The 213,377-nt window shown below is 40.9% G+C and overlaps 1 protein-coding gene across 1 annotated transcript; it reads right to left on the reverse strand.

The window, feature by feature from the left end:
* Window positions 1-12,575: 12,575 nt before the first annotated feature.
* Window positions 12,576-189,912, reverse strand: PLB1 (phospholipase B1). Its single transcript, XM_027850366.1, has 57 exons — window positions 189,903-189,912; window positions 189,719-189,777; window positions 188,150-188,216; window positions 185,885-185,943; window positions 182,712-182,749; window positions 181,635-181,678; window positions 176,073-176,163; window positions 175,530-175,581; window positions 174,300-174,386; window positions 171,123-171,185; window positions 168,713-168,786; window positions 167,916-167,991; window positions 165,010-165,081; window positions 157,551-157,622; window positions 151,735-151,809; window positions 150,297-150,360; window positions 138,261-138,319; window positions 134,935-135,008; window positions 133,528-133,571; window positions 125,707-125,815; window positions 123,772-123,823; window positions 119,951-120,031; window positions 117,999-118,064; window positions 116,319-116,419; window positions 115,859-115,940; window positions 114,344-114,448; window positions 114,142-114,237; window positions 112,792-112,863; window positions 110,369-110,464; window positions 109,765-109,825; window positions 106,940-106,998; window positions 105,659-105,732; window positions 98,685-98,728; window positions 98,148-98,256; window positions 96,691-96,742; window positions 95,972-96,052; window positions 93,892-93,957; window positions 90,720-90,820; window positions 87,573-87,654; window positions 86,098-86,202; window positions 80,615-80,710; window positions 78,814-78,885; window positions 69,723-69,788; window positions 65,137-65,197; window positions 64,977-65,035; window positions 59,318-59,385; window positions 57,323-57,366; window positions 56,986-57,085; window positions 52,266-52,317; window positions 51,056-51,136; window positions 44,159-44,224; window positions 35,301-35,389; window positions 35,006-35,084; window positions 30,933-31,037; window positions 30,295-30,390; window positions 15,995-16,069; window positions 12,576-13,033 (listed from the first exon to the last, which is right to left on the reverse strand). The coding sequence occupies exons 1-57, from the start codon at window positions 189,910-189,912 to the stop codon at window positions 12,830-12,832; spliced, it is 4,287 nt and encodes a 1,428-aa protein (XP_027706167.1). The 3' UTR covers window positions 12,576-12,829.
* Window positions 189,913-213,377: the final 23,465 nt, after the last annotated feature.

Here is a 213,377-nt window from a genome sequence, read left to right on the forward strand (position 1 = left end):
CTCTCTCTCTCTCTCTCTCTCTCTCTCTCTCTCTCTCTCTCTCTCTCCCTCTCTATTTTTCTCTCTCTCTCTTTCTCCTATTTATATGGATTCATGTTGTTATCCCCATAGAATATAAGCTCCTTGAGGTCAGGGGCTGTTTCACTTTTGTCTTTGTATCCCCATCACTGAGTTAGGTACTTGCCACACTTAATAAACGTTTGTGGATTAATTTCTAAATAGTTAAAAATGAACCCTTCAATAGAACTATTCTAAAACTCTGACAAGAATCAAAGCCAAAACTCTCTGGCGCGTAGTTTAAAGACAGGCCTTTCTTTCCTCTTTGGGGAAAAAGCCCTCTTCATTTCTCTGCCTCCTTCTTCTTTCACCTTCCTGCTTCCCCATTCCCCATTCCCCACTCAGAATTACAAAATTTGAGTGTTGGAAAATAACCTCTGTGATTATCTGCCTAACCCACGTACAAAAGGATTACCCAACAAGCCTCTGCTTGAAGACCTCCAAGGAGGGAGAATAGCCCTGGAGACAGCCCACTCCTCACCTTTTTTGTCCCTTTTTTTTCTTCCCATCCTCTTTTATTCTCCCCTACCCAGTGGTGAACCTTGTACAACCAAAACAAAGAGTTAAGGGCTCTAGGGCTGGGCCTATGTAGTTCTGGGGAGGATTGCCTCCCCATCTAGGAAGATTTTCTACCCATCCCCACCTGAAAAGTGTCCTTTTTCTGAAAGTAGGATGCTCAGGGTCCCCAAATTTGATATTAGGATACTCCAGGGAACAGTCTTCGCTGGTTCCCACCCCATCCCTCCCACATCTTGAAAGCTGTAAATGTCTTCAGGGTACAGCAGGAGCTCCCAGAGCTCTTGTTCGAGACCTGGTCAGGATGCTGGGGGCTGGTTTGGGAGGGGGGGGGGTAGTGAGCATTGGGGAAGAGGGAAGTGGGAGGGTTGATTAAGGCTGAGTCAGCTCCTTTGCCTCAAGGCCCCAAGGTGGGGGTGGGGGTGGGGGGTGGTGCCTAGGCTCCCTCCTGGGAGAAGTTGTTTCCTGCCACTTACCTAAGTAAACTCACAAAAACTGTGCTTAATGAGCCTCCTGAATGTGAAGAAAGGCTGGATCACTGGAGAGAAGGTCTAGGCATGAAACCAGGAGCTCTGAGTGAGCCCAGCCCAGCCTAGGACCCAGATCTGAATTCCACTGTATTGTACAACTGTGTCATTCACCCCAGGAGACAGCTCTGACTGGTGAGGAGGAGGGGGGAGCAGTTCAGAAGATGCTGATATGCAGGGAGGGAAGGAGGAATGCTTATGCAAAATCCCTTTACTTAGAATGGGCATTAATGGAACATTGGCTTCCAATGCCTATGTACAAGTGCACAAAGCTAAGAAAAAAAAAAAAGGAGGCAGAGAGCTTAATGCAGTAGGAGATGCTTGACTTGTGCATGTGACTCATGCCTGGAACATGGCAATGAAGAGTACAAAGATTCAAAAGAGACAGATTGAAGGAAATGGTGGAGTAGCATCATATGTACTGATAACAACTAATATTTATATAGGGTTTGAAAGTTTGTAAAGCACTTTCCATAAGCCATCTCAATTAAGCCTTATAGCAATATCATGAAGTAGACGCTACAATTATTATTATCTCCATTTCACAGATGAGAAAACTGAGGCTTAGACACATACACACTTACACTTAGGTATACTCATGTAAGAGAACATGCAACTGGAGAGGAGAAATGTGGTAACCATTTCTCAATGGCGAGAAAAACAAATAATATTGTGACAGGAGTAGACTACAGACCACCTGGGCAGGAGAAAGTGGGGGGAATTCAGGAAACAGATGACAATCTTGGCGTAGAAGCATCGGATAGTAGTGATTCAGCAGCGTCTAACATCTGCTCTCCTAAAAGAGAGCGGGATAGCTAAGAAATTTTTGATATTGCCTTACTTGGGGCTCTGATTGGTGAGCTTTTAAAAACTCATTTTGGCCGGAACCAGGTGTCCACTTCATTTTCTTGCCATTTCCAAACCATGCTTGGTGTTTGTGTGTGTGTGTGTGTGTGTGTGTGTGTGTGTGTGTGTGTGTGTGTGAAGTTCTCCCTTCTAGCTGTTGTATCCACACACCTCCTCCCCCTATTAGAATGTAAGCACCTGGAGCACAGGAATGGTCTTATTTTCATGTATTTGTATCACCAAGTCGTTAGCACAGTGCCTGGCACAAAGTAAGCATTTTATAAATGATTTTTCATGAATTCATTCATTTGTTCGTCGTTCTGCTCTTCAAAAGGTGGCGGATGTCACAAGGGTTGCTGCTGCCTGATTCTGACCTCCAAGAAGCTAGCTGCTGAAGTAGGATCACTGTGGCATCTTAGCATCTGTGGCTACGCTGCCCTTGGAATCGGGAAGCCTAGGCTGAAAGCTGACATTTACTCCTCGAACGAGGGCAAGTCACTTACCTGCTAAGTGCCTCACTTTCCTTATCTGTTAAATGGGGATGTCGATCCTTGCCCTTCTTAGCTCAAAGGGTTGTTGTGAGAAAGGCAGTTGATAAACGTTAAAGTGGCCCAGTGGAAAGAATTCTGGCTTTGGAGTTAGAAACCCTGGGTTCAAATCGTGGCTCTCAATTACTTCCTGTGTGGTATCAGGCAAGTCACTTCTTCACCTCTCCGGGCCTCATTTCCTCGTCTGTAAAATGAAGAGGTTGGCCTAAGTGACTTGCAAAGAGCATTCAGGTTCTAAATCTATGATCTTATGATTGGAAAGGCTACTATAGAGAAAAGAGGGCTGAACTTATATGAAGTAAAAGCCTCGGTTAAAATCCCACCTCAGAAACATGCTAGCTGAGTGATCATGCAAATGTCACTTAATGGCTCTGTGCCTCAGTTTGCTTATCTGTAAAATGGGGTCAACTCTCTTAGTACCTACCTCATAGGGTTGTGAGACTCAAATGGAGTAATGCATACATAATAGAGTCTGATACATGCCTAGACCACCCAAGATGGAGTCATCCACATGGAAGACAATGGGGGAACCAGCTTCTGGAAGACTGGAGCATGTGGGGACATTCTACATTGGCCTCCCCTGTGGTTGGGAGTAGCCTTTTACCAATGACAGACTATATCTTTAAAAAACAACCTAATTAAGTAATAGCCAGGGGCTTTTTCTGGATTTGGATCTGAGGGTGAAGGATTCCTTCCCTCATACCATATGGTAAAGGGGAAGACTCAAGGGCCAATCCCTCTCTCCCACTACTCCACGAGCTCCCAAGAAGCTAGTCTGGGGTTCTGGCCTATTCCACCATTTTTTTTTCTTTTTTGTAGGGGCAGAGAGTAGACTCCAACCAGTAAATGTGAGCCGTAGGGATAGAGGAATCCAGGTCAGATGTTATAGCTAGCCTAGTGGGCCTTTGGACTTGAACTTGTTAGGACTAATGCCATGTAGGAACAGAACTAAACTGAAAGTCTAATCCCCCTTTCCTCCCCAGAGACTGAGGTGGTTTTGGGATAACTATGCCTTAAGGGTTTTGTATATGTGTATAAATGCTTATATGTTTGTTCTTGCTATACTTTGAATATTTAAAATATTAAAATAAATATAAATATAAATAAGTAAGATGAGAGACTTTAAAATACCTAAACTAATCTGGCTATTGCTTAATTATGTTGTTTTTAATTTTTTTTAAATTAAAAAAAATTTTTTAATTAATTTATTTTGATTTATCAATAATCACTTCCATATGCTTTTGAGTTTAAAATTTTTCTCCCCCTTCCTCCCCACCACCCTCCCTAAGATGGTGCATAATCTGATATAGGCTATACATTTACATTCATAGTAAACATATTTTCACATCAGTGATGTTGCAAGTAGAAATTAAAACCAGTAGGAGGAACCATCAGAAAGAGGAAACAAAACTCAACAGAAGAGAAAAAAATTAGCAATTCGGCTTCCATAGTTCTTTCTTTGGGTGTGCATAGTATTTTCCATCACAAGGTCTCTGGAGATGTCTTAGATCCTTGTATTGCCAGGAAGGCTTAAGTTTATCAATATTAGTCATCATGCAACGTGGCTGTTATTGTGTACAACGTTCTCTTGGTTCTGCTCTCTTCACTCAGCATCAGACCATACAAGTCTTTCCAGGTTTTTCTAAAGTCAGCCTGTTCATCATTTCTTATAGCACAATAGTATTTCATCACATTCACATACCACAACTTGCTCAGCCATTCCCCAATTGATGGGCATCCTCTCAATTTCCAATTCTTTGCTACCACAAAAAGAGCTGCTATGAATATTTTTGTATATGTAGGTCCTTTTCCCGTTTGTGTGATCTCTTTGGGATATAGCCCTAGAAGTGCTATTTTGGGTCAAAGGGTATGCACACTTTTATAACCCTTTGGGCATAGTTCCAAATTGCTCTCCAAAATGATTGGATCATTTCACAACTCCACCAACAATGCATTAGTGTTCCAGTTTTCCCACATCTTCTCCAACATTTATCATTTTCCTGTTTTGTCATGTTGGCCATTCTGATAGGTGTGATGTGGTATAATTAGGTTGTTTTTTAAATATATAGTCAGTCATTGGTAAAAGGCTGCTCCCAACCACAGGGGAGGCCGATGCAGAATGTCCCCACATGCTTCAGTTTTCCAGAAGCAGGTTCCCTCAGCGTCTTCCCTGTGGGTGACTCCATCTTAAGTGATCCAGGCATGTATCAGATTAATTGGTTCTATAGAACTAGGGTACTGGTCACTGGGACCCTAAAATGGGGAGAACAAAAATCAGTAGGGGTTGGAGTCAAATGAAGAGGGGAAGAGAGAACTCAGTGAGGGATAAAATGTGAATAGTCTTGGCCTTAAGAAAGTGGGGCCTGAGCAAAACCGTGTTACCCATGGAAAGTGTTTGTAAATTAAATAAAAGGAGCCCTATCATAGACTTCGAGTTGGAAAGGACCTCAGCAGCTGCCTCAGTCTTCTTTGTTTTTTAGTGAGGAAGCTGTCGTTGAGGAAAGCTAGGGGACTCCAAGCTAGGTAAATGTGGAAGAGGAGGAGAAATGTTGTGGCTGGGTTGTTTCCAAAGTTATATATTTTTAAATAATAGTAACAAAAGTCCTTCATTATGGACTTTTGAGAGAATTAGTGTAAGATCAAAAGTAATAATAATATATGAAGCATCATCTCTGATTTCATCACTGTGGGGAGTTCCACCCACCTGTCAATGACAGAGTACACAAATCCTAGGGAGTTGCCTGAAGCCAGTAGAAATTAAATGATTTGCCTAGGGTAAGAAAGCTGCTTAATGTCAGAGGTGGGACTGATTTCAGATCTTCCTGACTCTAATACCAGCTCACTGGAAATAATGACTGACATTTATGCAGTGCTTTAAAATTATGAATCTAGAGTTGTGCAGGAGAAAGAGCTCTGAATCTTAGGATCTGATGTTCTAGAGGCAGTCATGGGCTAAAGTAAAGAAAGCTAGATTTGGAATCAGATGATTTGGGTGAGATCTCAGCTCTGCTGCTGACTGCTTGTGTGACTCTGGACGGGTGAATTAACTTCTCTGCAGTTTCCTCATCTATAAAATGAGAGGGTTGGGCTAGATGGTGTTTGGGGTCTCTTTATGCTCTAAATCTAGGATCCTGTGATTTTTATCTACGTACTGTTGCTAGGAAATATTCCGGTAGGTAGAAAAGCAAACTGTCTCCTGATGTTCCCAGGGCACCAGGGAAGAGATTATTTACTGATGCGGTATGTGTGTGTGTGTGTATAGCGCAGGCTGGGGGAGGAGAGGGGTGTCTCAGATGACATCTCACTACATGAGCCTCCCTGTTCAGTTCTCCCAGCCTCTCCGCCTCCTCTCTGCCAACCAGATGGCCTAGAGAGGGGACTGATAAATCACCCTGGTTGAGTCTCTCAAGCCAAGAGGCCCTGATGAAAATAGTTCTAGGGCCAGATGGAGAAAAGGTGTTTCCCGACACTGACTTCCTGTGTCACTTGAATCAAGTTACATCGTTTCCCCAGGCTGTAGGGTCAGAGTAGCAGCCAAAACAAATTAGGAGTAATAATCCATGCCCTTTACTTTGAAGGGGAGAGCAATCTGGGACTCTCCCCCATCCTTCTTTCTCCCTTCTGACTCCTCTCCCCTAGCCCTGTCTGCTCTACTTTCTCCCTTCCTTCCTTTCCCCAGCATTCTCCCCTCTACCAACAGCCCCTTCCTCATCTCTTTCTCTTTACCCCTCTCTTCTTGCCTCCCTTCCACTGCCCTTTCTTTTTCTCTCCCAATACTGTCTCCTCTTCCCCATCTCTCTCCCTTCCCCAGACCTTTACTCATTCCTCTCCTTTCCACTTTAGCCTTCTCTCTTGGGCCTACTCCTGGAATCTAGCCCTTCTACCAACTAGACTGAATCTCTCCTGTGGGATAGAGATTCTGGAAGCACATGGAGAGTTTTAATTGTCCTGGGGAAACAAGAGAGGAGGCTAGGGAGAAGTTGAGGTTTTTCAGTGCAGGAAACTTTCTTAGTGTGCAGTTTTCTGAATTAGGAAGGGGAAAGGAGTGAGGAAGAAATGCAGAAGAAAATTGGAAGATACTGCCTGTTCCAGAGGTCAACACAAGTTTTACAGACCTACTATAGACCTTACCAGACCTCACACACTTATATATACATAAAAAAGTAAGGAATCAATCAGTCTCCAAGCATTTATTAAGTTTCTACTATGTGTCAGGCACTAGGTTAAGCCCTGCAAATACAGAGAATAGCAAAAACATTTTCTGCCCTTAAGGACTTCACATTCTAAGGAGGGAGACAACATTCATTAACTATGTACAAAATATATATATGTATGTACATGTGTGTATATATACATATGTGTGTGTGTATATATATATGTATATACATATATATATATATACACACACACACAAATATACATAGTGCTGGAGAATATGGGATGGATCACAGGATCACTTGTGCAATTAGAAAGGTTTGCCTAGGCAAGGAGAAGGGCCAACTCTTCATGTAAGACAAGGGAGAAGGAGGATATAGTGACAGAAAGCATCTGAAGGACCAGAGCTCTTGGCAAATAGCTTAATTTTTTAGTGAAATAGGAGGCAAGGTTCTGCTGGGGGAGTGGGGACAGGTTAGTTTAAGAAGGGATAGAAAGGTTTGGAAAAGCTGTTGCTGTGAGTTGGATGGTGACTAGATTAGGGAGGTATAGAAGGGCTACCTTTGTGCAGTGAGGGCCCACTTGAGATGATGTAACATAAATTTCTAATGGGCCTAGTCAGCTTGGTTTTGTTGTTTTTCTCCAGCTTCATTCAGCAACATGTGAGCCAGAGCAAAGGCAGTGGGTAATCCAAGAGTGAGGCTTGACAGGGTAAGATCAGGGATAGGATAAAGGGGCAAAGGATTTGAGAGGAAAGGATAATGTCGAGTTTAACCAGTTCACCAAGAGGTCAAGATGGGGAAGGGAAGAGAGTAAAGCCAGTGCAAGGGTGATGGCCTGGGAAAGAAATGAGGGATGAAAAGATTGTTGCAGATAAAGAACAGGGTTAGGAGTTGTCAGTTAGATGGAAAGATAGAATGATAAACTATAATGATCAGATAAAGTAATTTCAAGGTCATGAATATGGAGGTGGAACATTTGTAAGGATGATGATAAGATCAAAGGTACCATCATTTCTATGTGTAGCTGAGATTGGATGGAGGACATCATGGGAAATGAATAAATTGAACAACTGGGAAGTTAGGGGTATTCAAAGGCATATCAATATACTGAAGCTCCTTAGTATAAAGGCAAGAGTTGGGGAGGAGATATTATAAGCCAGTCACTGGACTTAATGAGGAAGGAAGGAATGAGGTATACTTGTTATCTTTTTACACTGCTTTACTGATGTAATCATATTGCCATTCCTACATAGAATCATAGAATATTGGAACTGGAAGGGACCCTGGAAAGTGTCTAGACCAACCCCTTTCTCAAACCACCCAGCCAGAAATGATCTCTGCTTCCCCCAAGCTCCCATAATACTTACTATGCTGAGAGGTAGTTATTGCCAGTATTATTAGCTATGTGGCTTTGGGGGCAATTTATTTCCTCTCTCCAAAGCTTAGCTTCCTCATCTTGACAAATGGGGATAATAATTGGAGGGGCTTGTACTTTAGCACAGGTCTTCTGATGGCAAGTTTGGTGAGCTTTTTACCCTATGGGACTTGCCTCTTTTTTTATTCCCTCCCACTTTTCAGGTCTGAATTTTTCCCCTTAAATCATTTCCTTTTCCCAGGTATCTAGTACATTCATGCTGCCCTGGGGACTGCTTAAACCACCCCTCCACTGCCGGGCCCTATTTTGGCCTGCTTTCTCTTGTCAGCGGTAGACAAGGTACCCAGTACTGGAATATGGTGGAGAAGTCAGTCAGAGAAATCCCAAAATAGTGCAGCCAGGTGAGAAATGAGGTGACAGTCTTGCAAAAGAAATAGAAAAAAGCAAGCTGAAGTTTTCTTGCCAATAACCCTCTCCTCTTTCAACAGTATCCAGGCCTCTTGTCCAGTAGATGTAAGCTCCTTGAGGGGTGGAACCATTTTCATTTTTGTCTTTGTATACTCAAAGTCTAACCTAGTGCCTGGCACATAGCAGTTACATAATCGATGCTCAATTAATTGAATCAAGCTGTTCCCAGTGGAAATCTTCAGCAGCTATTTGCTGGAGGGCAATCTGTTCTGTCTGATAGATCTGGATGACATTATGATTATCATCATTATTTCAACATTTAAAGGATCTATGGTTTTGTCAATGTGGGTACTCCCTGTAACAATGCAGATGTTATGCTTTTGAATCTTCGTGAATAGTCTTTAGAAATGTTGTGGCCAAAAATTTTATCACTCTGTGGCTATAGTATCAACAAACTTCTGAGCTCTGGCCTGAATTAGATTGAAAAGCTAGCTTCTCTTCAAAGCCGTTCTTTTGTTTTTTCCAAATGCATGTAAGATCTTAGAGAGAGAGCAAGAAGGTATCCCAGAAAAAAAAAAAAAACCAACCTGACTTTGGAAGACTAAAGAATTCTGTTGATAGCAAATAACTTCAGAGAGCCTATGATGAAGCACGTTACCCACCTCCAGACAGAGAAGTGAAGGACCCAAAGTATTTTTGTTTGTGCGTTAAGTTCACAATTTTAAAAGATATAAGGGGAAAACCAAACCTTCTTAGGATCATAGATCGAGAGCTGAAAGGAATCCCAGAGACCAGCTAGTTTGCAGAACTGAGGCCAGTTAGTTTGCAGAAGAGAGAAAGGAGGCCCGGAGATGAGTGACTTGACCAATGTGATGCATGTAATAAATATCACCTGTAGAATTTGAACTACGGACCTCAGACTCCAGAGTCGCTGCTCTTCCTATTAGACCAAGTTGTTTTATTCACGTTCTTTTTTCTTTTTCGAAACATTCCATTACTTCCTAATGATTCCCTTCCTCCTCCTACCCCATCCCAATAAGGTCTTTCTTTATAAAGTCAAGTGAAAGAAATCATCCTATGCGCCATGGGTGAAAATGTTATACCTTATTCCATAGCAATAATCTACCACCTCTCTGCTGAGAAGTGTGAGGCACGCATCATTAGTCAAGATCGGTCATGGCATTCATTTTGTTTGGAATACTTTTGGTGTAGTCAAAGCCTTTATACCTTGGTAGGATCTGCTTGTTCTTTCCTGGCAGGATTTGAACCCAGATTTTCTTCACTCTAAGGTCAACATTCCATCTACCCTACTACACAGCCTACTGCACTGGTGATGCTCTGGTGGGTTTTTCAAGCCTAGTATGTAAAGGTGACTCTGGATTTAGAAAGACCAAGCCAATACAGGTCCTACCAACCTGAAAAAGTTGCGGCTATGGACTGGGTAGTGGATTTTGGTCTGTTATTCAAAGACAGCACTAGCTAATTTCAAAGACATGTTATAGCCATCTGAAAGATGACACCAGGCAATGACTTTCTGAAGGAGTGGAGGAGTTCTGTTCTGTGTTAGTGAAGAAAGTGCCTATAACAATAAAATTGTGGCTCTTTAGCATTACTGGAGAAATGTAATACGGTACAGTGGAAGAGGCATTGTCTGTGGAGTCAGGAAGACCTGAATTAAAATCTGGCCTCAGACACTAGCTGTGTGACCCTGGGCAAGTCACCTAACCTCCTTCTGTTTCAGTTTCCCATCTGTAAAAATGGGGATCATAATAGCATTTATCTAACAAGGCTATTGCGAGGATCAAATGAGTTAACATATATAAAGTTCTTTGCAAACCATAAAAGGCTATATAAATGTTATCATTAATTTTTATTACTACATTTGGACAGCATTCTGCATTCTCTCTTCAGTTCCCTCATTCCCTTTTTCTGACAGTGGTAGTTTAAGAGATAATAATAATAATAATAACAACAACAACAACAATAACAACTCAGATTTATATAGTATTTTGTATGGGAATGCTTTCTTTATAGCAACTCTGCCAAGTAGGGAAATATGAATATTCCAATTTTTTCAAATGAAGAAATCAAAGCTGAGGAAGCTAAGTAACTAGCCAAAAGTCAAATTTAGAATTAGAAAGGACCTGAAGGCCATTTAGTCCAAGCTCCTCATTTTTTTTTTTTTTTTACAGATGAGGACATTGAGGCCAAGAGATGCTACGTGACCTTCTCAAGGTTATGCAGGTAGAGCACGGCAGAGCCTAGACACCCACTGTTCTTCAGAGTCCCATAGTTACTAAGTACTGGAAACGTAAATTCCAGCCCAGGAATCCTCTAACTCTGAGTCAGAGATGTACTGGAGCCAGCTGGAACCAGCTCACAAGAACTGATTGTTTAACTTTCATTATGAACATTTACACTTTTGAAATGGGCAAAGGCTATAAATCAGGGTTTGAGTTATTGTGGGTTTTTTAATTGTCTAAACTTAAGGAAGTGATAGAAAAAAATGTTAATAATTCAGATTCAGATTAAACTTAAAAGTATACTGTATGCACATTCCCCTTCCCCCCAACCCCAAAAGGTGATTATTAAACATTTATCCGAACACTCCTGCTATTGCCTCCCAAACACCGGCACCTTCAGAGCAGGGCCTTGAGCACAGAACTCTGGCTGGGATGGACTCTTTATGAAAGGTAAAGAGGTATCTCCTATAGTTTTGGGTGCTTTTCTATCCATTTTTGCTTTTAAATTCCTGTCAGGCCCTGGGTTCTAAGGTTCACATTGAGAGGGTGCAGAAACTTCTTCAGACTTTCCCTAGCCAGACTCAATGATAGCAGAGGCTCTCTCAGGATTTTAAATATGGGCCCCCTAGCCTGCAAAAGGCCGTGCTGGCTAATAGAAATTAAACGGGCTCTTTCCCTGTTTAGAGACCACCCTATAGTCATCACTATCTAAATGCCAGGGGTACAAATACAAAAAAAAGAAAAAAAGGAAACAGTCCCTGTAAGCCCTCAAGGAGCTTACAATCTAATGGGGGAAGACAAAACACAAAAGGAGGCTGAGAAGGAGGGAGGAATACCTGACTCATGCTGGACAAGTCAGTTGGAGAAGTCTTAATATAGTGGAACCAGGGGAGAAACGAAATGAGATGTTTGAGCTGAGATCTCTCCTTAAATGGAGATCTAGAGTTCATAACCCCACCCTCCGGGCAGAGAGACTGAGGGTAGTGATGACGTGAAGTCCCAAGGCTGATGAGATCTTGCAGGTTGTCGAGGTATTCCCAATAATCAGCTTTCTGGGACATGGTGAAGTCATTCACAGAAATCCCAGGAGAGTGCAGCCAGGTGTGAAATGAGATATCTGAGCTGAGGTCTCCTCTGGCATTGGGGTATGATAAAGTCCTACCTCTTACCCCCAACTTAGGGTTAATATGAGCAGACCTCAATTTAGGTAAGAGACATGTAGACATGTAATTTTTGTGTACTATAGGGATCCAGGGATACCCCTGCTTTGTTGGACTGAAAGCCAATCAGGGACTTCCCCTGTCATCCTGAAGTATTCTTCAGTCAGAGGCACATTCCAGCCATCTCCTTGATCTTCCATCTAACCACTTCTACCCCAACCAGTGGAACTCCTGAGCCCAATCCTTGAGAACAATCTGCTCAGCTTTGTAACCACCACCCTGGAGTCATGCTGTCTGGATTCTGGAGTCAACCAGCTGCCAACGCACATTGTCAATTCTATCTACCTGTCCCCAGACCCCAGACAGCCCTTCATATCTCATCCAACCATACATCCCAGCCACCTGCCCATTATGACTCCTGTCCTACTCTACCCTTTCCATCTTTCCTGCTTTCTACCTATTGTTCTGGGAAGAACAATCAAATGAACACTACCATAACTCCTTGAGAGGGCATGTCAATTGATTCCTGTATGACTCCATTCATCGTCCCTGTGAATTCTCAGACCTTCCTTGGCCATCACTCCTTTAAATGTGTTGGTTCCCCCTACTAAAATGTAAGTTCCCTAAGGTCAGGAACTATTTTGCATTTTTGTTTATATCCCCAGCACTTAGCACCATTCTTGGCACATAGAAAGTGCTTAATAAATGTTTTTCATTCATTCAAGGCTCTATATCAGGTTAATCTAAGAGTAGGGAGGCTTTTTTGCCTTTATTTTAAAAATATTAGTCTTCGATTTTAAATGGCTTGCAAAGTGATTTCAGGAGACCTAGCCCCAGAATGCTGATGCTGTTCCGTGAGGATTCCAGTGGTCACCAGACATTGAAATTAATGATCTGGATGTTGGCAAGGGCTGGCTGAGGTAGAGAGAACCCTGGGGGAGTGCCTTGGGGGGAGGAGTTTGATATAAGGTAGTTCCCGTGGGAGCTGATGCTTAAAAACCTCTGGACACAAGGTTTATAGGGCGCTCTTCCCTTCTGGAGCATCTCCTGGGCCTCCACACCATCACCAACACCACACCAGCCACGAAGCTGGCAACAGCAGCCAGCAGCACGGCCCAGTAGGGGACCTTGGAGGACTCGTCGGCTTCCTGTCGAAACAGCCCACTATTCCTCAAGGTATGGAAGTAGGGGTTATCCTGTAAAATGAGCATATAGTAGGGTTCAGAGGATTAGGAGTTCACAAGAATAGCTATCGATCAATCGATTAACATTTGTTTAATCAAAAAGCATTTATTGAGAGCTCTGTGCCAACCACTGGGCTAAAACACTGAGCCTAGAGAAGCAAAATGGAAAGTCCTTCCCTTAAATAAGCTTATAATCTACCCTGGGGAGAGAACATCTACATATCAAGAAAGGGACAGGCAAGCCAGTTTGATTGGAACCCAAGATGTCCTGAGGGAGAGATACGGAATGGCTTAGGGCAGGCAGCCCAAATCCATACCATCCCCTTGACCAACACCTTCTCTATTAGACTCAGGTGGAGATAGCCTAGGACTCTGACCACCCCCCACCCAAGTCCCATGAGCAGCAGCATCCTATACACCTGACCACTGACCCTAATTCCAGCCTGACCATCATCTAAGGGAACAACCCTTTTGGAGATCTGACCTGGCAAGAGGTTGAATCTCCAGCCTCTGTAGATGCTATAGCCCCTGTCTCCTCAGCAGTCATGGCTATTGAACACCCAGAAAAGGTCCTAACACCATCAAGTGATTTAATACCAGAAACCATTATGGTGTTATCAACCAGACTGACATCAGCCTTGCAGCCAAAATCTCATACTTGTGTTCTCTCCCTGCTCTTTGAGCTCAGTGATTTTGTCTTCTTTTTCTATTTGTATCTCCAGCATTTTGCACAATGCTTTGTACATAGTGCATGCTTAATAAGTGCTTTTTTTCATTCATTCATTCATTCATGCCCAAAGATCAAAGTAGACTAGGGAAGATGTTTGATACAGCCCAGCTGAAATAGTAAGTGCTTAGTAAATATTGAATTGAAGTAAGTTATAAAACTGGAGATAAAGACCCTGAAGATAGGAGGAGATTGGGAGTGGAGGTGGCCTTCTTATCCCACAAATATAATTCTCCTTTTGACCCTCTTCTTGGTAACTCTGCTCCCTGAATATCTAAGGAGTAAAAACACTGATCTCCAGCTACGTGCCTGCTCTGGGGACACTCACTTGGTTGGCCGGATAAGAGTGATGATCACAGAATCAGAAGATTTAGAACTGGAAGGGATTGAGAGGCCATCTAGGCTAACCTCATTTTACAGAAGAGGAAACTGAGGCCCAGTGAAGTCAAGTGACTTGCCCAAGGTCAAATCAGGTGAGGAGGGGAAAGATTAGGGAAGGGAGGATGGAAGAGGAGGACAATTAAGTAAGGTGGACGACAGAATCCCAGCTGTGTATCTCTGGACCACCTGTTGGATGCTGCTTTACTGGTCACCGTTAGCTGCTCCTGGAAGCAGTTAGTGGTTCATGAGGGTCCACCAGCATTTCTTCTTCATGACGCTTCTTTCCAAATGCTTCAGTTAAACTACAGGAAGCTTAGCCTTTTCACCCTGTGGCCCCAGGAAGTTTCAGTAGCTATTTGTAACCTATGATGTGTTTTTTTTTTCCCCTTGGGGGAGTGGTGGTGATAAATTAGTTTACTTCTAATCTCCTCAGGGGAGAAAAGAGAGACAAGTAGGCCCTCATTCCCACATGCCCTATCTCATCCACACCTTCTGGAAGGAACCATAGAGAATATTTAATCCAATCTCATTTTACAGATAAGGAAACTGAGTCCCTCCAGTCCTCTTTGCTGCAGATACTTAAGGCCTTAAGTAAGAAAAAACAGAGCTGGTCAGCCAAGGTTTGGAGTAAGGAGAGCTTCCAGGGATGGACGTGGTAATGGTGGTAGGTGTGTGTAGGTGTGTGTGTGTGGGGGGGTGAGTGTGTGTGGGTGTGGATGGGGGGGTGGTGTGTGATGGCTCAGGGACAGCAGCATGGTATAGTGGATAGAATGCTGGGTTTGAGTCAGGAGGACCTGAGTTCAAATTCTGCCTCACACAGTCACTAAATGTGTGACCCTGAGCAAGTCACTTCCTCTCTGTCTGCCTTAGCTTCCTCAGCAATAATTTGAGAAGATGAGACTAGATGATGTCTAAGGTCCCTCCCAGGGTTAATCTATGATCCTATAATAAATCCTAGTCTGGCTAGGTTCTTCATATTCAACCTTCCCTCAGTGAAATCCCAGGACTGCAGGAAGTAGCACTAGGAGTTTGGGGGAAGAGCATTCTTTATTTCCTTGCTCTCTTTCCCTCCCGCCTCACCCATGAGATCATCAGTAACAAACCTCTTTGCCTTGGAATCTCTAAGTACTTTCCATTCAGACTCTCCTTTTAAAGTGCATTAAAAGTATTGCCTCTTCTTGACTCCCTCCTCTGAAAGTGTGGGGAAACAGAGGCTCTAATGGGGAAGGTGGAACATGCTGACAGCGAAGGTGACCAGAGGTGGGTGATTCCAAGGGAGCTCAGCCAAAGGTCCATGCGCCTCTGCTACCAGCGGCTATTCCATTCCCTCAACTCTAGAATTCAACATAGCTACTGAAACTTCTCAAGGTTTGAGAGTGGAAGCTCTAGGTGACGACTTTGCTCATGCTCAACCCATCAATCAATCAACAAACATCTATTAAGCCTTACTATGTGTCAGGCCTTGACATGAGGCCTGACATGTAGGTGCTAGGGATATAGAGGATAGCCTGTAGCAGAGAGTGTTAACCTTTTTTTTTTTTTTTTTTGAGATGGGGACCTCTTTGGCAGTCTAGGAAAACCTAGAAACCTCTTCTCAGAATAATGTTTTAAAATGAACAAAATAAAGTACATGGGGTTACAAAGGCAATTAATTATGATTTAATACAGTTAATAAAAAATTTTTTTTTAAAATTTCTGGACCGAGGTTAAGAGGGTCTGCATTATAGTTTATCAAGAGTCTAACCAAAGAGCCTTTGGTCACTTGGAACTGAAAGCCCTTCCCTTCTGTACAGATAGTAAAGAAAGATGATGTTACACAGGGAGGTGGAATGTGGGGGATGAGAGCTGGATGGACTTTTACTTACAGAGGTTGGACACTTGACTTTTGTCCGGCTGTAGGTAAAGTTATTGTAGGTCTGCTTCTGGCCCACTGGTTCCAACTGAAACAGAGCACAAAGAAAGTGGATCCTACTGACTCCACTTACCCACAGAGCTGCCCGACTCAGAGGCCCGCCACACATTCTTTTTTTCAGCCTCTGATAGAGTGGGAAGAAGTTGATGGACTGGCAGAAACATTAGAGGAACTCAATACAACCTAACACTCAAACTCTTACATTTTGAGAGAATTCCTGGAAACCAGTCCATCAACTCCACATCATCCTTACATGAAAATAGTAAGTGTGAGGAGTCACTTTCAGTGTGGTGGTGGAGGAATAAAAGTCACTTCCCTGCTTTGTTTTGACCCTCTCAGAGAGAAGCAGATTTTTCTCCTGTGGGTCAGACGGTGGTAGACTGGTCTTGGAATCAGAAGACATGGGTTCAAAACCTGGTTCTACCACTAAGTAACTAGGGAAATCATGTATTCTCTCTGGACTTCAATGTCCTCATCTTCAAAATGGAGAAATCACACTGGCATTAATTACTTCACAGCATTGTTGCAAGAAAAATGTTATATAAAGTGAGTTATAAAAATATCCACAGCAATGTTTTAATTGTGTGTGTGTGTGTGTGTGTGTGTGTGTATGTGTGTGGGGGGGGGGTAGCAATGAACTGGGAATAAAATAGCTGCCTATCCATTTGACATGTGAATGTAATGGTATATTGCTGAGTTCTAAAAAATGATAAATATGAAGACTTCAGAGAAGCTTGGAGAAGTCTTCTATAAACTGATGCAGAGTGACTAAAGCAATGTAAAAAAACAAAAAAAGAACAACCCAATGATGAAAATGATGAAACTGAATGCTGTGTAATTATAATGACCAATCCTGTCTTCAGAGAAGAAATGAGGAAATGCAATTCCCTCCTGCCTTTGCAGATGTGGGGACTGTGGCTTTGGAACAGTTCACATACTGTCAGACTTGGTTGATGTGTGGGTGAGTTTTACTAAACTGTTTTTCTTTTCTCTTCCTTTTTCATTACAAGAGATAGTTTGATGGTGTGGGTGAGAAGAAAGCTATAATTGGAAATGATGGTAATGTAAAAGATAACAGTGAAATTTAAATCTTAAAAGTGAGTTATTATTATTATAGAGACATAACCTCAAGGCAGTGGGGGAGGGGGTGGAGAATGGGGGAAAGCACTCAGAGGGGACAGAGGGACCATGAAGAACAGACTAGCTAGGGCTATATAGCTTAAGAAATGATTATTGCTGATGTTGATGATTGCGGTGAGAGAACTATGCTGATGGAGCTTTGATGTACTTCAGTTTCTCGGTGTTTAAAGTGGGGGAAACAGCTCCTTATCACCTTGAAGTGTTCAGTATTAGACAACTACTTCTAGTGAGGGGCTAAGGGACTTAATGATCACACTTTATATATATATATATATATATATGTGTGTGTGTGTGTATATATATATATGTATATATATGTGTGTATATATATATATATATATGTGTGTGTATGGTCCTTAAAAAACAACAACAACAAACAAAAACTTCCTCAAAACACTTTTCCCATCTGTTTCCATTTACCTTTCCTCAAATCCAGTTGAAGTAGGCATCTCAGGCAAACCTCATATGATTTTTCTCTACATAGAGTCTTAGAGTTGGAAGGAACTTCAGAGGTCATGTAGTTCACCCCCTACCTTAACCCTGAGACTTTTTCACAAGATCCCCAACAATTAGTCATGTAGGCGCCACTTGAGCACCTCCAGTGAAGGGGACCTCACTACCTCCTGAGTGAGCTGCTGCTTTTTCTGGATGGTTCTAACTATTGAGGAATTTTTCCTTACTTTTAACCAAAAACAAGTCTGACTCCAGTTCTAAATCACAGCCTTTAAGATACTTGAAGAGGCTTTTGTGTGTCCCTCCCCCCCAACTCTTCTCTTCTCCAGGCCAATCATTCCCAGTTCCTTCAGCCAATCTTTGGATGGAATGGTCTCCTGCTCTTCCACCATCCTGGTTGCCTTCCTCTGGACTCACTGTAGGTTGTCAGTGTCCTTAAAGTGTGATTAGGACTGACCCCAGCTATGGTTTGATCAGGGCAGGATTCAGCAAGACCATCCCCCCCTTCTTTTCTGGACATTCTATTTCTCTTAGGACAAACAACAATGACAACAACAATTTCTCTTAATGCAGCCTTAAGACCTTATTAGTGTTTTTGGCAGCCACACAACATACTTTATAATTCCCTAAAACCTCAGATCTTTTTCTTTACTTTTTTTTACACGAACTGTTTGTTATTGTTATTCAGTCATTTTTCAGTCATGTCTGACTCTTTGTGACCCCATTTGGGTTTTTCTTGGTAGAGATACTGGAGTGGTTTGCCATTTCCTTCTTCAGCTCATTTTACAGATGAGGAACTAAGGCAAACAGGGTTAAGTGACTTACCTAAGGTCACACAGTTAGTAAGTGTCTGGGCCAGATTTGAACTCATGAAGATGAGTCTTCCTGACTTCATGACCCAACATTCTATCTACTGTGCCACCTATCATACCCCCTCTAGCTATATTTCTTCCATCTTGTATTTAATACAATTGTTTTTTTTTTAACCCAAGTGTAGGATTCTACATTGAACTATATTTAAATTACATCTTATCATAAGTGTAAGTATGTAAGTAAGTTTCCTAAAGCTATCCTTCCACCAGGATATAATCATAGAAAGAAAGGTGCAGAAAACAAAACCACTGAAGTATTAATGTTTTATATAGAGTGCAAAGATACTTTGTCACCATGTTATTATTCTCTGAATTATAAAGAAGTCTCCCTAATGGAACTGGAAGGGAAGCTTTGGCTGACTGGCCAAAGACTGGCCATTTTCCATAGTGACCTTTAAAAAACCTGAGCTTGCCAACCCTAGAGTTAGTTGAGCTTTGTGGAGTGTGACCTTTGCCAGAGAGAAGCAGTGAAGGAAAGGGGAATTTTCTCACCTTCCCTGCTTCAATGACCATGGAGTCTTTAAGTGGAGGTACTCTCTCAAAATAAGACATTGTATCCAGGAGTGGTGTGTGTGTGTGTGTGTGTGTGTGTGTGTGTGTGTGTGTGAGAGAGACAGAGACAGAGACAGAGACAGAGAGAGAAAGAAGAAGATGATGATGATGATGATGGAGGAGAGAGGGAGGGAGGAAGGGAAGGGGTGAGAGAGAGAGAGAGAAAAGAAGAAGAAGAAGAAGGAGGAGGAGGAAGGGAGGGAGGGAGGGAGGGAGGGAGGGAGGGAGGGGGTGAAAGAGAGAAGAGAAAGAGAGAGAGAGAGAGAGAGAGAGAGAGAGAGAGAGAGAGAGAGAGAGAGAGAGAGAGAATTGAGCTTGTTGGCAGGGCAAAGCAGAAAGCAGATTCTCTAGTGGTGGTAGAGGAGAGAGCCAACTTTGGATCCAAGGGAGAATTAGCCCTGGTAGCTGAGCCATAGAGAGAAATAGGCCCAGGAATTAATGAATGATTCATGCAGCGGAGATACTGTGCCCAGTGGGAACAGCATAAGGATACCAGCAGAGTGCTGGTAAATGTTTAAGAATCACCATGTTATTAGTTTCTGAATCTATGTGTGTGTGTGTGTGTGTGTATACACACACACACACACATATATGTACACACACACACAATAGACCAATACACACACACACATATGCATGACATACTTTAAAGTTTAATCTGCATCATTAATCTTTCCTCCATCACTTTCCTAAGTCTAGATGACCAACAAAACAATAAATCAAGCCCTAATCTGTAGAGTTTGATAATTTACAAGGTGAAATGCTTATCCTGAAAATTGAACCATCAGCTGGTTTAAGGTAGCTCCAGTACATCCCTGGCATAGAGTATGTACTCTAAGTTTCTGTTCACTCTTCCCACTGATGCCATGTGTATTTGTGGGAGAGTGTAACCCAGGTTTATGGAAGGGGGATATTTTATACCTTCTCATCTTACTATCCCACCTTAGTAAATGTTTCTGCTTCCAGCTAATTGTGTCTACTGGATGACTATTAAATGTAAGGTGGGGGGGGTGGGGTTGTGAGCTATGGTTTTAGGGGTATGCATAACCTTCCAAGGTAGGTGCTATTAGTATCCCCATTATATAGATGAAGAGACTATGGCAGACTGAGACTAAGTGACTTTCCCATGGTCATATAGCTAGTAAGTATCTGAGGTCATACTAGAACTTAGGTCTCACTGACTTTAAAGCCAGTGCTCTATCCACTGTGCCACAGACCACTAACAAGGCAGAAGTTATACTGGATTCTAAAGAGAAGAGGATAGAGTTGATACATCATTGCCACACTGTGGTACACCAGGAGCATAAACCAATAATTGAAATGATGCTATAGACTGGCATGATAATTATTAGACATGAATTAAAGGGGTAAATTTGGGTTATTCTAGAATGAAGGAATTTGATGTTACTTTAGCTTTGTAAAAAGAAAGAAATGTGGCATATTGGCAACATCATCAATCTAAGTGTCCAGAGGCCTGAGAATCTAGAAGACCTTGGTTTTTTACAGAGGGAGTGTGGAGAAAATGCTGGACATGGAGTGAGAAGAAACCTGAGTTTGACTCAGATACTTAATAGCTGTGTGACCATAGGCAAGTTAAACCTCTTCACCTCAGTTTCTCATCTGTAAAATAAGGATAATAATGCCTGTGATACCTACATCATAGGGTCTCATTATTACTATAGTCCCATCTTTTCCTTCAAATAGTTTCCTGACCTTGAGTAAACAACCTCATTTCTCTGGGTCTTAGTTTCTTTATCTGTAAAATGAGGTGTTTGGGCTAGATAGAGATCAAGTTTCTTTCTGGCTTTATGAAACTCTTATAAAGGATATGGCTTCTACCTAAACTAATCTACTTACTTAGTGCCATCCCAATTAAGCTAGCAAAAATTATTTTATCAAGGTAGAAAAAATAATAACAAAATTCATTTGGAAGAAGAAAAGGTCAAGAACATCAAAGGAATTAATTTTTAAAAATGTAAAGGAAGCTTTAGCAGTTTCAGATCTTAAACTGCATTATAAGGTAGAAATTATCAAAAGTATCTGCTACTGGCTAAGAATGGTGGTTCAATGGAATAGAGTAGATGGACAATACACAATGGTAAAGGATTATAATAATCTTGTGTTCGACAAAAACAAATATCTAAACTTCTGGGATAAGAACTCACTATTTGGTAAAAATTACTGGGAAAGCTAGAAAGCAGTCTGGCAGAAACTAGGTATAGACCAATGTCTTGTACCATTTGCCACGTTAAGGTCAAAATGGATATGACCTACACATAAAGGGAAATATCATAAATTAATTAGAGGAGCATAGAACATATTACCTATAAGATTTATGAATAAGAGAAAAATTTATGGATAAATAAGAGATAGAGAGCAATGTGGGATATAAAATGGATAATTCTGATTACATTAAACTGAAAAGGTTTTGTATAAATAAAACCAATATAGCCAAGATTAGAAGGAAAGAAGAAAGTTGGAGAAAAAATTTTAAGACCAATTTCTCGGATAAAGGCCTCATATCTGAAGTATATAGAGAATAGTATCAACTTTATAAGACTATGAGTCATTTCCCAACTGATAAACAGTCAAAGGATATGAACAGGCAATTTTTAGAGGAAGAAATCAAAACTATATACAGTCACATAAAAATGCTCTAAATCATTATTGATTAGAGAAATGCACATAAAAACAGCTCTGAGATATCATTTCATACCTATCAGGTTGGCTAAAATTATAGAAGAGAAAATGACAAATGCTGGAGGGGATGTGGAAAAATTGGGTCACTAATACACTGTTGGTGAAACTGTGATGATCCATTTTGGAGAGCAATTTGGAATTATGTCCAAGGATTACGGAACTATGTATACTCTTTGACCCAGCAATACTACTATTAGGTCTATTTCCCAAGGTGAACAGGAAAAAAGGAAAAGAACCTATATGTTCCAAAATATTTACAGCAGCTCTCTTTGTGGTGGCCAAGAACGGGAAATTCCCATCAATTGGACATTGTCTAAACAAGTTGTGGTGTTTGCTTGTGATGGAATACCACTGTGCTATGAGAAATGATGAGCTGGTTGGTTTTAGAAAAACATGGAAAGATTTGCATAAAATAATGCAAAGTGAAACAAGCAAAATCAAGAGAATGCTGTAAATAGTAACAGCAAGGGGCGGCTAGGTGGCGCAGCGGATAGAGCACCAGCCCTGGAGTTCAAATCCAGCCTCAGACACATGATACTCACTAGCTCTGTGACCTTGGGCAAGTCACTTAACTTCGATTGCCTCACCAAAAAACAAAACAAAACAAAACAAAACAAAAAAAGGGGCAGCTAGGTGGCGCAGTGGATAGAGCACTGGCCCTGAAGTCAGGAGGACCTGAGTTCAAATCCGGCCTCAGACCAAACACTTGACACTAGCTGTGTGACCCTGGGCAAGTCACTTAACCCCAATTGCCTAAAAATAAAAAAATAAAATTAAAAAAATAGTAACAGCAACATCATTCAAAGAGTAACTTGTGAATGACACTAGGCCATTCTGAGTAATATGATCATTCATATCAACTACACAGAACTTATGAAGGAAAATGCTATCCACCTCTAGAGAAAGAACTGATATATGGAAGTATGTATTATATGGTTCCACATATATCGATATCAAATGTTGGCATTTCTAATGCAGGGTTGGGAGGAAGGGAGGGAGACAGCTTATAATTCAAAATGTCACAATAAATAGAAAAGAAAATTAAAAAAAATAAAGCATATGGCATTCAGCAGGAGGGGTATGAGGGGTGAAATAAGAGCAAGGAGAGAGCACCAAGTAGTTTGTAAGATTCCATCATGTTATCTCTGGGCAGATCTTGAATGAAAACATTCAGCTTTATTTTCTTTTCCAAAAGTAAGACAATGGGTGGGGGGAATATATTCTTCTCGTGAAAGAAAGGCTATGTCCTAGCCCTGTGCTACAAGGTCCTTGATGGACCAGGTCTGGAGATAATGGAAGAACTCACACTAACGTAATAGTTTGAAGTTTACAAAGAGTTTCCCTGCCTACCTCTAAGCCCAGCGAGGTGAAAATGCCAGGATTATTATCTCAGTTTTCTAGATGAAAACCAAGAGGTTTAAAAATGTGCCCATGGCCACAGAGCACATAAATCTCAGATCCAGGATAGGAGAGTAGATTTCCTGACTCCGAATCCAATCGTTACACCACCAATTCCTTCTCCCTGTGCATGGAGAAATAAATGTGGTTCTGAGGCAGGGGGATTGTCAGCCTGGTTGTTACTGTCCAGTCAAGGAAGTAAATATCCAGGACAACCTCACTCACACTTGGGACATCTGAGGCTTACCTCAAAGGGTTGTGGTGAGGATTGAAGGTGACGATATATGTTAAGTGCTTTTTACAGTCAAATATTATTGTGATGACAAATCTCAAAAGAAGAGTGGAAAAAACAGAGATGGGGAGTACAATTCTTGGTATGTGACCTTAGGCAAATTACTTAACCTTTATGGGGAGGTGTAGCATGAGAAGTTCAGAATAGATGATCCCTAGGGTTGTTGCTCTAAATCCTATAGAAGATGAGAGAAGAATGAATGATGCAGCAATGAAAAATAGAGACTCTAGACAATTGTTGATGAAATATAGCTCTCTTAGAAAAGAGGTTGGCCAAAGGATCATATACATATTCCTACCTCCTCATTTTACAGATAAGGAAACTGAGGCCCTCAGAGGTTAACCAAGAACACTGGAACCAGAAATGAAGCCAGTCCCCTGACTCCAGAGTTAGTGGTGAAGAATGAGGCATAGGCTGCCAGATATAGTGAGTGTTTCAGTTTATTTTTCTTAAGTACACATCTTTGAGTTTATTCTGGGGGAAAGGAAAGCATGGTATTGGAAATGATAGCATTGTTAATTAAGTACCAATGTAATGATTCCACATGTTTAACCTACATCAGATTGCTTGCCGTCTCAGGGAGGGGGGAGGAAATGGAGGGAGAGGTAGAATTTAGAACTCAAAATTAAAAAAAAAAGAATGGTAAAAATTGTTTTTACATGTAATTGGGGCCAATAAAATACTATTTTTTTTAAAAGTACCAATGTAATCTTCCCCCCCCCCCCCCCCCCCAAATACAATGGATGGGAAAGGAGCAGGGAAGGTAACTGGAAGGAGGAAGAAAGGAAGAGAGGAAAAAAAAGTGTTTCTTGTTCTAGTACTTGAATCTTTTGATTTCCCTAAGTTCCCAAGAGAAAGAAAGGAAGAACAGAATAGGGTAAAGCATCTTTAAAGGAAAGAAGACAAAATTGGTTGTTGAAGCAGAAATGGTCATCCAAAACAGATTTAGGGGAGAAAGCTAAGTACCCAGTGGATTGAATTATGAAAATGCTGCTGATAACATAACTGTTGGTGACTCAGAGATGTCCTGGTGGTAATTCGGCTCCCAGGGCTGAAAGAATGGCGTCAGTCTTCTAAGTAGGATGATGTTTAAATGACATCATAATACCCCTTGGAAGAAATAATTAGATAAAAGCAGTGTGCAGGGCAGGCTGATTTTTGTGGTAACACCATCAAGCCAGACTGAGATAATACTCGCCCTTGGCCACAATCCCCTGTTAGTAGCTGAGCTGAGTCAAGAATACAGATGCCCTGCCATTCATTCTCTCATGACATCTTGCTTCTCTGCTCTTGGGCTGCAGCTGATGTCACACTGTGGATGTTTTATTCACACACAAAAAGGCTGCTGGAGATGGCACAATTGTAAAGCCAAAGAGAAAGCCTGTGTTATGAGTCAGCCAGGCAAACTATGAGACAGAAGTACTGGGCTGACAGATGTGGGGATACAGTAACATCTGGCATGCATCACCATCATCCATGAGACCCGAAAACACTAAAAGGGAAAGATAAGGTTGCAGACTGCTTAGTTGCTATGGGAAAAGACGATGGGATGTACTCAACAGGTGAAAAGATCAGCTTACCACTGAGGCCAGATGAAAGGAAGGCTATGGACAAGGAAGAGATTTTATTTGTGATTTTGAGAAGACAAGTGTAAGGGTTATCATGTGCCCTATGAAAAACAGGAGAAAGCATTACATAATTATAGCCAGTATTCCCATAGGGGATATGTCCATTGGAATAGATAAAAGCAAAGAAGGTGAATAAATTGAGAAGATAAGAATGTCCATGAAGTCACACAGTTGTTGACCATGAACCAAATATTTGTGAAGCCTTCAGTCTAGTCATTCCATCATTCACTCATTCATTAAAACACACACACACACACACACATAAAAAAAACAAAAACCAAACCCAAACCCCAAACCACTTAAGTGCTTACTATGTGCAATTCATTTTGCTAGGCTCAGGACACTTTTCAATACTTGGAGGAATACAAAATCTCATCAGTATGGGTATTCCCTTCAGCGATACTGGTCACAGTGCATTCCTATTGTCTCATCTTGTATGACTGAACCATGTTCTCCTGTCAGTCCACCCTGGGAGGAGAAGGGGATCACCTGACATGCTAGAGGCCTTCCACTACGCCTCTTAAAATTATGTGAACACAAATGGAGCATGATGGTTATCCATCAGTTGTTCCTTGCTTTCACTGCAGGAATGGCCAACCTCAATTTCTGGTTATATATTTCTCTGACGATATCCTTTATAACACTTTCCCTGCCCAACTTCTCCTTGGGAACATGATGCAGCTTGCTCACATCTACCATGCACCTCCTCCTTCACTGTTGTTTGGGTGACTCACAGCTTTAATTTTTCAGTGTCAAGGATATTCCATGATATGCAACCATATGGCATTGGCTGTTGATGTCAAAAAGATGGGCCTTTGTTTTAGGGAGAATCTTGGGGTCATTAAAAGTACTATGCAATTTCCCAAAGGTAATCCATCCTACTCCTTTCTTTTGATTCAGTTCTGGTCCCAGTTCACTCACAGTTTCTTTCCAATACACACCCATATAATGTATATACATGTATATACACACACACACACACACACATATGTATATGTATTGTGTATCTCTCTTTACATATATAATATATATATATATATATAATCTCCATATCTGTATCTGTACATATATATATGTGGGGCAGCTAGGTGGAGCAATGGATAAAGCACCAGACCAAAAGTCATGAAGAACTGAGTTCAAATTTGTCCTTAGACACTTACTAGCTATGTGATGCTAAACAAGTCACTTAGCTTCTATTTGCTTCAGTTTCTTCGTATAAAAAAAAACAGGGAAAATAAAGGAAGATCAAATGTTGTGACAATCAAATGAGATAATAATTATAAAGTGCTCAGCACAGTGCCTGGCACATAGTAAGCACTATGTAAATGTTAACTATTATTATCCTATATTATACTAATTATGATCAATATTATGTATAAATGGATTAGAGATATGAATTATCAATCCTACTGGCATGGTATGGACGATAGGTATTCTTCATCCACTTAGTTTTTCTTGGAATGGACTCTTTTGAGTGATTATAAATCTCATTTAGTAGGCTCTGCAATGTTCTAGGATTTGTTGCAATCAGAATAATCTTTATCTGAAAACAAGATCATATGTAGGACATGACCATCTATAAGGAAGTTTTCCAATTTGTACTTTGTGCTGGGGAGTTTTCATGATAGTGACAAACATCTCTACTGGGCATGTGTCTCATTGTTTTATGCCTTTCTTGATATTAATAATTATAAATAAGTAAGTCTATATTCTAAGCACGTGTTGCCTTTGGCTGTCATATATTTTTGGTTGGCAGAGAGGTAAATGTTTGTTGACTGTGGCAGTTTCTAGGTTATTTTGATCTCCTCCCTGTGGTGATTGATTTATTATCTGCTAAAAATCTCCTGGGAAACAGTGATAGTCTGTGTCAATATTTATTCTTTTATTCACTTCCCATTTTTTGGTGGTGATGGCTTGTTTAAATTAGTCAGGTTGGAATGATCTCAACTGCCTACTATTTCATATTTTTACTTGGTATCAATTTTGATCTATGCGCTAACAATTTTGTGATATGTAAGAGATCAGGCTTTCCCTTTGAGTTTGTTGTTCAGTTGTTTCAGTCATTTCTGACTCTTCATGACCCAATGTGGGGTTTTCTTGGCAAAGATACTGGAATGGTTCGCCATTTCCTTCTCCAGCTCGTTTTACAGATAAGGAAACTGAGGCAAAGGGACTTGTCTAGGGTCACACAGCTAGTAAGTGTCTAAGGCTGGATTTGAACTCATGAAGAGGAGTTTTCCTGACTCCAAACCTGGCAATCTATCCACTACCTGACTGCTCTTCTCTTTGAGAGAGGAGACATTTTTCTTTTCCTTTTCTTTATTGTTTGGGATTGGGGAAGGGCCTTTTTGCAAGCAACAATACAGTCGGTAGCTATTAGAACTTTGTAAAGGTTTGTTTAATTATATCATTACGTATTTTGAAGTCTGGGAGAATATGAATTACTGGATTTGGTTATGAACTGTACCACACAGACTTTTCCCGAGACGTCTTAGTGACAAGGCTCTAGGGAAGGTGTTGTAACTGTTGCTGCTGCTTGTCCTTCGTTCTCTAAGAGGACCATGGCATCGGGAAGGTGATGCCATAACTTGCAAGTGAATTGATTTAAGTGAGGGAGGGCTGTGCAAAGTCACCAGCCTCACTCTCTACCTCTGGAGCTATCTGAGTCCAGTAGTAATATATAGATCAGGACGACTGGAGATGGCCCCCTTTGTGGAAGGTATCCAAAAACAACGTGCTGAGAATCCCCAAATCACTAAAAAGATAGCCAAGATTTAATCTTTGCCAAACACATTCCAGTAGATTTGCTGAGGATGGCAATATTAAAACTGGAGGGAGAGTGTAAGGGTGGGGTTGAAACTACCTCACCAAATTTTAGTGTTGATGTCTTAACTGGATGACAACAAGTTTCAATCAATCAATCATAATCTTAAATGAAGTCAACTGGAATGGATTACACAAGAATTGTGTTTGGATTGGCTGAGAAAACTTGGCCATACTCCAGGTATCATCTATAAATTGTCAACCAGGTTGAGAAAGGAGGATTTTCAGAGATTGGAGCAAGTGTGGCTTTTCAGCACATCTCTGGGGAGAGAACCACTTGGGGAGAAGAGGCCTTGTTTTCAGGCAGGGATAGACCATGTAAACTTCAAAGAGCACATAAGACTCTGGATCTCCCATCTTTCTAACCGATGTCCTAGCCTCCTTCCCAGATCAGCGGGTGGCAGTGTCTGCATAGGGAGCCAAGGACTGATGCTCAAAAGTTTATTACACTTACAGAGAAATTCCCGAGTACTCCATGAATGGGAAAAAAGGATTTCTAACAGCAAGGTGTGGTGAGTCATTCTTTTGCCACGTGGTCTCTTTAAGTTTGAACCTACTTTTCCATGAACTCTGTGTGTACTTGTTGGAGATAGTTATATTCACAGACACAGCAGTTTGTAGGTTTAAGATTTTTTTCTAAATTTTCTTATTGTAAATTAGTAAATGCCCTTCTCTAAAAGCTACTTAAGGAGGGGTGACTAAGTGATTCTCAACTGGTAATATTTGTGGGAAGGGAGAGTACACAGGAATGTGGGCTTCAGCCAATGATATTAGAGAATCTCTCATCTGGGGTAGAGCCCTCGGCTCTAGGAACTTGATTTGTCAGTAGGAATGGGAGTTGATATGGGGCTACTCAGAGCTTTCAAGGGCTATATAACATAGAGCCACAAGATTTATACATATATACATATACACACATACACATACACATATACATATATATGTATATACAAGATAACCTCAGATAAATAGTCACAAGCAGCTAGGGGGCTCAGGAAAGGTTCCCTGAAACTTGAAGGAAATAGGGGATTCCAAGAGGTGGAGAGTATTTTCTCAGCATGTAGGTTGGCCAACATCAAGACGTGAAAAATACTATTAGAAGAACAGTAAGAAGGCCAGTTTGACTACACCACAGTGTGCATGCAGGGGGGTAAAGAATAAGAATGGAAATACAGGAGTCAGATTATAAAGAGTTAGTCAGTTATATAAGAACAGTTATTAAATGCTAGGAATATTAAGTAAGGTAAAAAAAAAAAGCTTTAAATGCCAGAAATATTATCCCCATTTTAGAGTTGATAATACTTGAGACTCAGAGAAATTGTGACTTGCTCATGGTTATATAGCTAATAAGGTAGTCAGAGGTGGAATATAAACCTAGGCCTCCCTGATTATAAGACTAATATTCTATCTACTATACTACACTGTGAAGGATATAAAATTTTTTTTAAATGATCCCTGTCCTCAAAGAGTTTATAATCTAACAAAGATGAAAAGATATGTACACATAATGATAATATAAATTAGACTAACTACAAAAAAAATACAAAATTCTATGAGATGAAAAGAATATGAGAGCACTGTATGCATATACTCTGTGATTTATGATACTTTCCTTTTTTCTCCCCCAATCTCCTCATAGAAGGTGCAAAGAATTAAGAGCCCAGCAGAAGCACAGTGTTATGATGTAATACGGAGAAGGTGGATCTCTACTTTCCTGTCAATGCCAACAAAAGAGATTGCTGAGGGTAAATAAGGGTATTAAAGGGAATAAAAAGAGAGTTTTTAAAAGGAGGCAGGTAAGAAGAAAAGTAAAGGAAGAAGGGCGTGGACTTGAAAACTTGCTGCTTTTGTTCAGCTGTTTTGAAATGTGAGTGTTTAAAGAAAGAATGGAAAGGAATTGATCTTACCAGGGGTATGCTCAGGCTTGCCTTGTGGAAAGGTAGACTTGGGCCCCATAGCATTGTAGCCCTGTATCAGAAGCAGAGGCTGTTGGGATATGTAGTTTTCCCAGGTGGTAATAGAGACTGAAAGATCATGTAACGAAGGAGTCTTGTGGGAAGGAGAAGCCCTGGGGCCTCTCCGTTTCTTCCAAGCTCCAAAGTTTCCTGGCTTCCAGAAGCTCCATCCTTCAGTGATTCCTTCTGCCTGGGAAAACTACACTTCCCAGATGCCTCTGCTGCCAATGTGGAGCTATCGTATTTTAAATAAACAAACCTTCGGGACAAATAGTCTTAGCTCTAGAATCAAATTAAGCTTTTGGAAAGAAAGTCTCCCCCCCCCCTCCCCCAAGCTGCCCTGAGGGAAAGGGAGTGTTGTGGGCACTGGAAAGCGTTCTCAACATGGAGCTGTTCACGGTGAAGCTGGACCATCCCCCCCCCCCACCCCCATCCCTTACCATGTTGTTCCAGAGGGCGATGGCCATCTCTGCGTGTCCCCTCTCAGAGAAGTGGAAACAATCCACAGAGAAGAAGCTCAGGTCTGGGTTTCCTTTCTGTGAGCAAACACAATGGAATTATCTTCCAGGAAAGAGAGAAGTCTCTACGTGAAATGGGCATTCGTCCTATTCACCTGTTCAAGCTTTGAAGCTGAGAAAGATCTGCCCAAGCAATTTAACCATCAACCCATGCATGCTTAGATAAAGCAGAATAAACGTGGGTTTTTGAAGTTTTTCTTTTAATACGTTGGTCTGCATGCTGACCATTTGCATACCACTTGGGTCCTTCCTTCCTGTCCTTCTACACTTTTACCTGGAGAGGGACCAACCATTTGGGTAATGGTTTAAGTCTAACCAAACCAAATAACCACTAAGAGTTTGGCTAGGTAGCTCCTCCACTAAAGATTTCCCCTGCACCAAATCCCTCCCATCATCATCTCCAACCCTGCAGAGAAGCTTGGGGACGTCAATTCAGAAAAATCTGTACTCACATCTAACTTCACAGTCAGGAGAGGACTCTTTGGAGAACAGAGTCCCATGTGACATAATGCACCTGAACAAGGTTACCTCCCTCCACCCCCGAAAAGCCCCCAACTTACATCATCAAATGGGACCACAGTGTTTTGAAAGAATGGCTGCACCACCACAGCGAAGTCCTCCCGCTCCGTGTATTGGTAACTGTAGGTGATCATTGAGCTGCCACTCTGGGAGTGCGGAAAAGAGGCCCCAGATGTCAGCTACCTTCCGTGGCCCCCTGAATCTTCCTGAAGTCTGCTGCCAATCACTTGGGAGCTCTGCTTGCTAATAGCTGATTGGTCAGAGGTTCTTTTACTGCAAAACTTGGATCGGGCTGCTGCCTGTGCCTGGAATACCCTTCCTCCTCACTTCCACCTCTAGGAACCCTTAGCTTCTTTCTTTCTTTCTTTTTTTTTTTTGGTGGCTTGGCTAGGCAATGGGGTTAAGTGACTTGTCCAGGGTCACACAGCTAGTAAATGTTATATGTCTGAGGCCAGATTTAAACTCAGGTCCTCCTGAATCCAGGGCAAATGCTCTATTCACTTCGCTACCTAGCTGCCTTTCCCACCTTAGCTTCTTTCAAGGCTCAGCTGGAGCCCCACCTCCTACCAGGAGCCTTTCCTGATTCTCCTCGTTGTTAGTGCCCCTCACCTCCCCCCCACCAGTGTATTTTTCTGTGGGAGCATTTATTTTTCTGTGATTTGTTACCTTCCCCTAGTAGAATGTAAGCTCCTTGAGGGCAGGGACTGGTCAGACTTTTTGAATTGCATCCTCAGTGCTGACTGCATACAGCAGGTACAGTACTGAATAAATGCTTGCTGACTGAAGCAACTATCAATGTACCCTCGGCAAGTAAGGGCAAAGGTAATATTCAAGGGCAGAAGGGCTGTGGTTTCCATCCCATGAATCGGGTCTGTACAGCTGACCTGGTTGTATGCGTAAATGGTGACCCTTGATCTTTTTTAAAAGATAGAATTTTATTGATATCTTCTGTTTTTCATATTTATCTTTGTAAACCCAACATTTAAAGTGTTGAACTGAGAAACAGGAAGATCTGAGTTCAAATGCTGCCTAAGTTGTAGCTATACTCCTAAAACATACATACTCTTTGACCAAGCAGTACCACTGTTAGGCATATATTCAAAGATGTCAAAAAAGAGAGGGAAAGGAACCATATGCACAAAAATATTTATGACAGTGTTATACATTGTACTGCAGTAAATAATGGGAAATGGGGTGGGTGTATTCATCAATTGAAGAGTGCCTGAACAAATTTAAATCCTGCCTCAAATGGTTTACCAGCTGTGTGACCCTGAGCGCGTCATTTAACCTCTGTCAACCTCATCTGTAAAATGGAGATAATAATGGCTTTTGCCTTAGAAAGTTGTTTTGAGGACAAAATGAAATTACATATGTAAATTGCTTTGTAAACCTTAAAGTGCTATGTAAATGCTGTCTTTTATTGTCGCTGTTATTGTTATTTCCCTGTTAGAAATAATGAATCTAGGGGCAGCTAGGTGGCGCAGTAGATAGATCACTGGCCCTGGAGTCAGGAGGACCTGAGTTCAAATTTGGCCTCAGACACATAGCACTCATTCACTAGCTGTGTGACTCTGAGCAAGTCACAGCCCCAATTGCCTCACAAAAAAAGAAATAATGAATCTAACAGATTCAAAGCAACCTTGGAAGACTTCAATGAATTCATGGAGTGAAGTGAGCAGAACCAGGAAAACAATTTACATGATGATCACAATAATGTAAAAGAAAAGAAAACAACTTTGAAAGACGTTTTAGTGATGAAACATTCCGCCTCCTCCCATCCAATATCTTCACAGAGGGGTGATGGACCAGAGGTGTAGTAAGAGACATATATTTATAGACATAGTCAATTTGTTGATTTTGTGTTTTGTTTCATAATTATTGGTCACAAGAGATCTTTTATTTGAAAGGAGGGGAGTTGTGGGATAGTGAAAGTGATGTAAGAAAAGTGCATCAAGGAAACATTTTAAAACACACAAAAGAGCAGAAGAAAGTTCAGAAGGGGGCATAGCAGGGCAGGATTTGTTCTAGCATGTTAAATTTAATATGCAATTTTAAAACTATACATAATAGAAGTTCACAGTTTTGAATACAGTTTTCTATTTATATGCTGAAATGTTAGACTTTGCTAATATTTGTTAAGTTCAAAATAATAAATAATTTTTTTTTTTAAAAGGCCCAAGTACTAGCAGTAACATGAATATCTATTCCTTGCCCACGTCTCTCTGTGAGAGAAGAACCATGGGGTAGGGGGTGCTGAATGAGATAGAGATTTAACTGCTGTATCATCCTGGGTTCGTGCTGGCAACTAATGTTATTCACTCCATCAGGACCATCACTGGCCTCTCTGCTTTGAGGGGAGTAAGTCTGGGCTGGAGCTACAGGCAGTCAGCAGACTGGGAAGGAGCAGCTGCTACCAGCTGGTGCCCTAAATACCTGAGACTTCTATTAAGGCAGTAAGCAAGAAAAGGGAGTGAGGGATGGAGATAGGCTGGCTACCCCCACCATTTCCCCTGTACACTTTTCAGGCTATGTATGTAGTATCTTTCCATGACATCTTTGTGTCCTCTCTTTCCATTCATTCCATCCATTCCACAGTCATCTTCATCATAAAGGCTAACATTTAAATAGTGTTTAAGGTTTGCAAAATTCTCTCTATACATTACATCAGTGGTGTCAAACTCAAATAGAAACAGGGCCCACTAAACCATATATAAGGATCCCTGTGGGCTACATATTGATATCGAAAACCACATAGTAACATTATCTATGTTTAATTATATTTATTTACTTTGTTAAATATTTCCCAATTACATTTTAATCTCATTCTGGCCATAGTTGGCAGTGGCCTGTTGGGCATATGTTTGATACCTCTGTATTAAATCATTTGATCTTCACAAAATCTTTGTGAGGTAGGTTCTTATTATTATCCCCATTTTACAGATGAGGAACCTGAGCCTGAGAGCAGTTAAATGACTTTCCCAGGGTCACACAGTTGGTAAGTATCTGAGGCAGCATTTGGATTCATATCTTCCTGTCTCCAAGTTCAACACTTTAAATGTTGGATTTACAAAGATAAATATGAAAAAAGTCTTTGCCCTCAAAGGAGCTTATATTCCACTGGAGAAAAAAACATGTCAACAGATAAGCATATAAATATATATGTATATGTAATAACAATATGTTATATATGCACATATTATGTCAACATAAATAGGTTATCTTTAATTACTAATAAACTATCTAATTATAACATAATTAGTAATTAACATATACATACATACACATATATTTGTTCCAGATATGCGATCCATTGGTATAGGTAACTACTCCCCAGGGAGGAAACTCCCTCTGCTGATGCATAGCAGCAACTGCTGTTCTTCCAGGAGGAAGCCCTGCAGAGTTCACTGTCAGGATGCATGTGTCTGTCAAAGGTGGGGCCGGAACCAGGTGTTCCTAACTCAGAGGCAGGCTCCCTGTTCACTGTACCCTGCTACTTTCCTTTGCAACATATACAACTTATATACCAAGTACCTAGGAAGATTAATTAATTAATTATTTAGATCGGGGGAGCAATGATTGAAAAGGGGAGTATGATTACCTTTAAAAAATCTGCCACTTTAACCAGGTTTCACCTGATGGGTGTAGGGACATATGTGTAGTAGCATTGGCCAGGCCTCACCCTTGCTAGAATCAAAGTTTCAGAGCTGAAAAGAACCTTGGAGATCTTCTAGTCCAGGGGTGGGGAACCTGCAGCCTCAAGGTCACATGTGGCCTTCTAAGTCCTTGGATGTAGTCTTTTGACTGAGTCCAAGTTTTACAGAACAAATTCTTTTATTAAGGATTTACTTTACATTAGACGGGACGGAGGCCCAGAGAGGTTAAGTCATTTGTTCAGAATTTCACAGGACTGACAAAGAGCTGTCCTAGAATTCTCACCGGGTCCCCCGACTCCAGACTCAGCACTTATCCTTTCATGCTGCCTTAAGGATGGGTCTGCTCTCAAAAATATTTCTTGGACAGATAACTTGGGTCTTTCCTCATATGATTAAGGAACTATTCATTCCTGGGACAGGGAAAAGGGAAAAAACAGTGAAAGAAAAGTTTGGAAGCTTACCTGGAATTCTCTATTAATGTTCTTCATTTCTTGCAATTCAGAATTATCCAGGGAACGTCCAAAGCAAGGGCAAATGGATCTGTGGAGTAAGAAGCCCTGAGATAAAGAGTTCCACCAAACCCAAGTCCAGGTTAGCTGGTCCCCAGCCTGGCTTTGTCTCACTCAAGAGGCTGATATCTCCACCATAAAGAAGATGCCGATTTCTACCACACTCCTCCCCAGACGGTTTCCTGTCCCACTTTCCCCTGAACTCTACTAGTTTAGGGACTTGCTGATGGTATGTTTGGCCACGTACTCAGTCGTCACTTCACATTTTTCCCCTTTTATCTGGCGTAGACTGACCAACTCCATAATTTCTACCACGTTGATGAAGGTTCGAGGCAGCTGTAGGAGATACAAGAATGGGCTCTGTTGATTCTCCAAGAATGGCAAGAGGAATGGGGAAAGAATCTTACGGAATCACAGAATTTGAGAACTGGAAAGGATCTTGGAGATCATGGAATCATAGATTTAGAGCTGAAGGAATCTTAGAGGTCATTTAGTAAAACTCTTTATGTTATAGATGAAGAAACTAAGGCTCAAAGTCACACAGTTAGCTCCTGCCAAAATGAGTTGCTGGACTCCCAAGTTAGGTGTTCTTTTTACTGTGTAATAATTTTAATGGGAGGCAGAATAGCAACTATAGGGATGTTCGGTTTTAAAAAAAATAAGTTTTTCAAAGAAAATGAAAATATTGATGTAAAACATTTTAAATGAGATTATTAAATAGTTATTTTTCAATAGCAGCAAAACACCCCTCTGTGCAAAGACACAACTATTCATGAAATTAAGTCTAATAATAATAATAGCTCACATTTATATAGTATTTTATAATACACAAAGTATTTTTCTTATAACACCCTAGTGAGGTAGGCAGTACAATTAGCATTATCCCTACTTTCTAGATAAGGGAACCAAGGCTCACAGTATTTCCATAATTTACCCATGATCACATGGCTAATCTCTTCCATAACTCATCCACCTCCCACACCTTCCAAGATAGTCCTCTAACACAGTTCTTACCGTGTCACCGTCTACTTAAGAAATTTCAATGTTTCCTCATTGTCTTTAGATTAAAATACAAACTCCTCTGTTGATCATTTGAACCCCTTCCTAGTATGGCTTCCATCTATCTTTGCAAGGCTGATTGCAGCATTCCATCTGGAACCTCTAGATTCCCTCTAGGTGTGGCTCAGCATTCCATCTGGAACCTCTAGATTCCCTCTAGGTGTGGCTCAAATTCTATCTTCTTTCAGGGGCTTCTTCCATAGTTGTTCATGCCCCCCACCATCACTGTGGATTTATTTCACCCATATCCTGTATTTGCTCATGTGTAACATGTTGCCCCCCTAACATAATGTAAGCTCTTTAAGGCAAAGTACGTATTTAGTAAAAGCTTGCTGATCAATGGATTGAGAAATGGCAGAGTCAGATTCAGAGCAGTCTTCTGACTCTGGGTCCAGGACTATTTTCACTACCTAACAGTGAGTCTATTTTCTATTCATATAATATTTGAAATAACATATTCATGTAACTTTTAAAAAGGAAGAGGGAGGTGAAGATTGAGTCACTTGCAAAACCCAATATTTTAAATAGTTCATGTTGATTTGGCTGAAAGAAGTATTTTTAAAATCCCCATCTATGACTAAAATAGTTAAAACACACAAAAAAATCCATAACTAATTTTGTGGTAGCTGACACACAGATCATGCTTTTACATTGGCCAAGTGTTTCTGATGCATTTTAAAAATTTGAGCCTCACAGCAAGCTCATGAGGCGGATATTACAGATATTATTATTATTATTATTGATAATTTATAGAGGAGGAAATAAAAGCTCATGGTTAAGTGACTTGCCCATTATCACACAGTTAAGTATCAGAGGGAGGATTTGAACCTAGATCTTCCTGTCCTCAAGTCCAGCCTTCTATCCATTTCAACATGCTGACCATGAATCATGGGATCACAGAGTTAGAGTTTGAAGGGACCTCAGAAACCCTTCAGTCCAATCCCCTCACTTTTAAAAATTTAATTTAACTTGTTTTTGAGACTGGTTTTTCTTATCTTGCCCAGTCTGAAAGTATAGTGGCCACTTACAAGCCCAATCCCACTATTGATGGTACAAGGAACTTTGATCTGTTCTAACTTGGGCTGATTTGTGCCTCCTTAGGCAGTTTGTTGGACCCCAACTCCAAGCGTTTACCATGTTGGTAATAGAATGAGTGCAGACAACAAACTGGCTTAGCCCATTGTAGCTCATAACTCCTGAATATACAGGCAATCCTCTAACCTTGGCCTTCTAGTAGCTGGGATTATAATCACTCTCCCGACCAGCAACCCCCTCAATTTACATACGAAGATACTGAAGTCTATGGAGGTTAAGTGATTTGCCTAAGATCACATAGGTTGTGTCAGACACAGTTTCTGAACCCAGGCCCCTCTGGGGGGGCTCTTTCCAGTTGTCATGTGTTTTCTGTCGAGGAAAATAGATAAGGGTATGCAATATTGTTGTTTCATCAAATAAAATAATTTGGATGACTATTGTTTTTAGGGGTGTAGGTTGTTCTATTAAAACAAGGCAAAAATCCCTCAACTATCCTCTACTGACCTGTCGAATTGTAGCTAGCTCACTGTCCATGACTTCAAAAGCATCTTCTCAAATTAATTTTGGCAAATAAAGTAAGTACATCATCATTGTTTTCTGCTGGACATGGAAAATTCAGCTGGAAAAAAGTCAGATATTCTAAAAATGAGATGGGTCTACATATCTAATTTGGAAATTACATGAAAATAACAAGAAGGTACTTTCTATAGAAAAAAAAAACAGTGAGCTTTTCTTTTGTTTTTCTTGGCTAGGCCATGGGGTTAAGTGACTTGTCCAGGATCACACAACTAGTAAATGTTTGTGTCTGAGGCCACATTTGAACTCAGGTCCTCCTGAATCCAGGGCTGGTGCTCTATCCATTGTACCACCTAGCTGCCCCCAATAGTGAGCTTTTCTAAGGTGCAGGTTAAAGCAGTGTTGGCTGGCCAACGTGATAGGCAGGCTAGAAGACAGACAGGAGGGCACCAGTTTCATGCTCTGTTCCATTCCTTAGGAATCCACTAAGATGGAGGTGGTGGTTGGGGTGGCATATGATTAGAGTTGAAATGGATTTAGAAGAATGACTCTTAATTGCAATGTATGCAAGGCCAACTATACAGGCATACATAATGATATGATGAATGCCTGCAAACATCTCCCTTTCCACCTCACCCATATCTTCTGTCATCATTGATGATTAACATTTTTCTATTAGAGGGTAGATTTCTGAGCTCATAACTCACATATGCAAACAACCTTATTATGCTAGGTCTCAAGAATTTGTGCTCTTTATTTTGAATTATTTTATTAGATCTCATTTTAGGACAGCCCTGTGTTGGTCAATTTAAATAGGGTGGAAAGATAGGTCCAGAGTTGGGGCACTGCCTAGGAGAAAGGACATCTCAAGTTGAAGGATGCTGAAACTGGAGATGGAAAGGACCAGAAGATAATCACCACCTACTTGACAAGGGCCAAGACTAGGCTTGTATATGGGGCTCTTCTGCAGGGGCTGCCTTGAAGTAGGTCACTAAACCCAGTCATTTAATCTGGAAAACTGGGTTTCAAGCCTTGAAGTTCATGGCAAATCAGCTGACAAAATTAGGTCCCTTGTAGGCCCATAAAGCTGATTTTAGGGATTTGTAGCTGACTCATAGGTTTTTTTTTCCCCATGTAAAAAGTGACTAGTTCACTTAAAACAAATGAGTCACAGTAGAAGAGTGGGGTTATTTCTTTGAATTGTTTCATCACATCCCTTGAGCCTAGCATGGTCAGGGAACTATTTAGGTCAGTAGATACTAGGGGAGTAAATATTCTCCTTCTATGAAAAATGTCTCTACCAAAGTTGAGGAGAGGTTACATGTGCAAAGAGGGAATTAGTAATTAGGATTCAATTCAATAAATGTTTATTAAACGCCTTCTATGTGCCAGGTACTGTGCTAGGCACCAGGGATACAAGACAAAGAATGAAACAATAATGCTTCTCAGGGAGCTTACATTCTACTGGGTTGGGTGGGGCTCCAGGGTTCAGATGTATATGTGTTGGGGGGATGAAAGATTGGGATTAAAAGAGTACAGCATGAACAAAAGAGATCAGCTATTTTATGGGGACTCAAGGTGGATTGACAATTAATTCTATGGAGGCAGTAAGAAGTCAAAATAGATGAAGAGTCAAGTTACATACCAGGGAATAATGACAGTCAATCATGACACTGGAAAAAATGCAATTTCTCTTGCAATAAAAAAAATGCACATATTGGGAGTTTTAAGATATTGCATCTACCTATTGCAGTAGATGTTAACAGTGTATCCTTTGTACTCGAAGAAGATCAAATGACATCATGATGTTGAGGTCAAGGTACAGTGTGTTTGACTGCGGCTGATCAGACCAATATGAGCTCAGAAAGTTCTACCACAGATCGGGCACCAATAGTCCATTTCAACATTTGGGATGGAGATGTCTCTAGATCTGCCCATTTCATATTTCCTTTATAGTAAAATGAAATTAAAATGGTGAAATGTAAAATCGGTAGGGCCATGTGGAAGAGATGCTTTTTTGGTAGCATTAAAAATTGAGTCTTTCTGACTTGTATGGACTGATGCTAAGTGAAGTGAGCAGAACCAGGAGAACATTATACACAATAACAGCCACATTGTGCGATGACTAACTTCGATAGACTTAGCTCTTTTCAGCAATGCAAGGATCTAAGATATCTCCAGGTCTCATACTGGAAAATGCTATCCACATCCAGAGAAAGAACTATGGAGTTGGAATGAAGATTGAAGCATGCTATTTGCTCTTTTTTTTTTCTCTTCTATTTTGTTTTGTTTCTTCTTTCTTCTGGTTCTAATTCTTTTTTACAACATGACTAATGTGAATATATGTTTAATAGGAATGAATATGTAGAGCCTATGTCAGATTGCACATCATCTTGGGGAGGGAGGCAGGGAGAGAAGGGGAGAAAATTTAAAACTCAAAAGCTTATGGAAGTGAATGTTGAAAACTAAAAATAAATTTATAAAAGAAAAAAAAGGAAAAAAATGAGTCTTTCTGGAGGATAACCTAGCAATGGGTAGTAAGAGTTGTAAAACTATTTATGTTCCTTGAGTTGATAATGATTTTTGAGGATAAATCTCAAGGAAATAACTCAACAATCACACACAATGTATGCATGTACCAACACTTGTAAAGAACGGAAGATAATTTGGAGTGACTATTTAGAATAGTTAAATGTTTATTACTTTTACCCTTATAAAATTGCTTATATTCATATATCATCATCATCATCATTATCATCATCATCATCATCACTGAAATTGAATTACTCATAATATTAGGTCATTCTGCCTAAATTTCCTTACCTCTTAGTGTCTAAGTCATGGTACAAAGTACTTTTTTGAGTGTCTTGTACCCAACTCCTCAATTTCAGTGAGTGAGCTCTTCCCTGTGGACTCTGCTGTCTTTGTACCATACCTTTTGCTATCTATTACTCTGAGCATGTGTGGGTAGAGAAATAAATTAACTGTAGCTCCATAGTCCTTCTTTTATAGTTTCTAAAATGAGACATGCGTGGAACTCTTCTCTGCCTTTGCCGTGCTTTGCCTGATGCATGGAGTGCCCTCCCTTTTTCTCTTTGCCTATTGAGCTCTTTCTTCTTCTCCTCCAAATAAAAATAGCACTAAATGCGTACTATGTGAGTCATTGTCCTAGTTCTCTCTGTGGACATAAAGATGAGTAAGACAGGGGCAGCTAGGTGGCATAGTGGATAGAGCACCAGCCCTGGAGTCAGGAGGACTTGAGTTCAAATTCAGCCTCAGACACATAACACTCGCTAGCTGGGTGAGTCTGGCCAAGTCACTTGACCTCAATTGCCTAGCCAAAAAAAAAAAAAAATGAGTAAGACAGTTTCTGCCCCCAAGGAAGCTACTTCACTCCAAGGTATTAGTGCTTACCTCTTCAAATCTTAACTAGGAAATCTTCCTCATAAGCCACAATCTTCCTCTTAAAGCTCACCTAGCACTTTGTTTTGCGTCTCAGTGCATGTGCATTACAGCTACCTGCATTGATGCCTTATTTCCCTGCAGCCCCTTGAGGGCAGGGACTATGTCTTATCTAAATTTTATATCTCCTTCCAATGTATAGCAGAGTAGTTAATAAATATTTGTTCTATTATCTCCCTATCCATCCCTCTTTCATTCCAGTCATCTGTCATTTGCATCTGTTCCCCCTAGTCTTCCCAATCCTCCCTGTCAAATCACTGTTCTTCATTTTTCATGGCCCCAAGCTCATGTTTTTTGTATAGGGGCGTCTGGTAGCTTGGATTAGTATATTATTTAAGCCTAGTCTAGGGTGCTTTGGGAGGAGTGGTCCAGGTCAGGTTGTGAGATATGACTAAAGATACATTAAATCTTGCAGCAGCAGCAGCAGCAGCAACAATTGATTGCCAAAACAGAGATAACTTTGTTCAGCAATCCACTGATTATCAATAACAAGTCAGGCATAAAACAAGGAGAAGCACGCTCATGAAAGGTGTTTGTTACTGTCCTGGCAAATGTACAGCATAGAATACAAAAAGAAGGATCTCTCCTATGTAGCCACTCCTTCCAGTATCACAGACCTCAACTCAGCTATGCCTTCTTACCTTGCACAACTCTTGTCTTCCTTATCTTCCCATAAGTCCTCTGTGGGGGTGGACCTGATGGGTGAAGGAAGGCTTTCCTCTATAGAGGTCCAGTGTAGCCAGCCCTAATCGTCTGTCCATTTGTCAGCCTTCGTTCTTCTTACACAATAAATCCACTCCCTGTTCTATATCTCTTTAACATCTCTCCTTGTGTAAATCATTGTGGGTAATACACTACAACCAGTTGATGGCCACTGTCCACCCATACCCTTTAGCATTCTTACAATTCTGATTCTTCAGAGATTCCATGATTTGTAGCCATCTAGTGTCATGGGAAGAATATGGATATTGACAAAGATGGGTTTTTGTTTCAAGAAGTAGCTTAAGGTTGTCAAAAGGACTGCACAATTTCCCATATGCAATCTAACCTGTCATCTTCCTACCCTACAACGGCTCATTATCCATCTGCAGGGTTTTTCCAAGATACACGTACTGAAGGACTAGTTCTATTGGTTGTCCATTCAACTATATGTCAAAGACCAGACAATGAGCATCCGCTTGGTTTTTCCCATGTGAATGACTAGGATGAACCCTTTTAGAGATTTCCTCTAGAAATTATTGAGAAAACTTTGAAACATTTTAGAATTTGATACAATCAATATTACAAATAGGAAAATCAAATTTGTATTCCATGCTGGACTTTTGCCAGGAGAGTGGCAAACATGTTAGTGGCATGTGTCTCCTTGTTTTATGCCTGATTTGTAATTGATAATGGTGGATTGTTGAACAAAGTGGTCTCTGTTATATATTTCAAGGAATCCTCTATGATACTAACACATTAGTGGTCAAATGCATTTTTGCAGTCAATGAATTTAATAAGTACAATAAGTGGGATCCTGTATTCTCTATATCTTTCATCATTTGTAAAGAGGTAGTCTCCTAGAGATTATCATTTAAGAATACCTGACTATTCATTCTTATGATTTCATTAAAGATGCTATTATTGTTTTTACAAAAGGAAATCATCCTCCAAAGGAATTTATAAAGATTTTTTAGAAGGTCTGTGAGTAGGCAGTTTTTAATGTTCTTTCAATCATCCTTTTTGGTAGCAATCCCTATACTCCAAATTGGTGCTGCCCTTAGTTGTCATGTCTCTCCACTTGGTGAGGAGACAAATTATTTGTTGGCTGAAGTGATTCGGGGGCTTTTATGTTCTCAATCAATTATCAATTAAACTTCCTCAGGAAATGGTGATGGTCTACATCGATCATGGATGTAGAGCTAGAAGGTATCTCAGATGAAGTCCAAACTCCTCTTCATGAGGAAACTGAGGCCCACCATATTTAAGTGAATGGCTCAAGGTCACATGAGTGCTAAGCATCAGAGGTGGGATTTAACCCAGGACCTCTGACTCTTGAGTCAGTTCTTTCTTCAAAGCCAAACATCAAACCAAAAGTGTTCTTTCTTCTGAATCAAACAACATGCTGGCTCCAGGTCTGTTTTTTTTTTTAATCTGTTTCCTAATTTTTGGCAGCAGTAGCTTATTTGAGTAGGCCAGATCAAAGCTGTTTTAACATCTTCTCAACTACATACTTTCTTCTACTTTGATTTTGTTTTTGACTTTTGCTCTAACAAATTGATGGCTTGATTGTACACAAGTAGTTGATTTGGAAGTAACTTCTACAATGGTAACCAGTCATTTCCTGTCTGTTAAGATATAGTTAGTTTCATTTTTTTTTTTTTTGGCATTCTCTTCTTGAAGCAAGTATTCATTAAATATAAGTATTTGGCCTCCTTTGTTTCTTGACCCTGATCCATTATTTTCCAGAACACTTTTTGATGTCATCGCCTATATTCACTTCTGTATTCAAATTACCAAGACAAATGCAAACACACAAATGGATTTGCAGTCTCCTAGACTGGAAGTTCCCTCCAATGATGCAATTTGCAAACCTTTCAAGATTGCCCGTCTTGGGTGATTATTGTCTACTTCCTTCTAGCAGTTTGCTGTGGGGAGGTCAAGCAAGAGAAAAAGGAGGGTCCACTTAATATGCTGGAGACCTTCCTCACTTCACCCTGGCACTGTGAAAGAACCAGTGGAGCCACTGGCCATCAGCCTGCCATCTTTCACCTTTACCATATGACTATTCCATTTTCTCTTCCTACCATATAGCTCCTCAATAATGTGAGGGAATACTCATGGGAGCATAGCTTACTATCTACAGAGACATGCAGGTACCCTTTGTTATAACTGGGCTCTCTTGCCTTAGGGAAGGGATTCTTAACTTTCTCATGTCGTGTCATGGACTCCTTTGGAAAACTGATAAAGCCTAGGGTTCCTTTCTAAGAAGAATGTTTTTAAATGTATAAAATAAAATATATGGGCTTACAGGAAATAAACAGCAGCTTTTACCTCTTTGTAGAAGATGTCCAGTGCTTGTTGGAGGGACTGTGTGTAATTTTTCACCGAGTGGGCCTCCTGCAGGGAAAGAGATGGAGAGGTCACCTGTTAAATGATCATCCTCTATGAGAAGGAAAAGAGAAAGACCCAAGTACTATAACACATTTGGACTCAATGCTCTGTGATGCAGGGCAGTTCAAAGGAATGCACAACTTGGGTTTTAGAAAGAAGATAGCAAGTTTTCATTAGGTTTGAATTCAGAAGTCCTGGGCACAGTGTGTACGTTCAATAAATATTTGTTGGTTGATTCAGTAACTGTCCCACTGCTCTTGGGGGCAGGAGGTGTCAGGTAAGCACAGAAGAAGGCTGTAGATCTGTGGCAGCTAGGAGTGAATTTGATGGAGAGAGGAAAAAACAGCTTCCAGAAGGGTAGGAGAAGGCCATCTGCTTTATTCTCCACAATTTTCTAGCACTCAGTGTGAACAAGACCTCGGCGCCCTTTTCACCACCTTTGTGTATATATGGTTGTGGTTTCTCCTTCATTCTTGAAAAGGATCATGACTTCAGGGAGGTGATGCCATGATATGCAAGTGAATTGGATTTAAGTGAGGGAGGACTGTGCAAAGTCACCAGCCTCACTTTCTCTTCTGGAGTCTTCTGGGTCCAATGGCCCAGCCAATAGATCAGGACAACTAGAGATGGCCCAGCTTCCCCACTTTTTCTTACTCTAGGATTAATCAGAGAGAGAGGGAGCATTTATGCATGTAGTGAGGTGGGGTGGGAGATAAAAAAGAGACTGAACAGATACCAATCTGCTGTCTAGTGGGCAGGACCTGGCAAGAAAGTAGTTGCTGTTACTTCAGGAAAGGGCGTTGAGTATGCTGCTTTTTTGTAGGTGCTAGGGCTGGCTTGTTTCCTGAAACTAGGCCTGATGCCTTTATATCCCTAACCCGATCCTGGTATATCTACACAGAGGGTTCCATCTTTGTTTTTCTCCACTCCTCCAACACTTCCTAGGGCCTGCTAGAACCAGGAACCAAGGGATTGAGGAGACAAGTGTGGGATCAGAGGGTTCCCTAGTGGCAAGGGTCTGCAAAGGGAAGCCAAAAACCAAATCTGAGATCTGAGTTGAATGGGCCAGGGAATGGAATATTGCTTACTTAAGGAATTGAGCCCATTCCCTCCAACTGGTTTGGACTAAGTTTACACCTACTGGTGGCAGCATTGGAGTGTTTCTGATAAATGCTAAGGAACTAGGGTTAGAGTTTAATATATTCTGCTGGTGTTCCTTGGTCACTAGTCACACAAATGGGTATCTTCAGAGACTTAGAACATAGGGTCATATATTTGGTGCTATAAGTACTTAGAGGGCACCTCATCCGGTCTCTTTATTTTACAGTAGGTGATTGTATGCCTGTCGTTTGAACCCAGGTCCTCTGATACCAAATCCAGGGCTCTTTCCATTACTCCCCAGAGTTACTGACACATTATGGTCAAGGAGGTAGGTGTCTGTACAAGAAATCTGCCCTTTCCTTCATTTGTTGTTCATTCAACAAGCATTTATGAAGTACCTACTATATATTCCCCCTCCCATGTGAGGCTTTCTCCTGATCTCTCTAGTTGCTTCCCTGTCCCCTCTGAAACTACTTTATACATATTTTGTATCTCCTTATTTATTGCATGTTGCTTTAAAAGGCAAGTTTCTTGAGGGAAGGTACCATTTAATTCCTAGAACCTAAAACAATGCCTGTCACATAGTAGGTGCTTCATATGTAAGGGAGGTTGGATGTGGTTTTTGCCTTCCCTTAACCTCTCCCCTCCATTGGTGTAGTAACAGAATAGAGTCACACACCATAAGGTTTTAAGGTATTAACAAATTGTAACACCCTCAGATCCCTTTATGAGGTATGAACACCACTCTGATTGAGTTAAGAAGGGAACAAGTTGATTGAGCAAACAAATTAGTCATGCCTTTGGGGATTTTAAATAGCTAAGACCTGGATGAATTTCAGCAGTTTGAGAGTGGGAGAGATTGCAAGCTGGGAATTGCTTGTGGAAGGGGGAGGGATGTGAAAGGGAATTTCTCCAGGCCATGTAGCTTTGAAGGGGACTTCCTGGGCCAGGAAGTGACATTGCAGATATTGCGTCCAGTGGGGAACAGAGATAAACACTGGAGACAGAATGGATACAGAGACAGTCACCCATGAGAAGAACTATTGTCAAAGAGCATAATTTCTGGCAGTACACTCTTGAATCCTAAGAATAGTTGTCTCTCTAGGGTTCTAAGTTGTGAGTTTGAGTGTAAGTTGAGGGATGACTCTAGAGGGGGTGCTACATATAAATGCTTTTTGGTTGATAAGAACATTCCCTGCCCTCCAGGAGCTCATATTCTCCTGGTAAAAACATGTACATTTCCAGATGCTACAGGGAGAGCCTGGAATCATTAGAACTGCAGCATCTCATAGCTGGAAAGGACCTCAGAGGTTATCTAATCTATTTTATATCTTCCTACCAATCTCCAAGGACTTGTAGAGTCTAACTAAACTCCAATCATCTTGGGTGAATGATAGTGATAGAATGTGTAGAACACCTTGTACCTACTAGGTGATCAATTAGTGTTTATAGAATTGAATTTGTAAATATGAAAGGGCTTTGAAAAACTAAGACATCAAGGATAATTAGTATTATTATCAAGCTCCCACACAGGCTCTTTACAAATGATGACTAATAATGTGACTCCTCTTTGTGACCAGCCACATATTAGCTACTCCTCTTAGACTGTATCTTGAGAATGACTATACCCCTGCCCTCCCTCCCTTCGGAGTTGTCTCTTTCCATTAAGATAAATACAGGTAGGCAGCCTCCAACTTGCCAATGGGACATGCAAGCCAAATCTTATAATTCAATTTAACAAACATTCAGTAAGCACCTACCATGTGTAAGGTAGGGTGCTAGGCACTGGATATACAAAGACAGCCCTTTTCCCCACTTCCAAAATCAAAACAGTTCCTGCCCTCAAGAAGTTTACATTCTACTGTCATTTATAAGTCAATTGTTAGGAACTTCAAACACTTTTTTCCATAGAAACAATGTCATTCAGGGAAGGTAGGCTTCCTGGCCTCCATTGAAAAAACCTATGTAACTGGGCCTGAAATATAGTGCAATTTTAAAATCTCAGACCTGTGATTTCATTGGCATAGAGATTCCCATAAAGAAGCTCTCTCTCTACCAATGCAGATCAGTATCTGTTCTCCATTATGGTCACAGAATTGCCTGGAGTCAGTAACCAGCATGTGTCAGGGCAAAGATGAATTCCGGCTTTTCTGATTCTGAGGTCAGTTGTCTCTATCCACTACACCAGGCTGACTCTGAAGGGTCTGGTTCTCTTGGTAGGAGCACCAGGAGAGAGGGACTCTTTCTGAACATTGGAAAGGGGGAGACATAAAGTAGATATCCTTTCCTATTGGCGTAATTGTTATTTGCTAGACACAACATTCCATCATTCCTTTCTGTGCATTTTTATAGGATGTTCTCCATGCCTAGAATTCTCTCTCCTTAATGCTCCCTCTTAGAATCCCTTATTCCTTCTAAGACTCAGTTCAAATGCCACCTCCTATACAAGGCCTTTCCTGATTCTATCAATTCTTAGTGCTCTCTCTCCCCAGATGACTTTGTATTTATTTTGTATGTTGTTGTTGAGTTGTTTCAATTGTGTCTGACCCTACTTGGGGTTTTCTTGGCAAATATATTGGAGTGGTTTGCGTTTTCCTTCTCCAGCTCATTTTACAGATGAGGAAACTGAAGCAAACAGGGTTAAATGACTTGCCCAGGGTCATATAGCTAGTAAGTAGCTAAGGTCAAATTTGAACTTAGGTCTTTCTGATTCTAGGCCCAGTGCTCTATCCACTGGACCACCTAGCTGCCCCAATCTATATATTAATATATTTTACATGTATTATATATTTACATATTATATAGTTTATATATATTACATATTTTATATATATTATCATTACATTTATTATATTTCACACATATTTATATATTATGTTTTATATATCTACATGTATTATCTATTTTAATATATATTATATATAATTTATTTTGCACATATTATATATTTACTGTCTGTGTGTAAGGTTCTGCCCTTTTGTATGTGAACAGTTTGCTGAAAATGGCGATGAAAGAACATTTTGTATAAGGAAAATTGATAAAATCCATTGTGAAGAAACAGCCTCTCAGGTAAATGTTGAGGAGACACAGACTGTTCCATGAAGCAGTTGGAGAACTTCCCCTTAGAATTCAGCACTTCTTAAACTGTGTGTTGTGACCCCATATGGGGTCGAAAAAAAATAAGGCAACAGTAAAAGATTTCCGAATGCACAACAGCCAAAAATTAATCCAATGAACCCAAGGTGTTTCTGGCAGTGCTTGCCTCTGTTGAATAGCACAACTTCACCGAAGCCTTGCTTCTGAACACACAGCCTGTGCACTTTGCACCGCGCATGCCCTCAGGCCACGCAATGCCAATGATTGCTCCAAAAACGCAGTGGAAAAAGTTTAAGAAGCCCTGCCTTAGAGGAATGTATGGAGAGAACCTGTTTGAAGGCAGGGTCATGACTAAAGTTAAGTGGTTTCATATCATTGTGATCCATTAGTTCATCTACATTGCACTGTTTTTCAGACTTTTAAAAGTTACAGCAGACAAAATTATAAATCAAATAACTGTCCAAGAATGTTGGGAAGTCTTTTTTTTTTTTTGGCTAGGCAATGGGGTTAAGTGACTTACCCAGGGTCACACAGCTAGTAAGTGTTACGTGTCTGAGGCCGGATTTGAACTCAGGTCCTCCTGAATCCAGGGCCAGTGCTCTATTGGCTGAGCCACCTAGCTGCCTCTGGGAATATTTTATAAGGACTGGAGGGTTCATACTTAATAGAAATGCTTATGAATTTTACCTGATAAGGTAAAGATGAGTCACTGATGACCAGGAGGCTCTGATCTGAGGCATTAGAAGCTGTAAAGATGCCAGAGAAGAAGCTACAGGAAGAGATAAACAGAAGAAGAAGCGAGAGAGTAAACTGAGCAAACGTGGAGTCACGATGAGGCGGGAGCATAGAAGGCTGGAAACAGCACAGCTGGCTCTTCAGCTGCTTTGCTGGAGACTTACTGATGAGAAGAGAGGGATAGCTTTGTTGATTGGCTAGAGATAGGCTGGAGGGAATGCTAGAGGAAGCTTGCCAGAAGGAAGCAGTTAAATCCTGCTTGTGCAAAGAACTACTGGGGGCTTATTACTCTCTTTGAGTGCCACCTATAAACTACAGGAGGGGAAACCTTTCAGGGGTGCCTGTGTTGCCCTCTGCTCACTTCTATGGTTTGAAAAGGGGAGATAGAGAGGGGAAAGATAGGCTTTGTGTCTATTTTGCTGTGAGCTGTGCTTTGCTGTGACAAGAGGCTTGGAAGCTATAGGATGCTAAAGTAGCATCACTTGCTACCTGAGAAGCCTAGAAGTTGCCTGGCTGAAAGGAACTGTTTGTCAATACAATAACGTAACACTTTCTCCTGCCTTGTTAAGGGTGGCTATGAGTGAAAACAGCATGTCACTGCTTCATCAGCTCAAGAGCAAAAGAGGAATGGCTTTGCTCCACAGGAAAGTAGTAAGGACCAGAAGGAAAGCATCCAGCAGAGAATCTTCTTTGTGTGGTGTACATTATTCCTGAAAGGACCAGGATATCAAGGCCTGCAGTCTAGAGTTGTGAGTTTCCTCAGGTATGGGTTTCCTCACTCATGTGCTTCCTTATTATGGGTCTATAAGTGTATATCTATTCTTCCCTGTAGACATTGCCCATATTAATGGAAAAGTGTGAACCAGGTTTATGGGTAGATTGGGATGTTTTGATTATTCTTGTTTTAGCTTTCTATTAAGCAGCTATGATGTTCAGTTATGATTGTTTTTGTCTTCTGATGAGTAAATGTCATGATTATTCCTTCTTCCACTTTGTCATTTAGTAGATATTTTATATTTGAGAATTAATGCTATCATGGTGACTGATTTGGGGCAAATGAGGAATATGCTGGTGGGGCTCAGGAGCTATGGTAGTGAATAGTAGGACTATATCTGCCCCACACCAGGGTTAACTCTAGGACCCTGAAAGAGAGTTTGAGTGGTAGCAGCATGGTGATTGGCCCTCTCTTAGAATCCTGCACTTGGCAGTTTGAATGTAGGTTGGGTGAGCTAACCAGCCCAGAGATTGCAAGTAGGGAGATCCACATGAGTGTTCTTCTCCTACCCCAGGTAGGAAGCAAGATCCTCTCAAAGGTACAAGGACTGCTTATTTTTTGTCTTTCTACTTCCAGGGTTTAGAACATCATCTGCCATTAGTAGGCATTTAATATATGCTTGTTGAGGGGCAGCTTGATGGTGTAATGGATAGAGCACCAGCCCTGCAGTCAGACACTCGATACTTACTAGCTGTGTGACCCTGGTCAAGTCACTTAACCCCATTGCCTAGCCTCCCCCACCCCTGCCCCTGCCAAGTGTGTGTGTGTGTGTGTGTGTGTGTGTGTGTATGTGTGTGCGTGCGTGCGTGCTTGTTGAGTAGAATTGAATATTGTAAAGCATCAGTATGGATTCTTTACATCCAGTACAAGAAAATATATCTCTTTATACCTCTACATCTTCAAATGATAAAGATACCTTTCTAGAGAAACATTGCTTAGCAATTCTAAATTGAACAGAGGCCTGTGGATATTTAGGAAATACAGGAGGCTCAGAATTGGATTACTCGTTTCTAAATGGAGTATTTGTAAATCTGGGAATGATTGGTGTGGTTATAGTTTTGTAAGGGAGAGGAATCAGGGAGAATTAGGTACCAAGGGCTCCTTGGCCTTGGGTTTGAGCTAGTGCTTACCGGGTTTTCACAATAGTGACAGAGGTCATTGCTTCCAACAAAGATGGTGATTAGCTTCCAGTCTTGTTCCAGGTCAATTTCCTGAGGGGATGGAAGACCCAGAGGTTTAGAACTCAGGGGTGTGAGGGGGGCCTACAATGGTGACATCTGGGAGGCAAGTTTTTTGCCTAGCAAGTTTTCTTCCATTTTTCACTTTAGAGTAAGATCCAAGGAAGGGCTGGCTCCTCTTTGGACAGATCCTGAAGTGAACAATGAGGGGAAACCCAGAATTTATTGCCCCACCATGAGTCACTGAGACTAAGCACCACACAGTGAGTGTTATGGAGCAAGTGCATAGATGAGGGGAATGGGAAACAGATTTCATTCAGAAATTCCCTTCAGAAAGCTGCAGCTGGTGAACAGCCAGGCAGCTGCTGGGCTCAGAGACTTTTCCTTGAACTTACAAGGGTTAAGTAGGCAGAGATGACCCAAGGTCTCACAACTGGTGTGATATTGGGGCCAAAGGGAAAGATGAAAAAGATGAACATAGGAGCAAACCCTTCAAGATGTCTCTTGAAGAAGAGAGAGTGAGCAGAGAGAGGGAAGGAACTGGTGCTTATACAAGTCGAATTGACAGAAAGGGGAAACCTCCTGGGTCCTGGTGCTGGGGAAGGACCTCAATGAAGTCCTGTAGCAGGGCTAGGAAGCTTGTTTCCCTTTTAGCTGCCGCCATAACAGGAGCTTTGCTGCTATTGTCAGGAGCTAAATTCCAAAGAATAAGTCATGGAGAAAAAAATGTGCCTGCAAGGTTTCAGGGGACAGGACTGAGGAGCTAAAGGCAGGGGAAAGAGGAAGCATGGAATGAGAATTCTATTTTTAGAACGCAGCCTTTACATAACAGGTCTGAATGAAGTAAAATCATGATTAAGGTGGGCAACAGCTAAAGTCCAGGACCAAGGAGACAGTACCTCACCAATCTCATTTTTTTACCATCTGTACTCTCTCTTCCCCCAAAGATGCATAAGCTCTAAAAGTTAGACTCATAGAGAAGGGAAAGCAAAGTCCAACACGTTCTAGGGAAGGTGTTGTGTTTCTTGCTCCCTGACTCTCTTTTCTTCTCACTGTTCTCTGAGAGATGCAGAAGGTGAAGTTGGGGGACAATCCCATGCCCTTCCCTAATCCAGGTCACCTCCAGACCTCCCCAATGGTGACCCCAAAGACAAGCACTCACCAAGCTGTTCTTCATTCTATCCACTAGTTCACGGGCCTGGCTTGGCATGTCCCTATTCAAGGAAAGAAACGAGAAGAGCTCAGATGAGATTCACAAACAAGGGCTGCCTAAGATAGAACTGGAGGTGTAATGGTTATGTGAAAAGGGCAGTGGATTCAAAGGCTAGGGACAAGGGGTTGTAGACTCCCACTCTGCTTAAATTAGCTGTGTGATGTAGGGTAAGACACCACCTCTCTGGTCTTCAGTTGCCTTATTGGTGAAGTGAGGATGACGTCTTACCTGCCTAAAGGCAGAGGTTGGGGTCCCTTCCAGCTCCAAGATCTCTGATCCTCTGGCTTGTGGTATAGGAATACTTACATTCTCACTAGCTGGTTCCAGTTACCAAAGGGAAGGATGAAAGTGGAGAATGGGTATGCTTTAGGATAGAGCTACAGACTGGCCTGTGAGTTCCTTTTGTATTCATTAGAGGTGAAAGAGCAAGAGATTGGGAAGCAGAAAATCTGGATTCAAATCCCAATTCTGATACTTATCGTTTATGTGATGTTAAGAAAATCATTTTACCTTTTGGTTTTCTTCAAGTCCCAGATAAAATCCTGCCTTCTACAGGAAACCTTTCCTAATCCCCTTAATTCTAGTATCTTCCTTCTGTTGAATATGTCTAATTTATCCTGTATATAGTTTGTACATCATTGTTTGCAAATTGTCTCCCCCATTGGGCTATGAACTTCTTGAGAGCAGGAATCATCTTCTGCCTTTCTTTGTATCTCCACTGCTTGGCACATAGTAGGTGCTTAATAAATGTTTATTGACTGATTGGCTGACTTTCCTGGGCTTAAATTACCTGGTTGATTTGTAAAATGGAGGATGGGATGGGTGGAGCTGGATTTTCTGCAGGGTATCTAATAATCCTAAATCCTTTGACCCTGTGAGGACTAAGATAGGAAAAGGTAGGAACACGAATGAGAAGGAACAGAAACAGAGGATTTGAACAATCAACACAGTGAAGAATCAGCTTCCTGGATAATCAAGGCTTAGCTTTATAATTATATTAATAAGGAGCAACAATGACATGCAGAAACATAGTGACTCTGAGATGCAGCTTATTTTATGAAAAGGAAGCTCTCACTGTCTGACATTGAAGAATTGCCCTCTTTTCCTCTGGCTCTGAGGCTCAGAGGGTGGTACAGTCTGAAAAGAACACTGATGAGAAAGGGGAAGTGAATCAAACCAATTAGATTTCCCCAGGTGATACAAACTCAGTCTTCTAGAAGGCAAAGAATCAGCATGATTGGAGAAAAAAAAATCGTTGGACTCTGTCAAGCTTTCCAGTTTTAATTAATCAGTACAGTTGTTCACAGCAGAAAGGAAGATTAAAAACAAGCAAACAACTGCCCATGATCTTTGGGAGGCTCAAACAGTTAACTCTTTATTAGTAAATGTGGTAGATATGTGACTGAAAGTATTGAGGGACAGAGAGACAAGGCAGAAAAGGGGGAAACTTTGTTGAAGATACCATGGTACCATGCAAATGCAAAGGACAAAGGAATCAAATTGAATGCTCCATAATGATAACGACCAAGCTTAGCACCATAGAATGTTTGAAGAAATGTATCTACCTCACTTCTTGGCCAATTTGGGGGAGTATGGGTATGGAATATTGTACATACTTTTATCCACAGTTAATGTATTGGTTTGCCTTGCTAAATTTCTTTTTCTATTTTCTATCTTTTATAATCTTTGTTACAACGAATGGTTTGATGGGGAAGGGGGAAGGGAGGGATCCATTTTGGAAATAAAAGCGAGATAAGAACAAAAGGTATCAATAAAAAAGGTAATTTTTTAAAAATCTGGTTGTATTGATTAATGTTGCTGCTCCCTAGTTCATTTATTTTTTTGTTTTTTGTTTTTTTTTGGCTAAGCAATGGGGTTAAGTGACTTGCCCAGGGTCACAGCTAGTAAGTGTTATGTGTCTGAGGCCAGATTTGAACTCAGGTCCTCCTGAATCCAGGGCCGGTGCTTCATCCACTGTGCCACCTAGCTGTCCCCTCCCTAGTTCATTTAGAGGTAGCGAACTGTAGATGCCAACTTAACCCATTTCCTAATCCTGTAACCTTGGGCATAAGGTCAGAGGGTACAACGAGGAACAAAGAGGGAGTTCAATTTTATCTTTCCACCAAATTGGCTTACTTGCTGTTCCATGTTGCTGCTGCTCTCCCCTTCAGACTGGATCTCCTGAAATGATGCCCAGTGGGGTTAAGCCACCTAGCTCCAAACTCCCACCCTGGGACCATGCTTCTTCCCTCCTCTCCCAGACACCAAGATTAACACTGGAAAAGTTACTGAAATCAACACTACCTTGCTTCTGGAAAGGCCAGGTCAATCCATAGACTTATTGCTCAACTCATCATCCCTGAAACTTCCCAGCCAAAAATACACTTTCCTGGTTACCAATCCTCAATCTCTCCCTATTAGAATGTAAGATCCTTGAGGACAGGGCCATCTCACTTTCATATTTGTATTTCTAGGGTGTGGCATAGTTTTTGTAACATAGTAAATGCTTAATAAATGCTTTTTCAATCATTTTTTTCATTCCCAAATTCTTCATAGATTGCATTGTACCTTCTACCTCCCTGGCTTTGCAGAGTCTGTATCCCACTCCTGTTGTGCTCTACCTACTTACTTCTTAGGATTTGTAGTTTCCTTTAAGGCTCAAATGCTACCTCCTACATGAGTCTTATTCTGATCCCACAGTTGCTAGTGCCCTCCTCCCAAATTATTTCTTGCTCTCTACCTTAGCTACCACTCTTTTCACAGAATCAAAAAATAAGCCCTGAGGAACTTAATGCTTTCAGCTCTGGAACTCTTGTCCTAGGCCCCATGATACCCTAAGTGTCAAGTGTTGCTCATGGCCCACCGTATGGAAGCCAATTCTAGCCGTCTTTACTACTGCATACCATCCATCCAACCACCATCCACTCTCCCACCCTTCAAATAAGTGGGCATGTTCTGATCAGTGCTATCATTGATAAAATCATTATTACCATTGTTATAGGAATGAGTATCAGTCTATATCTTTGTGGCTCCACTTACCATTCAGGTGACTTTTCAAACTGAATCACTCCTCCCCTTTGCTATATTTGTTGTCACCTTTTTAGAATATAAGCTCCTTGAAGGCAGGGTCCATCTAGGTTTTTTAAAGTTTATATCCCCTGGAGCTGCTAGGTGGCACAGTGGATAGAGCACCTGCTCTGGAGTCAGAAGGACTCGAGTTCAAATCCGGTCTCAGATCAGACACTTGACACTTACTAGCTGTGTGACCCTGGGCAAATCACTTAACCCCATTGCCTAGCTAAAAAAAAAAAAAATTATATCCCCAGTGTTTAATACAATGTTTTGTACCATAGTAAGCATTACATAAATGCTTTTTCATTCATTCATTTGTATGGATTTTATATTTATCTGTATACATGTTATTTCCCCCAATAGAATGTAAGGTCTTTAAGGGCATTCACTATTTTGTTTTTATTAGGCACATAATTTGTGCTTAATAAATATTTGTTGGAGAAATAAATGAAGATGCATAGAGGCAGGTTTAGCCTTGATGGAACAACTTCTAACATTTAGAGGTGTTCAAAAGTAGAATGAGCTGCCTCAGCAAACTGTACGCTCTCTTGCTCTCTCTCTCTCTCTCTCTCCCCCCCCCCCCCCCCCGCTTCCCTCTCTCCCCCTGGAGGTCATTGAGGAAGGGCTAAATAGCCATTTGAAGGCTATATTGTAGAGGGGATAGAATAGATGGGTGCTGAGGTTCCTTCTAACTCTCAGATTTTGTGATTCTCTAATCAGATTTGAAGGCTTCGAAAGGACCTGAGAGACCATCTAATCTAAATACTTCCTGATGCATAAATCTATATATTGTTTCTGACAAGTGCATGTTCAATTTCTCTCCAACACCTTGAAAGTCATTTATAACCTCTCTGAGCTTCAGTTTCCTCATCTATACAATAGTAATAGTAGTAGTATAATAGTAATCTATACAATTCAATTACAAAAGTAATAACCTTGCTTATAGGGTTATTTTGAAGATCAAATGAGATGAAAAAAGCACTTTGTAAACATAAATTGTGTTATAAATATAAAGGATTGTTATTGTAAAGCCCTCAATTACCTATATTTGAACTCATTCTCCACTATACAAATTAGGGACAGCTGGTCTGATTTATGAATGCCAATGACTTGGCCATTGAGCCATGGATTTGCTCTCATTAATTAACTGTCCGGGACTGGAAACCAAGAAACCCAGACTCTATTTGGGTTCTTTCACTAATTTGCTGTGTCCTAGGTCACTTTATCTCTTGGACCTCACTTTCTTCATCTGTAAAAGGAGATGATTAACAGAGATAATCTCTAAGGTCCCTTCCAACTCTATAAACCTGTGCTTCAATTTTTCTCCTCTAGCTGCCTCAGTGTGCTCCTCCATTTAACTCTCTATTCCCATTTCCCCCTTTTTTCATTCCCATCCTTTTCCTCACTAGACCAGAAATTCTTACATTTAGAGCTATAAAGGACCATAGAGACCACTAATCCAATTGCCTCCTCTTAGAGAAGAGGAGAAACTGAGACGCAGAAGAGGATGAATGAAGTGCCAGAATTAGAATCTGAACCCAGGTCCTCTCACTCTGAATCCTGAGTTCACTCCACTGCTTTCATTGAGTTTACTTACTGTGCCATGGCCCCTCCTGCCGCTACATTTAGTCCAGCTGTCTCCTTCTGGGTACCGGTGGAAAATCCATGGAGATGGGGGTTAAATTTCTTCAAAATATCTTTTCAAAAGGGAAGAGATAGAAAGTATGAGAGAGGGGCAGCAGGAGACTCAGTGGACTTGAATTAGATGGTCTTGAGAAATGACAGTTCTTTGGAGCCCAAGCTTTTTAGGCCTTTCCATTTTACAGAGATAGGTCCCCCCTACCCCCCCCCCTTTTTTTGGTCACAACCTTCCAGAAGGCAAACTCTCTAAATCTGGGTTTCCAGAAGGGGTGTTTCTTGCTTACGTTACTTACTTGGCAAAGTAGTGTGAGTTTCTAAGACTCCATCTCCTCCAATGCTAGGGGAGGAAAAGTAGAACCATAGAAGGGGAAATCAGTAAGCTTTCTCCAAAAAGTCAAAACCTCCAATATTTTTAAGCACCTACTTTGTACAATAATCCCTACCCTTAGGGAGTTTACTGTCTAGTGAGGAATAACTACCCTCTCAGTGCCCCCAAGCACCCTAAGACAAAAAATTGCAGATAATGTGCTAATCTTCATTGGCTGCAGGAGTTCCTCACCAAAACTCCTTATATGGAAGAAATCACAGGTTCAGTTTTTAAAAAGGAAATAGGGATTTCCCTTTCCTTGCAGAGGTGGAGGGCTATGGGTTTAGAATATTGCATATATCATGAAACAGTCTTTATTCTTTGTGACAAGGAATGGCTTTCTGAGTAGAGGAAATGAAGGTAATGTAAAAGCAAAAGATATCAACAAAAATATGATTAAAACAAAAAAAAGTAGGTCAATAGATGGAAAGAGAAAACATTCCAGGTGAAGGGAATGGCCTGGGTGGGGACATGGAGATGTAAGACTACATGGCATGTTGAGGAGATTTAAAGAGATAAATGCCCAGTCTGATTAGAACATAGTATGCAGGAAGAGAAGTAATATGACATGAGGCAGAAAAGGTATACAGTGGTGCCAAGTGGAAGGCCTTCAATGCTAAACCAAGGAATTTGACAGTTCTTTGGAACTTTATTTGCATGGCAATAGGGAACCATTAAAAGATTTGGAGCTGAGGAACGACATGACTAGATTTATGCGTAGGAAAAATTATTTTGAAGAGACTGGAAAGCTGGATTAGGGGAAGACAAGAGTGGAGGTGGACTACTGTAAAGAGGCTGTGTTATAGTTGGAAAGGATGGCCATGAGGTCCTGAATGAGGGTGGTAAGGGTGGAAACAAAGAAAAGGGGATAGAAACTCTTTGAAGAGACAGGGCTTGGGTCTTATTCCTGCACAAAGTAGTCAGTGGGTTGTGGAAGAAAGAACACCTGTCAAAGTCATATGATGGTTCTACCACTTCCTGGCTATGTGGTCTTGAGTAAACCACCTTTCTGAAGGTCATTTTCCTTCATCTCTGAAGTGGGTATATGAACACTTGTGCTACATACTGCATAGGTCTCTTCTCCTTTCTCTCTCTCTCTCTCTCCCCCATCATATCTCTTCTCTTATGAGGAAAACACTATGTAAACTTTCAAGTATCTTTTAAATGTTTTCATTCTTGAAAGAAGTGTTTGGTGATTGGAATATCTTCTGGGTTCCCCACCCAGATTCTGAAGCCCTGACTTTACTACAGGGTCCACCTCTTTATCTAAACCTATGGACCAGCATTCCTTGCAACATCTCCCCCCCCCCCACCCCCAGGATCTAACACAAAGGAAAGCTCCTAAGGATGTCTGGATGTACCTCAGTTCTGGACAGATGCTAGGCATAACTCATATTCATATTGGGCTTCAAGGTTTACAAAGCACTTTCCTCAAAACAACCCCATGAGGTAGGTATTACCATCTCTATTTTATTAAATGATAAATTAACAGCTTTATATTATAGAGGAGGAAACTGAGGCTGAAAGATTAAGTTGCCTGTCTAGGATTCCACAGATAGCAAGTGTCAGAGTTAGGATCTGAACTCAGGTCTCCTGACTCCAAATCCAGAAGTTTCTACTAGATCATGCTGCCTCTTAAGGACCCAAAACCTGCCCTTAAGAGGAGTAAGGAGGGGCAGCTGGATGGCACAGTGGATAGAGCATGGCCCTGAAGTCAGGAGGACCTGAGTTCAAATCCGGCCTCACACCAAACACTTGACACTTACTAGCTGTGTGACCCTGGGCAAGTCACTTAACCCCAATTGCCTTAAAAAAAAAAAAAAGAGGTATAAGGGATAATTTCCTTCTGCTACAGATGAAACACAGCAAAGATGCCTCTAAGGACCTGAGTCACCAACAGAAGAGTCAAGAGGAGCCTCACCTCCAGGACAGTCCCCTCCAAGCTGTGGACAGGTTAGCGATGTTTTCTGCTGCAGCTCCTACAGCTGTCTGGGAAAGGCAAGTGGAAGAGTTCATGAGTAGTGTGGGCTCGGGCCCTGTTGGAGGGGACTGAGAAAATCCTCGTGCTGCAGATGAACTGACTTTGGCCGAGTGGTACAGGTGGAGAGTGACCTGGGCTGGGAATCAGAAGACCTGGATTCTAGTCTTTGCTGTGCCATTCACTACCTGTGTGACCTTCAAGTCACTTAACTTCTCTGGGTCACAGTTTACTCATTTGTAAAATGAGGAGGTTGGACTTCTATGTTTTCTAAGGTCCCTTTTAGTTGTATATCTATAATCCTAAATACTAGAAAAACAATTTAGTGGGCACTTGTTCAGTCCTGTCTGACTCTTTGTGAGCCCATTTGGGGTTTTCTCGGCAAAGATACTAGAATAGTTTTCCATTTTTTTCTCCAGCTAATTTTATAGATGAGGAAACCGAGGCAAACAGGGTTAAGTGACTTGCCCAGGGTCACACAGCTGGTAAATACCTGAGACCAGATTTGAACTCATGAAGATGAGTCTTCCTGACTCCAGACCTGGCACTCTATGCACCATGGCTCCACCTAGCTGTCCTGTCATCAGGCACATCTGACTAATAATAATCAACCCCTGCTTGGTGTATATTTCCCAATGTTATTATTCCTTTTCCTCCCTCACTAGGAGTTCTCTTGAAATAGGGATGTTGTTTGGCTGTGAGTTTCCTAATCTTCCTTCTCGCCACCTGAAATATGACTGTGTCTACACCCAATTTCTTTTCCTCTTGGACTCATCCTTTCTAAGGCTAACCCTTCTGCCCTTCACTTTTCCTGATCTTAATTTCATCCTTTTCTGCCTCTGAGTCCTGATTATTTTCTCAGTTTCTTCCATTGCTTGACTTCATTTTCAGTCTCTTCCTCTCCCCTCACTCTCTGCCATCAAACATGTACAGTTCCATACTCTTAAAAAAAATAAAAAAACAAACCAACCCCCTCCCAAACCCCAAACTTTAAAACAAAACCATCAGCCTTTCACTTGACCCTGGTTTTTCCTCTGCATAAGCATTCTAATTTCTCTCCTTCCTTTCATTGCCAAATAAATTGCTGTAAAGATTCATACTTATATCATTCCTTAAATGGTGTAAACCCAGCTGCTTCTACTTGCTACCTCCATACCCACTTTTTTCTTAATCCCTGTCATACACACACACACACACACACACACACACACACACACACACACACACACACACACACACACACACACACACACATATTTAAATATGAAAAGAATTCTGGAAGTAGGTATGATTTTACTGCATAAGTAACTCCTGGTGTGGTAAAGTGCCAACAAGGTTCCCAAGGAGGACTATTTCTATTTAGTGGAACATTTCTAAGCAAATTGTCTGAGGCCCAGAGAGGTTAAGTCATTTGTCCAGGGGTCACACAGCTAGTATCAGAAATAGAAATTGAACTCAGTCTTCCTGACAATAAGCCCAAACTCTATCCATTACATCTATTATTAGTAAATTTCTATTATTCTACATGATAATCATGATAAAAAGTATGAATAGGACCTGTAACTTTAAAGTTACAATGCTTTATTGAGATAAAAACAACTCTCAAAACTTCAAAACTACTCTTTGAGGGAGGTCCTAGAGAAATTATCATCCCTATTTTACAAATGAAGAAGTAAAAATAAAAGGTAGTGGATGCTCAGTGACAATTCAGAGTTTATATAGCACCTGCCATAGAAGATCTGCAGCATTTGACCCTGCTGACCATCTCCTTAACAGCTCTTTCCTCCTTTGGTTTCTATGACAACACAGTATTCTGGTTATCCTACCTCTCAGTCCATCTTTTCTTCTCTGTCTCCTTCAAAGGCTCTTCTTTCTGCTCCCTAAATGTAGGTATTACTCAAAGTAGAGTGCTAGGCCCTCTGATCTTTAATTCTCCCTATCTATTAGCTTTTCCCCCACTTCCTGTAAACATACCCATATCTTCTCCGTCCTTCAAAACAAAACAAAACAAGCAAACAGAACAACCCTCACTTGATCCTATTCTTTCTACAAGCCATCATCCTGTATTTCTCCTCCCCTTCTTGGCTAACCTCCTTGAGAAAATTGCCTTCCTTCCATTCACTTCTAAACCTGCTTCTCCAAGAAGCCTTTCCTGAGCCCCTTTAATACTAGTTCCTCCCCTCTGGTAATTATCTCCAATTTTAAAAAAATTACCTCTCCAATAAAAAAAAATCTTGTTCCTACATGACTATTTGTATGCTGTCTTCCACTGTAGACTGTGAGAGCTTCTAAAATAGGGACTGATTTTTTACTTTCTTTTTACACTTATCCATTACCAAAGTGCCTAATGCTTCATCCTTGTTGACTGACTATAGTTTTGCTTCCAACCTCATCATCCAACTGAAACAGATGTCTCCAAAGTTAACATGATCTCTTACTTGCCAAATCTAATGGCTTTTTGTCAATCCTCATCTTTTTGACCTCTCTGCAGCCTTCGACCCTGAGGAACACCCTCTTCTTGATGTTATCTCTTGTGCAGGTTTTCCTGACATTGTTCTCTCCTAGTTTTCCTCATTTTTGTCTAACTATTCTTCCTCAATCTTTTTTGCTGGATTTTTGAGGTTACACCCTCTGACCACGGGTGTTCCCTAAGACTTTCCAGAGCCCTCTTCTCCCCCTATACTATTTCACTTGGTGATCTCATCAGTTCTCATGGGTTCAATAATCACCTCTCTGCAGATGATTCCAAGAATTATATAACCAGCTTTAATCTCTCTCCTGAGTGCCAGTTATCATCATTCACTGCCACTTGGACATCTCAAACTCAACATGTTCAAAACAGAACTCATTTTCTCCTTTCCCTAATCCTTTCTCTCTTCCCAACTTTCCTAATATTGTTGAGAGTGCCACCAATCTTCCAGTTACCTAGGCTTTGAACCTTGGTGTCATCCTTGACTACTCACTTACATTCTTCCCACATATCCGATCTGTTGTCAAGTATTGTTTCTACCTTTTCATATTCTTTTTTTTTCTCTGACACTGCCACCACCCTAGTGCAAAGCCTCATCACCTCTTAGACTACTGCAATAGCCTTCCAATTGGTCACCCTGCCTCAACCCTCCCCATTCCAATCCAACTTCCTTTCAGTCGCCAAAATGATCTTCTTAAATTTAGTGCAAGTCTATGTTACCACTCTACTCAATAAATTCCAATGGTTCCTTATTACTTCCAGGATCAAATATAAAATACTCTATTTGGTTTCTAAAGCCCTTCCTACCTTTTCCATCTTCTCATACTTAATCTCTACCCTCTACCCCCACATACTCTGTGATTCAGCTATGCTAGCCTGCTTGTTCAGGGAAGTCCATCTCCTGATTGGAATGTTCTCTCTCATTGCCTCCACCCCCTGGTTTCCCAAACTTCCTTCAGTACTCAGATTCTACCTTCCCATCCACCTCTGTCTCTTTTATCTGAGATTACCTCCCATCTACACTGTTTATATTGTATATACTGTGTTATTTGCATATCATCTCCCCCATTAGAATGTGAGCATCTCAAGAGCAGGGACTGTGCTTTCCCTTTTTCTTTGTATTCCCAATTCAGTGTTTTAAAGACAGCAGCCAGGAAAATCATTCAAATCACTTAGTAAGCTCCTCTCTTAATGAGTCAAAATCATCATTTTCACCCTCTGGTCCTGGTTCTGTCCTTTGGAGCCAACCAGAATAAACTGAATCCATTTCCCACATGACAGCCCTTCATAGACTCGAAGGGGGGCATGAGATTCTCCTCAAGCGTCCCCTTCTTCAGGTTATATATTGCCAGCTCCGACTAGCTATCGGAGCAGGGAATGGTTTCTAGGCCTTTCGGTATTCTCACTGTCTCCCTCTGGGTGCATCCCAACTTGTGATAGGATCATAGATCTGGAGCTGAAAGGGCCTTTAGAAGCCCTTTGCTCCAGCCACCTAGTGCATAGTGGAGCTGAGATTTCAACCCAGTTTCTTTAACCCTAAATTCAACACTCATTCTATCATTCCACACAATGGATACTGTTTCTAATAAGAGAAGACAATACATTAGTTGTGGCAGAGGACGATGGGACCAACATCTCTCTTCCCCCTCCCCACACATTGTACTTCTATTAATGCAACTTAGGTTCATATTAATTTTTTTTGGCTATCATGCCACCGTTGACCTATGAGGCCAGGTTGAAGGCAATGGGGATACTCAGATTGGAGAAAGGAAGGCTTAAGGGGACAGATGTCTCCAAGTGTTTGAAGGGCTGTGAGGTGGAAGAGGCTGTTCGCTTGGCACCAGAAGGCAAACCAGGAACAACGGGCAGAAGTTACAAAGGGAGCAATTTAGGTTTGAAGTCAAGAAAGACTTCCTAAAAATTGGAGCTGCTCAAGAGGGGGATAGAGTTCCTCAAGAGGAGGTGGGCCCCCCCACCTCCTTTGGAGGTCATCAAGCGAAGGCTGAATGACCGCTTGTCAGGTACGTTATCATAGGGATCTCTTTTTCAGGTGTAAGTTGGATTAGATGGCCTTGTGGGTGCCATCCAACTCAAAAATCCTATGATTCTCTGAGCTTGCAGTCCACTAAGTCCCCCAGATCATTTTCGCAATAGTAACTGCCTAGCCGTAACTCCCTCATTCTGTGCTTGTGCCACTGATTTTTAAAAATCTAATTCTTGTCTTTGCCTTTGTCCCTATTAGGTTTCACCTTATGAAATTCACCCCCTCCTTCTAGCCTATTGAGTTAAGATCCCATTTCTGTCATCAGAGTATTAACTATCCTTTCCAGCTTAGTATCATCTGTGAATTGAATAAGCATGCCATTTCTGTCTTCATCTAGCCTTGCGGTCCCTCATTCTCCTATACAAAGTTTCTTTTCCAAAGAAACCAGCCTACTTTACGTCACCGAAAATATTTTTCATTTTTCAATCATTGTGCATTCCCCTCACTGGAATACCCTGGCCTCTCGTCTTCACCCATCTAAATCCAACTTGCCCTTTAAGGGTTAGTGGAAGTCACTCCCATATTCCCTGAATCTCTCAGCTCAAAGTGACCTCCCTTTTTTTCTATAGCAGCGGTTACTATTCTCATTTAGTATTTATCACACATTACCTTTTCCCCTCCCTCCCCCAACTCTCTACTTATACAAATCCCCCCACCCCAGGCAATGGGGTTAAGTGACTTGCCCAGGGTCACACAGCTAGTGAGTATCATGTGTCTGAGGCCAGATTTGAACTCAGGTCCTCCTGACTCCAGGACCGATGCTCTATCTACTGCGTCATCTAGCTACCCCCTACTTGTGCAAATCTTATTTTTCAAAGTGACTGTAAGCTCCTTGAGGACAGGGGATGTATCTTATTCGTATTTCTCTGTCCTCCACCCCCACCCGATCATCCCAGACTCCCTTGCATGGCAAAGGACAGAGCTTGGTATCAAGTAAGGATCCCACAAAATATTTGTTGAACAATTGATTACATTGCAGGGCTAAGGCTGGGCAAGGGGCTGACTTGGCTGTGCTTAGCTGACCCCTAAAGTGTCTGGTTCCCCCGGGGAGGTGAGGGTGAAACAAGTGTTTCAGGCTTAGTACTTACAGTCAGCGAATCTCCCAGAGCTGCAACCACCTTGATGTCAGCGGGTTGGAGCTGGTGGACTGAAGGAGACAAGAAAGCAGGACCTTTGCTGTGCTGTCCATCTTTAGAAGACAATGCCGAAAGGGAGGGGATGGTAGGAATCAGGGCTGTTTGCACTCACCTGATGTGGGAGCCCTGCTGGATAGCTCCTGCTCAGGGCACAGGAAGTCACTGCCCCAGTTCTTCAAAAATAAGCAAGAGAAGAGAAATCCACTTTATATGTGAGAAAGAAGGTTATTATGCATTATTGTATTATGTTATTATAATAGGTTATTATGCGTATTATACATTATGATTAACATTCGTAATGTAGAGAAATCAGTTCCAGCCCAGAGCTACCCACCAATCTTTAACTAAGTCCAGATCTCAGCAAAGTAGGGTTGTGTTGGTGTAGGGATTATATAAGGTTAAAAGCTATATTTAAACATTCTCATACAGTGCCCGGAGAAGATGGAATGCGTAAATGCATCCCATGTATAGATTTACTTACATCACTCTTTTAAGTCGCTTGTATTTTACAATGCCCTCTGCTTGACATTCAAGGCCTTCCACGACATGGATCTCACCTGACTTTATAGCTTTTGCCTCACATTCCTCCCATTCTTTGAATATATTTCCTGACTTTCCCACCTCCATGTCTTTGCTCTCCCTTATCCTTAGAATGCCCTCCTCATCATTTCTGCCTGTTGAAATGCTACTCATCTTTTAAGGCTCAGCTCAAATGCCACCTCCTTTTTATAGCTTTCCCATATCTCAGCCAGGAGTGACCTCTCATAATGCCTGCTTATACCTCTCTCCTGCACTCTCACACTCCAATTCGCATAATGTTTGTATACCTATCTTAACCTCTTCTACAGTTATTATAATTGTTTGCTCCTCAAGGGGTAAGGCTTTCTTTTTATCTACTTTGGTCTACCAGCTTTGTACATTGTAGGCATTCAATAAATGCTTGCTGGATTGAATTATAAAGGCCTGGCAGTATCCCAAGACAGGCAGGGGCTGGTCATTGGTATTTTGCATAGTGGATAAGGAGGAAAGAAACAAGCATTTACTGAGTACCTATAGTGCCAGACACTGTGCTAAGCCTTTACAAATATTATCTCATTTGATCCTCACAATGACCCTGGGAAGTATATGCTATTATTATCTTCCCATTTTCTAGTTGGGAAAACTGAGGCAGATAGACATTAAGTGATTTGCTGAGGGTCACACAGGTAGTAAGTGTCTGAGGCTGGATTTGTACTCAGGTCTTCCTAACTCCAGGTCTAACACTCTTATTTACTGTACCATCAGTTGCTAGAGACTGATGCTACCTTATCATCAATTTCTTAAGCCAGCACCTTACCGTATTCTCTCCCAGAAGAGCTGTCATTATTATTTTTATTTTAAAAATGAAGCTAATTGCAATACCAAGGCCTAAGCAAGAAATAATTTGTAACTTGGAATTTTTATTTCTTGTGCTGGTACCACATATCAGGCCTGGAGGAGGAAAAGAAGAACGACACTACTCCATGGAGGAAGACTGAGACCCTGGAAAACACTATGAGTCTGTTGGTGAAGAGTCTGTTGAATGTGAGGAAAGAATAGGCTCAAAAGATGGAGAAGTAGCCCCCTCCCCACTCACTGATTGGTAGCTTCCTATTTTAATTGATTATTCTTAGAAACTAGATCCTGAGCACCATTGTTTCTAGCTGGTGGAGGACTACAAAAGCTGTCAGAACCTTGTAAATCTGATGCCCTGGGGCAAAGCCCTCATTGTGCCACCCTAGTTACAGGAAACGTTTTTGGAAAAGCATGCCTATTTCACAAGCATCATGCTACCAGCTTTTCCACATATTCTTGGCTGTAGAATTAAGAAGTGCTATTTCTCTGGACACATAAACTTAGGGATGATTAGAGGAATTCCTGCAATATGGTAGCTTCATCCAAACTCAAAGCAGTGTGCTTGTCATACCTGAAATACAAGAAGCAAGTTTTTAAAGTGTCAGGGGCAGAAGCTGGTGAAGCCTTCAGATGAGTGGTGGCCAAAGCTACAAATGCATCAAGGCCCCACAGCATCAAATAAAGGGTGTTATGCTGTGGGCCTCCCTCCCTCTCTCCACAAGAGCCACTCCCAGTGGCTGCTCGGACTTTGAGGCACACAGCGGGTTCTACAGAAATACTTACTGATTGGGGATTTGATTTTCTAGGGGGGTCCAATGGCCAATACCCTTTGATGCATTCTTTTCTCTATTTAAAAATCTGGCTGAGCCCAATTTTGTTAAGATGTCTTAATTAGATTATGGGGCACCCAATATGTAATCAGTTTCAAATGGATTTAATAGAAATCTCACTCTGATGTTCCTCCATCATTTCAGATTGTTTGGAAGATTTTGGGAAGATCGGACCCATCATTTAGCTTGTTTTCAGAGACTGGTCAGTTTAAACTCAATGACATATTCCCTATGTTAGTCTTGAAAACTAATCCAAATAATGAAGCTCGGTTTTAAATAAGAAATGTAGGAAGCAGGGTCAGCTAGGTGGCACAGTACATAGAGCTCCAGCCTTGGAGTCAGAAGGACCTGAGTTCAAATCCCTCCTCAGACACTTGACACTCACTAGCTGTGTGACCCTGGGCAAGTCACTTAACCCCAACTGCCTCACCAAAAAAGGAAATGCAGGAAGAAAATAGGGTTTTTAACATAATATAACTATCAGCACTGGAGAAATATCTCAGTGACTTGCTTTTGGCAGGGCAGTACAAATTTCCCTGCATCAGATTAATGTTTATGACATAAACCAGGCTACAGAAATCGAGAGGGTACATGGTTCTTCAAGGAGGTAGAATGACATGCTGTATATTTAGCAAATGATCTTTATTATATATAAATGGTACAGAAGTAAGGACTGCCTTATCTTCACTAGCTTAGGAGATGTACAAAGTAGCTTGGTAGCTCAGTGAGTAGAGTGTTAGACTCGGAATCAGAAAAACTCGAGTGCAAAACCTGCCTCAGAGACCGTCTAGGTGTGTGACCTTGGGCAAGTTACTTAGCCTCAGTTTTCTCATCTGTAAATTGGGGATAATAATGGCACCCACCACAGAGGGTTGTATCCTGTTAATGTATGTAAAAAGCACATTGCAGACCTTAAAGCACAGTTCAAACGCTAGCTATCTATATAATTACTGATTCAATTCAACAAATACCTACTATGTATAAGGCACTGTGAGAGGTGCTGAGGCAACAAAGACAATCTGCTGTGCTTACATTCTGCTGGTGGGGATGGGATTTCATGTATATAGTATGTGTATACATATGTATGTGCATGTGTGTGTATATGTATATGTAATCTATCTATATATCTACATACACACATACACACAGAAGAGTGAATAAAAAGTAATTGCAGGCAGAATTAATCACTAACATCTGGGGAAAGGAAAAAGGAGGTGTGTAGGAGGTGGCATTTGAGCTCTGAGAGAAGCTGGGAATTCTGCATTCCAGACATGGGCCTGGGCAAAGGTGCAGGGGTGGGAGAAGGAATGTCATGGGCAGGAAAAGAGCTAGCAGACCAGTTTTACTGGAATAGAGACTACATGATATGAAGTAATATGAAATAAGACTGGAAAGGTAAGTTCCCCTACATCCAGAACGTGGAGGCTTAGCATTTCTGGCAACTTCCGAGTTTTTTATTCATAGCTACACTCACATCTTAGGCTCCCTCTCCCAGAAAGGGCCGATTTATGCTACTTGGCTTCATCCTCAGAAAGGGAAACAGTAGGTCCCAGAGAAATCTTCTTACACTTTAATCTCCCCTCCTCCCAGTAACTTACTCTATGATGCAATGACACTGGCCTCCTTGCTATCCCGCGTACAAGACAGTCTGTCTCAGCACTACATATGGCCTTTTCACTGGCTGTCCTGCATGCCTAGAATTCTCCTCCCTGCTTTCCTCTGCCTCCTGGTCTCTCTGGCTTCCCACAAGTCAGTTAAAATTCCACCTTCTGCAAGATCCCTTCCTAGGTCCTCCTCAATGCTTCTGCTTTCCTGTGTCGATTCACTCCATTTTACCCTGTATGTAACTTGTTTGCATATAGTGTTTGCATGCTGTCTCCTCTGTTAGATTGGAAACTCCTTGAGAACAGGAACTTTTTTTTTAGCCAGTCTTCTTTCCTTCTTTCCTTTGTTCCTTCCTTTCTTTCATACCTGGCACATAGTAGGTGTTTGATAAATGCTTGCTGACTTATTGACTTTTCTGACTCTAAATGGTCAATACAACAAGAAGGAAGCTTGTTATGGACCCAGAAACTGGGATTAAAGTTTCTTTTAGCTCAGCAATCACTGAGCAGGAATTCACTGAAATCTCTCCCCCAGTTCCCCACTGACTCCTCCGGAAAGGTTAAACTTGCCTGATCAGAAACAGATGACTGTGAGAACATAGTTGCAAATCTTAAAGAGTAATGGCTAGAGTGGTATTTTCTCCAGCGGTAACCTAGAAACGGGTGACGACAATTCAGGAACATGTTCGGGCCAGTGTTCCAGTATTTACTTTCTCTGATGTAGTCAGATCTGAGTGAATTCTGCTCATCTTGGCTGCCTGGTACCTCTTAGAAGGAAAGGTGTGGACGTTTCCAATCATGCAAATATACCAAACTATGCAATCAGAACATTGCCAGGTGGAAACAATTGGACCTTGTGGAAACACAAACATGTGACCTTGGTCAATTACCTCAATAGTAGGATTGGCTGGGTATGTATAGTTACTGTTCCTGTAGGTCCTCAGGAAGGGCTCCTCCTGTTGGAAAGAGATGGCCACAGTGACTGATCATTAAATAGCAATAAAGGTGAATAATGAGAGAAAAAGAAAAATAATCTAATAATGAGGGGACTGATCTTTGGATAGAGTGAATCCTTTCTAAATAGCTCACTTTCATATTCAATTCAATTCATTCATTCATTCCGTAAGTACTTATTTATTAAGCACTTGCTATGAGTGAAGGACCGTGCTAAGTACTGGGCATACAAAGACAAAACCAAAAGTTTCTTGGCCCTCCACATGGATTTCTCTGATGCCCTCCACGTGCTCATGTTCCCCTACCCCAACTATCTTTATATACAGGTGTCCCAAAAGCCTGAGTGCGCTCAGATTTTTGGGAGACCTACCATACTTAGATATATGTAGATGCCATCTTCCACTGAGTATAAATTCCTTCAGGGCAAGGATTGTTTCACTTTTAACCTCAGAATTTAGCACAGTGCCAGGCACATAGGAAATGATTAATATATGCTTGTAGATTGATTGCCCTCAAGGGGCTTATATTTTAACAATGCATATGCAGATAAGTACTGAATATGTACAGAGTAGCAGAATACTTTTGAGGGGTGGAGTGGACATTAACAATTTATTGGGGTGGGGAGGAGAGGGAGACCAGGAAAGGCCTCCTGTAAGAAGTGGCATCTGAACTGAGCCTTGAATCATTCCTTTCGATCTTTTCTCTCTCCCTAATCTTCAAACCCTTCTTATTTGCTGGCTCCTTCTTAGCTGTCTATGAAAATACCCAGAACTTTTTTAGAGAGAATTTCATTCATTCTAGAGGGTTTTTACTTAACAGCTTTAGCTTGGTGTTTTACAATAAGAGGACCTAAAAATTTCACTTAGTACATGCCAGAATGAAGGCTCCATTCACAAAGCTTAACATGTCTCCATCTCCCTCTGTTACGTTCATAATGTTCCTAAAAGAAATGCATTCCAAAAATGTAATGCAAGAAGGACAGGAGGTCCTTCCCCACTGCAGGAGGTGGTTCTATCAGTGAAGAAGGGTTATTTAATATGGAAGGCATAGCATAGCCTTGGGGTGTTGAGGGCTTGGAGACTCATTCATTCTCTAGACACCTTCTGCCCTACCCCTGCTCCTTGCCCCAAGGAAGCCCGGTGAGACCTTCTGCTTCTAGAAGCATTACGTGCTGGGATGCAGATGCTTCTTCCACCCTCTCCTCACTGACACTCACTTCAACAGGATGCAATACTAGTATCAATGAAATTGCAGATACCCATCTATTGCGCCCATCCCCTAGGTCTCCTCTTGTCTCCATATCTGTGTAATAACAGTAGAAAGCTGCCTTAGCAGAGAGGCAGTAAATGGAGAAGTGGATAGAGAGCTGGCCCTGGAATCAGGAAGACCTGAGCTCAAGTGCTGTCTCTGACATGTTCTAGCTGTGTGACCCTGGGCAAGCCACTTAAGAGTTCTTTGTGTTTCCAGGTGAATCTCTGAGTCTAAGTTGCAAAAGTAAATGCTAATCAGCTTTGAAAGAAGTACCTTACTGGTAGCTCCTACAGAGATGAAGGCACAGGTGAAATCTAAACAATCACAAAATTAAAACTGCGGAAAGAGTAATGGCTCTGGGACCAGAGACCCTATATTTAAAGCCTACCTTTGTCTCTTACCACCTATCTGAATTTGGACAAGTTAACTTCTCTGGGCCTCAGTTTCCTCATCTGTGAAATGAGAGGGTTGGACTAGGTAGTCTTTGAAGTCTTGCTTATTGTTCTAAATCTATGATCCTATGATTCTCATTCCCCTGGTAGGGAACAGTATTCTTTCCAGTAGTGCTGTGCTTCTATGTCCAGTTCTCTGATTATTTTGAGCTAATATTTGTTTTCTTTGAAAGAATAAATTACATATAAATTTGTGATTTTAAAAATAATTCATCTTTCATTGAAGTCCTTCTCCAAGGCCTCATTCATTCATTAAGCATTTATTAGGTTGCCTACTGTATGCCAAGCACTGTGCTAGGCCCTGGGGACATAAAAACAGAAATGAAATAGTCTCTGCCCTCTAGGAGATTTCCATCTATTGGGGGAGGGGGAATCAATAGTTCCAGAGATAGGTAAATATAAAATGCCAAAACAAAAAAAAGTGCTAACCAGGGGCGGGAGAAAACAGCTGAGAGGATCAGGAAAAGGCCTGGGGTAGGAGCTACCAATTGAGTTGAGCCTTGAAGGAAACTAGGGATTCTAAAAGGTGGAGGCGAAAGTTGAGTGCATGCCAGTCATAGGGCACAGCCTATGCAAAGGCACAGAGATAGAAGGATATATATGGGAAACAGCAAGGAAACCAGTCTGGCTAGAAAGCAGAATATGTGAAAGGAAGTCACTCCATTAAGGCTGGAAAGGGAGGCTGGAGCCAGATTGGGAAGGGATTTAAGTGCCAAACAGAAGTGCTAGCATTTTATTTTAGAAGCAAAGAGGAACATGCTGAGGACTCTGTCTGGGTTCTCAAAGGCTCTGCCTGTGCACTGAGTGCAAACCCTGGCAGCTTCTATCAAAAGGAAAGGCTTCTGGAAAGGGCCCATTGAGGTGTAGTGTGGTAGACAAAGTAGGTGCATTGCTGAACTTCAAGTCAGGAAGGCTGGAATTAAAACCTGCTTCTGGGGCTATAAAACTCTGCATACCCTTTGATCCAGCAATACCACTGCTAGGTGTCTATCCCAAAGACATCAAAAAAAGGGAAAAAGACTTATTTGTACAAAAATATTTATAGAGGCTCTTTTTGTGGTGGCTAAGAATTGGAAATTGAGTGGATGCCCGTCAATTGGGGAATGGTTGAACAAGTTGTAGCATATGATTGTGATGGAATATTAATTCTTGTTCCATAAGTATTGATAAGCAGGATGATTTCAGAAAAGCCTGGAAAGACTTATATGTACTGATGCAAAGTGAAGTGAGCAGAACCAGGAGAACATTGTACACAGTAACAGCAACATTGTACAATGATCAACTGTGAATGACTTAGCTATTCTCAGTAATACAATGATCCAAGACAATGCCAAAGGAATAATGATGAAGCATACTATCTGCTCCAGAGAAGAACTAATATTGTCTGAATACAGACTAAAGCATGCTATCTTTAACTGCCTTTTTTTCTTTCATTCTTTTTTTTAAATTCAAGTCTTCTTATACAAAATGACTAATATGGAAGTTTTTTACATGATTGTACATGTATAACCTATAGCTGATTGTTTATTGTCTCAGGGAGGGGGAAGGGAAGGGAGGTATAGAATTTGGAACTCAAAACTTAGAAATAGAAAGGAGAGGCTTAGAGACTTTGGGCAGAAAGAATCACTCCTTAAGGGCAGGGAGAGTTTTTGCTTTGTATCCCAAGCAATTAGCACAGCCATTGGCAGTAGTAAGCGCTTAGTAAATACAGTTCTTGTTGACTCCTGGGCAGCTAATGGATAGAGTACCCAGCCTGGAGTGAGGAAGACTTGAGTTCAAATCCAGCCTCAGACATGTACCAGCTGTGTGACCCTGGGCGAATCAGTTAACCCTGTTTGCCTCAGTGTCCTCATCTGTAAAATGAGCTGGGGGAGGAAGTTGCAAACCACTCCAATATCTCTGCCAAGAAAACCCAGAATGAGGTTACAGAGAGTCAGACATGACTGAACAACAACAACAAACAACAACTTGTTGACTGACTGACTGACAATGGATTGGGTATGGGATGCCAATCAATCAATAAGCATATATTAAACACTTCGGCCCAGGCGGATACAAAGACAAAAATAAAACAATTCTCGGTTATAGTCTATGGGCTGGAGTAGAGAGAAGAGATTGTGAAGGATTTTAAAAACCAAGCTGAGGAATTTGTTTGAGTTAAGGTGACTAAAGTTCCCAGGCTGGGCCACCGGTGTAAGGGGAGAAGGAGACAGATGGACCAATGAGGGTCTAGTTTTCAGAGCACATACAAACAATGTCCGCACAAAGTCTTGGGGAATCTGCTTCCAGAAATGCACGATGGAGGGACCTTTTCCCCCTAGGCTTTAAAATATGCACAGGTATCCTCTCACTGTTTCTGGTTGGCTTACTGTGTGGTGATGAAAAGCCCTTAAATGGGCTGGTGAGGTGGGATTGTGTTCATACAGAAGGCTTGGACAGAGGAACTCTCCCTTTTCTTCCACTTCCTTCTTCCCAGAATTTGATCCCGCTCCAGTCATACACACACACACACACACACACACACACACACACACACACACACATACATACATACACACACACACCCCCTCTGAGTTTCTCTCTAAAACATCCCTGCTGTGAATTCTATGATTGCTGTGTCTTGCAAGGATATGTTACACTGGGAAAATAGAGTCTTATTAATAAAAAGATAGAAAGTCCGGTGCGGGGTGGAGTTAATTTTGAGAGGAAAGTAAAGGGCACATTGAAGTGATGAGAGGGCATCCTTCCATCACTCTCCCTATCTGTCTCTGTCTGTACCTCTCTCTGTCTCTTTCTCTGTCTATCTCTGTCTGAACTTCTCTCTGTCTGTCTGCGTCTTTGTCTGTACCTTTGCATCTCTCTTGTTTCTCTCTCTGTGTACCTCTATCTCTTTCTCTGTTTATCTCTGTCTGTGCCCATGCCTCTCTGTCTCATTCTCTGTGTCTTTCTGTCTCTGTCTCTCTATCAAACCCCATCCTCCAGCCCTGATCTTGAATTAGTTTCCTTTCTGCCTAAGCCAGGAAGAAGAACAACTCTCAAGGTCTTTAGGGACAAAGGCCTCCTCACAAGGAAGCCAGTCCAAGTCTTACTAGAAGGACCGTCACTTATGTAATTGTGGCTATTTCATAGAGTTCCCATGGGGATAGGTGTGAGGATAGATCTGTGCCAGGGCCACTTCTGGGGACTTGCGCTCAACACTTTTGGTGGTGGTGGGAGAGGAGGGGAGAGATGACATTTCATAGGTAGCGCCCCATTCAGAACATGTATTCCTGGAAAAGGCAGCCGTGATGTGGTCCTAGACCTACCCCCTTGCATGCTCCATGGGATGGCCACTAGTATATATAGATAATCAAGAGCCAGCTTTTAAAAAGTTGCCCAATAGAAAGTGCTTTAGAAATAGCTAAAAATGAGAAGCCATTCTACCTGGCACAAGGAGAATGCATCTACAGCTTGATTAGGGGGAGGAAGAGAATGAAAAGACTTGGCAGCCACCTCTTCCTCCTCGCCCACCCTGCTCAGGTCCTGCCTGTTAGCACTATGTTTAGATTTGGTTCCATTTAAAATGCTTGCTGCCTGTCCCCCTAACACACATGCAGATTTATATAGCTTTAAGTCACAGAGGAATGTAGCAGATGGAGCTCAAGGCTGGCAGAGTGAGTTGTCTTATGTAGCAAAAGATGTGCTTGCCAACAGATGGACCCTCTTGGAATGGATTCCAGAGTTGCTTAGCAACCATGCCTCTTTGAAAAGGACCTCTATAGGTTACTGGAAGGAGGATGTACCCATTCAACTTTGTAGCCTTGGACTTGCTCATCTCACAGGGGAAAGGGATGGCTATATTGTCTTTCAAAGAGATGGGGGGATGGGGGCAGGGAAAACAGAGTCAGGGAAGTCCAGGTTTAAATCCTACCTCTGACACTAGCTGTGTGACCATGGGAAAGTCACTTAATTTGGGGGCCTCCGTTTCTTCACACACAAAATGAGCCTTTAAGACACCTTATGAGATCTATAGTACCTATCTCACAGGGTTGTTGTGAGGTTCAAATGATATAATGTTGACAAAGTGTTTTGCAAACGTAAGTAAATGTCAGCTGTCATCAACGGGTTATCCCAGCTGACTTCTGGGAAGGAGGAAATATTAGATTTCCGGGGCATCTCCCCTTTTGCCCACCAACAGTGAAGATTGTAATGGTTGCCTAGAAAGGCAGAGGTACTGATTGCTGACCAATACTTTTCCTGCCCCCAGGAAGAATGACTATCTTGGGATCATTGCTTAAGCCCAGTAGAGTCTCTTGAAGAATTGACTCCTCTGGAAAGCAACAAGTTTCCAGGAAAAAGCAGGGTGGTATCTGTGAGTGTAGACAAGGGATTGGACATGAGACACAGGGGCAGACATGTGCATGAGAGAAAGTGACCAGCTGAAGACGAAGCTGAGGCTGTGAGAACTTTGGTACATAGAAAGATGGTGGATGGAACGCTGGGCCTGGAGTCAAGAAGACCTAAGTTCAAATCCAGCCTGAGACATTTATTAACTACCTGACCCTGGACAAGTCACTCAGTTTTTTTATCTGTAAAATGAAGATAAGAGCACCTAACTCATAGAGCTGTTGTTACAACAAAATGAGAAAATGCATTTAAAGCGCTTTGCAAACCTTAAAATGCAATATGAATGCTAATATTTGTCTTTGTCTCTTCCACAGGATCGAGCCTTGTATATATTTTCAGAAGCTTGTTTCATAGGTGTGGGTGCCACTCAAGCTCTGAGAGAGGCTGTGGCAGGAAAGATCTTTCCCTTGTAGATCACCCCGTAACAAGATCCTTAAACCAAGGCTGACAATTGACTTGAAATCCCTTGCCAGCCAGACTGGTGTCTAAAGTCTCTCCAGAGCTACTGACTTCAAAACTGAGTGCCACTGGCATGCCACTGTGTCAGAAGGGAGATTTGAGTGATAGACTTTGTACAGGGTAAATGCTAAAGAGATATTGGTTAAATTATGGAACAAATGATGGCTTCCTTGTGTGACTCTATTATTATACCCATTTTAGAGACAGTAAGAAATTAAATAATTTGCACGATGCAACCCATTGAATGTGTGGCAAAGTCTGTTCTCACACAAGATGGTAGAGGGGTGGGCAGAGGGCAAAGGCCAACCTCCTGGCTGAGCTTGCAGAGAATAGGGGAGGGCAACAATCCAGTCAAAAGAACTACTTATATTATACATATCTTGTAGATAGTTATCTGTATTAGAATGTGAGCTCCTTGAGGGCAAAGAATGTTTTACTTTGAATCCTCAATGTTGAGTATAGTGTCTGACACATAGTAAGTGCTTGATAAATGTTCATTGACTGACTACAAAGATTTGGCAGCTAGTTCAGTCCTCCATCCACTCAATAGGGTAGCAAGGCCCACAACTATTACCTCCTCTTCTACCTTATAAGACTTCAAGCCCACCTCCTTCGTTTTAGAGGAAACTGAGGTCTAGATCAGAGGTTCCCAAACTTATTTAGCCTATTGCCCCCTTTTAAAAAAAAAAATTACTTAGCACTCCACTGGAAATCTACTTCCTTTAACCTTTAAATGGCTTTTTAAAAAAAAATTTGCATCATTTAAAAAAATGTATTTTTTCAAATGATGCATCTTAAATTTAATAATTTATTGTAAATTTGTGGGGGCTTTCCTGCATTAAAATTTTGATGATGTACTACTGAGTATTGTACTGTAAACAAATCATTACATGAACATATGTATTCCTGCCAATACATGCTGGGCTTCCCACAATGGGCTACAAGCTTGTCTGTGTCTGCCAACACTTGCGTGTTGAGACCTGTTGGTGGACCTGACCACTGATCCATTATAACTTTCATTTTGTGTGTTTATTTGGAAAATAATGTAATCGCTATGACTTTAACTGTTACACAACAGATGAAACATGTACAAAGGTTTTTCACATTTTCTTATCTTCTTTCCTTATGCTTCCACCACCCCCTTATTTTTATTCAACATCCCCAAAGGCTACTAACATCCCCCTGGATTGTTCTAGTCCATTCCACACACCCCCCCCCCCCCCCCCAGGACCCTGTGGCCCACTTTGGGAACCTTCCTCCTCCCCTCTGCCTACTGATTTTTCTGGCTTCAAGTCTCAATTCAAATCCCATCTTTACTGGAAACCTTCCCTAACTTATCTTAATCTTTTACTGGAAGCCTTCTCTAACTTATCTAATTCCAATGTTTTCCCTCTGTTTATTATTTCCTATTTATCCTGTACACAGCTTGCTTTTTTTGTTTGCCTGTTGTGTCCCCATTAGATTGTAAGTTCCTTGAGGTCAAAGACTGTCTTTTGCCTGTTTTTGTATCCCCAGCACTTAGCATTTGTGCCTGGCACACAGGTGCTTACTAAATGTTTATTGATTAATTGATTGGCTAAAGTAACTTGCTCAAAGTCACAGAATAAATAGTAGAAATGGGATTTAAATGGAGGTCCTCTGATTGCAAAGCCCACCCGTTTTTCCATTGTATCATTCTATCCTACATCTTACTATCTCCCTGATTTTGACCAAATTTGGTTTTTAAAAAAAGCTACCAGAGGCAAACTAGTTGGGAAAGCCAGAAACACTGTGAATTTCAAATTAGTCTCTTAACCCACTCCCATTTCAAAACCAGTTTTTTAGTCATTGCTGAAATGCTCATCCTTAAAGAGAAGGATTTTTTCCAACCCTTATAGTTTCTCTCTGCATAGTTTTTGAGTTCTCCCCTTTAATTTCTATTCTTTATCTAGAAACAAATGAACAACAACAAAAAAAAAAAGACAAAAAACCCAACTCCTCCAGACTCCACTTCTCCCTCCTAAAGGCAATGGGGCATCACTAGGGTTTAGTGATTCTTCAGGATTTTGCTCCTGACCAACTACCCCAAATGTGTGTTCGCTGTTGCTCTTCCAGCCAGCTTTATGAGGAGCTTTCTAGACAGATTCTCTTATAACATCACTCTGCTTCTCAAAGGTCTGCCCATATTTCTCCGACTTGTATTTTTCTCTGTCCTGCTCACATCCCCTGGATTATAGAAATCTTCTCTTGAGTTGCTTTGGCTCTGTTCTCCCATTTCCAAAGCTATACTTACTATTCCCTTCTCAACCAAATTCCTTGGGGACCCATCTCAAATATCACTATGTCCAAACAACTTTCCCTAATTTAGTAGAAAAGGGAAAACTAAGGAAATGGGCATTGGCAGTATCTGAAGGTAAAAGGGGTGGAGATAGAACAGATGAATGAGATTAGTTCAAGAGAAAGGTCACAACTATGATCCCTCTGGAAAGAACTTTACTACCTGGGTTGGGCAGGATAGAGCTGTATCTGCTGCCAAATTCAGGAAATCCATCTTCTTCCCTAATGGTTCAAGCTATAAAAAGGAAAAACAGAAGCAGTAGTGGAGATTAGTGGATTTGTTTCCTCTGACATTCTTTGGCTCCATCCCAGGTAGAGGGTTCCTCCAGGAATTTCCAAGTTCTGTGGAGCTGGGCTTCTCAACAGAGCCATTCCAGGTTGTCTCCATCCTAAAACAGAGGTTCTTCATCTGAGGTTCATAAACTTGTTTTTTAAATATATGATAACAGTATTTCAATACTATTGGCTTTCTTCGTAATTCCATATATTTTATTTTACACATTTAAAAACATCCTTCTGAGAAAGGGTCCACAGGCTTCACTAGACTGACAAAACAGTCCATGACAAAACAAGGATTAAGAACTGCTCTATAATATTCAGAGGCAGATAGTGGCTCAGTGGATACAGTGCTGGTCCTGGAGTTAAGGAGACCTGAATTCAAATCCTGCCTCAGACACTTCCTAGCTTTGTGACCCTGGGCAAATCACTTAACCTCTATTTGCCTTAATGCACTGCAGAAGAAAATGGCAAACCATTCTAGTATCTTTGCCAAGAAAACCCCATGGATGGTATTAGCATGCTGTAGTCTACAGGGTCACAAAGAGTTGGACATGACTGAACCACTGAATTATAATATATATCATTCAGCTATGGTGTCTTCCATCAATACTATATTCCCATCTCAGTCCATGAGGCCAATCTATACACTCTCTCCATCTTCTCTAGCTTGACTGGGAAGAAATCCATCTTCTTATTCCTTTTGTCTCTGTGTGCCATAATTTGATTGGCCAATCATGTACCTTCTCATACAATGAGAGCCCATTCTTATTTACTGTACAAATAATAAAAAAAAATGTTTGAACAGAAAGAAAAAAGGTGGGATATTTACATAGCCAGATAAAGAATAATCAATGAATAAATCATGTGTCTAGAGGTCCATGCAATGTCAAAGGTCTAAGGCAGGCATTCTTCACCTACTTATGTTTCATGAAAATATGTGATTCCCTTTGGCAGTCAATCTAGTGAAGCCTATGAGCCCCTACTCAGAATTATGGTTTTAAATGCATAAAATAAAATACATAAGATTATAAAATAAACCAATTATATTGAAATACAGTAATCTAAATTTTTTTTTCAAAAATTCACGTACCCCAGGTCAAGAACCCCTGATCCAGTAGAAAACCCCCAGCGTGATACATAGACCCTCAGTGGTGAACCAGTGGGAAGATTGCTGGATCATGAGATCACAGATTTAGAGTCAGAAGTGATCTCAGATGCAATCAAATCATTTTATAAATGAGGAAAATGAGGCCCAGGGAGGTTAAATGACTTGCCTAAGGTCACACAGGTGTCCCAGTAGCAAAGCTGGGACTTCAACTTAAGTCCTCTGAATCCAGAGTCAATGCTTTGTCTCTTGCACTAAGCTACCACCTCCCGCTAGGACAAGTAGGCGTGGTTGGATCATGATGAGCATTGTTGGAAGGAATACCAACATCAGTGAGATCACAGATCCAATAGTGTTGAAGCACTCTCCAGTCACATGACGGCAATGGGCTTGGGGATTCTGACTTGTAGTGTGACCCAAGTATCAGTCATTATACCCCTCTGGGAACCTGACTCATCATGTGCAATGGGAAGGGTGAGAATGAGATGGCTCTTTTGCACAGAGTTTGGGGAAAGGTTAGAGATTTAATGTCATAAACTTGTTCATCTTTGGCATAAATGTAAGCACGCTGGTCATTTACCATATTGTTCCAAAGGGCTCTGGAGAGCTGGGAGTGGAATTTCTGATTTGGGTGGATACAGTCTGAGGCAAAGAAGGAGACATCTGGACTTCCATCCTGATGGGAGAAATTAATTAAATTCCATTTAATTAATCAATTAATCAACATATAAGAACAACAAAAATTATATGCTTATAGCAATCAGTACAGAAGGCTTTTTTTTTCTTTTTAGTGAGGCAATTGGGGTTAAGTGACTTGCCCAGGATCACATAGCTAGTAAGTATCAAGTGTGTGATCTGAGACCGAATTTGAACTCAGGTCCTCCTGACTCCAGGGCTGGTGCTCTATCCACACGCCACCTAGCTGTCCTAGAAGAAGGCTTTTGACAAGATAAAAAACCCATTCCTGTTTTTAAAAAAAACTCTAGAAGGCATAGGAATAAAAGGAGCTTTGCTTAATATGATAAATAATATCTCTTTAAGACCAAGACCCAGCATGATCTGTAATGAGGACAAACTAAAGGCATTTCCAGTAAGAATGGGGTTCATTACTACTATTATTATTCTACCTAGTGATAGAAATACTAGCTATAGTGATAAAAATAAGAAAACAAGATTGAGAGAATAAGCATGGGGCAAAGAGGAGTTAAAATTAACACTTTTTTTTTTTTGCAGATGATAAGGTTTACTTAGAGAACCCTAGGGAGTCAACTAAAAAAAAAACTAATTGAAATAATCAACGATGTCTGCAAAGTTGCAAAATATAAAATAAACTCATAAATCATCAGTATATATGCATATTACCAACAAAATCCAGCAGGAAGCAACAGGAAAAAATCCATTTAAAATAATTACAAAAAGTATAAACTGTTTGGGAGTCCACCTGCCAAGATACACATAGGAGCTATATCAATAGAAATACAAATACAAAATACTCTTTGCACAAATAAAGATAGACCTAGGTAATTAGAAAATATTACTTGCTTCTGAGTAGGCTGAGTCGATATAATAAAAATGACAATACTATTTAATTTATTTACTCAGTATTATACCAATCACCAAAGAATTACTATGGAGAGCTAAAAAAAAAATCATAATCAAATTCATTTGAAGAAACAAAAAGTCAAGAATTTCAAGGGATACAATTAAAAAAATGGGAAGGAAGGGGGCTTAGCATTGTTGGATCTCAAACTATATTAGAGAGCAGTTATCATCAAAAAAACTTGGTGCTGGTTAAAAATAGAAGGATTGATCAATGGAACACACTAGGTAAAAATAAGATGCAAACAAGCACAGTAGTGTTTGGTAAACCCCAAAGGGTAAGAACTCACTATTTGACAAAATTGTAGAGAAAGCAAAAAAGCAGTCTGGTAGAAATTAGGTCTAGACCAATATCTGACACTTCATACCAAGATAAACTTCATATAGGTGCATGACTTAGAGATGACATCATAAAGTAGAGGAGCAAAGAAGAAAGTATCTGTAAGATCTGCGGATGAGGGAAGAGGTCATGAGCAATCATGAGATAGAAAGGATCACAGAAAATAAAAGACAATTTTGATTACATAAAATTTTAAAAAGTTTAAGCAATGCAGCTAAAAATAGTAGAGAAGCAGGTAGATGGGGAATATCTTTGCAGCAAATTTCTCTAATAAAGGTTTCATTTCTAGGATGTATAGGAACCGATTCAAATTTATAAGAATTAGAGCCATTGCCAGTTGATAAGTAGTTAAAGGATATGAATGGACACAGACAGTTTTCAAGAAAAATTCTACACTATCAAAATCTATATTAAAAAATGCTCAAAATCATTAATAATTAGAGAAATGCAAATTAAAGCAACTCTGAAGTTCTACTCCCAAAATAAAGAAAAAGGGAAAATGATAAATGTTGGAGGGGCTATGGGAAAACAGGTCCTTTAATGCACTGTTGGAAAAGCTGTGAACTAGTCCAAGCATTCTGGGAAACAATTTGGAACTACGCCCAAAAAGCTATTATGGTGTGCACAACCTTTGACACACTCATACCACTACTAGGTTTTTATTCCAAAGAGATTAAAGAAAGAGGAAAAGGTCCCACATGTATAAAAATAATTATAGCAGTTCTTTTTTTTTTTTTTTTTTGTGGTGGCAAAGAACTGGAAACTGAGGGAGTGTCCATCAAATGGAGGATGGCTGAACAAGTCATGGCCTATGTATTTGATGGAATACTACTGTGTTATGAGATATTAAAGGGAATGATTTCGGATAAAGGTGAGAAGACTTGCATGGACCAATTTAGAATAAAGTGAGCAGAACCAGGAGAACAATTTATATATAATTATAATCTTGTAAAGACAAACAGTTTTGAAGATTTAGGAATTCTGATCACTGATGACCAACCAAGATTCCACAGCACTCCTGATGAAACATGCTTACCACCTCCTGATAGAGAAATGATGGAGTACAGATTAAGGTAAATTTTGGAGGGATATGGACAATTGGGAAATTCGTTTTATTTAACTATTCATGTTTGTGACAGCTTTTGTTTTCTTGCTTTCTCAATGGGGAGGGAAAGATGGGAGAGAAGGCAGATTTTTACTGACTAAAAAAGTCAATTAAAAAACCCCCAATGAAGAAGCATTTATCATAAGCACATACCAGGTACAAGGGACTATGAAGGATGCTAGGCATTCGTTCAAGACAAAAATTACCAAAAGGTCCCTGAATTCAAAAAGCTTACACGCAGATGCAATATTTGCTTGTTTGTGGAGGCACTAACAGCTGATGGGTGGGAATCATGTATTAAGCGTCTACTACGTGTAAAGGCTCTGTGTTAGTTTGGGAAAAAGAGAGAAGAGTAAGACATAGCCCCATCCTGAAGGAGATTATAGACTAATAAACAAGATAAATTCTATACCTAAAAAATATATAATACAAAACACACATAAGGGTGTGAGAGAGGTCAAAGCCAAAATGCTTTTAGAATGCCCGGGGGGGGAAAATGGAACTTTTGATTGGAATTCTAGCATTTAATCTAAACAAACATTTATTAAGTACCTACTGTGTGAAAGCTGCTTGAGATTCAAAGATTAAAAATACATGGAACTGTCCCTGCTCTCAAGGAGCTTCCATTCTTCTTACTCTGAACATAGGTGGTATCATGTAATATTCTGAAGGCTAATGAGGATGGACAAGCAGGCTAATCTCTCTACCTCTTTTACAAAAGATTTGTGAGTCATCAAGCCCTTCACAGACCTGACTTGTTTTTAAAAGGGAATCATTTGTTCTCTGTTTCTGCTCAAAAAAAGAAAAAAAAGAGGCAATCATTAAAAAGCTCTATGCTTTGACAGCCTCAAGTGACCTACTTAAGCCTCAGGTGACCTGTCCTCCTCTTCCTTTTTTCCTTTAATTTCCCTTTTAAAATCCAGGAAAAACAATTCATAATTTATTAGGCACATACATATAATATTCCACCCTGGGGCACGAGTGGGAAAAAAACTGATCAGTCTTATGAGAAAGCAGGGCGATGTTGGCTGCTGCCTTTGGCAGCCAATCAGAAGAAATATATTATGGCCTTAGGCTAATTGGCCCCTGGTGGCCTCAGGTTGGGATAAATGGAGGCTTTGGCCCAAGGGCCAGGACCAAGTGGAGCTGTTTTGACTGTTAGTTCTCTGCCCCATCCCATGCCCATTCCCCATTCTTTCTCACTCATTTCAAGCACTTGATCATATCCAACATGAGCAGTCAGTATTACTCAATCCTCCTTCCCGTCACCCATCACTGAAGAACGGGTTTAGAAGGGGTGGAGAGAGAAGAGGACTCCAGGCCACTTTCAAATCTCTCTCTCTCTCTCATGTTCTGTTTTTCGGTTCTGAAAACACAACAGAGTTGCTCCTTTACAACTGAGGGACTTCCTATTCCCATTTCCCTTAAGTAGTCCAGGCTGTCACTGACTCTGAAAATGTAACTTCAACTCATTTGAGCTTGGAGCACTGTGCTCAAAGCTGGGGATGTTGAGATGAAAAACAATACGGTCCTTGCCTTCAAGAAGCTCATGCTCTTAATGGTTACAGAATTAAGTGTGAGAGGGGAGGTCTAGGCAAAGTGCTCTGGGAAAACAGAGGAAAGAGAATATTTTTAATTGGGGAATGGGAGTTGCTGGTGGAGAATTCCAGAATCTCAGAGCTGTTTAGGACTTCAGAAGTCATCTGGTCCAAGTACACCGGAACACAAATGCCTCTACGATACTCCCAACAAGTGAATATCTAACTTCTGTTTGAAAACCTTCAGTGAGTTGGAGCCCACCATCTCTGGGGCAGCCCATTCTAACTCCTTCACAGCCGGACTTAGGAAGTTTTTTCTTATGTGATGCCTCAATTTGTCTCTTTGCAACTTCTACCCATTGTCAGAACATGTCTACACCCTCGTTCACCCAACGGCTCTTCAAATACTCACTTATTGTGTCCACTCAGCAGAATGCGAGGAAATATTTAACAACTAACTGTTCCCCCAAAAATGTACCAACAACACACTCTAATGTTTAATCTGCATTATTAAGATCTTCATCGCTCCAATCAGGTTGTTGATTGTAGGCAATCAACAAAACCATAAATCAAGCCCTGATTTGTAGCAATTTCTTAGGTGAAAATGTTGCACTGAAAATTTAACAACAATCTTTCCTAAGCTGGCTCCATGCCATTTCTGACACCCCTCCCCATTTTTGCACCCTAGCAAATCTTTTCCTTTTTTCTTTTTAGAGGCATCTAGTTGGTGAAATAGATAGTAGGCCGAACCTTGAGTCAGGAAGACCAGAATTCAAATCCTGCCTCAGATACTTACTAGCTATATAACCTTGGACAAGTCACTTGACCTCTTTAAACCTTAGTTTCTTTATCTGTAAATGAGGTTGTTTGAGGATAAAATGAGATAATATTTGTATTGAGCTTTGCAAGCCTTAAAGTGTTATATAAATGCTAGCTATTATTATTCAGGGCCCAGTTCCTTTAACTAATTCTCATGTGGTAGAAATTCGAGGCTTTTCTCTGTCCTGGTTGCCTTCCTTTGAATGTCGTCTAGATGGTCAAAGTCCTTCTTAAAATGTGGTATCCAGAAGTTAAAATACTCTAGATGTGGACATACCATGGCAGAGTTATAGCAAGACTATTACCTTCCTAGTCCCTGACAGTAATCTTTTAATATATCCCAAGACTGTATTAGCTTTTTAAGGCACCTGTTGACTCATGATAAGCTTATGGTCCACTGAAATCCGCAGATGTTTTTGCCTCAGAAAAACTGCTAACTATGCTGCTTTTATCTTCTACTTAGGAAGTTAATGTTTTGAACCTAAGTGTAAGACTTTGCATTTATTCCAGAGCAAGCTTCATGGAGAAGGTGAACTAGACTTTAACGGAAGAGACATGGAGTTATAGAGGGAGTATAAAAAGATGAATTCAAGTGAGCCCCCCACAGGAAGCTTGCTGGTGAGCAGTAAGGACAAGAGCAGAAGCAGGAGAAGGCGCCATACCGGCTGGAAGGCAAGACTGGTGTTTTCAAAAAAAGGCTGCAGTACCACCGTGAAGTCCTCTTGAGTGTCATAGCGGCCTGACTCCACCAACTCTCGGATGCTGATCTGGGACAGGGAAAGAAGAACAGGCTGGTTTCAGTGCCCGTGGTAGCATTTCAGGGCAGGAAGGCCCTTCTGGACATCCTGCTCCCCAGGCCATCAGCTCTTTACAGCAAGAAGGCTACCACCCATCCTTGTTGTGCTACTAACCACCCACATCTTGGAAGGTGGTGCCACTACCCTCTCAACCTAAACCTCCTTCCAAATCCTCTATGCCCTTGTTTCCATCCGGCATTGGGGCTTGGCTGAGGAACACTTCCTGAGCATATTCATTAACTCTTTCAAAGAGAAATGGAGATAGGTCTGGTCACCCTTTTTACTTATGGTTTTACAGAAAGCTTGTGGGCAGAGTGAAACGATAGAAAAGGACCTGGATTTAAGGCAGACTACCTAAGTTTGAAGGTGGCTCGGGCACTTACTATTTTGGTGACCTTGGTCAAATTATTTTACTTGCCTGGGCCTCCGTTTCCTCATTTGTAATAGAAGAGGATTGGACTAGATGACTTCTAAGTTCCCTATTAATTCTAAATCTATTATTCTGTGAGACTATGTGAGTCAAGGAGAAGGGCAAATGGATAGCCTTTTTCAAGAAAATTGTCATAAGCATCATAAGTTTATGACATCACAAGAGCAGAAGATTGAGAGCTGGAAGGACCTAAGGGATTACTTAGTATAGCCTTGGTTTTGCAGATGGGGGAACTGAAGCCCAGAGGGGCCTTGCCCAAGCTTACCCAGAGAAACCTTATCTGGGCTGAGCTTGGTACAACCTTGACTTTCTGCTTTTCCCTGTTCCATCTCACCTCATCCCTTCTTGGGTGGAGAATCTATTTCTGGTGAGTCTTTATGGACATTTTAGCCTGATAGTACATTTTATAGTAAACTTACCAGCTGAACTTGCTAACTCTAGGACTGAAAAGGGCCAGTGATGAGGTAAATTTCATTACATGGAAATCTGGTAGGAAATTGCAGCTTTAACTAAGAAGGGCAAGTCAATTCAATTCAGTTCAACATTGATTTGGCATCAATACCTATGATACTTTGCACAAGGTGCTGGGTGACAACGAACTATGACTCAGTGAGTGCCTGCCTTCGAGGAGTTTACAATCAAGTAAGAGGTATGTGACACGGACATAAAGTTAGAAAATGATAAGAGAGCATGGGGTGGCCTGAGATTCAAGGAGGAAAAGATTAGATCTGAGAAGGGGGGATGAAATGCCCATTTCACATAAGCAAGCTGATGTCAAGAGGGTGCTAGGTTGGTGTGCCCTCAAGTTCTATTAACTGACTCTTTCCCCTTTTCATGGGGGTCCCAATAGGGGGAGTGTTGGTCAGTGGATGAGGAGGACATAAAGAGATGCTCTGTCTCTGTGTCTTACGTGATAGGCCTTGATGACTTCTTTCATTCTGGCCAGCTCTGGAGAACCTTCTCTGACCGTCAGGAGGCAGTTACATGAAGAGCTGCAATATAATGGGAGATGGAAGTCACAGAAAGGCCATCTTGGCATCAAGGAAGCCTGGCCTTGGGCCAGGGCAAGTAGTTTTGGTTGCACTTGGAGATGTTGCCCAGCTAGCCCCCTCAGTGCTCTACTGGGGGCATTGGCCAGGTCTGGTCCCTAGACTACCATGTGAGTGCCTTAAAATGTTTTCCTGACATAAATGATGTTAATCACCTTTCTGGCAGCTGAGTAGTCAATTGAATAAAGGGAAGTCAACAGATTATAAAAATGGACTGTCATGCAAATTAATTGGGAGCCATTGCATATTTGGATATTTTTAGAATCATAAATTCAGAATTGTAACAGATCTGACAGGTCACCTAGTATGACCCCTTCATTTCATAGATGAGGACGCTGAGGTTCGGGCTTGAGTTACCCGAAGTCATTTAGGTAGGAAGGAAGTGGCAGACCTGGGATTCAAACCTGGGCTTTCTACCTCCATATCCAGCCTTTTAAAATATATGAATATATATATATATATATATTTTTTTTTAACTTTCATTTTTTTAAAACTTGAATTCTAAATTCTCTCTCCTTCCAGCCCCTCCCTTGCCATTGAGAGGGTAAGGATATGATTCCCATTATTCATGTGACGTCATTATCTGGCACTTTCTACAGCACCATTTCATGCCTGTAATTCAAGGATTGAGAGTCAACCTGTATTAACGGTAGAAAGTAAATGGCATTTGGAGTCAGGGGAACTTTGTGACTTTCAGTTTCCTGCGGTCTCAATCCTCTCATATGCAAAATGAGGAGATGTAGTGGCAGCCCCTTCCAATTCTCAGTCTAGGGAGTTCATAATTTCATCTGGTGTCAGTGCCTCTCCTTCCCAGACAGGTCATGACCTCTGCACAAAATTAGGAGATAGATAGCTTTCCTGAATTGCCATGGACGACAATATGCCCCACGTGGGCCAGCCTTCTGGTAATGAGCTTCTCTGAGCCTTGCTAGGCTGGGCCTGGGAGGAAAGTCTGTTGGACCAGTGGGTGTTTGTTTCTCTTCTGTGTCATACGTCCTTCTCAGTTTCAGGGTCTGGACTACCAGAACAATGGGATTTAGGATATTGCAGCCAGCGGCCCAGCAGGGAAGCCTGGAGAAGCTAGGGTACCTGGGATTCAAACTTCAGAGAAGGGAATGGACTTCTCAAAACAGTACTCTACAGGAACTGAGCTAAGCTGTTCGTATATTGGTTATTATATCTTAGAAATAAATATTTCTTTGTAAAAGCCAAGCTATTAGTGGCTAAATGGAACTGGGGTGCGGAGGATCCACCCTTACCCTTGGGAATGCCATTATGGGGAGCTGGAGCCATTGGCAAAGGGCCTAGACATGCCCAAATATCCCTAAAGGGACCAGAAAACTGTGGGGTAGGGGGGAGGTGTAACAGACCCCGCCTTCAGGCAGTAGAAGCCAGAATAGTCAGGGTTACACCAGCAACTCACGTTAGTATTACGAATTGTGTTTTACTCACAATGGCCCTATAAAGTAGACACTATAGGTATTAACTTCATTTTACTTATACGAAAACTGAGGCTTGGTGAGGTTAGATGATCCACCCAGAGTTGTATCGGTAAGAAGCAGATCTGACACTTGAACTCAGGTCTCCTTAAGCTAAATCCAACATCTTTTTTATTCCATAATAATAACAATAGCAATAATAACTAATATTTACATAATGCTTTAAAGTTTAGAGGGCAGCGAGGTGGTGCAGTGGATTGCGCTGGGCCTCGAGTCAAGACTCATCTTCCTGAGTTCAGATGGAAAGAGGTAAGGACAACTTTGTTAAGCTAGGGGACATTTGTACAGGGGATAAAAGCCCCCAAAATTCACTGGCCAGATGCATCCAGAGTAGTCACATAACATATGTAGCATACATGTAGTATGCCTGCTATTGTGCTCTGGCATACTGTCATGTGCCAGTATTCTGTGTGACTGTTACTGCCCCCTCTTATTTGATAACTCCATTCCCCAAGCATTCAAGAATACTTCCTGTTGCCTAAAATCCATCTCCGAATTTCCAGGCCTTTGCAGAAGCTATCTCATGTGCCATTAACTCATTCCCTCCTCCTCTCTCCTTAGAATTCATAGCTTCCTTCCTCAGCTCACATGCTACATACTCTGCCGAGTTCCCCTATTTGTCAGGGCCCTCTCCCTTTTCACTTAATCATGTAAACACTTATTTGTATGTGTGCTGTATTCCTCAGTAGAATATAAGTCCCTCGGGGGAAGGGACTGGTTTTCATTCTATCTTTGTATTCCATGTGCCTAGTAGATGTTGTTCAGTCTTTTGAGTCCTGTCCGACTCTTTATGACCCCATTTTGGGTTTTTTTTGGGGGGGGAAACATATTGGAGTGATTTGCATTTCCTTTTCCAGCTTATTTTATAGATGAGGAAACTGAGGCAAACAAAGTAAGTGACTTGCCCAGAGTCACACAGTCAATAAGTGTTGGAGGCCAGATTTGAACTCATGAAGATGTCTTCCTAATTCTAAGCTCAGTACTCTATCGACTGCGCCATCTAGCTGCTGCCTAGCAAATACTGGGGGCTTAATAAATATTTCTTGGTAATTGGATTCCTCTCTTAAAAATCATCTTTTGGGGGCAGGTAGGTGGCGCAGTGGATAGAGCACCAGCCCTGAGGTCAGGAGAACCTGAGTTCAAATGTGGCCTCAGACCAAACACTAGACACTTACTATCTGTGTGACCCTGGACAAGTCACTTAACCCCAATTGCCTCAAAAAAAAAAATCATCTTTTGATTCAATCTTGTGCACACAGACATAGATATCCCCAGCCTGGCATCTTGTATGTGCATAATCTGTGCCAGCGCCATACATCAGTGAGAAAGGAGTAGAGCCAGGCATAAATCAGAATAGGCAGTTCCAGAAGTTGGAAGCTCCCAACAAGCATCTGTTTTCCAAAAGGGATGGAGCAAGATATGTAGAACCAGATGGGTCAACAGCTGGACGCTAGCAACCCTCATGAACCAGAGCAGCAGATACAATCCTGCTGCCAGTACTATGCTTACCTCGCCTGCAGCATTGGACACTTATCTTGGTTACCCAGGAACACCTCCCGCAGGATGATGGGGTTCATAAAGTCCACAAGGTTGACCAAAGCTCTGGGCACCTAAAAATGAAGGATGTAGCTGAAAGGTGGGCCACAATTGCTTCAAATCCCTAGTAATTACATCTCAAATTGATAGTTATTTTAATTTTGCAGTGCTTTTCTTACGACAATGGCAGTAGGTTGTCCAAGTATCTTCATAAAACTTATTTTACAGAAAGGGTAAGCTGAAACTTACCTTTATCAGAGAGAAAAAGTGACTGTCAACCCAGGATCCCACAGCTAGTAAGCATTGGAGCTGAGATGCGAAATCACATACTCTGTGAAATCCAGACTCAGACTCCAAGGCCAAGACTACAAGACACTCTTTTTTACTTAATAGCCCTAACATAGAGTCTGCAATAGGGTTCTTTAAGACCTGGGTTCATATCTGGACTTAGATTCCATTTAATAGCTGCATGTGACCCTTGGAAAGACACTAAGCTTCTCTTGGCCTCAATTTGCTTATCTGCAAAATGGGAATGATAAGATCAGTTGTTCTTAACTCTTTGGGTTTCTGTGAGAATAAAAAGAGACCATGTGCTTTGCAAAGCCGAGAACATTGTATAAAAGTTAGTTATTATTTTTGTTGTTGTTAATAGAACAAGGGAATAAAAGAGTGGAATAGAATAGTGGGAAAACATCTTCTATTCCACTGACTGTTGAGTATAGGAAATAGCAAATTCTTAAGTTTGGATGGAATGAGTAGCATGTAGGGAATAGTCATGTGAAATCAGTCTGGAAAGATAATAATAACTAGTAGTTGTACATCCCTTTAAGGTGTGCAAAGTACTTTACACATTATCTTGTTTGATCCTCATGACAAACCTGTGAGGTAGGTGCTATTATCATCCCCATTTTATAAATAGGGAAACTGAGTCTAAAAGCCATTGAGTGACTTGCCCACTATCACACAGCTAGAAAAGGTGAGAGGCTGTATTCAAACTCCAATACTCCTGACTCCAAGGCTAGCACTGTATCCAATGCTTCCAGGGATGCAGGCATTTATAAATTATCTGTGAAGCAATAGGGATTTTCTTGAGTAACAGAGTGACATGGTCAGATCATTGAGCCTGGTGAAAAGATGACTCCCCTTGACCTTCCACCCAAAGCCTAACCTCATGAAGCTTGAAGATGGTGTTCAGAACTAGATCAATTCCAATTCACAGCTGGGTCCCCTTGACACATGCGTTTAATTGCTTCAACCAAGGAGCCAAAGGGCTTCACTGGGGAGTGCCTTTGAAATTTCCAAAGTATTTTTCTCACAACCTCCTTGCAAAGGATGTTATATATTATTGCCCTTGCTTAATATTGAGAGAAATTAAGGCTAAAAGAGATGAAGGGGACTTCACACGGACATTCAGCCGGCATGGGATCCTTGTAATTCCAAGCCAAAACTCACAGCCTCCAGGAGGCATTTGAGCTATTGGCTCTATTTCCAGGTTTGGAGGTGGAGTGGGGATCCTTTTTTTTTTGGTGAGGTAATTAGGGTTAAGTGACTTGCCCAGGGTCATGCAGCTACTAAGTGTCAAGTATCTGAGGCCGCATTTGAACACAGGTCCTTCTGACTCCAGGGCTGGTGCTCTGTGCGCTGTGCCACCTAGCCGCCCAAGGACTGGGGATTCTTTAAGGATTCCTTGCAGTGCTGTCACTGGGGATGCAGACTCAGCCTGCTGGGCAGGAAGCCAGAAGAGTACAGCTAGACCTAAGGCCAAAAGCTCAGCTGTAGCAGGAGGCCCCATCCCGGTTTTTGTTGTTCAGTGGTTCAGTCCTGTCTGACTCTTTGTGACCCCCTTGACCACAGCATGCCAGGCCATTCTCTCCTCCCCTATCTCTCAAAGTCTATCCAAGTTCACGTTTAGTATTTCCATGACACTATCTATCCATCTCATCCTCTCCTCCTTTTGCCTTCAATCTTTCCCAGCATCAGGGTCTTTTCTAATGAGTCCCATCTTCTCATTATGTGACCAAAGTGTTCAGCTTCAGCTTCAGCATTTGACCTTCCAGTGAATAGCCTCAATTAATTTAAGCATCAACTGATTTGATTTCCTTGCTGCCTAAAGGGCTCTCAGAAGTCTTCTCTAGCACAATTCAAAAGCATAGGTTTTGTAGCGCTCAGCTTTCTTTATGTCCAACTCATACAGCCATACATTGCTACTGGAAAAACCACAGCTTTGTTGACAAGGTGATGTCACTGCATTTTAGGATACCATCCGGATTTGCCATAGCTTTCTTTCCAAGGAACAAGCATCTTTTAATTTCATGGCTGCAGTCACCATCTGGAGTGATCTTTGAATCCAAGAATCTGACACTGCTTCCATTTCTTCTCCATCCATTTGCCACAAAGTGATGGGGCCAGATGCCATGATCTTAGTTTTTTCTTCTTTCACCCTGGAGGGCCAGCCAAAGTGGCCTTCACTCTGTTCTGCACTCATGACGCTCTATCTCCCATCTCTGTGCTTTTGCACTGGTTGTTCCTCCATGCCATGAATGCCCTCCCTACTTACCTCTGCCTCACAGAGGCCCTCTCCACCTCTGGTGCAGCTCAGGTACCATTCTGTACGAAGCCTTTCTTGATACAGTCAGTTACTAGTGTCCTCCCTCCCAAACTGCTTCATATTCAAATATGTTATGTGTATGTGGATATTTTTTGTATACACACACACACACACATACATACATACATACATACATACATACATATATACATACATACATATGCTTTATATCTGTGGTGCTGCTAATGTTTCTATATGTTCTTGTCTCCACAATTTTTGTGAATGGGTAGCTTTTCATTCTTCATATATGTGTCCCCAGTGCCTGGCTTAAACTTAAACAATTAAACACTTGCTAATTGAGTGACTGATTTATACCAGCTTTCAGAATACATGGGCTTTTTTTTTTCTCTGACAAGACCTGTGGTCTCTGAGCACCAGGGTTCCAAAGGAAAGTAGGAAATACATAGTGATATGAACCTCAATGTGCTGCACGTGAATCCCAGCCCTCTGCCATCTTCCCCTGGTCCATTAGAACATGAAGTTAAGTTCTCCCTGGTGCATGAATTCCTCCTAGGGAGACGAAGCTACTGAACCCACCTCTTTGTGCAAGAAGTCCAAGGCATCTCGGAGGTGAGCAGAAAATTTGGTGGCTGAATATAAGTTCTGGCAAAAGAAAGGAGGGAAAGAAGGAGATGGTTAGGGTAAGAGAATGTGAGAGATGATTCAGTTTTCATTCATTACTCTGGAACTAAAACCTTGTTCTCTGCTCCCATCTCTGGCTTATAGCCCGCTGATCATGCTTCATCTCCAACTGGGTCTGGAAGCATAGGAATATAGTATTTATAGCTAGATGGGGCTTCAGAGTCCAAATTTCTCATTTTGTAGATGAGGTTCTAAGAAGTAAAAGGATGTGCCTAAGACAAGAAATAATGACAAGATTTGATCCTATATCCTCTGATTTCAAATTGGGTGCTCTTTTCCTCTGTACCAGGAACAGTACCCTTGAGGAAAATGACTGAAAAAACAACAACAACCAAAAATAAGAGTAGCCCAGTAGGCTGCTAAATGGCCTTGAATAAACTTTATCTGAGAAGTAGAAAAAGGCAGGTTCTCTTCACTGAAGTCTACAGTTACAACTCACAGTTTTAGTTCACATATACAAATACCCCCTTGTGACCACAAAATACTTTCAGGATAATCCTCACACAATCATTGCGAGCAAATCACTTTGAAAATGTTAAAGTCCACTTGTGTCTTTTCATTGTTGTTATGCTCTCCTTGGATACTCATAGCAATTCTTGGAGGAACAGAGGGCAAAGAAGAGTTGTCATTTTGCCGATAAGGAAACAGGGGCTAAGAGGCTAAATAACTTGCCTGGGACCATACAACTAGTAAATAGCTGATTCAGGAATTCAGACCTTAGTTTTCCAAACCTCCCAAGTCCAGTGCTCTTTCCAATATACCCTGAGTTCTTCCTTTCTTGTGGATCCATCAGAACTGAAGGTTTGACAAGTATATTAGCACGTAGCTGGGGGTATGAGCAGGGGCCCTTTAGTGGTTCCCTGGTTGCAGTGTTGGGATGCTTTGATATTTAAAGCAGCATGGTGAAGTGCTAAGAGCCTTGGATTTAGAGCTGAAGGACATTGGTTTGGATCCTGCCTCTGCTATGAACTGACTACTAGTAGCACTTAGGCAGATTCACCTCTTTGGGCTTTGGTTTCATTTGTGAAATGTTGGAACTAGATTAGATGACCAAAACATTCCTTGACTGCTCTAGATCAATGATCATGAGATCTTTAAGGTCTCTTCCTATGGTAAGATCTATGACTTTATGATGGTTTATTCATTCAGGGAATAGGGTAAAATACAAACTTTTCTGTGAGGCATTAAAGGCCCTTCACAACCTGGCCTCATCATATCTTTCTGCCTTTATTATACATTATTCTCCTTCATGTGCTCTACATTTCAGCCAAACTAGACTTTTTGTTTGATCTCATGCCTCCATACCTGGAATACACCCCCTTCTCATCTTCATCTCTTAGAATTTCTAAAAGCTCAACATCACTTCTTGCATGAGACCTTTCTTCATTCCCCGTCGAATTACCTTATATTTATGTATTTATTTGTGTATTATATATATATAATATTTATGTATTATATATAATATTATGTATTATGTAAATATTTATGTATTTATTTTATATGTCTTTATATATGTGCATAGCTCCTCAAGGGCAGGATAGTTTCTTTTCTGTCTTTGTATCTGCAGTGCCTATCACAGTGCCTTGAACATAGTAGGCTTAATAAATACTTGTTGATTGATTGAGGTAGCCACCATGCTAGGTACTGGAGGAAAACAGTAAGGGTACAGATAACAAACAATACAAAATATATATAAAATCAATACAAGGTAATTTCCAAAGGGGGCACTGGCAACTGAGAGGATCAGGATAAGTCTTCCTAAAAGGAAACACTGGAGCTGAGCATTGAAATGAGACACCTGATGCCAGGGCTAGGGCTAGGGATGAGGTAGAAGAGTGAGGGGATCTTGTGAGTGCGTGTAGATTGTCAGGTAGTGATGTATTGGTTCTAGGGAATTTTCCCAAAAAGTTTTCCCTGGACCTGGAACTCCACATTGAAAGCCTAGGCCAGAGAAGCCCCTAGTGCTGTTACTTACTGAGTCAGTGCAGTAGTCGCAAAGGTCCTTAGTCCCGATAAGCACAGTGACCACCTTCCAGTCTCTTGGAAAGTCAATTCTCTAGATGAAGGAAGGAGAATGCTAAAGATATCATTCCATTACACTTTTGCTATCTGATAAGAGAAGCAGTGAACCCCCAGGAGTCCACTGGGCCCCTTGGGACTTTCCAAGCTCACTCCTTAGAATGTAAGCTCCCTGAGGGCAGGGACTATTTTTGTTTTTGTTCTTAATTGCCTTCTCAGTACCTAGCAGAGTGCCTGACACATAGTAGGTACTTAATAAATGTTTCTTGACTTGACCTCTTCCCAAAGCAACACCAAACACATCAATACCACTCTATGCATCTTTGTTGAATTAAGACATAGAATTTGCAATTCTGAAAAAGATCACAATTGTCATCTAGACCTCATAGGAAGCCTATCTCCAACAAGTCTCTTAATTAGCTCCCTGGGCTCCAAATTCCTTACTTATAAATGAGGAGGTTAGTTGAGAGAGATGTCCCCTGAGGTGCCCTTCTTTCTCTAGAGCTATGGGCCTAGGGGCAACCCGGGCAGATGCTAATTCGTATTCTGCTTGGGTGTTTCCAGTGTGGGATAACCACTATGTTTGAAGCAGCTCATTTCTGCCCTCCTCTTTTATTTGGATGGATTGAAACTTTTGTTTTTGTTTTTTCATAAACCAGCCTAACTCTAACTTACCTGGTCAGTTTTCATCTTCTGCACCAGGGTCTGGACTTGTTTTATAAGTCCCCTGTGGAGCAAAAGACAATTATTCCTTCTGATAATGGGGAAAAAACAGACTCATCTCCTTGGCCTCTCAAAGCCACTGCACTGGAAATCTCACTGGAATTATCTCCTTTGGTAGTCAGAAGGCAGGAAACATGAGACCAAGAGGTGAATGCCACTTGCCTTGGTTCTGATGGTAGGAGGAATAAGAGTGAAGCCTCCTAAGTCTCAGACTAGGTCGCGTCACCTTCAAAAGCCTGAGCTTAAGCATTCAGTAGATAATTAGGACAATTCTAAACTTTGTTTGGGGAATGGACCATCATGGAGTCCAGGGGGAGGGATTCAATTTCAGGTTTTCGGATTCCCAATCCAGGGCTCTCTCCAACCTATACTGTTCTTTGTTCAGGTCAATCTACTAAAAATGGTCTTTATGTACTTGGAACAGGCTTGGCTTTGCTACTTACTACCTATGTTGTGCAATTGTGTAATACAACTGTGAGTAATACATCTAACCTTGTGGAATATACATTCTACTTCTCAGTGTCCTCATCTGTAAAATAAGGATTTAGATTACATGAGCACACAGAATCTCAGCCTTGGAAAGGACCTCAGAGGCCTCCTAGTCCAACTTTTTCATTTTAAAAATGAGGAAACTGAGGCCCAGAGAGGCTAAGTAACTTGACCAAGGTTGTATAGGTGGTAGAACCAGATTCTCATCCAGCCTGTACTGAATGAGTATCTCCCTTCCACACACCTAACAAAAATATGCTTTAAAAACCTCCAGGGAGGGGCGAACCCACTATCTCCTAAAGTAGTTCATTCCACTTTGGGATAGTTCCAATCATTTGAAAAATTTTTTTTGCTTATAGTGAGCCTAAATTTACCTCTTTGCAGCTTCTACTCATCACACCTCAGGTGCCATCTAATTTTAGATCCCAAAATGCTATGTTTTGCCATGAATAAGGCTCTCAAGGAGAGGGGATCCCTTTAGCATGATTATGCCATGCTCTTTAGATGGATTCTTTTTGTAGTACAACTCAGTAGAGGTTTTTCTCTGTAGTCGCTTAACCCAGTTAGAGAATAGGGCCATTTTGGTCCCTGAGGACCCTCTGGGACATGAGGTAAGGGACAAGGGGAAAGGGAACTGGATTTAGATTCAGAGCATGGTGAGTCCTTGTGTGGTTTTGCTAATTCCAATTGATTTTGTGGTCTTAGACTTTGGTCTTGGCTGGGTTGTCTTGAAAACACGTTGGATGTAAGTGAGGTCAGTCAAGAGAGGGATTAGAGCCTATTGAGGGGAAGGCATGTAAAGTCCACTGTCCTACCCATGTGAAACAATAACAAAAGGAGAGGATCACTGTTACTATAAAAAAGGGGCTTCTGTGATGAGCCGTTTCATGTCCCCTCTCACCCTTCCCCCAATGCCATACTCAGCCTTTGCTCCTGGGACCGCCTGATTGAGGAAGGCGTTGGCATCATCAGCACTCCCCACGCCCAGTGCGAAGCCTGTTAGGTTCCTATTAAACTTTCGGAGGATATCTGGTAGGGGGAGGGGGAGTAAAAAGCAAACAACTCTCAACTGAGGAAGATATGAGAAGGAATGTACCCCTTCCCCAAAGCTGAGCTTTATTTTCAGCCCCAAGTCCCAGTGCAATAATCCATGAAAGTCAAGGAAGATAAATTATCTGCCAGGTCTAGACCAGAAGCCATCAGCTGAGCTGACTGACTTGACTGACTCCAAGGATTGGTAGGTATGCATAGCACTAAAGTGTTTCAGCTATGGAGGTGTAAACTCTACCAGCCTAAACACATAGACCAGCTTCTGGAGATAAATGGAAAGAGATCATTCTTCCTCCCCTTTAAAGGCATTCAACATTTCTTGGCTCAGATTTGTTCTCAGGGTGCCTTAGTCAGGAGAGCCCACACTCAAATCTCATGATAGACCCAAGGGCCAAGTCTTTACTTACTAGGCAAGGTGGTCACACTTTCTAGTGAGGCATCACCTCCTGCACTGCAACCAGAGAAAGAAATACTGTTAAGACATGCATTTCCTTATTAAATTCCAAGCAGGTTGATGGCAGGAATTGTCTTAATCATTTTTGCATGTCCCCTCCCTAACCCCACCCCTTCCAACTCAATGCCTGGCATATAATAGGAACTTAAAAAACAATTGTTGGATTTCCTTTATCGAAAAGCAGAGTGTGACTTAATACAATGGGTTCTTCTTGGTGTCCCCATGAATACTGAAACACCATTTCTAGTGGTAGCTAGGTGGTAAAGTGAGAGTTGGGCATGGAATCAGTAAAATCTCAATTCCAATACTGTCTTTAGACAATTGCTAGCAGTGTGACCTTGGGCATGTCACTTAAAACTCTTTGAAACTCTCAATCAATAAACACTTATTGTCCACTATGTGTCAGGGACTGTACAAAACCAATAGCAAAAGAGGCAAAACAGACTCAACAACATTCTTATTATGGTTTAGCCATCCTAATCATCACCACATTCGAGAATGGCAGTTATAGCTGTGGTCTTCGGCTGGCCCTGAGAAACTTATTCAAGTCGTAACTCATAGTTTCGGTTTGTTGAAAACCTGGAATGTTCAATGGTAGGTCAGGACTAAGTCAGCCTGTGAACTAAAGTGATTGGTCTGGAATTCTTCAGAAATCAGATGAATTTTTGTTTGTCTGATAGAATTCTGCCTGGGGGGACCAGGAGAATAAAGTACCTGACATTAAACTCCCTTACAGTAAAATGATCCCTAAATTAATCTGATTCCACTTAACTTAGTATGGCAAATGTTCTTTAAATGCCTACTACGTGCTAATCAATGTTCTAGGGTCTAGGAATTTTTTTGGGGGGGGCATAGGGTCTGGATCTATGAATTCATCAGGATGGAGAATTCCCAGTGTGAGAATTCCCTTCACAGATGTAAATCATAGAATCATAAGTTTAGAATATTAAGGACCTCAGAGCCCATTGAGAGCCCCCTCTGATTTTAAAACCAAGGAAACTGAGGCAGAGATAGCCCAGATTCACATAGCTAGTAAACATTAAGTTGAATTTGAAACCAAGACTTCTATAATACAAATCCAATGCCCTATCCACTAAATATCATGCTACCTCCCTAAGCCTCAGAGACATTAAGTGATTTGCTCAAGATCACACAGATGGCAAGCATCAGAAGTAGGATCAGCAGTCCTTTGGCTCCAGATCTAATGTTCTTTCCACTGTGCCATTGCTGAACTCAGATCTTCCTTATTTCAAGGATAGCCTTTCAGCCACCAGATGCTATTTCTCACGCAACATCAAAAAGCCTAGAAAGATGAACCCAAAGGAGATCCTACACTCAAGGAGCAAGAACTGGTAGTAGATCTCAAACTTTAAGTCTCTAACTGCATATGGGTCAGGGAGAATAAAGAAACATCTCAATTTGCATCAAACTCCCATATTTGCAAAGTACCATTTTTTCACACATACACAAACACCTTCTCTCCCTTAGCTCCAAGAAAATGCTTCTAATTCCCCAATTTTTGAGAAACTCAGGGACAATGTGTGCTTGCAACTCACACTGCTCTCCTCCACATAAATTTGTTTTCTCCCAGCTTTGAAACAGAAGCCAGACTTTGAGCAGAGGCCCCTTAGAGGCTCTAAGATCTATCATCTTCACAGCTGCTCCTTCCATTAAGGAACCTTTTGAACAGAGCCCGCTGCCCTTTGTGAAAATCCAGAACAAGGGCTAAATCCTTGAACTGAGGCATCAGTTGCTCCAAAGAGTGAGTGCCTCAGCATTCACTCTTTTCCTCCCTGCTGAGAGGCTTCCCTTCTGACTGTCTCTAATCCAAACCAACAAGTATTTACTAGGTGTTAAGGGACTGGGGATATAAAGGCCCAATTTTTTAATTGAAGTAATGGGGGCCATTTGCAATGAGATCTCTCTTCTCTCCTTTACATCTCAGACACCCTTCCTTCGCCTCATTCCCTATCCTCTCACCATTTGTTCCACTCTCTGAAAAGGTGGCCCATCTCTTGTCATTGCTTCCACAACCATCCAACCCTAACCCATTTCTCTTTATAATTTTCAGCCACCTTCCCCTTCACAAAAAACTCTTTTCTTTACCTTACCTCCTCTAAAACTATCATTCTTTATCTTTTCTCTGTTACAGCTAAATTCTAGAAGAAAAAAAAGCAATGTACAGAGCTTGAGTGCACTTACTCTCCTCTTTGATCACTTATTAACCCTTTGCATTTTGGTCCCTGACCTAATCTTTCAATTGACACTGTCCTCTTCAAAGTTACCAATGATCTCTTACTAGGCACATCCAATGGCTTTTCCACCTCTTTCCTCATCTTTACAGAACTCTCTGCAGAATCTGACACTGCTCACTGTAATTTTTTCTTAGATACTGTCTCCCTTCTCTGACATTGGTCTCACTTGGTTCTTTTTCCTTCCTAACTTTTTAGCCAATCCATCTCAGACTCCTTTGCTGTATCATCATACCCGACCTTGTCATGGATGCCGTTCTCTTCTACCTCTATGCCCTTCTTCTTGGGGATTTCATCAACTCCCACAAATTCAACTATACTGTCTCTCCCTCTTCTGAAGTACCAACTCTTCTTCCTAACTTCCTTGTTTCCTTTATGGGAACCAATACTGTTGTTTGTAACCTAAGAGGAATGTATCATTCACTCCACTCTCATTAACCACCACCCCGCCACCGTGTCCAATTATATGCTAAGTCCAGTAATGCTATCTCTTCAACATCTCTCATATCACTCCCTCAGCCACAACTTCAGTTCAAGCCCTCTTCACTTCTTGCCTGTCCTATTGCAACGGCCTTCTCATTATTTTCCCTCCATTCAGTGTTTCCAGTTCATCTTTCATACAACTACCTTGGCTATTGCTCTAAAACTCAGAAAGTTCCAATGGCTCCATGTTGCCTCTATGCTAAAACATGAATTCATTTGTTTCACATTTAAAGTCCTTTACAATCTGCCTTCAGTGTACTTTTCCAAGATTATTATACTTCATTTCCTACTATGAACTCTACATCCCAGGCAAAATGGGCTGCTTGGTAGTCACTCTTATATAGTTCATGTCATTTCTCATTCTTTTGAAGGGTCTGAACAGAAGGCCTAGAATGCACACCTACCCGCCCCCCCACCCCTTGCCTCCATCTCTTAAGATGCATACCTTCCAGGGGCAGCTAGGTGGCACAGTGAATAGAGCACCGGCCCTGAGGTCAGGAGGACCAGAGCTCAAATCTGGCCTCTGACCAAACACTTGACACATACTAGCTGTGTGACCTTGGGCAAGTCACTTAACCCCAATTGCCTCCCCCCCAAAAAAACCAAAACCAAAAACAAGATTCATACCTTCCTTCAGTTTATTTCAAGTAATATCTCATATGTGACACCTTTTCAGCTTCCTTTCAGCTGTTGGTGCCTCATTCAACGCACCACTCCTGGCCTGCCCAACATCATTAAGTTGTTTTACTTTTTATATGTTCTGTATTTGCTTGTGTGCAGGCATGTTTATCTCAACAGAATTTAAGTAAGGTCCTTACAGTCCAGGGACTGTTAACTTTTTAGATTTATATTTCCAATTCTTGGAACATATATTGATTTTTTGATTTAATAGCCCCAGTCCAGAAAGATTCTACCGAGGGGATAGAAAATGGAAACAGGTAAGAACATACATGATTATTTGAGGTGAGAGGGAGAGAGAAAGGAGCGCTGTGTTAACAAGCAGTGATAGAGAAAGGTTATCCATAGGAAGTTGCACGTGAGCCAAGCCTTGGGATGCTGGTGCCAGACTTGGCTTATAGTATCTGGGCATTGATTTGTGATTCTGAGGAACTTCCAACAACTAGAAGATATAGGGCTGGGAACTTGTATTAGCTGCCCATTTCTTCTTTGAATGAAAGAACTGTGGACCTTGAAACTGACACTTGAAAGGAAAGGAAACCTTGGATTTAAATACATACATAAATACACTTTGCCATCTCCATTTCATCCTACACATTTTTACATACATCTGCATCCAACCGCTACAGCCCTACCTACTCCTATAAACACACCATTATGCCCACATTGACACCCTTAATGCTCAAGAAGTTTCTATCACAATTCCATGTGGACAAGTTTTCCCAATAATGGTTCTGGGAGACCAGGACCAGTATGCTTGGAGTAGTCCTCTGCCCTACTGACAGTGAAGATTAAAAAAAAAAAATACATATGGTTATTTGGAATAATTTAACTTTTGTACCAATTATGTAAAATGTGAAAGGAAGGAGAGAAAAAGATGGTTCAGATTCTTGCAAGTTCAGTAACATAAGCTAAGATTCTGAATTAATGAGGCAGAGAAAGGAATTTCAAAATGGTGATTTTTATTTTGAAGCATTTAAGCGACCCCAAATCAACCAATTTATTCCTATGGAAGGCAAGACCAGGCCATAGAGACCTCAAAACAACTTCTGAAGGATTTAACCCCTTGAAGACAGACCAGTAGTTATTTTCCAAAGCAGCAAGCCCAACAGGTATATTCACAGCCAAATTGCATCGTGAAGATCACAGTAACAACCAACCCAACATGAATTCTGGCTACATCTGTCCTTTCCTTATCAATGTAAAACTAGCTGGCTCTTGGCTTCCTATTACCCAGAGGGAGTAGGTTAGTTGCTTCCCTTATCATCATTTCAAAAGCAAAAGCTCCTATTGTTTCTGAAAGTGACTTTTACCCTCTGACTGAGTGCAGTCACCTTTTGTGCACCTGAATCTTGGGACAAGACGATATCTGTGTAGGTCAATTACTCAATTTTCCGCTCATATATTACAGAAGTTGAAAGGACCAATGGCAAATCGATGATGGGTTTTAGGAAACTTAGCTGGGTGAGTCAACTCATCCACCCATCACAGACTTCTGTTTCATCCCTAGATGAAGATGGGGAATTGGTTAAAAAATAAGTTCTTTATGGACATTACTTGGTGTAAAAGGTTGAATTACTCATATATGAAAGCTGGGAAGGATCCTTCTTGCGGTATGAATGGGCACACTTACTTCTTTCTTTTGACTGCCCCACCATTTCTATATTCTCTCACCATTTTGTAGGGCTCATTCATCTGGGTTTCACTCTCAAATTTCCAGCACCATGATACGACATCACTGCCATGTTAAGGCTGGACAAAGCTGCTATCACTGGCCTAACTTCCTTGGTTTATAATTAGTTTGGGGTCATTAGTTTTCTCACACTCTTTCTATTCTAATGGCAAACATCCCTTATCCTTAGTCACTACTATAAAGGAGAGGAACCAAAAAGAGCCTGAATTGCAAATTGAGAACTGAATTGGAATGGCTATTTGAAGTTCCAAGTGTTTGTCTCTAGTAGCAACTTGATATAAGAACTACCATCTAGGATGGTGACATCCAGAAAATCCAGTGGTCTCAGCTGCCATGGCACTTAGGGGACTGACACCTTGCTCATTCTGAAGCTTAAAAGTCAAAAGCTTCCAGAGGTCACTTCCCCTCTCTGTCCACCTTCCACTTTGAGACTCTCCTCAGGTAGAATCAAAAAGCATAATCATAGAAACCCCCAATGCTCTTTTTTGATTTTGGAGGAAAATGGGTTTGTTTTAAATTAACTCTGTAACAGAGATAGGCAGGAAGAAAATAGCAAAGAAGAGACAAGAAGGTCTTTGTGTTGCCAAGACTTTTATGACCACCTTACAACATCTTGGCTATCTTAGTTCTGTTTATCTTGTTAATTGAGGAGGGATACTCAAATCTATTCTTAGATGGCTGCTTGATGAAAATAGAGTTTCTCAGGAGGGAAAGAAATCTTAAAAACATATATTTCCTATCTTGGTCTGGTTCACGGATGGAGCAATGGAAAATGTCCTGGATTTGGAGTGAGAAGACATGTGTGTTGGATTCTTGGTCTTGTTGCTAACTATATATGTGACCGCCATAGGCCTATTTCCCTATTTGGAAAATAATATTGGGTAACATTTATATAGCTCTTCAAAATTCTGTAAAATGCTTTACATGCGTTATCTTATTTTACCCTCACAATGAATAACAGCGCTATAGCTGCTATCATCCCTATTTTAGAGTTGAACAAACTGAGACATAGAGATTAATTGACTGAACCAGAGTTAGACAACTAGAAAATAACTGAGGCAGGATTTGAACTCAGAGCCTCTTGACTCTATGCTTGGCATTTACACTACTATGCTACCAAGTGGACAGAATGGGCCTAGATGACCTTTTATTTTAAGTTCCCTTCCAGCTCTGAATACTATCCTACTATGAATACAATGCACAGCTTGCACATCAGTGGGCTTAGGTATGTGTATGTGTATATGTAGATTATTTTTATATATTTGAATGACTATTTATAATCAACGTATGAATAAATACCAGGCCTAGACGTATTTGTATGAGAATAAAAATTGTGTGATGAGTTTATTGTTGGCTTTTCTGACTTGGGAACCAGGAGAAAACCCTTCTTTCTCTGCACAATAAAAAGAAAAATATATAAATAACTTAAGGTTATTAATGAGATTTTGCCAGAGAGATGAGAGATGCCAGGGGCAGAAAGCTCCACCCACTGTCAGACACAGGCCCTATTAAGATTGTTGCTGAGCATTTTTTTTCTTCATTACAAGGGAAGGTTCAATACTGCAGGGCAGGGCATTCAGGACAATACTGTGATCTAAAAACAAAAGGCATCATTAAACACAACTTCCAATTTGGATTCCATGATTAATCAGGGTACCATGGATATTTTCTTTTTCCCTTCCTTGAAAAACAGAATCCCAATCCTTTTCCTTTGATGCCTACCTTTGTCTCCCCCCCGCAAGGCTTAAGCCCTCCCAATTACTGTGAGTGTGTGGTGGGGAGGATATTCCCCAGCTCTAGTAAATCCAAACTTTGTATTACCTGTATGATAGTCCCCGATATTGAGTAGTAACATCAGAAGGATCATCTGGTTTCGAGCGAATTCCATTTCCAGCCTTAAAAAAACAAAAACAAAAAAACAACCCAACATGTGAAGACCAGGAGAAAAATCAGAGAGGCAGTGAAAATAGAGGAGTGACACCATAGCTTATTGTGAAGGGTGCTGGACTTGGAGTCAGGAAGGCCTGGGTCCAAATATGACCCTGGGCCAAATCATTTAATTGCTCAGTGCCTCAGTTTGCTCATCTGTAGAATAGTGATAATAATAGCAACAACTATGGGTCTGCTGAGGTTCAAATGAGATTATTTATGTGAAGTTCTTTGCAAATTGGGAGTATTAGTTATTGGGTACCAACGGTATTATTTATTGGAGGGCAGTTTGGTATAGTACATAGGCTCCTAATTAATACTTGAGGAACTTGGGGGTTAATCTTATCTCTGCTGCTAACCAGATATGGTGTGAGTTAAGTCATCTAGCCTCCTTATGTCTCAAGCTCTTCATCTTAAAATATGGATAATAATAACTGACTTTTACACAATACTTTGAAGTTTATTAAGTTTTCCATAAACAAATATATGATCTTATTTGAGAAAGAAAATAATATCTCATTTAAGCTTCCCAACAACCCTGCAGGGGGAGATATTATCTCCCCATTTTACAGTTAGGGAAACTGAGGCTCAATGAATTTAAGTGACTTGCCCAGTTTCACAAACTAAGCGAATGAGGTGAGTTTAGAACTCATGTCTTCCTGACTAAAAGTGCAAAACTCTGAGCCTACTCTGTCTACTTAATGGTTGTGCTGTGAGAATCAAATGAGATTATGAATTGTAAAATCATTCTGAAAATTGTTCAAGGGCATACAAACACAATGTATTCTTATTTTCATCACCATCAAAGCTTTTTATGTCCTATGTCCTCAGGGAGGCCTCTTCCAATATTAAGTCACTGTAAATGGAGAGGTTTAGCTTAGAAGTTTAATCATCTCCCTTCTTTCTTTCTGTGTCATTCTGTAATGATGTCATACAGCCTTGGGAGTCTTGCCAGAAGCAGAGGGTGTTTCTGGGAATGGAAAAAAAAAATGGCCTTCTTTCCTCAGATAATTGGAGCTTAACTATGTATAATGCAGCCACCACCTGGCTCCTTCTTGATGACAAATCAAAGGGGCTAACAGATGGTAGAATGCTGACTGAAGCTATTAGGAGGCATTCCTGTCCATCCCACCCTATTACCCAAAAGCTTGCCAATGGCACAAATTTCCTTACGGTCAGAGAATCACCCACAGCTGCAACAACTTGAATGTCTGCTGGCTTCAGAGCATGTACTAGAAAGGCAAATGGACAAGTATGAGTCTTTTGGAAAGAAATAGAAGTCAGTCCTTGCTTGCTTAAAGGAGATGGGAAACACTGACAGTCAGTGAGTTGGGGCTGTCTTGGAGGCAGTGGGGAAGTAAGGACATTAAGGGAGGCTAGAAGTACAAAGGGTACAGGTAGGTGGAATGGAGGCTATGCTACTGAGTCAAAGATGTAGGTGGCAATTCTCAGGAACAAGCAGCACTAACATAGGCTAAATACATATGAGGATAGTCAACTAGTTTCTGCCATTAGAGGGTAATGCCCAGGGATTCGGATAGGAGACCTGGCTTGACCATTAAGCCAAACCTTTTAAGGTTCTATCTGAACTGGGTTTGGATATGGGTGAAGACTTGGGGTCAGGAACACCTGAGATCACGTTCTGTTTCTGACATATACTAATTATATGACCATGTGCATGTACGTTACTAACCTTCTCAGCTTACTGAGGTAATGCTCTAAAACTACAAAAGTTACAGAGGAGTTGCAGATCTGAATCAGTGGAGGACATTTCCAAAATGGGAGTTCCTCACAGAGATGAAATCACTAGATGCTGTATTCCTCCCCTCCATCCCTTCCTGACCAATCTAGTTATAGGAAGTGAATTTGTACCTAAGCTTTGCCACTTAATACATATGTGACCTTGGGCAAACCACTTAAACTCTCTAGGCCTCAGTTTACCTGTCTGTAGAACGAGTGGGTTGGACTAGATGACTTCTGAGGTCGTTCCTATATCTCGATCTATGATTCAAAGTGAAGGGAGAAATCTACGCTTTTTACTGCCTCCTACTGGGAATCAGTAAGTTAATGACCTTCTCCTTTCCCCTCTCAGTGCCTTTTTTCATGTTATTATTAAGTTTCTATAAATCCATTAAAGTGCAGCTCAAATGATAATGCCTTTCCAGACCTATCCCCTAAAATCTCACACAAAACTTTCTACTGGATCTGTTACATGCATTATCACATTGTGCATTATTTCTATCATTTCTATTTGTGCCCAATGTTTGTATCTATTAGATGGTTAGATCCATGAGAGCAAGGATCGTGTTTTATCCAAGCTTTGCCTCTCCTCCAAGGTGTAGCACAATGTCTTGCACATGTGAAGTAGTTGAGATTCGTCAGTATAAGGAAATACATATCTGAGTTAGAGGAAGCCTATCAACACTTTGGCCTTGATAAGTCCTAGGTACACAGAACTTAAATGACTTTCTCAGGGTCACACAGTGAGTACATGACTTAGGTAGGAACACTCCAACCACTCATGATGTCTCTTTCCTGCACACACAAATGCTTGTTGTCAGCACAATTGTGTGGCACAGGGCTCACTACTCAGTGGGAATTACAAACAAGGAAACTTTAGGAACACGTAGGAAGGCCTCAGGGGGCTGACCAAAAATAATGTGAGTTTAAATGATTAAGCAGGAGAAATGAACAACAGGAAGAAACAACAGATACTTTTTAGGCATAGGTAGGTAGATAAGCAGTAGCCAAGACTCGTGATGGATAGGGCTCTACCTTGGAATGTTGTGTGTATGTGTGTGTGTGTGTTCAACTGGAGCTCAGTTTTAAAGACACACAGGTCAGGTAGACACTGGACAGTCTCTGACAAAATCAAAACATTGATGGAATGCTTCAAAATAATTTCTGGATTTCAGCCACCTAATAATATTAATGCTGCCTGGGAGGCAGCATCATGTGATGGGGAAAATGATGAGCTTGTGTTTAGACAACCTGGGCCCCTCTACTTAACTTGTATTGCCTCAGTCAAGTCACTTCTTATGCCTCTGCCTTAGTTTTCTCCTCTGTAAGATCCAGGGATTGAAGAACAACACTGAAAGGCTTCAGAACTCTTGATTAATGCAGTGGCCAATTATGACTTCAGAAGTCTGTGGTGGACAAGGGGGGCAGACTGATATTTTCATTTATGATGAATGTATGTGGGCAATTTGTGCCTGACTTTTGTTATTTGTTACTATTCACTGGGATAGAAGAGGTGCATAGGAAGTGATGATAATGTAAAAGAAAAGATCACTAAAATACTTTCTTTAAAAAGAAAAAAATTAATGTGGTTGAACTAGATTACCTCTAGACCCCTCCCCCACCTTCAAGTTCTAAAATTCCATTATTTTATTTATCACTCTCTTTTGAAGGGATCAATGACCCTACAGGCCCTACCCCCCATCCCAATAGACATCCAGTTTTCCTCCCACATTCCTGCAGAGTAAACAAGACCATTATTCTCAAGAAACAGCTACTATTTTAGAGAGGGAGATTCCCTAGTACTGGGTACCATCTCTAGATTTATTACAAGACGAAGTCTGTACCCACTGGATGCTGACTCTGCTGACCAAATGAGATAACGTTTATAAAGCTTATAGCATGCTGTCTGGCATGCAGTAGGTACTGAAATTGAGCAGGCCAATGAGTGACTTCTCTTGATTACTCCTAACAGGCTGAGAAGACAATGGGGCACAACTGCTATGTGCCCTAAAAGCCTTGAGGAGTGCACAAATAAAGCAAATAAAGGTGGGCAGGGGAGAGCCTCGCAGTGTGCAGCATTGCTATTGGGGGTCTATTGACATTCAGGTCATTTTGAGTGATCCAGAATGGCAAAAGCAACTAAGAAGTAGAACTTAATTCAACTTTAAAGATTTAATTAAAACAGTAATTTGTGCACAATTGTTCCAAGAGTACTGAAGAAGCAAGCATTCAAACCCTATTTGTCTTAAGGTGCTTACCTGAGGTGGGAATAGAGGTAGAGGGGGTTGTGTCACCACACTTCAGCTGGCTCCCAAAATCCTAAAGGAACAGAAGGAGCTGAATGACATGGGGACAGGCAGGGATCAGGACTCATCACCAGCATAGCTGAACACCACACGGAAATTCCCACCCACCTTTGGAAAGGGAAAGATTATTAGCTCTTCTGGTGTTGACAAAAGTAGGATTTGATTGGTTGTATTGGGCACAAGGGTTGATTAAGTCTTCCCTGTTTTACTCATGTTTTATGCCTCCCCTAGTTCGTCTGGAGGATCAAAGATTGAGAACTGGAGGGCATCTTCAAGGTCAAGGCAGCAAAACCTCTAGGTTTACAGATAAACAAACTGGGGCCCAAAGAAGCTAAATGACATGTCTGAGATTACCACAGGTAATAAATGTCAAATCTTAAATCCAAACTCAATTACTCTGAGATCAAGCATCTCCTTGGCTTTTTCAAGGGCCGGGTGAGTAGAGAAGGACACTGAGATTTGTAGTACAAACCATTCAGATGTCATGGACAAAACATTTAGACAGGCACACTGGAGGCATTGCTTTATAAACCAAATAAAAACAAAATAGCAATACCAGATTAGGGCTGCTGGTGGTTGCTGTTGCTGTGGGTGCTGCTGCTGTTGGATTCGTGTAATTACTGTTCTTGTAGGTTCGAAGGTAGGGCTGATCCTATAAAAAGAGATTGGTCAGCTGATAGCTACAAATGAGCAGCTTTTGGAGGCTTACTTCTGAGTCCTGACTTGACTTTGCTCCCTGATAAGAACTGACTTTTACATAGCACTTGAAGGTTGTAAGATCATAGATTTAGAATCATACTTCAATACCTACATTGCTACTATTATAGGTTTTGCTATTGCTGTTACTTCTACTGACACTTTTACCAATGTTATTACTGTTCTTATTACTGTTGTCACCTCTCTCATTATTCCTGCTTTGCCATAATTACTTCCTCCTGCAAGTACTGTTACTTCTGCTATTATACCCATTGCTGGGATTGCTACTATTGTTATTATCAGTTTGTTTTTTTGGCAAGGGATACTATTCCTGCTGGTTCTGCTATTGCTAGCACTGCTGTTACCATAATAATACTACTGCTATTATACTTTTCTACTATTGTAAATACTAATAATACTATTCCGATCAGTAGCTTTACTAGATAGATACTGCTACAAGTACTACTAGGACTTCTTCTGCTATTGCCATTATCATTTGTATGTTCCTCTGTCATTGACAGATTCTAAATAGTACACATAAATTAGAAGGCCCTTAGACATTGTCAGAACTCCTTAAATGGACTATTTCATTTTAGTGTTCATAACAATCCTGAGGAAAATACAAAAGTTTTATTCATCTCCATTTTACTGAAGAAGAATCTGAGGCTCAGAGTGGTTAAGTGACATAAGTCATGTAACGAGTAACAGCAACAACAATAATAGCATTTATCATATGGAAGGATTCTTCTAGACACTGTAGGAGACATAAACACTCTCTGTTTTCGTTGACCTTTCAGGCTAGGGAATATTATACATGTTATTCAAAGGAATATGCACATGTATGTAGATAATTAGGATACAAATTGTAAGGTGGGGTCTGAAAGAAAAAGGTCACTATTTTAAGGAGCTGAGAAATAGACTGGGAGAGAAAATGGAAGATTTACTGAAGGATGGGACTTTGTGATTTGTGTTGGGCTTTGAAGGATGGTTAGGAATTCAAGAGAAGACATTTCAAGCTTTGGGTTCAACATGAATAAAAAAGCATAGGACATGAATGAGGAAGACAAATGGCCAGGTCAGTGAGAACACAGAGTGAAATGATGGTAGCAGTAAGAGAAAAAGCTGGAAATGTGTGAGGCGCCAAGTTTTGTAGGGCTTTAAATAACAAGCTGAGGAATTTGGCAATAGGGAGTTTCTGTCTTCCTGGGCCACCTCAGCATCACTTCCAGGAACTCACATGAAACTCATTAGTTATTTAAGATTATTCATAATGTGGGTCTAATAATAATTGAACAATGTTTCTCAGAGTGGTACTGGGGACAGGTAGGGGGCTGGAGACAAAAAAAAGACTTTAGAAGGTGTTACAGGAACATCAATTTAGTATGCGGCTATAGGAGATGCCACAATAGAGTAGGCTGGCTTCAACAACTCAACTTCCTTTGGTCCTCCAAAACTCCCAGCTTACAACTTGGCGATCTACACTTGGACCTGCTCCTAATACCACAACCCTCTCTCTAGTCTGGGACACCTAGTTCCTAAATCTTGAGAATTATCAGTAAGCTCAGAGTCCTTGTTCCTGCTAAATTAAGTCTCCTTTACCCAATAGCTTGCAACCTATGCTTAGCCCTAATTCACACCTGGGCTTGAGAGTTAGTGACTGACCTAAGATTGTCCTGACATGCCCATACCCATAGCAATTGGATAAGGTCTGGAAATCCGCATTGAAAAATTGCCAAGATCTCCTCTACTATCTGCTATAATGCTAAGGGAGCTAGATGAATAGCCATTTTATTTGAGATCACCTGAACGGTTTCATAGTCTTTAGGTTGGGACCTTAGAAGTTATCCAAGGTGCTATGGGACATGAAGTGTTGGGGAACCTGAAGGAGTGAGTGGTGTTGGTTATGGAATGAAGCATGGTCCCAAGTTACCCAACTAAAGGAGAGGTCTGGTGTGAGGGATTGTCTGATGTTGGCTATGTGCCACGTGGGGGTGGGACGGCAAGGAGGAGGGGCTAGGAAGGTATATAAGGGGGGTAGGGATCGGAGCGCTCGCTGGCTCCTGCTCTCTTGCTCCTGCTCTTGCTTTCCTGCTTGGCCTTGCTGTGATGGTCTCTGAGTAAAGTTCGAGTGCTTGCACATCCTGATCGGCTCGTCTCTATGTTTATCCAGGTGGGCTCTGAAGACTGGTAGGTGTGACCCTGGCAGCCTGCTCCTGTTAGGAGGAGAGTGCACGGCGCGGCCGGCACAGTCTGGAGAGACAAATTTCTATGAAAGCACCATACCTGACTAGGGCAAATTAGATCCATAATGACTTCAAACTGAACTTCATCATTCTTCTCTCCAACTGGTTCCAGCTAAATGAAGAAATAGCGGAAAGAAAAATGGAAATCAAGTCATTCAGCCTCTGTTTGAAGACCTCTAATGATGGGGAAATCATTACCATTTGAAACCTGCCTTTTGAAGAACTTTTAAATGGTAGGAATGAAATCTCCTACTCGTTTTCCAGCTTTGTATTCCGGGATTACTCCATCTTTGGCATGAGATTGTTTCAAATACTTGAAAGTATCTCGCATATTTTGTTTCCTAAATCTATTTTTTTCAGGAAGAACCCATAGTTCTTTCAACTAATCAGTCAGTCAGCAAGCGCCTGGTCTATGACAGTCAAGAGGCATTTATATTCAAATAGATATTTATTGATTTTTTTTATGCTTTATATTAGCATTTACTCCTGTGTTTCTCCACATGGCTAGACTGGTCTTTAAAATAAAGATTAAAAAAAAAACCCATGTAATAATACCTACTCTCTGCCAGGTACTGGAATAGGTGCTTAGGATACAAAGACAATTCCAAAATAATGCCTGTCCTCAAGAAACTTACATTTTCTTAGAGCTTTACATTCCAATTTCCAAAATAATCATCTCAGCCACCTTCCTTCTATGAATGGACAGCAGTTTCTCAATGTCCTTCCCAGAACTCTTCTGATGAGAGCAGAGTAACACAGGACTGTCAACCGCCTTCATTCCATATTCAACTAGACTATTATTGATATAGACTAAGATTGCATTAGTTTTTTTTTGTTTGTTTTGTTTTGTTTTGTTTTTTTGTTTCCCACAACATTGTTGTCTCATCTTGTAAGCTACTAAAAGCAGGGGGGTGCTGGTGAATGTTTATCAGCTCTTAGGGTTGGGGTGGGAAAAATGTACGCATAATACACTTTAAAATTTAATATTATTAACATTTTCTCCATAATTTCTTAACACCAGACAATTTTAAAAAAACAATAAATCAAGCTGATTTCTAAACTGTAAATGCTTCTACTAAAAGTTTTACAATTGGTTCTCGCTGGCCAATTCAAACTCTAATGCCTGCCTGGCTAAAATCTTGAGGACTTTATCAAGCCAAATGTGGTCTAGCTATACCTACTGCACCCTGTACCTAAAAGATGTATTTTTTGAACTAAACATACAACTAATTAGGGCAAAAAGGTCAGGATTGTGAGTTGGAGGTGGAGTAGAGAGGGATTCAATGGATTTTTTGCCTGCACTTATCTCTATGGTTTTAGGGCAAAGATGATGAGCCTTCAAGTCAGACAAAAAGAATTTTCCCATTAGAGGACAGATGTTCCATCTTACCATGTTGTTCCAGAGCGCCCTGGCTATACGTGCATGGGTCTTGCGGTGAAAATGGAAACAATCTGGGGCGAAGAAAGAGCTGTCAGGCAACCCCTCCTAGTCACAGAAAGAGGAACATTGAGAATCAGGGAAATCATGTGACCAGGCTCACTAGAGTCAAAAAAGACAAGAAAATCATCTTCTGGAGTGCTTTTTTCTTTACCGGGGTCTTGGGCATATTCACTTTCTCCAAAAATGGCTGCAAAACCACTGTGAAATCCTCCTTAGTATCATATCTTCCACTGTCAACCAGCTGATGAGTTGCCTCCTAAAGTTTGGGGTGGGGGGGAGAACAAAAAAAATAAAACAAGAGCCAAAGGAATTTTCGCATATTCCCCTGGGCACAACCTCTGATCAGGCAGTAGGCCAACATCCCAAATTTCCTTTGATTTTGCCTGAAAAAAAAATCAGAAAACTTGAACCCTGAAGTATACAACCCAGTAGCCAAATAGTCAACCAAGAAAAAAAAGTTCATCTAACACTTCTTGTTTTTGATTCTTTGTGAGCCCATTTGGAGTTCTCCTGCCAAAGATACTGGAATGGTTTGCCATTTCCTTCTACAGCTCATTTTACAGATGAGGAAACTAAGGCAAACAAGTATAAGTGACTTTCCCAGTGTCACACAGTTAATAAGTGTCTAAGACTATATTTGAAGTCAGGAATCCCTGATTCAAGGCCCAGCACTCTACACACCACACCACTTAGCTGTCCTAATTCAATTATTCAGGGTCCACTTACCTAGTCTGGTGATTGTCTTTACCTCATACTTCTGTCCCTAACGGCTTATGATCACATGTATTTCATATAATTGGGATTAGACATCACAACATGGTAACTTTTTTTGAGGCAATCGGGGTTAAATGACTTGCCAAAGGTCACACACATAGCTACTAAGTGTCTGAGACTGAATTTGGACTCCTGCTTCCAAGGTCAGTGCTCTATTCACTGCACCACCTAGCTGCACCCTGCCTCCCCACTCTCGCCGGGGCTACTATGTTAGTGGTCTGATAAAAGGCTTAGTATGAGAGCAGGTATTACAGTTTTTGTAATATCTATGCATTTCCTTGATCCGTGCTCCCTCTGTCCTTCCTTGGTACAAAATATCCCAACCACCCATTCCTATGGGCAGTTGGAAATATTTCGTTCTATTGAACAGAGATTTTACCAGATCTAGCTTTGCCGCTTCCCAAGGTTACAACCTTGGGATGATAATTTCCCCAGTATCAGCCTTTCAAACTTGAAATCAATGAGCCTGTGATAGTGAGATTCAGAAGGTCTTCAACCTTCCTGTTACACATAGGAATCACAAATCTTAGCAGCTAATGGGTACACTATCCAGAGGCATAGCAGGGCTAGACAGTGGGACAGATCCCTGACCAGGAGCAAGAAGATCCCATTTCTGGTCCCATTTCAGCCTTGAATTTTCAGCAAGTCACTTCTTGTATCTGATCCTCTCCTTTAGCTGCTGTATAAACTGAGGGGATGGGACTGAGAGCATCATGATGCCTTCTAGCTCTCAGAATCAATGAGCTTCACATCCAAACAGCACACAGCAGTATTTACCACCTGAGCCAAAGTCAAATTTCCTTGAGCATTAGAAGGGCTCTTTGAGGAGTCCAGAATTAGAAAATGCCTTCACACTAATCCCTTAAGCCAACCTGTCTCCCTTCAATCTTACCTGGTATTGTTTATTCAACTGAATGAGGCCTGAGTGTTCCGTAGAATTGTCTTCAAACTTCAGCACACAAGGGCAAATGAAGCTGTGGAATGAAACCCAGAGGAGCCCCCCACCCGACCCAGTACATCACTTGGAATTTGTGTGGCTACAGGAGAGGCAGCAACTTTCATTTCAAGCTCCCCCAACCAGGGTACGGGGGCTCAGGAAAGAAATCCCTCTGAGTTGGGGAGGCTGGGGGAAAGGTGGGACAAGAGAGAGGCATTTCTGTATGTGGCTCAGGAATAGCAGGAAAATAATATATCAGACATGTTGGAAAACATGTAACAAAAAGAGGTGAGAGACAGAAAGAATGATTGATAGAGAAGATCTGACATCACTTGGACTTTATAAATAATCAAGGCCACTTTTCTTCATGAGGCTGAACCTCTTTCACAGTCTTTGGGGGAACAGAGTTCCATACCTGAGTAGCCACTTTAGACAGTTAGCTTTCTCCTCCTGGTACAGCTCCCTCAGACTGGTAATTCTTAGCACACTTACTAGATTCACAAAGGCTCGGGGAACCTGCACAAAGAGTAGAATGATGATGGCGATAACAATGCATGTTCATGTAACAATAATAGCAAATATTTGGATACAGCTTTGCAAAGCACTTTAAATATACTAGCTCATTTGATCATCAAAATGGCACTGTGAGGTAGATGCTATTATTATCCTTATTATACAGCTGAGGAAACTGAGAAGGAATGGTGATTTATCCAAGTACATGTCTCGACTAAGTATTTAAGCAGGACTCAAAACAGGGATTCCAGACTGCAGGTGCTCCTCTATAATCACTATACCACCTAGCTGCCTCTATCATATCACAACATTATGAGATAGGTAGTACAAGTATTATTCCCATTTTACAGATAAAGAAACAGGCTAAGAAAGGTAAAAAGCCTTGTCCATGGTTATATAGATAGTAAGTATGAGGGCTAGGATCCAAAGACAAGCCTCTTGACTCAGAGACACAAGGACTCTGAGGAGCTATGTAGATCTCTTCATTTGTGTGTCAAGATACTGTAGGTTTGGCTTCTCTTGGAAGTGTGTCTCATTTCACGGAGGCCAATGATCTTTAGCCACCCTGAACCTATTGCTTCTATCCTGCTTTCTGTGCTTTCCTCCCTTTATCCTCAGCGACTTTGTGTCAGCCATTGGATTTGGCTACCAGGCCAAATGCCTGGTGGTAATGATTTAAGGATGGTAAATGGCAGTTTTGTGACCTATGAAGTTTATCAGAGGTGAGATTACTGCAGAATAAAAACTACTCAAGCAAAATAGAACAGAACTACAATGAACCATGAGAATCATCTGGTCCACCCTCATCATTTTGTTGATGTCAATCAGTCAATACACATTTATTAAGCTCCTACTATGTACTAGGCATGGTACTCCTATGTACTAGGGATACAAAGAAAGACAATCCTGGCTCTTCAAACAACATGCAAAAAGTTATGTACAGATAAATTATAAGATAAATTATAAATAGGAATTAAGAAGGATTGTGAAAGGCTACATGAAAAGGGTGGATTTTTAGGAGCAGCTAGGTGGCACAGTGGGTAGAACACTGGCCCTGAAGTGAAGAGGACCTGAGTTCAAATCAGGCCTCAGACCAAACACTTGACACTTACTAGCTGTGTGACCCTGGGGAAGTCACTTAAGCCCAATTGCCTAAAAAAGAAGATGAAGAAGAAGCAGAAGAAGAAGAAGAAGAAGAAGGAGAGGGTGGTTGTTAGCTCTGATTTCAAGGAAGCCAGGGAAGCCAAGAGAAGGAAATGAGGATCAAGTGCATACCAGGTTGAGAGGGGACAGCCAAAGAAAAGGCCTGGAGTCAGGAGAGCCCCTGGAGCATATTGAGTAGCGAGATGACATGGTCAGACCTGTGCTTTAGGAATCTTTAGGAAGATCTATTGTGGCAAGAGACTTGTGTCAGGAAGACCGACCAACCAACATGCTATTGCAATAGCCCAGGCATAAGGTAATAAGGACCTACACTAGAAACCTGAGGCCGAGCAGACCACTGGAGCTGGTATGCTGGGCTGGTATGAACCAAGAGAGTTAAGGCAGAAGTTCATTAAGAATATAAACATGAATTCCATACCTCTTCATGGAGGATGTCCAGAGCCTTCCCAATGTTTCCTGAGAAGTTCTGAGGAGAAAAGCGAACCTGTGGAAACAAGATATTTCTTAACTCTTTGGATAGATGCACATGTTTTAAATCCACTTTTCTTTCCTGGGTTCTATTCTTTACTGTTATCCAAGGCCTGAGTAGAATTGCCAAGTACATACATGTTAGCCTCACTTTCAAGCCCTCCAACCCTACTTGTGAGCCCAGGGCCTGTCAGCATCCTATGATTCTGCCCCATTGAAATTCATCTGTCCTCTGACCCCAAGGTGTCAAGCAGCTCATCCCTTGAGCAGGTTATCTTGCTGTGCTAACAGAGGAGGAAAAGCATACTAAGGTCTTGCAGCTAATATATGTGCACCTGAACTATATACAATCAGCTGTACAACCTGCAAGTGACTCTGATGATGGATGTTTCAAACCAAGGGATGGAAAATGACAGCCAGAGGAGGGAAGATCAGATGATGATCTCCAAAGTCACAGGAATGACTGAATTAACTGGAATTTAGACTAGACACAACACATACATGTATACATGGGTATACAAATATGCATATCTATGATAGGTGGGTGTTGCAGTGGACAGAACACTGGATTAGGAATCAGGAAGTATCTGCTTACGAAATTCAAATCTGGCTTCAGACATTTATTAGTTGTGTGACACTGGGCCAAGTAACTGAATCCTATTTGCCTTAGTTTCTTCACCAGTAAAATGAGCTGGAGAAGGAAATGGCAAACCACTCCAGTATCTTTGGCAAGAAAATCTCAAAGTGAAAAGAGTCAGACATGACTGGAAAATGTCTGAACAAAATTTCTGTACACACACAAATGTATATTCTGTGTCCAAATGCACAGATAAACATATATATATACCTATATGTGTTGATGTGCATACACTTATACACACATATACATGATCTTGTCTTCAAAGACATAAAGTGCTATGAGGAAGTAGGGGTAGATTTAATAATGATTGTCATTCTTGTCATTGTTGTGTGCTATATATCTAAATTCACAGAGCCTACAACAGTGACTGCCACATAGTAGGTACTGAATAAATACTTGTTCATTGATTTCTACAAAGGAAATATATTTAATAATATGATTTGTTGTTGTTCAGTTATGTCTAACTCTTTGTGTCCCCAGTTGGGGTTTTCTTGGCAAAGATACTGCAGTGGTTTGCCATTTTCTTCTCCAATTCTCTTTAGAGATGGAGAAACTGAGGCAAACAGGTGAAGGGACTTGCCCAGGGTCACACAGCTAGTTAAGTATCTCAGACCAGATTTGAATTCATTCTCCCACCTCCAGGCGTGGTGCGCTATCCACTATGTGACCTAGTTGCCCCAATAATAACAATAACACATAGGGAAAGGGAATAGACGCATGATTTCATTGATATAGGAAACTCTTAGATGAGGAAAGTTCCTCTACCAAGGTGCATTATGACTTTTTCTGTAACTCATCATTGTAGGAAAATGCCTAGACAACTGAGAGGTCAAGGGACCTCGGGACAGGGTCACACAGCAAGGATATGTCAGAGATGGGATTTGAATACAGAGTTTAAAGCTCTTAGAGCTGGAGTCAAGAGATAAAACATAAAATTTTAGAGCCATTTAAAATTTTCAGAGCTTAGAACTACACTAAGACTTTTGGGGCAAGCTGTATCATCTCATTTGAACTTCTTGAAAATCCTGTGATACAGATATTACTCTACCTAGAAGTGAGTGACCTTCCTATTTCCCTGTTAATGACAAGGCTAGGTAGGGCACTATAGGATTCATATACATGACTAGCTGAGGTGCAATGAGCCCTGAGTCCTGTATTATCCCAACCCAATAGTGCTATTACACAAATCTGCTAATCAGAGGCTATGGAAACCCCTTTCCTGAGAGTGGAATATTGGTTCCAGTGTCTTACCAGGGACTTACCGGGTCATTGCAATAGCCACAGAGGTCATTTCCTCCTATAAAGAGGGTTATAATCTTCCAATCCTCTTGGAAATTGATCCTCTGAAAAGATTTTAAAATCAAATGAACAAAACACACAGAAATACAACTCATAGTAAAAGATAAAATGAGAAATAACTGAGCCTTCAGGAGCAATATTAAAATTAAAATTAAAAAATAATTTTAAAACCCACTAATAATAAGGACCATTCAATCAACAAGCAAGCAACAGGGCCTGAATTTAAATCCTAAACTACCTTCATCTACTGGGCCAATTATCCAACCTCTCTGGGGCTCACTTTTGTAGGACCATGGATAAAGTGCTAGAATGGACTTCAACAGCTAAGTCCAATTCCTCGGTTTTACAGATGAGGTAACCAAGTTTCAGAGAGATTATATGACTTGTCCAGGGTCATATAGCTATTAAGTGTCTGAGGTTGGATTTGAACCCAGGTCTTCCTAATTCCAAGTCCCAGCACTTTAGTGACTACACCACTTATATGATGATGGTGTTGGACTAGATGAGTGGTGTAGAATGTCTGCTTGCTGCATTGTGGCAAATAACAATCCAGACCGAGGCTATAAAAAAATTGAAATATCATGTAAAAATACAATAATATAAATAATATCAATATTGACCACTGTTTCAACTTGAATTTGATACCACTGGACTAGATAATACTATGGGGCACTTCTCAACTCCAGATGGATCTTGCTATGGCAAGATGGATAGGTTTAACTTTGCAGTTCGGAACTTCATGTACTGAAAGTGGAAACAGATATTTGTGCTTTGCATCAAAAAATTCTAGAGGGAAGTCCTAAACCTTATAGACCATTCTGTACATCTCATTTCTTTACAAATAAGGAAACTGAGGTTCAAAATACATAAAGTAACTTGTCAAAGCTCAATTCCTTCACTTATTTAAAAGACGCTGTCATCTCCTCATTATAGTTGCTTACTGCCCTGGTATAATATACATGGCAAAGCTTTTTCATGTCTTTCAATCAGTTCTTCACAGAGGATTGACTCAACCTGAGGTCTTTTATGAGTTCTCTTAATATTTAGTGACTTTACTGTTCAGTTGTTTCAGTCAGGTCATCTTTTGCTGTTTTCCTGGCAACAATACTGAAGTGGTTTGGCATTTCTTTCTTCAGGTCCTTTTATGGATGAGGAAACTGAGGCAAACAGGTTTAAATGACTTCGCCAGTATCACATAGCTATTAAGTATCGGAGGCAGGAGTTGAAATAAGGTGTTGCTGGCTCTGGCCTGAAACTCAATCCACTGTGCCACCTAGCTGCCTAGCATAGCTGCCAGTATAATATTCTGCTTATCTATTGTCTCTTAACCTCACCACAAGACTGTTCCCATGCCAGCTCCAGTCATATATATTCCTTTTATTTCTTTTTTTTATTTTATTTTTTACTTTTATTAGTGAGGCAATTGGGGTTAAGTGACTTGCCCAAGGTCACACAGCTAGTATGTGTCAAGTGTTTGGTTTTAGGCTGGATTTGAACTCAGGTCCTGCTGACTTCAGGGCCGGTGCTTTATCCACTGCACCACCTAGCTGCCCCCCTTTTATTTCTTTTATGCTACTTTGCATGCATAGGTCATCCTTGTCAAACGTACTCCATAACTATATTTAAACTCACCATGAGTTATCCTTTGACCATTTGGGTCACCTGCAAGTATTTTCTTTCTGAGATTGGGCTGCTCCATAATTTTCATAATTTCATAATTTAACACCACAAAATGTTGGTGTTAAAAAGATTGGCTTTTGTAGCAGCAAGCAGTTAAGTATTCCTTAAAACTCTATGCCTTGGACCAAATGGGATCCAAATCAATCTTTTGCCTTTGAGTTCTGGGCCCAGATCAATGTCGATCTGTATAGACTGATGGACTACTTTAGTGAATTGACCCTGAACCACATGCAATAATTTGAACAATGCATCTCTCAGCTCCTTTTTTGGTCTTTTTTTTTTGAGTGTCTGCATCTCATTGAGAAGGCACTGTAGTGTGCAAAATCTTGCTGTACTCAGCTTAATGCTGGTTGAAAACAACAGGATCTGTGAGAGGAACTCTCCATCAAAAGGGAAATTGTACACCCTCAATGACACTGGGCAAACTCATTTGGTAAGTCAATTGATCATGTCAATATTGAAAATTATTGAATAAAGCTATAGCTATGGTCATATGTGTTACGGTATCTTACACAGTTAATCTTGGGTGACATTAACACACGTGTGGAAGACATCTTGCCCAAGAATTGATGGGTATCAAGAGGTTGAGTCAGAATTTGAAGCCATGTCATGAGGATGAAAAAAACCGGTAGGCATTAAAGGCTTAGCAACGCTAGCTGGACCAGCTGTATTAGGCATGACCACTGGTCCTGCAGGTGATTCTAATCAGCCACACCTAGCAAACAGGCCAATGCCAAGCTCAGGGCAGCCAAATCACCCAGGTAGACCTCAATCCCTCTAACACTGACACATGCCCTAACCTGAATGCAGATGCCCCTCCAGAGTCATTGTTCCTGGAGCTCAGCCAGGATGAAGGGTGTGGTAGGAATTACCGATAATGGGAACAGTATAATTTGGCAGGAGATTACAGCATGTAGAGATTTACAGATAATATGAAAGGACTCTTCAACCTTAAGGGAGGTTGGGAAAGAAGTTGTTCTCTAGTGTCCTAGAAACCAAGATTTTCACTTTGAATGAAAGGAGGAAGGCATTATCTCCTATTGAAGTCCTTTGGAAATGGCCCACTGAACCTAGAGAGCTATAATAAGCATTCTTACAATTTAATACTAATTGGGAACCAAGACTGCGGGTGGGTGGGGTTATCCAGAAGACAGTGAAAGATCCAGCCTTTCTAAATAAGCTTAACACTTTGGATTGCTTTTGTCAGAGTTGAAAACACCTTTCCCTCAGAAAGCACAGAGAAATAGTGTGTGGTGGGAACAGGATGAGTTGGAAGGGCTCAATCTTTTCTCGAGACCAAACTGCTCATTTCTAGAATGTGGATAGACCACCATCAGGAGGGTAGAGAAAATTGTGCAAAGCCCTTGCTATCCCTTTATACTGTGTCAGGTCTGTGTAACCTTGGCCTCTCTGATCTGTCTTTCTTAAAGAGGGAAAGGTGCAAAAGAATTGAGGGAAAAAACTAACAAATAACTACATTAATGGTACTTAACAGGCTATTCGAGCATACAACGTTTATTCATTTCTTTTTTGACAGACCTGGGATTTCATTTGCTTATGGAACTCACAAGGGAAAAGATTCTGACAAAGCAGATCAGCAACTATTACACAATTTATACCTTTGGAGAGTTGCCTGCAGTATTGAGAAGTTAAATGACTTGCCCAGGTTCACACAGCCACCTTGTGGCAGAGACTGGTCTTGAATCCACATATTATTCACTAGCTCTCCAACCATTACTACATGCTGCTTCTCAAATAAATACATAGCCTCTTAATTATTTCTTTTATCTATTTGGATGTGACCCTAGGAAAACATTTAAACAAAATGTTAAAACATTTAACATAATTTAACAAATTAACAGGGTTAATTTGGAGACAACAGAGAAGAGATCATCAGTAAAGCTTTCTACAGATGCAGGATTCAAATGTTTTAAGTTTCAAACCGAGGCTGCTACCTATTTATCCATTTGTCCATTGCTCAATCTGACAAATGCCTTTGATCTGTGTCTCTACCATATTCCTCAGGCCTGGCATTCTGTTTAAGGCATTCCATAATCAGTAACTTCAGAGGCGCCATTCAGTCATTCTCTGAATCCATACTTACTGTATCATTCTTCATCAGGTCCACCAATCTCCTAGCCTGGTTAGACAGATCCCTACAATAACACAGAAAGAAAGATACTTTAGAAGTAGTCATGATAACTTGGGATTAGAAAGAGGAAGTTATAGCAGAGAGAAGGTAGATATACAGAATCCAGATGCATGTAGACAAAAGGAAAATCTGGAAAGAGGCTTCCTGATATGCCTAAATTTTGGTGGGAGGTGAAAACACAAAGAACGAATGGATAGGAATGGAAATCCCTATGTAGTCTCTTCTGCCATTCTTTTGGTCATTATGTGGTTCATTATAACTTTCTCTCTGTTTTCTAAGTTAAGCTTTTAAAATGTAACACGAAGGGGGCCGCATACTCTGCTCCTGCCAGCTTGGACATAACAAAGCTTCTCAGTGACTATAGGTTTAGGAGAGAAGGTGAGCAGTATTTTCTGTGGTATAAAGAGAGAGAAGAGTGCTGGATTTAGAAAGATGAGGTAGAGATTAAGACGTGGATTCAAATCCTACCCTGACACGATAAGACCCTGGCCAAGTAATTCTAGTCTCTCTCAGCTTCAGTTTCCACTTCTATAAAATGAGGATAATAATACCTGTAGCTCCTACCTCAAAGGGTTGTTATGCGGCTCAAATGAGATACTGCTTTACAAACTTTGAAACACTATATAAATGTCAGTGATTGACTGATACATGCACATGTTGGGAAGAAATACCACTTTCACCCTTTGACCATTTCAACTCAGGTAACTTTTAGTTTATTAAACAAATTGGTTCATCCCCAGAATTAATTCCTTATACAAGAAGAGACCATGCCCCAAAAGAAAAGAGGCCGTGTCCCATAGATACTCTAGCTTGACTGAGATGCCTCTTCATGTCTCAGTTTCTCAATCTGTAAAATGGGGAAATAATTGCAAATCTATCTCACAAGAATCTAGTACTGAGGATAAATGAGATGTTCCATGTGAAAGTGCTTTTGAGGGGCAGCTAGGTGGCGCAGTGGATAGAGTACCGGCCCTGAAGTCAGGAGGACCTGAGTTCAAATCCGGCCTCAGACCAAACACTTGACATGTACTAGCTGTGTGACCTTGGGCAAGTCACTTAACCCCAATTGCCTCACTAATTTAAAAAAAAAAGTGCTTTTGAGATTTGAGGAAGAAAAATTAATACTTAAATCCACTGCATTAATGTAACTACAGACAGGTGTAGTCTCTGCTGGAGACATTGATTCTTTGTAGGAAACATTTAATCCTGTCATAGCTTCATGGGCCAAGCAGGCACCAGGGCGTCATCCCCTTTAACATTTTCAATTGGTCAAGGGTTTGGTCTAAGTTTACATAGTCAGTGAGTGAGTGGAGGGGGTGGAAATTGAAGCCAGGTCCTGTGAATCCACATCCAGCATGCTTTGTACTACCTCTCAAATGAAAACAACTGGCTGTGACCAAAAAAAAAAAAAGTGTGGACACATTGTAGAAATTAAATTTATTCTGATTCTTCTTCTTCTAGCAGTAGAGTAATAAGTATAGAAAATATAGAAGACCCCTTCCTTCCCCTCTGACTCCCACTCTGAAACCCTGGCCTCCTACACTTGGACACACTGGCATATAAGTAATGCATATGAAACACATATATAATATATGGATGGACATTCATACATGCACACCCACACAATGCATATAAACATAATGTATCCATAAGCATAATACACATGTGTACACATGACATACATAGAATACACATGCACACTAAAGCTACTTCCTGCAATGAGCCAAGGGATCCCCTGAAAGTGAATGCCCTGACTATCCTGATACTCCCAGATCTCCCTTGTGCAGAATCCACACCGAACTCCACACGCATTATCTAGCCCACGCAGCTGCCAAGCAGGAAACCTATCTGGCTTTCCAATTATTTGCCCCCAAGGCCACTACTTACTCTGCTCGGGCTCCTGGCACAGCCTGATTTAGGGAGGCATTCGTGCTGTAATGGTCTCCAGTGCCAGTGGAGAAGCCAATCAGGGATGGGTTGAATTCCCTGAGGATGTCTAGAAACATAAGAGCAAACATAACAAGAATTCAATTCTGCATGAAAGCTCTCTAGGAAATCAATCGAACTTGGAGGTAGAGAGAGTAGAGATGGAGGAAGGAAATAAAGATTCTCCCAAATCTCTGGCTTCAAAAGGAATGCCACACAAAGAATGCCCGTAGGGTGGTGAAAATGTCAGGAGCAGATACTGAGGGGCACAAGGCAAGAAGCAAAAAGGCAGAGTGACAGGGCTCGAGGAGGCAACAGAATAGGATCTGATTTGGATCCTGCTTGTATGAACTTGGTCAAATAATTCAATTTTTGTGGACTTCATCTCATTAGGAAGTTGGGATAGATGATTTCTGAGGCTCCCTCCAACACTAAATCTATGATCTTAGAGCTTAAAACCTAAATAAAAGAAATCTCGTCTATTTAGGAAAGGCCCATGGCTCTGGCCCATTCTTACCCCCAATCGAGGACCATTTTAACCAGCTTTTTGGGGGGGGGGGGGAAGCAATGGGGCTAAGTGACTTGCCCAGGGTCACACAAGTAGTAAATGTCAAGTGTCTGAGGGCAGATTTCAAATCAGGTCCTCCTGACTCCAGGGCAGGCTGGTGCTGTATCCACTGAGCACATAGCTGCCACTAACCAGCTTTTTAAAGAGATATAGAAATGGCAAGAGGAAACAGTTAAAATGAACCAAAAGGTGGAAACAAAGGTCTGAAAAAGGTTGTTACTAGAATATTTGAAGGATGATCAACTGTAAAAGACTTAGTTATTCTCATTAACAAAGTTATTCTCATTAACACAATGATCCAAGAACATTCCAAAGGAGCCAAGATGAAAAATGCTATCCACCTCCAGAGAGAGAAAAGCTATGAATTCTGAATGCAGATTGAAAAACATTTTTTTAACTTTATTTTTATTGTCTTATTTTTGGTTGTCTTTTATAACATGGCTAATATAGAAATGTTTGCATGACTTAATATGCATAATTCATATTAAATTTCTTACCTTCTCAAGGACAGAGGAGGAGTTAGAGGGAAAGAAATTGGATTGTTAATGCAATTGGGAAATATTTAATGAAACCAAAAAATGTTTAAAAACGTTATTGCTAAGAGAGTGCTGAGAGAGCAGGAGTGAGCAAGCTTCAGGTAGGGGTTTGGTAGATCTCATAAAGCATCAGGCTGCATAGCTGGGGTATTGGTACAAGACAAGAGTGAGGAAAATGTCTCTAGAAGGGTACAATTATTAGGAAATACACAGGTTATATTAACATTGAATCGAGAAAAGGAAGAGTGGCTAAAGACTTATGGACAGAGGCAATTTTCCCAAAGGAATACAAACATGTGGCTTCTTCCATCACAGAATCATAAATTTAGGTGAAAAACCCAATCCCCAGAGGTTAAGTGACTCACTCACCCGGGGGACACAGGTAATAAATACATGAATAAGGATTCAAACCAAGGTCAAGGGCTCTATCCACTACACCACATTGACTTTCTATCTGCAATACAGCAAGGCCCTGATTATTCTCCATTAGACCAGGGCAAGGGCCTAGCTGAATGTGGTATAGTAGAGAGTGCTGGACTTGGAGGAAGGACGACCTGGGCTATTTATTGCTCTACTGAAAATAACAGCTAGAATTTATAGAGTCTCAAAAGTCATAGTTCAGTTTTAAACTTTAATAGCTTAAGCTAAACAGCCTTAATAGCTTAAACTAAATAAACTTTGATAGCTCAAACTAAAATAGTTTTTTTAAACCACATTATAACTTTTTTTGACACCCTGAATAGCACTTCAAGATTCACAAAGCACTTTACAAACATTATCACATTTGATCCTCACCACACAACCCGGGAAGTAAGTGCTATTATAATTATTTCTATTTTATAGATTAGGGAACTGAAGTAAACAGAGGTTAAATGACTGCCAAGGTTCCCACAGGTACTAAGTATCTGAATCCAGATTTGAACTCAGGTCTTGTTGACTCCAGGTCTTGCTCTCTCTATCCGTTGGTCGACCTAGCTGCTTCTGTCAATTACTAGTGATCAGGAGCAAGTCACTTCACCTTTCCAAGTTTTACTTAACCTTTAGAAAAGCAGGGCTTGGACTTTTAAAATCCATGGGATAGATGCCAGAGGAATAGAAACGCCAGCAATTTTCTCTCCTGGAGTAGTAAAAATTATGCTGCAAGTACAAAAGGTTGGGTCCCAAGAAACATACAGGAATGGACTTTAGATCTAAAGCATCTTGTAATACCTATTTCCATCATGACAGGTTCTCTCACTGGTAAGGGAAAGAAAGGAGGTGGTGGGGCTGATTCACCTTAGGGCAATAAGAAATACCATTCCATGACATGGTCACCTTACCTAGCCGTGTTTTTGATGAACGTGAGCAAAGGAACAGACAGCCATAGTAGCAACTTAGGTAACAATGTCTGCTGCAGTGGGTGAAGTAGAGAAATTAAAGAAGAACTTAAAAACATAAATGTCAAGCTCAGTCAAATTATACAAGAATAAACATTGAGTCCAGTGCAAAAATAGGCAGAGGAGAAAGAGGGGGGAAAACATTGGAAAGAAGGATTCAGGAGAAAGAGATGAAGTCAAAGGATTTACTGTTGATAATTTTGTTATGAAGAGAATTGGAAGGTATTAGTCTTGTTGAATGCTAACAAGTGTGACAAAACCAAAATTGGCTGTAACCATTAAGATACAGTTTCTTAAAATAAAAGCAATGGTCTACATGTAGTCAGACCATTGACTGGTTAGAATGGAGGTCAAAGTAAACACTAAATTAAAGAAAATAATAATATATAAAGATAATGTGTAAAATTGCAGGACCTCTAATAAGCTATTGACTCTGAAAATTAGTAAATAGCTTTTCCATTAATTTTGATTATAAACATTTATTAGTGTTCAATATAAATCAAATATCAATATAGTCATCACAACAAGAGGTCAAACAGAGGCCACAAAACACCTTAGACAGCAAATACATTATCTTAATTATACAGAATATAGCTTAGAGAGACATAGCAGCCAAGGGCAAGGTTTTAGAGCACAAGGTCCTCTTCAACCAATTTGAAAAGATGATGACAGATGATAATACAATCACCTCACAAATAATGAAGAGCAGGCAAAGATCATTCTGTCCAAAGTTTTAGCACAAAGGTCAGCTGAACTCAATCATCCCAAAAGCATTTCTTGTAGAAGTAGGACAACAAAAAGATGTGAAATGAAACAGGAGTCCCAGTACTTTTACAGCTATCTCCTCTCATTGCAGAAAGTGGAACCGCCACATTTGAGCATTTGTATTCAAAGTGGTGCTTGAAAATGTACATCTAACACTCAAAAGAATGAATTCAGACTACTGTACTATAAGAGATTACGAGTAAGATGCTCTGTACTGTGTACAAAGTAACAGCAATATTGTAAGATGATGAGCTGGGACCAACAACTATTCTCAGGAGTAGGAGGATCCAAGACAACTATGAAGGACGTATGATGAAAAATGTTATCCATTCCCAGACAAAGAACTGATAACACCTGAATACAGATTGAAGCACTTTTTTTTCTTGTCTGTGTTTTCTTTCACAACGTGACTATTATAAATAAGTTTTGCATGGCAAACTTATTATATAGGTACAACCTACATCTAATTGTTTACCTTCTCACGAGGGTGGGGTGGGGAGGGAGGAAGAGAGAGAAATCAATGTTTTGAAACGAATGTTGAAATTATGTTGACATGTAAGTGGGGAAACATAACATACTAAATAAAAGGTTAAAAGAATGAATTCAAGAAGGGCATCTTGCCATTAGCAAATATATTAAAAGGAAGATCTTGCAGAAGGAAGGATCATAGAATCTCAGGGTTGTAAGGCACTTCAGAGTCCATCACATAAAACCCTAACTTGAATAATGTCTACAACACTCCTTAAAAGTAGTCATTCAGCTTTTCCTTGAAGACCCACAGTGAAAGGGGAGCCCACAATCTATCATTTAGAGCATTTGGAAAATTAGAACAAAACATGTCCTCCAAGCCTATCTCATTATACAGTTCAGTAGTTCAAAGATAACAGACAGTGGTCAGCTGTCAAATCTGCCAAAATATAAATAAACTCAGGGCAATATTTTCAACATATCGTGAAGGGGAGAAAATTCCTCTGAATGGAAGAGATATCATTACTCCTAAAAGAGCAATAGAGGAGAAATCAATAACTGCTGACCCGTAGGCCTATTTTTTTCAAATCTATAAAATCTTTAAGAATACGTCGTAGTGTACATCCAAGGTATCCATAACATGAGAACGGAACAAAAGCAGGCTGTCACAGATGATTCACAATAGCAATTCACGTGTTCCTAGTTACACAATTGATTGAGGGCTGTGGCTAATACAAGATACCACTGCTTTTATTTTCTAGTGATTTTAAGAAAGAACAGGTAAATTTATTGAGAGAACAAAAGGCACCCTTAAAAAGCCTTCATTCAACAAGGTATTTCCCGTTCATATGTGACAATTACAATAAATTCCTCCATAGATACAACCACTTAGGTAATTTTGTTCAAATGATCTTGTTATTGGTAACAAATGAGGCATAAAACAGGGAGACATGTTAAAAAAAGGTATTCACCACTACCATGATAACGTTGAGCACTAAATGCAAATGGTAGAGTAATTTGCTACAGATGGTGAGGTTCTTGAAATGCACCTATGTACAAATGGCTTTGGGTGGTTTACAATGAACAACCTCTAGAACATGGCAGCATCTGCTTAATGAGATCCATGATCATTCAAAAGAGAACAAGGGGATGAAAAAGGCCAAAAGAAGTGGATGAAGGTCATGACATACAACAAATTTATAGTATTATTTATTGTGTTAATCTATCAAGGTAAATATCTTGGACCAGCACTAAGACATATAATGAGCTAGCCTGAGTGTTAAATATGAAGAGGAAAATAAGCTGAATTGAATTTGGGAAACCACACAGAACTTTCAATGATTACAGGATGCTCCCTACTGCCAAAATGCATGTATAAGTTACTTGAAGGCAGGTATTGTCTTTTTTTTTGTTTTTTTACTACCAGTTCCTAACAGAGAGCTCTGCATATAGAAGAAGTCTAATAAATGTTTGTTCAATCAAACTGAATCACTCAGTAACACTTTAGATTGTTGGTTGAGACTTTTAGAGGTGGAAATTTCTTTAGACATCATCTTCTGGTCCAACCTCCTCATTTCCCAAATCATAGAGCTGGAAGGGATCTCATAGGTCATCTCAGTCACTCCCTTTATTTTACCAAAGAGGAAAGGGAGAGGAAGTGATATTCTCAAGATCACTCAAAGTAGCAGAACAGAATCAAAATTCCAAGTCAAGTCTTTGGACTTGAAATCCAATGTTTTTTTTTTCAACGACAACACAAGGGTCAGACTGCTCAGGCTATTTTGCCTTCTCAACAATTTCTTTGGTTAAAGGCCTTTGAATTCTAGGAGACTTTGATCCGGTTTAACCCAGGCTCTCCAAATCATTTTATTCAAGATGCCAGCATAAAGCACAGACTCCTCTGTTGGCTATTGGAAGCCCTTGACAACCTGACTGTAATCTATCTTCTCAGGTTTCTTACACATCACAACCGTTCATCAACTTTACAGTTTAGCCAAATTGATCTTTTTGCTATTGCTTAGAGAAAACTTGCCACCTCCTCATAGCAAACCTTAGTACACCCTGTAGAACCTTCTGCCCATTCCTCATCCCTCTCCCCCACTTCTTCCTCTAGCAATTCCTAGCTTTCGTAAATGCTCAGCTCAATTGTTGCCTCCTACAAAAGACCTTTCTCCTCATTACCCCAGCTCACTAATGCTTCCCCCATCCAGATATTACCTTGTATCTATTTCAGTAAGTTATCTACAATTTGCATTTACTTACACATGCATATATTATCTTCCCTGATAAGATATTAGTTCTTTGAAAACAAAGATTCTTTCTTTTCTTTGTCTTTATTTCCCTAGTGTTTAGCAAAGACTGCTCCTTTCTGCATATGTATTCCAAACTGCTTAGCACAGTGCCTGGCACGTGGTGGGCACTTAATAAACGCCTGATGATTGATGGAAAACCAGCTGCTTTGGGCTTTAGTTACCACTTCAAGCTACAGCACACTCTGAAATGGTTAGCAGCAATGATGCTCTATAGGATGCTGATTGTACAGTGATTCACATTTACAGAGCATTCCAAATAATCCCTCCACACCAGAGAAGCTTATTTATAGCTCATTTGGACAGACCTTGAAATGAAGAAGTCAGGGAATGCATTTGGGCACAGAATCATGCCTATTTAAAATTCCCAGAGTCTGGCTTGGGCTCCAAGGTCTGGTCAGTTATGTTTACTCTTGGTTATGACATCATCTTCTGTTGTTAAGGATCAAAGTCTTAATTACATATTTTCAATGGGCTTAAAGGTATCATTGCTTGCAAAGAAATATTATGAAGAGGTAAAAATAAGGATAGGTACACATAGAATTCTCCTTATGAAGAGTGCTAAAGGATTTAGGGAGGGCTATAGTCAGACTTAAAAGTGAAATGTAAAATAGTTGGAGGCTTACGATGGGCACCAAATATGGTTATGTTTGCAGAATGAGATCAAGATAACATACTCCCTTCACATCTCACTGCTGTAAAGGCAAAATTACATATGATGTTGGGTACACACACTACATCAGTCTTAGCTCTTTGTTTTTCCAGGAACCAGGTGCCAGTGCACCCAAAATATTCTAGCATTACTACTCTGTAGGTGGTACTCTTCATTTGTTTTCATAAGAACTCTAACTACAAGGCGATAAAAATTCCCACCACCTTCCTCAACCATCCCTCAATCTCCCCTCTCTCCATCTTTTTTCTCTTTTCTTCCTGTTTTCCTTTCTTCTTTCCTCTCTTCCTTCCTTCTATCCCTAGATGTAGAGTTGAAAGGTACCTCAAAGGCTATTTAAGTACAAGCACTCCATTAAATAGATGAAGCCACTGAGGTTAACTGACTTACCCAAGTTAACACAGGTAAGTAAAAGAGGCAGGGTTCAAACTTGGGTCTTGGGACGCCAATGATGCCTGCTTGCCTTCCCTTAGACTGTAAACTCCTTGAGAGCAGGGACTGGGTTTATGTGTATATGTATGCATTAGAGAAGGAAGGGTGCTTTTCTTTTTATCCCCAGTGCTTAAGACAGTCTCTATCACATAGTAAGTGCTTCATAAATCCTTTCCTCTCTTCACATTATCTTCTTTCCTTCTGGGTTTCTGTCTTCATTTATGTCCCAGATAAGAGGCAATATGTAATATCCTCATTTCACTCTAGGGCTGAGGTGATGCCCTTTTCTCTCATTTTGTCTTTAAGAAACTGTTCAGGAACTCACCTCCCTACCTGCTAACACATACTCAATGACAGGTAGCATTGCAAATCCCAAAAGCCCAGTCCAGCATCAGGGGCAGGGGGAGGGGAAGTGGGACACCAGAGCCAAAGTCCACTGCCCGTGCTGCATCCTCATGATTCCCGGAAGAGGACCCACACACCCCATGGGTGGCAATTTTGTGGGTTACAACATTGGAAACAGTGCCCCAAGGCAGTGTGTTGTAGCCTGCAAGAGCGATAACCCTTTGCTGCCAGATACCTCGACTAGAGCTACCTGGGCCACAGAGGCCACCTGCAGTATAAATCATCCCACAGTTCCCCAGCAGCAGGTACTCACTTGATAGGGTACTGACGGTGCTGATGTTCTCATTCCCGCCAACACTGTTCCAAGGTGAGGGTGGGGTGGGAGAGTGGGGATAGAAAACAGTAATTAGAACTACAGGAATACTCTAAAGAATTACTCCCAGGGGAAAAGACACTTTTTCTCCCTGGGTTAACAATATGTATTCATTCTGTTACCTCTTCTCACAATAAATAGAATCCCTTTTCCACTCCTGCTTATTCTCCTCAAAATCTGACTTTCAGATGTTCAGGTTGGATCTAACATTTTAGTTCTGGAAGATACTTGAACCCTTCTCATTTTACAGATGAGGAAATTGGGTCCCAGAGAGGTTAAGTGTCATGTCCAAGGTCATAAGGCATAGAGCTGGGATTTAACCACAATTCTTTGCCTTCAAATCCAGTGTTCTTTCTACTATGACCCATTTCGTTTACTCAGTGTTTGGGGCTTGGAGTAAGGAAACTAAACTAAGCAATACTTTTTACTCTGCATTTGAAGTCATTTGCCTTTCAGGCTCTTGTGATGCACAGGGGCTTCCTATCACATTAGAGGCTTGAGCTTTCAGATAGTTATTAGGGGGGTGGGGGTAGGAGTGGAGGAGGGTACTTGGTGGGGCAAGAGGGGAGTTAGCTGTGAATGCCGGCTCTCTTCTTGCCTGGGGTAATATCCTTTTCAGAAGTTATGAAATTCAGGGGCAGCTAGGTGGCCCAGTGGATACAGCCCTGGAGTCAGGAGGACCTGAGTTCAAATCCAGCCCCAGACACTTGACACTAGCTGTGTGACAATAGGCAAGTCACTTAACCCTAACTGCTTCCAAAAAAAATTATGAAATTCAAAGTATCATCAAAGAGAGAATGCATTTGGAGTTATGGACCTAAATCAGAATCTCATCTGCTCTACTATGACCTAAGAGACATTGTGTGAGTCACTTTAGAGCTGGGCCTCAGTCTCATTATTGGTAAAATAAGGTGGTTGAACTAGGTGGCTGCTGAGGCACCTTCTAACTCTTAAAATTCTATGATTCCCTTAGAAGGGACAAGAAGAGATCATCTTTAGGGTCCCTATACGTCTATGACACTCATAAGGTCTGTTATAGGAAGAAATCCTTGGAAGCAGTGAAGAGACCTTGGAAGAGAGTAACTGTGATTTTTCCAGGCCAAAGCTTTCCCATCTTCCACAATTTGCACCCCAAATTAGTGCTCACATCTCAATCCCACTCCTTGTGGTAGCTGATGACATCTTCGGGTGATAAGAGGATTTCATTAGTTTGTGCTCAGGGTGAAGAACAGCCTGGCATCTCTTCATTCCCCCTCTCCCCCGAGGAGGCTCCCACAAAACATTCCTTCTGTTCGGGAAACTCGGCCCTTAGCCCTCACAAGGAGGGAGAGGTGGTGACACACTCACCTCCAAGACAAACCTCGGTATTGAGTGAGGACGTCAATGATGTCGCCAGGTGGGGATCCTGCACCATTACCTGCCTGACATTTGAAAAGGAGAGAAAGGGAAGTGAACTCCATAGGAGAGGACTCACATTCTTGTCCATCCAAGAAATGCTCATGTGTATTAAGAGGTGATGATTTGCTATAACTGGACTTGGTGTTTCTCCTTTGTCCTACCCAGAGGTCAAGTTCTTTGACTGGACATGTCAACCAATACATTTAGAAATGGAGAGGTATTGGATCTTCATGTTCATTACTATGAGAATTTCTCTACCAATAGAAGTCTCTATCTTCTTTGCAACTTCCTGGAGTTACTGATATATGTATACACACACACAAACACATACACACACCACACACACCCCTATTTCTATCTAAAGGTGGTCATCTGTCAGGGAGGGAGGGAAGGAAAAAAGGATGAGAAATTTAAATGTTAATTGTATTACATATTGAAAAGGAATAAAAAAAAAGGAATAGCAAGTTGTACATAATAGATTTGCAGTTTCCTGTGCAATTATCTTATTTATACTATGTTACAGAAATGCTTCTTTTCCATAAATTGAAAGAATTAAAAATTGCAAGAAGCAAACTTTTCTTTGACCTTTCTATCCTGGCTTGGTGTCCAAAACTGAAAACACAGGTGTTTCTTAGCCAGGCCTGTCTTGCTTCATTACAGATAGTTACAGTCTACCACAGAAGTTAAGAACTCCTCCAAGCAGACACCTTGGCAGGGGTTAGATGTGAGTGCTGGTTATCTTCCTGCATGGGGCCAATTTTTTAGCTAAAGTTATAATGTTCAAAGTAGGATCCAGTGGAAAGACAGTGGAACCTGGAGTAATAGAACCTGAGTTTTAATGCCATCTCTGTTGTTTACTACTACAAAAAACCCTAAGGCTATTAAGTTTATTGCTTACTTTGGTCTGTTAGTGGTACCAGTTGGGGTTTTCCTGGCAGAGTACTGGAATGATTTGCCATTTCCTTCTGCAGCTTATTTTTACAGATGAGGAAACTGAGGGAAACAAACTTAAGTGAATCACTCGGGGTCACATAGCTAGTTAAGTGTCTGAGGCAAGATTTGAACTCAAGTCTTCCTGACTCCAGGCCAAGCACTCTATGAACTAGTCATAGCTCTGCCATAAATTAACTATGGAACACAAGGGAAATCACTTATACTTTCTATGCGCCTGTGTCTTTCCATCTGTAAAATGAGGGCATTGGACTAGATCAGGGGTTCTTAACTTATGATCCACAGATTTCTTTGGGTCCATGAACTTGGATGACAAAAAAAAAAAAGACTTTATTTTCACTAACAACTGAAATATAGCATTTCCTTCCATTAGGAATGTAAGTAACGAAATGTTATTCTGTAAACTGGGTTCATAGGCCATGGTGCAGACTGCCAAGGGAGTTGACCACCCAGACAAGTTTAAGACCCTTGGGCTGAATGATCTATGAAGTCTCTCCCAGGTGGAACATTCTACATATTTTTAAGCACTCAAAGCTGGCAAGGCACGCTTTGAATAGGAAGCTGACCTCCTAAATAGAGGAGGGCGGGAAGGAAGCTCAGATCTGTTGGTTTTCCCAGGATTCCTGCCCCTTTCCTCCATTATTGAGCTTCCCTGTTCCGGTTATGCCAGGAGCTGTTGCTTCACTGGGGAAACTCCTTGGGGATCATCCAGAAAAAACCTATCAAACTTTGCTGCCACCTGATAACTCATTACCTACCCTGAAATGATGCTAAAGAAAGGAAGGGGCGGGGGGAGAGAAGGAGGCAGCAATAAGTGGAGGGGTCCAGAAGGAAAGCCACTCACACTGTTCCTGCTGCTTTGTAAGAGCTGCCCAGCATCATCCAGGGGGAAACCCTGGAAAGCTAATGAAAAACACTCAGCCGTTTCTAACTGATGGAGGTCAATGTGGCATTTGTAGGGTGTCTAAGCCCATGCTGGGGGAGGGCTTTCAAAGCTGAGAAAATGGTATCAAATTGCCATCTGAAGACCTCTTATCAGAGGAGTTATAAGTCTCCAGGAAAAATATACAGATGGGGCCTTTGCCTATGTTGAGTTGCTTCCTGATGAACTTGAGAACTCCCCAGATGAATAAATCTGTACTGACAAACTAGTTTCTCCCAGGGCAGTGGGAGGGGTACAGGTGGCAGGTAAGTTCCTTTTAGAGCAGAGTGAATAAAGAGTTTATTACAATTTACTAGGATCACCCTGTCTTCCAAATGCCCTGCTTATCAAAGCAGCTTAGTAGCGTAGTGGATAGAGCACTACCCGTAAGAGTTTGGAAAACCCGATTTCAAATCTGACAGACACTTACTACCTGTGTGACCTTGGGCAGCTCACTTCTTTATACCTCACTCTTCTCATCTGTGTAAGAGAGATAATCACACCTATCTCCCAGAGTTGTTGTAAGGATCAAATGAAATTATATTTTGCAAACTTTATAAATTATAAACTATATAAATGAGCTATTGTAATTATGATTATTATCCTGGCTAACCATTCATTCCTTATGATTATATACCCCCTGGCTACTCCCTGTCATTGAGGCAGTCTCCCTTATACAAGCTTTACATTTCAAAACTGCCTTCCTCCCCTGTACCACAAACTGACAGTGGCAGAGGGTTGATTTGAACAGCATGGTAGGGATGAAGGAAAATGCCTTGGAAGTTTAAAGTAAAAGAAGCTTAACTACTACAGAGGGATATAAACGATGGGATTTGTTCTGGAATAGGCTTTTGTTTCCAAGTCTTCATGAAGAATTCCTCAACATACCCCAAACCTAGAGCATGGGTCTGACCATGTCACTCCCCTATTCAAGAAGCTTCAGTGGCTCCCTATTACCTCTAAAATAAAAGATGAAATGCCAGTTTTTCACTTCTCTGGCTTCTCCTGCCTTATTACACGTGCTTCTCCTCTGCCAAACCAGCCAACTTGCTGGTTTCTGTACGGAACATTCAATCTCCAATATCTGAGTGTTTTCATGGGCTGCCACCTATGCTGGAATGCTCCTCTTCCTCATATCTTTGTTAGTAGTTCCCCTTCCACCCCTTGAAATTACCTGATATATATATATATATATTATTATTATTATTTACTTATCTGTATACATACTATTGTTGCACCAGTAGACTATAAACTCCTTGTTGACTGATACTGTTATTTTTTCATTATACACCTGCAGAGCTTAGCACAGTGTCTGGAAAACAGTAGACACTTAACAAATGCTTATTAAATTGTATTGAACCCAGCCAGACAAATTCCCCTTTCCCCAATCCAAATGACTTACAGTTAGTGAGTCTCCCAGAGCTCCGATCACCTTGATATCAGCAGGTCTCAAATTATGAACTAAAAAAAAAAAAAAAAATGGATGGAAGGGAAGGGGGCTTAGATCCCATGTGAACTATGGGACCTTCTACTGACACAACTAATCAAGAGCACCTAGATAATTTTTTAAGTGCCTTTCAGCGAGGATAGTAGATAAAAGTTTTCCTTAATGCTTTCACCTTAAGGATGGAATGACAGAACATGAGCAATTTGCTTTAGTGGACTGAGGTAATGAGAGCTGGCATTTACATAGCTCTTTAAAGTTTATAAAGCCTAGGGATAAACCTGGAGCTGGGAGGGTCGTAGAGGTAACCTAATACAGCTCTCTCATTGTACATTTAAGGAACCTGATGACCAGAAAGGCTAAATCAAAGTCACACAAAGGATAACCATCGGAACTGAGCATCACACCTAATCACCCTTTACTATCAACCTTCTTTCCCCCTTCGTTGGAGCCTCTCAACAATCTAGGGACATTGGGACTGGGTATGTTAATTATTCCCCCTTTTACAGTGAGGAAATTAAGGTTTAGAAAGGGGAAGTGACGTGTTTATGGTTTCACAGCTATGATAAAATCTGCAGTGGAATCACCAAATCAGCACTCTTTCCATTACGCCATGTTGCTGCCCTTGGTGACTGATCCCAAGTGTGGGGTGAGAAAAGGTGAACACAATTTCCCAAGTGTTTGGGAGACAGAACCTGCAAGACTCTTTGATGATAGCAGATACTATAAACTGAGTTCTCATCTTTCGATTATGAAGGGAGTGGGGTATACTTGTAGTGAGGGCACAATGCCCAAATACCTATTTCTTTCATCCAACCACTATCTTAGAATCAGTCATTGTGTACTGTTATGTAAGCCTTGTATGAAGGTACATAAAATCTATACAACAAGAAAGAAAATGCTCATATCATTCCCTACATTTTCTTCTTTCTTTGGGTCTATCTTTGCCTTCTTTTTTTCCTTCCTTCCTCCCCCTCTCTCTCCTTTCCTTTCACTTTGATCTCTTCTTTCCTTCCTTCCTCCTCCCCTTCCTCCTTATACGTAAATATGCTAAAGCATATATGTAAACAACAACACAGAACCTAGAATCAGCAGATCTGAGAGGTAGCAATGTAGAGTGAAAAAGAATGCCAGATTCAGAGTTAAAAGATCTAGAAGGTTAAGCCCTGGCTTTGCTGTCAAATAACGTGGGTTTAAGTGAAGGTTCTAACACTTATTGTGTGACTTGAGGCATGTAAATTTCCCTCTCTGGGACACAAGTTTCCTAGTCTGTTAAATGGGTGGAAGTCTAAAGTCCCTCCTAGCCCTCAATGTATCATATTACTTACTAGCAAAGTGACTATTAAAATGATGTTACCACTGTGACTCAGTTTCCTCATTGGCGAAATGAAAATGATACATACCTCACGGGATGTTGGTGAAGAGAGCCCTTTTATAAATTGTATACATATGCATTAGAGGATTCAGAAAATCATATTCTCATACAAATGAACTTTGAGATCACAGCCAAGTAATTTAATCCTCCTAAGTCATCACACGTCAGCATGATGTGCTGACTTTGGAATGCTAAGAGCTAGATTGAAATCCTGATTCTACATGTCATCAGACTGCTTTCACTTAACCTGTCTGAATCACTGTTTTCTTATCTAAAAAGAAGGACATTTGGATCTGGTCTCAGAGGTCGCTTCCTGCTCTAAATTCTATAATCACAATGACTCTCCTGAAATGCTCTCTCTGCCTTTCTTAATCATTCAGTAAGTCAGTAAACATTTGATAAGTACCTGCTATGTGCAAGGCACTGTGATAAGCACTGGGGATACAAATAAAGGTAAAAGACAATCCCTGTCATAAAGGACTTTACAGTTTAATGAAGGAGACAACCTGCAAATAATCTGTAAAAGCACTTAATCTCTATACAAGATTAATTGGGAATAATCATCCAAGGGAAATATTCAAATTAACAAGGATTTGGGAAAGGCTTCTTGTAGAAGCTGGTTTTTAGCAGGGACATGCAGGCAAGTCAGAAGTGGCCTGCCAAGCTACCTTACTCACACCAAAGCAGAGTCATAGACGCTGGGGTAACATAGAAGGCTTACTGGTTTAGTTGCCAATCAGTCAATTGGCATTCATTAAGCACCTAGTTTGTAGCAAGCACTTTGCTAAATGCTATAGATACAATGGCAAAAATCCCTACTCAAGGAATTCACAGTCTAATTCTAATATACAAATAACAAACAAACAAGATGCATACAAGATAAATTGGAGATAAACCAGAGGGTGGAAACCTTGTATGAAGCTACATAAAATCTATACAACAAAAAAGAAAATGCTCATATCATTCCCTACATTTTCATACATACATGCATTATACATACATGCATTAAAAGGGATCTGGAAGGGCTTCGTCTGGCAATTTCCCAAGACAGGAAGACAGAAACTACTAGAACATTGAAGAACATTGTCTCTAAGGAGGCTCACTTTCTCCTGGCAAACAACAACCATGTTTCATAATACATGAAGAATTACAAAAAGGAACTAGATCTTTCCAACAGGACAGGATAACAATACACAAGCCCAATAAAATCCCAATCCCAGAAGCATAATTATATTAACTCAGGGGCATTTATTGAGAGAAAGGTTCAAAGTGTTCCAGGTCTAGACTTCTGGCTATAGAGAAAACTTGTCAAATTTCTCTACAATCTCAGCATCCAAGAAGGTCCTGTTCCCTTCAAATAATTGCTTTCTTTGGGAAAACAAAAGATATTTTAATTTTTTTCTTGTCAGGAATGGAAGACAGCTTTCACTGTCATTTCTGCAGAGTTCTGTCTTTTGCAGGGATATATTACTGCTACTACTTCTGATGTGCAGGGCAAAAGGAGTTAAGGGTGGGAAGCAGACCTGAAATCAAGGGAAAGAGGGAGAGACCTTGGACTTCAGGACACATGACCCTATGTAGCATAGAGGTATTGAAATATTGCTACATAGTGGGAAGTCCAAGAACCCAAGAGATGATGGATGGAAAATCATGTGGTTGCTGCAGGAGAGAGAACCACCAGGAAAAAGGGGCAGGGTGAGATTGTGCTGAGTCAAGGAGGTGCTTACTTATTTTGGGAAAGATCATTTGGAAGAAGCTGCCACTGGACTTCCCTTTTTTTTTAGGCAATTGGGGTTAAGTGACTTGCCTAGGGTCACACAGCCAGTAAGTTTCAAGTGTTTGGTCTGAGGCCGGATTTGAACTCAGGTCCTCCTTACTTCAGGGCCGGAGCTCTAACCAGTGGGCCACCTAGCTGCCCCTTAACAAAATATTCTTGCTGAGGAAGTATAACTGTGGTCAGCACCATCTAAATGTTGGCATGTTCACACAAAGCCTCAGTCAGCCTGTCCTAGATGTTCAAGACTAACATGGATAACTTAAAAGACTGATGTATCACCATTAGTTCTTCCTACAAAGACCATGTAAAAATACTAACACCATTTATTAATAATAAGAATGGGGATAAGGACTGGACCTACAACTTCCCAATGAGAAAACTTCCTCAGAGGTTCTCTAGTCCAATCAGCCTTAGTGCCAATGTGCTTTGGTCCCTCTTCTGAGTCTTTTATTTTTGCCTCAAATACTGAGAGGTGAATACCACCCTCAAGATCACGAAGCTAGTAATAACTCACATTTATAAGGATCACAAAGCACTTTCCTCACAACCATCTAGTGAAAGGGGTAATGCAATTAATATTCTTGTTGCCTTTGTTGGAGACTTACAACCAGCTTGTCTGATAACTGCTTTCTAGGTTCATGCTTTTTCTTTGCCAATATTTTGTGCTTGTGGTGTGTTTTTTGAAGCATGTGAAGTGATGTGGCTGGCCATAAGAAATGAGAATAGGTGTCCAGGTAGAAAGAGTAAAGGGCAAAAGGTCAGAGCTGAAAGAACTCAGAATTTGGGCAAAACAAGACTGTCACTAAAGATTGGTAATTGTAGCTATACCTGCATGACAAATCCTTTTACAAAGAGGATTTGTTCTGTGAATTTTGGATTTAGTCAAAGGATCACACTTGAGGACCTCGCTAAGTTCCCCACCCCTGTAACTAGGTCCTTCATAACAAATCAAATGAGTAAGATATTGAGACATAAATGCAATTAAAAGAGAGTTTGACCTGTTATCTGAAGCTGGTTGTAAGTCTCCAACAAAGGCAACAAGAATATTAATTGCATTACCCCTTTCACTAGATGGTTGTGAGGAAAGTGCTTTGTGATCCTTATAAATGTGAGTTATTACTAGCTTGTTATCTGAAAGTATAGGAAGGTAACACATTTTTTGGTTGACCTTGATTGATTAAGGTTTGTTAATATCACAGATAGCTAGAGGCACAGCCCAGCATTTTATAGATGATATAGGGGGAAAGGACAATTAAGTGATAAGATTAAATCTGTGGGCTGATTAGCTGAATACTATGGTACAAAATGTCCACACAAAATGACAGTGTGTTGATAGATACATCATTCAAACTTTCAAGATTTTGCAGATTTCTCAGATGGGAGGTTTTGGACTTTTGTCAGAAGATGGATTGTATACCATAATAGCTCACATTTATATAGGCTTTAAGGTTTACAAAATATTTTTTATACCTTATCTCATTTGCTCCTCACAATAAACCAGTTAGGGAGGTATTATTTAGCCCCAATTCAAAGATGATGAAATTTAAAGAAGCAGTGTAACTCTGTGGTGTTAGAGAGTCTGATTAAGATTCTCCCTTTCAGGCTTTGGACAAGTTACTTAGACTCTCTAGGTCTCTGTTTTCTCATTTGTAGGATGAGAGGACTGAAGTAAATGTTCTCTGAGGTTTCTTCAATCTCTTCTTTCAATTCTCTTCAATCTCTCCTTTGATACAAGGCCAGCTGTTTTCCCTGAGATATTTCAAATTTCCTATTTTTTTGATTATTTTGACTTTGTTTTATTGCTACATGATGCCTCAAGAAGTTATCAGGTTCCAGTTAGCCAATTCTAATATTTAAGGAGTTATTTTCTCCAGTGAAGCTTTGTACCTATTCTACCATTTGACCAATTTTTATTCTTAAGGAGTTATTTTTCCTCAGCAATTTTTGGGCATCTTTTACCAAGCTATTATCTTTTCATGATATTCATATCTGTCATTTCTTTCCCCCATTTTGCCTCTACCACTCTTATTTGATGAAAAACATTTTGCTTTTTTTTCTTTTTGAAAAAAATCTTTCTTTAGCTCTTCTAGTAATCCTTGTTTGACTTGTGGCCAAAATGGATTTTTCTTTAAGGAATTGCTTGTATTTGTTTGTATATCATTGTCCTTTTTTTATACTTTTTGTGTTGAGCTTTCCTGTCACCATAAAAGCTCTTTATAGTCATGTTGAAGGGGAGGGGTTTGGGATGCTTCTTAGATGCACAGAGGAACCTCAAGATCGTGGGAAAAATCCCAAATCACGGCACGGATCTGCCTGAATGAATTCAACTCAGATCTTCTTCCAGCCAGAGAAAAAGTTTATTAAAGATAAGCATATAGGCCAGACGTCAAAGGAACCCAAACATCAATGATCTAAATAGGATTCGAGGTGGTCAGATGCTGCTCACAAGAAAGAGCAGCGTGAGGCAGTCTAGAAAGCTCAGCGTCTGATTGGGGGCTGGGGCTAGGGTGGTCAGGCCAGGTGATGCCCATCAGGGCCGGCATGAGGGGTCTCAGCTTCTAAGCTTGAGAACAGCTCAGCATCAGAATGGGGAAAAGGTGAGCCTTAGTACAGACTGAGGGAGAGGGCCATCCAGTTTGGAGTGATGGGAGGAGGGGTCTAGGGAGATCTGGGTGGGGGTGGCCAGCAAGCTGGGGTGAAAGGAACACTGGTGCCTAGCTAGGATTAAGGATGGGAATGGCCAGGAAGGCAAAACAATGGGAAAGCCAGTTGATTGGGGAGGTGGACCATTTGGAAAAGGGTCCAGGTGAGAATTTCCATTTGGAATGTCTGAGTGATTTGAACAGACAATGAGAATAGATAATGAAGGGAGCTGGGAGGAGAAGTTTGCTTTCAAAGGGAAACAAGGCAGTTTCTAAAATTTTAAGGGTTTCCTGGACTGGTAGACAAACTGAAGCCAGGTTCTTTTTGTCAAAGAGAGGTAAGTGAGTCTACAAGGAATCTAAAAGTTTTAAGGTTTTTCTGGGAATTGTATGTAAACCTCTTCAATGTTATCGTTTTGTTGTTTGTTCATTTTTCCAGGCTATTTGGTCATTTTATGTTAGAATTGGGTTCTGCTCATTTGGGGAGGGGAATGACAGCCATGAATATGTCTGGAATTATGACCTAGAACTGGGAAATGGGTGACAGAGCTGCCATACAGCACTTGTCCTGCCCCTAGGGGTGATAAAGAAGTCCCCTGAAATCTCTTTCTGACCATATGTTCAGTCTCCTTAGCATAGAAAAGGTTTTGGGGGAGACACAACCAACTTGCTAAGCTGACCCTGCTTTTGAGCTCCAATTTGATGTTTCTTTTAGGTTGAGATCTATGATCTGGTTAGACAAGTTAAGGCACTTGATTTTAACCCAGAGTTTCTAGAACTCAAGTAGAGACTCCAAATCTAATGTTCTTTCTACTGATCCATGTTGACTCTTTGTTACAAAGTATCATGGGTAAGGTAATAGGAAACACGGCCATTTAGGATTTATAGGAGACTGTAAACTATGTATTAAAGTTTAATCCATGAAAGAGACTAATGCTAGTAACTTGAGGAAAGCTCTGCTATTTTATTGTTTTGTCTTTTCTAATTTGGAGAGAGGGGGTGGTTAGGACAGTAGTAGTGGGGAACCTGCACTAGGATCTGGAATCAGAAAAGCCAGTGTACTCTTCATTAATCACAAGTCAGGTCTTTCAAATTCACTCACTTGCTACTAAGATAACATCAACAATGATGGTGAACTAATTGCCTTGGCTAAAGGAGCATTGTTTTGGAGAACAAGGAAATTACTGGGCTTGTTTCCTTCCTCTCACCTGTTTTAGGAGGTGCTGCTTTCCAAGCCGAGGGTGATAGGGGGAGGGTTTGGCAAGTCAGCTGGAAGGGCCAGACAGACTTATTCTTTCCACTTACCAGAGAAGAAATAATTTAAGTGGGAGTTTGAATTCATTGGAGGGAAGCAGTCTTTCCAATGATCTTCGAAAATGTAACAACCTATCGTGTTACAAAGGTGTCAACAAGACGAAAATGGAAATGTTTTAAATGATTGCACTTACAGAATACATCAAATTGCTTCTTGTCTTAGGGAGGAACTAAAATTTTTTCAAAAGAACATTAAAATTTGACTTTATAAGTAACTGGAAAAAATAAAATATTATTAAAAAAAGAATATAAGTACAAAGTAAAGAAAGTTGCCAGGTTTATGTATGTATACATTGGGAGAGGTAATGGGGAAGGGTAACAGCCTTTGCTCCTTATTGACTGGCATAGTAGAAAGGTCAGTAGATAGAGACCTAGAATCAAAGACCCAGATTCACAATTGAGAAAAATCACATAATCTCCATGAGACTCAGATTCCCTACCTATACAGAATAGAGGTTCAGGCAGTTATGTGGTGCAGTGAATACAGTACATGGCCTGGAATCAACAGGACCCAAGCTCAGATGCAGTCTCAAGACACTAGCTATGTGACCCTGAGCAAGTCACTTTACCCTGTTTGCCTCAGTTTCCCCATCTGTAAAATGAACGGGAGAAAGAAATGATAAACCACTGTTATCTTTGCCAAAAAAACACAAATGGGGTTACAAAAAGTTGTACATGACTGAAACAACTGAACAATGACATAGAATGGGGGGTGATATTGCCTGTAGTACCTACTACCCAAGGTTCATGGGAGGCTAACAGGAGATAAAAGTAAAAGCACTTCGGAATTTCAAAATATTCAGTTATCATCCTCATAGCCATTTTCACCCGCATCATAAAATGCTAAAGGGTTGAGACAGATAACTTATTTATTTATCATCCCAAAGAACCCATTGGCCCATAGAACTATCTCAGGGACAAGGACTCAATCAACTTGAAATTCCAAAAGCTCAAATTTCCAAGCAAAACTCAGGTGAGGTTATGCTGTTCATTTTGGGAAGACCACCAGTTTCTGTTCTTAAAAGTGAAAAGAGGCTCTTTGGAAACCATTGTCTAAATATAAGAAAGCCACCAAAGGGGGTTTGTTTAAAACCTCTTATGTTAACATCATTATAACAATCTACAAAGAAAAGTAAAATGTGGGTGCACCTTGCAAGATGCTTTTAATAGGATTCAGAGCTCAAAGCAACCTTAGAAATCATTTTTTGTAATCTCTCAGCAGGCGTGAAAATCTGCTACTGTGTGACTGAGGATAGGTCACTTAAAACTGTCCAAGCACAGTTTACTCATCTATGGAATGGGAGTAGTAGTAGCACCTACTTTACTACAGGGTCACTGTGAAGACTAAATAAAATGTGGCATGTGAAATGCTTTGTAAACCTTAAAAAAATTATAACTACTATATACACCAGAAAAGCACAGCTAGGTAGCACCATGGTGCAGAAAGTGCCAAGCCTGGAGTCAGGAAGAATTCTCTTCCTCAGTTCAAATCCAGTCTCAGACTCTTATTACCTGGCCACCAGTAAGTCATTTAACCAGTTGCCTCAGTTTCTCATCTGTAAAATGAGCTGGAGAAGGAAATGACAAACTCCTCTAGTATCTTTTCCCAGGAACTCCCAAATGGGATCACATAGAGTTGGATTTGATTGAAACAACTGACCAACATACACATGAGAAAACTAAAGAGAAAGAGGAAGTAATTTGCAAAGTAAGGCAACCAAAATTAAAATTGAATTAAAGCCAATTGAAACTGACTTGCCCAAGATCACACAGCTAGGAAGTATCTGAGACAAGATTTGAACATATGACTCCAGACCCAGTGCTCTATCCACTGCACCAACTAGCTGCCCTAATTCAAACTTAGCCCATCTAAGACCAAATTCAATTCTCTTTCTATGACATCACATTGCCACCTTACTAGAAAATTAACTAAACACGAAGCTAACTTCAAATGATGACATGGTCAAGAGTGGTTCTGAGCACTACTGTGGGCGTCTTAATCAATTTTGAGAGTCATGCCTTCACTCATCACTGTTAAAAATATCACATTTGTCCATGGCAGAAGAATGAAATGGGCTAGAGAAACTCAGTGTGTTCCTTTCACTGTGGCTGATCTTTACCACAGGGCAGGATTCTAGATTTAGACTTAGCAGGTATTTATTAAGCACTTACTGTGTGTGCTTGATATTGGGCTAAGTGCTTAACAAATATCTTCATTTGATCTTCACAACCACCTTTGGAGATAAGTGCTATAATTACAGATGAGACAAAGGAAGCAAACAGGGATCACACAGAAGTGTCTGAGGCCAAATTGGAACTTAGGGGAACCAAGATGGGCCCATCTTTCCTATTAGGATGGTCCCCATCAAATGGTATAGTTGGAATGCTCTGGTGCCATGGCTCATTCATTCTGACCAGACAGATCTAAATGTGTCCAGTTATTTATTCTCCCAACACCTGTCACCATAGTATCTCTATCTGGAAGCACTGAGATTTCCATCTCATTTTATATTGCCAAATGTCAGGAATATTCAGGGTCACATAAGCAAAGAGGCTGATATCTAATCTGAGGGAAAATGCCAGTTAAATATAAGACAGTCTTGAAGTTTGCTTTTGACATATTGTGACATAGATGATCTAGGTAGACAGCCAAAGTGTACTTTGAGGTTAATAACATTATAAGAGGTATGACTACTATTGGTATCTCTTATTAAATCACTGGGACAATCGCAAATTATCTCCACATGAAGGTCTTAATTCTTTTAAGTCCTATCAAATGAGATAATATCTATAAAGACTTTAGCAAAGTTACTGGAAAAAGTAGGCACTAATAAATGCTTGTTCCCTTCTCTCTTACTCTCCCAATCCTCCTTCTTCCTTAAGGCAAGATGGCACAGTGAGTATAAATCCTACCTCTAACCTTTAGCCTCTGATATACGGCTTGATGAAGAACAGAAAATGCTGTTTCCCAGGATAATGTAAGCTCCTGGAAGATGAGGGCCCCATCTTAAATTTCTTCTATATTGCCCCTATGCCCGACACAGATGAATCACAAATAACAGGAGCTCAATAACTATTTGTTCAATGAAGAAATGAAGGAATGAGTTCATGAATACATGTCAAGGCTGAATTGGCCTACAGAGGCAAACCCATAGAAGCAGTCTCTGAATTGTTATTCCTGGCTCCAGTTGAAGTACTGGGGCTTACTTATAACCATATACCATTCTGGGCAATTGGGCATTCCTTGAAATAACAAAGAAACCCCTTATTGTCTATGGAGTCAGAAGAGTTGGTGAACAGTAGATATTGAAAAGGGTGTCACTGGCCCTAATCTCTATTTCCTTTTCCTAGGGCAAATCAAGTCAGGACTTTTCTGAGCTTGGGGACATGGAGAGGAGTAGAGAAAAGGGTGCCATTATCATTATGGCAATGAACACATATGCCTAGGCAAACCTTTAGGCTGCTAATTTAGTGTTTTCACTTTCTTGACTTTAGGCAAACAAGTATTCTGAAATGATTTGAGTCCAGGTTCAAAGGCAGTTATGAGTTTCAGAGGTCCAGGGGCCTTGGGTCCTATTGGGTTAGATGTAGGTAGTGGAAGGAGAAATGTCTATGATGAAGAAGCATTAAGAGGAGTGTCCTGAGCCAAGCTGATTTTACAAGCAGACTTGTACTGTGAATTTTTTGGGCAGTATAGGACAGATGAAATTTTAAATTCTGACAGCACTCCTGCAAACAGCATATAAGAACAAAGTTGGGAAGAGGTTTAAGTATCAGCTTGCTAACTGATTATAACAGTAGTCATCAGTTTAGTTACCGAACCCTATTGTGTGTGTGTGTGTGTACAGCTAAATCACCCATCCCATATCTCAGCAATATCATTGTATACTGAATACAGTTTTTACTTCCCTTTTTTATTTAGAAAAACATTAAGTATAACCATAATAGAAAATATAAATGGAATTTACCCCAGGGAACCAGGATGGGGATTTAATGAGCCAAAGAATAGGAGATTAACATCCCAAACCCCTCACTCTTTTCGTTAAACATTAGGCTACCAAGAAGTAAACCTGATCCAACTACATGCCTGAGTCCAGGACAGAGAAACCCTCTGGGTGGAGAATACAGTACTCTGTTGCAGTACCTCTGTCCCATGGGCCCAGCCCAGTTCCCCAAGGTAAGAAATGAAGAATTCTCTAATTTCATAAGGAGCCTATGGAAAGCATATGGATAGCCTATGGAAAGCAGCCTGAAGATGGCCCATGGGCCAATGTTTACTTGTATGTGGGTGGGTTTCCATGACTACGTTCTCCTGTCCTTATGCTCCATGAAGGAAATTAAATTCCTTTCAACTTTCAACGATCACCAAACCTCTGATCTCTGTTGCCAACAGAACACAATGAAAATGATCAATCTGCCAAAATAGATGCTTTATTGCTATAAATGATTACACTCTGCTCAAAAATTCTGATGGTGATTATGGGGTTGGACTAGGCTAGCAATGCTAGCCCCTTATGGGTCTGCACCAGGGATTCCACTTGTATTTCCCAAATCTAGTCAAGTTCCCTATAGATGATAAATAGCTATTGATGATTTCTCACTTTCTCCTAAATAATAGTAGGCAGGTTGGCAAAGCCCTTTATAAATATTTTATTTCCTTTGATTGTTACAATCTCCCTAGGAGTGAGGTATTATTATTGTTATCTTCATAACTTTCAGAAAAAAAAATCACCTTTCTGTGTTTGCTAAATTGCTCTGAGGTCCCTTCTACCTCCATATCTATGATTGTATTACTGTCATTCATAAATATGGAAAGGCCTAATTTTCTTTACTTGATTCATATTCAGGTTTCCCATGTATTTAAAAATACTTAAAAGTCTGTTTACCTGAAGTGGGCACCACATTGGAGGGATCCATATAAGGACATCGAATTTCTGCTCCTTCTCTCTTCTGAAATAACCAAAAACATTTGTAGTTACCCAGATGCAACATGACCTTAGATTTTAACTATAGGAGATATAAAGGTTTCCTGTCTGGAGCCATGGCTTTCAATAGCCATGCAAAGGAGCGCAGGACTGAAAGAAATCAGACTTTGGGGAGAAAAAAATAAATAGTACATAGAAAGTCTGACTCATTGGCAAATATATTCTTTCATATTTCAGGTTTCCCTCCTCATCAGATGATTCATAATAACGATGTTATTTGCCTGGATAGGGAAATTTGTATGAGTCAAAGGGCTTGTAGAGCCTATCTGTGAAGCTAATTTAAACATACTAGATTCCAACACTTGGCTGAAATAAGTCTCACTCTAGTTCTAAATAACAACAGCTAGCGAGGCTCTAGTCGGGTTATAAATAGGGCCGGACCACCTTTGTGGATAAATTCCTACTTTTTACAGGCACAACTCAGGATGGCACTACAGGATAACAGCACTTGGGACTCCATGAGTCAGAAGGAAAGTGTGACTAAGAGTAATTGTGTGGCTAAGTCGGGCTGCAGAGTTAGGAATCTTTTTCATCTTCTTTTTATTACAGTTCTGTGCTTTACTTTATTTCCCCAATCTTCCTAAGTCTTCTATCTATTTAAGAGTGATGACCACCATCAGACGGAAAAACCTGGGAATAATGGGCATCAAAAGAACTGGGGTGTGGTGCAGTAGACAGAGCACTGGCCCTGGAGTCAGCAGGACACTTGACCTTTCTAGCTGTGTGACCCTGGGCAAGTCACTTAACCCCATTGCCTACCAAAAAAATAAAGAACTGGGGTAGGGAAAATGGGGCTATAGGGCCAATAAGGCTGGTAAGGTAGAGCAATTCTGACATACAAGTGTGTCTCCATTGGGGCGCAACAGTAAACGCATTGAAGCCAGAGTCACAGGACCTCCAATTTGAATCTCAGCTTCCAGGCCTCACTCTAGCACCATAGTAAGGACTTGAGGTTCTAGGTCTTAAAGAACAATTCAGAATGCTTTTGACAGCTTCTAAAGGTAAAGTATGTATACAGAATGTGGGGTTTTTTTTGTTTTTGTTTTTCGCTTCAATCATTTTGCATTCATGTCCAACTCTCAGTGAACACATTTGGAGTTTTCTTGGCAGAAATACTGGAGTGGTTGGCTATTTCCTTCTGCATCTCATTTTACAGATGAGGAAACTCAGGCATACGGGGAGTTAAGTGACTTGCCCAGGGATACACAGCTAATGAATGTATCCAGTTGGACTTGAACTCATGAAAATGAGTCTTCCTGCTTCAAAGTCTAGTGATCTATGGACTACGCCACCCAGCTGCCCCATTTGTGTGTTCACAAGCAACAAAAAACTTTAATACCTCAGGCTTCTTGGTGGTTTGGGGTAAGTCGGGGTGGTAATGACGATTTAGATAGGTGACTAGAAACGGATGCTCCTGTAGAAAGAAAGCAACATAAGTTATGACTATAACAAAAGAGTGAGGGCAAACCTGATAGTTATTAACCTTTAAAATGGAACTCAGCTCCTTGTGAACTATGGAAATGTATGCAACATCCTTTGGTTGATGACTGAAACACTCACTGACTTCCCTTGGGAATTTTCTTGGGAAGAAAGCATCATATTTATTTTTTTTTGTGCCCTATCTTCGGTACAGAGACAACATTTGCTGTAGGTAGTGAAGGATCACCTTTGATTTCTTTCTATGGCACATTCCATACACTAGTATTCTGTCATTGCAGATTTCCTTTCCTATCATGTTGGATAGCACAATATCACGACGGCCCCAAAGGAAATGGAACTATGGAACCTAGTATGCAGCCCTGCCCGATGTGTTTTATGGGTCTGACCTCACAGCTGTCGGGTGGCCTTCTTTAGTTAGAAGTTCACCTCCTCAGATGTAGTCACCTGGGCACATTTGTTTGCCTATTAAAACTTTTTACTGGTTCTCCCAAAATAGATTTTGTCTGGACCTATGACCCTACTTCTTGGTTGTCGTTTTTTTTTTTTCAACTTTATCTATACAATGTCTTTTAAAAACATTTTTATTAATATATTTTCATTTCATATCACCTTCATTTCCTGCTATATTCCTTCTCTCTACTCTCCTAGAGTCATCCTTTGTAACAAAGAATTTGAAAGAACGAAAGGGAAAAAAGCAGTTCGGCAAAATAAGCAACAGATAAGTCTGATAGGCTATGCAGAGTTCTACCTCTCTACATAGAAGGGAGGAAAGTGAATCCTCCAACATTTTTATTTGAGGCCAAGCTTTGTCATTATAATTTCATAGAATTCCGTTTCTGTACCTCGAGTTGCAAATAAGAACAATAATAGCTAACATTTATACTGTACTTACTATGTGGCAGGCACTATGCGAAGTATTTTTCAAATATTGTTTCACTTGATCCTGGGAGGTAGGTGCTATTACTAGTGTTAAGTAGCCATCCCAGGGTCATATAAGTAAGTATCTGAGGGCAGATTTGGATTCTGTGACAGAGGAGGAATCCTACCTTTCAATCCAGCACACTACCTAGATGAGTAGAGGAAAGTATTTTATCTGGCTGAGCCTCTGCTAGGGTGAGGAGTAGATATGACTTTATACATCTACAAATATCTGTCACAAATTCCTTCATTTCCCTCACTCCCTCTTCTATAAAGCTTGTGCTAGTCCTATGTCAGCGTTGGTCCAGCCAGCCTCCTCCTAAGGGACTTATTTCTTTGATGAATAAGAAGTGGTAGGCGGGTTCTAATGTGAAACCATAACATGTGTATTAACAATCATCAAGCATCAACAACAATAAGCCTTGGGGCTTGTGGGAGAATAAGAAGACAGAGATACAAATTTGTATCTCCAGTACAAACCTGATGCTCTGAAAGCCTGAAACTTGAGGAGGGTGGGGGTAAAAATGATCAAGTCTTTGGCCATGCTGTGCTATGAGGTTCTTCAGCTAGGATGGGGTTTGTTTGTCAGAAACAAATGGGGGTTATAATCACAGGTGTAGATAAAATAACATATTCAAAATGAAAGTGGCGAAGGAGAAATAGGATGTTGCTCTGTGTGTGTGTGTGTGTGTGTGTGTGTGTGTGTGTGTGTGTGTGTCTGTGTGTGTGTTTCAGAGCTGAGTTTTAAAGCTACACAAGCCAGGTCAATTTGTGAGAATGGGGAGTACAGAGGAACAGGGATGGGCAGAGTGATGAAAATACACAGTGCATATCCACTGCAATCACCCAAGGGCAGGAGCTGATAACAAGGAGAACATGGGAGACGTAGGTCAATGTGAAGGTCTCTATTTTATGGAGTATGAAACCAAGGTCATTAGACCAAGTTTAGAGCCCCATTTGGCCTGTAAATGATTCCTAGCCAACACAGCTAGACCATCAAAGGAGGTGCTTTGTCTTTAAGGTGGTAGGTCATCATCCCCTTTCATTTGTCATGTGCCTAGCCCTCCACTCTGATGATTCATTTTGGCAAGGATAGACTGCTTTGGATTCTTCATGGTCATGCCAGTGGAGTGTAATCACTCATCCAAACTGGAAAAGTTTCAAGGATAGGCCAGATTATAGACCTTATGTCCATCATCCTGCGACCAGTCTTGCTAAGTATGAAGAAGCTCATTGTCAGAGCAACAAGGAGGAGCAGCTCTTTGGGCTATAGGAATTCTTCTAAGTTAAACAAGATCTGTAATCTTCGCAGGAAAGGATGATGTCATAGGTCACCAAAGTGCTCAAAAATCTCCACAAGTGGTGGATGAACATGAAAGTCTCCATTTTTTAGATTGTGATACTGAGGTAACAAGAGGAGAACTGACTTTTTCAGCGATTGATGCTGCGCTTCTAGGACCAGGTTTCTCTGCTTCTGAGCTCATGAGCTTTTAGAAAAATACCACCAAAATCACAGCCTCAAATTGCCCCACCCTCTTGACCACACAACAGGCCAGCCCCTCACATCCTGTTCTTTAACTCTCGACTTCAACCCAAGGTTTGAAAATGACATGCCCTCACAAGGGTCTGGGGAATGGGAAGGTAGCATGGGGAAGCACATGAAAGTAGAGATGAGTTCTATTGAATCTGCTAATCACCCCTCCCTCCTGGTAGTGGAAGGAAGTGGAAGGAAACCAAATGGTCAAAAAGTCATGGGGTGAAGGGGTGGAGTGAAAGCAATGACTTGCTTGAGCCCTCGCCCAAACCCTCAAAATACCTGTTAAAAAAATGGCTCTAAACAAATTTAAAGCAGCAGAACCCACAAAAAGACAGAGTGGAACAAATTTCCAGCCCAAGACAACCTGGATGGTTTATTGGAAAGGTATATCGTGCCAGGCGGGGAGAGGAGCGCAGTGCAGGATGGGCGCGCAGGCTGCAGCGAACCTGGAGGAGGCCTCAGAGGGCTGAATTGCAGACAGCTGTGGTGGTTTCCATACTTCTCAACCCATGAACACCAAAGACAACTTGGAAGGTCAGTGGGAAAAGTCTGTGTCTGTGGTGAAAGAGAGAAGCCGGTGGTCTCAGCTCCAGTACCTGAGCTCGGCCAGGGCAGCGGCTTCCTCCTGAGCTTCCGGGCCACAGACTGAGGGGGAATCCAGTGGCTGATCAGAGGGGGGTTGCAGGGATCTCTTTGCTGGTGCTGAGGCAGAAATCTCTTGCTTTGCCTGTGCTTGGATCTGGGTCACAGTTCTGAGGGGCAGTCCTGGGGTGAGGAGGAGCGCTGGCATGGTGGAGCTTGTTTTGGTGGTGGAGAGGAAACACCTCACCCCTTATCATACCACCTTAGAAGAACTAAAAATTTACAGGTCCCTAGAAGTATCTCTGAAAACAGCTGTACAAATGCCTGAAGCTTGGGACACTACATTCTCCACACTGGAAGCAGACTCTTACCTTAACAAATCACTTAAAACTCAAGTAATTGGCCGGAATCATGAGTAAGCAGAGTCAGACTATATTATCTTACTTTGGTGACAAAGAAGATCAAAACATTCAACTAGGAGAAGACAACAAAGTCAAAGCTCCTACATCCAAAGCCTCCAAGAAAAATATGAATCAGTCCCAGGCCATGGAAGAGCTTAAAAAGGATTTTGAGAAGCAAGTAAGAGAAGTAGAGGAAAAACTGAGAGTGATGCAAGAAAATCTTGAAAAACAAGTCAACAGCTTGCTAAAGGAGATCCAAAAAAACACTGAAAGAAATAACACCTTAAAAAATAGCCTAACCCAAATGGCAAAAGAGGTCCAAAAAGCCAATGAGGAGAAGAATGCCCTAAAAAGCAAAATTGGCCAAATGGAAAAGGAAGTCCAAAAGATTACTGAAGAAAATACTTCCTTAAAAATTAGAATAGAGCAATTGGAAGCTAGTGACTTTATGAGAAATCAAGACACTGTAAAACAAATCCAAAAGAATGAAAAATTAGAAAACAATGTGAAATATCTCACTGGAAAACCAACTGACCTGGAAAATAGATCCAGGAGAGAGAATTTAAAAATTATTGGACTATCTGAAAGCCATGATCAAAAAAAGAGCCTAGACATCATCTTTCAAGAAATGATCAAGGAAAACTTCCCTGATATTTTAGAACCAGAGGGCAAAATAGAAATTGAAAGAATCCACCAATCTCCTCCTGAAAGAGATCTCCAAAGGAAAACTCCTAGGAATATTGTAGCCAAATTCCAGAGTTCCCAGGTCAAGGAGAAAATATTACAAGCACCCAGAAAGAAACAATTCAAGTATTGTGGAAACACAATCAGGATAACACAAGATTTAGCAGCTTCTACATTAAGGGACCGCAGGGCATGGAATAAAATATTTCAGAGAATCACCTACCCAGCAAAACGGAGTATAATCCTGCAGGGGAAAAATGGTCATTCAGTGAAATAGAGGACTTTCAAGCATTCTTGATGAAAAAACCAGAGCTGAACAGAAAATTTGACTTTGAAATACAAGACTCAAGTGGAACATGAAGAGATAAACAGGAAAGAGAAAATCATAAGAGACTTATTATGGTTGAACTATTTACATTTCTGCATGGAAAAATGATATTTCTAACTCATGAGACCTTTTTCAATATTAGAGTAGTTGGAGGGAAAAAATTAGATGTATGTATAGATAAATAGATAGATAAATAGATAAATAGAGGGCACAGGGTGAGTTGAAGATGAAAGGGTTATATCTGGAGAATAAAATAAAGAGGTGAGAGAGGATTATACTAGGAGAAAGAGAAATGGAGAGGTAGAACAGGATAAATTATCTCATAAAAAGCAGAAAAGAAAAGCCTCCTACAGTGGAGGGGAAACAGGGGAAGGTGAGAGGGAATGAGTGAATCTTATTCTCATAGGATTTGACTTAAGGAGGGAATAACATACACACTCAATTGGGTATGGAAATCTGTCTTACCCTACAGGAAAATGGGGAGGGAAGGGGACAAGAGAGCAGGGGGATGATAGAGAGGAGGGCAGATTGGGAAAGGGGGTAATCAGAAGCAAATACTTCTGAGGAGGGACAGGGTCAAAAAAAAGAATAGAATAAATGGGGGGACAGGATAAGATTAAGGGAAATAGAATTAGTTTTTCACATCATGTCCACTGTGGAAGTGTTTTGCATAACTGCACATATATAACCTAAATTGAGTTGCTTGCCTTTTCAACGAGGGTGGGTGGGGAGAGAAGAAGGGAGAAAATTTGGAACCCAAAGTTTTAAAAACACATGTTTAAAAAAAAATGTTTTCACATGCAACTGGGAAATAAATACAGGCACTGGGATACAGAAATCCATCCTGCCCTACAGGAAAATAGAAGGGGAAGGGGTTGAGAGAAAAGGGGGGAGAGACAGAAGGGAAGGCAGACTAGGGGAAGGGGGATTCAGAATGCATGACATCTTGGGGTGGGGGGAGGGGCAAGATGGGGTGAAAATTTAGAACTCAATCTTGTGGAAGTAAATGTTGAAAACTAAAAATAAATAAATTTATTAATTAAAAAGAAGTTCTGGGGTTGGGAAAATCTTTAATAAATCAATTTTTGGTGTTAAAAATAATAGAACCAGATGAAATAGAGCACCTCAGGCCATTAATGGGGAAAATGGAATAGCCAGAAGAAGAACCTGCCTTGCTATTTGCAATTACAAAGCCCATTTGTTATAGACACTCAACCACTCCAACTCATCAAGAGCATTCCCCACCCCATGGAACCCCTGCCTACCTCAGTAGGACACTTCACTGTAATTCCTTCTTCCTCTGAAAATAACTCTTCCTTTCCAAGTGTTGGATCCATCTGGAAGAGAAAGTGACATGGAAGGTTCCTATCAGCATCACACCAATCTAGGGTACGACTAACAGGCACAGGGTAGCTCATAGCAATCACTGTCACATTGAGGGACAGGTCAGGAGGGATATGGCTTTAAATCACACCTCAGACACATCCACACTGTGTGAAGCTCAACTGTAAAATGGAAATAACAACACTTGTACCACCTCCCTTGCAAGAAAGCACCATATAAACCAGAGATTTATTGTATGGCAATCCTGATCACTCCAAGGGGAAAAAACACCCATGTTCTGGGACTGCACTGTAGTAATCCCTTCAAAGCCTTCAATGCCACTTTATTCTGCTTCCCCAGTCCTGACTTCATGCATCCAGACAAATGAAAATATCTATTCCCAGTTTTATTCTTGGCTCTGCTGAGTCTGTATATTTGGTCACTCTATCTTCCCTTTCTACAAGATTTCCTCCACTGATTCTACTTGACATTTTATGTAATTCTCAAATACTTAGTGTTTTCCTACTAGGAAACAATCAACAAGCATTATGAAGCACGCACTATGTGTGCAGTTTTCATCTCATAAGGTTATTGTAGGGCGCATTCTATCTACCCAGTAGATAGAATTAGTTGCTTGAGGGAAGGGACTTTTTAGTTTTTGCTCATGTAAGCCCCAGCACTTCACATAATGCCTGGAATATTGTTCTTGCTGCTGTTGAATGAAACGGCAAACCACTCTAGTATGTTTACCTCCAACCTCCAACAGGGTCATGGAATGAAAAGATGACATCACTGAAGTGACAATAATACAACAACCTTATAGGCACTGTGCAAGGGGTTAGGGGTTCCTTAAGCAAAAACCCATCAAAGAAGTCCCACCTCTCAAGAAACTTACATACCACCCTACAACCTTCTAAAGTGGATCACTGTAGGTATTATTATTCCTATTTTATACTGAAGGAAAATGAGGCTGAAAGAAATGACTTGTCCATGGCCAAAGCTATTAAGATTTCAAAGCCAGGATTTGAACCAAGAGTCCAAATGTAACACTGTTGTGCTATATAACTTGTTGCCTTCCTTCAAGTTCCCAATGAAGGGTCACCCCTTCCATGAAACCATGCCTGATTTCCCAAGTCAGAAGATATCTACCTTCCCAGTCTCCTATGCTTCTCCATTTGATATCCCTTGAGAATGTGTCTCATTCTAAATTACATTATAGTTATCTGTCTACCTGACATTTTCCACCTTACATCTTAGTACTAGTGATGGGACCCGATGAAATACAATAGTATCTACATTTTCATTACAATAATTATGGCCAAGTTTTGATCATCTGGGGCTCATTATGTAGTCTGTGAATCATGGAAGTCCTCAGTGTTTTCCTCTTGCGTCTTCCTGATGGAATTTTGGACATTGCATTGATTATTAGCTTCTCCACTAGGGATGGGAAAGGAAAGCAAAATTTTATGGAGGGGCCTTAAAGAACTAGATGATTTCTAAGTAGTTTTTGGCTTACTGCATATCACTTTGTATTATTTTGTATAAACTTTGTATTTATTTACTTGGGCATTTCACATTCCCTAGTACAATGTAAACTCATTGAAGACAGGGATTGTTCCATTTTTTGTTTTTGTGTCACTAAAGCAGGGGAACTTGAACTTGGTTTTTAAAAGAAAAATTTTGACAACTTCATTGTAAGTAGTTTCCTTTATTAATTCTATGTATTTTATTTTATGCATTTAAAAGCATTATTCTGAAGAGTCCATAGACTCTACCAGAGTTCCAAAGAAGGCTATGACACACACAAAATGGTTAAGAAGCCATGTTCTATGGTATAGCACTGTGCCTTGCAAATAGATGCTTAATAAATATTTGGTGAATTGAATTTTGTCTCTTTCCTTTTATTTTCTGCACATACTAAAATATGCAAATGAATCTTTTATCTCACCCATTTGGATAATTCCCACCCTGCCAGGTACAAGGACATATCCTGGGCTGAGAGCCACTGGTGTATTAATAAAAGTTTCTACCTGCTCTTCCTTTCATTTTCTTGTTTAGTCACTCTAGCTTTAGACAAAACCAAGTTCTCCAAAAGTATCTTATCTTATCTTTGCAAAGCACCTGTGTTCCAGTAAATGAGAAAGGTGAGAGAACTTTAACCTTCTTCCAATTTGCTGTGAAACTTCTGATTAGAAGGGGATCCAATAAGTGAGTTCTGATCATGACACCCCATGGAATAATTACAGCAGCCCAAAGCAAGGGATGGAAGAAGGAAAAGATATTTGCAACCTTCATGCAAGAGCTACTCGCATTCTAAATTTATCCAAGGCTCTATGTGGGGCTCAGACCAGGGCGAGGCTGTTCTTCAGGGCAGTCAGGGGCAACCTTGATGCAAAGAATACAGAATGGAGGGCTTTTAAGCTCTCTATGTTTGTTATGGCACAGAGCCAGGATACCAGAGGATCAGGGGACCATAAGATTTAGAGCTGAAAGGGCTCTCACGCAACCTGTTAATGACCTAGTTCAATCTCCTCATTTTGAGGATATGAAAATTAAGGACCTAAGAGGGGAAGAAACTGGTGTAGTCATTAAGAAAAAAGGCTTCACCAGTTTTCACAACAGCCTTCGGAGAAAGTCTTAAGGCAGCATAACTGGGAGGCAAGATGGTATTGTGAAAAACATATTAGACTTCTAAGAAAGACTTCAAGTCCTAAAGGTCATTTTCTAGCTGTGGGATCTTAGGTAAGCTATTTAATATATTGTCACAACAGTCAAATGAAAGACATGTGAAACAAGAACACATATGTAATACACGTGAAACAAGATCATGTAATAGAGTGTGCAGGAAACAACTTGATCCTGCTCAAAAGAACAAATACTCAGAATTACCATTTACACCACAGAAATTGGCTAATGCAACAAATCAAGGCCTGCCTTACTGTTTCATTGATTATTTAACACCTGAGAAAGTGATGGAGATGATGTTAATGATGCAATTTAAACTGAAAAATGTGTCCTGAGTACATTTTAGAGAGCCAGTAAACATTTATCATTACTGTCCTGAGTACAGAGCTATATAATGCTAAGCTGTTGTCTTTCCTAATTGATAGTTGGGGAAACTGAGGCATAAAGAAATTAAGTGATTCACCTCAAATTTCAATTAATAGTAGAATTAGAATGAGAACCTAGGCTTCATGGGTAGAACAGTGTAGTGTGAAGTATACTGGTTTCTGGAGTCAGAAGATGACAATTAAAATCCTACCTCTGACCGTCACTACTGGTGTGACCTTGGGCAAGTCTTAAGTGGGCTCCAGTTTCCTCCTCTACTAAATGAAGGGGTTAGATTAGGTAGCTTGTGAACTCCCTTCCATCTCTAAATCTGTAATTCTATGAAATGAAATTAGAAATAATTGTCCAGCGTATTTTCCTTTGAGTTTCCTGGCCTCAAGTTTCTCATGGAGTTGGCTATGCTCTGGCAAGTGGGTAGTGGTGGGGATGAACTGAGTGGTTGGGGAGGCTGAGTGAGACTTCAGTCAAGATTTTTGCCATGTAACCCTCAGACCTATGAGGGAAGTTGACATTTACCTTAGTTGTAAACTGGACTTTAAGTAGTCTTGGAATGTTGCACTCCCACCCCCCAAACTCGTCACCTAACTTAATAATCACTGTTACAATGGCTCATTCCTGAGAAACCCCAGGGGCAATGAAGGGACTTGTAGAAGATTGGGAGGATAATTCTTAGGGGCAAGTGGTAGGTATGAGTGAGCTGTAACAATCAGCTCTCTGGGATATCTCCTCCTCCAGCTCCACCCCACTCTTGCTGCTCCATCCTCCTCATTTCAACACATGTAACACTCATTTGGTTCCTAGCCTATGACCCCCAATATATTTTTTGGGGTATCCTGATCTGAAATTTCACCAGTGTGAGAAAATCCAAATATGGAACCTCTCTCTACAAATTGGGATCAATAATTCATCTGTAACTTGTCATCTTAGAGAGTTTCCTGAGCCACTTAAAGATGATGACTGGCCCAGTCAATATGCCAGAGGCAGGAGCTGAAGGCAGATCTTCATGACTTCTACTACAATAGCTTCTTAGCCACTATTCGATGTTTAACTTGCATGTAATAGTCACTAAATAATAAATATTTATTGAACTAAATTGTTTGTTCAGCAAGCAGAGAAGGAGAGAAAGGACATTCCAGTAGTCATGCAGTAGTCACTGTGTAATAAATGTTTGTGGAATTAAATTGTTTGTTGAGCAAACAAAGGAGAGACAGTTACAATACAAGAATAACTTAACATTTACCTAGTATACCAGGCACTTACAAATATTATTTAATTTAATCTCCATAATACCACTAGGAGGTAGATGCTATTATTATCCATATTTTACAGATGAGGAAACTGAGGCTGAGGGAAGATAAATGAATTGGCCAGGGTCACATAGTATCTCAGGCAGGATTTGAACTCAGACTTTCTGGGCTCCAAGGTTGGAACAAGGTGGATAGAGCACTCAGCTAGAGGTGGGAAGACCTGAGTTTGAATACTGTCTTACTAAATCACTTAACCTCTATTTACTCAGTTTCCTGATCTGTAAAGTAGAGATATAATATGATACCTCCCAGAGCTGTAAAGATCAAACGAGTTAACTTTGTAAAGCATTTTTCAAAGTGTAAAGCATTATATGAAAGCTGACCGTTATTATACACTGCAACGCCTAACAACATGAACAAAGGCTTGGAGTTAAAACACAAAAACAAAAAACTTAGGGCATGATTTTTGTGTAAGGAACAGTCCAGGAGCACAAAGTACTTGGTAGGGAAGAATATGAGGTAAGACTGGAAAGGAAGGATGGTGACAGATGGAAGGTCTTGAACACAGCCAAACTAGTTTGAATTTTCCTTGGAGGAAGCAACAGGGAACCATGAAGGGTTTTCAGGCAGAGGAGGGACATAAGTACATAATAGGGACTCAGCAAATACCTGAATAATTTTGCCAGAGATAGAGAGAGAGAGAAGAAAGAGAGAGGATAGGGAGGAGAAAAAGAGGAAAATCAAAGGGGGAGAAAGAAGAGAGGTAGAGAGGGAGTGAGGCAGGTAAGGAGGGAGGGAGAAAAATGAGGTAATAGGAAGAGGATGGTTTGCAGAGCTTGTGATAAGCATCATTAACACTCCTCCCATCCAGGAGGACAGGCAACGAATGGACTGGGAGGGCCCACAAGGGGCAGGCCTTGCCTGACTATTTCAGGCCTGGAAAATAAGTACAAGATTACATAGCATGTTACTAACAGCAGGGTTTTCCTGAGCAGATTTCTCCCTCCAGTCAGGGTCAGTGAGGCCGAATAGAAAAGATTTTGTAAGACAAGCTGCCCCCCCAAACATTTCACCCTAGAAAGAAATCCAGCACCTCTCCCTAGGGACAGTGTGTTTCTCATTTGCTCTGGCTGCCTTGGTGGGAACTTTTCTCCCCCCTACAAGATTCCCTCCTCAGGCCCCATCCAGGTTGACACATGTCGAAATGCAGCTGTTCCCATCAGTCAGCCAACAAAGTCCCTCAACTGGGAGGAGGGAGGCCCTTCTCTAAAGGGAGGGAGAAGAAAAACATGTTTCTGTCAGTGGAGTTCTAAAAATAGGGCAGCTTGGAAAGGGGAAAAAAAACGGGAACCAGCAGCTCTCTGCTTGAACCTGGAGAGCCACAGAGGAAAGGACTTGAGGTGGGGCCTTGAATACTAGTGAGAAAGAGAGACCTCTGAGGACAATGCCCTGGCCTGGTAAGGATTGTGAGGCAAGCCCAAGGTTAGCCCCTCGTCCAAGGTATTCAATCTGTGCTTCATTTCCCATATTTGGTGGCAGAACAGTTTGGATGTAAGGAAACGGACTCTGGAGGCCACTACATAGCTAGTAAATGCATGTGGCTGAATTTAAACTCGGGTTCTCCTGACTATATAAGTCAGATACTCTAGCCATTGTATCACCTAGATCGCTGTTGATAGGATCACAGCTGCAGAGGTGAAAGGGAACTCAGGGGCCAGGTATTTCAACTCATTAATTTGCAAAAGAAGGAAACCGAGGCAGAGAGAGGTTAGGTGACTTGACCAAAGTCACATAAGTAGTGAGAGTGAGAGTTGAGATTTGAACCCAGGTCCTTTGACTCCACATGAGGCAGCTAGGTGACAGCATAGTGAATAGAGCCCCAGGCTTTCAGTCAGGAAGACTTACCAACCCAAGTTCAAATCCAACCTAGCTGTGTGAACTTGGGCAAGTCACTTATAACCCTATTTGCCTCAGTTCTCTCTCATCTGTAAAATGAGGTGGAGAAGGAAATGGCAAAACACTACAGTGTCTTTGCGAATAAAACCCCAGCAACAACAACAACAACCTCTTTGGGACCATGAATCCTAGCCATTACTTGGGTTCCAGGGCAACGGGGTAGATGGCAGAGCTCATAGGTTCAATTCAACCATTTTGACGAGTGTTTATTAAGCTCCTACTTCACGTAAAGAAAACACCTTAGAGTTGTGTTCTCAGTCAGTCATAGATCTTTTTTTCTTTTTCTTTTTTTTAGGCAATTCAGGTTAATTGACTTGCCCAGGGTCACACAGCTAGTAAGTGTCAAGTTTTGGACTGAGGCCGGATTGAACTCAGGTCCTCCTGACTTCAGGGCCAGTGCTCTATCCACTGTGCCACCTAGCTGCCTCATCATAGATCTTAGATCATAGAGCTGGTAAAGGGACCTAGGAGATCACTTAATAATCCATTCCCCTTATTTTCTGAGTTAGAAACCTGAGCCTCAGAGCTGGCCCATGAATGAGTACAGCTGACAAATGGCCGAGCTGGGAATAGAACCCAAGTCTCTTAGCTCTTGATCTGTTGCTCTGTTCACTCCACTGAGAGGTTAAGTGTGAAACATGCTGAGAGATTCTGGGAAGAATCGACATGAGACATCCAAGGGAGGATTGCTACTCCACAGCCTGGTCAATGTCTAGAATAAAATGCTGCCTGGCATGAAGCACTAGGAAAGAGGACCTTGTCAAACAGTCACATGTGACCCAGAAGAGGCATCAACAAAGAGAATTGTGCTAACTCTGAAGTGTAGCTCTGCACTACCGCCACTACCGACCCCCACACCCTGGACCTCCAACAGGCCAGAATTGTCAGAGCACCCAAAGCTGAAAACAGCTTCAGCCAGAGCCCCACATAGCACCTTGCCAGCCAAGGTCACAGCCTATGGAATGCCCATCTGCTTTCTCTGTAGCAATTAGTGATAAATTAATTGGGGGCCGAGGTGGTATGGAGTAGCTGTACATTTTGCACCTCTGGCTCTAGGCCTATGGCAATGCCTCTGGCCCTGTACCACAGTTCTAGGACAAGAGCGCCAATCGTGATTCTGTCAACTCACCATGCCATTCCAGAGGCTCAAGGCAAGCACAAGCGACAACTTGTTCAGGGAGGGGCCAAGAGTCTCGTTCCCCTGAAAAAGAGCCCATATGAAAGATGAAACTTCAGAACTTGGGACCCAGACAGGATGCTACTCTGAGAAGATTTTACACTAATGGAAACGTTTCTATTCTGATTCATGTGGACTCTCACCCTACTAGCGTGTAAATAGGCGTACTTTCCCCTGTGACAGATGACCTACAGTTGTGAGATAGCTGGCTGGGGTCAGGGATCTAGGATGTTTTCATAAAGGAGCACATACATTGTTACCCATAGGAATAACAAAACAATATTCCTGTACTCATTACCATGGGACTCCGAATGACTGAATACCCAAAAATCAAGGCTGAATGATAGGCATTTAATATAACTTATATCAACATTTTTAAATAAGATAGTTGGTCTAATTGATTCTAAGGATCCTTATCATCTAGGACTAGGCTTCTATGAAGAATAAAGAAAGGTCATAGTTTATTGTTTTTGGAAGAGGCTAGGGCTTTGGAATCTGTTTTTAGAGGTTCCAGTGAAAAAAACTAGAAAAAAAAAGAATCTACTAGCATCTTACCTCCCTCCCCCAGCACTTAAACTCTAGATAGAAGGAATATAGCTAAATATCTTTTCTTCTCTGGGCTTCAGTTTACTGATACTTCAAATGAGAGGCCTGGACCAACTGATCCCTAATGTGTTTCCCAGCTGGAGATTCAGTCCAGAAAGCGGTATGTTACAGGACTATGTCAGTGAGCTCTTTCTTCGCTCCCTTCTATCTTTTGTGTTAGCCTTCCCCCTACACTCACCAGGAAAAGAGAAGGATCCATTTCCTGGAAGAAAGATTGGTAAATTACTGTGAAAGTGTCTTGTGTGTCATATCTGTCTGAGGTCAGGAATTTTTCCCATGAATTCTGGAAAAAGAAAAAAAAAAGCAAATAGGTGAGGGGTCGAGCAGCTGGGTAAAGTGTCTATGCCTCACCTGACCACGTGAAGTTTTCTTTTTGTTGTACTTTGTGGGGATCTTGAACAGAACCTTGCACCAGGATCAGCTACGATGCGTTGTTCTGAACAACACCTAGGGGACCTATAAGGTTTCCTCGAGCATAAACAGCCCCTGGTTGCTGTCAAAGAATCACAGGGCACAATTCCAAGTTTATTTCCTTCCTCAGGACAAGCTGTTGGGCTATTTGAATATGTTTCTGTATTTATTCGGAGTCCTGTGAATTAACATATTAAGTATGTCATGTGCAAGAGTTATTTCAATAAATAGGTGCCCTATACCTTATTGTAAATTGAACACCTTTCTAGAAAGGACCCTTTTACTCACACATGAGCCATATCTTAGTTTTATTATATCTATTTCTCTAAGCTACTTTGGGGTGAGGGTGTAAAGGGCCACAGTTAAAGAGAGGAAAATCTGGACCCCCCCTCCCCTGTATGGCAGGATTCAGGTCCACCTCCAGGATAAGGGTTCAGAACTCAAATTCCTTAAGGAAAGAGGTCCTGTGGGCCACTGGTCACCTCTTGGAGCTATGTATGGTCACAAACTCATCACAGATAGGAAATATAGGCCAACACACACACTCTGTGGCCCATGATCTATTGAGTCTTCAGTTTTTATAATAGTAACTTCAAAGTACAAAATTAATGTCACTACAGGACAGTGTCAGGGTATTGGAACACTAACTATTATAAATAAAAATTACTATTGAGCATTGTGGTGTTGGTCATATTTGTGCTTTGGTTTGTTACCCAATTGTAGGGATGGTTTTCTCAGAGTTATCCACAAACAGTATCTCATAGCCTCTTTTGGGACCTATGAGAGTTATTTTTAGCATGCAAAGGCCTAGTCTATGGGAGAGCGATTGGACTTGAGATTCTCACCTCCAGAAATCAGAACTAGGAACAGTTGTTACAAGTTACCAAGAGGAAAATATAGCCTTGATGTAAAGGAAAGCTTCCTAAGTCCTAGAGCTATGCAAAAGTGGATAGCTGTTTCAGGAGACAGTCAGAATTCCTCTTAAATTGGGGGGAGAGGGTTCAAGTAGAGGCTGGATGAGCACTTCTAGGGACATCACAGAAATATTTAGTGAGCAGGTACAGGTCTACCAGAAGGCCACTGAAGATCCTCCTATCTCAGATTCTGTGAAAAATATTTATCTGCAAAATGATGGGTTAGGTGTGGCATAAGAACACACTGTGCAAAGCCAACTGAACCACATGTTGAAGGAAACAGGACCCAACAGGATTTAAGATCCTGGAGGCCAGGAATGTTTTCCCTTTTACCTTTGTATATATGGGGCTTAGCATAATCCTAAGCACATAGTAAGAGCATGATATATGCCTATTGGCTGATTGACCTATATGATCAAGAGATCACACCAGATAATTCTTGAGGTTCATGTCAATTGTAAATCTAATGATCTTACCTTGAATTTGTTGGAATGATTCCCTAATCAGCTGAGCCAAACAGCTCAGACTGTCACTAGACAGTATCTATTCTGGCTTCAATACTAACTTGATGTGTGACCTTGGCAACTCACTTCAATTATGAGGCTCAGTTTTCTCCTCAAATGAAGATATGTACTACCTGTCCTATAGGACACTAGTTAGGAAATATAAGCCTTAAAGTGACAATAAAATGCAATTTTAGTGCACTTAAGATTTTGCATAGCTATCATTTAAAAAAAAAATCCACAAATGTCATACAGAAAGGAAATTCCCGTTTGACTTGTGAGAAAATAGATTCCAGGAGAAAGTACAATAGCTCCCACCACCCAAGTAATTTCAGTAAGCTGGAGTGCAGGGAAGGTTTGCTTTGCCTTTATGCCAATGTCTGAGCCAATGCTTGATGCTATGCCCCAAAGGTAGCATTCTCACCTGATAGTACCATCTCTTCAAAGCTGTGACCAGTTCAGAATAATTCTCTGAGCACTCACACACTTCCTTCAGGTTCCTATAGATCAAAGCAAAACAGAAACAAAAACCATGGGTTTCAATCTTGCTTCTGATACTTATTCCCTCAGTGACTTTGGACAAGTCATTTAACCTCCCTAGGATTCAGTTTCCTCATTTCAAAAATGGGAGAAGGCTAGACTAGATGAAAAGTTCTTAGCTGGCATCTATGAACTTTGTTTGTTGTGTGGTTTTTTAATATGTTGATAACTGTATGTCTATACGATTCCTTTATCTGTATGACATGTCTATATGATCCTTTGTATTGTATTTTATACATTTAAAATCATTATTCTGGGAAGGGGTCAAGAAGCATCATCAGATTGCCAAAGGTGCCCATTACACAAGATTAAGAAGTCCTGATCTATAGTCCTTTCCAACTCAGATCATAAATCTATGATCCTTTGCCCTCTTGGGGACAACAAGTTGCCATGGACCAGACAGACTGGCTATATATTGAGATGAGAGCTTAGGAGAAAGAGGTGAGGCCCATCATCAAAAGGAAATGAATAAATAAGGAGAGATGAAGAGAACAAAGGATTGGGTGAAAAATTACTGGGGCTCTAATTCTCCCATCCCTATCTCAACTTAAACGGCAGCTATAGGTTGCAATGGGTAGAGAACCAGGCTTGGATGCCAGGTATCGAATGAGGATTCCAGTAGAAAGTTTAGCATTTGATTCCAAAAATGTCACCTCAGGACACTTGTGGGATTGGCTTTACCTGGGTCCATCCTCCATCTGTGATAGAATCCAAGCTTCGGAAGCATCCACCAGATTCACAAAGGCTTTGGGGACCTAAGAGACCATAGGAGAGAGAGTGATACCTGCAAAATCACAATCATTCTGCTGGAGAAGTGTGTTGAGTGTTGGGGACTGCTTTGGAAATGATATGAACCTTAGTGTGGAACATCTCAAACTCACGGGCTACCATGCTTGCTACATTCATTTAGAGCAGTCATCTTTATGCCTATGTGCACCACACCAAGTTTATTTGTCAGATAAAAAGGATTCTTGGTAGCATGCTTGGGCATTAGCTTCTATTTAGCATAAATGTTAAACCCACCCAGTCAGATTCACAAGGACACCACTGATAAAGTCAGGAACCATAAGCCACAACCATCACATATATTATAATGCAAAAAAAATCAACTCACCAAAGCAAGTCAGTGCATCATAGAGCGGAGGTATCAAACCTACTATCTATAGGCCACATTGTGGCTTGTAATACTACCAGGGAGGCAAGAATCACATTAAGATGTAATTGGGAAATATTTAACAAAATAAATAAAAACATAGGTAATATTAATAAATGGTTGTCAAAGTCAATGTCAGGCACATAGGTTGTATGGTTTAGTGGCCCTGTTCCTATTTGAGTCTGATGCCATTGGCATAGAAGATGAAGTGCTAGAAGCAATAGGGTTAAGTGACTTGCCTAGGGTCACACAGATAAATAAGTGTGTAAGGCTGGATTTGAACTCAGGTCCTCCTGACTCCTGGGCCAGTACTCCATCCATTGTGCCACTTAGCTGCCCTTTTATCACTTTGTTCTTCAATAAAGCCCATGGAAACAAGGCACATGACCCAGGCTCCACTATCTCAAATCATGGGAATCCTTTGAATCCAAGCCTAAAGTCTCCAACGAGGGTAGAGTTTTTAAAAATGAAGACAGGACAGGGAAGACAAAGTTTCAAATGCTTTAACCCAGTTTCACAAGGTATCCTGTCCAGTCCATTAGAGAGAAATGTACATTCTTTTGGTTTGAGGCCAGAACTTCATCTGAGATGACATCATCTCAGGATGGTGTCTGGAAACTTTCTCCTGGGGAGAGGAAAAAGACTCAGTCCATAAAAATACCTTTTAGCCCTGAGGAAACTTTTCTCACTGAGAGAAAAACTGTTTGGATCAAATGAACGGATAAGAATAAATGTGTAAAAGAAAACTACAGTCCTCGCTCTCAACATGTAATATTTGGAGATTCACAGAGTACTTCCACCACAACACTCTTATGAGATCAGTAGCCCCTCATTCCAATTTTAAAGTTTAGGAAACTGAGGCACAGACAGGAGGACAGCCTTGCCCAGGGTCACACAGCTAGAAAATATCAGTATTGTGGAACTTGAACATGCGTACTCAGACTCCCAAGGTAGTGCAGCAGATAAGAGTGTTGGGTCTAAAGTCAGAATGATTTGAGTTTAAATCTTGACCTCAGGAATTTAGAAGCTGAATGACCATGGACAAGTCATTTAACCTCAGTCTCGGTTTCCTCAGTTTTAAAATGAGAATAATGATAGCATTCAGTTCCCAGGATTGTTGTGAAGATCAGATGGAGTATTTGTAAAACACTTACCACTGGTGCTGGCACACAGTAGATGGGTGCTTAATAAATGCTACCTCCTTCCCTTCCTCCCTTGCTCTCTTCCTTTCTCCCTCCCCCTTCCTGCTTCCCTTGCACCAATGTTCATTCACCTACACGGAGCTACCTCTCAAATTCTAAGTCTTAGAATAGGGAGGTACAAATTAGTGGGCATCACCATAGGCAACAGAATGTTCCAAGAGAAAACAAAGTGGTGTTAAAAAAAAAAAAAGGAGATAGGAAAACATTCATCCCTTTCCAGGCTAACCCTACCTTCTCCCATGCCAGCAGGTCAGCAATCCTTGGGAGGATAAGAGGTCAGTGGGCTCTGTGTTTTAATCACTCACACAGCTGAGATAACCACTGGCCACCAGGGTTTCATTACTTATTTTTACACACAGAAATTTATCTTAGAAAAGTCCTATATCCAGAGTCCCAGAGCTTTCTGCCAAGCTCCTATGGTTTACTATTTAACATGGTCAAAGGATTGATCGAGACTATTCAGATAGGTCTTGATCTTGGACATGATTTAGCCCTCAAAACATATGCAATCAGATGTGGTAGTAAGAGAGTCAGAGTATCTAGGACAAGAAATGTAATGACCTAAGATCCAACACCCCACCCCTTTAAAAGACAACTTCTGGTTCATACTACTTTAGCTTGTGGGAGTATGTGTTTGGGTCATTGGGTAGATATGTGTTCTCTGTAGGTGGCTAAGAGGCTGAGATGTTACCAGGGTACTAGAAGTCTAAGAAATAGAGTCCTGAAAAATCCTTACCTCCTGATGCAAATAGTCCAAGACTCCTGTTAGTTCTTGCATGCTGCTGTTCATGTGATCATCCTACAAGAAAGAGATATGCCTTGGAGGAAAAGGTTTCTGCAAACAATTTCATGCCAGAATAGTAGTTTCCTGGAGACCTGTCTCCCTCCACTGGCCAAGAGGACAATCCTACTCTATATGATAGTTTTCCAGCAACCAGTTATCATAGGTGCTATTTCTTGAGGGGTCTTCCTATTTATGGCTACTTCTGAGTTACCTTCATCTCTCTTACTTACCAAGACAGGAAAAAACACAAGCAAATGAGATGTTAAGCATCAGAAAAGGATAAATCAAACTGAAAGCTTGGGTGAGGTAAGCACTGTCTGGCCAGTTGTGTAGCTGACCTTCACAGGCATTAGCAACAGGAATTGTTCTCCCAAGGTTTGGTAGGTAGAAGGGTTTTTGCCAGAGGAAATCAGTCCTGCAAAGAAGGAAGTGAATTCATCCAGAGGCTTCCTGATTCATGTCAAGATGTTCATTCATTCATTCATTCAATCAATCATTCAACAAGTGTAACAAGCCTACTGTGTGTCATGCCCTGTCCAAGACCCTGGAGATAGACTAAAAATAGTCTTAAGATAGACTCCCCTCAAGAAGCAACCCCCATAAGAAGGTAAGCCCTTTGAGGATAAGGAGAAAAATTTGGTTTCATCTTTGTTTTTCTACTGCGCTTAATAAATGCATGTTGTTATGAACAGAATTTTATTAGCCCCTCTTCTCTTTATTTTTACTGAGACAGAAAAAGGGTCACCAGAGAAAGAGACAGCCTAGGACCCTTTCTCCCATTGGTCCCTGTTTTTAAACAGGTAAGTAAAACACCGCATAAAACACCTTTCTTCCTTCCCTGTAGCTGGGAAAATGAAACTATCGTTCAGAGCTCCTCAAAATGTTTATGAGATTGACACCATAAATGAATACTCTCCCTTTTTCAGTAGAAAAAAAAAATCAAACCAACCTCTACCCAACCCAAACCATATGCACATTGGTTGGCTGTCCCCTGAGGCTACAGGGCCCAGGCAGGCCTCCAGGGCTGCTGGGAAAGAGGGCTGACAGATATTTTATTCCCTTGGGGGACACTTACAGAGAAGCTAAGACAGCTGCCAATCTCCTCAGGTATTGATTCCACGCAGGAGGGCAGTGGGCCAACTCCCCTCAAAATAAAATTGCCCAATCTTGGAGGGGAACTAGAATTGTCCCCTTAGCAGGTTTCCGCTGCCTGAAATGAAGGATTCAGGCACGTGTTTTTTCTTTAGCTGATGTAGACCCATGTTCTCTCTCTAAACATGAAGCCTTTCCTGACAGGCCCTCCCATAGTTGAAAATGATTCCACCTTCTTTCTCTTCCTGCCTCTGCATTCTGTTTGCACCATCTCATTCAACATTTATTATGTGCCTACTATAGGGAAGTTGCTATGCTTGAGGCTGTTACTATGACCGAGGTGCTATGCTCTGGGATGGATTTCTGCTCGGTCCAACAAAATTCTACATTCTATAGTGTTTTATAATTTATTAAGTCCTTCCCCAAGGATACCACTTTGAAGCACAACATTTTATGATCTCCATTTAATATAGAACCAAATGAAGGTCACTCAGAGCCAGTTAACTATGGGCGGTGGGATTTGAATCCAAAGCTCCCAATTTGAAATCTAATTCATCTTTCATCATACCACCCCTTATGGAAAGGGCAAGAGAGATCACCCAATCCAACATCTGAATTTGACAGAAGAGGGAGGGAAAAGGTAAGGAGCTGGCCCCTAGGGCAACAGCTAATAAGAGGAAGTTTTCTTTTTGCACATAGGACTTCAAGTGGAAAAGCGCTTTAAAGACTGGTCAGTCCAACACCTGCACTTAAAAGGAAAACGAAACCAAGGGAAAGCAAGGTCACCTAACCAATAAAAGTCTGAGATTAGATTTCAACCCTGATTGCATGACTCCAAGTACAGCACTCAGCCTGTTAAACTTATCTTTTAGAACACATGGGTCTTCTATGTGTAGGGGTGGGGAGTGAGGGGTGGGGTATGTACATATATGTAAATGTATTTGGCCCTGACTTCCCAGAGTGAAGTCAAATTCTTAGATTCGTTTAGCTTTTACTAATCACTTACAAAACAAAGCTCTCACATCAGACATAGGTACCACAAGAAGTAAGCATATAACAAGGAGAAGGTGCAATCCCTGCCCTAAAGAACTATACACTTATTTCTTGTCTCTGATTTCCTACTGCATGTGAATTAGAAATAATGAGGACCCTTTCCAATAGTGGTTGGAAAGTAGCAAGCCAAGAATCTTAACTTATGGCTCAAGTGTGTGGTTCAAAGATGGTCTGAGAGTGGAGTAAGCTTGGAGTGTTAGCCACGGGGTGTTTGTGAATTAGAGGGAGGTCAATTATAGGTGGGATTCTGCAGCCATAGAGAAAAGGAGGAAGGTGGGCACAAAAAAAAAAAAAAATATACCCCATCACCATAGTAAGAGCAAACTAGATATTAGAGTCATGTAGTATGCTGGCTTTAGAGTCAGGAGACAGGTTGAAAGCAAGGCTCTGACATTTCCTAGCTGTGTAACCCTTTGTTTCTTTGAATTTCTTTTTCCTCAGTTGTAGAATGAGATTATTAAAATGCACTGTTAAAATTTCTATTGGTTTCTGTGAAGAAAAGTCTGTATAAATTATAAATATGCAAAAGAGTTACTATTATTTCCTAAATCTTGTTTAATTCTAGCAACTTTATACATAGGAAACTTTTATATATAGCAGCTTTTTATATAGGAAATCAGGATTAATTTTTTTTAAATGAGAAATAAATATTTACTGAGTGGCAAGTTGGTTTTTCCTGGGTTCTCATTTTTGCTCCATCATCAATTGAATTTATCCAGCTTTGGTTTCTTGATCTGTTAGAATGGGAATACCACAGAGCCTTTGTTTTGCACGAAACAGATGTATCATAAATATTAAATTGATCTCCTTCACATTTGAAAGTTCTTTGAGTCCCTTGTTGAGGGAGGAGACTCTAAAATGCTGCCTCTCAGGGTTCTTTGAAAAAAACCAAGGAGCTGTGCTACTTCATACCCCATGCCCTCAGGTAGAACAGCAGATAAAAGCGGGGAAGGCAACTTTCAGACAGTGCAGCTGCCATTTTACCTGTTGAGTTGAGAAACAAGGATGACACTGGATCTGGGAGTCAAAGAAGACATAGATGAGCTTCCAGTCATTATCAAAATTCAGTTCCTAAAATGAGAAAAATATCAGGGGAGAAAAAGAAGATGGTAAGGCCTTGTGTTTAAAACAGAGCTGTAACTTTGACCCAAGGCATGAAATTTGAAGAGGATTTTGGTGATAGAATTGGTGCTCCTTCAACAGCAGAGAATAAACTAATCTTAGTATTGAGTAAACTAGAAGAATTTTATTCAAACTAGAGAGCTATCAGTCGACTTCCTCTCCCCAGTTGATCACAACCAGGTGAGCTCTGACCTAGGCACATCCTCCAGCAATGTCCTTGAAGAATTCTAGGATCTCTGCCTGTTCAACTAAATTTACATTTACAAGGTTGATTTAGGAATACGTTTCATGACGTTTATTAGAGGAATCAAAAGTTTCAGTTCTGATAATATCTGAATATGTCAATCATAGAGGACTCTAGAAATTCATGTGGCCTATTCAAGTCTCTTGGATAAAAGTTCCCATGGCACCACCTGAATTTTCAGGCAAAATGGGTCTAACATTGGCTTGCATAAGGTATAGCACCCGTATTTGAGATCTAACTCTGCACAAACTGGTTTTGCCACCATCTTCAAATTCAGATTTTTGTGACTCTTATTTCAAGCCACTCTGAGAAATTGAACTAAACTTTTCTTGGGTTTATGTAGGTAGACTCTGGACTAGGAGGTCCAAATTAGCTCAAACATGGCAGCCCATAACCAGACCTGATTTTCTACTTTGCTACCTTTTATCCATCTAACTTACACAGGCTATAAGACATTTAGCACAGTGTTTACAAAAAGTGAATTGCAAAGGCAATAAATAACAGACATGATCTACAAATCTACTGGGCAATGTTACAAAAAGCTTCCCTCCCAAAGAATTACTGTCTAATCATTAAGGCCTACTAATTGAAGTAACAATGAGAAGTCAACCAGTAATCCCCCTAATTTTATTCAGGTACCCACATGAAGCATCTGAGGCAGGAAACCTTATGGAGGATCACCATACAAGGGTCATCTTTAAATTCTGAAGACAAAACAAAGAACTGTGGGCGAGTCAGGTGGTCAACACTGGGTGGCAGAGGGCAAGTACAATAGCCTATTCCCTTTTCAATTGGGCCTGACTGTTTTACAGTAGTACATCCTGAAAGTGGATTTGGTAGCTCCTTACCTTGTTCTTTTTCATATGTTGTACCAGTTCTGTGGCCTGTGCCATCAGGTATCTAGGAAGTAAGAAGAGAGGGGGGAAAAAGGAAGAGAAGGAGGGAAAGAAAGATCATGGAGGTGTATAGATCTCTTTAATTCAATAAACATTATTCTAAGGTTGTAAAGGTATAAAGGATGGGAAGCTCTTAGTGGGGATACCTCTGTCCTACTGGGAAGGCCTTTGATGAGGGAACTGGAAACTTCCACCCTTACCAAGTTGAGAATAATAATCTCAGTGACTGAACCTACTTTGTTCATTCTCTTGATTTCCAAAGATTAGCATGCTGACCTCATTAGAGAAAATGGGCCCATTTATCATACAGAAGTCAGCACAGGAAAGTCATTTCAGGACTGGATTAATACCAGTCTCTATTTTAAAAGACGATTTGGTTAATCCAGCTTGAGTCCTGAGAGGATTCCCTCATCCCACAGTCCTCAGTGGGCAGCTTAGAGTTTCCAAGGCAACAGAGGGTAGGGTAGTAATGAAAGAAATGCCGAAGGAACTTACTCATTTCCAACTCTTGGCAAAGTCTCATCAACAGGTGGACATGACAGTGGCAACACAGATGGACTGAACCTCTTGATAAAATCTGAAAGAACTAATTATCAAGCTGCTTTTAGGTCAGAGATTTGGGAGGATGGAACTAACTTGTTATCACTTACAGAATCATTGATAATAGAATATCAGAGTTGAAAGGGGCTTGAGGCCAAGAGGAACAAGTCTTCAAATACATAAAGACAATTATAACGTCCTGTCCTCCTGACTAAACATCTCCAGTCTCTAAGACATGGCGTGGCTTTGAATTTCCTAATATGCTTAGGCAATATCTCCTGTAATGCAGCAGGCTGGAATTCCTGTCTTTCTTCTAAATTTCAAAAGTTCTATCCTTCACTCCCTGACTGTCTGGTAGGAATCCTCCCTGTATTAACTGGACAATTGGCCTATAAGTGGTGTGTGGATGAGGAAAAAAAAAATCAGTACTAGACACAGTGCCCATCTCTAAGCCTAGAACCTGTCTTTCCTCAGCTCTCATCCTCCCTCCAGAGAGTGATAGCAAGGAGTGTTTCAGGGAGAACATACACGTAGAGAACATGCCCAAGTGCTGATTGTGCCAGAGTATGGCTAAAAATAGTACTTTCAGAAATATCTTGCTCCCAGGAGAAATGAAGGCAAAGCTTCCAAAGACTTGTTTGAAAAGAAAGGTACCTCCAAAATTCCTAGCTCTTCTGTTATTTTCTTTTTCTTCTTGTCCCTGTCCAATTGCACCTTATGTATTTAGGGGATTTTAAAGGTCCCTTAAATTTCTCTCCCTATTAGTATACAGAAGGTTAAGCTCATCTAGAAAGCTGAGGCTCTGCTGGTGGCAGAGTAGGGAGAAAAGCCTTGGCCTGGAAATGAAGAAACCACTATATTTTAATCTTTCCTCCCTGCATTAACATTCTTGGGAAATTACTTAACCCCTTTTTGCCTCTTCATTAGAAATCATGAATCTGATTCTCTGACCTATAAATGAAAGATACCTTCTGTCCCATGGATGAGGAATGCAAAATGCAGGAGTCTCTGCTAGGGGATGGTGCACATACATAAATACACATGCATGTATGTGTACACACATGCACATACAAACACAAACATACCTCCATCTACATATGTATGTAAACATGTGCACACGAGTGTTTTATATATAGACAGCACATAACAATAACAATAGATTAGTCGTAGTGGAAAGGTGTGTGTGTGTGTGTGTGTTTCTCTCCTTTGTGATTATGCTACTGTATTCTTTGGAGCAAGAAGAATGAATCAGCCTGAGAATCATTTTCACTACACTTCAGGTTTACTCTATGAGAAGAAAAGAGATTATCTACAAATGCAAAAGTTCTTAAAAGAAAGATGTTTTATAAAGCAAAGGTATGGACATTATTTTCCTGACTTGTTCTTGACTATGACACACTGATGTTTTTCATATGGATTTGTACCATCATTTTTGTACAGTCTCTAAGTATATTACTTTGTGCTTCTCCCCACTTGACCTTCCTTCTGCTCATTTCCCAACTTCTCCGGCTGGAGTGGGGCTTTTGGAATTCTCATCTTAGCTTTCCAAACAGTAATCAGTTCTTCCAGTTGGTGGAATCAAGTTTTCTCCCACTAGACAGATTTTAAATTGACTCTCTCCTTTGAAGGAGCCAGACTTCCATCATCCCTAGTCAATATAACCTCTTCTAGTAAAAATATGGAATGTTAGAGCTAGAAGGACTAGATCTTATGGATCATCTGCTTGGATTCTCTTATTTTACAAATGAGGAAACTGAGGGCCTGAGAGGCTAAATGATTTCCTTAAGATCATGCAGGTAAGAAGTGACAAAGGCTGGACTCCCCCCAAATCTCCATTCCTTTCCTAAGGTAGCAGGGCAGTGCAGGACCTGGAGTGAGGAAAACCTGAGTTAAAATTCAGCCTGAGGCATCCTAGCTGGGAGACCCTGAGCAAGTCACTTACTGTTTGCCTCAGCTTCCTCATCTATAAAATGGGGATAATAATAGCACTTATGTACCAGGGATGTCGTGAAGAAAAACTAAGATAGTAATCATAAAGCCCTTAGTAAAGTGCCTGGCACATAGTAAGGGTGATATAAACGTTAATTATTGTTATTTCCCCCCTTAAACTACATAAGTCAAACTCTTGCCTACAGTGCAAATCTCAACAGTTGATTCCTGTATAAGGCTAGGTGCTTAGGAAGCAAGGAGAAAAGATGTAAAATTGGGAAAATAACATGGGGGTCCTTGGCTGGTAAGAGGATCAGGGGAAATATCTGTAGTCCAATAGAGCTCATAGAGTGTCCCCAAGTCAGATGGACAAAGCTCAGGAAGTAGCTATTTTATGCTAAGGCAAAGTTGAAAACCCCAACTTTTATCCCATCATTGGATTTCTCACTATGGCTCCCTCCCAGGCTAGAGCTGAGGTCACTATCCCTAAGAATTCAGGAAAACTTAACCTCACTCTGCCTTCCCTATGGAAAAAGGTGGAAATGTTTGTGGCTAAACTGACTAATAGAAAGGTAAGTGAATGTCTTCACCCTGAAGTGTTCGTTCCTTCAGCCAGGCATTCCACTGTAAGCCCTTGAAAAGCAAGCAGGTAGAGCAGAGAGTCAGGACCCAACTTCGAACCTAGGTTCTGCCACTTACTACTTACTACCTGCACCAGAATTCTCATCAATGAAGTGAGGAGGGGAACAAGGATTCAGCTAGAGGGATGGGGAACCTATGGCCTTGAGGCCACAAGTGGCCCCCAAGGTCCTCAAGTGCAGCCGTTTGACTGAAATTCAAACTTTGCATTCAGTGAAAGGGCCACGCTTGAGGAACTAAAGGGCCACAGGTGGTCTTGATGCCACAGGTTCCTGATCCCTGTAAATGACTCCCAGGCTCTAACTCTGTAATCCAAGCTAGACTGGCAATCAGAGCACCTGAGATCAAATCCTGACTCTGCCATTAGCTGCCTGTGTGACCTTGACCAAGTCACATCCCCTCTTTGGGTCTCATTTTATTCATTTTTAAAATGAAGGTATTTGACTAGATCACCTCTAAGCTCCTTTGCATCTTTAAAACCAGAAGGCTACAACCTCTAATTGTGGAATGAAAGGGTTTATTCCCAAGTGGCTACAGAAGGGGATGGGTGGGATAGGGCACATCCCTGGATCTAGTGAGTAAATCTGGCCAGTCACGTATCCCATGAAGTGCCAAAGCGATTAGGCCCATTTGCGGAGGCAAAACTCAAGGGTTTAGATTGCAAGGAACCAGATTCCTGAGCATAAAACTTCACTGATAGCCTATGTTTGGCACTCTGGTCTCATGGCACCTTTCTGTTTAAAGGAAGCAGCTGCATACAATGAAAAGACTTCTGGACCTGAAGTGAGAGGACCTGGGTTCAAATCCTGAGTCTTCTATTTACTTCCTGTGTGATCTGGGGCATTGGCTTCAGCTTTCTTTCCTGTAAAATAAGGTTGGGCTAGAGAGATGAAGCATAAGGTCCTTTCAAGCTGTAGAGTTATGATTCTGTAAGGCATTTCATCTGCAGCCTCAGTATCCTGTAAAATGATGATATCCCAGCTGCCTGGGATAGATGTCAGTTAAATTCTCTTCCAGCTCGAAAGCTAGGGTCCTCTGATGCCAAGTCTGACTCCCTGGCATACCTGGCTGTGCCCTTCTAGGGTCTAAACCTCAGAATGACGACTGAACGGCCCAACCTGAATCCCTCACTTTTCAGCTAAAGGAGAAAACAGGCACTTTCAGATACGCAAACCTCTTTTGTATGCACAAGGTATCACAAGACAAACTAAAGAAATATTCTTCAGAAATCATGCAAATCAGGGCTGCTGCCTTTGCAGCTGGTGGACAAAAATACCTCCCAGTGCAGCTTCAGTCTCTCCGTACCCCTTCTGCCTCCCAGTGCAGCTTCAGTCTCTCCGTACCCCTTCTGCCCAAGGGCCTACGGAAAAGTATGAAGTCTGGAAAATTTGTTGGTCTCTTCCCAGCCTAATTCTAGGAGAGATCTTCCCCTTTGTGGGTGGCCAGCTGGCCTTGCCTCAACATCTCTAACTAACTTCAACCCCTTCTGGCACTGATGAGGAGAATATCTGTAAAGCCTCCAGCACAGCACCTGGCACAGGCTAGGTACTCATTAAATGTGTTAATTAATTGGCAGTTAACCAAGTGAACTGTAAAGTTTTGAGGATAAAGGCATTTCTTCAAATGTTTTTTTTTTTCATCTATAGATCCCATAGTACCATATTTAATTTGAATAGAGCAATGATCAGAGTTGGCTACTTTGAGGGGCAGATAGGTGGCGCAGTGGATAGAGCACCAGCCCTGGACTCAGGAGGACCTGAGTTCAAATCCAGCCTCAGACACAAAACACTTGCTAGCTGTGTGACTCTGGGCAAGTCTCTTAAGCCCAAATACCTCACCCCCCCCCCCCCAAAAAAAAAGAGAGAGAAAAGATATGTGATTGGTGCACTGGGGAACTGTGTTTAAATCCCAGCTCTAGCCCTTACTACTGATGTGACCCAGCCAAGTTATCTCAACTCTCTGGGTCTCAGTAAAATGAGAGGGGATGACCAAATTATTGCTAAGGCCCCTTTCCAGCTCAAAATCCCGAGATTGTGTTCATGAGAAACAATGTAGCACAGTGAATAGAGGACTGGATTTGGAGTCAGTGAAGAGATTTGGACCCTTCCCATCTATCTCGGGTAGAGGCAGCTGGTGGTGCAGGGAATAGAGGGCTGTGCCTGGAGTCAGAATGACCCGAGTTCAAATCCAGCCTCAAATAGTTCCTAACTCTGTGAGACTGGACAAGTCACCTACTCTGTTTGCCTCAGTTTCTTCATCTGTAAATGGTGATAACATCATCTACCTCCTGGTATTGTTGTGAGAATAAAATGAGATGATATGTGTAAAGTACTTTGTAAATCTTAAAACTATACATAAATGCTGGCTGTTTTTGTTATTTGTGTGATCATGGGTCAGACACTACTTCTCAGGCTCAATTCTTTCACCTGTCAAATGTGGATAATATGATGTTCCTGCCACCTCCCTCAGGGCAGCGAGGTGGCACAGCAGATAGAGTGCCACGCCTGGAATCAGAAATACTCTTCTTCCTGATTTCAAATCTGGCCTCAGAACATTTACTAGCTGTATGACCCTGGGCAAGTCATTTAACTCTGCTTACCTTGGTTCTCCCATCTGTAAAACAAGCAGGGGAAGGAAATGGCAAACTACTCCAGTATCTTTGCCAAGAAAATCTTGAAACAACTCAACAGCACTGAATTTCTCACAAGTGTAATTCTGGGAAGAAAGTCTTAAAGCCCTGCATATGAGAATTGTTATTTAGTCCTTTCATCTGTCTGGGTCTCAGATTCTTTGTTAAGTGAGGAGGTTGAGCTAGATGATCTTTAAGGGCCACATCAGCTCTGACATTCTATTGTGCCTGACACATAGGAACCACATAGGAGGTTTGTCGATTGACTGATTGATTGGGAAGGAAAAGTTGGTAGAACTACATGGGATGAGAGACCTTACCTGTCACCACTTCTGTGCATGTCTCTGTTTGGTTTCTCTCAATCCTGCAAAAAGAAGTAAAGATGGAATTATCTTATATTTATCACGTGCAGTGCAATATAGTAAGGCTGTTGCTTGCATTTTAGACTTTAAAGTATTTCTGATTTCAACACAGCTCAGAAAAATAGGTTCTAGGTGTATCCTTGAACAAAAAAGACCAGCCAGCATATGCCTTTGAGTGAGAGAATTACAGCCCTACTCTTCAAGTGAGGTTTTAAGAAAGCATTTGCTTGGTTTTTAATGACTTGGATAAAATCAGATAGCATCTTTGTAAAATCTGTAGATGGTGTGAGAGATAACACACAGGATGTTGACAGCTTGGGAAACTGAGTTAAAGACAGAAGAAATTTAATAGGGATAAATGTAAAGTATTATATCTGGGTTAAATAAATTGACTTCAGAAGTACAAGATGGAGGAGACACGTTTAGAGAGCAGTTTGAAAAGGATCTGGGGTTTTCACTGGACTACAACCTCAGTAGTCAACAGTCTGCTAGAACAACCTTGCAAATATAATATTGGGTTGCATTAAGAGAGGCGTGGAGATAGTTCTCCTGATCTCTGCCCTAATCAGACCATACACTGTACTTGCATCTGAAGGGCTGCTATACGGAAGGATGAGACTTCTTGTGGTCAGAGGCAGGAGGAACAGATGAAAATTGCAAAGAGGAAAATTCAGACTCTTATCAGGAAAAATTTTCTACAATTAGAGCTGTCCTCAAAAGGATATGCCTGACTCCAGGGTTAGTGGATTCTCCCTCTCTGGAGGTCTTACCACTGACCAGACAAGTAAATTGTGTGGGGATTCTCGTTCAGGCATGGGTTGTACCTGGCAGCCTTTGAGATCACTTCTAAGTCTGGAATTCAGCGACTGAGTTTGTTTTCTAGATCTAGCCCCTTTCTCCCCCATCTGTGTCTTCTCTGACCCCAGCCCTGCCTGGTGATAAGCCCCCAACATAGCATGAGGCCTTTGCCATCATGGGTGTCAATAGCAATTGTCACCAGTTGTCACAAATATGCCAACAACAATTCTTGTTTACCATTTTTGCTGTTTCAGGTCGATGCTTGCATCTGGGGTCTGGAAAAGACACAGGAGATGAATCATCCAAAGGATTGCAGCGATGATGCAGAGGCCACTTCTGAGCCTCAATGCCCCTCTGAACTCAACTAGTTTCCTGAAGCAAGGGGAAGAACCCTTGAGATCCAGGAAAGGATCAATGGGACCCTGTGCTTGGGAGGAAGGGAAGAAATTGCCAGCTCCCTCCCCTTACCAGACACCTGTGTGAAGCAGTCTGGAGAATAATACATTGGAAATCAGGAGACCAGGAGTTCAATCCTGGCTTTGCCACTGCTAAGGGCTCATTGAATACTGTATGTCTTAGACTCTGCTCATAATTCAGGTGTGTTAGAGAGAGGGGATTTTCATTCAGGTACAGATGGAACTAGACAGTGTCTGAGGTCACTTCATACTGTGACTTCTTTGTATCCTCATACAGTGCCTAACACATAGTAGGTGCTTAATAAATGCTTATTGACTGATTCATACTAGAATCATGGTGAGGAAATCATAATTTTTTTTTAAAAAGTGCCATTACTCTATTTTCCCCTTTTAAAAATAAAAAAGTTGTTCCTTTTTTCCACAGCTTGATTTCTTTCTAGAGATTGGCCCAAAGTCATTCAGGCCTCAGGTCTGACCAGAGCTGGTGAGGACCCCTGATGAGCATGAACTTTCCTCCCTGAGCCCTCCTCTCAGGGCCTGACAGAGGCAGAAACCAAATAACAGGCTTTGGCTTCAGGGGGAAAGCCCAAGGCTAAGGTAACTTTCAGTTCACCATTAAGGATTCCAGTTCTGGTTGGAGAGTCACTGGGGAGCTAGGTATTCTGTTCAGTGGAGATGACAGCCCCCAGGCTCAGTCAGGGAGGAAGGGGGCCTGATTGACAAGAACTGTCAGCTCAGCCAGTTCAAGAACAGCAGGGGAGAGGGAACTGCTTTATGTGGGGGTGGGGGGAAGGGGGAGTGTAGGTGGAGGGGTGAAAGAACTTACTATACTGGCTTAGGTAGAATGAACTGGGTTTTGGAAGACTATCCTTCCCTGCCTGATGTCACTCTGGCATGGAGTGAAAATACACAAGCAGAGCATAGTGCAATTCCTTAGCTATGAAATGTAACTAGTATAATTCACAAATGGCTTCAGAAAAGCAAATCTTTCACACAAAGCCCTTTTCCCCCTCAATTATTTCAATCTCTACTTTTGCATCTTTCCCAATAGCAATTCCCACCTTACCCATCCCCTGCAACCCCAGACAGCCTAAAAACACCTGTGTAAATATATATAAATATATATTATGAATAGACATATATTTTTTAAAATTCCACTGTTCCACACATACACATACACACTTTCAGTCTTATCTCTTTGCCTTCCACATGTGTATGCATGTATATACATCTATCTATAAACTTCAAGTGTTCTCTTTCCCTCGCTCTATCCCTGTGAGTGTGTGTGTGTATATGTATTTATAAACTTCCAGTGTATATACCTATAACTATAAACTTTCAGTGTTCTTTCTCACTCCCTATACACATATATATGTATGTATGTGTGTATAATTCTCTCTTTGCTCTTTCCCTTGCCTGCCAAATGTGTATGTATGTACAGATATATATATTTATAAACTTCCGGTATTCTCTCTCTCCATCCCTCACTCCCTCCAATGTGTGTATTTATATACATACATATTTATAAACTTCCAATGCTAATTCATTTATTCTCTCTCTCTCTCTCATACACACACACGTAGACACATATTCATTTCTTAGCATAAAATAGGGGGCAGTAAGCTGTCAGCTTTCATTCTAGTCAACGGGAAGTTTCTGAAATTGTCTGTTAGACATCCCTTCCCTATAGTCTGGGAAATGCTAAAAAGAATACTGGGTTTGGAGGACCCGGGTTCAAAAATTCCTGCCCTACCATTTACTACTTGTTTGACTTTGGAAACCTGGTACGGGTGAGCCTTGCTGTGATCATGCTGGATATCTGCTAAGATGAAGTCATTTTCCATCTCTGGGTCTGTTTCCTTATATGTAAAATGAGAGGGTTTGACTAGATGACTTCTAAGGTCCTTTCTAGTTCTAAATCTATGATCCTGTAAATCTAGACTCTGTCATTGACTATCTGTGTGACCTTGAGAAGGTTGCTTCCTTTCTCTTTTCTTTCCTATTTAAAAAAAATTCTATGATTAATATGCACAGATGCTGATGCATTTTCTTTTACATCTGGCCCCCAAACAGACTTGCTAAGTACAAAATGGGTGAGGCCTGGTTAGGAGACAGAAGCTGGGTATGGTGGTGTGTGCCTATAATCTCTGCTATTGGGATATGGAGTCGGAAGTTACTGAGCCCAGGAGCTCTGAGGTTCTGCAGCACCAGGGCCAATTGAGTGTCCATCTGCATTAAATCTAGCCCCAATACCATGAGGCTGCCCTAAGGAAGGGCAAAACAGTCAGGACTAGAGGGGTCAAAGCTTCTGGGCTGCTCAATAGTGGGACTGAGCTACAAGATGGGGAGATTCGGGAAAAAAAAAAGATCTAGGAGTTCAAGTGGAGCGTCATTATGAGTCAGTGAAACACAACAGCCCCAAACTGTAATGCCTTTTTAAAATACATCAGGAAGCATAATTTCCAGAACAGTGGATGTGATTGTTGGCCTGTCCTCTGCCCCAGTCAATCCACATGATTACCATTTTATTCAGTTCTGGACTCCTTATTTTAAGAAAAAATATTGACAAACTAGAGAATATTCAGAGGGGAAACAACCAGGAGAGTGAAGAGATGACTTGAATTCATTAAAGGAACTAGGTAGGTTTCCTTTTATTTAGATGGCAGAAAGGGCCAGACCCCCCCCACCCCAGGCTTTTCTAGAACTTCTTAAACACACATATTATTCTCCTTTCTTAGGATCATAGATTTAAAACTGGAAGGGACTTTACAGGACACATCCTCAACTTATAGATGAGGAGAATGAGACCCAGAGAAATTAAGCAAACTGCACAAGGTCACACAAATACTAAGTGCCTGGATTGGGATCTGAACCAAAGTATTGCCAACTTTAATGCCATTATATTCAATGCTTGATCTTGTTTTCAGGTTTGTAGCCCTGATTATCGCCCATGCTAAATCTCAAATCCTTCCCCAAGCTGCTTTAAGTACTTACAATTTCTAGGTTCCCAATGGCCCCGACGACTTTGATGTCAGAAATTCTCAGAGTATGAACTGTGAAGGCAAGAATCCTATTTAGGAAGAGTAGACTCACATTCCCAGGCAGAATCCACATGGAAAATGCCAATCTCACAAGAACTGTTGCTTAGGACTAGAAGAAGGAAGGCAGCATAAAGAGTGTAGAGATTGGAACCATTGGGATTTAGATTCAAATACGACCCATTACACTCGCTAGCTGTGTGGGCAAGTCACAACCTCTCTGGGCCTCATTTGCCTGAACTGTAAAATGAGGGGATTCTGAGGTTCCTTTTACCTCTAGATTTCAAAAACATTCAAAGCCAGAGCAAGAAATAAATGTGAAGGGGACAATGGAACCAGGAAACGGAAAAAAATCATCCCTCACCAAAGATGCACTAGTCTTTCATTCTTCAAACTAGTAGACCACCAAAGATCTCTCAGGGCCTCTCTCTCCTCTCTACCTGGCTCTTCACTCTATCACTCACTGTTCTTGCCCCTTCCCAACTCATTCTTTTGCTTCCGTCTTCCCTTCTTTCCCTACTCTTATCCTTCTGATTCCCTCCTTCCAACTACTCCCCAACAAATATCTCCCTCCAGAATGTAAGTCAGTAATAATAAGGAAACATAATTTAAATGGCAACCATTTGATGACATTACATACATTTACAACCAGAAGGAGAATTCCCCCCCAGGTCCCAGTCATCTAGTGTGACTTTCTCATTTTGCAAATGGGGAAACTGTAGTGAAGTGAGATAATTTGCCCAAAGTCATACACCATGAGGGGCAAAACTGGGATTCAAACTGAAGTCCCAGGATTCCAAGTTAAATGATCTTTCCACCACACCATGATGCCTTCGATGCCTTCTTCCTGACTAGGCCCTAACAAGATAATAGCTTTTAACTTGAACACTGCCTAAGAGTAGACAGTATACTAAAAATGGTATGATCCCATGTAAACTGTAAGCAAATAAAACACATCTCTAACTTGTGTATGACTAAGTCACTATCATTGTCAAAAACTGAATCTTAATGAAGACCATTGGCATAATCACTGACATTGATAAAAAGGGAAAACTTGGGCCAAGAAACAACTTAGGCCCCAAGGAGTTTACTTTACTAGATCAAAGTCATCATGTAACTATACAATAATAACATGGAAATTCTCAATTAAAGATGAATTGATTTGTTCTTTAAACAAGTTTGTGAAGCAGCTCTCATCCTGACAATATAAAGTGACAAAGGGAAAAGCCCCAGGTGAAAAACTATTGCCATCATACAGTATGTGTTTGTAATCCCTCCAATAAAATATAAGCTTCTTGAAGGCATGCAGTGGTTCATTTTTTCCAAGCAAGGAATAGGCACTTAACAGATGTGAGTTGAATTAAATTGAATCAAGATATCTGGAAAACAGATAATTCAAGATGGAAAACTCCTAAAGCAATGGGACTCTTGAAAGGGATGGAGTAGACAAGCCACTAAACTACCTGTCTATTTTAAATCCTGGTAGAAGAGAGGCAAAGGCCACTCAAGAGAACTATGTGATCTGGGGAATCCCCATTTTCATAATAAGATCTTTTAATTTCTAATATGGCAAGTATCAATAGATATAGTCTGCATAAATAAAAAAACTCAATAGGACTCAAGACCAATAAGTTTAAGAACTGAGATACACTAGTATAGTACAGTGAATCTCAGTAATTTTCAACTCATAGGAAAGAAAACTTGCTAAGATTCCTTATCCAGGCCAAAAACTAAAGGTTCCATGCTGGTTTAGTTCTTTCAATGATGGTCTTGGATAGCTTTGTTGATGGCTGCTGTTCGTCCTTCATTCTCTAATACAATCAATGACATCAAAGTTGGGGTAAAATAGTGGGTGATGGGTGATAACAAGATGACCCAGGATGCAGTGGGTGACTTTAGCATCTTCAATGTCTGACTAAGCTCTAAGTGCTTCACAGCATGGTTCTTCAGCTGCCTTCAGACCATTGAAACAAATTGTTCTCATCTGCCCATTTCTCTGGGGTAGTCATCTCATCAATAGACTGGAGGCCTATTGGTTACCCTCAACCCACATTTAGAATTGACTAAATGCCTTGTATGGAGATAATAAAAAGTAGGGATGAGTGGGCTAGTCAGTTAGCAGCATCCAAGTAACTAAGAGGCTATGTTTGGTATCGGCAAAATCGATGAAACATCAATGATAAATGAATAGCCCACCCAGCTATAGCCTTCAAGCACCAACCTGACTCTGATGGAGCATTAGATACTATCTCCTCTGGTCTGCAGGGAAATGAGAAATTCTTCAGAACCTGCAATGAGAAAGGAATATCAAATACTGGTGGCATTGTATGGAAACCACATACAAAAGAATCCAAAGAAATTACCACATTCTTCTCTACAGAAGCTGTAGCTGCCTACTGTGTAACCTCACTCACATACTGGGGGAGAATATATGCCCACAGACCTGCCAGTGGTACTCAGGGCATCACCCTAGGAGAGAAGAGTATGTGGGGCAGGAGGAAGAGGATGATCAAACCTAGATTTAATTTTCTGGCCTTTGAAGCTAGAGGGGGAGTTATGTGAGCAAGTTCCTTGTACAATTGGATAAAGCAAGGGGACTGAAGAGTCAATGTAGCATTAGCCTAAGAGTAGAAGTTTTCTCCCTTGAATAAGGTTGGCCAAGTATCATTGGTTGAAGAGACAGGAACAGCATGAGTACTCACAATGACAAATTCTTTTTGAGGTAGCCTAGTGGATAGAGGGATGGACTTAGAATCAAGAAACCTAAGTTTCAAGAACCTAAGTTCAAATCCTGCCTCAGACTCTTACTAGCTGTGTGGTTCTGGGAAAGTCATTCAACTTTTCCCCACTTTAACTCATCTATAAAATGGGGATGAAAGAAGCACCTACCTCACAAAGCTATTATGAGTGTCAAGTGAGACCCTTACTTGGGGGTCAAGTGTGTATGTATAGTATTTTTCAAATCTCTTATAATACCAAGTATTAATTTTGTATGTTTTTGATTTAATAATCTCTGATCATTTTGTCAGTCCCCCATTGTTAACCCCCAAATATAAGCTCTCCCAGGGGAGGGGCTATTTTACTTTGTTTTTGAATCCCCAGCACCTATAATTTAAGAGTCTAGCATATTGTAGGTTTCTAATAAATACTTATTCAGTAGATGAATGTTATGTTCCCCAATAAAATATAAGGCCCCTGAGAGCAGGTATTTTCTTTTTTTCCTATCTATCCCTAGTACCTAGCACAATACCTGATGCTTTGGAGGCACTTAATAAATGCTTGTTGTTTTTGTTGTTTCAAGTAAATTCTGATATTGTTTCAATCATAGTAGACCCCTTGTAAGTGGAGGAACTATTTTGAGGAGAAAAAAATTAGGCATTTTTCCATCAACACTAAAAGGGTACAGGGGGATAGTCCATTATTAGGGAAAATAGTCAAATAACAAATTCTTGTATGAATGTTTGATTGCATAAAGAGCTAGAAGTGCCAGTGCAGGTGTTTGCCTTGGAGGTGTTCTGGATATGATGTCACCTTATTTGTCTCAAGGTTCAAAGAGATACCAGAACCATTCACTCATCCCTTTTGGATACTCCTGGGAGTTGCCCTTTCAAAGAGAGGATATCAAGAAAGATAAGTGCCAAGTGAAAAAAGATTGTACGGTCATCACCAGGTCAGTGGCCTGAATGCTCCCACAGGAAACACATTATTGAAACCTAATAATCTTTATTGATCCAGAGAGAATTGTTGATTCAAGTAAGACCTGGTTCTCTACACTCTGCAAGACCCTCACCTCTAGCCATGTTTCTTCTTCCCAGGTGTCATTTCCTAGAGTAGCTTGGGTAGTGGTCACTGGAAGAAAAAATAACAGATCAACATTTTTTAGTAGAAATTAGCAGGATCTCCAATCATGCAGCCTCTGCTCCCTCCGCTTGACCTCTCTGATGTCCTTGACCCATTATCACATTCATTCTCACCTCTGTGCATTCCCTAACGTCATTGACTAATTGACTTTGCTTTGAATGCTCACCCTGCTCCTCACTGCCTGTGAAAACTCTATCCACCTTTCAAGACCCCTTTCAAATCTTATATCTTCTAGGAAGTCTTTTTTGACTGCTTCAGTCTCATTGATTTCCCTCCTCTCTGAATTTCTAGTTTGGTCTAGTAACAATAACAGAGTAAGTGAAATAGTCAGGAGTTGGGTTCCAATCTTGGCTCTGCTCCATCAGCCTCTGCAACCTTTATCACTAATCTCTGTGAGTATAGTTCTCCTTTCTACATAGGGACTTTCCCTATCATGGTTTCAATATATCGTGGGCCAGCATAAGAAATTAAATAGGGGAGTTTTATAGAAGCTGTAGATAACATGTGAAGGTGAGTGAGTAGATGACACAGAAAAAGTTTAGAAATTCAGAAATGTATAAAACTGTAAGCACCCCATAAAAGAAAAAGAAAAAATTCAGACTTCTTCTATAAGGGAGGGCCAAAAAATTTTATGCATAATTTCCAGATCCAGGGGGACCTGGGTTTAGGCGCCCCTAACCCCTCAATGTGGAATGGATAACTGTATTCTCATCTCTAAAACGGTGATAATGTACACTGTGTACGTAATAAGGTTGTTTCTGGGTCGATTTTTGAAATTGCGTATGTTGTAATGTCATTTAATGCAAGTCACATGTAACTATATATAGTCATGTTATTGAAGAATTTATCCACTATCACCAAGCAAATCCTAGTGTACCCATAATTTTCATCACTTTTAGAGATACACAAGACAGGAGGCTGCACATATAAATATGACAATCTTCTTATAGCGAAGCTACACTACCTGCCAGGCCAAGTCTAACAAATGCCTTGATCCCCATTAGAATGAGCATCCTACCTGGATTGTAAAGTCAACATTGATACAACACTAGCCTATCCCCCTTTATAATTTCAACCCATCAGAATTTCTCTTGTTATGTGTGACCTTGAGGAGGTTGCTTCCTTTCTCTTAGATTCAATTTCCTTTCCTATTAAAAAAAAAGTCTAGATTTCTAAGGTATCTTTCAGATCCAACATTTTATGATTCTATGATTAATATGCACAGATGCTGATGCATATTAATATGACACATATTATATGACACATAAATATGCTTTATATGTAATAGTAAACTCCTTTTGCTACATTTTCCTAAGCCTGATTTACTAGGGTGAAGCCCTAATGAAGATGTTTCCTTTCCACATCATATTTGTCACTAATTATTGTCTCCCCAACTAGATGGCAAGAACTGGGTCTTATTGAAATCAATAGTCATTAACAAACACAAATATTTAAATATATAAAGATGAATTTAAAAATTGTATAAGAAACTGTGAATTTCTATCATAAAGTTTGTATCTATCTTGGTATATGTGTATGTATACATGTGTATATATTTTAAATATATAACATTTATTAATACTACCAATTAATTATATAATACTTATATTATATAATATAAAATATTTATGTGGGGGGATGCCCTGTATAACATATATTCTCTGTATGTGCCATAAATTTAATATCATAACAAAACTGTTCTTTTTGCTTATATTCTCTTCACCACTTATTTAAAAATATTTTATCAATGACTTTTTTTTTCTTGCCAGAAAGAGAAATATACCCATCACTAGAGGCAGCCAAACTGTAGTGGATAGAGTTGTCCAAGGAGCCAGGAAGAGGTGGGTTCCGGTCCTGTCTGTGTGACCCTAGTTAAGTCATACTTCTCAGTGCTCTAGAAAACCCTCTTTGACTTGGAAGTTGCAGAGAAGGTGCTGAGCTGGGTTCATAAAGTGTTACTTATGACAATGAGATCATAGTTCACATCATTGCCACTAACCATGAGCCTATTCCTTCCTCCTCAGCCCCAAGAGAAGCCTTCTCGGGTAATGCAAGGTATATTTCATTATTAGACATTTTAGAATCATATTTGTTTGCCTTACTAAACAAATTGAGGTCTTTCATTGGCCAAACAATTATGATATATATGAAAATCTTTTTTATGTCCTACAACAAATTCAGCAAACATTTTTTAAGTGTCTAATATGTGCCAGGCATTGTGCTAAGTACAGGAGATACAAAAGAGACAACTTTACAGGCTGAATGGAAAATGGATTGAAGTAGGGAGAGGTCTGAGGAAGGCAGACTTACCAGTAGGCTATTACAGTAATCAATGCATGAGGAGTTGAAGACCTGGTAAGTCATAGGACATGATCTAGCAAAATAGATTGAGAAGGAATGGCCCAAGAAGTAGGAGAACTGATAGAGAGCAATATCATGGAAAGTCTGGGAAGAGACAATATTCAGGAGAAGAAGGAGGTTGATCAGTGGTGTCAAATGCTTCAGAGTGGTCAAGGACAATTAAAAACTAAAACAAGGGCAGCTGAAAACTAGTTTGAATGATCTTGGTACAGTCCAGGCTGAAGGCAAAGGCACAGACTAGATGACTTCAAGTCCCTACTTTCTTCATAAGGATAACACCAAGTAACTGCCATTCCTTTCCCCTAAAGGCTTGACCCTAATGATGATTCTACCACCTTTGGGTACTTATGGAGTACGAATTTTAAGGCAGCATGGTGGAGTAGAAAGAACATGAGAGTAACTATACATGAGTTTGATGGCTCCAATACTTAGAAGCTGAATGAAGTTTGCTGTAAGAAATAATGATTGGGGTGATTTTAGAGAAACGTCAGAAGACATATATGAACTGATGCAAAGGGAAGTAAGCAGAACTGGGAGAACAATTTATAACAATATCATAAAGAGAAACAACTTTGCAGGACTTAGGAATTCTGATCAACACAGTGGTTATCACAATAACCACAATAAACAAGAATGCATGAGGAAACATGCTGTTCACCTCCTGATAGAGAAAGGAAGGATTCAAAGTGCAGGATGAGACTTTGGGGACATGCCAATATGGGAATTTGTTTTGCTTGACTATACAGGTTTGTGACAGTTTCTTTTTCTTGCTTTCTCAACAGGGACTGGGGGAGGATTGAGGAGGAGATGGGAGAGAATTTGGACCTGAAATTGAAATAAAATTGAATTTTGTGAAAAAGAAAAGGGGTTGAATGACTCTAGGCTAATCAATCAATTAAGAAGCATTATTCATTTATATACTGCCTGTGTGCCAGGCATTATGCTAGGAGCTCAGGATGTAGAGACAAAAATGAAACACTCCTTTCCCTCAAAGATTTTGCATTCTATGGCCAGTGAGTGGATAAAGTACTGGACCTGGAATCAGTAAGACCCAAGTTCAAATTCAGGCTCAGAGACTTACTAGCTACTCTGTGACCCTGGGTAAGTCATTTAACCTCCACCTGCCTCAGTTTCTTCATCTGAAAAGTGGAGATACTAATAGCACCTACCTACCACGCTTGTTATAAAAATAAAATGAAATGATATTTGTGTTGTGTTTTGCAAACCATAAAGACCTATCTAAATTCTGGCCACCACTACTAGTACTACTATCATTCATGTATGTATATGTAAAACATATACTAAGAAATTACAATGCAGTGGAGGTAACGGGGAAATCTAGAAATGGCGTCTTGTAGAAGGTAGAATTTAAGCTGACTTCTGAAAGAAGCTAGGGATTCTGGGAGGTGGACATGAGGAGGAAATGCATTCTGGGTATAGAGGACAGTCTATGTGACAGGGAGACGGCAGATGGACATTATTTCTTCTCTCTGAGACATTTCGTTTTCTTCCTGTCAAATGGGGATAATAACATTTGCACCACCTACTACACAGGGTTATTGTGAAGAAACTTCTTTGTAAATTTCGAAAGGAATGTATAAATTTTGGCTTTTAATTTAAACATCAGGGTTTTAAAGTTGGCAAGACAACCTACTCAGATACTGACTTGCAGTATCACTTTTAATAAGAGGGCCCAGCTCAAAGTTCCAGGCACTGATCTGAGAGTGGAAACTTTCTTTTGAGACTGGGTCTCCCTATCTCTCCCAAGTTAAAAGTGCTGGGGTCACTCATGGTTCCAGTCCCACTGCTTTTTAGCATGAGAACTTCTGACCTGCTTCATTTCCAAGCTGTGACAGTCTGCACCCTCCATAGGCAGTCTGTTGGCCCCCTGCTATCAGAGTTCATCATACTGATGCTAGATTTAGTGTAGACAACAGATTGGCTTAACCTGCTTCAGCTTAGAGCTCCTGAGCTCAAGTGATCCGTCAGCCTCAGTTTCCCTTGCAGCAAGGATTATATGTGTGCTCCCTCAGACCCATTGTTCCCAGATCTTCATTTTAGCAGCTTCTAGCCATTGCCTCTCCCTTTTGTACTTGTCAAGTGACTTTTTTGATTCTAGGTATAGGAAAATGCTCAAGTGATTTTAGAGATGTTAGAATCACGGAATCTTAGCTATGGCACAGAGAGGGAGTGGAATAGAATGGAAAGTGGAGAGAAACTAGATTTAAGAGACCTGCATTCAAATCATACCTCACACTGTCATGAGCTGTGTAATATGGGAAATCAAAAGAAGCTGAGCAAGATAGCTATAGTGGCAAAGCAGGATGACTTACCACAAATAAGTAAAGCCCCACTTTGGAGCCCCCAGCAACTGAGCTCCCAGCATAGGAGACAGGTTATTTGTCATGGTTGCTCACCACAAAATTTATCCGCCAGTTACAAATAAGAATGGCAGAGGATGAAAGACTTAGCTTCTAACAAGCACTGAGTGCAAGGAGAATTTTCAAGTAACACATAGAGAGTGCATTATGTCTACGTTTATGTCAGTAGTAAGTAGCATCTCTGAATGGACAAAGTGCATGTTTGGCCCTCTACAATAATAGAAGACAAACACCTCTTTACACTCCAAATTATCAGGCGGAATGAAGTGTTCTCTGAAAAACTGGAAGAGGCCCCCCCACACATACAAAAACACTAAGAAGGAAAAAAGAGGGAATTTTCATCTGTGATGGGTAGGGTATCTATTACCACTGACAGCTAAAGGTAGACGCTTCAGAAGAGAGGCAGATTTGAGAATTGAACAACTGGTTAAAAAGTTGTCTGGGAAAGATACTTAGATTTCTGAATCATAATTTAAAATATAAATAGGGAGGGAGGGAGAATATTTATCTATGTATAGGTGTCACAGAGAATAGCAGGTATAACAAACGAAGAGACCAGATAATTTGAAAAAGAAAATTTCCAAAAAGATAGTCAATAATACCAATACTTGAAATATAGAAATGCACAAAATTACATGGGTAATAGGCATGGTCAAGTAGAGATTCTAAGACAAGGAATCAAATTTGACAATATGAGAATCCCCAAGACGTGGTTGGATCAGAAATGTGACTAGAATATGACTCTGGAAAGATATACTTCACTTAAGAACAGAACAGATATGGGGCAGCTAGGTGGCACAGTGGACAGAGCACCGGCCCTGGGTTCAGGAGGACCTGAGTTCAAATCTGGCTTCAGACACATAACACTTACTAGCTGTATGACCCTGGGAAAGTCATTTAACCCCTTTGCCTAGCCAAAAAAAACCAAACAAACAAACCAAAAATGTTGTTTGCCTTAGTTTCCTCAAGGAATGGCAAAACAATCCAGTATCTTTGCCAAGGAAAACCCCAAATGGGGAAACTTAAGAGTCAGACAGGATTGATAAAGACTGAATGACAAACTTAACACAGTGCATACTTATTAAGCACACAATGGAATATAGGAACTTCTTAATAATGCTCTATCTATTAAAATATTAAAGCCCTATGTATCAGTAAGTATCAGCTTTTATAGTCTGATATGCATACTTTAAAGTGTTTAGAGCAGGGGTGGAGAACCTGTTCCTTGAGGCCACATGTGACTTTCAGGCCACAGGTTCCCCACCCCAGGTTTAGAGGGGCTAGGTGGAATTCCATAGAATACTATGCTACTGAAAGAAGGATGGGACATTCTAAAGAATGAAATTCTAATAACAAGAGCAAATATTTTGTGTTATACAGTGGGAAGCTGTCTGGAGAACTGAATCTGGATGCACAAGGATCTTATTGGCTGGTCTGCGCTTCAGTACTTCAGTAACTCCTCTAATGCTGATCACAACCCTTATGTAATGAAGGGTCTTCCCCAGCACCACCTTTCCATTGCTTTTTCTGAAAAGTTCCTTATTTTACAACCAAAGCAGGGATGACCAAAGTAGTGATGAATATTCCTGAATCAGGATCACCTTGATATCACAGTGAGGCACCAGAGGAAGACAAGAGTATCATGTAACTTAGATTAACAAACAAGCAGAACTAAGGTCTTTAAAAACAGTAGATTTCTGTATCTCTGCTTTTTATATTGCAGACATTTCTCTCTGAATCCCCTCCACTCTTCCTTCATAGAATGCCATCACTTATCACAAGAGATTTTAAGAAAGGGAAGATGGGGAGGGGAAAAAAAAAATCAGCAAACCTAGTCAATATACTAAAAAGAAAAAGTCTGACAATGAATAGATGCAATGTTTGACATCCCTGAGTTGGGTCACAAGCATGAGAGGCATCCAGCATCAAGACAGAGCAAGGTTTCTCTGATGCCCAACTTGTCCCAAATTCCTTCCACCTATAAAAGAGAGGGTGGGGAGAAACAATTTCTCATATCTTAACAGAATTGTTCTGGTATTGTTCTTTCTGTTTACATTGCTGTCGTTATTTTTGTATATCATTTTCCTGGTTCTGCCTAATTTACTTTGCATTAGTTCATATTAAGTGTTTCCATGCTTCTCTAAATTCAACATGTTTACCATTTCTTACAGTAAAATAATATTCTGTTACATTTATGTAACCCAACATAGTTAACCATTCCCTAATCAATGGGTATCTACTTTGTTTCTAATTCTTTACTACCACAAAAAGTGCTGCTACAAATATTTTGGGCAGCTAGGTGGCATAGAAGATAGAGTGCTGACCTTGAAGTCAGGAAGACTTATCTTCCTGAGTTCAAATCTGGCCTCAGACACTTACTAGCTGTGTAATCCTGTTTGCCTCAGTTTCCTCATCTGTCACAAGCTGGAGAAGGAAATGGCAAACCAGTTGAGTATCTTTGCCAAAAAAAAACCCCCCAAAAAAATTAAAATAAAAAAAGGGACAAACAACCAAATCTGGATCCCAGAAATCTCCTTTGTACAGGACTAAACTGACCCAAAGGAAAATCAGAACAAATCACAATGACCCACTGAAGCATTTGGAGTCAGAGGACCCAAGTTCAAATCCCATCTCTGCTCCTTACTCCCCGTTTGACCTTGGGCAAGTCACCAACCTCTATGAACCTTAGCCTCTTCATCTATAAAATGACAAGTGTTGGACTAGATGACTCTCAGGCCCCTTCCAGGCCTAAATCTATGAGTCCTATGGCCCTGGGGTCATCCTAGATTTCCTTTGAAACAGCCCTAAAAGAGATGTTTAAATTAAAAGCCAAAGGGTCGTGAAGAGTTGGGCACAATTGAACAACAACAAATATGTTAGAGCACATGGAACCTTTGTTTTTGTCATTTACCTATAAGGGGCATGTGCCTAGCAAGGAATCAGTGAGTCGAAAGGTATAGACATTTTTATGTCCATTTATTTGCATAATTCCAAATTGCTTTCCAAAAGGATTCAACAAATTCACAACACCTTCACCATCAATGCATTAGGGTATTTCAACAACTCCTCCAAAATAGATAATTCTTATATGTTGTCATCTTTGACATTTTTCTGGTCTGATATGAAATCTCAAGGTTATTTATTTGAACTCTAATTTCTCTAATTATTAATGATATGAACCAAAGATTTCAATAAAGTCCCAACATTTTTAATGACTAGCAAAGATTGGAAGATATTGATTATGATTTAAAAAAAAAAAAACATGTATCAAGGGGCAGCCAGGTGGTGCAGTGGATAGAACAAAGGTTCTAGGAGTCAGGAGGACCCAAGTTCAAATGCAGTCTCAGACACATAACACCTACTAGCTGTGTGACTCTTAACCCCAATTGCAGCACCAAAAAAGAAAAAATATCAAAGGTAGGGGTAAAGGCACGTAACTGAATATGAAAACAAAATGGTACCATATTCTTGATAGCTAGGTGTCAAAAACACCAAAGATCTTCCTGAATGAGCTGAAAATGTTATTTGAACAGGTGAATGGGGAGGGGGTATTCCTGTCAGGCATAAATTGGACCAGATGGTCCCATGAGGTATTTGGAGCAACTATGGTATTTGGGAGTAAAGACCTGAATTTGAATACCAACATCATTATTTACTAGTCATATGACCTTGAAGGGGAAGACATTTAAGTACTTTGGGCCTGGCAGTTTGCAAACCTGTAAAGTCATGGGATTGAACTATATCTCTTCCATTTCAAAATCATTCATCCTTCACCTAAGAATGTACAGTGATAGAGAACTCCCCAGTTACCAAGGCAATCCATTCCGTATTGGGGCAGGTCTAATTGTTCTGAAATTTTTTCCTTATACTGGAACCAAAAATCACAGCTGGATATTTTCAATGAAAATTTCACCACAGGAGGTCCAACCCATGTAATTGGTTACAGCTCCTATTGTCACCAACTGCCTCTCGGGTATCTCCAATCAGATGGTCGTTCCTTAGGTAGCTCAAATTCACATTCCAAAACGACTTATCATTTCCCTCAAATCTACCCTTCTCCTTTACATCCCAGTTTCTGTCAAGGGCACCACCATCCTTCCAGATACCCAGGTTCACAACATTACAGTCATCCTCAATTCCCCTCTCTTCTTCACTCCATGCATCTAATCAGTTCTATTGTTCAACCTCCATAGTGTCTTCCCATGCCTCTTCTCTTCGTTCATACTGCAGCTTTTTTCATCATCTTGTTCTCTCTTTATTCCCCTTGCAAGATGCTACCTATATGATGTGATTTGAGAGGCGAAAGTCACCAACTTTGCATTCATCTTTTATCATCATCTACCCTGAGTCTGCTTTTGGTTTGAAATTATGTACCCTTTCGGCAAGGGCAACTAGGTGGCACAATGGAGTGCCAGGTCAAGGAATCAGGAAGATTCATCTTTGTGAGTTCAAATCTGGCCTCAGACACTTACTTGCTGTCTGGGCAAGTCACTTAACCTTGTTTGCCTCAGTTTCTCATCTGTAACATGAGCTGGAGAAGGAAATGGCAAACCACTCCAGTATTTTTGCCAAGAAAACCCCAAATGGGGTCATCAAGAGTCAGGCATGACTAAAAGAAATGAACAACAACACCTTTCTGGTTGGGCATAGCTTCCAGCAAGCCCTTGTTTGCAATTCAACAGTGTTACCTGAGAAGTACAATTTAATCCTTTACTACCTATCAGCACATTAGCAGAGATTAGTTTATCAGTCGCCTGACAAACAACACTATGACTGATTGGAATATAGCACAATATAAGAAACCTGCTACCATGGTGTCCAACTGTATTTCCAGTATGAGAAGCCCTTTTTAAACATAAAAAAGTGGGGGTACCTCCTCCCTCAAAGTAGATAACTATTATTATCCATTGATTGAAAACATACAGAAAGGTGATTCTAGCATCCACATAGATAGGCACAATGGGTAAAGAGAGAGAGCAACATGATCATTGCATGAATATGTATGATGACAGTTAACTCACTCCTATCTTTGGAGGGGACCTATGATAATAGTAACCATTAGGAGAAACCTTGTTAGGAGTCTGCCTGGAGTTGTGTTTGGATTTGGATAGAGTCTGTAAGAGATGGACTCAAGAAGACCTGCTTACAATTTCTGCCTCTGACTCATTCTAGCTGTGACCATGGGCACGTACCCTTTTCTGACCTAAGCAATTATCTAAGAAAATTTCAGCATCAGTAGAGGGCTTACCAGCCTGAGTTTCCCAATACCAGTGAAATCACAAGTCCATACCAGGAAGAAAAAATACATGCCTACACAAAGCACCATTTATTAAGTCTTCAGAAAGTATCCTTGCTCATTAATTATCCTCCAGTAGCATGAAGAAGGGGGCAGTACTGATTCACAGCTTCCAGAGCATGGAAGGCAATGAAAGTGTCAACCTCTCCTTCTTCTTCTGCTCTCATCATGCTTTCCTCTAACAGTTTTGTCCTTATACGTTTCTAGTTTGCTGTTTGCTGGGAAACCAGATAAACCAGCTTGTTAGGTAAACCCAGTTTGCTAAATAAGTTTAAAAGTTTCAACCTAAGACTGACTGGTTCAACCTCCATCCATTTATTTTATCGGAGATAAATAAATATCTAAATGGTGGTTCTATTATCAATTCACTCATCACAGACAGGAAATATCCTCTCTTGGCCATAGTTTTCCCATCTATAAAATAAGGGATATTAATTCTATAGGCTTAAAAAGATTAGAATGCTAAGCTTGGGGGTTACCCAGGAAAATGGCTAAATGGTCTGGAAAGATGCTGAAATAGGGCATCTATAATGGTAAGAGGGGCATAAGATAATGGAAAGTGAAGAGGAGGCCAGTAAAGGGGACCCAGAAATCTGGCTTCCTCTCCTTCACATCTTTGGCTGTAGTACATTTAAATCTCTTTCTCTATCAGAGGTCAGAAATGCATCCTTCATCAAGAGCATTTCATTGAATGCTCAAGTTTGGAAGGGATCATGAAGGCAAACACTCTATGCCTTCCTTTTAGAGATGATGAAATCAAGGGCCATAAAGGTGAGGTGACTTGCTCAAACTCCCTCAACAATCGGATGACAGAACTGAAACCAGAGGCCAGGCCTCATTTCCCAGGCCAGGACTCTCTCCAGGGCAACACCCAGATCCAGGTGAACTCAACTTGCCAACTGAACAAGCACATACACAGTGTAGCTCCCTGTCCTTGTGGGCATACTCTAATAATGACCCAATTAGAGGCAGCTTCAGGGCAGCAGTGACCTGGATTCAAACCTTGCTATTGACACAGTTTGGCTAGACAAGTCACTCAATCTCTTGATGCCTCCAGACAATTCTAATTGCAGAGCAGGTGCCTGAATTGATAGTTTCCTATACCAAAGAAATCACAGCTCTGTATCATAAAAAAAAAAAATTAAAAAAAAAAAAGGGACAAACAACCAAATCTGGATCCCAGAAATCTCCTTTGTACAGGACTAAACTGACCCAAAGGAAAATCAGAACAAATCACAATGACCCACTGAAGCATTTGGAGTCAGAGGACCCAAGTTCAAATCCCATCTCTGCTCCTTACTCCCCGTTTGACCTTGGGCAAGTCACCAACTTCTATGAACCTTAGCCTCTTCATCTATAAAATGACAAGTGTTGGACTAGATGACTCTCAGGCCCCTTCCAGGCCTAAATCTATGAGTCCTATGGCCCTGGGGTCATCCTAGATTTCCTTTGAAACAGCCCTAAAAGAGATGGGAAAATTATTATTATTTCCATTTACTGTTGGTGGTAATTGATAAATAGTAAAACTAAAGATTAAGCCCAGATCTCCTGATCCCTGAGGTCTAGTGTTCTTTTGATCAGAAACACAGGGCTTCTTTGATCCAGCGCACTTGACTTTACTGATCAATTTAAGATTGCTTCTTTCTTCTTGTCTAAGACAGTTGCCATATCCCAATAGAAAGAAGCAAATGGAATGTGGCTTTCCACTTCTTTAGTGTCTGTGTGTGTTTTATAATAACTAATATATATATATAAATATATTTTATATAAATAATAGAGCTTAATTCCTCATTGTGGAGAATAACTAGCCAGAATAGAACCCTGAGAGATTTCAATAGAGGGGAGCTCCTCCCTGACATCCTGTTCTTCTCCTTGCCCTGTGTAGTACTTTCCCTGGTATTGGCCAGGGTCCTCTGGTCCCTGTCTACCCTTCCCCCTATGGTACCACAGGCTATCCCACTCTTGAAGGCTTGACTTCAAGGAATCCAGGAAATGGGTTTGTTGCACTTGCCCTAGGCACACAAATTCCTAGTTATGTATTGTCCTCAGGCTCTACCTTTAAGGAGACTTAGAAGAACCTAGGAGTTCTAGTAGAACCATAGATCACAGAATAATAGCACAACAAAAGGCCTTAGAGAACATTTAGGCCACTCCCACTCTATTTTTTATACCAAAGGAGGAAAAGTGCCCACTTTATCATACAGTTACTAAACAGCAGAGCTGGGACTGCACTATAGTAATACTTTTTATTCATTTTTTTTCTATCTCAAATGTCATAGATTAAACATGCCAGAGATCAGTATTTTAAACCACACAGCCTAGGACCTTGAATGTTTCTTTGCAAGTAGTTACAAAGGGGCCCCATTGTCTCTGGTAATTAGTAACATCATTGTCTCAGGGAAGTCTTGAGCTTAGCCCATAGACCAAGGGCGCAACTGAGAGACTGGGGGATGCAGATAATAGTGATAATGAAGAGTTATATAATTCCTTATGGATTACAAAGTGATTTCTATTTTCTCCTTTAATTCTTGCCACTACCCTGTGAGGTAGGTAGAGTAAGTCCTACACAAATTAGGCAACAGAGGCTCACAAAACTGAAATGACTTGACCAAGCCATGATTCCTGGGATCATGAGATTTAGTGGCCTGCATCTAGCAGTTACTTTTCAAAATGTTTTTTAATTGATTGATGATAGAAGAATTGGACTTGGATGGAAGAATTGGAAGGCATGTCTAAGAGATTGTTTAATTCAGGGGTTCTTAATCTTGTGTCATAGAACCCTTTGTCAATCAGGTGAAGCCCTTTTCAGAAAAAAAATTTTCTGCATAAAATAAAATTCACAGTATTACAAAGAAAAACAATTATATTAAAATTAAGATGTGATTTTTTTCCCCCTCATCCAAATCCATAGACCCTCTGATCTATCCATGGACTCATTAAGAATCCCTGATCTTACCTAATCCACTCATTTGATAGATGAAGAAAATGAGAGGTTAAGTGATCTGTCCAAAGAAACATAGCTATTAAGTAGAATTAGGATTCAGACCCAGATTTAACTGGCGAGATCACCAATCTCCAATCCCATTTATTGTCCCTAGCACTTCCTCTGTTCTTGCTCCTTGGTTTGCTGGAATCCTGTGCAGGTAAGGCACTCGGGAGATGCTAGCATCCCCTCTCCCATCCTGCTCAGGGATGGCACTGCGCCCACCCTCCCCATACCTTGGACCCACTGTGATCTCAAAGTTTAGAAGGAATGAAGAGTAGCTTTTCATCACACAAAAAGATGAGGACTCCTGCCTTAGTTGAATGATCATCTTTAACATGGCGCAATGAAGATGCTTCATAACCCAACACATGTATCCATAAATTCACAGGCAGGATCAGAGATTTCAGTCTGACTGGGACCTTGGAAGTTAGCTTCCAACCCCTTCAATTGAAAGATGAGAAAGCTGAGCCTCAGAAAGACAGCCTTCCACTCTCCCAGGAATTTGTTGCATGCTCTCCCTGGACAAGATCCCCTGGCCAGAACAGGGATTGTGCAATCCCCTGCCCCTCCAAGAACTAGGATAAGAGTTTCAATCTCATTTGCCCCATGCATTTCCACAGGGCTTATTGTTAGTAACTAGGCAACTGGGGCGAGAGTGGGTGTTGTTATGAAACACCACGGAGTGCCTTATCTGCCCTTCAGCTTTATCTCAAGTTACTCCCTGCAGCCAGAGGTTGCAGCCAAACTGTACTATTTCAACATTTCCTACCCCCACCCCCACCTTTCATTCTGTTCTGTTCTGTCTCTTTGCTTTTGGTATCATTGTCCCCATGCTTGGAAAGGTCCACTTGCTCTCCTCCACCCACCCCCACCCCCAGTCTCTGTCTTTTGAAAATCCTCTCTTCCTTCAAGGTCCAATTTTGGTCCCACTGCCATGATGAATAACTGTTTTGCACAACCAAAAGCAATGTTTCCCTCTTCAAACATCCCCTAGCAGTTTGTCTAGACTTCTCCTCCGCACTTATCATAGTCTACCCTGTATCATAGGTATTGGTGTTCATGTTTCCTTCCATTAAAGTGCTACTCCAAGAAAATGTACCTCTTTCTTTTCTTTCTCTTTTTTTTTTTTTTTAAATTTCCATGCTGTAGGGGGGGCTCACTATTTATTTATTCATCGTTATTTTTTAATTAATTTATTTTAGTTTTCAACATTCACTTCCATAAGATTGAGTTCCAAATTTTCTACCCCCTCCTCCACTACCTCGACCCCAAGACTGCGTGTTATCTGTGTCCTTTCTTTAAAGAGGTGGGGAGCTCTGGCTACAGAATTATGATGTATTGTGGAAATGGTTAGTGTGAGGGTAAGCTTGCTAAGTGATTGTAAGTATTTTTAAAATATTTTTATAAGATCTGGAAATGAATGAGATATAAAAGCAAAGAACATCAATAAGATTGGGGCAGCTAGACTGTACGGTGGATAGAGCACTGGGCTTAGAATCAGGAAGACTGATCTTCATGAGTTCAAATCAACCCTGGGCAATCACTCAACCCTATTTACTTCTCTTTCCTCATCTGTAAGATTGCTGGAGAAGGCAATGGCAAATCACTCCAGTATCTTTGCCAAGAAAACCCCAAAATGGGGTCACAAAGACTGACACAGCTGACATGACATGGACACAACTGAAATGACTGAACAAGCAATAAAATACAAAGTCAAAAGGAAGGAAATCAATCAGAAACAGATTGGAAGACACGGAGTCTCCAAGGAAAGTGACATCTGAAGGCCATAGATTTGAAGCTAGGAGAAACCTTAGAGGTCATGGGATCCAATCCCCTCATGTTTCAGATGAGGAAACTCAGGCCCAGTTTGCTTAAGTGACTTGGGTCTTAAGTCTGAAAATATGGTAGGAGAATCAAAGTGCCTGGATCCTACTGAGGCTTCTAGGTAGTATAGCAGATACCATGGTACACAGGGCCTGGAGTCAGGAAGATCCCAGTTCAAATCCAGTCTGAGACACTTACTAGCTGTGTGACCTTGGACAAATCACCTGACAAACCTGCCTCAGTTTCCTCAACTTTAAAATAGCCTTACCAAGGTTACTTGTGCGACCTTGAATAAGCCACTTAACTAGCCTGGGACTCCTCAGTCTCCTAATAAAGAAGGTTGGACTAGATGACCTCTATGGTTTCTTCCTGCTGGGACAATCTAGGATTCTCTTGATTTTAATATGTGCAGAGCCTAGTGCTGGGTCCTGGAGAAGATACTAAGACAACACAAGACATTGTCAAGACCCTGATGTAACTTATGGTCTAACACTGGAATACAGGGAATAAGGAAGCTCAAAGACAGGACAGGATGGGTTTCACTGGACACAAATCTATAAAGGCCTTAGGAGCAGCTAGCTTGTGCAATGGATAGAGCTCTGGCCTTGAAGTCAGGAGGACATGAGTTCAAATCTGGCCTCAGACACTTAATACTTACTAGCTGTGTGACCCTGGGCAAGTCACTTAACCCTAATTGCCTCACCCCAAAAAGAGAGAGAGAGAGAGAGAGAGAGAGAGTTCCTATTATAATAGAGGCCTTAGCCCAGAGACCAAGTTCCAGTTCTGTGCCTGCTGCCCTCCCCTTTACCCATTGCCACCTGGTGATCTGATGGGAAAATGGAAGCCTTTGGGGAACTAAAAAACTGGAAAACCCTGAATCCCAGAACCCTTTGCTAGTTAGTTGAGAGAACAGCTTCTAAAGTAGATGCTGATTAGGTATAATCTAGTCATCAAAGGTGAAATACAAGGAGGTATAAGGAATGTCCATCTTAAGCTAGAATGAAATTTACCAGGGACAGCGAGGCAGCCCAGTGGATAGAGTGCAAGGCCTGGAATCAGGAAGACCCGAGTTCAAATCCAGCCCCAGACACTGACTAGCTGTGTGACCCTGGGCAAACTACTTAACCTCTATTTACTTCAGTTTCCTCATCAGTAAAATGGGGATAATAATAGCATCTACCTCCCAGGGTTGTTTTGAGGATCAAATGAGATAATAATGATAAAGGCATTTTGCAAACCTTAAAGCGCTATATAAATGCTATTTATTATTATCATCATCATCATCAATTGTATTAGAGAGAATGTCATTGAAGAAAGGAGTTGAAAACTTCCTGAGAGCTAAACATCAAGATTTACTGCTTGGGTTTGAATAATTCATTGAAGGACTTCTAAGAGCTTGTAGGCATCAAAGACTGATTTGTACCAACGCAAAGGGTATATGGAATTATGTACTTTTTAAGGACCATACAGTAATTATGGCAGCTGCTTCATCATATAAAGAATAAAGTAGCGATAGACCATCAAGAAGAAAAGACACACTATTAGAAAAGTGTGCAGAGGCCTTGGCACATAATAGGCACTATATAAATGGGTTATAATTATTATTACTACCATGGATAGGCAGACACTGGGGATTGGGACATTTGGTTCCAAAAGTAGATTTAAACCTGAGGACATTAGCGAGCTGAGCATGTTTTGTGTTCCAAAGAGCTTGGGGTCTGGAGCAAGGAATTTCCTGAAGAGGAAATGCCCATTCTGTCAAGGCTCTGAGAAGTTGACAGATCCTTCCTTATTGGGGAAAAAAGTGTCTAGAAAGGCATTTTCCTTACCTCAATCCCTGAGTATTTGGGGCATCTAATTTTTTCTAAAAGAGCTTTAGCAAAGAAAGCCTCTGGACCATAAACTAGGAGAGCTATAGGAGAACTCTCTCTCCCCACGAAGAAAAAGAGAGCACTCCAGATAAGGACTTCAGCTGAAGCCATTAAAAAAAAAAAAAAAAGGGTAATGACTTGTCCCAGAAGGCCTTCTATCAACTGAACTTTAAAAAAAAAAAAAAAGAAGATGAGAATGGGAGGAAGAGGAGACCTAAAGTGCTTTACCCTTTGATGGAATCTTTGAAACAGCTAAGGTCCAAGAGCAGAATCCAAAGGCCTTCCACGAGCAACATCTGTGACCTCAGCCAACAACACGTCAGCAAAGAAATATGGAATAGCTGAGTCATAAGGATTTGCTTATAGAAACGGAGGGGCAATTCAGGACCAGGCCATCGACACAAAAGATTGTAGAACGGTTATCCTTGTGGAACCCAGACATGGTGGTCAACGTAGATTATATAAAGATATGATCCCCTCTCAGCAATGCAAGGATCTAAGACATCTCCAAAAGCCTCTTGATGGAAAATGCTATACACATCCAGAGAAAGAACTATGGAGTTTGAATGAAGATGGAAACATACTATTTGCTCTTCTTTTCTTCTGTTTTGTTGTTTCTTCTTTCTTGTGTGGTTCCTCCTATTCATTCTAAGTCTTCCTTACAACATGACAACTGTGAAAATGTTTAATAGGAATGTATATAGAGCCTATATCAGATTGCACACCGTCGTGAGGAGGGAGGAGGGGAGAGAGGGGGAGAAAAATTTAAAATTCAAAAGCGTATGAAAACGAATATTGAAAACTAAAAACACATTAATGAAAAGATATGATGAAACATCATTTCAGACAGTAAATGTAGCATAACCTAGTGTTTAAAATTATACATCAGAAGCTCACCATATTTCATGGACTAACAAGGGACAAATCTTCATATTACAAATACAAGCTTTGAAATAGCCTTGGAAAATTCAATCAATAAACTATACTATTGTCACAGATCCAATCACTGGACATTGTATTGATTCCTTAAAAATTTTAAATATTTTGATGTCACCAAACCATATGCTCATAATCTTCAAGCTACAGGGATCAAAAAGCTTTTCAAATATAGAGATCTAAAAGAGGAGATGAGATGAGAATCCAAAGGGAACAGGATGAGGTGCATGTCATCCTAGTTGTCCTGGCTGTTATTGGAGTTGTAATGGTGATGCTTTCAGTGAGCCAGCCTACAGAGCATGTGCTTATAGCCCAATACTTTAACTCAATTACAAAAAACAATCATTTTATCTACTTGCACAATAGTCCACAGGCCATTAAATATAAAATATAAATGAATAATAATAGGATAATAACATAGCCCAGAACCATTTCTGTCTGACATCCACTGGAAGAAACAAGAAATGAAATGATAATAACAGCAATACTAGCAATTCGCCTGGAACTGGCTTATCATTACATATAGAACTGTTACCCACAATGATGTGGACAGAACATAGATTTCTAAGAGTATTCTAAGAATATTTTTAGGGGGCAGCTAGGTGGCGCAGTAGTTAGAGCACTGACCCTGGAGTCAGGGGGACCTGAGTTCAAATTCAGCCTCACGTACATAACACTCACTAGCTGGGCAAGTCACTTAACCCCAATTGCCTCACAAAAAAAAAAAAGACTCCATGGAATTATAAAATAGAGACCTAATTGGAGAAACTGAAACTATGAGAAAGTAGGATGACGAACAAATCATCCTCATCATCCTGTTTGCTACTCTAGTGGCATTGAAGATGCTTTCATTTAAATCTATAAAGATGAGCTTGTATCCCAATAGTTTTATTCAATTACAAAAAGTAGTCATTTTGTCCAGCTGTACAATAAAACACAGGACAGTAAATATAACAGTAACAACATAATAGGGACTTGTCCTCAGATCATATCTGTCTAAACTCCATCAAAAAACGTGAGAACAAGATAGCAATAATATCACACAAAGTGCATTTCTAGAGGTGCTTCCTTACAATAATCTCATGAGGTTGGTAGGGGCACATATTATCATCTGTATCTCATTTTATTTTTATCTGACAGGTGAGGTTATAAGCTCAGAGAGGTTAAATAATTTACGTGAAGTCACAGTGCCCAGTTCAGTGTTATTTTTCTCATCCACAGCTGATGGTACAGCGTTTAGAGCCATGGGCCTTGAGTCAGGAAGAACTGAGTTCAAATCTGGCCTCAGACATTTACTAGCTATGTGATCCTGGGGAAGTCACCTAACCACTGTTTGCCTCAATTTCCTCAATATTGGGTAATAGCACTTACTTCACAGATTGTTGTGAGGATCAAATGAGACAGTCATAAAGGAGCACAGAGCATGCACAATATGAATGCTTCTTCCCACCCTATCAGCCCAGTCTGTCTCAGTGACCATAACCTAGGCCACCCTAAGCCCTTGGGGGCAATCCCTTCCAGATACAGAAATTAGGTGGAGCTCAAAAGCCAATGATTCAAACTGCTTGTGGCGCAGGATAGAGCACTGACCCTGGAGTCAGACCAGATACTTGATACTTAACTGTGTGACCCTGGACAAGTCACTTAACCTTAATTGCTTCACCAGAAAAAAAAGAAAAAAAGATCATTTAACCCCATTGCCTAGCCAAAAAAAAAATCATTTTTGCTGGTGAGGGTCTTTCTTCACTCAGAGATTCCAACTCTTTGCAATAGTAGTTATGTAGGGGGAGTTGCTATAAGAAAATAAAAATCTTCACTCTGCCACCAACCTAATGATGAAAAAAGTCTCTTCAGTTACAGTTAATTTGGTACTCCAATGACAGGCATAAGGCCTATCACCGTCCTACACTCAAACCTTGTACAGATTACTAGGAGTTGTCAAGAGTTTGGGCTCTGCTGTTGTAACCTTGACCTGAGAGACCTGGGTCACAACCATACCAAACTGAGGCTTCAAAGAGCATGACGGAGGACTTTCTCATTTGTTTCTCACAAATTATCTTTGTTTTACAGATGAGGAAATTGACCTTCAAAGAGGTTGAGTGACTTTTGTCACATGACTAAGAATTATGCCTCTGATTTTGGTATCAGTGTCTTCTTTACCTGCTACAGGTTGCTCTTCGATCTCATCATTTCATGACATCAGAGTCTAGATGTGTAGACATTATCTACATCATATGATGAAGTTACAGAAACCAATTATATTACCACATTTTTAAAAATACAGGCCATCTATGGGATCAATCAGACCTTGGACCTCATCAAACTGTAACAATTCTGAGATGCTAAATTCTGCAATTTCGTTCTCTGGTCACAATCTCCTCTCCTCCCACCTCTCCCTATTATATCATTCCTTCTCAGAGTCATAACTAGACAATTCTGTAAGTCAGGTGGGCAAGGAGCATGAAACACACCCTCAGTTGTCGTGAGTGAGGTGAGACAGCGGGTATGAGTCTGCTGTTGGGAAGGTTACTGAGGAGGCCATGACGGATTGTTAACCCAAGCCCTCCATTGGCTAGCTTCCCGTTTTAACTAATGATTCTTACAAAGCTCTGTGAGTTCTCTGCTGCTGAAGTCAGTGCCCTCCAACTCTGGCCTTATTGAACAAGTCCCATTTGCCCCCATCTCAGTTGAAGCTCTGCTCCTCCCAAACTTGCTTTTTCATCCTCAGTGTGACCTCTGGTCCCAATTCCTTCCACTTTTCCAACTCAATAACTCCTATTCTCACTCAACTATTTTCCCTTCATGGTCTTCATTTACCTGTAGTCAGTCACTTCACCAATGCACTATCCTCTATCCTCAAATCATTTCCCCCCTTCTATATCCCAAAGAGATCATAAAAATGAGAAAAGGACCCACATGTACAAAAATTTATAGCAGCTCTTTCTGTGGTGGCAAAGAATTGGAAATTGAGGGACAGTTAGATGGCGTAGTGGATAGAGCACCGGCCCTGGAGTCAGGAGGACCTAGTTCAAATGCTTTACGCTTACTAGCTGTGTCACCTTGGGCAAGTCACTTAACCCCACTGCCTAGCTAAAAAAACAAAAAACAAAAAAAATGAGTTTGGGGCAGCTAGGTGGCACAGTGGATAGCGCACCAGCCCTGGAGTCAGGAGGACCTGAGTTCAAATCTAGCCTCAGATACTTACTAGCTGTGTGACCCTGGGCAAGTCACTTAACCCCAAATGCCTTAAAAAAAAAAAAGAATTAGAAATTGAGGGAATGCCCATCAATTGGGGAATGGCTGAACAAGTTGTGGTATATGAATGTAATGGAATACTATTGGTTCCATAAGAAATGATGAGCAGGCAGACTTCTGAAAAACCTGGAAAGACTTGTATGGACTGATGCTGAGTGAAATCAGGAGAACGTTATACACAGTAACAGCCATGTTGTGGGATGACTAACTTTGATAGATTTAGCTCTTCTCAGCAATGCAAGGATCTAAGACATCTCCAAAAGTCTCATGATGGAAAATGCTGTCCACATCCAGAGAAAAAACTATGGAGTTTGAGTACAGATCTAAGCATACTATTTGCTCTTTTTTTCCTTCTGTTTTGTTGTTTCTTCTTTCTCGTGGTTCCTCCTATTGGTTCTAATTCTTTACAACATAACTAATGTGAAAATACGTTTAATAGGAATATATATGTAGAGCCTATATCAGATTGCAGGGCATCTTGGGGAGGGGGAGAAAATTTAACTGAAAAGCTTATTATGGAAGTGAATGTTGAAAATTAAAAATAAATTAATAAAAAAAAAATCACTTGCCTCTTTGTCCTCCTACCATTCTCATCACTGTGTAACCCTCATCCTGTCTTTTCCACCCTTATTTCCAAGCTGCAGATGCTGCTAGAGAAAGTCGCTTGCTGATGGGGTCGGTCTAGTGCAAACTCAGTCTGTGCGACCTCAACTAGGAACTTAACTGCACTAAGTGATCACACTCCCAAGAGCAACTATTCCATACTATTTGCCCTTTCCTCAAGGCCCCAGCTCCACTCCTACCCACCCCAAGCAGGTGATTTAACTTCCTGCTACATATAGTAGATGATTAAATAATGCCTGTGGATTACAAACTGAAAATAGAAGACTCCAATTTTAGATTAGAGCTTCAGCTTCAGTCCCGTTCCCCCTCCCCCCAGGCCCGCCCCAGGCATTTAAAGGCTGTTCATTTCCTAATCTTTTTAGCCCATCGTAAGATTTTGAGCTGGGCTGTAGGAAGTAGCTAGGTGGTGCAAAGGATAGAGCACTGGGCCTAGAATCAGAAGGACTTGAGTTCAAATCCAGCTTCAGACACTCGTTATCTGTGTGACCTTGGGCAAGTCATTTAACCTCCATTTGCTTCAGTTTCCTTATCTGTACAAATGGGGATAATAATAGCACTTACCTCCTAGAATTGTTGTGAGGATCAAATAAGATAATATTTGTAAAACATTTAGAAAAAAACAAAAAAAAAAATTAGCACAGTGCCTGGCACATAGTAGGATCTATATAAATGTTAGTTATTATTAGTATTAGTTTATAGAGTTGGAGACTGAGACTCAGAGAGATGCAGTGACTTGCCTGTGATTACACAGCTAGGAAGAGCCTAGATTCAAACAATGGCACCTTGCTCCAGATTGAGAATTCTTTCCACTATGCTATAAATTTCCCCTCTTTTGTCAGTCAGGCTCAATCTCCCAGCACGTGAAAGAAATGAGACCCTGATGAGAAGAGTAGGAGGTGGTAGAAGTGGCTTAGACTTTACTATCTCCCAACTTCACTCAGGCTGATTCAGAGGGTAGAACAAAGACACAAAGGCGTTCCTGATGCTCTATTTGTCCCGAATGACTGTGAAGAAGCAGCCAGGAGAGTAGATGTGAGCAGAGAGAAAGGTGAGTGAAATAAAGAGAATGGGAGAGCACAAGGAAAAGAGAGAGGAGGAGGATAGCCAAGTCAGAAAGCAGAAGGTCAAATCCTGTTCCCAGAAAATTCTCTGTAAGGCAGCAATATTTTCAGCATCCACTTATTTCAATTTCAAATTTTAGATACAACAAAATTCCAGTACAAAGAGAAAGGGCAACCCTAATGAGTGTGCTATCCTGGGATCTGGTCTGCTCATACTCTTGAGATGAGACGTAAGACAGTGCAGTGTTCCCCTGGCTATCCCCATATCCCCACCCTACCTCCAAGCCCCTGACTTACTCATTCTTATTACATCCAAATCCAAGCCTCACTTTGGAGGCTCACCCAAGTCACTAAGAAGCAGATTTGTTTTCTGATTATTCTAAACGGTTTCTTCATCTCACCTAAGTGCTTTTTTATTCTTCAGAGAACAGTGTATATTCCCAAAGTCCACACTCAACCAAGTTGGGTTAAGTAACAGAGGAGCAAGGCAGAGCTCTTGTGGCCAGAATCCCCAACACAGCATGAACTGAAAGCAAGCAGGAACCTTACCTTTCACCAGAAGCAGCCCCAGAAGGAAAAAGCTGGGCTGCAGCCTCATCTTGGTATCCTTGTGAGATGCCTGCTTTTCAAAGGCGGCCTCTCCAGCTCCCGCCTGGCCAATGGATGAAATGTTGTTACTCTTCTGTTTCCCAGATAGATGAACTGCTACTCTTCCTCCCCTTTTATGCTTTGCTGTGGGTTGATAATGAACATGCTATAAATTACACAGCACCTTTGATAGAGGGCAGTGGCAGGCTGTAAAGCGATAAATATTAACATTGCTGCCGCAGCAGGTCCCTTGGCTGGGAATGGACGAGTTTGCTCTACCCAGAGAATGGGTCCCATACATGGCTGCTAGGAGTCCAGTGAAGTGCAGAATACCTCCCATCATCTCACACTCTCCTCTACACACACACACACACACACACACACACACACACACACACACACACA

Source organism: Vombatus ursinus, unplaced genomic scaffold, assembly GCF_900497805.2.
Source record: "Vombatus ursinus unplaced genomic scaffold, bare-nosed wombat genome assembly UNPS02009062.1, whole genome shotgun sequence".
Classification (NCBI taxonomy): Eukaryota; Metazoa; Chordata; class Mammalia; order Diprotodontia; family Vombatidae; genus Vombatus; species Vombatus ursinus.

Excerpts from the sequence above, each read along its gene's own strand:
- PLB1 (XM_027850366.1), bottom strand. Across the intron at positions 112,864-114,141 it reads GGGCGCTCTGGAACAACATG|CTGGAACCAGTTGGAGAGAA; the intron begins GTAAGATGGAAC and ends TTCTTCATTTAG. Across the intron at positions 80,711-86,097 it reads CCAGTCTTGCCTTCCAGCCG|GATGGAAGTCCAGATGTCTC; the intron begins GTATGGCGCCTT and ends TTCTCCCATCAG.